Raw genomic sequence first — 288,358 nt, 5'->3', positions numbered from 1 at the left:
TTTTCTCTTTTCTGTCAGCTGGTGGAAATCTTCGCATATATTTTCAGCCTGTCATGTCCTGCTCCCGGTATAGAAGCTGTAATCAGTATTATATAACGTCAGTAACATCTGCTGTGCGATAGAAGATCAGGATATTTGACAGCTCAGCAAAAAAAAGAGAAAAAACCTTCCACGTAGTCTTGGTCATGTCAATGATTAGGAAATGGGGAACGTAGTGTCATCGTTAAGTAGGTAAAAGGGTTGTCTGGTTTAGAAAACTCGTTTTTAAACATTCTACCAGGAATTTCTATTTTAACCTTTTCGGGAGAGAACGTTTGTTCCTTTTTGCACTTTCATTATGTTCTGACATTCTTCTAAGAGCCATACCATTTTTTATAACACGACTCTTCATGTCGTGATGATTACGATTATACCATACCTGTATGGGCTTTTTTATATATTTTAGCAAAAAAAAATTAAAACATTTGTAAAATTCTGTGTGGCTTGTTGTTATCTTTTTAATGTGCCGCGCTTATGTTTTTTTCGTTAATATTTTAAGGTTCATGCAACATATTAATCCGTTTTTATTGCATTTTTTTGTGGGAACTGAAGTGACCAAAAAACCCACAAATATGACATTTTTACTTTTTTCCCTGTTTTTGGCATTTAACGTATCTTGTAAATAGTTTTGTAGGCCCCTTTCCCTGCCTCAGTGAATGAGGAAACCTTCAAGAATAGCTGGATTTGGGAGCTTTTAGGCAGCTTCAACAGGGCCTCTGAGATTTGCTGATTTTTTTCAGGAGTCCGGAAGATCTCCCACTTTTCTAAAGCCCCTCGGATGTTCCTGGAGAGTTGACAAGTATATGGAATCTCTTAAGTTGTTCCAACCTATACAACATACGCAACCGGCAAGATTCAGCCTTAGCACCTATTCTGAAGCCACTGCATCTCCATATCTCGTTTGATAAACCTGCATTCCCTGCCTCCCGGAATGAGGAGATCTTCAAGAATACTTGGTTTTGTGAGCTTTTAGGCAGGTTCAACAGGGCCTGGGAGACTTTCTGACTTTTTTAGGAGTCCAGGAGATCTCCCACTCTTCTGGAATCCCTCAGACAGTAGGCAAGTATGTGGAATCTCCTACATTTCTATAACCCCCTACAACGTACGCAACCGGCAAGTATCAACTGTAACACCTATTCTGAAGCTACTCCATCTCCATTTCCAATTTTATAAAGTCACATTCACTGCTTCCCGGAATGAGGAGAACTTCAAGAATACTTGGTTTTGGGAGCTTTTAGGCAGGTTCAACAGGGCCTGTGAGACTTTCTGACTTTTTTAGGAGTCCAGGAGATGTCCCACTTTTCCGAAATCCCTCAGATGTTCCTGTAGAGTTGGCAAGTATGTGGAATCTCCTACATTTCTATAACCCCTACAACATACGCAACCGGCAGGTATCAACCATAACACCTATTCTGAAGCTACTCCAACTCCATTTCCTGTTTTAAAAAGTCGCATTCACTGCTTCCTGGAATTAGGAGAACTTCAAGAATACTTGGTTTTGTGAGCTATTAGTCAGGTTCAACAGGGTCTGGGAGATTTGCTGATTTTTTCAGGAGTTTCAAGATCTCCCACTTTTCTAGAATCCCTTGGATGTTCCTGGAGAGCTGGCAAATATGTGAAATTTCCTAAATTTCTACAGCCCATATGCAGCGCCCCAGAGTCCTGTTCGTTGCAGTACTGTCGCTCTTCCACCAGGGGGAGTGATGGTATGTCTGATGGTACTAAAGGAGTTCACCTGACCAGGTATCACAGTCACACATTACACTTCACACTCCGGCCACCAGGGGGAGCAAAAGGTTCTATCTATTAGGCCACTCCTCACACTCGGGTAAAACTGGGGGTTGGATAGGAAGTTAGTCAGAAGCTGCCTGGGTTCAACCCAGAGAAGACCTGTCAGGCAGACAGGTGGAGAAGGAGGAACATCTGAGCTGCAGACAGAGGTCCCTGTCAGGGGTGGGATCCTGACAGAGACATAGCACGAGATAGAACGTTACGGAGCTGCGCCTGCACCTCATTGCGGCAGCATCTTAAGAAAGGACAAGAAGCGGAGTATATTGTGGAGAAGTGAGAAACGAGATCACAGCACAAGGAGATAATACCAGGAGGAGTCCTGCCTTAAGATCGGCAACATCCTTCTGAGGCGCGTAGCCGGTGGCCGGAACACCGAGGGAGTAATAGGCTCTACGCGTTACTTCAAACTACGGCAGGACAGTTAATTCCAAGTTGGCTGCCCAACCTTTAACCTAATGAAGACAACGGAGGCAAATTGTGGGAGAGGGGCGTCTCTAGGGTCCCTATAAAATAGCTCCAGGCCTACCCCGTCATATGGGTCGTCCTATCCATACCATCTGGGGGACGGAGAGACAGAAATAGAAAACATACACAACAGTTGAGGACTATCCCGTGGTGCTCAGCAGGGAGGTACTTCAACACACAGGCGCTAGTAGGAAGGCTACTGATTTCCACCTGCAAAGGGAACTCTGGATGTGCCTTCGGACCGGCCGGATTCAGCCAGCCCTGTGAACAGTGCTCTGGACTGTGGACGTTGAAGTCTTCAGTAAAAGGTAAAGAGACTGCAACCTTTGTGTCCTCGTTATTCATCGCGCCTTACAACATCCACCATCACTACCTACATATCTGGGAAGCCCTGGGGACATTCTTCACCTGTGGGAAGGTATACCATCTAGCTGCCATTCCATCACCCCAGCAGACCCTAGCAGCGTCGGTCATCGTGACCGAACACCACAGGTGGCGTCACGAACACTTGACAAACTATCACCTTTAATTGGGCGCCCCTTAGCAGGGCCACGGACCGGGTCGGGCCACCGTGACATCCCCAGAACCGAGACAGAGGGACCCGGTACCGAGTACCCCACTGCCCTGCGCCTGGGGGCGATCCAACTTTGGCGTCACGAACAGGATCTACTTGAGCCTGAAAATCAGGTCATGTGTGCCTAAGAACTGTGTTGGAACTGTGATTTGCTCAAAGACTGTGTATTGCTATTTGCCGCCAAAAAATTCCCGCCAAAACCACCGCCATTACAGTGCCACGAGGAGCGCAGGAGAAGGGCGTGGAGTTGTGGGCGTGAACAAACTGAGAAGCGCGAAGAACAATGGCCGCCCAGTCTAAATATTTCTGTATCCTGAGGACGTGTCCGTCAGCAGCCGAGGTCCGCCTCCTAATTCTCTATGGCGGGCGGAGACCGAAAAAAACGAAACTATGACTCAGAAGAACCGGAGCCGACAACCAGTGGGGACCTTCGGAAAAGGATGGCCCCGCACAGACCCCCGTCACCGGCGGACTACTCCAGCATGCCACCGTTGGAGAGCCTGGACCCCCTGGAGTTGCCTATGGGAAATCCGCTGCCTGCACCTGGAGCGCCCCCACACCGCCGCTGGGCCGAGGGGTACCCGGCACCGGGCCTCTGAGTCTCTGTTCTGGGGTTGTCACGGTGGCTAGACCCGGTCCGTGGCCCTGCCAGTCAGTGGGGGACGTCCGGTGAAAATGAGTGGTGATAATGGTGCGGTTGTGGGGTGCAGGTCGCGGTAAATAACGAGGACACCAGGTTGCAGTCTCTTTACCTCTTTACTGAAGATCTCTGGGTCCTCAGTCCGGAATACAGATCACCAGGCTGCGCAAGTCCGGCCGGTCCAATGGCACTTCTAGAGTTCACTTTGCAGGTGGAAATCAGTGCCTTCCTTCTTAGCGCTATGTGTTGTAGTCCTTCCCTGCTGTGCTTACGGAAAGTACCCCACAACTGTTGTGTCTGTTTCTTAAGTTCCCTCACAACTCGATTAGATGATGTTCTGCTAATCCTCCGTCCCTCCCTGTTCTGGTTGGAACGGCACCCGTTTGACGGGTAGGCTCGGAGCTCTTCCGGGACCCTAGAGTCGCCCCTCTCCACAAGTTGCCCCCCAAGACTGCATAGGTGATTTGAGTGAGACAGCCCGCCTTAGACTGACTGTCCTGCCGCTGTTTAGAGTATTGCTTGAAGCTCAACGTTATAATACTCTCTCGGCGTTCCGGCCACCGGTTGTGCGCCTCAGTAGGATGTTGCCTTGATCTTACAGCACGACTCCTACTGGTATTCTCCTATTGCTTCGATCTCGTTTCTCACTCAGCACAATATATCTCGCTTCTAGTCCTTCCTTAGGGCACCGCCGCTTCTCGGTGCAGGCACGGTCCCGTTACTTTCTTTCCTGTTGCCAAGCCTCTGTCAGGATCCCACCCCTGACAGAGACCCTACTGTCTCTTCCCCTACAACACCCTCTGCCACAAGGTGTTGTCTGGTCTAATCCAGTCAGCTTTCTCTTCTAACTTCCTGCCTGACCCCCAGTTTTACCCACAATGGTGGGGAGTGGCCTAGTGAATAGCACCCTTAGCTCCCCCTGGTGGCCCGGCTGTGAAATGTATTGGTGTCTGTGATACCTGGTCAGATGAACTCCTTCAGTGCCATCAGACGTACCATGGCTCCCCATAGTGGCGGGGCCACAGTACTGCAACGACCAGGGCTCTGGGGCGCTGCACTCCCCCCCGGTTAAATCCAGTACTCCGGGACTGGGAAGAAAACAACAATACAGTTAGCAAAAAGACATACAATTTTTGTGAGTGCAAATAACAATAAGTATACTTGAACAGGCTTCCCTTTATGGGAGGTGAGGACACTTGAACGTTACAAACATGGTTAAACATTATAAATTACAGGCTATAAATAACTTCTATTACCCAACCGGGTATTCTACTTAGTGCAATTCTTTGAACAATAATTTAACATTGCCCTTAAGGACGTACACTCAGCATCCATTAAAGACCCTCTTATAATCACATTATAAGGCAAGTTTTAACTTCGCATTCTCCTTCTTTAATCTGCAGGACCGCCTGTCCTAACGGCGCCAGACCTACTGCCTCTCCTTTCTTACAGGACCGCTCCTTTCAGCCCGAGCCTTCTGTCTTTTCAACTACTATACACAGTATAGAACATAACACTCTTTCAGTTTTGGAACACTGAGCCATCTTCATATGGCTCCTAGGAGGACTCACTGACTAACCCCTACGGGTTCACTTTCTGTCCTTCTGCAACACATTATTAACTCTTTCCTTTACAATAAACTAGCTTTCTGCGGAGGACTCAGGATTTACCTTCTATCCCCATTATCTATCAACATTATCAAACATTTTCTTGGGGCATGAACTTCTATCTGTACTTTCTTGCTTGCAACTATGTGAGACACTATGTCTACCCCCTACGGGCCTACGGCACCTTTCTTCTAGCTCTCACACTTTCTTCTACGGAACATTATCAGCATTTCTGTTACAATTAACTTAGTCAAATACATATAACTTTACATGTAAACACCATCATCATCAGTACTTTCTTATGACATTATTGCTTTCTGCCAGTCTTAAAGCAATATAATCCTCTCGAGTGTAACAAATGAACATCCCCTTTAAGAGGGGATCAAGTTTTTATGAGGTAGCATATCCTCTCAGGCTACCAGTCCTTACTCAGCAAAGGCTCCGGTACGGTATCTTCACAAAGAGTCTCTTTTTAAGTAAAACCAGTAGGGAGCGCCTTTAAGAAGGTGCAAGCTATATACAAGAAGTTTGTATCATGCACTGTTCATGATTACGGCAGTTCTGTAAACTTTGTGCAAAACTTTAGAAAAATTAACAAAACAATAGGGATCCCAGGTCAGCAAAGAGATCCATGAAGAATTAACCCTGGACGGGTTTAGCAGCAAACAGTAAACAAACAGTTAAAGAGAGAACTATTTACATTTTTGCAGTATTCTTCCTTAAGGCCCCGTCTCACATAGCGAGATCGCTAGCGAGATCGCTGCTGAGTCACAAGTTTTGTGACGCAACAGCGACCTCCATAGCGATCTCGCTATGTGTGACACGTACCAGCGATCAGGCCCCTGCTGCGAGATCGCTGGTCGTGTCGGAATGGCCTGGACCTTTTTTTGGTCGTTGAGGCCCCGCTGACATCGCTGAATCGGTGTGTGTGACACCGATCCAGCGATGTCTTCACTGGTAACCAGGGTAAACATCGGGTTACTAAGCGCAGGGCCGCGCTTAGTAACCCGATGTTTACCCTGGTTACCAGCGTGTTATGGTTCTCAATGGCAAGAGAACATAGCCCAGCAAACATACGAACTAGCTCTTGGAAGGATGGAAACTAAACTGACCATGAACTAAACCTGCCGCACAACTAACAGTAGCCGGGTAGCGTAGCCTGCGTTTTATCCCTAGACGCCCAGCGCCGGCCGGAGGACTAACTAATCCTGGCAGAGGAAAATATAGTCCTGGCTCACCTCTAGAGAAATTTCCCCGAAAGGCAGACAGAGGCCCCCACAAATATTGGCGGTGATTTTAGATGAAATGACAAACGTAGTATGAAAATAGGTTTAGCAAAATTGAGGTCCGCTTACTAGATAGCAGGAAGACAGAAAGGGCACTTTCATGGTCAGCTGAAAACCCTATCAAAATACCATCCTGAAATTACTTTAAGACTCTAGTATTAACTCATAACATCAGAGTGGCAATTTCAGATCACAAGAGCTTTCCAGACACAGAAACGAAACTACAGCTGTGAACTGGAACAAAATGCAAAAACAAACAAGGACTAAGTCCAACTTAGCTGGGAGTTGTCTAGCAGCAGGAACATGCACAGAAAGGCTTCTGATTACAATGTTGACCGGCATGGAAGTGACAGAGGAGCAAGGCTAAATAGCGACTCCCACATCCTGATGGAAACAGGTGAACAGAGAGGATGATGCACACCAGTTCAATTCCACCAGTGGCCACCGGGGGAGCCCAAAATCCAATTTCACAACAGTACCCCCCCCTCAAGGAGGGGGCACCGAACCCTCACCAGAACTACCAGGGCGATCAGGATGAGCCCTATGAAAGGCACGGACCAAATCGGAGGCATGAACATCAGAGGCAGTCACCCAAGAATTATCCTCCTGACCGTATCCCTTCCATTTGACCAGATACTGGAGTTTCCGTCTGGAAACACGGGAGTCCAAGATTTTTTCCACAACGTACTCCAACTCGCCCTCAACCAACACCGGAGCAGGAGGCTCAACGGAAGGCACAACCGGTACCTCATACCTGCGCAATAATGACCGATGAAAAACATTATGAATAGAAAAAGATGCAGGGAGGTCCAAACGGAAGGACACAGGGTTAAGAATCTCCAATATCTTGTACGGGCCGATGAACCGAGGCTTAAACTTGGGAGAAGAAACCCTCATAGGGACAAAACGAGAAGACAACCACACCAAGTCCCCAACACAAAGCCGAGGACCAACCCGACGCCGGCGGTTGGCAAAAAGCTGAGTCTTCCCCTGGGACAACTTCAAATTGTCCACTACCTGCCCCCAAATCTGATGCAACCTCTCCACCACAGCATCCACTCCAGGACAATCCGAAGATTCCACCTGACCAGAAGAAAATCGAGGATGAAACCCCGAATTACAGAAAAAGGGAGACACCAAGGTGGCAGAACTGGCCCGATTATTGAGGGCAAACTCCGCTAAAGGCAAAAAAGCAACCCAATCATCCTGATCTGCAGACACAAAACACCTCAAATATGTCTCCAAGGTCTGATTCGTCCGCTCGGTCTGGCCATTAGTCTGAGGATGGAAAGCAGACGAGAAAGACAAATCTATGCCCATCCTAGCACAGAATGCTCGCCAAAATCTAGACACGAATTGGGTACCTCTGTCAGAAACGATATTCTCCGGAATACCATGCAAACGGACCACATTTTGAAAAAACAGAGGAACCAACTCGGAAGAAGAAGGCAACTTAGGCAGGGGAACCAAATGGACCATCTTAGAGAAACGATCACACACCACCCAGATGACAGACATCTTCTGAGAAACAGGAAGATCCGAAATAAAATCCATCGAGATGTGCGTCCAGGGCCTCTTCGGGATAGGCAAGGGAAACAACAATCCACTAGCCCGAGAACAACAAGGCTTGGCCCGAGCACAAACGTCACAAGACTGCACAAAGCCTCGCACATCTCGTGACAGGGAAGGCCACCAGAAGGACCTTGCCACCAAATCCCTGGTACCAAAGATTCCAGGATGACCTGCCAACGCAGAAGAATGAACCTCAGAAATGACTTTACTGGTCCAATCATCAGGAACAAACAGTCTACCAGGTGGGCAACGAGCAGGTCTATCCGCCTGAAACTCCTGCAAGGCCCGCCGCAGGTCTGGAGAAACGGCAGACAATATCACTCCATCCTTAAGGATACCTGTAGGTTCAGAATTACCAGGGGAGTCAGGCTCAAAACTCCTAGAAAGGGCATCCGCCTTAACATTCTTAGAACCCGGCAGGTAGGACACCACAAAATTAAACCGAGAGAAAAACAACGACCAGCGCGCCTGTCTAGGATTCAGGCGTCTGGCGGACTCAAGATAAATTAGATTTTTGTGGTCAGTCAATACCACCACCTGATGTCTAGCCCCCTCAAGCCAATGACGCCACTCCTCAAAAGCCCACTTCATGGCCAAAAGCTCCCGATTCCCAACATCATAATTCCGCTCGGCGGGCGAAAATTTACGCGAGAAAAAAGCACAAGGTCTCATCACGGAGCAATCGGAACTTCTCTGCGACAAAACCGCCCCAGCTCCGATTTCAGAAGCGTTGACCTCAACCTGAAAAGGAAGAGCAACATCAGGCTGACGCAACACAGGGGCGGAAGAAAAGCGGCGCTTAAGCTCCCGAAAGGCCTCCACAGCAGCAGGGGACCAATCAGCAACATCAGCACCCTTCTTAGTCAAATCAGTCAATGGTTTAACAACATCAGAAAAACCAGCAATAAATCGACGATAAAAGTTAGCAAAGCCCAAAAATTTCTGAAGACTCTTAAGAGAAGAGGGTTGCGTCCAATCACAAATAGCCTGAACCTTGACAGGATCCATCTCGATGGAAGAGGGGGAAAAAATATATCCCAAAAAGGAAATCTTTTGAACCCCAAAAACGCACTTAGAACCCTTCACACACAAGGAATTAGACCGCAAAACCTGAAAAACCCTCCTGACCTGCTGGACATGAGAGTCCCAGTCATCCGAAAAAATCAAAATATCATCCAGATACACAATCATAAATTTATCCAAATAATCACGGAAAATGTCATGCATAAAGGACTGAAAGACTGAAGGGGCATTTGAAAGACCAAAAGGCATCACCAAATACTCAAAGTGGCCCTCGGGCGTATTAAATGCGGTTTTCCACTCATCCCCCTGCTTAATTCGCACCAAATTATACGCCCCACGAAGATCTATCTTAGAGAACCACTTGGCCCCCTTTATGCGAGCAAACAAATCAGTCAGCAGTGGCAACGGATATTGATATTTAACCGTGATTCTATTCAAAAGCCGATAATCAATGCACGGCCTCAAAGAGCCATCTTTCTTAGCCACAAAGAAAAAACCGGCTCCTAAGGGAGATGACGAAGGACGAATATGTCCCTTTTCCAAGGACTCTTTTATATATTCTCGCATAGCAGCATGTTCAGGCACAGACAGATTAAATAAACGACCCTTAGGGTATTTACTACCCGGAATCAGATCTATGGCACAATCGCACTCCCGGTGCGGAGGTAATGAACCAAGCTTAGGTTCTTCAAAAACGTCACGATATTCAGTCAAGAATTCAGGAATCTCAGAGGGAATAGATGATGAAATGGAAACCACAGGTACGTCCCCATGCGTCCCCTTACATCCCCAGCTTAACACAGACATAGCTTTCCAGTCAAGGACTGGGTTATGAGATTGCAGCCATGGCAATCCAAGCACCAACACATCATGTAGGTTATACAGCACAAGAAAGTGAATAATCTCCTGGTGATCCGGATTAATCCGCATAGTTACTTGTGTCCAGTATTGTGGTTTATTGCTAGCCAATGGGGTGGAGTCAATCCCCTTCAGGGGTATAGGAGTTTCAAGAGGCTCCAAATCATACCCACAGCGTTTGGCAAAGGACCAATCCATAAGACTCAATGCGGCGCCAGAGTCGACATAGGCATCCGCGGTAATAGATGATAAAGAACAAATCAGGGTCACAGATAGAATAAACTTAGACTGTAAAGTGCCAATTGAAACAGACTTATCAAGCTTCTTAGTACGCTTAGAGCATGCTGATATAACATGAGTTGAATCACCGCAATAGAAGCACAACCCATTTTTTCGTCTAAAATTCTGCCGTTCACTTCTGGACAGAATTCTATCACATTGCATATTCTCTGGCGTCTTCTCAGTAGACACCGCCAAATGGTGCACAGGTTTGCGCTCCCGCAGACGCCTATCGATCTGGATAGCCATTGTCATGGACTCATTCAGACCCGCAGGCACAGGGAACCCCACCATAACATCCTTAATGGCATCAGAGAGACCCTCTCTGAAATTCGCCGCCAGGGCGCACTCATTCCACTGAGTAAGCACAGCCCATTTACGGAATTTCTGGCAGTATATTTCAGCTTCGTCTTGCCCCTGAGATAGGGACATCAAGGCCTTTTCCGCCTGAAGTTCTAACTGAGGTTCCTCATAAAGCAACCCCAAGGCCAGAAAAAACGCATCCACATTGAGCAACGCAGGATCCCCTGGAGCCAATGCAAAAGCCCAATCCTGAGGGTCGCCCCGGAGCAAAGAAATCACAATCCTGACCTGCTGAGCAGGATCTCCAGCAGAGCGAGATTTCAGGGACAAAAACAACTTGCAATTATTTTTGAAATTTTGAAAGCAAGATCTATTCCCCGAGAAAAATTCAGGCAAAGGAATTCTAGGTTCAGATATAGGAACATGAACAACAAAATCTTGTAAGTTTTGAACTTTCGTGGTGAGATTATTCAAACCTGCAGCTAAACTCTGAATATCCATTTTAAACAGGTGAACACAGAGCCATTCCAGGATTAGAAGGAGAGAGAGAGAGAAAGGCTGCAATATAGGCAGACTTGCAAGAGATTCAATTACAAGCACACTCAGAAGTGAGAAAAAAAAAAAAAAAATCTTCAGCAGACTTCTCTTTTCTCTCCTTTCTCTGTCAATTAATTTAACCCTTTTAGGCCGGTCAAACTGTTATGGTTCTCAATGGCAAGAGAACATAGCCCAGCAAACATACGAACTAGCTCTTGGAAGGATGGAAACTAAACTGACCATGAACTAAACCTGCCGCACAACTAACAGTAGCCGGGTAGCGTAGCCTGCGTTTTATCCCTAGACGCCCAGCGCCGGCCGGAGGACTAACTAATCCTGGCAGAGGAAAATATAGTCCTGGCTCACCTCTAGAGAAATTTCCCCGAAAGGGAGACAGAGGCCCCCACAAATATTGGCGGTGATTTTAGATGAAATGACAAACGTAGTATGAAAATAGGTTTAGCAAAATTGAGGTCCGCTTACTAGATAGCAGGAAGACAGAAAGGGCACTTTCATGGTCAGCTGAAAACCCTATCAAAATACCATCCTGAAATTACTTTAAGACTCTAGTATTAACTCATAACATCAGAGTGGCAATTTCAGATCACAAGAGCTTTCCAGACACAGAAACGAAACTACAGCTGTGAACTGGAACAAAATGCAAAAACAAACAAGGACTAAGTCCAACTTAGCTGGGAGTTGTCTAGCAGCAGGAACATGCACAGAAAGGCTTCTGATTACAATGTTGACCGGCATGGAAGTGACAGAGGAGCAAGGCTAAATAGCGACTCCCACATCCTGATGGAAACAGGTGAACAGAGAGGATGATGCACACCAGTTCAATTCCACCAGTGGCCACCGGGGGAGCCCAAAATCCAATTTCACAACACCAGCGTAAATGTAAAAAAAAACAAACAGTACATACTCACCATCTGATGTTCGTCAGGTCCCTTGCCGTCCGCTTCCTGCTCTGAGTGCCGCCGTACAGTGAGAAGTGAGAGCACAGCAGTGACGTCACCGCTGCGCTCTGCTCTCACTGTACGGCGGCTCAGTCAGAGCAGGAAGCAGACGGCAAGGGACCTGGACACCGAAAGGCGAGTATGTACTGTTTGTTTTTTTTGGTAACCAGGGTAAACATCGGGTTACTAAGCGCGGCCCTGCGCTTAGTAACCCGATGTTTACCCTGGTTACCCGGGTGCTGCAGGGGGACTTCGGCATCGTTGAAGACAGTTTCAACGATGCCGAAGTCGTTCCCCTGATCGTTGGTCGCTGGAGAGAGCTGTCTGTGTGACAGCTCCCCAGCGACCACACAGCGACTTACCAACGATCACAGCCAGGTCGTATCGCTGGTCGTGATCGTTGGTAAATCGCTTAGTGAGACGGGGCCTTTACTGTTGTGGTGCGGCAGGTGGTTTCCTCCCGGGCCTCACCAGGCCAACGGGCCGCGCTGCCGATCCAGGAAGTGGCTCTGGTCCCAGCAACGACAGGATCCCTCGCCGTGATGCTCTTCTCACCGAGGATCCTGCACGCCCCCAAGGCACGTGGTGGGTCCGGGTTCTCTGTTGTTCTGCCGGGTCAGGTTCTTTTGCCTTTTCGGCGGGAGGCTCATCTTCGGCTGTTTCAGCGGCGGCCTGGAGCGCAACGCATCGCTGGACGCCCCGCGCCATCCAGCCAGCTTTGCCTGTTGCTCTCCTCCACCTGGTGTAAGTTACGGCATCACCGGGCTCCAGGTCGCGAGCAAACCTTCCTCCGCAGTGCTCGACCTCCTTCCGGTCCACGTGGACTTGTAGCGGCTCCCCGATCTCCTGTATAACCCCTCTTCCATATCGGGGGTTGAAGGAGACCACTACTCCCCAGTGGGACGATGGGACCTCCGCGACGGTGGTCAAATCAACCTGGGCTGCCGGTTGTGGTCGGTTTCGCCATGCAGTTATCAAGCGCCGCAGGTGCTCGGCCTCTGGCACAATCTTCAGGCCTGGTGTCTGCAGTGCACCTTCAGCCGCGGCCGGGTCGGGAGGAGCAGGGGACACCGGAGTCAATCGGACCTCCGTGGGTTGGCCCAGTCGAGCGAGCACGCGGGCCTCGGCCTCCACGCGGCGCGCTATCTGGCGGGCCTCGGCTGCAGCTACACACTCCTCTGACGGTGGCAAGGGGGGTCGGCCCATCGGTAGCTCCGTGAGGGTCAGTCCCCGCAACGCTGGCGCATCTGGGGCTGTGTCGGGCGGTGCAGCCTCAGGCTGGATCGGGTCAGTCCCACGCGGTGTTCTCGGTGTCGCCATCTTTTCTCCTTCTTCAGTGTCCTCTTCCCGCGGTCTCTTTCGTGGGCGGCCCCGTCTCCATGGTCTCCACCCTCCAAACAGGATCAGGAGGCGGACCTCGGCTGTTGACGGACACGTCCTCAGGATACAGAAATATTTAGACTGGGCGGCCATTGTCCTTCGCGCTCCTCAGCTTGTCTACGCCTACTCCACGCCCCTCTTCTTCTCCCACGCCTCTCCTCAGCGCTGCAATGGCGGCGGTTTTGGCGGTTAACAGCACAGCACAGTCCTTTCAATAAAGTACAGTCCAAGCACAATAAGTCACAGTTCCAAGGCACACATGACCTGATTCTTCAGGCTTAAGTAGATCCTGTTCGTGACGCCAAGTTGGAGCGCCCCCACACCGCCGCTGGGCCGAGGGGTACCCGGCACCGGGCCTCTGAGTCTCTGTTCTGGGGTTGTCACGGTGGCTAGACCCGGTCCGTGGCCCTGCCAGTCAGTGGGGGACGTCCGGTGAAAATGAGTGGTGATAATGGTGCGGTTGTGGGGTGCAGGTCGCGGTAAATAACGAGGACACCAGGTTGCAGTCTCTTTACCTCTTTACTGAAGATCTCTGGGTCCTCAGTCCGGAATACAGATCACCAGGCTGCGCAAGTCCGGCCGGTCCAATGGCACTTCCAGAGTTCACTTTGCAGGTGGAAATCAGTGCCTTCCTTCTTAGCGCTATGTGTTGTAGTCCTTCCCTGCTGTGCTTACGGAAAGTACCTCACAACTGTTGTGTCTGTTTCTTAAGTTCCCTCACAACTCGATTAGATGATGTTCTGCTAATCCTCCGTCCCTCCCTGTTGTTCTGGTTGGAACGGCACCCGTTTGACGGGTAGGCTCGGAGCTCTTCCGGGACCCTAGAGTCGCCCATCTCCACAAGTTGCCCCCCAAGACTGCATAGGTGATTTGAGTGAGACAGCCCGCCTTAGACTGACTGTCCTGCCGCTGTTTAGAGTATTGCTTGAAGCTCAACGTTATAATACTCTCTCGGCGTTCCGGCCACCGGTTGTGCGCCTCAGTAGGATGTTGCCTTGATCTTACAGCACGACTCCTACTGGTATTCTCCTATTGCTTCGATCTCGTTTCTCACTCAGCACAATATATCTCGTTTCTAGTCCTTCCTTAGGGCACCTCCGCTTCTCGGTGCAGGCACTGTCCCGTTACTTTCTTTCCTGTTGCCAAGCCTCTGTCAGGATCCCACCCCTGACAGAGACCCTACTGTCTCTTCCCCTACAACACCCTCTGCCACAAGGTGTTGTCTGGTCTAATCCAGTCAGCTTTCTCTTCTAACTTCCTGCCTGACCCCCAGTTTTACCCACAATGGTGGGGAATGGCCTAGTGAATAGCACCCTTAGCTCCCCCTGGTGGCCCGGCTGTGAAATGTATTGGTGTCTGTGATACCTGGTCAGATGAACTCCTTCAGTGCCATCAGACGTACCATGGCTCCCCATAGTGGCGGGGCCACAGTACTGCAACGACCAGGGCTCTGGGGCGCTGCACACCGCCGTCAGCCCTGGCGCCTTCCTCGGAGGAGTGGAGTGGCGCCGAAAGGGTCGCCACAAGCACAAGTACCCGGTGCTGTGGCGCCTCGGGAGTCCGTTTCCCTTCCTCACCTGCCTCGTTCACCGCTGAGACCGCTGGAGCCCCAGCATCTTCACCGCCCGACCCCAGACCACCGGGGGGACCTGACCTTGGACCCTTCCCCTGGGGAGAGTACCGGAACCACCTGGTCGAGGAGTATCAGCGGGAAGTGGAGCGGGAGGCTCGAGGCGAGTTGCTGGATGGCTCCTTGCCGAAGTGGGGTGTCGTGATTGTGTACCAACCCCAGAGAGGAAAAGGCTTTGTACAGGAGATTGGGTCGTCGGTGAGAGTCCACATCACCCGGGAGGAGGTGGAATCCTGCCTGTGCGGAGATGGTGCAGACCCCGTCCTGAAACCTGGAGGCTGTAACCTACCGCCGATACCAGAGAGGGAACGGCTGGTGGGCCAGGGATATACAGCGATGCACAACTCTCCTGGCAGTATCCAGAACCATCGGGGAAGAGCTTGCCGCTGACGTGGCTGCAGCAGCCTCTGCCACCGCTGGCATCATCCATCTGACCACCCAGACCTTTATTGCCGCGCACGACCTGGTCGTGCAGAAAGAACAGACTCACGGAGTGCACCAGGCGCCGGGAGTGGACTTGGAATCAAGTCTTCCCAAGCCACAGAGGGCTACCTGTCAGGTGAAGCCCTGGTGGAGGCATCCGGATTTATGAGGATGAACCTCAGAAACCTGAGTATGTATATAGTTAATTTAAAAAGTTTCCTGTTGTTTTGCTGCTACACCCGTTAAGGGTTAATTCTTAAAGGGATCCCTTTGTTGACCCGGGATCCCTATTGTTTTATGTTTTTGCACCAGTTTTCTACGTTTATCAAAGACTGCCGAATCATGGATGGTGAATGATTCACAAACTGTTGCTGTACATAGTTTGCACCTTCTTAAAGGTGCTCCCTACTGGTTTTACAAAAAGAAGAGCTTTTTGAAGAGACTGTTCCTGATTACAGCGCGGAAGTTCTTGCTTTAAACAGACTTGCAAATTGATAGTTTGCACTACCTCAGAAGAGACTTGGTTCCCCCTTAAAGGAATGTTCATTTGTTGCACTTAGCCTAAAATATGATAATGTTGCCTTAAGAAAGTTGAATAGTGATAATGTTTTACATAGTAGTATGTAGTTGGCCAGATAGTAATAAGAAATCCTGACCGAACATGACAGGTGGCGTCACAAACACTTGACAAACTTATCACCTTTAATTGGGCGCCCCTTAGCAGGGCCACGGACCGGGTCTGGCCACTGTGACATCCCCAGAACCGAGACAGAGAGACCTGGTACCGAGTACCCCACTGCCCTGCGCCTGGGGGCGATCCACATACAAGGTATGCCAGAGGCAAGTATCTGCTGTAACACCTATTCTGAATCCACTCCATCTCCATTTCTCGTTTCATAAAGCCACATTCCCTGCTTTCCGGAATAAGTAAACCTTCAATAATAAGTTTTAAAAGGTTTCAAGCAAGTTTGATAGGGCCCAAGAGATTTGTTGACTCTTCTAGGAGTCCGGGAGATCTTCCCTTTTTCCGGAATATCTCAGACCTTTGCAGAAAGTTGGTTTAGCATGAGGTACTGTATCTCAATTGCTACAATCCATATAATGTGTGCCAAATTTTGGAAGTAACCCCTTCTGAAGCCACTTCCTATCCATGCTTGTTTTTTGCTTCTACAAGCCCTGTTCCACGTCACCTGAATGAGGAAACTTTCATGAATAATTGATATTTGGGCTTTTTCTGGCCGTTTCACCAGGGCCTGCAAGATTTGCTAGCTCTTTCAGGAAGATTCCTGTTGTGGATTCTGTTTGTGGGCTCCCTCTGGTGGTTACTGCTGGTACTGGGTGACTTTGGTGGGTTGCGGCCTTTGGTTTCCACCTGTCCATCAGAGGCTGGGTGTTTCCTATTTTACCTGGCCTTTCTGTCATTCCCTTGCCGGCTATCAATGTATTCAGATGTGCTCTGTTTGGTTCCTGCCTACCTGCTCCCAGATCTTTCAGGATAAGCTAAGTGCTGATTTTTCAGTTGTTTGGTTTTTTGTCCAGCTTGCTTTATATGTCTCTATGCTAGCTGGTAGCTCTAGTGGACTGAGGTTCTCCCCATGTGCCATGAGTTGGCACATGGGTTCTTGTAACCTCAGGATGGTTTTTTTGATTAGGGTTTTTTGCTGACCGCTCAGTCCCCTTTTGTATCGTTCTGCTTTCTAGTTTACAGCGGGCCTCAATTTGCTAAATCTATATATATCATCTCTATGTGTGTGCCTTCCTCTCATTTCACCGTCTATACATGTGAGGGGGCAACTATATCTTTTGGGGTTCATTCCTCTGGAGGCAAGTGAGGTCTTTGTTTTCTCTGCAGAACTAGTTAGCTCTTAGGCTGGTGCGTGGCGTCTAGAACCAACGTAGGCACGCTCCCTGGCTATCTCTAGTTGCGTTTGTCAGGCGTAGGGCAGCGGTCAGCCCAGGTTCCATCACCCTAGAGCTCGTCCGTTATTTATTTGTACTTTGCTTGTCCTGTGCTATCCCTAGCCATTGGGGATTCATGACAGTATAGCCGGCCCACAAAGTGTTAATTGTTTGGGCTGAAGCAGGAGAAAAAGAAGTGTTTAAGGGAAAATTATTTTTTTTTTTTTCCCTTCAGAGTTTTGCTGCCTAGCCCTTAATTGGTGTCTAGCTGCTTCTTACCTCCTCTTAACCCTTGAATGGCTCTGATCTTAGCTGTTTAACATGGATGTCCAGAGTTTGGCTTCCAGCCTGAGTAATCTCGCGGCAAAAGTTCAAAACATACAGGATTTTGTTGTTCACACTCCCATGTCTGAACCTAGAATTCCTATTCCAGAGTTCTTCTCTGGAGATGGATCTACCTTCCTGAATTTCAGGAACAATTGTAAATTGTTTCTTTCTTTGAAATCTCGCTCCTCTGGAGACCCTGCTCAACAGGTCAGGATTGTAATATCTTTCCTGCGGGGCGACCCTCAGAGTTGGGCATTTGCATTGGCACCAGGGGATCCTGCATTGCTCAGTGTGGATGCGTTTTTTCTGGCATTGGGATTGCTCTATGAGGAACCCAACCTGGAGATTGAGGCTGAAAAGGCTTTATTAGCCCTCTCTCAGGGGCATGATGAAGCGGAAATATATTGTCAAAAATTTCGGAAATGGTCGGTGCTTACTCAGTGGAATGAGTGCGCCCTGGCTGCAAACTTCAGAAATGGTCTTTCTGAGGCCATTAAGGATATTATGGTGGGGTTCCCTACGCCTACAGGTCTGAATGAGTCTATGGCTATGGCCATTCAGATTGATCGGCGTTTACGGGAGCGCAAACCCGTGCACCAGTTGGCGGTGTCTTCTGAACAGGCACCTGAGACTATGCAATGTGATAGAATTCAGTCCAGAAGTGAACGGCAAAATTATAGGCGGAAAAATGGATTGTGTTTTTATTGTGGTGATTCAGCTCATGTTATATCAGCATGCTCTAAACGCACAAAAAAGCTTGATAAATCTTTTGCCATTGGTACTCTGCAGCCTAAGTTCATTTTGTCTGTGACTCTGATTTTTTAACTGTCTTCCATTTCCGTTGATGCCTATGTGGATTCGGGCGCTGCCCTGAGTCTTATGGATTGGTCATTTGCTAAACGCTGCGGTTTTAGTCTGGAGCCTCTGGAAGTCCCTATTCCTCTGAAGGGAATTGACTCTACACCATTGGCTATGAATAAACCGCAGTATTGGACACAAGTGACCATGCGCATGACTCCCGTTCATCAGGAGGTGATTCGCTTCCTTGTACTGTATAATTTACATGATGTACTAGTGCTGGGTCTGCCATGGTTACAAACTCATAATCCTGTCCTGGACTGGAAAACAATGTCTGTGTTAAGCTGGGGATGTCAGGGGGTTCATGATGATGCACCTCCGATTTCTATCGCTTCATCTACTCCTTCTGAGATCCCTGAGTTTTTGTCTGACTATAGGGATGTTTTTGAGGAGCCTAAGCTCAATTCGCTCCCTCCTCATAGAGATTGTGACTGTGCTATAGAATTGATTCCTGGCAGTAAGTTCCCTAAGGGTCGTTTATTTAATCTGTCACTGCCAGAGCATACTGCTATGCGGAATTATATTAAGGAGTCCTTGGAAAAGGGACATATTCGTCCATCTTCGTCCCCTCTGGGAGCAGGTTTTTTTTTCGTGGCAAAAAAAGATGGTTCCCTGAGGCCTTGTATAGATTATCGCCTTCTGAATAAGATTACAGTCAAATATCAGTATCCATTGCCATTATTGACTGACTTGTTTGCTCGCATTAAGGGGGCTAGGTGGTTCACTAAGATAGATCTTCGCGGTGCGTATAATCTGGTGCGGATAAAACAAGGTGATGAGTGGAAAACCGCATTTAATACGCCTGAGGGCCATTTTGAGTATTTGGTAATGCCTTTTGGACTCTCCAATGCTCCGTCAGTCTTTCAGTCCTTTATGCACAATATTTTCCGTGAATATCTGGATAAGTTTATGATTGTGTATTTGGATGATATTTTGGTGTTTTCTGATGACTGGGAGTCTCATGTTCTACAGGTCAGGAAGGTGTTTCAGGTTCTGCGGGCCAATTCTCTGTTTGTGAAGGGCTCAAAGTGTCTCTTCGGAGTCCAGAAGATTTCTTTTTTGGGGTACATTTTTTCTCCTTCTACTATTGAGATGGATCCCGTTAAGGTTCAGGCAATTTGTGACTGGACACAACCTACATCTGTTAAGAGCCTACAGAAGTTCTTGGGGTTTGCTAATTTTTATCGTCGGTTCATTGCAAATTTTTCCAGTATTGTTAAACCTTTGACTGATTTAACTAAAAAGGGTGCTGATGTTGCTAATTGGTCTCCTGCGGCTGTGGGGGCCTTTCAGGAACTTAAGCGCCGGTTTTCTTCTGCTCCTGTGTTGTGTCAACCAGATGTTTCACTTCCTTTTCAGGTTGAGGTTGATGCTTCCGAGATTGGAGCGGGGGCGGTTTTGTCACAGAGAAGTTCTGATGGCTCGGTGATGAAGCCATGTGCATTCTTCTCTAGAAAATTCTCGCCCGCCGAGCGCAATTATGATGTGGGTAATCGGGAGCTTTTGGCCATGAAGTGGGCATTTGAGGAGTGGCGTCATTGGCTTGAGGGTGCTAAACATCGTGTGGTGGTCTTGACTGATCACAAGAATCTCATTTACCTTGAGTCTGCCAGGCGTTTGAATCCTAGACAGGCTCGTTGGTCATTGTTTTTTTCTCGTTTCAATTTTGTGGTTTCATACCTGCCAGGTTCAAAGAATGTGAAGGCAGATGCTCTTTCCAGGAGTTTTGTGCCTGACTCTCCTGGAGACTCTGGGCCTACTGGTATCCTTAGGGATGGGGTAATATTGTCCGCCGTATCCCCAGACTTGCGACGTGCATTGCAGGAGTTTCAGGTGGATAAACCGGATCGTTGTCCACCAGAAAGACTGTTTGTTCCGGATGATTGGACCAGTAGAGTCATCTCCGAGGTCCATTCTTCTGTGTTGGCTGGTCATCCTGGAATATTTGGTACTAGAGACTTGGTGGCCAGGTCTTTTTGGTGGCCTTCCTTGTCTAGGGATGTGCGTACCTTTGTGCAGTCTTGTGAAGTGTGTGCTCGAGCTAAGCCTTGCTGTTCTCGGGCCAGTGGGTTGTTGTTATCCTTGCCCATCCCGAAGAGGCCTTGGACGCACATTTCCATGGATTTTATTTCTGATCTCCCGGTTTCACAGAAAATGTCCGTTATCTGGGTTGTGTGTGACCGCTTTTCTAAGATGGTTCATTTGGTGCCCTTGCCTAAGTTGCCTTCCTCCTCTGAGTTGGTCCCTTTATTTTTTCAGAACGTGGTTCGTTTGCATGGGATTCCGGAGAATATCGTTTCTGACAGGGGATCCCAGTTTGTGTCTAGATTTTGGCGGACGTTTTGTGCCAAGATGGGCATTGATTTGTCTTTCTCGTCTGCATTCCATCCTCAGACGAATGGCCAGACGGAGCGAACTAATCAGACCTTGGAAACTTATTTGAGGTGTTTTGCTTCTGCTGACCAAGATGACTGGGTTGCTTTTTTGCCACTGGCCGAATTTGCTCTTAATAATCGGGCTAGTTCTGCCACGTTGGTCTCTCCTTTTTTTTGTAATTCGGGGTTTCATCCTCGTTTTTCCTCTGGTCAGGTGGAGTCTTCAGATTGTCCTGGAGTGGACATGGTGGTGGACAGGCTACATCAGATTTGGAATCAGGTGGTGGACAATTTAAAGTTATCTCAGGAGAAGACTCAGCAGTTTGCTAATCGCCGTCGCCGCGTGGGTCCCCGACTTCTTGTTGGGGATTTGGTGTGGTTGTCTTCTCGTTTTGTCCCTATGAAGGTCTCTTCTCCTAAGTTCAAGCCTCGGTTCATCGGTCCTTATAGGATCTCGGAGATTCTTAACCCTGTATCTTTTCGTTTGGATCTCCCAGCATCGTTTGCTATTCATAATGTGTTCCATCGGTCGTTGTTGCGGAGGTATGAGGTGCCCGTTGTTCCTTCGGTTGAGCCTCCTGCTCCGGTGCTGGTGGAGGGAGAATTGGAGTATGTTGTTGAGAAGATCTTGGATTCTCGTGTTTCCAGACGCAAACTCCAGTATTTGGTTAAGTGGAAGGGTTATGGTCAGGAGGATAATTCCTGGGTGGTCGCCTCCGATGTTCATGCGACTGATTTGGTCCGCGCCTTCCATAGAGCTCACCCTGATCGCCCTGGGGGTTCTCGTGAGGGTTCGGTGACCCCTCCTCAAGGGGGGGGTACTGTTGTGGATTCTGTTGGTGGGCTCCCTCTGGTGGTTACTGCTGGTACTGGGTGACTTTGGTGGGTTGCGGCCTTTGGTTTCCACCTGTCCATCAGAGGCTGGGTGTTTCCTATTTTACCTGGCCTTTCTGTCATTCCCTTGCCGGCTATCAATGTATTCAGATGTGCTCTGTTTGGTTCCTGCCTACCTGCTCCCAGATCTTTCAGGATAAGCTAAGTGCTGATTTTTCAGTTGTTTGTTTTTTTGTCCAGCTTGCTTATTATGTCTCTATGCTAGCTGGTAGCTCTAGTGGACTGAGGTTCTCCCCATGTGCCATGAGTTGGCACATGGGTTCTTGTAATCTCAGGATGGTTTTTTTGATTAGGGTTTTTTGCTGACCGCTCAGTCCCCTTTTGTATCGTTCTGCTTTCTAGTTTACAGCGGGCCTCAATTTGCTAAATCTATATATATCATCTCTATGTGTGTGCCTTCCTCTCATTTCACCGTCTATACATGTGAGGGGGCAACTATATCTTTTGGGGTTCATTCCTCTGGAGGCAAGTGAGGTCTTTATTTTCTCTGCAGTACTAGTTAGCTCTTAGGCTGGTGCGTGGCGTCTAGAACCAACGTAGGCACGCTCCCTGGCTATCTCTAGTTGCGTTTGTCAGGCGTAGGGCAGCGGTCAGCCCAGGTTCCATCACCCTAGAGCTCGTCCGTTATTTATTTGTACTTTGCTTGTCCTGTGCTATCCCTAGCCATTGGGGATTCATGACAGATTCCCCTTTTTCCAGATGTTTGGGGAGATTTGGCAAGCATGATGTATCTTGTAGCCTCTTTTCTGAAGGCACTCCGCCTTAATTCTTGTTTCTTGCCTCTTCAAGCACTGATATTTGCCTCCTGAATGAGGAAAACCTTAAAAAAAAATTAGAAGGTTCAATAGGGCGAAGATTTGTTGACTCTTCCAGGTGTCTGGGAGGTATCCCCTTTTCCAAGACTTTACCGGACGTTTGGAGAGAGCCTGCAGGTATGAAGTATCTTATTAACTGCTACAGTCCATGCAAAATGTTCCACCGGTAAATTTCAGCTGTAGCTCCTTTTTCTGAAGCCACTCCACCTCCATGCCATTTTCTTGCTTTCCCAAATCCTATTCTTTACCTCCTAAATGATCAAAGCTTCAAGGATAGCTGGTTTTGGGAAACTTCAGGCAGATTTTACTGGGCCCAAGAGATTTGCTGACTCTACGAGAAATTCTGGAGGTCTCCTCTTTTTCCAGTCTTAGGCTACTTTCACACTAGCGTTAAGTGCAATACGTCGCAAATGCATCGTTTTGCTGAAAAAACGCATCCTGCAAAAGTGCTTGCAGGATGCGTTTTTTCTGCATTGACTAACATTAGTGACGCATTTGCGACGCATTGCCACACGTCGCAACCGTCGTGCGACGGTTGCGCCGTGCTGTGGCGGACCGTCGGGAGCAAAAAACGTTACATGTAACGTTTTTTGCTCCCGACGGTCCGCTTTTTCCGACCGCGCATGCGCGGCCGGAACTCCGCCCCCACCTCCCCGCACTTACCCGCACCTCAGAATGGGGCAGCGGATGCGCTGGAAAAATGCATCCGCTGCCCCCGTTGTGCGGCGAGGACAACGCTAGCATCGGGGACCTCGGCCCAACGCACCACGACGGGCCGAGCCCGACGCTAGTGTGAAAGTAGCTTTACAGGCATTCCCGGGAGAATCAGCAAGTATCTGGTATTTCCTCAATTTCTACAACCCGTACAATAAACAAAATAAATATATTTTGAATTAAAAATATGTATATATAACTGAACTTTTTATGCATTTCTTTAAAAATTCTAATTTTAATTTACCAAAATTAGGCAGAAATTTCAAAATAATGAGACTTCAAGCAACGTTAGCAAAAAAATACATAAAATAAACTGCGTCCTTTAGGGTTAATCATACGTCATCACTGTTACTTTTTTTCTAGTCAACTGAGAATGAGAATCCTTCTTGACTGCACGCAAACCCTAGGACATTGTTCCCAAAATCTTTTCTAATTTCTATAATAACCTTCTATTCTAGAAATATCTCTGGCACACTGCATCCATTGTGAAGTCCCTTTCCCATTTCTTATATGATGCGTGTGGAATTTTGGGGGGTTATTAAGAGGACATTCTGAGATAGAATTCCTATGAAAGGAAAACTAACAATGCGACCATCATTTAAAGGGTCAGATTATTTTTTGTATTTATATTTACCCTGAAATTCTGTTCTATTATATTCCCGAAATGTGATCCCATTTATTAGACACCATCTGTTAATAGCTGACATATTTTTTAGAGTCATTTTTCGGTTTTGACCGGATTTTCTTGGCACGCTTCCGGGGTTAAATTAGATTGTCTGCTACAAATGGGAACGAACTGTGAACAAAGATCTATTATTTCCAATAATTTTTTTTTTTAATGTTCTTTGTATTTTCTTAATTCTTGGTATTTGATAAGAGGTCTAAATTTAGAGCTGGTGTATGCATCTGTCAGTGATGTAAAACCGCCATCCCATGAGCTTTACCAGTTCATAGACAGTTAAAGAGAACTTTTTTTTTGGGGGGGGGAATTCCACAGTCGGGTGTATCATCCACCCTACAATGTTGCATTAGATCCAATTTGTGTAAATCGGCATGGGAAAAAAAAAAGGAAAACACCATTTTGTGTGCATTATGCAATATTCATTGTGAATTTAGCCAGGATTTCTAACAAAAATGAGGCGTGTAGCTGTGGAAGATTGCATCAGCCACAAAAGGCTCACATCACCAAGACATCCCTATAATGCCTTGCAGTCATCCCATCACATGGTATAGCATAACCAATCAGAAGAGACTATCATAGACTGTATAAAAGCCAAAGGCAGGGAATTCAGCAGCCATTTTATGGTGAATCTGGATACCGAGATGACGTCACAGCTCACAGCTTAATTATAGAAATAATAGAGAAAGTCATAATACACTGAATAAACATTACAGATAGTGTTTGACAGCACAACAGTGAAGAACGATTACCATCCCCTTACCCATAGCCATATATGTTAAAGTCACTTTGACATTAATAAGGCTGTCTTTGCATTAAAAAGCTGGATACAATCCTAATAGAACTCACAGTGTTATAGGGCAATTGGACCAAGCAGCCAACCCAAAAGGGCCAAGCCAGTTCTATGATTTGCCCTCATAATTGGCCAGCCAAGGGGACCATCACTATCTGCACCACAATTCTCATTCCAGCTCTCTAGGTGGTGTCCACACTTTCCAACGTCAAACGATATGTAGTCATCACAGCTGGAAGTGTCGTCTGAAAGAGTAGACCTATGATGGCTGATTTAGGAGTGAGAACAGGTAAGGGCCTGTTCACATCACATATGGCCCATATATTCGAACGTGCCCCCGATGGAGCCATTCACCATAGTGAGGCAAATGGAGTCACTTTGCTCTGTCTTGTCTCTGTTGCACCGTTTTTAACGGATGGCTAGATCGGAGGAACGTCCAAATCCCGGTTTTTTTTGGAGGACTTCAAACAGAACCGTATAAGGAGTCACAAAGCCGTAGCTCAAACGTGACATGAAAACATTTCTAGTCCTGATACTTTTTTCATAACTAGACAGAACTGTCCAGAATAACTGAGCGGCCTGCCCTTTGTAGGGTTTTAATGGCCGCCATATTGGTTGTCATCCAGTTTTTCCAAAATGTTCAAAACTTTACAGAAGAGATACCCTCACAGACTTGTTTTGTTTTTCATTATTATTATCATAGTGGTACATATTCTTTAAATTAATAAGAAAAAAAAAATACATATATGCACATCATGTTTTAATATCCCTTAAAGAACACATCCAGGAATATCGCTATGCCATGCGTTGCATGTTATTGCTTTCTTTTGGCATTAAAGCACCAAGGATTGTGCCAAGGTTTTCTTTATATTGATTTTTTTTCTACATGTTTTTCATAAAGGAAATGTACAGACATATGGGAAATATTTTCGGGGTCCAGAGGCATAAATCGAATCTTATGGGTCCAATTGCAAAGTCTATGACTGGCCCGTCGCTTAGCATGTGGTAGATGCAGAATATTTTTGTGTAGTAGAGGGGCATTTGACCCTTCTCAAGGCTTGGGACTATCGCAATAACCAGAGGCGTAACTAAAAGCTTCTAAGCCCCAATGAAAAATCCCTTACCTACGTTGTATAGGGTCTTCTTATGTAGTAGAGATAAATTTGTCTCTCCTCGGGACCATTGTAAAACTAGGGGTGCAATTAAAAGCTTCTTGGCCCCCAAATTTTTTCACCTATGACAGATGGGTTCGGGACCACCATAACACCATAATTAGAAACTTCTTGGTTCCAATGCAAAATTTGTAAAAGGGCCAGAGCCTTATGTGGCAGATGGGCATTTGGCCTTCCTCAGGACTCGGGATCACCATAAACATCAGGGGCAAAACTAGAAACTTTGGGGCCAAATGTGAACTCTGTAAAAGGGTCACATGTAAAAGTGTCTTCTTCTGTGTCAGAGTGGCATTTGGTCTTTTTCAGGGCTTGGGACCAACATAAACACCAGGGGCATAACTGGAAGCTTCGGGGTCCTAATGTCAAATCTGTAAAGGTGCCACCACCTTCCACGTAGTAGATACAGAGAGTTTTTGTGCACTAGAAGAGCATTCGACCTTTCTCAAGGCTTGGGACCATCATAAGAACCAGAGACCTACGACGTATAGTGTCTTCTTATGTAGCAGAGATGCATTTGGCCCTCCTCAGGGCTTGGGATCATTGTAAGAACTAGAATTAAGTACCTAAAAGTTTCTTGGCCCCAAAGAAAAATCCTTCCCCCACGACGTATAGCATCTTCTTCTGCAGCAGAGGGGCATTTTGCCCTAATCAGGGCTCAGGACCACAATATACACCAGGTCTATAACTAGAAGCTTCTGGGTCAAATGTGAAATTTGTAAAAGGGCCACATGCAAAAGTGTCTTCTTCTGTGTCAAAGAGTCATTTTGACTTCCTCGGGGCTCGGGACAACCATAAACATCAGGTTCGTAACTAAAGCTTCTGGGTTCCAGTGCAAAGTTTGTAAAAAGGGCCACACATAAAAGTGTCTTCTCATGTGGCAAAGAGTCATTTTGACTTCCTTGGGGCTCGGGACAACCATAAACATCAGGTGCGTAGCTAAAAGCTTCTGGGTTCCAGTGCAAAGTTTGTAAAAAGGGCCACACACTAAAGTGTCCTCTTATGTGGCAGAGGGGTATTTGACCTTCCAAGGGTCTCAGGACCACCATAAAGTCATAACTAACTGCTTCTAGGCCAAATGTGAAATCTGTAAAAGGGTCACCTGCAAAAGTGTCTTCTTATGTGGCTGAGGGACATTTTGCCCTCCTCATGATTTGAAACCATTATAAGAACCATGGTCGTAACTAAAAGCTTCCATGACCCTATACAAAATCTGTAAAAAGGCCTAAACTTCAGCGTATTGTGTCTTCTGACGTAACAGAGGACATTTGTCCCCCTCAAGGCTTGGTCGCAACTGCAAAATACGGTATGTCCCTGGACTTTAAGTACAACAGTCTAAATTGAATTTAGATTAATAAGCAGCGGGTTTTCTTTTTGTTGGGTTTTTATATAGTAGTTCATTTTCTGCCGCCTCGCAGATGTGGCCAGTAACCATACGTGCTGTACAGATGCTGCCGTGAAGGGGACGAGATGCTGGAATAGCATATGCTTTTGTCCATCACCTCCTGAAACTCAGCTTTTTGGAAGAACAAAAAAGTACAGTAGAGCGTAAGCATAAAAAGTTACAGTTAAATCTACGAGGCACTCTGAGTGCGGTTGACATTGCCGAGCTAGCAGACCCGGGAGTGATGAGACCCAGTAAGGTTAAAAACAGCTGTTTGTGGGATGTTTGCAGGATAAGCATTTTCAGCCTGTGCTGAGAATTAAAGAGACGCTAAACTTGGAATAAGAGTAAATCCAATATACGGTATTGTATCATAACAGATCTGTGAGCACATCTGCTGCTCCTGCTAAAGGAGGCACCTCGGATGACCCAGGATCTCAGGCATGCTGCCACCATAGTAATTATAGAGACATTGTACATCTTTGTCTCTGTCACAGTATATGATTTGAGATCTACACGGTGGTATTATTTGGTCACTGCATTTTTGTTTTGCATATACGTATATTGGTGTTATTTGGGGCACTATATGTTGGTATTATTTCAAGATTGGATTTTGGTAATATTTGAGCACTTTAGGTTGATGTTATTTTAACACTGTATGTTGGTATCATGTAACACTACACGTCGGTATTATTTGATCACTGTATGTTAGTTTATATGAGCTCTATATGTTACTGTATGTTTGTAATATATGAGCACGATACGTTGGTATTATTTGGTCACTGTATTTTGTATTATGTGATCAGTGTGTGGTGATGTTATCTGAGCACTAAGTTTGTGTTATGTGAGCACTACATGTAGGTATATTTTGGTCAATGTATGGTTTTATTATATGACCAGTGTGTAGTAGTATCATATGAACACTATATGTTTGCATTATTTGTGCGTTGTATGTTAGTATTTGATTTTAGCACTATATGTTGGTATTAGTTGATCCATTTTATATTCTTATGTATATATTGGTATTATTTGAGCACTATATGGTGGCATTATTTTATTATTGTATTTTGGTAATATTTGAGAATTATATGTTGGTATTTTTCAACACTGTATATTGGTATTATGTAAGCACTGTACGTTGGTATTTTGTAAAGACTGTATGTTTGTATTTTATGAACTCTATATGCTGGTATTATTTGGTCACTGTATTTTTGTCTTATATGATCACTGTGTGGTAGTATTATATGAGAACTAAATGTTAGTATTTCATTTGAGCACTGTATGTCAGTTGTATTTGTTAATTTCTTTTTGTATTATTTGAACACTATATTTAGATATTATTTTATTAGGTCACTGTATGTCTCAATTTTCTGAACAGTTTATAGATGTATTATTATATGAGCAATGAATGTTAGTATTTGATTTGAGCATCATATGGTGGTATTCTTTGGTCACAGCATTTCTGCATGATGATGTATACGGTGGTATTATTTGAGCATTATATTGTGGTATTTACGTTGACAGTTTATAATTTTCACAGTTTATGGTGGTGGCTGCACAGTATATTATTTTTTTAAAGCATTTGGGATTCAAATAAATCTGAAAACTAACTCAAAAGCAAAATTCAGATTTTTTAAGAAGGCGACTGAAAGTAGTTGATGCCTTGAGTTGGGATGACAAACACGGTAACAAGCTATTGACAAATTTAAGACAGTTCGCCTTGTAATATTGAGTCCATATAATACTGCCATATAGTGGTAATAAAATATAGCACACGTGGTACCACCATATTGTACAAAAATAAGGCATAGCATTTAAATAACACTCCCTTAAAGATTCTGTATAGCAGTGCTACATAGTGACAAGATAATATTGTCACAGACAGTCCAAAAATTATCCGCCATATACTGCACAAATAGTATGCAGTATCCAAATAATAATTCTTAAAGAGCCAGCATAATATTGTCACATAATGACTGCTAGATACGGCTTCCTTAAACACATCATAAAGTGTACAAACAATACTCCCATCATTCTGTTATGTAAATCCTCCAAAATACCACCATATACTGCTAATTAATACTTACCTAGTAAATAGTGATGAGCATACGTGCTGGGATAAGGCATTATCCGAGCATGCTCGGGTGCTAACCAAGTGAAACATTCAGCCACGGGGACTCGAACATATTTGTTAAGTACGCCGAAGACATTTGGTTAGCACCTGAGCATGCTCAGATAACACCTTATCCCAGCACGTATGCTCATCACTACCAATAAACCCTAATTGCCACCCCCTATATGTGCACATTTAGAAAAGAAATGCAATAAGAGTAAATTACTTTATACAGAAACAGTGAAAACAAACCTAAGAAACTGGGAACATTTCTCCTTTAAGCAGCAACACATGGAGGAAAAATGTGCGTGTGTGAGCTGCCACGAAAGGGTCGCCAGAACGAATGTATTTAACATTATATGAAGCGGTGGCTGTGTATGTCCCGGGGCCAAATGGAAAAAAAGCATTTGAGGTTGAAATGAATCTTCATGTTACAGTCAGCTAAACAAGTGCTCGGCCGCTTTTCTCTGCAGTCATGTCATAATAAACAGACTTTTCAGGAACAATGAGTCACGTTCACCTAATTTCATACTTCTTAACTCTTCTAACTCTCCAAGAACAGATCTACGGGGTATGTTGATTGTTAAAAAATGCTCCAAAATTAAAAAAAAAAAAATAGTGACAAGCAACAAAAATTCTAAGCCAAAAATTGCATATAAACAGTTGTCAAATCCCTTCCCCCACACTGTAATGAATCGTTTATAGAAATCCGAGCAAAGGCCCAAATTGTTGCCCCCACTCCCAGCTACTGCTAAACATAAACAACCCTTTGGGTTTCCGAAATCACGTCGCAGTGGCCCAGAGGAGTAATTGAGAATTTCCGTCCATCTAACCCCTTAGATGCAATGATCTCTGTTCAGCACAGCATTTAAGGGGGTTAAACTGCTGAAATCAGAGCAAAATCCGCTCCCAGCTGTTATCGAAAAGTGTGTGCTTTGTAAAACGAAAGAGAAGAAGTCAGAACTGCTGGTGCTCTCCGACTTCCTCCACTCGAGAGACCCGGGAGACCCGGTGCAGGAACAGGAAATAAGTACAGGCTGCTTTTATTTTACATGGGGTTGTCCGAGCAGTGGACAACTCTTTTAAATCAGGACCAGTAATGATCCAACCCTCCAGGTAATACCCCAAACACCCCCTTTTGGGTGGGGTTTACGTAAATCCTTTTGGATGCCCATGATTTTTTGGAATTTCGAGACATTTTTGGCAAAGCTGGGACAATTGACAGGTATAAAAAAGGGCTTATCATAAACTTTTTAAGAAGATTATCATATACTGGTAACCTCATTTGATTCTTGATCTTCACCGAGAAGTGAATGAGTCTCCGACCGTCCATTTTTTAGGGTTATGGTTCATTTGTTTCATTCCCGTTCACGTTTGTCTGTAAACTTTTAAATAATAAAGGAATTTTGTACTTTTTGATTAAATTAGGACTTCAGTATCATCTTTTTTATGGTGGTGTTCCGACCGTCCATTTGTAGCCTCCAGCCCTGTTACAGTCGATTTGAGAAGCTATTCTTTCCCGTCATAATCCATTTACATTTTGCCAGTCCCTGTCCCTGTATGTTATATAGGGGCAGTAACTGTAGATGGAACGGCCATTACTCATGGCGTTATAGCAGATTATACTCACATGAATAACTTAAAAATTAAATATAAAATTACTTTTTTTTTTTCCTGTGTGACGGGGCAGGAGATGACAAGAGACCGAGTTGTCCGTTCACAGATCCCCACACATCTAGTTGTCTTCCAAGCATCTGTACTGGGAACATATGGTTTTCGTTAACTTATCTTTTGCGAATTTTACCAATGAAAAAAATGGGTCTTAAATGACGGGCGTCGATAAGCGTTCATATGGACACTGTTAAAATTATAATTCTGCTGTGCTAACAAGTCAATGACCTGAAGGATATGTGGTCAGAGAGCCAAGATGAACATTTTTAACATTTTTTTTTCATGGTTGTATTTTTGTCCACTTGAAGGATTTCATAAATAGATGTAGAATTTTTTTTATTATATTTTGTTGAGTCAACAGAATGTCATTTTCTTTTCCTTTTTTTTAACATCCTCCTTAAACAGGACCTATCACCAAAGTACAAATTGCTTTGGCTCATATTTAATTCCTTTTGCCCTCTTGAGTATTCTGTTTTTTTTATTATTTAAAATTGGCCGAGTCCCGAGATAGAAGCCTTTTTTTTGTGTGTGCAAATTTTTATGGTGTTTACAAGGGGATGTTCCACACAGGATCCTCTGGGGCGTGTCTTTGTGCTAATTACCCTGTGAGCCACACCCCATAGGTAAAGACCGTAAAAAAATAAGAGCAAAAATTGGACACTTGATCTAGTGTCAAGTCCTCTTTAAAGGGGTTGTTCGGTGAGTACATTTCTTTATATAAAAGGCTCAGCATGGGTTAAAAATGAAGAGAAGCAAGGCTCACTTCACAGAACCCCTGCTGTTCTAGTTTTGACAACATCTGGTCCAATGATGAACAATCATTGGCTGCAGTGGTCACATCCCCTATATCACAACGGAAGCGGAAAGTAAAGACAAGGCGGGGACAGAAAAGCATAAGTACATGTGGGGGTTGCCTGGTTGCTAGGGAATCCCCACATGTACTTAAGCTGGCTAACAGATGTAAATCATTCAGCTGCGGCAAGAAAAACTAAAACTCCGAGCACTAAAAAATATTCGGAGGACCCCCGAGCGTGCTCGAGAAATCTCGAGTAACGAGTATATTCGCTCATCACTAATTACAGTACAATTATTGACAGTGACTTACAGCTGACATTATTTCTGTTGGAATAATTCACTTTTCCTTTCTTTTCCATCTGTCGCAGACCAACATGACAACTTCTCCAGGCAGGACTCGGCTGCAGATATTACAACAAAGACACATCTGACGTCTCACATTTTCAGCACCAGCACCATCCCCATCTATCCCCAACCTGCGCAAACTTCTCATCCTACTGATATCCCAATACTGAGCTGCTGATGCCATATGTGTCCCTATTACTGAACCTACTGTGTGCTGCTGTGTGCCTCTAGATGGTAAAACAAACCTCTAGATAGTATATAGTAATGCCGTGTGAAAGTGCCCTAGAAAACAGTGCCTACATTTTACCCCTAGTAAGTAATAATGCCCTGTGTACCCCTTTGACAGTCACAATAACCAGAGTGCCCCTATAACAATAAGTGCCCACTTAACATTTAATAATGTTCTGAGTCCCCCCAGTACAGCTCCCCTATACACAGTATGATGCTCTCTTACACACAGTATAATGCCACCACAGAGTAACAGAGTATACTGACTCCTTAGTAGCCCCAATCTGACTGATTGCTCCAATACTGTATGATGGCCCCCACACCCCATAGGTCTCTATACAGTATAATACACTCCCCATAGGCCTCCATATAGTGTAATGCACTTCCATATACCTCCATACGGTATAATGCACTCCCCATAGCCCTCCATACAGTATAATGCACTCCCCATAGGCCTACATATATTATAATGCATTCCGCATAGCCCTCTATATAGTATAATGCACTCCCCATAGGCCTCTATACAGTATAATGCACTCCTCATAGGCATACATATAGTATAATGCACTCCCCATAGGCCTCCATGTAGTATAATGCACACCTCAAATGCCTCTATATAGTATAATGCATTCTCCATAACCGTCCATACAGTACAATACACTCCCCATAGGCCTCCATATAGTGTTAATGCACTCCCCATAGGGCTTCATACAGTATAATGCACTCCCCATAAGCCTCCATATAGTATAATGCATTCCACATAGCCCTCTATACAGTATAATGCACTCCCCATAAGCCTTCATATAGTATAATGCATTCCGCATAGCCCTCTATATAGTATAATGTACTCCCCATAGGCCTCTATATAGTATAATGCACTCCTCATAGGCCTCTTTATAGTATAATGCACTCCCCATAGACATACATATAGTATAATGCACTCCCCATAGGCCTCCATATAGTATAATGCATACCTCAAAGTCCTCTATATAGTATAATGCACTCTCCATAAGGCTCCATACAGTATAATGCACTCCCCATAAAAAAATACAATATTCACCAGACATCTCTCCTTCTTGATTCCTCTACACCATGCTACTGAGAACAAGCTAAACAGATGCGCTTGTAACTCATGCCTGAACATTTTTGCACGGAAATGTTAAAATCCCCCAAAATAATCATAAACGGGCAAAGTTGTAAAAAATCATCAGCAGTTGGATTGGACAATGCAAGATTATAGACAAAGGTAATGTTAAATCTCACTTGTTAATTTACTCATATGATTCCAGGAAACAAAATCCTGTCTCAGTCTTAGATTTTACCCTTAGACTCGATATTTCTTAGAATTTTGTATTACTAAATTATATTAATGCTGAACTCTGCAACATTTTCTAAATTCCAGATGTCTGTGAATAATGCAGAAATGCTTGTTCTGGGTGCTTTACCTACAAGCAGCCATGACTCAGGCTTTCTATATCCACAGATGGAGTGCGTAGATAGCTACGACAGTGAAAGATTCTGCAAAAAGGCTGTGATAGGAATGGTCTGGAATCTATTTTTAAGAATAGCCAATGAAGTTATGCTTTTTACTTAGAAAAAAAACCTTTTTACAAAGCTCTACGTATTTTTTTCATGGGGTAAGAGGAAACTGTATGTTTACGTATGTTGTTGGTTGCATCTCAATTTATTTTAAAGGTTATTTGTCCTTAGCTTTAAATATGTACTTTTTCTACATGGTGTGAGTGCCGCTGTTCTCCTGAATCCGGCATTGTTTTTCTTTTGTTCCTGCGCCTCCTTATTCCTAAGTTACGGCCCTCTAATCCCTGCATATAAAAATCTAGTCTTGTTAGCCAACTGGGCATGGTTGATGGCCACGCCCATTTTATTAAAAACTACATTTGCATACAGGAAAGAATAGGCCATATCTGAGGAATGGTGAAGCACAGGAAGAAAAGAAAAACATCGCCGGATTCAGAAGAACAGCGGCATTTGCACCAGATGAAAACAATTACATTTTTTTGGCAAATGACAGATGCCCTTTAAATGTGTTATAAATAATATCAACTACTTTTTGGGTTGTTGTTGTGTTTTTTCAAGCACAGCACTACTTTTGTACATGGGCTTTGTCTGGTATTTGACCTTTGGAAAAAGATACCATAACATGAATAGCAAGTCAAGGACATTTAATTTAGTGGGTTGGATAGACGGAAGACGACTAACTGAATCAGACATCTCGGACATGGTTGGACTTATCACAGAGGCACACCATGAAGCTACACTTGTACAGTATATCACAAAAGTTAATACACCCCTCATATTTTTGTAAATATTTTATTATATCTTTTCCTGGGACAACTGAGGACATGACATTATGATTATGATACAATGTAAAGTAGTCAGTATACAGCTTGTATAATAGTGTAAATTTGATGCCTTCTAAATAACTTAACACAAGCCATTAATGTCTAAACCGCTTACAAAAAAAGTGAGTACACCCCTAAGTGAAAACAGCCAAATTGTGCCTAAAGTGTCAATATTTTGTGTGGCCACCATTATTTTCAAACACTGTCTCAATTTTTCTGGGGCATGGAGGTCACTGGAGCTTCACAGGTTGCCATTGGAATCCTCTTCCTCTCCTCCACGACCAGATCATGGAGCTGGTGGATGTTAGAGACCTTGCGCTCCTCCACCTTCCGTTTGAGGAGGCCCCACAGATGCTCAATAAGGTTTAGATTTGGAGACATGCTTGGCCAGTCCAGCACCTTTACCCTCAATTTCTTTAACACAGGAGTGGTCATCTTGGAGGTGTGTTTGGGGTCATAATCAAGTTGAAATACTGCCCTGCGGGCCGGTTTCTGAATGGAGGGGATCATGCTCTGCTTCATGATGTCACAGAACATGTTGGTATTCATGGTTTCCTCAATGAACTGTAGCTCCTCACAGCCAGCAGCACTCATGCAACCCCAAACCATGACACTCCCACCATCATGCTTGACTGTAGGCAGGACACACTTGTCTTTGAACTCCTCACCTGGTTGCTACCAAACATGCTTGACACGATCTGAAGCAAATAAGTTTATCTTGGTTTCATCAGACCACAAGACATGGTTCCAGTATGTCATGTCCTCAGTCTGCTTGTCTTCAGCACAGTGTTTGGGGGCTGTCTTGTGCATCATCTTTAGAAAAGACTTCCTTGTGGGATGACAGCCATGCAGACCCATTTGATGAAGTGTCTGCCGTATGGTCTGAACACTGACAGGCCGATCCACTACCCCCTGGGACTGTGCGGCATTGCTGGCCGCACTCATACATCTATTTTGCAATCCATGGATATGACGCTGAGCACGGGCACTCAACTTTTTTGGTCTTCCATGACGAGGCCTGTTCCGAGTGGAACCTGTCTTGTTAAACCGCTGCCTGGTCTCGGCCACCATGCTGCAGCTCAATGTCAGGGTACTGGCAATCTTCTTATAGCCTCAGCCATCTTTGTGTAGAGCAACAATTCTTTTTTCCAGATCCTTTGCCATGAGGAGCCATTTTGAACTTCCAGTGACCAGTGTGAGAGCGATAACATCAAATTTACCACACCTGAGACCTTATATCACTAATGAGTCACAATACCACAAGGGAGGGATAATGGCTAATTTGGCCATTTTCACTTATGGGGTGTACTCACTTTTGTTGCCAACAGTTTAGACATGAATGGCTGTGTGTTGAGTTATTTAGAGGGCACACCAAATTTACACTATACAAGCTGTACACTGACTACTATACCTCATATCAAAGTGTCAGATCTTCAGTGTTGTCCCATGAAAAGATATAATAAAATATTTACAAAAATGTCAGGGGTGTAACTCACTTTTGGGCTATACTGTACCCTTAAGAGAACGGTGCCAGCTCTAAATTAAATTAAAAACAAAAAAATGCTCAAGTTTTCATAACATATATGAAAATCAGTTCATACATAAGATACATCTTAGAATGATTGCAAACTGAATCCCACTGACAGGGACTGATGGATGTTATGGGATAGTTGCCAAACCCTAACAATATGCTCTAACAATTGACTTAAAAAAAATTGAATCAGCACCTCCGTGACTCAACAACTGAACGCCATTAGCTACACAAAACTGGAATTTATAGCAGGGCTGCTGTTCGGAAGCCACATGTTTCCAGGCCCATTGCCTGGAGAAAGGATGCATAACCTGTTGCATGACCACAAGGTCTTGACCCTTGACTAATCGACAAATCTAATATGATGAGTTGTCTTTTACACTTTTTTTCCTACAGTATATCCAGATGTTTGGAGGAAGTAAAGAATGCCTTCAGCCCACAAAGTCTAATCCTTTTGAGGCAGTCAAATTGGTCCTCTAACTAATAATGGAAAGGCGTTAGGATAAATTGGCCAAGTAGAGCACCTAGTGCTCCTCCATTGGGACCAGAGACCTAAAGTTCAAGATGAAGGATTCAGTGGAGGATAGGCCCTAGGAATTGTCTTCTCTGGTGACCCAAAAGATCCACGTGTGCCATTGAAATCTCTATAGTGAGATCTCTTTGTTTTGACTAACTTACAGGAGAAGGGTGCTACAAAAATGTAAGAGTAGTCACGTAAACATAAAAATGTAAAAAAATAATTGAACAACTAAATCCTACACATCCAAGAATTATTACGGGATAACTAAAAAATTAATCATAGGGTTTCACCCAAGTGATCTTGTGTGGTTGGATGACCCTTTCTGGAGGACCCTTTTGTTCTCTTTGTGGGAGTTGTTGGCTGCATAGTCATCTTTTGGATCAATGTTCGTAAGATAATATCTACCATTGCATCATGCGTCAAAAAGTGTGATTATGCATAACATTGGCGGTATAACCCTTTTACTCCTTTCTTTTTAATTGTTTTTTTGCCCAATTTTGACTTTATTCGCCTAGCTCTTTCTTTGAGATTTTTTTAGTCCTGAATTCCGCAGGCTGTGCATTCGACTTTCTCTTAGTATTTTCATTTTATGATTGCTTTTAAGTTCTGTCCGAGTTTCAAGTAAGTTCTTAGATTTAGGTTTCGGAACGGAGCCAAGTGTATGCCTGAGCTTGGCACCACGTAGCTCGAGATTATTCCTCTCGCCTAATCTCAGACCTCTGTGTTGTAGAACACTTTGGTGTGACGTTCGGGACCGGGAGTGACGTCACGACCCGATTTTTCAAGCTTAGGAGCAGGTTAATGACTTGGCTGGAGACGTTATTAGCTGCGCAAGCGTCTGCCAAATGTAAGCAGCTGGAGTTGATTTATTAGATGACGGAGAATAAAATGAAACGTGGGAAGGATAACAACCTCTAGAAGAGCCCAAGTGTAATAGTCCAGGGGTCCTCAAAAGTCTTCAGGTTGTGGAACATATTGTACTTCATAAAAAATTTTCTTGAAGAACACACGGGGAGAAAAAAAAATAATGTTCCATAATATCTTGCAAAATTTAAGAGCAATGTGTGATTCGATGTACAAATTGGGTCTCTGCCCTTCGGCAGAAACCTAGAAACTTCTTGAGCAACCAAAGAGAATAGACAATGGGTGACGATAGTTGTCGTGTTGTGAGGTCCTATCCAAATTTTTGTGGAATGTTTAGCACAACACACCCTTAAGAGTAGGTTGCATCTCTTAAGGAGCCTATACATATTAGAGCAAAATTGACTTGACCCATCAGATGGCTTATTGACACATCAAGACGAGGTCGTGCATGTTGAATTTCTCTGTCCGATCCTTCTGTTCACAGTGAAGATAAGCTGCTGCCAGAGCTGTCAGGCAGTGACTTACTCTTCTATTTCAATTGAATACTCATGGATCGATAATGCTCGTATGCAAGGGGATAGGAAGAGTAGCTGTTGGCCAAAAGTGGGGTCAATAGCTATCATAGCTGTATGGACACCTCTAGGGCCCTGTATACGTATATATTTCTTCAACCTAATAATCTAGAAACTTCTAGAACCTATTAATATCCATATGAAATGGAGCCAAAGGCTATTTGCTCTTGAAAAAAACATTGTCGCCCTTGTTGGATTTTTTTTTTGACCGATCATGTCTTCAGGTTAAGAGCCGAACCGGAAATGTTACACATTTCTCCACTCTCTTCCTTCTCTCTTACCATGATCCTTATATCTAGGACAGACACAATCATCTTCTGGTATTAATCTTGAGAGGCAGTATATGATTTATATCTAGAAGTTTTAGAAATTTCCATTACTATCGTCTATATTTTCTCATACCAACAGTGACCATGACCACTGTTACATGCCAGAAAACTGGAACAAAAATATTTTTCTTTTTGTTTTCCTCCACCAATTGGAGCTGAATCAGTTAATTTATTACATCCCCTTTATACTAAAATTGTCCCTGATTTTTGCCCACTGAGCCAGTGGGTTGGAGGGATGAAATTCAGAGATTTAAATGACATCACAAGAACATTTTTCCAAGGTCCGTGGGAATTGTTGAGTTTTTTGCAGATTATGAAGCATCTGGCGGAAAGGAAAGCCTAAAATAGTCAAAGATAAGTTGTCACTGTCGGGACAAAAGCCGTCGAAGCTCCTCTCAAATGTGTCTGTTCTACGATAGCGGGGTGGCCACCATCACCGCATAATTTTCTGAATTTTTTTTTTACTACATGTTTAATAAGTCACAAACAATGTTGTAATAACCTCTCAAACGCAATAAAAACTATAAAATATGTAAATTATTACATAATTATGAATATTTGTTGTAACCATATGCATTTAAAGAGGACTTGTAAATATGCAATTGCTTTTTACCTGGTGTAAGTACCGCTGTTCTCCTGAACTCGGTGATGTTTTTCTTTTGCTTCTGAGCCTTTCCATTCCTGAGAAATGACCCCTTCTTCCCTGAATATGAATCTAGTCTTGTTAGCCAAGTGGGAGTGGCCCCCACAAAGAATTGTTTAAAAGACTAGATTTATGTGGTGAAGAGGTTGCCATATCTCAACAATGGCAAGGACCAAAAAAAAACACTGCCGGATTCAAGAGAACAGCGGCATTTACACCAAGTAACAAAAAAAAGCATATTCACCGCTAGGTCATCATTAAGGAAGTTCTCCACTTTGGGCAATCCATACTTGTTAGAAAAGTTCTATGACAATGGGCAGATCACAAAGTGATCCCTGGTGAAAAACTGTGTTCTGTGGGGATCACTTAGCATCACGTGTCTATTTTCCGTTCAGCGCCGCCGCAGGGGAAATTAAGTATTACACCATGACCTTTCTGTGGAATACAAGACAGGATGGGTCCTCCAAACCGCCGCCACTGGACTGTGTAGTGACGGATCAAACTTCTCTATCTAATGTCTGATGGAGGAGTCTGGATTTGGTAAATGCCAGGAGAACGTTACCCGACTGACTGCATTGTGCCCGCTGTACAGTTTGGTGGAGGAGGATAATGCTATGGGTTTGTTATCAGGGGTCGGCATTGGGCCCTTAGTTCCAGTGAACATAAATCTTAATACATCAGCACAAGACATTGTGGACAATTGTAGCCTCCAGCTTTGTGGGAACAGTTTGGGGAAGAACCTTTCCTGTTCCTCATGACTGTACCCAGTGCACGAGGTCCATAAAAACATGGTTGCGGGATTTTGGTGGAAGAACATGACAGAGTCACCAACACCTATAGCGGAGATTGTGAGCCCGGCCTCTCAGGGTCTGACCTCACAAATGCTCTTCTGGATGAAAGGGCAAAAATTCCCTACAGACGCCTCCAAAATCTTGTAGAAACCCTTCCCAGAAGAGCGGGAGCTGTTATATCTGCAGAGGATCCAACTCCATATTAATATCTATGGATGTAGCCTGGTAGGTCAGAAAAGCTCCTGAATATAATATACATACTTTTATCCCTATATTGTAGGTATTAACCCTTGTTTTTCACAGTCGCAATTACCATTTTTTGGGTCGGAAGGGATGAACTCAGTCAATGCCAGAAAATATTAGGCTGTTCCAAGAGGGTAATTGGGGTTAAATTATATTACTCAAGGAGCATAAACAGATTTATCCTAGGTGTTTCTGTGATTAATGTTTACCTTATCTAGGAAATTCTCCCTCTTACATTTCCTAGTAGAGCAATTACGAAGATAGATGCTCTAGTAATCTATGGGGTGGGGGGGAAAGGAGAGCAAACTGTCCATAACGCTAAAAATTCCCATCTTGCTGGGTCCTCATAAAAATTTATAGTTGTGGTCACAACTTTGTAAATGTGTAACTTATCTGTAACTGTAGTGTGTGCAGAGCCTGTGGTCACACCTAGTCCTATGATCCTTAGGAGTCAGTAGTGTAGCTACCAGGGGGCGAGAGTGCAATCGCCCTGGGCTAAGAGGGGCACACCAGGAGCTACGGTCACTACAAACTATATTGGCGTGCTTTGAGGTAGAGCAGGGGAGACATGATCTCCCTGCAATACCACTTTGTTCTGTAGACCGCAGGTCGCTTTAAGGCTGCAGTCTACAGAACAGCAGCCAAAGCACCGGCGTAAGCACAGGACTTCAGAGTCCCGGCGCGGTGAAGTTATCACGCCATGACTCTGATGTCCTGTGCGTATGTGCCCGTTATTTGCTGTATGGACTCATCAGGATTGTGGATTAGGTGAGTATAGGATGTTTTTTTATTTTATTTAAAATGTGGTGGGACTTTGTGGGGCATCATAAAGTATTGTGGTCCCTCATACAATGTGGAGGCTGCTGTGGGGGGCCATTATACAGTGTGGAAACTAATGTGGGGGCCATTATACAGCATGGAAACTAATGTGGGGCCATTATACAGCATGGGAGCTAATGCAGGGGACAATATACGGCGTAAGAGCTAATGCGGCGGCCATTATACAGCATGGGAGCTAATGCAGGGGCCATTATACAGTGTGGGAGCTAATGTGGGGGCCATTATACAGCGCGGCAGCTAATGTAGGGACCATTTTACAGCATGAGAGCTAATGCAGGGGACATTATACAGCGAGGGAGCAAATATGGGGCCATTTTAAAGCATGGAAGCTAATATGGGGCCATTATACAGTTTGAAGGCTACTGTAGTAGCCATCATACACTGTGGGGCCTTTATACAGTGTGGGAGCCACTGTGGGGGCTTTCATAAACTGTGTGTGCCAGTATACAGTGTGCAGACTACTGTGGGGCCTTTATTCATTGTCGGGGCTACTGTGGGGACCATTAAAGAGTGTGGAGGCTACCGTGAGGGTACAAAGAAGCCATTTTACTATGTAGGGGGCACACTGGTGGCATTACTATGTGGGGCGGTAAGAAGAGGCGTTATTGTACCACACAGTGAGTGCAGTAAACGGCAGCAGCGGCTCAGTATTGGGGTATCCGCAGGATGAGGGGTTTGTGCAGGTTGGGGAAAGATGAGGACAGGGCTGGAAATGTGAGAAGTCAGATGTGTCCCCCTCATCCCATTACTAGGCCCCTGAGCAGGTATCTTCTATAGACATTGACCGATTGCTACAAGAAAGCTGCATGATTTGGGACGAGAGAAGGATGTTGGAATGAAGGCAAAGTTCCTACAAATCTGGCACTGGAATTATCATTGTTCCATGCAGGATAAGCCGACCTTCCGGACCAACTCGGCCCAAAAAGAAAAAAACATTAGGGGAGGTGACAAAAGGCCGCTCGTCATATTTTAAACCACTTTTTTTAAATAGAAGTTTCAGGAGCACCCCGGTAACATTTTATTTTTTTATTTACAAATTTGTACATTTTCCTAAAATTCTGCAGACGCCCCTCTCATTATCTCCAGGACTACATTTATTCTTTTTCTTGCTCAGTTTTCCCAAGGATTTTTTAAAAAAAAGAGATTAACATCATTAAATGAGCCATTAAAATCACTGTTGTGACGTTGTTGTACCACTGTCTCTTATTTCCCCCCTTTGTGCTCTCGGAGAATAAATAGCGCGGGCTTTTCTTCTATTGCATAATACACCTCCGCTGCTGCAGAACTTCATAATACACCTCAGCTGCTGCAGAACAGCACAATATACCTCAGCTGCTGCAGAACATCACAATACACCTCAGCTGCTGCAGAACATCACAATACACCACAGCTGCTGCAGAACATCATAATACACCTCAGCTGCTGCAGAACTTCATAATACACCTCAGCTGCTGCAGAACATCGCAATACACCTCAGCTGCTACAGAACATCATAATACACCTCAGCTTCTGCAGAACATCGTAATACAACTCAGCTGCTGCAGAACTTCGTAATACACCTCAGCTGCTGCAGAACACATTTTTCATTAAATTGGTGCGGGAGGGAACCACAACTAAAATATTACTTATGTCTGACATTCCTTACACTGAGCCTATAGGCTAGAAATGAGGGAGAAGCGCTCCCTCTAGTGGCAGAAGCTGTAAATTTCTCCAGCACAGCAGCTCTGGCAGCAAGAACTGCAGGAAAGAGCTTTCTTTCAATCCATAGAAATGTCTAGTAATAAATATATATACGGTACATGAAAAAAAAAATCATAGGAGAGGAGGAATAACATAACAATCACAAATTTGATTCTTCTTCGTCAGAGGGGAAAATAGGCACGTGGCCCTTTAATGGCCCTATGACAGACATGAAGGGCTTGTGACCTTCCTCGGTGGCCACATTCTATAACATTAGATGTAATCCCCGCAGCCCGCACTGCACGCTCTATAAAGCCTCTTTTATGACTCTGGTTACATAAACACGAAGAATTCACTTTAATGTTCTCAGTTTATCGCTGAAATATTTCACAGTCATAAAAAAAAAAGACTTGTACGAATGGAAAGTAACGCAGTAGCCAGCAGGATAGATGGATAAAAATAATAGGAAATGGGGTGGAAAAAAAAAATGGAGGCAGCACTCCAAAAAAAGTGCAAATTATAGGACTTTATTGTCCCAGGTGCAAACGTTTCGGGTTCATAGTGTTAACCTTTAAAAAAAAAAATGTCGGTGTTCTCATTCTAAAAGGTGAAAAATGAGCCATCAATCTCATGCACACACATTGTTTTTTTTATCTGACTGATTTTAAAAATTGCTGAGTTTTTGCAAACTGCAGCATGTCCCTTCTTTCAGCGTTTTTGCAGCGCTTTTTCAACCGTAGGAAGCAATGAGTAAGTGCAAAAACGCAGCAAAAAAACGCAGGTATCAGGTATCGCTGCGTTTTTGGAAACAGATAATTCTGGAACGACGGGCTCTAAACTGCATCAGCATGAGAAAAGAAGCAATAACGAAGCAAAAAAAGCAGCAAAAACGAAGCAAAAAAGCAGCAAAACCTGCTTTTCTAAGGCAACTTCTTTTCTACCAAGAGTGCAGAAAAAAAACGCAGGTTGTGTTCCTACAGTTTTTGATGCTGTAAAGATACGCAGCGTCGAAAACTGACCAAAGACTCATTGTGGGCACAAAGACTGACTTCCCAAATGGGCTTTGAATCCATTTGCGAGAGAAGAGAAATATACAAATGTTTGTTCCTGGTGCTGCTGCTTCATTTTCCCTGGACCTTATACATTTCCATATATCTATATCTATATATATATATATATATATATATATATATATATAAATACATATATGTTTGACATATAGAGAAAAGGCACATGTCATATGCATACATTATAATAAATATATATACACACATACACACAAATATTATATATATGTTTGTATTCTGCAGACAGGAAAAAATATACTTTTATAGGAATTATAAACTCAGAAAAACTGCGCACAATGTTCTAATTATCTATAATATATAGATAATAGATAGATAAGAGATAGATAGATAATAGATAGATGATAGATAGATAGATAGATAGATAGATAGATAGATAGATAATAGATGATAGATAGATAGATAATAGATAATAGATATATAGATAGATAATAGATAGATAGATAATAGATAGATAGATAATAGATAGATAATAGATAGATAATAGATAGATAAGAGATAGATAGATAATAGATAGATAATAAATAGATGATAGATAGATAGATAATAGATATATAGATAGATAATAGATAGATAGATAATAGATAGATAGATAGATAGATAATAGATAGATAGATAGATAGATAGATACTAAGACAGATAATAGATATATCATATAAATGTATCAGAGAACAATATACACACGTATATACAGACGACAATAAATTCATGTGAGATACACACACGTAGCATAGTACAATATCAGGCACACAGGGCATATGTGGACTTTGTGCAGAAATAAATCTAAACATTGTACAAATTGGTATCAGTAAATGTATGAAATATTTATTAGACACAAGAAGGGCTGCCATGAAGTCACCTTCATTTGTAAGACACAGAGATGTGATGAAATTGGTACTGGGGGGAGAGAATCTAACTTTCTACAAGAATTTTCTTTCTTCTTTCTCATCAGAGGACAATTCCATAGCAAACAATCTTATTTACTAATATTATAAGTTAGTTACAGTGTACAAAAAGGGGGCAGCAGATTTTCAATATATATTAGAAAATATCTAATTTGTTTTTTTTTCTGAATAATAACGAATTCTGATTATATCTATAATCTATCTCATATACATCCATAAATGTAATATTTACCTATCTAGCCACCCATTGCATCTCTATATTATCAATATATACGTAATATATATAAGTAATATATACCTATATAGCTAGAAATCTCTTATCTACAGTATCTATCTATATCTGTTTGGCTACCTACTATATTTCCCATCTAATGTAAAAAAAAGTATATATATTTATATATATTATAGAAGTAATGATAATATATCACTATGTAAATTAATTAAATACATGTTGAAAGAACATTTTTAGGGAGCAAGCCAGATAGATACAAAATCGATAGATAATAGATAGATCGATAGATAATAGATAGATAATAGATAGATAAATATATATATAGACAATAGATAGATAATAGATCAATAATAGATAGATAGATAGATAGATAGATAGATAGATAGATAGATAGATAATAGATATAGATAGATAATAGATAGATAGACAATAGATAGATAGATAGACAGATAATAGATAGATAGATAATAGAGAGATAGATAATAGATAGATAGATATATAATAGATAGATAGATAGATAGTAGATAGGTAGATAATAGATAGATAGATAGATAGATAGATAGATAGATAATAGATAGATAGATAATAGATATATAATAGATAGATAGATAATAGATAGATAGATAGATAATAGATAGATAATAGATAGATAGATAATGGATATTATTGTAGATTGTAAGCTCTCACGAGCAGGGTCGTCTTGTGTTGCTTTAATTATTGTATTGTTAACATTGTTACTTATGACTGTTGTGTTTGAAGCTGTTAAACTGCAAAGCGCTGCGAAATATGTTGGCGCTGTATAAATAAAGATTATTATTATTATTTATTAGATAGATAATAGATAGATAATAGATGATAGACAGATAGATAGATAGATAGATAGATAGATAATAGATAGATGATAGATAGATAGATAGATAGATAGATAGATAGATAGATAGATAGATAGATAGATAGATAGATAATAGATAGATAATAGATAGATAGATACATAGATAGATAATAGATGATAGATAGATAGATAGATAGATAGATAGATGATAGATGATAGATAGATAATAGATAGATAATAGATAGATGATAGATAGATAGATAGATAGCTAGATAGATAGATAATAGATAGATAGATACATAGATAGATAATAGATGATAGATAGATAGATAGATGATAGATAGATAGATAGATAGATAGATAGATAGATAGATAGATAATAGATAGATAGATACATAGATAGATAATAGATAGATAGGCAGTATGAGTATTCAGGAGACCTTGGGTTACTAATTAGCAGAAGTACTTTTATAAACTGCACTTTCTCTTCTTTCTGCTCCTCATTAACGAGCCTGTAATGTATAGGAATTAGTTCATGAGGCCACAATATATCATTGTCACTGCATTATGATCAAAGGGACCTGAACTTTGGCAACAACTAATTAGTGCTATAATATAAAGAGGCCTCATGTAAATAGACTCATTAATTACAGCTAAACCCTAGGACAATGAAGATTGTGTGCAGCCCCGGCGTCCTCCCCATACACTGCGGCTGTACATTATACACATGGGGAGCACCAGAAATACAGAGATTACATGAGCTGTGATCACTGCGGACCTGTGCGACTCCGATCAAGTGACAGGCAGTGACTGAGAGCAGAACAAGTGACCTTATATATGAGGAATATTACATATAATAATACATAGCACACACTGAATGATAGCTGTGATATCTATATACTGTTATCTATCCTTCTATTATCTATCTATCTATTATCTATTATCTATCTATTATTTATGCACTATCTATTATCTATCTATCATCTATCTTCTACCTATCTATTATCTATCATCTATCTTCTACCTATCTATTATCTATTTACTATCTATTATCTATCTATCATCTATATTCTACCTATCTATCTTTCTATTATCTATTATCTATCATCTATCTTTCTATTATCTATCTACTATTATCTATTTAATATCTATTATCTGTTTATTCTTCTATGTATATCTATCAACTTAATATTGATCCACATATCTATCTCCACAAATGTATCCATCTGTACATAACATACAAGTATTTGTCCATTTATCTCATATCTGTATGTAAATAGTATCAGTCAATTAGATCTGACAAAGAATTTAAGATTTCAGGGCTCTTCCATCCATAACATTAAACATAGCTTCTTTCTATCTGTGATATCTTCCCATAATTCCAGACATGTACGGTACATACAATGCTGGCCGCTCAGCCTGGTTTGTGGCTCCTTGCTCTGGACTTGGGGGCAGCAGAGTCTTTATGACTTTTCTTGTCGCAGACTCACAAGTTTCCAAACTGCTGCAAGTTCAGTTCACTTCTACTTCCACAAAGGGGAGAGAAACATATTATACATGTGGATCTACAAGAGCTGAGGAGACACCAAGCACCGAAACACTGAGCAAGGTAAGGCCAGATGGCGTATACAGTATATACAGTGCAGGCTGGGAGGTGACTGACCCTGTATCCAGTAACCAGAGCTCTGCAGGCAGGAGAAGCCACAGATACAGACAGTAGCTGGGCACTGGGTGACATAGAAAAATGTGTACAGTGCACTGTATGGTGATGTCATGAATGAATAGCCTGCAGTGCCTGCCACTCTCAGTATATACCATGGTGCACTGCATTTACAATCCCAGTATATACCATGGTGCACTGCATGTACAATCCCAGTATATACCATGGTGCACTGCATATACAATACCAGTATATACCATGGTGCACTGCATATACAATACCAGTATATACCATGGTGCACTGCATGTACAATACCAGTATATACCATGGTGCACTGCATATACAATACCAGTATATACCATGGTGCACTGCATGTACAATCCCAGTATATACCATGGTGCACTGCATGTACAATCCCAGTATATACCATAGTGCACTGCATGTACAATCCCAGTATATACCATAGTGCACTGCATGTACAATCCTAGTATATACCATGGTGCACTGCATGTACAATCCCAGTATATACCATGGTGCACTGCATATACAATACCAGTATATACCATGGTGCACTGCATGTACAATCCTAGTATATACCATGGTGCACTGCATGTACAATCCTAGTATATACCATGGTGCACTGCATGTGCAATTCCAGTATATATCATAGTGAACAGCATGCACAATCTCAGTATATACCATGGTGCACTGCATGTACAATCCAGTATACACCATGGTGCACTGCATGTACAATTCCAGTATATACCATAGTGCACTGCATGTGCAATTCCAGTATATATCATAGTGAACAGCATGCACAATCCCAGTATATACCATGGTACACTGCATGTACAATCCCAATATATACCATGGTGCACTGCATGTACAATCCCAAAATATACCATAGTGCACTGCATGTACAATACCAGTATATACCATAGAGCACTGCATGTACAATGCCAGTATATACCATAGTGCACTGCATGTACAATCCCAGTATATACCATAGTGCACTGCATGTACAATCCCAGTATATGCCATAGTGCACTGCATGTACAATCCCAGTATCTACCATAGTGCACTGCATGTACAATCCCAGTATATGCCATAGTGCACTGCATGTACAATACCAGTATATGCCATAGTGCACTGCATGTACAATCCCAGTATATGCCATAGTGCACTGCATGTACAATCCCAGTATCTACCATAGTGCACTGCATGTACAATCCCAGTATATGCCATAGTGCACTGCATGTACAATCCCAGTATATACCATAGTGCACTACACCTACAGTCCCAGTATATACCATACTGCACATGTACAATCCCAGTATATACCATGGTGCACTGCATGTACAATCCCAGAATATACCATGGTGCACTGCATGGACAGTTCAAGTATATTCCATGGTGCACTACATGTACAATCCCAGTTTATCACTGCATGTACAATCCCAATATATACCATAGAGCACTGCATGTACAATCCCAATATGTACCATAGTGCACTGCATGTACAATCCCAGTATACACCATACTTCACAGCTTATACAATCCCACCCTGTATTACATGATGATTCCCGGTAGATACCACCCAGTATTGCATCTTATGTTGTTTTTCTGCTCCCTGTTTGCATACACATGGAATTTTAAATTGTTTCCAATAAATCTTGATTATATTTTTATAACAAACAAAGCTGGATTTTTTCTTTTTTTTTTTTTTTTTTTTTTGCACTTCATGGCCATTCCCAGCATACAGTATATAAACTTACACTGCAGGCTCAATATACAGGGTTAGTTATTCCTAAGGCTATGTTCACATTGCGTTAATGGCAACGTGCTGACGACATCCGTTACACAGCGGCACTAGCGCTATGTGACAGATGCGATAGCGCACCCATTGACTGCCATTATGTAGCGCATCGCTAACCCATGTCATAATCGGCATGCGTTAGCGATGTGCCGTCATTCTGTGACTGACCCTCAGCCACGGACTGCAGCGTACGGGGAACCGTCACCGCTAGCGCAGATGCATAATGCGATCTTTAAAAGGCACTTGCGTTGCGCAGTCTGTTTAACGCATGCGTTGAACGGACTGCACTAACACAATGTGAACCTAGCTTATACACACAATCCTACAGGTCAATCCAAGTATATACAGTGCTGCACTGCATGACCATTCCTAGTATATGCTGTGCTGCACTGCAGTCATTCCTAGGATATACATGCTGCACTGCATGGTCATTCCTAGTATATATACGGCTGCACTGCATGGTCATTCTTAGTATATGCAGTGCTGCATTGCAAGGTCATTCCTAGTATATGTGTCTACCTTGTGAAGCAGCTAAGTGTGTCAACCCCTTACACGTGGTGTTTCGGATGGGTGAAATCCGCCATTCAACAAGAGGTGTCCGGCAGCATGGAGGAGCTTGTGAAGCATCTCGTCCAGGTACAGCAGCAGCATCAGCTCGCCAATCAACAGCAAGTGGCGCAGCAGGAGATTAATAAGCTGTTAGCACAGCAGCTTCAACACCAGCTGCAGCAACAGCAGCAGCAGCAGGCGCTAAAATGGCAAATGGAGCTCCTCACAGAAGCGATTCGTGTAAGGCCAGCGGCCTCCTCTCCATTTCCAGGTGATGGTACGCACGTCCGGAAAACGTTAAGACTGGCCATACAGAAAATGACCCCGGGGGATGATGTTGAAGCCTTTTTGACTGTGTTCGAGCAGGTAGCGGAGCGTGAGAGGCTACCACCAGAGCAGTGGGCAGAGGTGCTGGGCCCTCTATTTGGCGAACCCCAAAAGGCATATTACCACCTAGCCCTCCAGGATGCTAAAGTGTATGGCAAATTAAAAAATGATCTTCTGGCACGCCTAGGAGTGACAATGTCTGTAAGGGCTCAGCGAGTGCACCGCTGGGCGTATGCTGGCGACAAACTCCCACGCTCCCAGATGTTTGATTTGTTGCATTTGGTCCAAAAGTGGTTGCATCCAGAGAATTCCACTCTGGCCCAGATAGTCAAGCGTGTGGTGATGGACAGGTTCATCCACTCTCTACCCAGGCCAATACAGACCTGAGTTGCCCAGGGCATACGATTTGGTCAACCTGGTTGAGAGATACTAGGTTGTGGAGAAGTCCCTCGGGAAACTAGAGATCACTACTTCCCCGTACTGGGATACCCAAAGGGGGTGGGCTCACCACGAAGGGTGGCTAGACCCACAACTGTGGGGTGTCCCAACCCTGCTGAGGGGTCATCTAACGTGCTTATTAAAGGGAATCTGTCACCCCCAAAATCAAGGGAGAGGTAAGCCCACCGGCATCAGGGGCTTATCTACAGCATTCTGTAATGCTGTAGATAAGCCCCCGATGTATCCTAAAAGATGAGAAAAAGAGGTTATATAACGCCGGAGCCGCAGCCTGAAGACAAGAAGAGGACGTCATCTGATGAAGATAGGAGCGGACCAGCAACGGGAACACCCCTGGGTGAGTATAATATAACCTCTTTTTCTCATCTTTTAGGACACATCGGGGGCTTATCTACAGCATTACAGAATGCTGTAGATAAGCCCCTGATGCCGGTGGGCTTACCTCACCCTCGATTTTGGGGGTGACAGATTCCCTTTAAGGATGTGGTCTGTTGGCGGTGTCACAATCCAGGAAACGTAGCCGCCTAATGTCATATGTCTCTTGAACCCATGGACTGTAGCCTGGGCAGACGCTGCTCCTATTATGCCTACCCGGTCTGCAGCGTGGACTGCCAACCTGGCGAGGGGCCCCAGTCGTGTGCCGTATCTGTCAATGGGGTTATGGTTCTGGGGCTGTTGAATCTGGAAGTCTGGTGACGCTGATCAGTGCTGCACTACCCCACCAGTTAATCCCTAACAGGTTTGTGGGCATCCGCTGCACAGATGGAGATGCCAAGGACTACCCTGTAGCCCGAGTAACCATGGGAACAGACTGTGGTGATAAGTCCCACGACATTGGCGTGGTAAAAGACTTGATCAATCCTGTCATACTGGGGCGGGATTTCCTCTGTTTTGGAACTTGTGGCAAAAGGGGGCTGTAGAGTGTCCCGGTAAAAAGCCAGGCCCCTCCGAAGACGTCTCCATCAAAATTAAAGATGGAGGAGTTCACCTATGTTTCCTCACTGGATTGGAGGACGAGACGGTAACAGAGGAGCCCAGCTTCCCTGATGTAGAGGTGCCTGAAGAGAACTTTGGGACTGAACAACTTTGGGACCTCACATTAAAGGGGGCATTTGAGAATGTGACTGTATGTTATGGGGTTGCTCAAGATCCGGGGGCTGACACCAGGTTTTCTCATTTTGCAGTACATGGCGAGTTATTATATCGGGTGACTAAACTGAGGGGAGGTGAGATAGAGGAGCAGCTGTTAGGTCCAGGACCCTACCGGTGGAGGGTTTTAGACATGGCCCATTCACATGTTTTGGGTGGACATCTGGGGATGGAGAAAACTCAGGAGAGAATCTTACAGAGGTTTTATTAACCAGGGAGTTACCAAGAGATCCTGAATTATTGTAGGTTAGGTCCTGCCCCACCTGTCAGATAACTGCTCCTACCTCTCACTTCTGAAGCCCTCTAGCGCCCTTACCTGTGATAATGCCTATCATAAGGGAACATCTTCTCTAGGCACAGGAGGCCCAAGTGAGGGTATACAACAGATCAGCGAGGATAAGGCAAGTGCAGCCCGGGGACCACGTGCTAGTACTTATCCCTACAGTGGAGAGCAAACTCTTGGCAAAGTGGCAAGGCCCGTATGAAATAGTGGAAAAACTTGGGGACGTGAATTACAAGGTACACCAACCCGGTCGCAGGAAGCCGCACCAGGTATACCATGTGAACCTACTCAAACCTTGGCAGGACCGTGAACCGCTGGAGGATCCTTGCCTGGACGCCCATCCCAAAGCCAAGATCAAGGAGGTCATGATTGCTGAGATGCTAACGCCAGCCCAGAAGCAAAAATGTAGAGAACTGCTGCAGCGGAACCATGACCTGTTCTCGGAGTTGCTTGGGCACATACAGGTCGTGGAAAATGATGTGTTAATGGAACTTCATGTAACGGTAAACCTCAAACCCTACAGAATCCAAGGAGGTGAAGAGAATGATGGACCTCGGGGTAATAGAGGAATCAAAAAGTGGCTGGTCAAGTCCCATCATCCTCATACCGAAGCCCAATGGCGAATGGCAGTTTTGTAATGACTACCGCAAGCTCAATGAGGTGTCCCGTTTTGATGCATACCCGATGCCCCACGTGGATGAACTCATTGAGCGATTGGGACACGCAAGGTACATCACAACCCTCAACCTGATGAAGGGGTACTGACAGATTCCCATGTCCAAGAGCACCAAGGAGAAGACGACCTTCTTGACGCCAGATGGGTGTTTTTAGAACACCATGATGCCCTTCGGACTACAGGGGCCCCAGCTACCTTCCAGAGGGTGATGGATCGAATCTTGGCTCCACATGAGAAATATGCCGCAGCCTACTTGGATGACATTGTCATCTTTAGCCCTGACTGGAGTTCGCACCTGCCCAAAGTACAGGCGATCCTCGATGCATTGAGGAAAGCGGGATTCAGATGCCAGGTGCTTAGGCTACATCGTCAGGAGAGACCAAATCAAGCCCCAGTTGAATAAAATGGAGGCAATTCAGGAGTGGCAGCAACCACTCTACAAGAAGCAAGTGGACTCCTGACATAGAGATGGCGTTTCAAGTGCTGAAGCAGGCTCTGTGCAAGCATCCAGTTCTGGTCACACCAGACTTTACCAAGGAATTTGTGGTCCAGACTGATGTTTCAGAGGTTCGGATGAGAGCCGTGCTGTCATAGGAAATCAATGGAAAAGAGCATCCCATCCTATACCTGAGCCGGAAACTCTCATCTTGCGAAAAGAACTATGCGATAGTGGAGAAACAGTGCTTAGCCATAAAGTGGGCGGTAGACACACTGCAGTACTACCTGCTTGGTCGTAGGTTTAAGTTAGTGTCAGACCATGCCCCTCTGAGATGGTTGAGAGAGAAGAAGGGTAAGAATGCCAGAGTGACTAGGTGGTTCTTAGCCCTTCAAGACTTCTTGTTCCAAGTAGAGCATAGGCCAGGGAAGTTACATGGCAATGCGGATGCACTCTCCCGAATTCCCTATTTAGTATCTGAAGGTGCCAAAACCCCTGGCTTTGGGCAGAGGGGAAAATATGTGACAGAGTCACTGGCATAGTATGTGAAGGGAGATATGTGTCACTGCACATACTGCGGTCGGTGATGTAAAATTTTTTGCCTCCAGCACACTAAGTGCTGAGAGGGTTAATAAGAACTTATGTAATAGGCTGGTCTTAGTGGACCTTCATACAGCGGCTGGGCAGAGGTCCACCATATCTCCACATGCAGAGTCCTGACAGGACCTGTTTGAGGTCATGGTCATGTGACCATCACATGGATGTTATATACCTGGTCATGAAAGTCAGTGTATGGCTGTATTGGGGAGAAGTGGAACTCCCACGTGGCTCCCATAGGAGCTAAGGATACTGTGTGTGTGTTACCTGCAGTGATGCCTGCAGGGCAAGGAGTCTGATAGACTTTATCATTGTTTTACATTTATGCCAGAAAGGCTCTGTGTATTTTGCTGAACCCTGCTAATGTTTATGCTGTCTATAATAAACCAGCGAGTTAACTACAACGAGAACTAGTCCTGTGTCAACCCCTTACAATATATACCTCATACAGTGCTGCACTGTATGGTCATTACTAGTATATACAGTGCTGCACTGCATGGGCATTCCCAATATACAGGTCCTTCTCAAAAAATTAGCATATAGTGTTAAATTTCATTATTTACCATAATGTAATGATTACAATTAAACTTTCATATATTATAGATTCATTATCCACCAACTGAAATTTGTCAGGTCTTTTATTGTTTTAATACTGATGATTTTGGCCTACAACTCCTGATAACCCAAAAAAGCTGTCTCAATAAATTAGCATATTTCACCCGTCCAATCAAATAAAAGTGTTTTTTAATAACAAACAAAAAAAACATCAAATAATAATGTTCAGTTATGCACTCAATACTTGGTCGGGAATCCTTTGGCAGAAATGACTGCTTCAATGCGGCGTGGCATGGAGGCAATCAGCCTGTGACACTGCTGAGATGTTATGGAGGCCCAGGATGCTTCAATAGCGGCCTTAAGCTCATCCAGAGTGTTGGGTCTTGCGTCTCTCAACTTTCTCTTCCCAATATCCCACAGATTCTCTATGGGGTTCAGGTCAGGAGAGTTGGCAGGCCAATTGAGCACAGTAATACCATGGTCAGTAAACCATTTACCAGTGGTTTTGGCACTGTGAGCAGGTGCCAGGTCGTGCTGAAAAATGAAATCTTCATCTCCATAAAGCATTTCAGCCGATGGAAGCATGAAGTGCTCCAAAATCTCCTGATAGCTAGCTGCATTGACCCTGCCCTTGATGAAACACAGTGGACCAACACCAGCAGCTGACATGGCACCCCACACCATCACTGACTGTGGGTACTTGACACTGGACTTCAGGCATTTTGGCATTTCCTTCTCCCCAGTCTTCCTCCAGACTCTGGCACCTTGATTTCCGAATGACATGCAAAATTTGCTTTCATCAGAAAAAAGTACTTGGGACCACTTAGCAACAGTCCAGTGCTGCTTCTCTGTAGCCCAGGTCAGGCGCTTCTGCCGCTGTTTATGGTTCAAAAGTGGCTTTACCTGGGGAATGCGGCACCTGTAGCCCATTTCCTGCACACGCCTGTGCACGGTGGCTCTGGATGTTTCCACACCAGACTCAGTCCACTGCTTCCTCAGGTTCCCCAAGGTCTGGAATCGGTCCTTCTCCACAATCTTCCTCAGGGTCCGGTCACCTCTTCTCGTTGTACAGCGTTTTCTGCCACATTGTTTCCTTTTGCAGCATTGCATATACTTGGAATGGCCATGCAGTGCTGCATATACAGGTCCTTCTCAAAAAATTAGCATATAGTGTTAAATTTCATTATTTACCATAATGTAATGATTACAATTAAACTTTCATATATTATAGATTCATTATCCACCAACTGAAATTTGTCAGGTCTTTTATTGTTTTAATACTGATGATTTTGGCCTACAACTCCTGATAACCCAAAAAACCTGTCTCAATAAATTAGCATATCAAGAAAAGGTTCTCTAAACGACCTATTACCCTAATCTTCTGAATCAACTAATTAACTCTAAACACATGCAAAAGATACCTGAGGCTTTTAAAAACTCCCTGCCTGGTTCATTACTCAAAACCCCCATCATGGGTAAGACTAGCGACCTGACAGATGTCAAGAAGGCCATCATTGACACCCTCAAGCAAGAGGGTAAGACCCAGAAATAAATTTCTCAACAAATAGGCTGTTCCCAGAGTGCTGTATCAAGGCACCTCAATGTTAAGTCTGTTGGAAGGAAACAATGTGGCAGAAAACGCTGTACAACGAGAAGAGGTGACCGGACCCTGAGGAAGATTGTGGAGAAGGACCGATTCCAGACCTTGGGGAACCTGAGGAAGCAGTGGACTGAGTCTGGTGTGGAAACATCCAGAGCCACCATGCACAGGCGTGTGCAGGAAATGGGCTACAGGTGCCGCATTCCCCAGGTAAAGCCACTTTTGAACCATAAAGAGCGGCAGAAGCGCCTGACCTGGGCTACAGAGAAGCAGCACTGGACTGTTGCTAAGTGGTCCCAAGTACTTTTTTCTGATGAAAGCAAATTTTGCATGTCATTCGGAAATCAAGGTGCCAGAGTCTGGAGGAAGACTGGGGAGAAGGAAATGCCAAAATGCCTGAAGTCCAGTGTCAAGTACCCAGTCAGTGATGGTGTGGGGTGCCATGTCAGCTGCTGGTGTTGGTCCACTGTGTTTCATCAAGGGCAGGGTCAATGCAGCTAGCTATCAGGAGATTTTGGAGCACTTCATGCTTCCTGGCATCTGCTCACAGTGCCAAAACCACTGGTAAATGGTTTACTGACCATGGTATTACTGTGCTCAATTGGCCTGCCAACTCTCCTGACCTGAACCCCATAGAGAATCTGTGGGATATTGTGAAGAGAAAGTTGAGAGACGCAAGACCCAACACTCTGGATGAGCTTAAGGCCGCTATTGAAGCATCCTGGGCCTCCATAACATCTCAGCAGTGTCACAGGCTGATTGCCTCCATGCCACGCCGCATTGAAGCAGTCATTTCTGCCAAAGGATTCCCGACCAAGTATTGAGTGCATAACTGAACATTATTATTTGATGGGTTTTTTGTTTGTTATTAAAAAACACTTTTATTTGATTGGACGGGTGAAATATGCTAATTTATTGAGACAGGTTTTTTGGGTTTTCAGGAGTTGTAGGCCAAAATCATCAGTATTAAAACAATAAAAGACCTGACAAATTTCAGTTGGTGGATAATGAATCTATAATATATGAAAGTTTAATTGTAATCATTACATTATGGTAAATAATGAAATTTAACACTATATGCTAATTTTTTGAGAAGGACCTGTATATGCAGTGCTGCACTGCATTGGCATTATATAATTCCATCCATCCCTAGAATACATACTATAATGCATAATCACTAATCAGCACTTTCAGTATGAGGACACTGTATAAGAAGCTCAGTACAATATACAGTAGGTCGGCCCCTATGTATATAAAATACATACTGGAGCAATGTTAGGTTATGTTACGAAGAATACATGTTCACACGTCGCATGCTCGCAGTGCTTTTTAGCTGCATCATTTATGGAAATAAGAAGCTGAGTTTTACAGTACCAGAAAAAGCTTAGGGTCTTATATTCTGACTGAAGTTTATAACTGCATCGTTTTTTTATTAAACCTGCAGCATGTCAATTCTTTCACCCATAGGAAGCAATGAGAAAGAGAAAAAACTGCAAAAAAACGCATCCGTTTTTGCTGCGTTTTTGGTGAGTCCAATTAACTCAACAAGTCCCACATGTAATCTGCACCCACAAAAAAAGCAGCAAAAATCTGCGCTTTTTTACATTGTGTTTTTACTGCCAAGAAAGCAGGTTTTGGCTGCAGAAAAAAAAAAACCACTGCATGTGAACATGGCCTGATAGATGTTTTTACCACTTGCAAGCCTATAACCACGAGTCACCAGCTTATTGCCTGGCGCAGAGAATCTATTCACTTGCTGCTGCATGGATTACTAAAAATTATGTGTACAGTAGGGAGGCTTGAGGCCAGACTGGGGGGCAGGGGATACAGGTGTTCAAGAACTGGTTTATTCGAATTACAGTGTGCATTAAATCGCACATTAAGCATAAATTATTATAGGTGTCATCAATTTACAGCATGGGGCAGAATATCACACGTGTGATGTACAGCATGTCGGCGAGTATACAGCGTACAGCTTGTGCTATCGTGAAGCTTTCATGCAATTATGACTACGGTATTTATTAACATGTTATTATTACACATCATTTTGTGCATTAATATAACATTTGATATATTTTTCTCTTCAGGTTATATTTTATAGTGTATATGTTATTATCATGTTGTTATTATTATACAGGATTTCAAGCACTAATCTGACATTTTATATATTATATACAGTGTTATTATTATTACTCATGATTTTGTGCAATAATCTGACATTTTATGTATTTTTCTCTTCGTGTTATATATATTATTTATTATTATTATTTGTTATAGCGCCATTTATTCCATGGCGCTTTACATGTGAGATATTGTTGTTTATTGATATAGTTATACATGATTTTGTGCAATAATCTGACATTTTATGTATTTTTCTCTTCATGTTATATTATATAGTGTATATATTACTATTACACATGATTTTGTGCAATAATCTGACATTTTATGTATTTTTCTCTTCAGGTTATATTATATAGTGTATATATTACTATTACACATGATTTTGTGCAATAATCTGACATTTTATGTATTTTTCTCTTCAGGTTATATTATATAGTGTATATATTACTATTACACATGATTTTGTGCAATAATCTGACATTTTATGTATTTTTCTCTTCAGGTTATATTATATAGTGTATATATTACTATTACACATGATTTTGTGCAATAATCCTACATTTTGTGTATTTTTTTCTTCATGATATATTATATAGTGTACGTTATTATTACACATGATTTTGTGCATTAATCTAATATTTTATATATATATTTTTTTCTTTTCAGGTTATATTTTATAGTGTATATGTTGTTGTTATTATTATGCTATTATTATACAGGATTTTGTGCACTAATCTGACATTTTATATATATTATATACAGTATGTTATTATTACAGGATTTTGTTTTTTCTCTTCATGTTATATAGTTGTTTATTGATATATTTACACATGATTTTGTGCACTAATCTGACATTTTGTGTATTTTTCTCTTCAGGTTATATTATATAGTGTATATATTACTATTACACATGATTTTGTGCACTAATCTGACATTTTGTGTATTTTTCTCTTCAGGTTATATTATATAGTGTATATATTACTATTACACATGATTTTGTGCACTAATCTGACATTTTATGTATTTTTCTCTTCAGGTTATATTATATAGTGTATATATTACTATTACACACGATTTTGTGCAATAATCTGACATTTTATCTCTTTATTTCTCTCTTGGTGCGATCCTGGTTCTTCTTCATGGCTTATTTCCTGTATTTTGAGGTAATGTAATGGCGGACAGCCCCTCATACAGAGAAGCTGAGGTATTTTGTGGTCCCCTCTCTCCCCCCAGCCGTGGGAACATGTTCCTCCTCTCCACAGTTATTGGGCAGGCTAACGCTATGTAGTTGAACTTGAACTTTTGTCTTTCCTCCGTTCCCCTCTGTCTGCCGCCATCTTTCCCGCCTTTTCTCCTCCTCCTCCTCCCCTCCCCACACCCTCAGTGCCGGCAGTGAGCTCCGCGCCGTCATTATTAACCCTCTGCGCGGCATTTGCATCGGTTTTGTTGTTAGGGGACACGTGTGAAGTGCCTGTGTAATGGAGGAGGTGAAATGCTGGGATATCGAGGGGATGCATGTGATAAGTGAAGGGAAAGTCTCTGTAGCGAGGATGGGCGGGAAAATGGCGGCATATCAAGCTAGTGATTTTCTTTTCTGCTCTAGAGCATAGCAACCAATCAGAATGCATTTTCCAACGTGTCAAGATGAAACTTGTGATCTGATTGGTCAGAGCTGCCAACTGTTCAACCCAGCACTACAATAAGAAACTATGCAAGGTGTTGCCCATAGCAACCTATCAGTCTGCTGCTTTCATTTTTAGGCAAAATCTGATTGGTTGCATTCCACTTATAAATAGCTTCGAGCAATAACCCTTGTATTTCATCAACTGCGCTTCGGGCTGATGTGTCCTTAAAGGGATGCTCCTAAATCTTTTCGGAGATAAAAGGTTTATCTGACAAGGAGCACCGAAGTTGAGATATATATATATATATATACATACATACATACATACATATATACATATATATATATCTATCTGACAGAAAGCGTGTAGCAACGATAGGTATTCTACGCATTTCTCATTTCAATGAATGGGACCGGTGCACAATACCTGCCGACCCAGTACACATGGTCATCAGTGCTGCTTGCTTTCTGATGCGGAAGTGAGAAACGGCATGCATGTGGGAGCTTTTTTTTGTGTGTAGCTTTTTTTTTTTTTGACAAAAAAAATTCCACCGTTGTTTTTTTGGGTGTGACTTTTTTTTTTTTTAAATGTTGGTTTAAATAAAAAAAATTACTTTTGCAGAGAGGTACGATTACCCCAATACCAAATTATTTATTTTTATATTTTACTATTTTTATTTTTTTTAGTCGTTTGTTTTTGTGTTCCAAACTTTTAGTTTTTTGTCGACCGCACTGCATGAGAGCTTATTTTTGTGGGAAAACTTGTAATTTTTAATGATACCGTTTTGGAGTACATATAACTAATTAGTATTATTATAAACTAGATGGTGGCCCGATTCTAACGCATCGGGTATTCAAGAATATGTATGTCCACGTAGTATATTGCCCAGCCACGTAGTATATTGCCCAGCCACGTAGTATATTGGCCAGCCATGTAGTATATTGCCCAGCCACGTAGTATATTGCCCAGCCACTTAGTATATTGCCCAGTCACGTAGTATATTGCCCAGTCACGTAGTATATTGCCCAGCCACGTAGTATATTGCCCAGCCACGTAGTATATTGCCCAGCCACGTAGTATATTGCCCAGCCACGTAGTATATTGCCCAGTTACGTAGTATATTGCCCAGTTACATTGTATATTGCCCAGTGACGTAGTATATTGCCCAGTTACATTGTATATTGCCCAGTGACGTAGTATACAGCACAGAGCCACATAGTATATTGCCCAGCCACGTAGTATATTGCCCAGCCACGTAGTATATTGCCCAGTCACGTAGTATATTGCCCAGTCATGTAGTATATTGCCCAGCCTCGTAGTATATTGCCCAGTCATGTAGTATATTGCCCAGCCACGTAGTATATTGCCCAGTGACGTAGTATATTGCCCAGCCACGTAGTATATTGCCCAGTTACGTAGTATATTGCCCAGTGACGTAGTATATTGCCCAGTCATGTATATTGCCCAGCCACGTAGTATATTGCCCAGCCACGTAGTATATTGCCCAGCCACGTAGTATATTGCCCAGTCACGTAGTATATTGCCCAGTCATGTAGTATATTGCCCAGCCATGTAGTATATTGCCCAGTCATGTAGTATATTGCCCAGCCACGTAGTATATTGCCCAGTGACGTAGTATATTGCCCAGCCACGTAGTATATTGCCCAGTTACGTAGTATATTGCCCAGTTACATTGTATATTGCAGTGACGTAGTATATTGCCCAGTTACATTGTAAATTGCCCAGTGACGTAGTATACAGCACAGAGCCACATAGTATATTGCCCAGTGACGTAGTATATTGCCCAGTGACGTAGTATATTGCCCAGTGACGTAGTATATTGCCCAGTGACGTAGTATATTGCCCAGTGACGTAGTATATTGCCCAGCCATGTAGTATATTGCCCAGTCATGTAGTATATTGCCCAGCCACGTAGTATATTGCCCAGTGACGTAGTATATTGCCCAGCCACGTAGTATATTGCCCAGTTACGTAGTATATTGCCCAGTTACATTATATATTGCAGTGACGTAGTATATTGCCCAGTTACATTGTAAATTGCCCAGTGACGTAGTATACAGCACAGAGCCACATAGTATATTGCCCAGTGACGTAGTATATTGCCCAGTGACGTAGTATATTGCCCAGTGACGTAGTATATTGCCCAGTGACGTAGTATATTGCCCAGTGACGTAGTATATTGCACAGCCCATGTAGTATATTGCCCAGCTATGTAGTATATTGCCCAGCCACGTATGACACAGGTAGTATATTGCCCAGCTATGTAGCATATTGCCCAGCCACGTATGACACAGGTTAAAAAAATAAAAAATAGACATATACTCACCTTCCGCAGGCGCGTTGTAGCTCTGTCACCTGCAGGCGGCAGCTTCCGGTCCCAGGGTGTGATGACGTTGCGGTCACGTGACCGTGTTGCGGTCACGTGACCGTGTTGCGGTCACATGACCGTGACGTCACGGCAGGTCATTGTCGTGCAGGACCTGTGATGACATCGCGGTCACATGACCGTGACGTCATGGCAGGTCCTTTCCGCGCAGGCGCGCAGGACTTGTGATGACGTCGCGGTCACATGACCGTGACGTCATGGCAGGTCCTTCTGCCAGACCATCCTTGCCACCGGAACGTGCCGCTTGCATCGTGAGGAACGGGAAAGGCGGCGTAGGTGAGTATATAATCTTTTTTTTTAAATTATTATTATTTTTAACATTAGATGTTATTGCTATTGACACTGCATAGGCTGCGTCAATAGTAAAAAACTTGGTCACACAGGGTTAGTAGCAGCGGTAACGGAGTGCGTTACCCGCGGCATAACGTGGTCCGTTACCGCCGTCATTAACCCTGTGTGAGCAGTGACCGGAGGGGTGTATGCGGGCGCCGGGCATTGAGTGCGGGGAGTAAGGAGCGGCCATTTTCTTCCGTACTGTGTGCGTCGCTGATTGGTCGTGGCAATGGTCGTGGGCGTTTTGCCACGACCAATCAGAGACTTGGATTCCATGACAGACAGAGGCCGCGACCAATGAATATCCGTGACAGACAGACAGACGGAAGTGACCCTTAGACAATTCTATAGTAGAAAAGAGCAATTGTAGTGTGTTGTTTTGTTTTTTTTAATGAAAAGCTTTTATCACACAGTGTGAATAGCGTATAAGGCCCGAGTCATGATAAACGTATGAAAAATCTATCCGAGTCTCCCTGCCGAGAGTTGCACGAGTGTAATGCGAGTACAATCCGATTTTTCACACCTAGCATCCGATTTACATCCGGATGCAGTGTGATTGCTATCAGGCTGCAATGCGATTTTAACATGAGCTTTTACATACAGCAATTCTCTATGTAATTTACACATAACGTTTTCGTAATTACATTACGTTTTCAAAGGAAATATTCGTCAACACACACACATGTGCAAGACAAGCGGCGCTCGTAGCTCACGGAGAGTCGGCCAAGTCGGGACGCGACCACCGGCGTGCAGGACCTGCGGCACATGACCGCAGAGGGAAGGACCGGGGCGGAGCCAGCTAATGCACTCCCGAAGGAGGTAGCGGAGAGCGGCTGGGACCGGCAGGACAGAAAGGAGGTCGGGAGAGCCGAGGTCAATACCGGGAGGACAGCGAGATACAGAACAGATGTCAAATACAAGCCAAGTGTCAGAAACCGTGGAGGGCAACAGAGGTACCAGGGGAACAGGCAAAACAGGTAGTCAAGGTGGAGCAGAAGTCAGATACCAAGCAAACAAACAGGCAGTACCGAATCAACAGACAAAAGCCAAACGGGGAGACAGACCGGGTCAGAAACAGGAGATCATACCAAAAGCATGCACAAGGCACAAGTACACAGGGGTCAACTAACTCAGCCGAGGGCAGAAGTATAACTGAGAAGGAATGAAGCCCAATAGAGGCTATTTAAAGCCCTCCCATAGCCAGAAAGAGGCCAACAGAATGAACCCCTGACACACAACCCAACAACTTTCACACAAACCATGACAGTCAGCTCACAGCTGTCTGTAGATCCTTTGCTGGTTAATGGGACCCTATGTCATTTTTTTAATAGCCAGTAAAGGCTAAGTATACTCAAAAATATTTCACGGATCCGTACATTCCTAAACCAAGAATCTGCAAAAACCCTAGTCCATGCCCTCATCATCTCCCGCCTCAACTACTGTAACCTCCTGCTCTGTGGCCTTCCCTCTCGCACCCATCCAATCTATTTTAAACTCAGCTGCTCGGCAGCTCCCCTCTGTCAATCCTTTCACTGGCTCCCCATTACCCAGAGACTCCAGTACAAAAGCCTAACCATGACATACAAGGCCATCCACAACCTGTCTCCTCCATACATCTGTGACCTCGTCTCCCGGTACTTTCCTGCACGCAACCTCCGATCCTCACAAGATCTCCTTCTCTACTCCCCTCTTATCTCCTCTTCCCACAATCGCATACAAGATTTCTCTCGCGCATCACCCCTACTCTGGAACTCTCTACCACAACATATCAGACTTTCACCTACCATCGAAACCTTCAAAAAGAACCTGAAGACCCATCTCTTCCGACAAGCCTACAACCTGCAGTAACCACCGATCGACCAAACGGCTGCACGACCAGCTCTATCCTCACCTACTGTATCCTCACCCATCCCTTGTAGATTGTGAGCCCTCGCGGGCAGGGTCCTCTCTCCTCCTGTACCTGCTGTGACTTGTATTGTTCAAGATTATTGTACTTGTTTTTATTATGTATACCCCTCCTCACAAGTAAAGCGCCATGGAATAAATAGCGCTATAATAATAAATAATAATAATAAAGTATACAATTGTGAGCTAATATTAATAGCCTGGGAAGCGCCAAAGGTATTACCCCCTTCCCAGGCTGTAAACATCGGCCCCCAGCCATCGGCTTTCCCTCTGCTGGTTATGAAAATTGTGCAGGTGCCCGCGCCATTTTTTTCAGAAAAATTATCTTTTATTAATTAAATACATGTACAGTAAGCTCCACACACTGTATTAATTGTATTTGTCATAGACATCTGTATATCTATCTATTCTATGTGTATTTACTGTATGTAATCCATTTCTTCTATCCTGTCGGCTCCTGCAGTGATTTTACAGTACACGGCAGATGATTTTGCGGCTTTTCTTCTATCTATGTAATATATATACATACACTGCTCAAAAAAATAAAGGGAACACTAAAATCCCACATCCTAGATATCACTGAATGAAATATTTCAGTTGTAAATCTTTATTCATTACATAGTGGAATGTGTTGAGAACAATAAAACCTAAAAATGATCAACGGAAATCACAACTAATATCTCACGGAGGTCTGGAGTTGGAATGCTGCTCAAAATCAAAGTGGAAAATGAAGATACAGGCTGATCCAACTTCAGTGGAAATGCCTCAAGACAAGGAAATGATGCTCAGTAGTGTGTGTGGCCTCCACGATCCTGTATGATCTTCCCACAACGCCTTGGCATGCTCCTGATGAGGCGGCAGATGGTCTCCTGAGGGATCTCCTCCCAGACCTGGACTAAAGCATCCGCCAACTCCTGGACAGTCTGTGGTGCATTTTTGATGTTGGTGGATGGTGCGAGACATGATGTCCCAGATGTGTTCAATCGGATTCAGGTCTGGGGAACGGGCAGGCCAGTCCATAGCTTCAATGCCTTCATCTTGCATGAACTGCTGACACACTCCAGCCATATGAGGTCTGGCATTGTCCTGCATTAGGAGGAACCCAGGCCAACTGCACCAGCATATGGTCTCACAAGGGATCTGAGGATCTCATCTCGGTACCTAATGGCAGTCAGGCTACCTCTGGCGAGCACATGGAGGGCTGAGCGGCCCTCCAAAGAAATGCCACCCCACACCATTACTGACCCACTGCCAAGCCGGTCATGCTGAAGGATGTTGCAGGCAGGAGATCGCTCTCCACGGCATCTCCAGACTCTGTCACGTCTGTCACATGTGCTCAGTGTGAACCTGCTTTCATATGTGAAGAGCACAGGGCGCCAGTGACGAATTTGCCAATCCTGGTGTTCTGTGGCAAATGCCAAGCGTCCTGCACGGTGTTGGGCTGTGAGCACAACCCCCATCTGTGAACGTCAGGCCCTCAGACCATCCTCATGGAGTCGGTTTCTAACCGTTTGTGCAGGCACATGCACATTTGTGGCCTGCTGGAGGTCATTTTGCACGGCTCTGACAGTGCTCCTCCTGTTGCTCCTTGCACAAAGGCTGAGGTAGCGGTCCTGCTGCTGGGTTGTTGCCCTCCTACGGCCCCCTCCACGTCTCCTGGTGTACTGGCCTGTCTCCTGGTAGCGCCTCCAGCCACTGGACACTACACTGACAGACACAGCAAACCTTCTTGCCACAGCTCGCATTGATGTACCATCCTGGATGAGCTGCCCTACCTGAGCCACTTGTGTGGGTTGTAGAGTCTATCTCATGCTACCACGAGCGTGAAAGCACAACCAACATTCAAAAGTGACTAAAACATCTGCCAGAAAGCATTGGTACTGAGATGTGGTCTGTGGTCCCCACCTGCAGAACCTCTCCTTTATTGAGTGTGTCTTGATAATTGCCAATAATTTCCATCTGTTTTCTATTCCATTTGCACAAAAGCATGTGAAACTGATTGTCAATCAGTGTTGCTTCCTAAATGGACAGTTTGATTTCACAGTTGATTTACTTGGAGTTATATTCTGTTGTTTAAGTGTTCCCTTTATTTTTTTGAGCAGTGTATATATGTAATATAGATGATGGGGTGCGCACTGTTTACAGTCGGTGCTCTGGAGTAAAAAATAGCTAATCAAAAAAATTGCAGAAAACTCCGGGAATTAAAATTCAAGTCTTTATTGATGAAAGAATCCTCAGTTCCAGGTGATAGACACAAATCAATACAAGGATTCACAGTTCATCAGACCCAAGTGAATGCAGGTAATTTGTTGACGTTTTGGCAAAATCGCTTTTTTTTAAGATATATCTGTTAGGTGAGGGGTCCCTGGGTATCCGGATTTAGGGTCCACTTGTGTCCCGATGCATTCTGATGTGAGCCCCCTCACAGGGCTACTCAGGACAGGTACATTAAGTTTACTCCATCTATCTAAATTATGCTATACAATTATTGTATGAAGACTACAACTACCACTGTTACACCTTACCCTGAGGAGTGGACACCTTCACCCTGGTGCAACCCTGGTTAAAGACCTCCTGTGTGTAGTTCAAAATCCAACTCTGACGATTGATCTGACATCAAACCGCACCTATCTTTATTATTATTATACATTTTTATAGCGCCATTTATTCCGTGGCGCTTTACATGTGAAAAGGGGGCAAATATAGACAAATACAATAAATATGAGCAAAAAACAAGGCGCTAACAGGTACAGAAGGAGGGAGGTCCCTGCCCGCGAGGGCTCACAGTCTCCAGGGGATGGGTGAGGATAGACTAGGAGAGGGTAGAGCTGGTAGGTTGAGGATCACTGCAGGCTGTAGGCTTAGCTTTACAGTTAACGTTGCCGAAGAAAACTGCACAGTTTCCCGAAACCAGAAATAAACTGTATTTTTTTCCCGATTGCAGCAGTGTTGCCCTCAGAGTCAAAGAAGCCAATGTCTCCCGTACACTCAAAAGCCAATATCGACCATCTTCTCTGGTTTGAATTGGCCACAATCTTATGTGTCAACATTCAATCCACATTGCGAAGTGCGATGTTCTCGATACCTAAATCTCGACAAAGTGCTGGCCTGACTGAAGATGTGTATCTGACCTTAATTTTTTTTAAAAAAACCACATTGAACTGATGCATGTAAGTGAGTGATAGATGAAGATTCATATCAAATGCGAACACATGGAAAAAACATGGCCTGGTGAGTAATAAACTAAAGGAGACCACTTTGTGGTTTACACATTCAACCATTGCTAACTGGTATTACACTATGGTAATTTCTTAGAATCCTACTGTGACCAGTGACAAATTATTGTTGTTGTGGTTGAAAATGTATTGGTTAATTCAGGGTATCTGTTGACTGAAACAAATAATTACCTTCCTAGTTTTGCCAACATTTTGCCAGCTATAAAAGCAATTAATTTAGGAAAAAAAAGAAGAGATCCAGCTGTATTGATCAGGAGCATTTTTGTATTGTTGGTTAGTTTACAAGGGAAGGTGAACTGTTATGGGTCAGGTTGAGCAGCCCTGACCGGAGGCGTCGATGCGGCAGGTGGCACGTGAAACAGCAAGGATCAGTAGAGCTCGATGTTCAGAATGGCTTGTGGATCAACAGAGCTGGTAGTGCAAGATGCAGCAGAATTGAGTATGTGGACAGCACTTGGAAATAGCTATAGCATACAGAAGAGTTGCATGAACTACTACCTGAATACTCAGGTAGCACGCAGTCATCTGTACTCTCCATAAAATTCTGTGTATGATGACATCAAAGATGCTTGCAAAGTTACTATTGAAACCCAATGCACACTATTACAGAGGAAGCTGACCATAGTGGAAGCAAAGCCCGGCACCGGAGCCAGGACAGGTGAACAACATAAGTGATATGTAATTTTTTATATTCACTTCTACAGTACATTTGCAATTGTACAAATCTGATGGAGAGGTCTGGTTACATGCTCCACCCTGTACCTGCCATTTGAGAACAGAAAATGCTGTTGATCATCAGTGTTTTTTCACATATAAAAAAAACCTGCAAAGGTTCTCCTACCCATTACAATGTTAACAATGGCCATCACATGATCATTTGTGCTGTCGGTGATTTCCACGGATCCATAGACTTGTGTGCTTAATTTTTTGATAAAAATCGGATGTGTCTCTGATTTTCTGTGGTCACTCTAAGGCTAAGTGCATACGTCGCAGAATTCTGCAACTCCTGCCGCGGGTATATCGCATACGGAATTGGCATGCATATTCCTGCTAAAAACTAGCGTTTTGCAAGCGTAATTAGCTTACAGAATGCTAGCATTTTCCAAGCGATCTGTAGCATCGCTTGGAAAACTGATTGACAGGTTGGTCACACTTGTCAAACATAGTGTTTGACAAGTGTGACCAACTTTTTACTATAGATGCAGCCTATGCAGCATCAATAGTAAAAGATAGAATGTTAAAAATAATTAAAAAAAATGGTTATTCTCACCTTCCGAAGGCAGCCGATTTCCTCAGTGGCTTCCGTTCCTATAGATACTTTGTGTGCAGGACCTGCGATGACGTCACGGTCACGTGACCGCGACGTCATCGCGGTCACGTGACCGCGACGTCATCGCAGGTCCTTCACATACAGCATCCCTGGGAACGGAAGCGGCCTCGTGCACCGCTGAGAGGCGGGAAGACTCCGGGGCCATCAGAAGGTGAGTATATCACTATTTTTTTATTTTAATTCTTTTTTTTTACCAGTAATATGGTGCCCATTCCGTGGAGAAAAGTCTCCTCTCCTCCACCCTGGGTACCAACCGCACATGATCTGCTTACTTCCCGTATGGTGGGCATAGCCCCATGCAGGAAGTAGGCAGATCAATGCATTCCTAGGTGTGCGGAATCCCCGCGATTCCGCAAATTTAATGAACATGCTGCGTTTTTTTCTGGAATGCGATTCCGCTCAGGAAAACAACGCAGCATGTGCACAAAAAATGCGGATTGCATTCTATTAAATAGGATGCTTAATGTGAGCGTTTTTTTTCGCGGTTTTATAGCGAAAAATCTGCTACGTGTGCACACAGCCTAATTGGTAAAAAAAAAGAATTAAAATAAAAAAATAGTGATATACTCACCTTCTGATGGCCCCGGAGTCTTCCCGCCTCTCAGCAGTGCACGCTACCGCTTCTGTTCCCAGGGATGCTGTGTGTGAAGGACCTGCGATGACGTCGCGGTCACGTGACCACGATGACGTCGCGGTCACGTGACCGTGACGTCATCGCAGGTCCTGCACACAAAGCATCTATAGGAACGGAAGCCGCTGAGATCGGCTGCCTTCGGAAGGTGAGAATAACCATTTTTTTTATTATTTTTTATTATTTTTAACATTCTATCTTTTACTATTGATGCTGCATAGGCAGCAGCAATAGTAAAAAGTTGGTCACACTTGTCACGCACTATGTTTGACAAGTGTGACCAACCTGTCAATCAATTTTCCAAGCGATGCTACAGATCGCTTGGAAAACGCTAGCATTCTGCAGGCTAATTATGCTTGCAAAACGCCAGTTTTTAGCAGGAATATGCATGCCAATTCCGCATGCGATATACCCGCGGCAGGAGTTGCAGAATTGCCGCTGAAATTTCCGCGGCAATTCTACCACGTGTGCACTTAGCCTTATATGGTGCCCAGTCCGTGGAGGAAAGTCTCCTCTCCTCCACCCTGGGTACCAACCGCACATGATCTGCTTACTTCCCGCATGGTGGGCATAGCCCCATGCGGGAAGTAAGCAGATCAATGCATTCCTAGGTGTGCGGAATCCCCGCGATTCCGCAAATTTAATGAACATGCTGCATTTTTTTCTGGAATGCGATTCCGCTCAGGAAAACAACTCAGCATGTGCACAAAAAATGCTAATTGCATTCTATTAAATAGGATGCTTAATGTGAGCGTTTTTTTCGCGGTTTTATAGCGTTTTTATAGCGAAAAACTGCAAAATAAACGCGACAAATCTGCTACGTGTGCACACAGCCTAAAGGTTCAACAGCGTGTGGCATCAGTGCAGAGGTTCAACAGTGTGTGGCATCAGTGCAGAGGTTCAACAGTGTGTGGCATCAGTGCAGAGATTCAACAGTGTGTGGCATCAGTGCAGAGGTTCAACAGTGTGTGGCATCAGTGCAGAGGTTCAACAGTGTGTGGCATCAGTGCAGAGGTTCAACAGTGTGTGGCATCAATGCAGAGGTTCAACAGCGTGTGGCATCAGTGCAGAGGTTCAACAGCGTGTGGCATCAGTGCAGAGATTCAACAGTGTGTGGCATCAGTGCAGAGGTTCAACAGTGTGTGGCATCAGTGCAGAGGTTCAACAGCGTGTGGCATCAGTGCAGAGATTCAACAGTGTGTGGCATCAGTGCAGAGGTTCAACAGTGTGCGGCATCAGTGCAGAGGTTCAACAGCATGTGGCATCAGTGCAGAGGTTCAACAGTGTGTGGCATCAGTGCAGAGGTTCAACAGTGTGTGGCTTCAGTGCAGAGGTTCAACAGTGGGTGGCATAAATGCAGAGGTTCAACAGTGTGTGGCATCAGTGCAGAGGTTCAACAGCGTGTGGCATCAGTGCAGAGATTCAACAGTGGGTGGCATAAATGCAGAGGTTCAACAGTGTGTGGCATCAGTGCAGAGGTTCAACAGCATGTGGCATCAGTGCAGAGGTTCAACAGCGTGTGGCATCAGTGCAGATGTTCAACAGTGTGTGGCATCAGTGCAGATGTTCAACAGTGTGTGGCATCAGTGCAGAGGTTCAACAGTGTGGTATCAATGCTGAGGTTCAACAGTGTGTGGCAACAGTGCAGAGGTTCAACAGCGTGTGGCATCAGTGCAGAGGTTCAGCAGTGTGTGGCATCAATGCAGAGGTTCAACAGAGTGTGGCATCAGTGCAGAAGTTCAACAGTGTGTGGCATCAGTGCAGAGGTTCAACAGTGTGTGGCATCAGTGCAGAGGTTCAACAGAGTGTGTCATCAGTGCAGAGGTTCAACAGTGTGTGGCATCAGTGCAAGGGTTCAACAGTGTGTGGCATCAGTGCAGAGGTTCAACAGTGTGTGGCAAATTCATAGATACTTTACATCGAAGGTTACCTGGTCTCATTGCACCTAATAAAGTACATTACTATAGTCACGTGAAAAAGTAAGAACACCCTATGTAATTTTTTTTAAATGGATATATCAACATTTGATCTTTACTCAAAAGGATTATAAAACGGCTCAATTTTATTATAGTATTTTATATTTGTTTTGTTTTCTTGTATTTGTGTATTTTTGTTTTTTTTGTTTTTCTTCTTCTTTTTATTATTATTATTATTATTACTTCTAGATCTATAAGTTTTTATTTTCCATCATTTTAGCTATATGAGAGCTTTTTTTAGGTATATTTTTAATGCACCACTTTTAAAGGAGCATACTATATAACTTATTGATTTATTTGAATCTTCTGTTGGAAAAAAAGACATTAATTTCATCATTGTGTTTTTGTGAATCCTTCTCCTTTAGCTGTTTACTTGCGATTAAATAAGAGTTACCGTAATTGCATTTTACGGATTGGTAAGAATATAGCAATAGCAAATAAGTCTATTTTTTATGTTTTAGTACTTTTGTGTTGTAAAATAATTTTATGGAAAAAAACAACAACAATATTAGGTAGTTGCAACAACCGTAGAATCACAACCTTATTAGGTGCTGTTTCTTACAGGACAGGTTTGAAGATTTTATTGATATTATTTTAGAATTTGTGTATATTTTATTGCTTTTTTATTTTTCCATTTAGTGCATTTTTTATAATTGTTTTTATGGCAACGCAACATTTTATTTTATTTTCACTGTTTAGTAGGTCACTATTACTGTGGTGTTATGGAACTGAACATATTTTTTTCTTCTTTCTAATAGTGAACTTTGGTGCATTTTTGCGACATTTTAAGAAACTTTTACTGCAATAATAATAATAATAATAAAGGACAATTTTGGGGGCTTTGAACAATTTTGAAGTATTTGATGCTATAATATTCAGAAAGCCACAAATCAAAAAAGAAAAAAAACGACTAAGAATAACGAAAATTATAAATTAGGCCCTATTTTTTTTTACCATGTGTGTCTTTTTTTTAGCATTCTTTCTTAAATGTATATGCCCCAAAATCCATGTAACAAAAAAAAAAACTCTCATGTCAACATACCCTTACACTGTCAGTCCAGGATCACAGCAACCCAGACACCAGGATTGTGCAGCCACTGAAGTACCCCTGTAATAAGACGAGGGGCATCAGAACGATTCCTGTATAGACCATATGATGGTCGTTAAGGGGTTAAACTAAAAAAAAACCTCAGATATTAAAAAAATGGAATTACACTAATTTCTATAAAACATAGACATTACGATTTTTTTTTTTACCTCCACCATGGAGAATTTTTATTAGCTGCGATGTCATATGACCGTATCAGATTACATAATAATATCCTATAAAATTCATATTTTTTTTCACTTTTGACTATTTTAATTAGCTCAATTTATTTTAACCTTTAAGAAGGTTGGAAGAAAAAAAAAAAAAATGTGTAAGTGGCCCGAGAGGTTCATGTGATATTCTGCATATAATGCATAATTTATATCACTCTGCTTATGGAGAACTTGATGGCGTCTTGTAATTGAACAATTTTAGATTTCATTCCGATGTCCCGACTTGCATTTAGAACCCGCAAATAAGCACTTATCTGTTTTTAGAGAAAATTACTATTTATCTTGCCAAGGCTGCATTTTTTTTTCCTTCGCAAAACCGTAAAAACACTTCCCCCCAGTACACGGTGCACTCACAGGAAAATCTGTAAGAATAATAGGAATGCTCTGGAAATTACAAATAATAGAACGTATGTCAGGTATCAAGGTGTTATATACAGTAAATCTGGAGAAATATTGAAGAGGGTGTATCATAAAAGGAGCCATCAAAGAGGACCTGTTACTAGGTGAAAAGTGGCCAGTTTGTGCTCTTATTTTATTCCCAGAGTATTCTGTTTTTTATTTTCCTAAGTCCGCCATATGGTTTCAGAGAGAGTGATATTTTTATGGTCTTTTCCAAGGAAGACTTGGCTTACAGGATCCTCAGGGGCGTGTCCTTATGCTGATCTGTATCATTACCATGGGATCCACGCCTTCTTTATAAAGACCATAAAAATTGGCACTAAATAAAAAGACCCATCTCTCTGGAACCATATGGCAATTTTTTTAAAAAATAAATAAATAAATACTGGGGAGCATCAGGAATAAAATAAGAGCAAAATTGTTTCGCTTTTGACCAGGTCCACCCTAAAGGACCCTTGTACACATTAGATGAAAGAAGGTCAATTTTGGCAGCACTGGACACATATTTGAAGGTGTCCTGAGTCCTGACTTTCTACATTTAAATTCAGCAGAAAAGGATTGAACATATTGAATTAAACTGCCCGATCCTGTTTGTAGGGTTCCCGGACCTTTATTAAAGGGGTTGTCCAGGACATTAACATTGATGTAAATCAAATTTCTGAAACAGGAGTTGTCTAGGACTTTAGGAAGGGCCATCAATATGTAATCGGTGGGGATGCCAGCTGTCCGCAGTGTCGGTGGTGGCCAGAACTGCTCAGCTACGGAGCTGCACAGCTCAGTCGACTGTATAGTGGCCGCGGCCGGCCGGGTACTACACATTTGCACCCTATTCAAATCAATAGGGGGTGGATATGCAGTACCTGACCGCGGCCATTTTTCCTTCAATGGAGCTGGGCTGTGTTGATACGTAACTGAGCAGCTCCGGCCGCCACCGATTCCGGGAACATCCAGGTGTCACTCCCCACTGATTAGACATTGATGACCTATCCTAAGTCTAGGCCATCAATGTAAAAGTCCCGACCACCTCCTTTAAGAGCAGCAATACCAGTTTGAGAGTTTGATTTACAGCTCGACTTAGACATGATATAATGATGCAGTGGTTTCTACAGGAGATAACATGAAGAACATGCTGTGCTGAGAGAGGGAGGTGGGAGGAGAAGCCGAGTTGATTTATTGCCTATTGCCAATGGGGAGTCTCGTGTTTTCTGCCTTCGGCTTTTTGATTGTGTTGCCTTTTATTATGACCCCACCTGTGATGATGATGATGATGGTTTACGGCCTCCATACACAGATGATGTCGGGGCAGAGAAGGATCTGGCATGTCACATTTCCACTGGATGACTCTCTTGTTCTCCAGAAGATAAGCCATTGGTCTTTTTGGGGGAGTCGGAGGAGATGACTGTCATTCGTTCAGTCGACAGATAATTTGGGGCCTTTAGAGTGTGTAGGGACATGGGGATCAGTAACACCTGTTGTCTATGTGCAATATTTTTTCCTTGATACATGAGGAATGCATAAAAAATATATATACAGTGAAGGAAATAAGTATTTGATCCCTTGCTGATTTTGAAAGTTTGCCCACTGACAAAGACATGAACAGTCTCAAATCACAAGTAATACAAAAGACGGCAAGGTGAGTATATTATCGTACAGTGGTAGCAAACTTTCTCAAAATATTGCCAAGATGTGATGCAGAAATTCTTAGTCCTTCCATTATTCTTCTGATAACACCTTCAGTCCAACGAAAATCAGGAATGTTGATTACTTGAATTACAAAAGTTATTGAACAGTAGAAAGTACATTCGGTGAGATTTTATGGCAACACTTAGGGAACAGTCGCAGGTCTAACTGGTCAATCATAGTCCAAGTCCAATACCTTGAGAATCATCTTTTGACAGCTTTTGGAACATTAAACCATTTGCACTTCATTATGTTCAGGTTTAGTGTTTTAAACATCTCTATGACACTACCCAAGATTAGAGATGAGCAAAAAGATTCTCCCTACCCTGGTTCGGTGTCCTCTTCAGCACTCCATGGACTAAAGAAGGGAAAACTTACTCGACTGGGATTCGAATACTGGCATCATGAAATTTTTAGGCCCACCATTGCATGAGTTCTAGTCACTATGTCTTATGTCATGACACTGTATGGGTAAGTAATTTCAAAAGATGGCAAGGATGTCAAGATTTGCATGTCAGATGAGGATGTTTCCAACGCTCTGGTATTGAAGTGAACTTTGGAACGGCATAGTGCAAATGTTGCTCGTTTCTATCCAAAATGAGATTGAGAATCTTCAACTGATAAAGCGAAGGACTGTACATCTCAGAGTGCATATGCGAAGTGCCGCCTTTTCCAATCTCCTCTGACGTCTAGCTAAGGGTGTAGTAGCAGTGCAGTCATTACGCTTTTACAATGAAAGTACAGATCTTACTATTGCTTGGTAACGTGTGGTTCCTCATATGTTCCTTCACCGTTTTAGATGAGGTGTTTGTAAAGATTCTCTTTCTTAATACTGAGCCTTGGTTTGCTTACATTCCTTTTTTTCATGTGTTAATCCTATTATAAAGCTAATAAAATTTCTGTAAAATCAGACGAGAATGTTTTTGGGCTCAGAAACATTTTTGGAGTTCCACATATATCCCGTATGTGTAACTTTCCACTTGGAACCAATTTCCTTCCTTCCTAAACCCACACAGTTCGAGACTGGTGAAAAGTGAGGATAAGAGTGAAAGATGTTCTTTCATCAACTCCATACAAAAAAACAAGACAATGACAAAATATCTGTACTTTTATTATGTGTTTTTGGTTGGATCAAATTATTCACTATTAAACTCTTTAGAAGTCGAAGGTTTCAGGGAGTTATGAACAGTTTTTTAAAAGTTTATCAAATCAGACTGTTTCTCTAGAATCCTTTGGAATCTGATAAGATGTCTAAAGGCCTTCATACATGTTTGAAGACATGATCCCATTGATCGCCCGTGCTCCTTCCCTGTTGGTAGAATACTACCCAGACAACACTGGGTGAGGGTAACACACTGCGGTAATTCTTTATTGGATCACCAACAGTCAACAACATACAGTATAGTCCCAGCAAATACACAAGATGGTGCAAATGACAGTCTCACCCTTCCACTGGCTTGATGTGGTTAAGAACATCTGCAACTTCGGGGCATCCAGGGCTAACTACATTAACCAGTAATACCCTGCTTTTAGCAGGCACCCACAGAGAGGAGGTAGCAGCAAGGGAGCTGACTGAGTATAGTGAGGTATGTAGCCAGGTGACCTGATTGTCCCAATCTGGGTTCTCCAAACATCTTCAAGGGTTCAGTGTAGCAGATCTGTATTCCACCAGTTGGTGTCATAGTTCCTTGTCTGCTGCCCTGTAGAGTTTCTGGAAACAAGGCAGACCCCTTTTATATTGCACAGCTCTTATTCAGGGAATTCGTCCACAAGATTGGAGGTAGGTCGGGAAGGTATTTCCTCATTGTTCTATTGTTCAGTTAACCTGCATATTTGTCCTCTAGTAAACTGCAGGGGCTGATACAATATGTAATCAGCAGGCATTCAACAAATTAACAAACATCAATTGTTCAATTAACCTGCATATTTGTCCTCCAAGGTCTATAGACTAGTAAACCACAGGGGCTGGTACAATACATAATAAGCAGGCATTCCACAGATTAACATACAACATGAGTCAACATCTGACAGCGGCATTTAACTCGTGCTTCCGGCAAGCGCATGGGAAATCCTGCCCATCTGTGACAACGTCACGTATGTGATCGTGGGTCATCGATGGGTTGGCATAACAACCAGAGGTCTCCAGCAGACCCCTATGGTTGTCATAGCCAGATGGCTATAAGTACTGCCTGGTGGTCGGCGCTCATAACAAGTGAGAATTTCTGCTACATATAGGCGATCTGATCATCGCCTGTATGAAACAGAGCCAATCGGACAACTGCAGCTTCTAGTCTCCCATGGACACTGTTGAAGCATGCAAAAAGTTTTAAAAAATATGTTTTTTAAAATATAATAAAATAAAAAAATATATGAAAGTTCAAATCACCCCCCATTCGCCCCATTCAAAATAAAACAATAAAAAAAAAATCAAACATATACATATTTGGTATCACCGCGTTCAGAATCGCCCAATCTATCAATAAAAAAAGGATTAACCTGATTAACCTTTTTTTGCAATTTCACTGCACTTGGAATTTTTTTTCCCGTTTTCCAGTATGCGATATATTAAAACCAATGGTGTCGTTCAAAAGTACAACTCGTCCCACATATAAAAAACAAGCCTTCAGATGGCCATTTTGACCGAAAAATAAAAAAGTTATGGCTCTGGGAAGAAGAGGAGCCAAAAACGCAAACGCAAAAATGAAAAATGGCCCAGGGGTTAAGGGGCACCAATACTTTAATAGTAAAGCAGGTCATTCTGAACTATTGTGGCGCCCACCAATGTACGTGATTCTGATGGGTTTGCCGTCAACGATAAATCAGAAATGAACAATGATAAATCCCACACTACTGAGGAGTCACGTTCTAATTTCGGACTTAGTTCCACCGGTTAGCCACTGTGACCTCGGACTACCCCGAAAAAGTTAAAATATCAAAGTGAAACATTCTCCATTAACAACAAATGAAACCAACAGACCTTTAAGGGTTACAGAACTTTTTGACTTTAGTTTCTGTGTCTTTCCCGGGAGCCTTTTGTAAACATTTTTTTTCATACATCAGAGCTCCTTGTTCAGGTGTGAAAATAAAGAGGTAACGTGTCACAGTTGTACAGATGAACATTTGTTCCGCCAAAGATGGGACTTTCTAATAATGGTTTTGCCTTTTTATGTGAGGTCTGGACTCAGTTTCGCCAAGGGGCCGAAATGCAAACTAGATTGAGGTGTTACAAAAGAGATTTTTTAGAAGCTAGTGCAGCAACACGATCACCAAAGACACAGACTGTGCTGGGAATGTGTCCAGGGCCAAGAGCGAAACGGAGGGAAAAAAAAGGCCAGCTGCAGCCAGAATATCTGATGTATCACAGGACCCGGAGGTGTTGGCTCTGCTACGTGACATGAGGAACGCATGAAAAGAACGACTTAGCAGGGACTAAAACAGAAACTACAATGTACAAAGCATCATATTTATAGTGTTTAAAATACACATTACCGTATGTATGCTCTTAGTATTGGTGTAACTATAGTCCTATGGGCCCTCACCGGCATGTTGACCAGATCTATGGGCCCATGTAATAATGTCCCCCATCCTGTAATAACATTCTTCATCCTGTAATAATATCCCCTATTTTTTAATAATATCACCCATGCTATAAAAATACCCCCCACATCCTTTAATAGTATTCCCCATCCTGTAAAAACATCCCCCGTCACGTAATATTGTCTTTCATCCTCTAATAATGCTTCCCATCCTGGTCCTATCCTTTAATTATGGCCCACATCCTGTAATAATGCCCCCATCCTTGTCCCATTCTTAAATAATGGACCCCCATCCTGTAATATTATCCCCGTCCTGGGCTCCTTCCAGTAATAACATTCCCCATCCTAGGCCTTTCCTGTAATAATGTTCCCCGTCCTGTAATATTGTTACCCATGCTGTAATAATGCCCCCTTTCTTGCCCCATACTGTAATAATAGCCCCCATTCTGTAATAATGCCCCCATCCTGGCCCAATTTTTTAATAATGGACCCCAACTTGTAATAATGGACCCCCGTCCTGTAATATCCCCATCCTGGGCCCCTTCCAGTAATAATGTTCCCCATCCTAGGCTCTTTCCTGTAATAATGTTCCCCGTCCAGTAATATTGTTACCCATCCTGTAATAATGTCCCCATCATTGCCCCTATACTGTAATAATGGCCCACATCCTGTACTAATGCCCCCATCCTGGCCTAGTTTTTTAATAATGGACCCCAACTTGTAATAATGGACCCCTGTCCTGTAATATTATACCCATCCTGGGCCCCTTCCAGTAATAATATTCCCCATCCTAGAATCCTTCCTGTAGTAATGTTCCCCACCCTTTATTATTGTCATCCATCCTGTAATAATGCCCCCATCCTTGCCCCCATACTGTAATAATGGCCCCTGTGACTGTGATCGGTACTTCTCTGATTCTTAGACTCTATTCACATGTCCGATTGGATCAGATCCAGTTTAAAAAAAAAACAGCCAACATTTTAGAGAGAATACACTTTAAAGATCTGGCCGGAGGCCATAGCCAGAGACCAGACTAGTCTGAGCCACTCGTGGCTGGCTCTTCCCAGTGCTGCTAGTGATGATTGAGACATTTCTTGCAATGGGAGATACTCTGCTTCCAGGACCTCGCTACCTGTCCACCCTCGGCTTCCAGGACGTCTCCTGTCCGCTTGCGGCTTCCAGGACCTCTGCTTTCTGTTTGCGGTTTTCAGTACCTGTCTCCCGTATGCATCACCTGCCTGCTGCACTGTGACCGCTGTGCCCACCTGGACCTTGGGCTTTAAAGATCCACTTCACCCAATGAGTCTAACAGTTTGGGCCTCATGAACCAGGAGACAGGTATCCTTTACAGTGACCCTCTACCCTGGGAATGAAAAACGACTACACATTTCTCATGAATATGCCTGGTGCCCTCCATTTGCCTCCTGCTTCCTTCTCTGCTTAGATCAATGTTCTGCTCCTTCTGATTTTAAGATGGCCACCATAGTGTATAGGGAATTAATCTAATTTTCCAGGGTAGCGCATTCCAGTGAACTTATGCAGCATGAGAAAAATCTTAAAGATGGAATCCGATGGCTCAGATTATAGAGTAAATGAACCATAGACCGTTGTCAGAATGTAGAACAGAGACAGAGATGAGGGAAGCGATGTATGGAGGACTATGCTAAAGTAAGTGGCCAAAGTGGGTGGAAGGACTCGGAGAGGCTACGTTCACATTTGCGGTGTGCGCCGCAGCGTCGGGCGCCGCAGCGTCGCCGCATGCATCATGCGCCCCTATATTTAACATGGGGGCGCATGGACATGCGTCGCACTTGCGTTTTGCGCCGCATGCGTCGCTGCGGCGCCCGCGTCCGGGCGCAGAGGACGCAGCAAGTTGCATTTTTGCTGCGTCCAAAATCAATGAAAAAAAGGACGCATGCGGCGCAAAACGCAGCGTTGTGCATGCGTTTTGCTGCATTTTTGTTTGCGTTGTGCGTTGCGGCGCCGACGCTGCGGCGCACAACGCAAATGTGAACGTAGCCAGATGGTCAGTCGAATCTTCTGTTAGCTTCATAAGCTATAGATAAAGCTGGAGTGTGCATGTCTTGTTGAGGTTCCCAATCAACTGGCACATCAAAAATGCTCTGCTCCCAAATCTTTTAGGTAGCAGGTAGAAGGTATGTGTACTTAGCATCACACTTGACTCCTTAGTTGACATCTGCTTTTACATCTGAGCCTCGGAATTTCTTTAAAGTTCAAAGAACCATTACATTTTTAGGACTGTGAAAAATACATTTTTGGGTGATGTTTTTAATATTTTAGTTTATAGTTTTACACAATTTTTATTGGAATGATTATGTTATTGTTGATCCAGTCAAAAGATTCTAACATGAAAATCAACATTTTTATCTTCAGACCCAATAAAGACCGCTTCGCCTTTTGGTGACTTTACGAGTAATGCGGAGTCAACGAGTGTTCTAATAGAGCAGCCTGAGAGGATTTGACTCCAGGAGATGGAGAGGGTGCCCCACTTGACGATGCCGGATTCCTGTCACATCTGTGGCTTTTCTGCCTTTTATGTTCTTTTTTTTTTCACGTATTTCAAGACGGTTAGTGACTTGGGTATCAATTATGCCAGACAATTAGACTAATTACTACCAGACGCCTCGTCTAGAGTCTGAAGCAAGTTTTCACCAGCAAAGGAAGGGAAAGTCATATATTTAAGGGGCACTAAAGTGCTGTAAAGAGACCTGAGTCCTTCTGAAGCTATTTAAAGGAACCATACACCTATCTGAAATAACCCTTATGCCGGGGTTAACTTCTCATAGATACATTGGTTAAAACAATATTGGTTCAGCTTTTCTCCACCAATTATACAGCCCGATTTTATGGAACAATCGGTCTCATAGACTCATATAGGCTATGTACTTTTGAGGGTTATATACCAAGGATATGTACTCCAGACCACGGAGTAACCTATGGGTGAGCAATATAATACCGATAAGGGTATGTGCATACATGGAGTAAAATTTCTGTACTATTTCTGCATCTCTTGGCAGGAGAAACACAGCTGCAAATAAGGCTACGTTCACATTTGCGTTGTTGTGTGTTGCGTCGGCGACGCATCGGCGATGCAACGCACAACGCATGCACAACGCATGCAAAACGCATTGTTTTTCTGACGCATGCGTCCTTTTTTGCATGATTTTTGGGCGCACAAAACATGCAACTTGCCCTGACGCGTGCGCCCAAAAAGACACATGTGTCAAAAAACGCATCACAACGCATGTCCATGCGCCCCCATGTTAAATATAGGGGTGCATGACGCATGCGGCGACGCTGCGGCGCCCGACGCTGCGGCGCCGAACGCAAATGTGAACGTAGCCTAAGCGTGTTTTTGCTGCATTTTTGGTGCTTTTTTGCCCTGTGTTTTCGGTTGATTTGAGTGAAGTCAGTGGTGAAAAATGCAGGGCAAAAACGCACAGAGAACTGGCACCCTTAAGATTATTTTTTTCACCAAATCTGAAAGTCAAAAATACTCAACATGTACATGACACTTCAGGCTTTTCATACACTTTGCTGGCATCAGATTTTGTCACAAAAGCGTGGAGAAGAAAAGCAATAAAAACACATCAAATCTGCAATGCGTGCACACAGCCTACATTTTTGAACAAGTTTTTTGAGGGTTATATACCTAAAATGTACCCAAGAAGATGTAATATCCTAAGGGTGAGCTTTATAATACCGATAAATTTTGAACAAGTTTTGTAGGGTTATTTATCAAGGAAATGAACCCAAGAACACGTAATACTCTATGGGTAATCAATATAATAATAACATTTTGAACAAGTTTTTTGAAGGTTATATACCATAATTCTATATGGCTGAGAACAGAACACGGAATAGTGAATCGGTAAGAAATGTGAACAAACAAGCAACATTTTCAAAAGCTTTTTTCTACTGTTATGTAGCACCAAACTGTGATAGCACATAATATTGTATGGATGAGTAATCTAATCCCAAAATATTTTTCTATGCTTTTTGTAAGTTTTACATACCGCCATAATGCAACGATAACCGTGTCAAATGGAATGGATGAGTCATTGAATCCATTAAAAAATTTTAAACAAAAATATTTTGAAAGTGTAGTTGATGTACTTATACTGTCGTAAAGGTTTTGCAAAAAGTGCAGTCAGACAAAAATTATGAGGAGGATCATCCATAGACCCATGAAAAGCAACTACCAGGCTTCTAAAACATTGAATATTACAAACAGTTTATGTGCTGCTGTCTTCTGGTGGTGTGAAAAAGTTTGGGCTAATCCAGGCTTTTTTCATTTTTATGAGAGTGAGCCTATCTGCATTCTCTGTTGACAGGCGAAAGTGCCTGTCTGATATGATCCCCTGCTGCGGCACTAAAAGCCCGCTTAGACAAGATGCTAGCTGCAGGGCAGCACAATACTTCCAAGGCATAAAGGAACAGCTCATGCCAGGTGTCCAGCTTTGAGACCCAATAGTTGAAAGTTGCAGAGGACTTAGGGAGTGCACTGGTTTGGCCGGCCAGGAATTGGTTGACCATCTTGAAAAACGTTTCCCACCTTGTCAAAAATACCTGGTCATGAGGGCCTGGGCACTGGGCTGGTGTCATAAAATTGGCCCACGCCTTTGGCAGTGTACCCCTGCCTCTGCTGTGTGTCTCCTCCTTGGTTGGGCAAGGAAGGTTGCCTCCTGCCCCTAGCGTTGTCTGATGGGAATTTCTTCAACATATTTTCCACAATGGCCTTCTGGTATAGTACCATTTCAGAAGACCTCTTCACCTCAGGAAGAAGAGATGCAAAGTTCTCCATGTAGTGTTGGCCTAGCAAAGTAAGCAACCAGTACTCTTTTTTAGCCAAGATGAATGTAACGTGAAGGTCACGGGAAAGGCAGCAGTATGTAAAGTCGGCCATATGTGCCAAGCCCTATACAGCCAACACTTCCCTGTCTCCACCATGATCACGACTTTCCATCTCCTCCCTCTCTTCCTCCTCATTCCGATCCTATGCCCATCCTTGTAGGAGAAATGGGACACAAGTGTACACAGACCATGTAATACATGACTGAGAAATGGAAGCCTACAAAAATTTTAAAAGCTTTTTTTAAGTTGTTGAGCTCTCAGAAATGATCACAGACCAAGTAACACTCTATGGCTGAAAAATGGAAGCCTACATATTTTTGAAAGCTTTTTTTCAGTTTTAGAGATCACAAAAATGTTCACAGATCACGTAACACTGTATGGCTGAGAAATGGAAGCCTACAACATTTTAAAAGTTTTTTCTCAGTTTTAGAGATCACACAAATGTACTCCACACAACGAAATAGTGTATGGCTGAGAAATGTAGCCCAGGAAAATGTTTCAACCTTTTTTTAATGATTTGATTGCACAAAAGTGGTTAAAAAACTGTATAAATTTGGTATTGCCATATTATTACCAAGTTGTAAATTAGGTAAATATGTCATTCATACTAAAAAGTAAAATCTGTAAAAAAATATAAATAACAGTGCCAGATTTTTTTTTTAATTTTCTCCATCTCTCCTCCCCCCCCAAAAAATGGATTAAACAATTGATCAAAACGCCATAATTTTTTTACTGTGCAAACTTATAATATATTATACTACATACATCAGGTGAAATAAGTATTAAATATGTCACCAGTTTTCTAAGTAAATATATTTCTAAAGGTTCTGTTGACACGAAATTCTCACCTGATGTCTGTAACAACCCATCCAATCCACACAGGCAAATAAATAAACCCATAAATGTCCATAAATTATGTGTAATAACAAGAAATGACACAGGGAAAAAGTATTAGACACCTGAAGAAAGAGAGGTGCAAAAAGCCATGGAAAGTCATGACAACTGCTGAAATCTAACAGTAATTAGAAAGCAATCATGACTAGTGTTGAGCATTCCGATACCGCAAGTATCGGGTATCGGCCGATATTTGCGGTATCGGAATTCCGATACCGAGTTCCGATATTTTTGCGATATTGGGAATCGGTATCGGGATGCATATTCATGTGTAAAATAAAGAATAAAAATAAAAAATAGGGATATACTCACCCTCTGACGCGCCCTGGTTGTAACCGCTGCAACCGGCAGCCTCCGTTCCTAAGAATGAGCGCGTGAAGGACCTTTGATGACGTCGCGGCTTGTGATCGGTCGCGTGAGCGGTCACATGAGCGCTCACACGACCAATCTCAAGCCGCGACGTCATTGAAGGGCCTTCACGCGCTCATTCTTAGGAATGTAGAGGCTGCCGGGTGCAGCAGTTACAACCAGGGCGCGTCAGAGGGTGAGTATATCCCTATTTTTTATTTTTATTCTTTATTTTACACATGAATATGGATCCCAGGGCCTGAAGGAGAGTTTCCTCTCCTTCAGACCCTGGGAACCATCCAGGATCACTTCCGATATTTGTGTCCCATTGACTTGTATTGGTATCGGGTATCGGTGATATCCGATATTTTTCGGATATCGGCCGATACTATCCGATACCGATACTTTCAAATATCGGAAGGTATCGCTCAACACTAATCATGACACTTAGTGACAATATCAGCTGGTCCAACTGATGGCCTATAAAAAGACGTCTCATTACCAAGGTGCCGCACAAGAAACCTCTCATGATGGGTAAAAACAGTGAGCTGTCTCAAGACCTTCACCACCTTATTGTTGTAAAACATACTGATGGCATTGGTTACAAAATAATTTCTAAACTACTAAAGGTTCCAGTGAGCACTGTTGGAGCTATAATTCAGAAAGTTAAAAGAACATAATTTCATCATAAACTAACACGGCCAGGTGCTCCCCCAAGATTTCAGACAGCATAGTGAAAAAAATTATCAGAAGAGTTGTACAAGAGCCAAGGACCACCTGTGGAGAGCTACAGAAAAAATTGGAATGAGCAGGTATAATTATTTCAAAGAAAACTATAAGTGATACACACAACCTCTATGGCATGCTCACCATGAAAGACTGCCGAACAAAAAGCATGTTCAAGCACGTTCAAAGTTTGCTTAACAACATTTAGACAAGCCTGTGAAATACTGGGAGAATATAATCTGGTCAGATGAGATCAAAATTAAACTCTTTGGAGGCCATAATACACACCACGTTTAGAGGCCAAAAGGCACTGCATATCACCCCAAAAATACCATAAAAACAATGACGTTTGGAGGTGGAAACATTATGGTGTGGTGCTATTTTTCGCCATTTGTCACTGGCAAATTTCATGTGCTTGAAGGAAGTATGAATAGATAAATGTTCCAAGAGATTCTTGATAAAAATCTGCTGCCATCTACCAGGATTATGAAAATGAAACGAGGGTGGACCTTTCAGCAAGACAATGATCCCAAACACACAGACAAGGAAACTCTTAATTGGTTTCAGAGAAAAAAAAATAAAGCTGCTAGAATGGCCGAGCCAATCTCCGGACATGAATTCGACAGAAAATGTATGGAAGGAACTAAAGCTCAGAGTTCATAGAAGGAGCCACAGAAGCATCAGGATGTGAAGAGTGTTTGTGTGGAAGAAAGGGCCAAAATCACACCTGAGCAATGCCTGCAACTAGTTTCTCCATGCAAGAGAAAATTTCCTGGTAGACGGCTGTTCTGACTTTGGTTTTGATACAACACAGTGGGCCTACGCCATCAGGTGACATGGCTCCCCAAACTATGATTGTGGAAACTTCACACTAGACCTCAAGCAGCTTGGTTTGTGCCTTTCCACTCTTCCTCCAGACTACGGGACCTTGGTTTCCAATGTCTAGTGTGAATTAATATCTCACAGTAAACTATATATATATATATATATATATATATATACAGTATATATATACACTCACTGGCCACTTTATTAGGTACACCTGTCCAACTTCTTGTTAACACTTAATTTCTAATCAGCCAATCACATGGCGGCAACTCAGTGCATTTAGGCATGTAGACATGGTCAAGACAATCTCCTGCAGTTCAAACCGAGCATCAGTATGGGGAAGAAAGGTGATTTGAGTGCCTTTGAACGTGGCATGGTTGTTGGTGCCAGAAGGGCTGGTCTGAGTATTTCAGAAACTGCTGATCTACTGGGATTTTCACGCACAACCATCTCTAGGGTTTACAGAGAATGGTCCGAAAAAGAAAAAAAATCCAGTGAGCGGCAGTTCTGTGGGCGGAAATGCCTTGTTGATGCCAGAGGTCAGAGGAGAATGGGCAGACTGGTTCGAGCTGATAGAAAGGCAACAGTGACTCAAATCGCCACCCGTTACAACCAAGGTAGGCCTAAGAGCATCTCTGAACGCACAGTGCGTCGAACTTTGAGGCAGATGGGCTACAGCAGCAGAAGACCACACCGGGTACCACTCCTTTCAGCTAAGAACAGGAAACTGAGGCTACAATTTGTACAAGCTCATCGAAATTGGACAGTAGAAGATTGGAAAAACGTTGCTTGGTCTGATGAGTCTCGATTTCTGCTGCGACATTCGGATGGTAGGGTCAGAATTTGGCGTAAACAACATGAAAGCATGGATCCATCCTGCCTTGTATGGAGCATCTTTGGGATGTGCAGCCGACAAATCTGCGGCAACTGTGTGATGCCATCATGTCAATATGGACCAAAATCTCTGAGGAATGCTTCCAGCACCTTGTTGAATCTATGCCACGAAGAATTGAGGCAGTTCTGAAGGCAAAAGGGGGTCCAACCCGTTACTAGCATGGTGTACCTAATAAAGTGGCCGGTGAGTGTATATATATATATATATTTTACAAAAAAATAAATTACAGAATTTCTTTTTACAAATAAAATATTTAAAATGTTATATTCGCTCCAAAATGTTGGAGTACAAAAAAAATACATATGGATGAGCCTCACAGATGCCTACATCCACGGAAATGTAAAAAACATTTTGCCTCTCCAAAGTTAAGAAAAAATAAAAAAAAATAATGCCACATAACGTCAAAAACTGGTTGTGTCGGTAAGGGGTTAACTTAATTTAGTCCATATTTATACTAATCTGTTGAAAGTCTGAAATATTGTCCAAGTGGACCCAATTGTGACCCTGTCGCCCTGTGTACGATACATAGGAGATATTTGCCATACGAGACATTCTTTATCTATGCTCTCAGGTATGATGGAGAAAGTTGCAGTCTGTCATTTTTTTTCAACTTTAGAAAAAAAAAAAACTTGGCCAAAGGGATAAGGGTGTGTAAGAATGTAGAACTGTAGTGCCGTAGTGCCTCCTGCTGGAAAAAATGTTTGACATCCTGGTAAAACTGCAGCGGCCCATGAACAGAAAGGAAAGCAGTAGAGGTCGATTCATTGTTGCATTTATGCCTTTTTTTTGTTTAGTGTTTTTATGTTTTTTTGGCTTGTTTTTCATTTGTGCCCTTTTTTGTAGTCTAGGTTTTGGTGTTTTTTTTCTCTCTGGTTTTTCAATTATGCTTTTTTTTTTTAATATCTATTTTATATACCGGTATGTCCGTCTGTTATTTTTCTTTTTTTCTGTTAGAGTTCTTGGAAGTTGTTCAGGTTTCCAAATATTTTCATCACATTCCTCAATTACGACTTTTTAAAAAGTCGCAGAATTAGGGGCTCAAATTTACTCCAGCCTCACTCCAAAGTGATTTTATATAAAAAAAACAAAATGTTGCACAAATTAGGTGTAATTTTTTACGGAACATGATAGTTTTTGTGCTAGAAAGATGCAAAAAGGGTTAACGACAAACATAAAGAAAACTTTCTTTTTTAGCAAAATTCATGAACAGCACATGCCATTTTGAAAACTGGTGCAAAAATTACAAGAATAAAAAGTAAAAGTGACATGAAAAAAAACAAAGTTTAAATGAGGAATCTCGCCGTATGTAACATAAAAAAATTAATAGAAGAAACAAAAAAAAAAATATATATATATATATACATACATGCACACAAAAATTTGTATTTTGGTGCATCTGGATACGAGCCCTCCGAACCACCTCCTACCTGCTGCCTCTTCTGATTAATAGGCCTAGCACAAAGTCATCTCTGTGGCGTGATGTTCACATAATCAGTAAGTAATCAGATGAGGGGTTCCTGGGGTTCCAGCAGATGGGAAGCGGTTTGCATGACTCCTGTTCGGCGGGCACAGACTACTGACCAGGGTCCTGCGGATCATTTCGCTCATCTCCATCGCTACCATATTCCCTTCTGTTGGCTGAACCGTGTGTTTTCCTGTCAAAAAGCTGTAAATGAAAAATTCTGTCAGTAAACGTTCACTTTCCCTGCAGCGACAATCCCATACCCATACTATCTCAGGGAATTACTGCCATTACTGGTGTATGGGGCCCGGTGAGCAGAAGCAAAAAGGGGGGGGCCCGGACTGGGTGAGACACACTGCGCGGCCTGCGCTGAGGCAGTACAGCTGAGGCAATGTATAAATGGCTTGGCAGAGGGGGCCATCAGCATATGACATCAGGGACATCAGACGCTGCTGGCCCACCCTCTATTTCTAAGCTGCCGGCGCACCCTCTGTTCCTAAGCTGCCAGCACACCCTCTGTTCCTAAACTGCTGGCGCACCCTCTGTTCCTAAGCTGCCGGCATATCCTCTGTTCCTAAGATGCCTGCGAACCCTCTGCTTCTAATCTCCCGGCACATCCTCTGTTCCTAAGCTGCCAGCCCACTTTCTGTTCCTAAGCTGCCGGCCTGCCTCCTGTTCCTAAGCTGCCGGCGCACCCTCTGTTCCTAAACTACTGGCGCACCCTCTGTTCCTAAGCTGCCGGCATATCCTCTGTTCCTAAGCTGCCTGCGAACCCTCTGCTTCTAAGCTCCCTGCACATCCTCTGTTCCTAAGCTGCCAGCCCGCCTTCTGTTCCTAAGCTGTCGGCCTGCCTCCTGTTCCTAAGCTTCCGGCGCATCCTCTGTTCCTAAGCTGCCGCCGCACCCTCTGCTCCTAAGCTCCTAGCACATCCTCTGTTTCTAAGCTGCTGGCCCGTCCTCTGTTCCTAAGCTGTCGGTGCACCCTCTGTTCCTAAGCTGCCGGTGTGCCCCGGGCCCTTGTGGCATATTATATGCAGGAGATGAGGGACCAAAAGTAATGAAGTGCACGCGTCCGTCTGTCCACTCACCCATCCTTCCTCCCATTCCCCATATGATCTCCCCTTCGCCCAATCGCTGGCTCAGCAATCCGCTTCTCTTCTTTTGGCCAAAACAAAAGCTGATGGCTATGTATGTGATATGGTGTTCGATGGGAACTGGTATTGTGTGATTGGTGAGGACGTGGTGCTGAGTGGAGTTTTTCCAAGAGTGCATGGTGGGACTGTGAAAGTTCAACACGTGGAGGTGTAGCCTGTGTGGAGTCTCAATAAGGCCTGAAAATGTTGCCAGTATGGGCCCCTGAAACTCCTGGTGGCAGCCTTGCTACCTCCTCGTCCTCTCCGTTGGTGACTCTCAAGGCTCTGTCCTGGGACCCTTACTCTTCTCCATCTATACTTTTGGCCTTGGACAACTCAAAAAGTCTCATCTACCAGTATCACCTATACGCTGATGATGATCAGATCTACTGCTCTGGCTCAGACATCCAGAATCCAAGAGTGTCAACCATACCCTCCTTCTTCTCATCACGCTTCCTAGAGCTCAAGGTGGACAAAACCAAACTCATCATCTTTCCTCCATCTCACATAACTCCCCTACCTGGTCTATCTATAACAATAAATATAATGTTTTTCCTTGTACCAGAAGTCTGCTTCCTCGGAGTAACCCACGACTATGCTTTGTCCGTCAAACCCATCCAATTATCCTTCATATTCGGAACGTTCAGACCAGTAGCGTAGCTATCGGGGGTGCAGAAGGTGTAGCCTCCCCAGGCCCCCGCGCTTTGAGGGGCCCACCCGGAGGTACGCTACTTTTAACTGTATCAGCGTGCGCAGCATGCCGATTCAGTTAAACTTTGCGGCTGAGCAGGTAGACATGATCTCCCGGCACTGCTGCGCGGCCACTGTGGACACAGATGAAAGCAATGATGGAAGTGGGGTCATCCTCTACACTGAGATGTGCGACACTTATGTGCTATGGAATGCATTATACTTTATGGACCATAGGGTGCATTATAGGGTATGGACTATGGGGTGCATTATACTGTATGGACTATGAGTTGCATTATACTGTATGGCCCGTGGGGTGCATTATACTGTATGGGGTGAATTATACTGTATGGACTATATGGTGCATTATACTGTATGGGCTATGGGTTGCATTATGCTGTATGGACTGTGGGTGCATTATACTGTATGGGCTATGAGTTGAATTATACTGTATAGGGTGTATTATACTGTGTGGACTATGAGGTGCATTATTCTGTATAGACTATGGGATGCATTATACTGTATGGACTATGGGGTGCATTATACTGTATGGATAACTATGGGGTGCATCATACTCTATGGACTATGGGTTGCATTATACTCTATGGGGTGAATTATGCTGTATGGGCTATGGGGTGCATTATATAGTAAGGGCTATGGGCTGCTTTATACTGTATAGGCTATGGGGTGCATTATACTGTATGAATAACTATGAGGTGCATTATACTGTATGGGCTATGGGGTACATTATACTATATGGATAACTATGGGGTGCATTATACTGTTTGGGCTATGGGGTTAATTATACTGTATGGATAACTATGGGGTACACTATATTGTGTGGACTATGGGTTGCATTATACTGTATAGACCATGGGGTGCATTATGCTGTACGGGCTATGGGGTGCAATATACTGTATAGGCTATGGGGTGCATTATACTGTATGGATAACTATGGGGTGCATTATACTGCATGGGCTATGGGGTGCATTATACTGTATAGGCTATGGGGTGCATTATACTGTATGGATAACTATGGGGTGCATTATACTGCATGAACTATGGGGTGCATTATGCTGTATGGATAACTATGGAGTGCATTATACTGTATAGACTATGGTGTGCATTATACTCTATGGATAACTATGGGGTGCATCATACTGTATGAGCTATGTGGTTCATTATACTGTATAGACTATTGGATGCTTTATGTTGTATAGATAACTATGGGGTGCACTATACTGTATGGACTATGGGGTGCATTATGGTGTACGGGCTATGGGGTGCATTATACTGTATAGGGCATGGAGTGCATTACACTGTTAAGACTATGAGGTGCATTATACTCTATGGACTAAGGGGTGCATTATACTGTATAGTAGGGCTGTGGAGTGGGAGTAATGGAGACGGAGTCCATGTCCATTTTGATTGATTTGGAGTCAGAGTCAGTATAAATTATACCGACACCAACTCCTAAAATATATAGCAAATTGGGTATAGTAGTACAATGCAGGATGCTCTGTACAATTTTTCATAAGAATTTGGGAAAGTTATGAAATGTCCTATACATGTCTGTTCTGTCCCCTGATATAGAGATGAATCTGTGCTGCTCTTATTGTACATGCTTAGTAGTGAGACAGTGCTGTTGAGTCAGAGATGGTGTCGTGGAGTAGGAGGTTTGGCTTACTGACTCCCCAGCCCTGCTTGTATAGACTCTGGGATGTATTATACTGTATAGACTATGGGATACATTATACTGTATGGGCAATGTAATGCATTATACTATATAGACTAGGGGTCATACAACCAAACGCCCGCTCTCCTTTTAACGTGGATGTAATACTACTCAGACAACACAGGGTGAGGGTAAGACAGTGTGGCAATATTTTATTGAACCACAAACAGGCAAATAACACATAGTACATTCCTACAAAATACCCAAGATGGTGCAAAATTACAGTCTCACCCTTCCGCTGACTTGCCGGGATAAGAGCAGCTGTGACTTCAGCTTCAGAGCTTCCAGGGTCAGCTACCCCCAGCTGTGGCAGGCACAGAGAGGAGGTAGCGAAAATCTTTGGAGGCTGACAGTCCATTGAAGTACAAGGCCAGGTGACCGGAGGGTCACAACCTGGCTTCTTTGAACATCTCCATTGAGCCAGGTGACCGGTGGGTCCCTTTCCTGGTTTTCCTAAATGTATCCATGAAGCTCAGATGACTGGTGAGTCCAAATCCTGACATCCCCAATCGTATCCATGGTTCAGTGATGGTAAATGGAGGAGATCTGTATTCTTTCAGCCTGGGTTGTGGTCCCCTAAGCTGGCATCCTGTAGAATGTCAAATCTGTGTCCCTCGCGATGGAGCCATGATCTGGCAGCTACCCTATAGAGTGTTTCAGTATGTGGTTTTGTCAAGAGTCTCTGGATGTCTTGGATGACTCAGATATTTGGATGTATATCATTACAGAGGCATATATCCTCTCTTTATAGTTCACAACTGTTGTCCTTCAAGCCAGCATCCAGAGGTCAAGAGGAAGATGTGATGAGTTTAACTTGCATTGTTTGACTATTTAATCAATTTGCATACTTTTTTATTTTGTGTGGGGTCCATCATACTGTGTGGAGGGCTGTGTGAGGGCCATTATACAGTGTGGAGAGGTGTGGGGCCATTATATCTCATGGAGGGCTGTTAGTCGGTCACAGTTGAGGGATCATACTGTGTTGGGGTCACCATCCTTTTCTGGGGAAGTTGAAGGGTGGGGTACAGTAGATTCATCATACTGTGCATGTGGAAAGTACTGCGGACAAATTCACTGTAGGGGTATCGCAGTGTTTGTGGCGCACTTTTGTTGGCATCATATTTTACGAATGCAATGAAAGGGGGATCTGGGTCTCCAGTAGGAGGAAAATTAGAGGGCATACAGTACCACACAGTTGGTGTAGTAATATGGTCACATAAGGCAGCATTGGCTCAGTATTGGGGTATTAGCAGGATGAGGAGTTTGTGCAGGTTGGAAATAGATTGAGACTGTGCCTGAAATGTGAGAAGTCAGATGTGTCTTTGTTGTAATCTCAAAACCGGATGTATGTGTCCAAATCTGCGCTGCTGATAAAGATGGATGGCAGGCAATATTCTTCAAAGCTTTATTTCAAAACAGGTTAATTGTCAAGGCGTTTCAAGGTCATGCAGGACCTCTTCCTCAGTACAAAACCATAGGGTACTGTCACACTCTGCAACTTTCCAACGATCACGACCAGCGATACGACCTGGCCGTGATCGTTGGAAAGTCGTTGTGTGGTCGCTGGAGAGCTGTCACACAGACCGCTCTCCAGCGACCAACGATGCCGAAGGCCCCGGGTAACCAGGGTAAACATCGGGTTACTAAGCGCAGGGCCGCGCTTAGTAACCCGATGTTTACCCTGGTTACCATCGTAAAAGTAAAAAAAAACAAACAGTACATACTCACATTCCGGTGTCCGTCAGGTCCCTTGCCGTCTGCATCCCGCTCTGACTGAGTGCCGCCGTAAAGTGAAAGCAGAGCACAGCGGTGACATCACCGCTGTGCTCTGCTCTTACTTTACGGCCGGCAGTCAGTCAGAGCGGGAAGCAGACGGCAAGGGACCTGACGGACACCGGAATGTGAGTATGTACTGTTTTTTTTTTTTTTACTTTTACGATGGTAACCAGGGTAAACATCGGGGTACTAAGCGCGGCCCTGCGCTTAGTAACCCAATGTTTACCCTGGTTACAAGCGAACGCATCGTTGGATCGGTGTCACACACACCGATCCAACGATGACAGCGGGAGATCCAGCGACGAAAGAAAGTTCCAAACGATCTGCTACGACGTACGATTCTCAGCAGGGTCCCTGATCGCTGCTGCGTGTCAGACACAGCGATATCGTATGGATATCGCTGGAACGTCACGGATCGTACCGTCGTAGCGACAAAAGTGCCACTGTGAGACGGTACCCTTAAGTCAGTTGTAATCTCTGCAGATGAGTCCTGGCTGGAGAAGTTGTCATTTCGGTCTGGACCAGATGGAAAAGATGGGAAAAGTGAATGACCCCATGAGAAAGATCGCCATCTGTAAGTCACCATCAATAACTGTACCGAATCACATGTTCTGCAGGACATATGGTCACCATGTGGCAGTAATATCAGTGTTGGTCTTTGTATAGAGATTATTTTTAGTAATAGTCATCTGCTGAGGTTCTCCTACATCCACTATTAGGGTGCGCCACCGTACTTGTAATCAGGGTTACCTGGTTAGGGGCCCACTCAGAAGTTTTGCCCCCACCCTTGCCCCCGAACCAAAACCATTGTTCAAATCCTCTGTTTCAGACGGAACTTGAAAACCCTCCTCTTCAAGAAAGTTTACAACCTGTATCAACCCTGCTGCCAGCTCACCACCACAGGAGCTGTCACCTCACCACTACCAAAGCTGCCACTTCACCACTACCAGAGCTGCCACCTCACTATCACAGGAGCTGCCACCTCATCACCACCGGAGCTGCCACCTCACCACTACCAGAGCTGCCACCTCGCCACAACTGGAGCTGCCACCTCACTACCACAGGAGCTGCCACCTCATCACCACCGGAGCTGCCACCTCACCACTACCAGAGCTGCCACCTCACCACAACCGGAGCTGCCACCTCACTACCACAGGAGCTGCCACCTCACCACTACCAGATCTGCCACCTCGCCACAACCGGAGCTGCCACCTCACCACCACAGGAGTTGCCACCTCACCACTACCGGAGCTGCCACCTCACCACTACCGGAGCTGCCACCTCACCACTACTGGAGCTGCCACCTCACCACTACTGGAGCTACCACCTCACAACTACAGGAGCTGCCACCTCACCACCTTAGGAGCTGCCACCTCACCACTACCAGAGCAGCCACTTCTCCACCATAGGAGCTGCCACCTCACCACTACCAAAGCTGCCACTTCACCACTACCAGAGCTGCCACCTCACTATCACAGGAGCTGCCACCTCATCACCACCGGAGCTGCCACCTCACCACTACCAGAGCTGCCACCTCGCCACAACTGGAGCTGCCACCTCACTACCACAGGAGCTGCCACCTCATCACCACCGGAGCTGCCACCTCACCACTACCAGAGCTGCCACCTCGCCACAACCGGAGCTGCCACCTCACTACCACAGGAGCTGCCACCTCACCACTACCAGAGCTGCCACCTCGCCACAACCGGAGCTGCCACCTCACCACCACAGGAGTTGCCACCTCACCACTACCGGAGCTGCCACCTCACCACTACCGGAGCTGCCACCTCACCACTACTGGAGCTGCCACCTCACCACTACTGGAGCTACCACCTCACAACTACAGGAGCTGCCACCTCACCACCTTAGGAGCTGCCACCTCACCACTACCAGAGCTGCCACCTCACCACTACCAGAGCAGCCACTTCTCCACCATAGGAACTGCCACCTCACCACTACTGGAGCTGCGACTTCACCACTCCTGGAGCTGCCACCTCACCACCACCAGAGATGCCACCTCACCACTACTGGAGCTGCCACCTCACCACCACCAGAGCTGCCACCTCACCACTACCAGAGCTGCCACCTCACCACCACCAGAGCTGCCACCTCACCACTACTGGAGCTGCCACCTCACCACCACCAGAGCTGCCACCTCACCACCACCAGAGCTGCCACCTCACCACTACTGGAGCTACCACCTCACCACCACCAGAGATGCCACCTCACCACCACCGAAGTGCCACAGCCCCCCTCCCCACCCTGAGCTACTGTCTCTCTCCCCATTATCCTGTAGATTGTAATGGACCTGTCTGTCATTGTTAATTTGTCCATTGTCATTTATATCTGTATCTTGTATGCAACCCTTTCTCGTGTACAGAACCATGGAATGGTGCTCTAAAAATAAATAGGTATCCATCATAAGTATCTAAAATAGAGAACCCCCATTTAATAGTTATTCAGAATAGTCTGAGGTACGTTCTACATGGATTTTCTGAACGTCTTTTGTAACATATTCATCGGTTAAGGGACATTTCCATTGATACCACGCGAGTATGTTCTGTCTATTGCCTCTCCCCCAAAGAAACCGCAGTTAGTCTCTGTGAAGTGTCAAGCGCCATTTTGGTGATTATGAATTACTGTCCGACCAATAGTAAAATGATAACATTGCCTCATGATTTGCGGACATAGATTGCGGCCTACTAAACTAGAAATTCTGTTAAAGCCTACACTCGATTAGCAACGCAAGGCATTTCTATTATATGGTTTCCTGCAAGACGCTGCTGCCATCTGGAGGGCATTTTCAATTATTACAAGGAACCGCTAAATCCAGAAACCTCTATTTTCTCCATCCTTAAAGGTTCTCGTTTATAAATGTATTTTCTATCATTAGATTTAAGAAGAGAAATATCAGAACAGATATTTATCAAGCTAAATGCACCAGTATTCCCCAAAAAACTGTGACTTGCACCACAGTTTTCATTTTTAAGTCTTGCCTAATTATGGGCATGGATTAACGGGTGACGCTGTGCACCAAAAACTGCACCCAAATTGCTGCACATATATCTGGCACAAAGTAAGCCGACTAGTAGGTGGTGTAAATTTAAGTGCTGATTCATTATTGCATTTGCGCCTGTTTTTAGGCTACTTTTACCTGTTTTAAGGCAGTTTTTTTTTTAGATGCCCCTATTTTGAAGTCTATTTTCTACTCATTTATCTGTTATTTTTTTTAGTTGTTCATCATTGTGGGTGCAGTTTTTGTAATTCAGATGTTTGCAGCCAAAACCCAATGGAGCATCTCTGGAGAGACCTGAAAATGGCTGTCCACCAACGTTCACCATCCAACCTGACGGAACTGGAGAGGATCTGCAAGGAAGAATGGCCGAGGATCCCCAAATCAAAAACGCTTCAAATATGTGGGAACATGCTTAAAAGAAACAAAGCAAACACCCATAGTCAGAGAAGATTGTTATTGCGTCATGTGGTGAGGACTCCTGCAGAAAAAAAACGCAGTAGAAATAAAAGTAGCATTTACGCTATGTGTGAACATTGCCTAAGTGCTGCATTTTTATTAAAAAATTTTATTGGTTTAATAGAGAAAAAACGTCAATTATGCCATTTTCTATGCCATTTACCCATCACCGTAAATAATCTGATTGCTGTGTTGAACGGGTCGTCACTGTTACAATATGATTAGATTGCCGTGTGCACAACCGAATATGGTGCACGGGTAGGTTCCCAGACCGTGATCAATTAGTAATACAAAACCCGGCACTCAACTTAATGGTGTGAAGAAACAATAGATTTATTGTGTCCCAAATCCAACATAAACGTTTTGGTCTCACAACGGGACCTTCATCAGTAACTGAAACAAGTGTATATACACAATCAAAAAATAGGGAGAATACAAAACATATAAATAACAACAAAACCAAAGTATATACAGCATATGCAATGCACATGATTATGGCAGTTTGTGGTAATGAGTGAGGTCTATTAGTGTGGAAGAGTGACCTATATCGTGGCACAGTGGTGGTACAGTGATGGAGAAATACATACCGTAATTTGGGATGATGTTAAGAGAAGGTGACTATATGACCTGTCTGGGAGTAGATGTAAACCGGGGTGAAAAGATCTAACAGAGGGTATCCCACAGATGGGTAAGAACATGTTTTAGTACCTACCAGTACATTAGGACAATATAGTGCGGAATCCCCAATACAGGGAGAAAGGTTTTGGCCTAAAAGGAAAGGGGAAAAGGGAAATCTATAGTACTGGCCCTGGAAAATAGTTTACAGATGGAGGAAGATAAAAGTAGTATAAAAAGTAATTACCTATATGCAGGCCCTTGTCGCGGCGTCCACCGCTGTATGGTTGGTGTAAAGGGGGGGGCCCGGAGGCTAAATTTATACTGGATGCGCTAGAGGGGCGTGAAAAGTGTGAGCGCTTTGCCGCTCTGTGTGCAGGCAAGGATGGGCGGAAGTGACGTGCCGGAAGTAGCGGGTCACATGGGTGGTGGCCTGAGATCGCCATCTTGGAGGTGGAGGAGTAGTGATAAATGCCGTACTGCGCATGTCAGGGGGCGCAAGTATGTGTACGGCCTTGATATACTAAAAGCGCATGACGATGGGCGGAAGTGACGCGCCGGAAGTAGCGGGTCACATGAGTGGTGGCCTGAGATAGCCATCTTGGAGGTGGAGGAGTAGTAATGAATGCCGTACTGCGCATGTCAGGGGGCGCAAGTATGTGAGCTGCCTTAATATGCTAAAAGCGCATGACGGTTGTCATGGCTCTAATGTACCATAGTGAATAATGAATACCGCCCTGGTGTACATGACTATGATGATGTGAGCGGTTGTAGTGTGTATACCATGAAGGTCCTATATGATATAAAGGATGATATGTGTGCTAACCAGAGGAGAATATCTGGAGGGAAGGTAGTAGGAAAATAGCCCCATTTGAAATGATAAGGTGCGCATAGTAATAAAGGAAGCCCCAGACAGGTCAGTGACAACTGATATGATTGATGTGAATAATTTTATTATCTTATAAGCTGGGTATAACAGATAATATTGTGAGGCAATATACCAGAGTAAAATAGATATAATCAGAAGACAGGGGGACGTGACAATCCTGAGCAAGGTGATCATAAGTGAGTGGAACCGTGCCCGTGATCCATAGTGGTGGCAAATTCAATAGAGGCGACTCTGAAGGGACAAAAGAGAGTAAATTAATAACAATGCATGTTACATAACGGTATTCTTTATACAAAAGCCATAAGCTCATAATCGCGGTTCAGGCCTCTGGGAGACAGGGTTTCCAGAGTATGTATCCAGAAAGCCTCTTTCTTTTTTAGTAGAGTGACTCTGTCACCTCCTCGTCTAGGAGGTGGTACGTGATCTATAATCTGGTATTTTAATTGTGAGACAGTATGTCCCTGTGTGTGGAAATGATACGGGATAGGAAGGAGTAGGTTGCTGCAACGGATAGTGCTCTTATGCTTCGAGATCCTATCCCTCACTGATTGTGTTGTTTCGCCAATGTAAAGTAGTCCGCACGGGCATTTAATGAGATATATGACGTAGGAAGACTCACAGGTGAAAAAATTCCTAATGTGAAACGTTTTACCAGATCTGGGATGTTGAAAAGTGTTCCCCTTTTGAATCTTGTTGCATTGTGCACAATGCATGCACGGATAGGTGCCGGTTTTGGGTCGTGAGAGGAAGGTCTGTCTATGTGGGTGCTTAGATCCAATATCCGCTCTGACTAGACTGTCTCTCAGGTTTGGGGGTCTCCTAAAACATGGTAAGAAAGGCTCTCTGAATTCTGGTATGTCAGGGTGGGCTGTGGACAGAAGATGCCAGTGCCTCCTGATGGTTTTATGGAGAATGAATGAGAAGGGGTGGTATGAGTGGACAAAGGGGATACGTTTCTCAGAGGTCCTCCTAGTTAATCGGGGAGGGGGGTCCCTAGATTCTGTCAAGAGAGTCGGGGGGTAACCCCTCTTCTGAAATTTCATGGTCATGTCTTGGAGGCGTACCTCACAAAGTGTGGCATCCGGAACTATACGCTTGACTCTTTGATACTGTGACAGGGGAATGGAACGTTTGGTGGAAGGTGGGTGAAAACTTTGGTAGTGTAGTAGGCTATTCCGATCAGTTGGCTTTGTGTAGAGATCGGTAGTAAGTAGGCCTGCTGAGTCCTTCAACACCATAGTGTCCAAAAAATTGATGGCATTCTGATCATGACTGATGGTGAACTTTATGCCTGGCCAGGCATCATTAAGGAACAAAAAGAATTCCTGCATGGACTCCAATGAGCCCCCCCACATGCAAAAAATATCATCTATGTAACGTTTCCATAGTGTAACGTTGTTAATAAACAAGGGATGCCTATAGATGATTGATGTTTCAAAAAGTGCCATATATGTATTAGCATAAGGGGGCGCTACATTGGAGCCCATTGCTGTACCCCGTGTCTGTAAGTAGAAGGAGTCCTGGAAAAGAAAATAGTTATTGTACAGTACCGTAGACAGTAAGTCAATGCAAAGATTGATTTGTTCAGTATCAAGTCCTGCGGCAGTGAGAGACTGGTGTACTGCATTAATCCCATTCAGATGTGGGATGGACGTGTAAAGGTCTTTTACATCTAGGGTGACCAATATGGTATTGGGGGATACCCTGTGTAAATTCCTGATGCAGTGTAAAAAGTCCCCCGTGTCCAAAATGAAAGAAGCTGCTTTTTGGGTGATTGGTGTAAGTATTTTCTCAAGGTACCGTGATAGTGGTGAAAGAACAGAGTCAGTGGAAGCTACTATTGGCCTACCAGGGGGATTGGCTAGATCTTTGTGAATTTTTGGTAAGGTATAGAATACCGGTGTTATGGGGTTCTTCTTTCTTAGAAAATCACTCATTTTGGAATCTAGAATGCCCAAATTAGAGTATTTGGCAATGATTTTCTCAATTTTGCCCCTGATTTCTATAGAGGGGTCCCTTGAAAGTGGATCATAAATGGAGGTATTATTCAACTGGCGGTGGATCTCAGCAACATAATGTGCTTTGTCCATTACGACTAAGGCACCCCCCTTGTCAGCCGGCTTAATGACGAGGTTGGGGTCCTTCTGCAATGTCGCAAGTGCCTGGTGTTCTGCCGCTGAGAGATTAGAAGGATAGTACAATCTACCTTTCTCGATGTCGTCTCGGATAGTGTGGAATGAGTCCCGAACGAAGCCAATGAAGGCCTCTACAGCGTGGGAGCCCTGGGGTGGGCGAAAGGTACTTTTCTCGCGGAGGCCCAATGTCTTTATGGACATGGGATTAGTACAGGGGGGTGCGGGGGGGATTGGGGAGGAGGCAAAATGGGTTTTAAGTCTTAATGACCGAAAAAACCGTTGCAAATCCATTTCTAAATCAAAGGTTTTACATTGAGATGACGGACAAAATGACAAACCTTTTTGTAATACCCCAAGTTCTGAAATCCCTAATGATCTGGAAGAAATATTAACCACTAATGATTCAGTACCTTGGATCTCGTGATCCGCATCTGGTCTGGAATGTCCCGCCTTGGAGGAGCTCCGTCTTGTTTTCTTTTTGGAAAACGTCTTCGCTGCCCTTAAAAAGGAACTGAAGTAGAAGGGAGGGAATTCCTCTCTTGATCCGAACCAGAGGTGGAATAGTCTGTAGTGGATCTCTGGTTGCGTGAGGATTGTCGTCTGTATGTCGAGTTGTCGTGCCATCGATATACTTGGTTTGTCTCGTAGTCGATGGTGTCACGGGAAAATTTGCTGCGTTTCCGATTTTCCGTGTCTCTTTTATGTAGGTCCACGCGTTCCTGGATCTGGGTCCTTAAGGTGTTCAATTCCTCTGTGGTACCAGTGGCAGTTAGTTGAGTTTCGATGCTCCTGATGTTTGCCGCGTTCTTTTCAATGGCTTTGTGGAGGTGTTCTAGGGTGAGTGTTATCAAATCAAACGAACACTTATTAAGTATCTGTTCAAACTTTAAACAGTAATCAGAGCAATCACTAAACAGAGTGGGACGTAAAGGGACCCGAAGTCCTCTAGGGATCCTTTTAACACGGAGATATTCGGACAGGGTAGCGCAGTGCAATTCTGTGTTGACCTGATGTCTAAGTGCTCTCTCAAGGTCACGTCCCCGTGTCTCACGTGGGGGGATTTTCAGGAAGTCACTGGAAAAAGTGGACTGTGCCAGTATAGAAGAACTCTCTTCATTATTGTATGAAAAAGTGTTAGAGGTCATAGCCATAAAGGTGTGCCACACGTAAGGGGAGACAATATGATTAGATTGCCGTGTGAACAACCGAATATGGTGCACGGGTAGGTTCCCAGACCGTGATCAATTAGTAATACAAAACCCGGCACTCAACTTAATGGTGTGAAGAAACAATAGATTTATTGTGTCCCAAATCCAACATAAACGTTTCGGTCTCACAACGGGACCTTCATCAGTAACTGAAACAAGTGTATATACACAATATGTGTATTACAGCATATGCAATGCACATGATTATGGCAGTTTGTGGTAATGAGTGAGGTCTATTAGTGTGGAAGAGTGACCTATATCGTAGCACAGTGGTAGTACAGTGATGGAGAAATACATACCGTAATTTGGGATGATGTTAAGACAAGGTGACTATATGACCTGTCTGGGAGTAGATGTAAACCGGGGTGAAAAGATGTAACAGAGGGTATCCCACAGATGGGTAAGAACATGTTTTAGTACCTACCAGTACATTAGGACAATATAGTGCGGAATCCCCAATACAGGGAGAAAGGTTTTGGCCTAAAAGGAAAGGGGAAAAGGGAAATCTATAGTACTGGCCCTGGAAAATAGTTTACAGATGGAGGAAGATAAAAGTAGTATAAAAAGTAATTACCTATATGCAGGCCCTTGTCGCGGCGTCCACCGCTGTATGGTTGGTGTAAAGGGGGGGGGATATACTGGATGCGCTAGAGGGGCGTGAAAAGTGTGAGCGCTTTGCCGCTCTGTGTGCAGGCAAGGATGGGCGGAAGTGACGCGCCGGAAGTAGCGGGTCACATGGGTGGTGGCCTGAGATCGCCATCTTGGAGGTGGAGGAGTAGTGATAAATGCCGTACTGCGCATGTCAGGGGGCGCAAGTATGTGTACGGCCTTGATATACTAAAAGCGCATGACGATGGGCGGAAGTGACGCGCCGGAAGTAGCGGGTCACATGAGTGGTGGCCTGAGATAGCCATCTTGGAGGTGGAGGAGTAGTAATGAATGCCGTACTGCGCATGTCAGGGGGCGCAAGTATGTGAGCTGCCTTAATATGCTAAAAGCGCATGACGGTTGTCATGGTTCTAATGTACCATAGTGAATAATGAATACCGCCCTGGTGTACATGACTATGATGATGTGAGCGGTTGTAGTGTGTATACCATGAAGGTCCTATATGATATAAAGGATGATATGTGTGCTAACCAGAGGAGAATATCTGGAGGGAAGGTAGTAGGAAAATAGCCCCATTTGAAATGATAAGGTGCGCATAGTAATAAAGGAAGCCCCAGACAGGTCAGTGACAACGGTCTGGGAACCTACCCATGCACCATATTCGGTTGTGCACACGGCAATCTAATCATATTGTCTATTGCGCATCCAGTATAAATTTAGCCTCCGGGCCCCCCCCTTTACACCAACCATACAGCGGTGGACGCCGCGACAAGGGCCTGCATATAGGTAATTACTTTTTATACTACTTTTATCTTCCTCCATCTGTAAACTATTTTCCAGGGCCAGTACTATAGATTTCCCTTTTCCCCTTTCCTTTTAGGCCAAAACCTTTCTCCCTGTATTGGGGATTCCGCACTATATTGTCCTAATGTACTGGTAGGTACTAAAACATGTTCTTACCCATCTGTGGGATACCCTCTGTTAGATCTTTTCACCCCGGTTTACATCTACTCCCAGACAGGTCATATAGTCACCTTCTCTTAACATCATCCCAAATTACGGTATGTATTTCTCCATCACTGTACTACCACTGTGCCACGATATAGGTCACTCTTCCACACTAATAGACCTCACTCATTACCACAAACTGCCATAATCATGTGCATTGCATATGCTGTATATACTTTGGTTTTGTTGTTATTTATATGTTTTGTATTCTCCCTATTTTTTGATTGTGTATATACACTTGTTTCAGTTACTGATGAAGGTCCCGTTGTGAGACCAAAACGTTTATGTTGGATTTGGGACACAATAAATCTATTGTTTCTTCACACCATTAAGTTGAGTGCCGGGTTTTGTATTACTAATTGATCACGGTCTGGGAACCTACCCGTGCACCATATTCGGTTGTGCACACGGCAATCTAATCATATTGTCTCCCCTTACGTGTGGCACACCTTTATGGCTATGACCTCTAACACTTTTTCATACAATAATGAAGAGAGTTCTTCTATACTGGCACAGTCCACTTTTTCCAGTGACTTCCTGAAAATCCCCCCACGTGAGACACGGGGACGTAACCTTGAGAGAGCACTTAGACATCAGGTCAACACAGAATTGCACTGCGCTACCCTGTCCGAATATCTCCGTGTTAAAAGGATCCCTAGAGGACTTCGGGTCCCTTTACGTCCCACTCTGTTTAGTGATTGCTCTGATTACTGTTTAAAGTTTGAACAGATACTTAATAAGTGTTCGTTTGATTTGATAACACTCACCCTAGAACACCTCCACAAAGCCATTGAAAAGAACGCGGCAAACATCAGGAGCATCGAAACTCAACTAACTGCCACTGGTACCACAGAGGAATTGAACACCTTAAGGACCCAGATCCAGGAACGCGTGGACCTACATAAAAGAGACACAGAAAATCGGAAACGCAGCAAATTTTCCCGTGACACCATCGACTACGAGACAAACCAAGTATATCGATGGCACGACAACTCGACATACAGACGACAATCCTCAAGCAACCAGAGATCCACTACAGACTATTCCACCTCTGGTTCGGATCAAGAGAGGAATTCCCTCCCTTCTACTTCAGTTCCTTTTTTAGGGCAGCGAAGACGTTTTCCAAAAAGAAAACAAGACGCAGCTCCTCCAAGGCGGGACATTCCAGACCAGATGCGGATCACGAGATCCAAGGTACTGAATCATTAGTGGTTAATATTTCTTCCAGATCATTAGGGATTTCAGAACTTGGGGTATTACAAAAAGGTTTGTCATTTTGTCCGTCATCTCAATGTAAAACCTTTGATTTAGAAATGGATTTGCAACGTTTTTAACGGTCATTAAGACTTAAAACCCATTTTGCCTCCTCCCCAAACCCCCCCGCACCCCCCTGTACTAATCCCATGTCCATAAAGACATTGGGCCTCCGCGAGAAAAGTACCTTTCGCCCACCCCAGGGCTCCCACGCTGTAGAGGCCTTCATTGGCTTCGTTCGGGACTCATTCCACACTATCCGAGACGACATCGAGAAAGGTAGATTGTACTATCCTTCTAATCTCTCAGCGGCAGAACACCAGGCACTTGCGACATTGCAAAAGGACCCCAACCTCGTCATTAAGCCGGCTGACAAGGGGGGTGCCTTAGTCGTAATGGACAAAGCACATTATGTTGCTGAGATCCACCGCCAGTTGAATAATACCTCCATTTATGATCCACTTTCAAGGGACCCCTCTATAGAAATCAGGGGCAAAATTGAGAAAATCATTGCCAAATACTCTAATTTGGGCATTCTAGATTCCAAAACGAGTGATTTTCTAAGAAAGAAGAACCCCATAACACCGGTATTCTATACCTTACCGAAAATTCACAAAGATCTAGCCAATCCCCCTGGTAGGCCAGTAGTAGCTTCCACTGACTCTGTTCTTTCACCACTATCACGGTACCTTGAGAAAATACTTACACCAATCACCCAAAAAGCAGCTTCTTTCATTTTGGACACGGGGGACTTTTTACACTGCATCAGGAATTTACACAGGGTATCCCCCAATACCATATTGGTCACCCTAGATGTAAAAGACCTTTACACGTCCATCCCACATCTGAATGGGATTAATGCAGTACACCAGTCTCTCACTGCCGCAGGACTTGATACTGAACAAATCAATCTTTGCATTGACTTACTGTCTACGGTACTGTACAATAACTATTTTCTTTTCCAGGACTCCTTCTACTTACAGACACGGGGTACAGCAATGGGCTCCAATGTAGCGCCCCCTTATGCTAATACATATATGGCACTTTTTGAAACATCAATCATCTATAGGCATCCCTTGTTTATTAACAACGTTACACTATGGAAACGTTACATAGATGATATTTTTTGAATGTGGGGGGGCTCATTGGAGTCCTTGCAGGAATTCTTTTTGTTCCTTAATGATGCCTGGCCAGGCATAAAGTTCACCATCAGTCATGATCAGAATGCCATCAATTTTTTGGACACTATGGTGTTGAAGGACTCAGCAGGCCTACTTACTACCGATCTCTACACAAAGCCAACTGATCGGAATAGCCTACTACACTACCAAAGTTTTCACCCACCTTCCACCAAACGTTCCATTCCCCTGTCACAGTATCAAAGAGTCAAGCGTATAGTTCCGGATGCCACACTTTGTGAGGTACGCCTCCAAGACATGACCATGAAATTTCAGAAGAGGGGTTACCCCCCGACTCTCTTGACAGAATCTAGGGACCCCCCTCCCCGATTAACTAGGAGGACCTCTGAGAAACGTATCCCCTTTGTCCACTCATACCACCCCTTCTCATTCATTCTCCATAAAACCATCAGGAGGCACTGGCATCTTCTGTCCACAGCCCACCCTGACATACCAGAATTCAGAGAGCCTTTCTTACCATGTTTTAGGAGACCCCCAAACCTGAGAGACAGTCTAGTCAGAGCGGATATTGGATCTAAGCACCCACATAGACAGACCTTCCTCTCACGACCCAAAACCGGCACCTATCCGTGCATGCATTGTGCACAATGCAACAACATTCAAAAGGGGAACACTTTTCAACATCCCAGATCTGGTAAAACGTTTCACATTAGGAATTTTTTCACCTGTGAGTCTTCCTACGTCATATATCTCATTAAATGCCCGTGCGGACTACTTTACATTGGCGAAACAACACAATCAGTGAGGGATAGGATCTCGAAGCATAAGAGCACTATCCGTTGCAGCAACCTACTCCTTCCTATCCCGTATCATTTCCACACACAGGGACATACTGTCTCACAATTAAAATACCAGATTATAGATCACGTACCACCTCCTAGACGAGGAGGTGACAGAGTCACTCTACTAAAAAAGAAAGAGGCTTTCTGGATACATACTCTGGAAACCCTGTCTCCCAGAGGCCTGAACCGCGATTATGAGCTTATGGCTTTTGTATAAAGAATACCGTTATGTAACATGCATTGTTATTAATTTACTCTCTTTTGTCCCTTCAGAGTCGCCTCTATTGAATTTGCCACCACTATGGATCACGGGCACGGTTCCACTCACTTATGATCACCTTGCTCAGGATTGTCACGTCCCCCTGTCTTCTGATTATATCTATTTTACTCTGGTATATTGCCTCACAATATTATCTGTTATACCCAGCTTATAAGATAATAAAATTATTCACATCAATCATATCAGTTGTCACTGACCTGTCTGGGGCTTCCTTTATTACTATGCGCACCTTATCATTTCAAATGGGGCTATTTTCCTACTACCTTCCCTCCAGATATTCTCCTCTGGTTAGCACACATATCATCCTTTATATCATATAGGACCTTCATGGTATACACACTACAACCGCTCACATCATCATAGTCATGTACACCAGGGCGGTATTCATTATTCACTATGGTACATTAGAGCCATGACAACCGTCATGCGCTTTTAGCATATTAAGGCAGCTCACATACTTGCGCCCCCTGACATGCGCAGTACGGCATTCATTACTACTCCTCCACCTCCAAGATGGCTATCTCAGGCCACCACTCATGTGACCCGCTACTTCCGGCGCGTCACTTCCGCCCATCGTCATGCGCTTTTAGTATATCAAGGCCGTACACATACTTGCGCCCCCTGACATGCGCAGTACGGCATTTATCACTACTCCTCCACCTCCAAGATGGCGATCTCAGGCCACCACCCATGTGACCCGCTACTTCCGGCACGTCACTTCCGCCCATCCTTGCCTGCACACAGAGCGGCAAAGCGCTCACACTTTTCACGCCCCTCTAGCGCATCCAGTATAAATTTAGCCTCCGGGCCCCCCCCTTTACACCAACCATACAGCGGTGGACGCCGCGACAAGGGCCTGCATATAGGTAATTACTTTTTATACTACTTTTATCTTCCTCCATCTGTAAACTATTTTCCAGGGCCAGTACTATAGATTTCCCTTTTCCCCTTTCCTTTTAGGCCAAAACCTTTCTCCCTGTATTGGGGATTCCGCACTATATTGTCCTAATGTACTGGTAGGTACTAAAACATGTTCTTACCCATCTGTGGGATACCCTCTGTTAGATCTTTTCACCCCGGTTTACATCTACTCCCAGACAGGTCATATAGTCACCTTCTCTTAACATCATCCCAAATTACGGTATGTATTTCTCCATCACTGTACCACCACTGTGCCACGATATAGGTCACTCTTCCACACTAATAGACCTCACTCATTACCACAAACTGCCATAATCATGTGCATTGCATATGCTGTATATACTTTGGTTTTGTTGTTATTTATATGTTTTGTATTCTCCCTATTTTTTGATTGTGTATATACACTTGTTTCAGTTACTGATGAAGGTCCCGTTGTGAGACCAAAACGTTTATGTTGGATTTGGGACACAATAAATCTATTGTTTCTTCACACCATTAAGTTGAGTGCCGGGTTTTGTGTCACTGTTACAATGACACCAAATATGTCCATGTTATTTGCTTTTTTGTGATGTTTTTTTTTTTTTAATATAGCGCAGTAAAATTCATTTTTGCAGTTGTTTTTCTTTTTTTTAGTAATTATATATCAAGAAAAAAAATCTTTCTTTTACTCTCCTTCTAGAATACAGAGACATAGAAATACAATGTCATATACAATGTACCTCTATGTCTTAGTATAATCTGCCTGTGGAGTTAGTGGCTGCAATGCAGGGCAAGTATGCAAAATTCTCCAAGCACCAGAACCTGTGGCTCACTAGCTTTAGCTCCTGCCTGCAATTATAGAGGTTGTCGAATTGAGTACTGGGGAGATTCACAAAAAAAAAGAGGAAATTAGTAGTGATGAGCGAGTATACTTGTTACTCGGGTTTTCCGAGCATGCTCTGGTGATCTCCGAGTATTTGGATGTGCTCGGAGATTTAGTTTCTGTCTCCGTAGCTGCATGATTTGCACCTGCTAGACAGCTTGAATACATGTGGGGATTTTCTAACAAACAGGCAACCCCCACATGTACTCAGGCTGGTGATCATAGTGCTCCATACAGTATAATGGGCCCCATGTAGTGCAGCATACAGTATAATGGTCTCATCACATAGTGCTCCATACAGTATAATGGCCCCCACATAGTGCTCTATACAGTATAATTGCCACATATAGTGCTTCATATAGTATATTGGACCCCTTGTAGTGCTCTATACAGTATACTGGCCCCACTTAATGCTCCATGCAGTATAATGCGCCCCACATCATACTCCATACAGTATAATAGCCCCCACGTAGTGCACTACACAGTATAATTGCCCCACATAGTGCTTCATATAGTATATTGGGCCCCATGTAGTGCTCTATACAGTATACTGGCCCCACTTAATGCTCCATGCAGTATAATGCGCCCCACATCATACTCCATACAGTATAATAGCCCCCACATAGTGCTCTACACAGTATAATTGCCCCACATAGTGCTTCATATAGTATATTGGGCCCCATGTAGTGCTATCTACAGTATAATAGGCCCCACATTAAAAAAAATACTCATCTCTGCCAATTCCACTGTCTCCGGTCTCTTCATGGTGCCTTCAGATCCTCTGGGCATCTCTGTACAGCTGGTGCGTTGTAATGACGTCATTGCACAGACATCAAATGCAGAGGGGAATACTGACACTCTCTTCTCCATCATTGCTTTCAACTGTGTCAGCATCTAGGATGCCGATATAGTTGAAACTGTGATGCCGAGTGCGCAAATATACTCGGGGGGACCTGCCTAGCGTCGTGGGCCAAATATACTCACCCTGCGGGCCACATTTGGCCCACAGGCAAGAGTTTGACATATGTGGTCTAAGGTATCAGTCATTGATAGCACTAACTTCTGCCATCTTGTTATGAGCAGAGACTTTATGGGAAATGCTGGGGGGTCCGAGCAGGTCCTGGTGACAGATGATGGCACCAGTTGTCAGGTGATGACACTGTAGACATATCGTGGCAGCGGCTGATGCTTCCTACCCAATCAATCCTCTTGTCAGTCCTGTGTGTTACACACCTCATTTACTTTGAAGTCGTCTCTTTGAGTACAGCATATTTTAGAGACCCTAATGGAGGGGCTCAACCAAACCAACATTTTACTACGGCCTCTGAATAAGGTGCCATCGATATATGGAAAGTTTTCTTTCAGCCGAACATACTAATGTGCATCTCTGCTAATAACCCAAAACAGTCAAAAATGGCATAATGTCCTAATAATGATGATTGAAAATATGAATGTGACATAATTCAGAAGTTTTTTTATTACTACTGTCCTGTTCCTTTGTTATTCCTCATGGAAAAATAAACTACACTGTGTGCAGAATTATTAGGCAAGTTGTATTTTAGAGGATTATTTTTATTATTGATCATCAGCTATGTTCTCAATCAACCCAAAAGACTCATAAATATCAAAGCTTAATATTTTTGGAAGTTGGAGTGGGGTTTTTTAGATTTGGCTATTGTGATGCAGTGACCCCTTTTACAACTAGGGGGCGCTGCATAGGCTCCTCAGGATATGTATGGAGGCATATCTGTAGTTGTAATGGTTGAACTAGCCACACACACCTCCCACCTATGGATGTGGCTACAAGTATATAATGTGACCATCTGGGTCACATGGGAAAAGATGGATGGACCTGAGTGGTCTGTGTGCCAGGTCCTGGAGGGCCTCTGTGTTGGGAAGTCCTGGGAGTAGGACTAGATCCCTGAAGAGCACATGGGGGAGGCCTTGGACCTGGGGGCCTGTGTGTTGGACGGTCCCAGGTGGGGATGGACGTCCTGAATAGCGCACAGAGAGGACGCGTGTGCAGAGTCCGTGATGGCACTGCGTTTGGGGAAGCTACAGCCCATCTGAGGATCTGGACTGTCAGGTGGCCTGGTGAGCAAGGCATTGCCCGGGAGGGTGATCCCAGTTCGTCAGCTTCCCTGAGAGAGAGAGTACTGACAGGAGTCAGCGTATGGAGCAGGAGCTCCTAGAAGGTAACCCAGTGTATGAGGTGCTGTGCGGTCACCCACGGCAACTGGTCAGATAAGGATCAGCGTGTTTAGAGACCGTGACCCAATGTCATGTGCGCTATATGACTAGGGACATTGATGAACTGTTTGGCGTACGGACACCCATGGTAACTGGACGAAGCGAGAGGTCCAGCATGTTTAGTGTCCGTGAGATAAAGCCGAATATGAAGTGTCTAAGATAAAGCTGCAACTTAATGTCACCGGTTGGTGCCTATTGTGTTCTATGAAGTGTATATGATGAACTGTGCATGATCAGGTTTATGATGCCATAATAAACCGTGTGGACTGTTTAAGTAGAAAAACCGTGCCTAAGTGCTTGAATCCCGTGCCAAGCGAGTGTCCCCCAATACACTCAGTAAGTGCAATCTTACACTATCTTAGAAGGATATCTGTTTGTGCAGGTAACTATTACTGTGCAGAATTATTAGGCAACTTAATAAAAACCAAATATATTCCCATCTCACTTGTTTATTTTCACCAGGTAAACCAATGTAACTGCACAAAATTTCGAAATAAACATTTCTAACATGCAAAAACAAAACCCCAAAAAATGAGTGACCGATATAGCCACCTTTCTTTATGATGACACTCAGCAGCCTCCATCCATAGATTCTGTCAGTTGCTTGATCTGTTTACGACCAACATTGCGTGCAGCAGCCACCACAGCCTCCCAGACACTGTTCCGAGAGGTGGACTGTTTTCCCTCCCTGTAGATCTCACATTTTATGAAGGACCACAGGTTGTCTATGGGGTTCAGATCAGGTGAACAAGGGGGCCACTGTCATGAATCCCAATGGCTAGGGATAGCACAGGACAAGCAAAGTACAAATATATTACGGACGAGCTCTAGGGTGATGGAACCTGGGCTGACCGCTGCCCTACGCCTGACAAACGCAACTAGAGATAGCCAGGGAGCGTGCCTACGTTGGTTCTAGACGCCACGCACCAGCCTAAGAGCTAACTAGCACTGCAGAGAAAATAAAGACCTCACTTGCCTCCAGCGGAATGAACCCCAAAAGATATAGTTGCCCCCCACATGTATTGATGGTGAAATGAGAGGAAGGTAGAGATGATATATATAGTTTTAGCAAATTGAGGCCCGCTGTAAACTAGAAAGCAGAACGATACAAAAGGGGACTGAGCGGTCAGCAAAAAACCCTAATCAAAAAAACCATCCTGAGATTACAAGAACCCATGTGCCAACTCATGGCACATGGGGAGAACCTCAGTCCACTAGAGCTACCAGCTAGCATAGAGACATAATAAGCAAGCTGGACAAAAAACCAAACAACTGAAAATCAGCACTTAGCTTATCCTGAAAGATCTGGGAGCAGGTAGGCAGGAACCAAACAGAGCACATCTGAATACATTGATAGCCGGTAAGGGAAATGACAGAAAGGCCAGGTAAAATAGGAAACACCCAGCCACTGATGGACAGGTGGAAACCAAAGGCCGCAACCCACCAAAGTCACCCAGTACCAGCAGTAACCACCAGAGGGAGCCCACAAACAGAATCCACAACAGTACCCCCCCCTTGAGGAGGGGTCACCGAACCCTCACGAGAACCCCCAGGGCGATCAGGGTGAGCTCTATGGAAGGCGCGGACCAAATCAGTCGCATAAACATCGGAGGCGACCACCCAGGAATTATCCTCCTGACCATAACCCCTCCACTTAACCAAATACTGGAGTTTGCGTCTGGAAACACGAGAATCCAAGATCTTCTCAACAACATACTCCAATTCTCCCTCCACCAGCACCGGAGCAGGAGGCTCAACCGAAGGAACAACGGGCACCTCATACCTCCGCAACAACGACCGATGGAACACATTATGAATAGCAAACGATGCTGGGAGATCCAAACGAAAAGATACAGGGTTAAGAATCTCCGAGATCCTATAAGGACCGATGAACCGAGGCTTGAACTTAGGAGAAGAGACATTCATAGGGACAAAACGAGAAGACAACCACACCAAATCCCCAACAAGAAGTCGGGGACCCACGCGGCGACGGCGATTAGCAAACTGCTGAGTCTTCTCCTGAGATAACTTCAAATTGTCCACCACCTGATTCCAAATCTGATGTAGCCTGTCCACCACCACGTCCACTCCAGGACAATCCGAAGGCTCCACCTGACCAGAGGAAAAACGAGGATGAAACCCCGAATTACAAAAAAAAGGAGAGACCAACGTGGCCGAACTAGCCCGATTATTAAGAGCAAATTCGGCCAGTGGCAAAAAAGCAACCCAGTCATCTTGATCAGCAGAAACAAAACACCTCAAATAAGTTTCCAAGGTCTGATTAGTTCGCTCCGTCTGGCCATTCGTCTGAGGATGGAATGCAGACGAGAAAGACAAATCAATGCCCATCTTGGCACAAAACGTCCGCCAAAATCTAGACACAAACTGGGATCCCCTGTCAGAAACTATATTCTCCGGAATCCCATGCAAACGAACCACGTTCTGAAAAAATAAAGGGACCAACTCAGAGGAGGAAGGCAACTTAGGCAAGGGCACCAAATGAACCATCTTAGAAAAGCGGTCACACACAACCCAGATAACGGACATTTTCTGTGAAACCGGGAGATCAGAAATAAAATCCATGGAAATGTGCGTCCAAGGCCTCTTCGGGATGGGCAAGGATAACAACAACCCACTGGCCCGAGAACAGCAAGGCTTAGCTCGAGCACACACTTCACAAGACTGCACAAAGGTACGCACATCCCTAGACAAGGAAGGCCACCAAAAAGACCTGGCCACCAAGTCTCTAGTACCAAATATTCCAGGATGACCAGCCAACACAGAAGAATGGACCTCGGAGATGACTCTACTGGTCCAATCATCCGGAACAAACAGTCTTTCTGGTGGACAACGATCCGGTTTATCCACCTGAAACTCCTGCAATGCACGTCGCAAGTCTGGGGATACGGCGGACAATATTACCCCATCCCTAAGGATACCAGTAGGCCCAGAGTCTCCAGGAGAGTCAGGCACAAAACTCCTGGAAAGAGCATCTGCCTTCACATTCTTTGAACCTGGCAGGTATGAAACCACGAAATTGAAACGAGAAAAAAACAACGACCAACGAGCCTGTCTAGGATTCAAACGCCTGGCAGACTCAAGGTAAATGAGATTCTTGTGATCAGTCAAGACCACCACACGATGTTTAGCACCCTCAAGCCAATGACGCCACTCCTCAAATGCCCACTTCATGGCCAAAAGCTCCCGATTACCCACATCATAATTGCGCTCGGCGGGCGAGAATTTTCTAGAGAAGAATGCACATGGCTTCATCACCGAGCCATTAGAACTTCTCTGTGACAAAACCGCCCCCGCTCCAATCTCGGAAGCATCAACCTCAACCTGAAAAGGAAGTGAAACATCTGGTTGACACAACACAGGAGCAGAAGAAAACCGGCGCTTAAGTTCCTGAAAGGCCTCCACGGCCGCAGGAGACCAATCAGCAACATCAGCACCCTTTTTAGTCAAATCAGTCAAAGGTTTAGCAATACTGGAAAAATTAGCAATGAACCGACGATAAAAATTAGCAAACCCCAAGAACTTCTGAAGGCTCTTAACAGATGTAGGTTGTGTCCAGTCACAAATCGCCTGAACCTTGACGGGATCCATCTCAATAGTAGAAGGAGAAAAAATGTACCCCAAAAAAGAAATCTTCTGGACTCCGAAGAGACACTTTGAGCCCTTCACAAACAGAGAATTGGCCCGCAGAACCTGAAACACCTTCCTGACCTGTAGAACATGAGACTCCCAGTCATCAGAAAACACCAAAATATCATCCAAATACACAATCATAAACTTATCCAGATATTCACGGAAAATATTGTGCATAAAGGACTGAAAGACTGACGGAGCATTGGAGAGTCCAAAAGGCATTACCAAATACTCAAAATGGCCCTCAGGCGTATTAAATGCGGTTTTCCACTCATCACCCTGTTTTATCCGCACCAGATTATACGCACCGCGAAGATCTATCTTAGTGAACCACCTAGCCCCCTTAATGCGAGCAAACAAATCAGTCAATAATGGCAATGGATACTGATACTTGACTGTAATCTTATTCAGAAGGCGATAATCTATACAAGGCCTCAGGGAACCATCTTTTTTTGCCACAAAAAAAAAACCTGCTCCCAGAGGGGACGAAGATGGACGAATATGTCCCTTTTCCAAGGACTCCTTAATATAATTCCGCATAGCAGTATGCTCTGGCAGTGACAGATTAAATAAACGACCCTTAGGGAACTTACTGCCAGGAATCAATTCTATAGCACAGTTACAATCTCTATGCGGAGGGAGCGAATTGAGCTTAGGCTCCTCAAAAACATCCCTATAGTCAGACAAAAACGCAGGGATCTCAGAAGGAGTAGATGAAGCGATTGAAATCGGAGGTGCATCATCATGAACCCCCTGACATCCCCAGCTTAACACAGACATTGTTTTCCAGTCCAGGACAGGATTATGAGTTTGTAACCATGGCAGACCAAGCACTAGTACATCATGTAAATTATACAGTACAAGGAAGCGAATCACCTCCTGATGAACGGGAGTCATGCGCATGGTCACTTGTGTCCAATACTGCGGTTTATTCATAGCCAATGGTGTAGAGTCAATTCCCTTCAGAGGAATAGGAACTTCCAGAGGTTCCAGACTAAAACCGCAGCGTTTAGCAAATGACCAATCCATAAGACTCAGGGCAGCGCCCGAATCCACATAGGCATCGACGGAAATGGAAGACAGTGAAAAAATCAGAGTCACAGACAAAATGAACTTAGGCTGCAGAGTACCAATGGCAAAAGATTTATCAACCCTTTTTGTGCGTTTAGAGCATGCTGATATAACATGAGCTGAATCACCACAATAAAAACACAATCCATTTTTCCGCCTATAATTTTGCCGTTCACTTCTGGACTGAATTCTATCACATTGCATAGTCTCAGGTGCCTGTTCAGAAGACACCGCCAACTGGTGCACGGGTTTGCGCTCCCGTAAACGCCGATCAATCTGAATGGCCATAGCCATAGACTCATTCAGACCTGTAGGCGTAGGGAACCCCACCATAATATCCTTAATGGCCTCAGAAAGACCATTTCTGAAGTTTGCAGCCAGGGCGCACTCATTCCACTGAGTAAGCACCAACCATTTCCGAAACTTCTGACAATATATCTCCGCTTCATCATGCCCCTGAGAGAGGGCTAATAAAGCCTTTTCAGCCTGAATCTCCAGGTTAGGTTCCTCATAGAGCAATCCCAATGCCAGAAAAAACGCATCCACACTGAGCAATGCAGGATCCCCTGGTGCCAATGCAAATGCCCAATTCTGAGGGTCGCCCCGCAGGAAAGATATTACAATCTTGACCTGTTGAGCAGGGTCTCCAGAGGAGCGAGATTTTAAAGAACGAAACAATTTACAATTGTTCCTGAAATTCAGGAAGGTAGATCTATCTCCAGAAAAGAACTCTGGAATAGGAATTCTAGGTTCAGACATGGGAGTGTGAACAACAAAATCCTGTATGTTTTGAACTTTTGCCGCGAGATTACTCAGGCTGGAAGCCAAACTCTGGACATCCATGTTAAACAGCTAAGATCAGAGCCATTCAAGGGTTAAGAGGAGGTAAGAAGCAGCTAGACAGCAATTAAGGGCTAGGCAGCAAAACTCTGAAGGGGAAAAAAAAAAAAAAAAAAAATTTCCCTTAAACACTTCTCTTTCTCCTGCTTCAGCCCAAACAATTAACACTTTGTGGGCCGGCTATACTGTCATGAATCCCAATGGCTAGGGATAGCACAGGACAAGCAAAGTACAAATATATTATGGACGAGCTCTAGGGTGATGGAACCTGGGCTGACCGCTGCCCTACGCCTGACAAACGCAACTAGAGATAGCCAGGGAGCGTGCCTACGTTGGTTCTAGACGCCACGCACCAGCCTAAGAGCTAACTAGCACTGCAGAGAAAATAAAGACCTCACTTGCCTCCAGCGGAATGAACCCCAAAAGATATAGTTGCCCCCCACATGTATTGACGGTGAAATGAGAGGAAGGCACACACATAGAGATGATATATATAGTTTTAGCAAATTGAGGCCCGCTGTAAACTAGAAAGCAGAACGATACAAAAGGGGACTGAGCGGTCAGCAAAAAACCCTAATCAAAAAAACCATCCTGAGATTACAATAACCCATGTGCCAACTCATGGCACATGGGGAGAACCTCAGTCCACTAGAGCTACCAGCTAGCATAGAGACATAATAAGCAAGCTGGACAAAAAACCAAACAACTGAAAATCAGCACTTAGCTTATCCTGAAAGATCTGGGAGCAGGTAGGCAGGAACCAAACAGAGCACATCTGAATACATTGATAGCCGGTAAGGGAAATGACAGAAAGGCCAGGTAAAATAGGAAACACCCAGCCACTGATGGACAGGTGGAAACCAAAGGCCGCAACCCACTAAAGTCACCCAGTACCAGCAGTAACCACCAGAGGGAGCCCACAAACAGAATCCACAACAAGCCATGTCATTATTTGTTCTTCTGTGAGACCTTTACTGGCCAGCCACGCTGTGGAGTAGTTGGAGGCATGTGAAGGAGCATTGTCCTGCATGAAAATCATGTTTTTCTTGAACGATACCGACTTCTTCCTGTACCACTGCTTGAAGAAGTTGTCTTCCAGAAACTGGCAGTAGGTCTGGGAGTTGAGCTTCACTCCATCCTCAACCCGAAAAGGTCCCACAAGTTCATCTTTGATGATCCCAGCCCATACCAGTCCCCCACCTCCACCTTGCTGGCGTCTGAGTCGGAGTGGAGCTCTCTGCCCTTTACTGATCCAGCCCCTGGCCCATCCATCTGGCCCATCAAGAGTCACTCTCATTTCATCAGTCCATAAAACCTTTGAAAAGTCAGTCTTAAGATATTTCTTGGCCCAGTCTTGACATTTTATCTTATGTTTCTTGTTCACAGGTGGTCGTTTTTCAGCCTTCCTTACCTTGGCCATGTCCCTGAGTATCGCACACCTTGTGCTTTTTGTTACTCCAGTAACGTTGCAGCTCTGAAATATGGCAAAACTGGTGGCAAATGGCATCTTGGCAGCTTCACGCTTGATTTTCCTCAATTTCTGGGCAGTTATTTTGCGCCTTTTTTGCCCAACACGCTTCTTGCGACCCTGTTGGCTATTTTCCATAAAACACTTGATTGTTCGGTGATCACGTTTCAAAGGTTTGGCAATTTCAAGACTGCTGCATCCCTCTGCAAGACATCTCACAATTTTGGACTCTTCAGAGCCCTTCACATCTCTGTTCTGACCCATTTTGCCAAAGAAAAGGAAGTTGCCTAATAATTAAGCACACCTTATATAGGGTTTTGATGTCATTAGACAACACCCCTCCTCATTACAGAGATGCACATCACCTGATTTACTTAATTGGTAGTTGGCTCTCAAGGCTGAACAGCTTGGAGTAGGACAACATGTATATAAAGTATCATGTGATCAAAATACAGCTTGCCTAATAATACTGCACACAGTGTAATTATAGCTAGGGAGAGAGAAACTAATTAAAACAGAGGAAATAGAGAGAGAGATTACACTTCAAGCCCATTTGAAGCAGAGGCCTTCTGCAGTGACCAGGTCATAAAAGCAGGAAAATGGTTTTGAGAAAAGGACAGCAAGCTTTATTATTATTTATTATTCCTTTATTCCAAGGAAGGAGCTTCCACTCATCAAAGAAAACTGGACAATTGCAGTTAGACACTTTGTCTCCGGGATCCAGATTGGAACATTAGAGTTTTGCATCGATCCAATATTTATGTGAAATATATTTTTGGCATTGTAGCAAATGGATGGACATAATGCATTGACTCACATCATTGTAAGTCTATTCTAACCCATCCAACTTAACAGCTCAATGCATGTGGTTATTCAGGTCATGTTTGATTTCTGTATAAATGTAAAATCGTTATAAGACACGTGACATCAATATCTACCACCTGGGACCTCCAGGGGCTAAGATATCATGTATATTGGGGATCTCATAAAATTCTGAAGGGAAGTATGTGGGCGTAACCTTAAGCTAATAAAAAGCAGAATTTGTGTTTGGGTCTTTTTCATTCTTGAAGTCATAGTTCAGAGTGAGAGTGTTCCATTTTCCAAATTGTAGTGCTTCTCTCTGCTAAGCTCTGAGCTATTTTTGTGACACAGGTTTAGTAGCTTTCGATATTCCTTTTTATCCCATGTAATTGTATATACCGTATTCTTGTGTTCTCATTTTGTATTATCTTTGTATATTTTTTATAAACACAGCCTGCCTTTCTAGATTAAATATACAAAATGTAATAGCTCTATTCCTCTTGTTCTGTAAACCGCACCCTTTAAGCCATACGCTACTTATAACAGATGTCCAATCGGCCTGTATAAACAAACGATTGGTGGTGGTAGCTAGTAGTTTTTTTTATTATTATTATGGAACTGGCAGTGACCATACTGGGGTATATTTATACAGTGGCATATAAAAGTTTGGGCACCCCTGGTCAAAATAACTGTTTTTGTGAACAGTTAAGCATGTTGAAGATGAAATGATCTCTAAAAGGCCTAAAGTTAAAGATGACACATTTTGTTTGTATGTTAGGCAAAATATAGATATATATTTTCATCTTTGACATTTTTAAAAATTACAAAAAGGAAAATGGGCCAATGTAAAAGTTTGGGCACCCTTGGAGATTTGTGTGCTCAGATAACTTTGACCAAGATTTCAGACCTTAATTAGCTTGTTAGGGTTATGGCTTGTTCACTATCATCATTAGCAAAGACCAGGTGATGCATATTACCCAGCTTTATAAAAACCCAGCTTTCCCTAATCTTGCGCCAAAAAACAGCAGCCATGGGTTCTTTTAAGCAGCTGCCTCCCACTCTGAAAATGAAAATGAGGGAGGCCCTCATAGCAGGAGAAAGCTATAAGAAGTTAGTAAAGCGTTTTCAAATTGCCCTTTCTTCAGTTTTGAAATGTAATTAAGAAATGTCAGTTTCCAGGAACAGTGGAGGTCAAGATAAGGTCTGGAAGACCAAGCAAAATTTCAGTGAGAGCTGCTCATAGGATTTCTAGAGAGGCAAATTGGAACCCCCGCATGACTGTAAAAGACCTTCAGAAACATTTAGCAGACTCTGGAGTTGTGGTACATTGTTCTACTGTTCAGAGACACCTGCACAAATATGGCCTTCATGGAAGAGTCATCAGAAGAAAACCTCTCCTGCGTCCTCACCATAAAATTCAGCATCAGAAGTATGCAAAAGAGCATCTAAAAAGCCTGATGCATTTTGGAAACAACTCCTAAGTCCAGTGGGCCAATGAGGTTAAAATAGATCTCTTTGGTCATAGCCTCGTCCATCACTTGTCAGTCAATTGCGTAATCGCCCTGACGATTAAAGGCAGCAGAGTGCATTCCCTTGACAAACTGGTGACTGTGTTTGGAATGTGCGTGATCCCCCCCCCCCCTCCCCGGCTGCGTTTCCTTCACATACACCCTCTACATATTCTATGATTGTACAATTCAGGACATAATAAAAAGATATCTGTTTCTGACGTCTTAAATTTAGGTAAATACAACGTCAGATGAACAACAATAGATGACAAATTAAACTGGTGTCATTATTTATTTACCAAAAACCAGGCCAAAATAAAGAAGAAGTAGGTGAAAAATTAAGCACACCCTTAATGCTTCCGTAAGAATTAGGTAGGTAAGTAGCAGCCAAGTGCTGTTAATCAAATGCCCTTGATTAATTGTTCATTAGGAAATTTGGCCACAACTATAAAAGCAGAAGTTTTGGCATTTTGCTGGTCTGAAGTATTTAGGTGTGTTACCACATTGCCAAAGAGTAAAGGCCTCAGCAATGACCTTGGAGAAGCGATTGTTGCTGCCCATCAATCTGGCAATTGTTCCAAGGCTTTTTTAAAATAACTTGGAGTCTATCGTCCTACATTCACAAGTGGAAAATTCCAGCAAATTCACCTAAAGTCAGACTGTAAAAATGCTGAGAGAAATTGCAAAAAAAAAAAAAACCCAAGAGCTTCCGCTCAGTCTCTAAAGGCCTCAGTCAGCTTGTTAAATATTTAACTTTATGACAATTTGAAAAACACTGGAAAAGTATGATTCGTTAGGATGGGTTGCCAGGAGAAAGCCTTTTATTTCTAAAAAGAACATAGCAGCACTGATGAAGTTTTTAAAGTTGCATTTTAACAAACCACAAGAATTCTGGAACAGTCAAATTGAGATGCTTTGCCATAATGCCATGCACCACGTTAGACGAAAGCCAAACACAGGGTATCTGTACAAACATTTCTTACCACCTGTCAAGCACGGTGATGGAGGGTTGATGATTTGGGACCTCGACACCTTCCTGTCATTAAGTCGAACTCCCTTGTGTACCAAAGTGTCTCAGAATCACATGTGAGGCCATTTATCCAAATCCCCCCAGTCCTTTCCTTGATGCTGCTGTTGCTAATCCTTTGTGGCAGAGTTTAGGCAAAATCAATCTCCTTCCCCCCTGGCAGCTGATAATATAGTCCATTTTTGCATCCTCTAGGAGTCTCCTCCATTAGATTGCCATGAGGCTCTACTCCTTCTCTGACAAGCAGGCAGAAAGTTATTTCTTTTGGCATCTCCAGTAAACAGGATCACTGTGCAGAGACCTGGCCGCGGAAAGAGCGACTGAGCATGTGTGTCCACAAGCACTCATTAGGTGGACATGCACTTTGAACACTAGGTGGCGCAGTACTACATAAATAAATGTCATAACACTTTACAGGATGTTCATGCAAATGATAAATATGATTTATGTTTATTATTTAAACAATAAATATGATAATTAATCATGGGAAGGCCACTTTAAGTTTTTTTTTTTACCTTAATGTTATTGGACTAAGAATTATAATTCCAGAACATTCTAATAGTCACACTGTATCAAAATAAAAGTGGCAAATAACACTAATATTAGATTTCCGAATAAAACTAGTTTATATAATTGTGATATAATAATGATGTCTACCAGTAGCTGGCGCTATTGCTGAACATATAGACATGCTTTAGCGCGCTCTTCCTGCTTATCTTGTTGTTCCCTTTTTTGTCCAGCAGGTGGCGGCAGAACACAGTTTACATTTTCTACGGAATTCCAAGTTGAAATAGTTAGAAAATTAGATTTTTTTCCTAAAACTATCTGCTTTTCCCATCTCTGCTACTGACACAGTCGACTTAGCATCTCAATTACCTCCTTCACTTACCGTCCCTGGAGTGTTAACATTTTCTGTCCGCAAATATCACCTGGCCACCCACATTATAGTTGTAAAGTAGGCTCAGATTCTAGGAAATAGCACATCATCTCAAGAAAAAGAGCTTTCATCTGCCAGGTACAAGTGACAATATTCATCCAGGTTGTTGGAAACACATAGCAGGATGTGATACATTTACACTCACTTAAAGGGCGCCCACCTAATGCTGACGTATGGTGGGTTCTGATATGTTATTTGAACAATCAAATCAGTATAATGCTCTGATATGACTTACATAATACCGCAATACAGTGAACATGTAAATGTGCTGCTATATAGTGTAAAAAATCAGATATATGTAATGCCTTAATAAATGTGTAGGCTGCTTTCTAACAATATAGAATAATAATCAAAATGTAGCTTCCATTAGCCACCACTAGGGGGAGCTAGAGAACAGTCTGCATACTGTCTTATTATAGAGTTCTATGTCTAACCTGTATGCAGTAAGCGCTTTAGCTCCCTCTAGTGGTGACTGCAGTCATCCCGGGATGTAACAGTCAGTTTTATGTCTACTCAGGGAAGTTGGAGCTCTGTATCCAAAAACTGGAGTTGTCACCACTCTAAAAAATATTTTGCATCTAACAATAAAAAAAAACCTGGGGAAAAAGTTAGACATTTCTAAAATTCTATCAAATACATATCGAGATTCCGATTGCAGCCGGCAGGCCTCCTGTTACTTGGCTCTTGGTGCTCCTCTGAGGGTTTTTTAAAATAGTTCAAGTTCCCAAAAGAGGGCTAAAAAAAGTGAATTAAAAAAAGAAAATATATAAAAATTGCTGTTTTTTTTTAATCATTCCCATTTTTCTTCATCTAAAAATAAAGATATATATTTTTAAAAATAAAAATACTTGGTATCGTCACTTCTACGAAAGTTCCATCTGTAAAAACATAAAGTTATTTTTCCCATACAATAAAAACGCCATAAAAAAATGAAAACACCAGAATTGCTGTTTTTTAGTAACCGATCTTAAGCCAAAAATGCAATAAAAAGAGATCAAAACGTTGTACATACACCAAAATGGTATCATTTAGAACTAACACGTGCCACGCAGAAAATAAGCCCAGATTCGGCTCCATCAACGGAAAAATAGAAAAGTTACGGGTCTCAGAAAATAGTGACGCAAACCAATTTTTCTTTTTCACAAATTTTGGAATTTGTTTAAATAATAAAAAAGATGCTATAGAAGTTTGTCATCGCTGTAGTCATACTGCTCTGAAAAATCATGGAGGATATTTTTACCACACATTAAATAAAAACCCCAAAACTAATATTTTTGCTATTTTACCCTACTTAGAATTTTTTTCCCATTTCTTCATTTTTTGGTACATTAGTTTTGGAAAAAATGAAAAATGGGAGGGGGGTAAACTTTTTTCTCATATACTCTATTAGAGAGTTGTTACTAAATTGAGGGGAATCAGTCGTCTACAAAGAGCATCTCTCTGGAGGACTTGTCATGTCCTGAATTACATAGACAACCCATTGATTTAAGAAAGTTCTGTGTAATGCTTAGTTTCTCCTGTGGTGGCGCTGCAGGGAAATTCAACATTTCAACATATTATTATCAAAGGAGCAGTCTAGCAATGGTAGATTGTCTGAGAAGAGAACACTTTTAAGTGTCAACCTATGTTCTGGCGGGTCCCCAGTCAAGGCAAACATGACATATTCTACGTACATAATCCTGTGGTCCTCAAATCGGACCTTTCACTAGGTCAAAAGTGGGAAGTTTTTGCTCTTATTTTATTCCTGTTGGTCCCCTGAGTCTTTTTTTTTAAATCTTTCCAACAGTTCTAGTGATATGGGTCTTTTTATTATATTCTAATTGTTCTAGAGTTTACCAGGATTCTCTGGGGCGTGGCTCACGTGGTTCCTCAGGGGCGTGTCTTTAAGCTATTTTCATAATTACTCATCTAGAACCGTAAATAATTATCTAGAACCGTATGACGAATTTACAAAAAAAAAAAATAGACTACACGGGGGAGCAGAGGGAATAATATAAGAGCAAAAATTGGCCACTTTAGATGTCCTCTTTATATTATGATTCTCTACCTGTAGTAAAACTATAACTCCAAACATGGAATCCTTAAGATGGCAAAGACCTATAAAATGAGATAAGGGGTATGCATAACAAAAATTTTAGAAGCAAAAATTGGCTCTTGGCAAAATTCCATATTTCAGTCGCCTCTGGTTTTCTGTTTACGCCAAGGTTTTATTGACGAGCTGTCGTAGTACGTTCATTGATGGATTGCTCTGCACATTACTCATGGCTTTTCTCTTACACAATGTGTAATTTACCTGGAACCACGGCCAATAAACATAAGTTAGAATTAAATGCCTTCAAAAACTTGCTGTTTCTCCAATTACCATTGTTCCTGCTGGACTTACTTGTGGTCTGTTAATGTTTAACCACCATATCCCAGAAAACTGTGGCTTCACGGAGTATCAATTTTATTTAGTGCCAATATTCCTGCTCACTGGGTCGGACTTGACCACCAAAGGGTCTTCCTGTTTTCCAGTATTTGACAAAATGATGGAACCCCAACGTCGAGCAGAAGACAATGCCATTCGGAGCTGACTTCAGGGGCTTACATGGCATCATTGTCCACTCTCTCGGGAGATCCAGAAAAAGGGGAGACCTTCTAGACTTCCAGAAGAGTCCTGCCAAAAACTCCCAATACCTTCCAATGACCAGCGCCCCTTGAAGGTCTCCTGTGCAAATTATGCTTTGCCAACAGACCTACCCCAGCATCGGTAGTTTGGAAATCGAGCTAAAAATTGGGTTTCACAACCTGAAATTTCCCAACTGACCCCTTCAAAAAGTTATCAAAGTCTATTTTTATAATGGGTTGATTGAGCAATAACAAATTCCATTAGGCTTCATGGTGCACACCTGCGTTGTTGGAACCACCTATTTTTGGTTTACCATGCTCAACAATGTACAAAGAACTGCTGACTTTACACAGGTTGGACACCAAACGTGGGATCAAAGTTCAAGCGCTGAGTGCATATCGGCCATCCAGGCCGACATTGTCTCTTTCTAATGACAATGACAAGTTGCACATTTTTAAGCCAGGATTTGAGGAGGAACCTCAATATAATTTTCTCCGATGGAACCAAGCAACCTAAGTCCAACTTGTGATAGTATAACACAGGTCATTGGCAATGGGTCTGCGTAATGATGACCATGGATAGCAAAAATTTCATGACCAGACCCAACTTTTGGCAGATTATAAGCTCTTCCATTCATCTTGAACCTCATCAGTGCGGAATAAGAAAACCAAGGACTGGCCAAAATGTCTCATTGATTGATGGTGGTGGTTGAACATCAATTACTAGTTGGAACACGCTAATATCCAAAAATTTCAGTCTGTGCATTATAATTGTAGATGATAACCACTGCTAACGACTTCTCCAACTCGTATTTGTCCAGCCATGGCTAAACTATGGCTTCCAGGATCCATCAACAGCTGGCATGCTTGGAGTGGTACGTTCACCAAAAGTGGGACGAGACCTCTACTTCCATTATAGGTTCTGGGCTCTTGATGAATGCATGTTTTACATGTAGTCCATGGAGATAATGAGCTAATGGGCCTGGTGGGCCAAACTGATTGATAAAGTCAAATCTGGCCCATTCTCCTTCCACAGTGACTAGTTTGGACCTGTTCATGGAAACACAGTAGAGGACAACCTGTTCAAGTTTTATGACATCCTTCTCTCCTCTATAGAACGTAAGGGACCAATTAGGTTTCAAGGGGTTCCTTGGAGGTATAAAGAGGTTTTAATTTTTTTGTCATGGTGCCTCTTCTGTATACACTCCTGTACAGTACCTACTGTTAAAAAATAGTGACCTTTTTCTGTGGTAGAGGAGGATAAGGAGGTTCACCAGCTTTCATCAAACTAGGTTCTCCGACATGTCATCCTTGTTTCCTACGGCATGACATTCTGTACCATCTGGAGGGCTGCTGCTTTCCTTCCTGGACATGGATAATAGTGATAGAAACATCCAAATAAGCGGCCCTTTCACACATTTAAGAACTCAGACTTAAATTTCTTTCTTCTGGTAGATATGCCAAAGTGATCAAAGATCTCCCCTGGAACCCTGGTTGTTATCATATTTCTCGCTGGATCGTTCTCATGTAGGCAGGAAGAGATTATGTGAAGACCCCTTTGGCATTTTGTTTGACGTGACCTGGTCCATTCACCTTCCTGTAAGAAGCTATAGAAAATTGTATTTTTCAAAAATAGACCAACAAAAAGTTGTAAAATGTTAATATACGAAACGCGGATCATCGACATTTGAAAATTTGCTAAGAATTTTCAAAATGTTGAGGTTGAATTTTTGAAAAAAAAAACATTAGACATGAATTGCTTCTTCGTCATATATGGTACTAGGAGGACTGACAGAGGACTAAAGGCAACCTGGAGTAGAATCTGGTCCTGTTATTTCAGCCAGGTATGTTTTACTCTGCGGCACTTCATAGAGAACATACCTATAAAGCCATCCAGGGACTTTGTGTCTCGGATGACCAGTCCGAGACAGGTGCCTGGAAGCTTCCCCGCCTCCTGACAAGCTGCTGGGGACCTGTCTTGGACTACTCACCAAAAACACATATATTAGTTTAGGGTCTAGTCTGAGGTCTGTATTTGTTTAAGGTCTGGTCTGAGGTCTGCATTTGTTTAGGGTCTGGTCTGAGATCTGTATTGGTTTAGGGTCTGGCCTGAGGTCTGTATTGGTTTAGGGTCTGGCCTGAGGTCTGTATGTGTTTAGGGCCTGGAGTGGGGTGTGTATTGGTTTAGGGTGTGGTCTGAGGTCTTTATTTGAGTATGTGATTTGCATCAATGTGGTAATGTGCCGACTAGATGTGCATGGCCTCGCTCAATACAAGTGAATGACGTAAGGCCAGATATGTCTAGTTGGAATGAGGCTGAAAGTATGCAAATTCCATACTTGCGATCACATGACTGCCCTGCACTGGAAAATCCTGACAGTGCATACTGTGCTTGCTTTGAGGATTCACAAGTCTGCAGTAACATAGCGTGACTACAGACTTGAGCCCATAACTGCACAACCCCTTTAAGGGGACTAGATCTGTAATAGTTTAATGATCTTGTCTGTATCAGTTTAGGCGGTCTTGTCTGGGGACTTTTAGTTTAAAGGTCTTGCCTTGGGGTCTGCATTAGTTTAGAGGCTGTGGCCTTGAGTCTGAATCTGTTTAGGGGTCTGGTCTTGAGTCTGTATCTGTTTAGGGGGTCTGGTCTTGCGTCTGTATTTGTTTAGGGGGTCTGATCTTGAGTCTGTACCTGTTTATGGGGTCTGGTCTTCAGTCTGTATCTGTTTAGGGGGTCTTGTCTTCAGTCTGTATCTGTTTAGGGGGTCTGGTCTTGAGTCTGTATCTGTTTACAGGGTTTGGTCTTCAGTCTGTATCTGTTTAGGGGGTCTGGTCTTGAGTCTGTATCTGTTTAGGGGGTCTGGTCTTGAGTCTGTATCTGTTTAGGGGGTCTGGTCTTGAGTCTGTATCTGTTTAGAGGGTCTGGTCTTGAGTCTGCATCTGTTTAGGGGGTCTGGTCTTGAGTCTGTATCTGTTTAGGGGGTCTGGTCTTGAGTCTGTATCTGTTTAGGGGGTCTGGTCTTGAGTCTGCATCTGTTTAGAGGGTCTGGTCTTGAGTCTGCATCTGTTTAGGGGGTCTGGTCTTGAGTCTGTATCTGTTTAGAGGGTCTGGTCTTGAGTCTGCATCTGTTTAGGGGGTCTGGTCTTGCGTGTGTATCTGTTTACAGGGTCTGGTCTTGAGTCTGTATCTGTTTACAGGGTTTGGTCTTGAGTCTGTATCTGTTTACAGGGTCTGGTCTTGAGTCTGTATCTGTTTAGGGGGTCTGGTCTTGAGTCTGTATCTGTTTAGGAGGTTTGGTCTTGAGTCTGTATCTGTTTAGTGGGTCTGGCGTTGAGTCTGTATCTGTTTACAGGGTCTGGTCCTGAGTCTTTATCTTTTTACAGCGTCTGGTCTTGAGTCTGTATCTGTTTAGTGGGTCTGGTCTTGAGTCTGTATCTGTTTAGGGGGTCTGGTCTTGAGTCTGTATCTGTTTAGGGGGTCTGGTCTTGAGTCTGTATCTGTTTAGGGGGTCTGGTCTTGAGTCTGTATCTGTTTAGGGGGTCTGGTCTTGAGTCTGTATCTGTTTACAGGGTTTGGTCTTGAGTCTGTATCTGTTTACAGGGTCTGGTCTTGAGTCTACATCTGTTTAGTGGGTCTGGTCTTGAGTCTGCATCTGTTTAGGGGGTCTGTTCTTGCGTGTGTATCTGTTTACAGGGTCTGGTCTTGAGTCTGTATCTGTTTAGGGGGTCTGGTCTTGAGTCTGTATCTGTTTACAGGGTTTGGTCTTGAGTTTGTATCTGTTTAGTGGGTCTGGTCTTGAGTCTGTTTCTGTTTAGAGAGTCTGGTCTTGAGTCTGTATCTGTTTAGGGGGTCTGGTCTTGAGTCTGTATCTGTTTAGGGGGTCTGGTCTTGAGTCTGTATCTGTTTACAGGGTTTGGTCTTGAGTCTGTATCTGTTTAGTGGGTCTGGCCTTGAGTCTGTATCTGTTTAGGGGTCTGGTCTTGAGTCTGTATCTGTTTAGGGGGTCTGGTCTTGAGTCTGTATCTGTTTACAGGGTTTGGTCTTGAGTCTGTATCTGTTTACAGGGTCTGGTCTTGAGTCTGTATCTGTTTACAGGGTCTGGTCTTGAGTCTGTATCTGTTTAGGGGGTCTGGTCTTGCGTGTGTATCTGTTTACAGGGTTTGGTCTTGCGTCTGTTTCTGTTTACAGGGTCTGGTCTTGAGTCTGTATCTGTTTAATGGGTCTGGTCTTGAGTCTGTATCTGTTTACAGGGTCCGGTCTTGAGTCTGTATCTGTTTACAGGGTTTGGTATTGAGTCTGTATCTGTTTAGTGGGTCTGGTCTTGAATCTGTATCTGTTTAGGGGGTCTGGTCTTGAGTCTGTATCTGTTTAGTGGGTCTGGTCTTGAATCTGTATCTGTTTAGGGGGTCTGGTCTTGAGTCTGTATCTGTTTAGTGGGTCTGGTCTTGAGTCTATCTGTTTACATGGTTTGGTCTTGAGTTTGTATCTGTTTACAGGGTCTGGTCTTGAGTCTGTATCTGTTTAGTGGGTCTGGTCTTGAGTCTGTATCTGTTTACAGGGTTTGGTCTTGAGTCTGTATCTGTTTAGGGGGTCTGGTCTTGAGTCTATCTGTTTAGGGAGTCTGGTCTTGAGTCTGTATCTGTTTAGGGGGTCTGGTCTTGAGTCTGTATCTGTTTACAGGGTCTGGTCTTGAGTCTGTATCTGTTTACAGGGTCTGGTCTTGAGTCTGTATCTGTTTAGAGGGTCTGGTCTTGAGTCTGTATCTGTTTACAGGGTTTGGTCTTCAGTCTGTATCTGTTTGCAGGGTTTGGTCTTGAGTCTGTATCTGTTTAGTGGGTCTGGCCTTGACTCTGTATCTGTTTAGGGGGTCTGGTCTTGAGTCTGTATCTGTTTACAGGGTCTGGTCTTGAGTCTGTATCTGTTTACAGGGTCTGGTCTTGAGTCTGTATCTGTTTAGGGGGTCTGGTCTTGCATGTGTATCTGTTTACAGGGTTTGGTCTTGCGTCTGTTTCTGTTTACAGGGTCTGGCCTTGAGTCTGTATCTGTTTAGGGGGTCTGGTCTTGAGTCTGTATCTGTTTACAGGGTCTGGTCTTGAGTCTGTATCTGTTTACAGGGTCTGGTCTTGAGTCTGCATCTGTTTAGGGGGTCTGGTCTTGAGTCTGTATCTGTTTAGGGGGTCTGGTCTTGAGTCTGTATCTGTTTAGAGGGTCTGGTCTTGAATTTGTATCTGTTTAGGGGGTCTGGTCTTGAGCCTGTATCTGTTTAGTGGATCTGTTGTTGGGTCTGTATCTGTTTAATGGGTCTGTATTTGTATTTTGTTTAGATATGTGTTTACTTTGCTCTGTAGCATTTTGAGTTTCATTGCTTTTCAGCATAGCCTTATGATTTCTGAAAGGTTGCTAGTATGCAAAAAGTATCACTGGTGGACAGATAAGTAAAAGGTCAGTAGTATATGGATATAAAGATGACAATAAATTTAAATCATCAAGCGGTTGATAATCCTTTTATTTATAAATTTTTTAATTTAATTCTATTTTATACTTTTTTTTTATTATCTCTCTGTGATTGCTCAGACAGTCAGTGTCATAACACAAGCCGTCCTGCGGGTGGAAACAACACTACACGTTTGGTTATGGGCTGGATGGAAGTGCGCTGTATGGATGCATGGTGTAATGTATTCCTGGAGGACTAGGAAGGTTCCTCTACGTACAGAACAATCTCAACAGATACAGACATTTTGGAGTTTTCTTCTTTTTTTATGGACTCTGGTTAAGCTAGGCAACAACCAATATGACAACCATCACGGGTCTTACTGGGGTTCTCACCCAGCATTTCGAGTGGCAAACCAGCTTAGTAATTCAACAATACCTTGGCAAGAAAACTATCACATTATCAGGCCAGGAATCAGTTGTGTTAATTTCCTTATAGCACCCCCGCAGGGGAATTGAAGCATTACATTATTCCCAGTGAAATCTATAGGCTGACGCAGTAATGGATGGACATCTTAGGTCCTCAAGAGACTCTTTTCATACTCACTAATTGACTAAAATTGGGAACTGATAATCCACACCCACATTCTCAAGTGACTTGTGCCAGCAGGATGTACACAGTTCTACCTGAACAGCAGCTGGTCCAGAAATGGCAGAATTTGCTCTCTGGATTTTATCTCAGCAAATGTGCTGCTAAAATCCGCAGCATATTCAACTCATTATAAGCCCTAAAAGGTGAGATCGAGGGCACACTCCATATCAGTAAATGAAATCCTGAGGATTTTAATATGTGAATTTCCATATTTGCATATTTGTAAAATTTAATCTACTTGCCTGCTACTATAATCTGCTCTGCAATTTACCTCCTCAAATTTGTTGCTAAAATCCGCAGTTTATTAGACCTATTAGAACAATCCCAAAAGTGTGAAATCTACTCAATCCGAAAATAATATATAGAGAATTTTAAAATTGGCTCCGCAAGTCAATTTCCACTCACCTGCTACAAAATTTCTGCTTTGAATTTTACCTCTGCAAATCTGCTGCTAAAATCCTCAACATTTTCGACCTATTAGAATAAGTTCGAATCCATGACTCAATCCAAATCAGAAAATTACATCCTGGGGACTTTAAAATTGGCAACGAATTTCAATTTTACGCTTACCTGTTTCTAAACATCCGCTTTGGATTTTACCTCTGTAAATCTGTTGCTAAAATCCGCAGCATACTCAACCCATTAGAAAAAGCTCTAAGTGAGGAGGTACACAATGCAATCCAGATCAGAAAATGAAATCCTGCGGATTTTAAGATTGGTACCGCATCTCGATTTCTGGTTACCTGCTGCTAATTTTCCGCTTTGGATTTTACCTCTTCAAATCTGTTGCTAAAATCCGCAGCATATTCAACCCATTAGTACAAGCCCAAATGGGTGAAATGCATGGGGAAAATGTCCTCCTTTGTGTTTTTATTATTTTAATTTCCACATGTTTGTAAAGTGTCATCTCTTTGCCGGATACTATAATGCGCTCTGCAAATCTGCAGCTAAAATCCACTGCATGTGTGACCTATTCAATCAAACCCGAATCCAAATCAATTCACATCAGAAAATGTCATCCTGTGGAATTTAAAATATCGGCACACTATGTCAATTTCTGATTACCTTATACTAATTTTCCACTTTGGATTTTACCTCTGCAAATCTGTTGCTAAAATCCACAGCATATTTGACTCATTAGTACAAGCTTAAATGGGTGAAATCTGCTGCGTATATGTTATCCTCCAGATATTAACTATGTAAATTTCTGCAAGTTTGTAAAATCTCACCTGCTTGCTGGCTACTAAAATCCGCTTCGTAAGTCTGCTGCTAAAATCCGCAGCATATTTGAACCATTATTACAAGCCTAAACGGGTGAAATTCACAGCCCAATTGTCATCTTAAGGATTTTAATATATCAATTTCTGCATGTTTGTATAATCTCATCCCCTTGCCAGCTACTATAATCCGCTTTGTAAATCTGCTGCTAAAATCCATGGCATATTCAATTCATTACTACGAGCACGAACGGGTGACACCCACAGTGCCAATGTCATCCTGTGTATATTAATATGTTAATTTCGACAAGTTTGTAAAATCTCATACCTTTTGTGGCTACTACAATCCGCTTTGTAAATCTGCTGCTAAAATCCACAGCATATTAAACACATTAGTACCAGCCTAGACGGGTGAAATTCTCGGCTCAAATGCCATCCTGCAGATTTTAATATGTCAATTTACGCAAGTCTTAAAATCTCATCCGCTTGCCGGCTACTATAATCTGCTTCATAAATCTGCTGCTAAAATCTGTGGCATATTCGATTCATTACCACGAGCGCAAACTGGTGTAATCCACGGTGCTAGTGTCATCCTATGGATTTTAATATGTAAATTTCCGCATGGTTTTTAAAATCTCATCCGCTTGCCAGTTACTATAATCCGCTTCGTAAACTACTGCAGCATATCCGCAGCATATTCGATTCATTACAATGAGCCTGAACGGGTGAAATCCACAGTGCCAGTGTCATCCTGTGGATTTTAATATGTCAATTTCTGCATGTTTGTTAAATTTCATCCGCTTGGTGACTACTATAATCCGCTTCGTAAATCTGCTGCTAAAATCCGCGGCATATTCGATTCATTACAATGAGCCTGAACGGGTGAAATCCACGACGACATTGTCATCCTATAAAATTTTATATGTAAATTTCTACAAGTTTGTAAAATCTCATCCGCTTGCCGGCTACTATAATCCGCTTCGTATATCTGCTGCTAAAATCCGCGGCATATTCGATTCATTACAATGAGCCTGAACGGGTGAAATCCAAGACGACATTGTCATCCTATACAATTTAATATGTCAATTTCTGCAAGTTTGTAAAATCTCATCCGCTTGCGACTACTATAATCCGCTTCGGAAATCTGCTGCTAAAATCCGCGGTATATTTGATTCATTACTACGAGCCTGAACGGGTGAAATCCACAGTGCTGGTGTCATCCTGTGGATTTTAATATGTCAATTTATGCATGTTTGTAAAATCTCATCCACTTGGTGACTACTATAATCCGCTTTGTAAATCTGCTGCTAAAATCCGCGGCATATTCGATTCATTACAATGAGCCTGAACGGGAGAAATCCATGATGACATTGTCATCCTATACAATTTAATACGTAAATTTCTGCAAGTTTGTAAAATCTCATCCGCTTGGCGACTACTATAATCCGTTTTGGAAATCTGCTGCTAAAATCCGCGGCGTATTTGATTCATTACTACGAGCGTGAATGGGTGAAATCCACGATGCCAGTGTCATCCTGTGGATTTTAATATGTAAATTTCCGCATATTTGTAAAATGTAATCCGCTTGGTGACTACTATAATCCGCTTATAATCCACTTTGTAAATCTGCTGCTAAAATCCGCGGCATATTCGACTCATTACAATGAGCCCGAATGGGTGAAATCCACGATGCCAATGCCATCCTGTGGATTTTAATATGTCAATTTGCGCATGTTTGTAAAATCTCATGCGCTTGCCGGCTACTATAATCCGCTTCATAAATCTGCTGCTAAAATATGCGGCATATTCGATTCATTACTACGAGCCTGAACGGGTGAAATCCACAGTGCCGGTGTCATACTGTGGATTTTAATATGTAAATTTCCGCATATTTGTAAAATTTCATCCGCTTGGTGACTACTATAATCCACTTAGTAAATATGCTGCTAAAATCCGCGGCATATTCGATTCATTACAATGAGCCTGAACGGGAGAAATCCATGATGACATTGTCATCCTATACAATTTAATACGTCAATTTCTGCAAGTTTGTAAAATCTCATCCTCTTGGCGACTACTATAATCCGCTTCGGAAATCTGCTGCTAAAATCCGTGGTGTATTTGATTCATTGCTACGAGCGTGAATGGGTGAAATCCACAATGCCAGTGTCATCCTGTGGATTTTAATATGTAAATTTCCGCATACTTGTAAAATTTTATCCGCTTGGTGACTACTATAATCCGCTTATAATCCACTTTGTAAATCTGCTGCTAAAATCCGCGGCATATTCGATTCATTACAATGAGCCCGAATGGGTGAAATCCACGATGCCAATGCCATCCTGTGGATTTTAATATGTCAATTTGTGCATGTTTGTAAAATCTCATCCGCTTGCCGGCTACTATAATCCGCTTCGTAAATCTGCTGCTAAAATCCACGGCATATTCGATTCATTACTACGAGCCTGAACGGGTGAAATCCACAGTGCTGGTGTCATACTGTGGATTTTAATATGTCAATTTCTGCATGTTTGTAAAATTTCAGCTGCTTGGTGACTACTATAATCCGCTTCCTAAAACTGCTGCTAAAATCCGCAGCATTTTCCGCAATGCAAAAAAAAGCGACGGGGAGGTAGGGAGGTGGTGGTGGGGGGGGGGATAAAATGCTTAAAGTGAACACAATGTAAGGTGTGTTTTGTACAGTGTGTACAATGGCGGAGACGACGAGGAGGTGAAAGAGACGAATATAGAAGAGCGAGAGAGAAGGCAAGAGACAGGCAGAGACAGAGGCGAGAGGGAAGAGTGACAGGCGATGTCTCCCCCTGAGATCCTCCCTCCTACCTGCTCTGTACCTGGAGTAGTCAGAACAAGTAGGGACACATTGGCCTCCACACTGGATGGGATGATCGCACAGAGTCTCTGCCTCTCACTCCTTTGGGGTTAAGAGATAATCCCTCTCCATTCCTCTCTCCCTCCATCTCGCCCCTTCTCCTCCATGGATCCGGGCGGCTTCCACCCTGCACTGTTTTTACAAGCGAACCCGCTGCTCTATGGTTAGAGTGAACCATGCAATTGCTGGGATATCATATACTCTGAGCGCGGCGCTCGCTCATTTTTTCAGAACTTTATATGGATCGTGCTCGTGTCTAGACCATGCACAGACACTCCCGGAGGTGGATTTTCTATGTGTTTCTCTGTTTCGGGATCATCTACATGAAACTAGGGTGAGTTACCTGAAAAATCATCGCCGACATATTCCGCAGCGATGTACACGGCGCAGCGATGTAGCAGATCTGAGTGCGGCACCGCACTCATAGGATCGACTCTTTCCTCTGTTCTATCACCCAGTCACACCTGTCCTCGCCGGAGAGAAGCTCGACATCTCATTTCCCAGTATATACCGGGTCACTGACGTATTACACTGGGAAAGTCTCGCACCTACGACAACATTTTATTTCATACATATGACTAACTCAGCTCTGCTACATCTGACGAAAAGAGCAAGTTTCAGGAACTCATCTCTAATATGTGCGGCAAACTCAGCACTGCTATATCTGACACTCATCTGTTATATATGACAAACTCAGCTCTGCTATATCTGATACTCATCTATGTTATATGCGGCAAACTCAGCCCTGCTACATCTGATACTCATTATGTTATATATGACAAACTCAGCTCTGCTACATCCGATACTCATCTATGTAATATATGACAAACTCAGCTCTGCTATATCTGATACTCATCTATGTTATATATGACAAACTCAGCTCTGCTATATCTGACACTCATCTGTTATATATGACAAACTCAGCTCTGCTATATCTGATACTCATCTATGTTATATATGACAAACTCAGCCCTGCTACATCTGACACTCATTATGTTATATATGACAAACTCAGCTCTGCTACATCTGATACACATCTATGTTATATATGACAAACTCAGCCCTGCTACATCTGATACTCATTATGTTATATATGACAAACTCAGCTCTGCTACATCTGATACACATCTATGTTATATGCGGCAAACTCAGCTCTGCTTTATCTGATACTCACCTATGTTATATATGACAAACTCAGCTCTGCTATATCTGATACTCATCTATGTAATATATGACAAACTCAGCTCTGCTATATCTGATATTCATCCCAGTTATATATATTACTAACTCAGCTCTGCTACATCTGATGAAAAGAGCAAGTTTCCGGAACTCATCTCTGTTATATATGATATTCATCCCTGTTATATATATTACAAACTCAACCCTGCTACATTTGACACTCATCTATGTTATATATGACAAACTCAGCTTTGCTACATCCAATATTCATCCCTGCTATATATGTTACAAACTCAGATCTGCTATATCTGAAACTCATCTATGTTATTTGTGACAACTTAGCTCTGCTATATCCGACGCTCATCTCTGTTATATAAGTTACAACCTCAGTTCTGCTATATATGACAATCAACTCTGTCAGCGCTGCTACATCTAAAAAATCCTGTAACATAAGATACTCTTCTCTGCTACATGTGACAAATTCAGCTCTGTTATATTTGACATTCTCACTTCTGCTGCATCTGACAACCTGATATCTATGACATTTCACAAACTCCTCTCTGTTATACAGTGTGTGCAGCTCAGTTCTGTATGTGACAAACTCAGCTCTGCTACATGGGACAAATTCATCCCTACTACATCAGACGCATCTCTATGATATGTGACTAGCAGCTACATCCAGCACACCTAGCCCTGCTACATCTGACATCTATATCCAACAAGCACAACTCTGCTGCATCCAGCACAGTTCTGCTACATCTGACAAATGCAGTTCTGCTACATCTGATAGACACAGATCTGCTACATCTGACCGACACAGATCTGCTACATCTGACCGACACAGATCTGCTACATCTGACCGACACAGATCTGCTACATCTGACCGACACAGATCTGCTACATCAGATAGACATAGATCTGCTACATCTGATAGACACAGATCTGCTACATCAGATAGACACAGATCTGCTACATCTGATAGACCCAGATCTGCTACATCTCATAGACACAGATCTGCTACATCAGATAGACATAGGTCTGCTACATCTGACCGACACAGATCTGCTACATCAGATAGACATAGATCTGCTACATCTGACCGACACAGATCTGCTACATCTGATAGACACAGATCTGCTACATCAGATAGACACAGATCTGCTACATCTGATAGACCCAGATCTGCTACATCAGATAGACATAGGTCTGCTACATCTGACCGACACAGATCTGCTACATCAGATAGACATAGATCTGCTACATCTGACCGACACAGATCTGCTACATCTGATAGACACAGATCTGCTACATCTCATAGACACAGATCTGCTACATCAGATAGACACAGATCTGCTACATCAGATAGACATAGGTCTGCTACATCTGACCGACACAGATCTGCTACATCTGATAGACACAGATCTGCTACATCTCATAGACACAGATCTGCTACATCAGATAGACACAGATCTGCTACATCAGATAGACATAGGTCTGCTACATCTGACCAACATAGATCTGCCAGATCTGCTACATCAGATAGACATAGGTCTGCTACATCTGACCAACATAGATCTGCTACACCTGACCAACATAGATCTGCTACATCTGACCGACACAGATCTGCTACATCTGACCGACACAGATCTGCTACATCTGATAGACATAGATCTGCTACATCTGACCAACACAGATCTGCTACATCTTACCAACACAGATCTGCTACATCTTACCAAATGAGCCCTTTAACCTCAGACAAACTCAGCACTGCTGCATCTAACAAACATTGTTCTGCGACATCTGACAAAATCAGCTCTGCTATATCTGACCAACCTTACCCTTTTACATTTAACAAATTCAGCTCTGCTACATCAGACCTCCTCAGCTCATCACTTTCTTTGCCTACTGACTGATCTGTGAGCTTTTGCATAAGTCTTGACCCCCCAGTGGCTGTCCTTCTGACCTCCATATATGCGACACTCTCGCCTCTGTAGGTGACACTACACATTGCCGGCAGTCGCTTTCATGCTTTCCGCACCGGCCTGACCTGCTGATTGTTCACACCTGACATTCCATCCGTCTGCCTACAATATTAGATGAAAATGCAGGTATAATGATAATGTCAAGCAATCGCATACATAGCAATTCCCTAAATACAGTTATTCCACGTCCTGACATCCTCCAGCAGGGTCTGTGACATCCCACCAGTCTATACTCTCAGGTCAATTACCTGCATTGTGAGATTTAATGTAAAGTTCTTACATTTTGGACAATTGCATAAATAGCAATTCCATAAAATAATGGTGTTCTCAAAAAAGTTGTGTCTTTCCTGACTATTTTGTTCTTGTGCGAGATGATCATTTTTGGAAAATACAAAATATAATTTTGCGATACTCTGCTGGGAGAGGTTGACTCTATATGTGGCCACCCAGTGGTCGTGATGTGGATTGCGGTCATATCGGGCAATTGTTAGTCATGCGATTGACTCCTATGATCCGCTTCTGCATCTTCAACTTAAAAGTGATGCTTAATAGAGCTCCCTTTTTTGTGATACAGAGCTCCACAGCCCTTACATAAGCTTACAGGAAAATAATAATAATTTTTGCTACCTGCAGACACCACTAGGGGGAGCATAAGAGCTCAGCGCATACTTTGTTATCATTGAGCTCTATGTACAACCAGTATGCACTCAGCTCATGAGCTCCATCTAGTGGTGGCTGCAGGAAGAATTTTATTAACTTGTATCTTGTGCAAATTGTCAGTCGTGCATGCGACTACTATGATCTGCTTCTGCAGCTTCAATACCTACCCTTTAAATAGGAACTACAGAGTTTATTTTTGTCCTGAAGCAGAGCTCTAAATCCCCTGCTCAGACATAGAGCCAATAAACAAAACTCTGGCTCACCACTAGAGGGAGCTTACTGTATTCTGTGTTTTCATTGATATCTATGTGTAACCAGTATACGGTCAGCTCATGAGCTCCCTCTAGTGGTGTATGCAGAATTTTATTAACTACCTGTATGTACATAAAATTGAGCTCCCTCTAGTGGTGTATGCAGAATGTTATTTACCTGTATGTAGATAAAAAATGTTAGTCATGTATGGCTAATATGATCAGCTTCTCCATCTTTAATGCTTACCTTTTAATATCTTTAAACTAGGTCCAACGAAGCATATTTTTGATCTGATACAAAGCTCCAAATCTCCTACGCAGATGTAATAGTTAAAAAATTACAATTCTGTCTCACCACTAGAGGGAGCTCATAGACTGACTGCATACTGGTTGTCCATAGAAAGTAAAGATAATATGGTTAGCAGTAAGCTCCCTCTAGTGGTGAGCCAGAATTTGAAAAATAGGTCGAACAGAGCTTATTTTTGTCTAATATATAAGCTGCAAATCTCCTGCACAGTCGTAGAGATGAATAATAAAATTCTGGCTCACCACTAGAGGGAGCTTAGAAAGTGACTGCATAATGTGTTATCATTAGGATCTATGTAAACCCAGTATGCAGTCAGCTCATAGGCTCCCTCTAGTGGTGGCTTCAGGCTGAAATAATGTTATTACCTACCTACATGTAAAAGCGAATTGTTAGTCGTATGATCTGCTAATATGTTCAGCTTTACCTAAAAGCAAATTTCTACCTTTTAAAATAGATCTAACAGGTTTGTTTTTTTAACAGATACAGAATTCCAAATCTCCTGCACAGAGTTGAGTTAAATATTAAAACGCTTTCTCACCACTAGAGGGAGCTCGGGAGCTTACTGCATACTCTATTCCCATTGAGGTCTATGCATAACCAGTATGCAGTCAGCTCATAAGCTCCCTCTAGTGGTGAGCCAGATTTTTTTTTTATTTATCTCTAAGTCTGTGTAGGAGATTGAAAAAAAACAAACCCTGTGGGATATATTATAAGCATGTTAAAAAGTAGAAATTAGTTTTTAGCTGAAGCTGATCATATTAGTCAATTGCACAACTAAGAATTTGCATTTACATACTGGTAATTAATAAAAATCTGTCTGCCTGCAGCCACCACTAGAGGGAGCTGAGGAGCTTACTGCATACTGTATTACCATTGAGCTCATAAGCTCCCTCTAGTGGTGAACCAGAGTTTTACTATTTAGCACTATGTCTACGCAGAAGATTTGGAGCTCTGTTTCAGAAGAAAAAGGTTAAGTATGGAAATTCTCTTAAAGTTTCTTTGGAGATAGCCACCTGGGCTGCAGGTATACTCCATGCTGGGCCACCCTGATACCTGATCACAATGACTGTGCGCTCCACAGTATGTATTTCTTTCTCCCTCTCTTTTTTTTTGCCAAGTTTCCTTCCTTGGTGCCCTTATTAATATGCCGTGTGTAGAAGGCTGAGTTGATTTTCCACATTCCTGAGTTGTAGCTGAGTCTTTACCTGTTTTGTTGCAAACACTACAAGGAAAAAAAAAACCTAAAGAATGAAAGAGATCTGCCTCGTGGCTATTTCTATGATTAAAATTGAGGCTGAGCTGTCGCACTGCATCTGTGTCAGGTGGACTGGAGATATAAGCAGCAGATAATGGCAGAATACAGGGCCTGTCACCTGGATGCTCTCTAGCGCCACCTATTGGAGGACAGGCTCATAGGACTGACGCTTATGCAGCATTCACACGTCCTTCGTTATATCCCTGTAAGGCTAGTTTCACACTAGCGTTAACTGCAATACATCGCAAATGCGTCGTTTTTGCGAAACGCCGCATCCAGCAAAAGTTTTTGCTGGATACGTTGTTTCGTCATAGAGTAACATTAGCGACGCATTTGCGACGCATTTGCGACGCATTTCCAAACGGTGAATGCGTTTGGCGGCGTTTGGGCGTATGGTAGCGGTCCGTCGGGAGAAAAAAACGTTACATGTAACGTTTTTTGCTCCCGACGGTCCGCTTTTTCCGACCGCGCATGCGCAGTCGGAACTCCGCCCCCACCTCCCCGCACTTCCCCGCACATCACAATGGGGCAGCGGATGCGTGGGAAATATGCATCCGCTGCCCCCGTTGTGCGGCGGAGACCACACTAGCGTCGGGAACGTCGGCCCGACGCGCAGCGACGGGTTGTTCCCGACGCTAGTGTGAAAGTAGCCTTAATTAGAATCCGTATATGGTCATGTACAATGGATGTGTGGATGCAACCTTATAGTTGAATCTGTAGGAACATAAAGAGTCATTTTCATTTTTTTTCATAAATCAATAGTACACATAAAAATAAGCAGCTTTGTAGTATATCTAATCAGAGAACTCTGCATCTTTCACCTCCTATACTGATCTTAACCCCTTCACCCCCAAGGGTGGTTTGCACGTTAATGACCGGGCCAATTTTTACAATTCTGACCACTGTCCCTTTATGAGGTTATAACTCTGGAACGCTTCAACGGATCTTGGCGATTCTGACATTGTTTTCTCGTGACATATTGTACTTCATGATAGTGATAAAATTTATTCGATATAATTTGCGTTTATTTGTGAAAAAAAACGAATATTTGGCGAAAATTTTGAAAATTTCGCAATTTTCCAACTTTGAATTTTTATGCCCTTAAATCACAGACATATGTCACGCAAAATACTTAATAAGTAACATTTCCCACATGTCTACTTTACATCAGCACAATTTTGGAACCAAAATTTTTTTTTGTGACGGAGTTATAAGGGTTAAAAGTTGACCAGCAATTTCTCATTTTTACAACACCATTTTTTTTAGGGACCACATCTCATTTGAAGTCATTTTGAGGGGTCTATATGATAGAAAATACCCAAGTGTGACACCATTCTAAAAACTGCACCCCTCAAGGTACTCAAAACCACTTTCAAGAAGTTTATTAACCCTTCAGGTGTTTCACAGAAATTTTTGGAATGTTTAAATAAAAATGAGCATTTAACTTTTTTTCACAAAAAAATTATTTCAGCTCCAATTTGTTTTATTTTACCAATGGTAACAGGAGAAAATAGACCCCAAAATTTGTTGTACAATTTGTCCTGAGTACGCTGATACCCCATATGTGGGGGTAAACCACTGTTTGGGCGCATGGCAGAGCTCGGAAGGAAAGGAGCGCCATTTGACTTTTCAATGCAAAATTGACCGGAATTGAGATGGGACGCCATGTTGCATTTGGAGAGCCCCTGATGTGCCTAAACATTGAAACCCCCCACAAGTGACACCATTTTGGAAAGTAGACCCCCTAAGGATCTTATCTAGATGTGTGGTGAGCACTTTGACCCAACAAGTGCTTCACAGAAGTTTATAATGCAGAGCCGTAAAAATAAAAAATCATATTTTTTCACAAAAATGATCTTTTCGCCCCCAATTTTTTATTTTCCCAAGGGTAAGAGAAGAAATTGGACACCAAAAATTGTTGTGCAATTTGTCCTGAGTACGCTGATACCCCATATGTGGGTGTAAACTATTGTTTGGGCGCAGGGCAGAGCTCGGAAGGGAAGGAGCGCCATTTGACTTTTCAATGCAAAATTGACTGGAATTGAGATGGGACGCCATGTTGCATTTGGAGAGCCCCTGATGTGCCTAAACATTGAAACCCCCCCACAAGTGACACCATTTTGGAAAGTAGACCCCTTAAGGAACTTATCTAGATGTGTGTTGAGCACTTTGACCCAACAAGTGCTTCACAGAAGTTTATAATGCAGAGCCGTAAAAATAAAAAATCATATTTTTTCACAAAAATGATCTTTTCGCCCCCAATTTTTTATTTTCCCAAGGGTAAGAGAAGAAATTGGACACCAAAAATTGTTGTGCAATTTGTCCTGAGTACGCTAATACCCCATATGTGGGTGTAAACCATTGTTTGGGCGCAGGGCAGAGCTCGGAAGGGAAGGAGCGTCATTTGACTTTTCAATGCAAAATTGACTGGAATTGAGATGGGACGCCATGTTGCGTTTGGAGAGCCCCTGATGTGCCTAAACATTGAAACCCCCCACAAGTGACACCATTTTGGAAACTAGACCCCTTAAGGAACTTATCTAGATGTGTGGTGAGCACTTTGACCCAACAAGTGCTTCACAGAAGTTTATAATGCAGAGCCGTAAAAATAAAAAATCATATTTTTTCACAAAAATGATCTTTTCGCCCCCATTTTTTTATTTCCCCAAGGGTAAGAGAAGAAATTAGACCACAAAAGTTGTTGTACAATTTGTCCTGAGTACGACGATACCCCATATGTGGGGATAAACCACTGTTTGGGCGCATAGCAGAGCTCGGAAGGGAAGGAGCGCTATTTTACTTTTCAATGCAAAATTGACTGGAATTAAGATGGGATGCCATGTTGCGTTTGGAGAGCCCCTGATGTGCCTAAACATTAAAAACCCCCACAAATGACACCATTTTGGAAAGTAGACCCCCTAAGGAACTTATCTAGATGTGTTTTGAGAGCTTTGAACCCCCAAGTGTTTCACTACAGTTTATAACGCAGAGCCGTGAAAATAAAAATTCTTTTTTTGTTCACAAAAATGATTTTTTAGCCCCCAGTTTTGTATTTTCACAAGGGTATCAGGATACATTGGACCCCAAACGTTGTTGTCCAATTTGTCCTGAGTACGATGATACCCCATATGTGGGGGGGAACCACTGTTTGGGCGCATGACAGAGCTCGGAAGGGAAGGAGCGCCATTTGGAATGCAGACTTAAATGGATTGGTCTGCAGGCGTCACGTTGCATTTGCAGAGCCCCTGATGTACCCAAACAGTACAAACCCCCAACAAGTGACCCCATATTGGAAACTAGACCCCCCCAAGGAACTTATCTAGATGTGTTGTGAGAACTTTGAACCCCCAAGTGTTTCACTACAGTTTACAACGCAGAGCCGTGAAAATAAAAAATCTTTTTTTTCCCACAAAACTTATTTTTTGGCCCCCAGTTTTGTATTTTCCCAAGGGTAGCAGGAGAAATTGGACCCCAAAAGATGATGTCCAATTTGTCCTGAGTACGCTGATACCCCATATGTTGGGGTAAACCCCTGTTTGGGCACACGGGAGAGCTCTGAAGGGAAGGAGCACTGTTTTCCTTTTTCAACGCAGAATTGGCTGGAATTCAGATCGGATGCCATGTCCCGTTTGGAGAGCCCCTGATGTGCCTAAACAGTGGAAACCCCCCAATTATAACTGAAACCCTAATCCAAACACACCCCTTACCCTAATCCCAACAGTAACCCTAACCACTCCTCTAACCCAGACACACCAACCCTATTCCCAACCATAAATGTAATCCAAACCCTAACCCTATCTTTAGCCCCAACCCTAGCCCCAACCCTAGCCCTAACCCTAGCAATAACCCTAGCCCTATCACTAGCCCTAACACTAGCCATAACACTAGCCCTAACCCTAGCCCTAACCCTAGCCCCAACCCTAGCCCCAACCCTAGCCCCAACCCTAGCCCCAACCCTAACCCTAGCCCTAACCCTAACCCTAGCCCTAACCCTTGCCCTAACCCTTGCCCTAACCCTAACCTGTCATGATTCCCAATGGCAGGGACTTAGGCAAAAAACGGACAAGCTCTAGGAAGGATGGTATCTTAGGTAACCGCGATACTGAACCTAACACGCAACTAAAAATAGCCAGGGGGTGTGCCTACGTTGTCTCTAGACACCTCGCGCCAGCCGGAGAACTAACTACCCCTAATAGAGGAATACACAGACCTGACTTGCCTCCAGGGAAACCCCAAAGGTTATAGTAGCCCCCCACATATAATAACGGTTAGGTAAGAGGAAAACACAAACGCAGTATGAATATAGATTCAGCAAAGCGAGGCCCTCTGACTAGATAGCGGAATATACCAAAGAGAACTTCGCGGTCACCTCAAAACCCTGAACAGCCATCCTGGAATTACCTTAACTCCGTTGTCAACTCATGACACCGGAGTAGCAATTCCAGATCACTAGAGCTTCCAGCCGCACGAGATTTGAAAATGCATGCTGGACAAAACAAACACAAAAGCCAAAAATTCAACTTAGCTGACTTGCAGACTTGGAGCAGGAAGCAAGCAACAAGGTGCTCTGATAACATTGATTGCCGGCACTGCAATGACTGGGAAGCCAGACTAAATAGGAGACTCCCAATTTCCTAATGGAAACAGGTGCACTGGAAAAAACAAGACACCAGTCAACCAGTACCACCAGTAACCACCAGAGGGAGCCCAAAAACAGAATTCACAACACTAACCCTAGCCCTAACTCTAGTCCTAACTCTAGCCCTAACCCTAACCCTAACCCTAATGGGAAAATGGAAATAAATACATTTTTGAATTTTTTTATTTTTCCCTAACTAAGGGGGTGATGAAGGGGGGTTTGATTTACTTTTATAGTGGGTTTTTTAGCGGATTTTTATGATTGGCAGCCATCACACACTGAAAGACGCTTTTCATTGCAAAAAATATTTTTGGCGTTACCACATTTTGAGAGCTGTAATTTTTCCATATTTGAGTCCACAGAGTCATGTGAAATCTTGTTTTTTGCGGGACGAGTTGACGTTTTTATTGGTTACATTTTCAGACACGTGACATTTTTTGATCGCTTTTTATTCCGATTTTTGTGAGGTAGAGTGATCAAAAACCAGCTATTCATGAATTTCTTTTGGGGGAGGCGTTTATACCATTCCGCGTTTGGTAAAATTGATAAAGCAGTTTTATTCGTCGGGTCAGTACGATTACAGCGATACCTCATTTATATCATTTTTTTTATGTTTTGAAAAAATAATTATTTTGGTATCGCTTTATTCTCAGGACTATAACTTTTTTATTTTTTTGCTGATGATGCTGTATGGCGGCTCGTTTTTTGCGGGACAAGATGACGTTTTCAGCGGTACCATGGTTATTTATATCAGTCTTTTTGATCGCGTGTTATTCCACTTTTTGTTCGGCGGTATGATAATAAAGCGTTGTTTTTTGCCTCGTTTTTTTTTTTTTTTTCTTACGGTGTTTACTGAAGGGGTTAACTAGTGGGCCAGTTTTATAGGTTGGGTCGTTACGGACGCGGCGATACTAAATATGTGTACTTTTATTGTTTTTTTTATTTTATTTAGCTAAAGAAATGTATTTATGGGAATAATATATATATTTTTTTTTCTTTATTTAGGATATTTTTTTATTTTTTTTTTACACACATGTGGGGAATTTTTTTTTTACTTTTTTACTTTGTCCCAGGGGGGGACATTACAGATCATTGATCTGACAGTGTGCACAGCACTCTGTCAGATCGACGATCTGCTGTGCAGGGCTGCAGGCTTACCAGCGCCTGCTCTGAGCAGGCACTCGGTAAGCCACCTCCCTCCCTGCAGGACCCAGATGCCGCGGCCATCTTGGATCCGGGACCTGCGGCGAGGAGGGAGGTAGGAGACCCTCGGAGCAACGCGATCACATCGCGTTGCTCTGGGGGTCTCAGGGAAGCCCGCAGGGAGCCCCCTCCCTGCGCGATGCTTCCCTATACTGCCGGTACACCGCGATCATGTTTGATCGTGGTGTGCCGGGGGTTAATGTGCCGGGGGCGGTCCGTGACCGCTCCTGGCACATAGTGCCGGATGTCAGCTGCGATATGCAGCTGACACCCGGCCGCGATCGGCCGCGCTCCCCCCGTGAGCGCGGCCGATCGGCTATGACGTACTATCCCGTCGAGGGTCAGATAGGCCCAGGTCACCTCGACGGGATAGTACGTCTAAGGTCACAGAAGGGTTAAGCTCTCAAAATTCTTATTTCACCGTTAAACGTGTCTACAGTAAAGACAGACTTTCCCATTACTGAGATAGGAGATGACAGTTTGTGCTTATAACGTTTTATGGAGAACTGTAACTATCATTTCAGAAGAGACTGCAGCCCTCTATTTGTGTTTGCCTCTAGCTCCTCCCTAGAATGTCTGTTTCTCCCTTTAGCTCCTCCCTAGAATGTCTGCACCTGCCTGTAGCTCCTGCCTAGAATATCTACCAGCCTCTAGCTCTTCTCTAGAATGCCTATAGCAGCCTGTAGCTCCTCCCTAGGATGTCTGTGTCTGCCTCTAGCTCCTCCCTAGAATGTCCGTGTCTGCCTCTAGCTCCTCCCTAGAATGTCTGTCTCTAGCTCCTCCCTAGAATGTCCATGTCTGCCTCTAGCTCCTCCCTAGAATGTCTGTGTCTGCCCCTAGCTCCTCCCTAGTATGTCTCCCTCTAGCTCCTCCCTAGAATGTCTGTGTCTGCCTCTAACTTTTCCCTAGAATGTCTGTGTCTGCCTCTAACTCCTCCCTAGAATGTCTGTGTCTGCCTCTAGCTCCTCCCTAGAATGTCTGATTGTCCCTCTAGCTCCTCCCTAGAATGTCTGTGTCTGCCTCTAACTTCTCCTTAGAATATCTGTGTCTGCTTCTAACTCCTCCCTAGAATGTCTGTGTCTGTCTCTAGCTCCTCCCTAGAATGTCTGTGTCTGCCTCTAGCTCCTCCCTAGAATGTCTGTGACTGCCTCTAACTCCTCCCTAGAATGTCTGTGTCTGCCTCGAGCTCCTCCCTAGAATGTCTGTCTCTAGCTCCTCCCTAGACTGTCTGTGTCTGCCTGTAGCTCCTCCCTAGAATGTCTGTGTCTGCCTCTAGCTCCTCCCTAGAATGTCTGTGTCTGTCTCTAGCTCCTCCCTAGAATGTCTGTGTCTGCCTCTAACTTATCCCTAGAATGTCTGTGTCTGCCTCTAGTACCTCCCTAGAATGTGTGTCTGCCTCTAGCTCCTCCCTAGAATGTCTGTGTCTGCCTCTAGCTCCTCCCTAGAATATCTGTGTCTGCCTCTAGCTTCTCCCTAGAATGTCTGCGTCTGCCTCTAGCTCCTCCCTAGAATGTCTGTCTGCCTCTAGCTCCTCCCTAGAATGTCTGTGTCTGCCTCTAGCTCCTCCCTAGAATATCTGCGTCTGCCTCTAGCTTCTCCCTAGAATGTCTGCGTCTGCCTCTAGCTCCGCCCTAGAATGTCTGTGTCTGCCTCTAGCTCCTCCCTAGAATGTCTATGTCTGCCTCTAGCTCCTCCCTAGAATGTCTGTGCCTCTAACTCCTCCCTAGAATGTCTGTGTCTGCCTCTAGCTCCTCCCTAAAATGTCTGTGTCTGCCTCTAGCTCCTCCCTAGAATGTCTGCGTCTGCCTCTAGCTCCTCCCTAAAATGTCTGTGTCTGCCTGTAGCTCCTCCCTAGAATGTCTGGGTCTGCCTCTAGCTCCTCCCTAGAATGTCTGTCTGCCTCTAGCTCCTCCCTAGAATGTGTCTGCCTCTAGCTCCTCCCTAGAATGTCTGCGTCTGCCTCTAGCTCCTCCCTAGAATGTCTGTGTCTGCCTGTAGCTCCTCCCTAGAATGTCTGCGTCTGCCTCTAGCTCCTCCCTAGAATGTCTGTGTCTGCCTCTAGCTCCTCCCTAGAATGTCTGTGTCTGCCTCTAGCTCCTCCCTAGAATGTGTCTGCCTCTAGCTCCTCCCTAGAATGTCTGCGTCTGCCTCTAGTTCCTACCTAGAATGTCTGTCTGCCTCTAGCTCCTCCCTAGAATGTCTGTGTCTGCCTCTAGCTCCTCCCTAGAATGTCTGCATCTGCCTGTAGCTCCTCCCTAGAATGTCTGTGTCTGCCTCTAGCTCCTCCCTAGAATGTCTGTCTGCCTCTAGCTCCTCCCTAGAATGTCTGCGTCTGCCTGTAGCTCCTCCCTAGAATGTCTGTGTCTGCCTCTAGCTCCTCCCTAGAATGTCTGTGTCTGCCTCTAGCTCCTCCCTACAATGTGTCTGCCTCTAGCTCCTCCCTAGAATGTCTGCGTCTGCCTCTAGCTCCTCCCTAGAATGTCTGTGTCTGCCTCTAGCTCCTCTCTAGAATGTCTGTGTCTGCCTCTAGCTCCTCCCTAGAATGTCTGTCTGCCTCGAGCTCCTCCCTAGAATGTATGTGTCTGCCTCTAACTCCTCCCTAGAATGTCTGCGTCTGCCTCTAGCTCCTCCCTAGAATGTCTGTCTGCCTCTAGCTCCTCCCTAGAATGTCTGTGTCTGCCTGTAGCTCCTCCCTAGAATGTCTGTGTCTGCCTCTAGCTCCTCCCTAGAATGTCTGTGTCTGCCTGTAGCTCCTCCCTAGAATGTCTGTGTCTGCCTGTAGCTCCTCCCTAGAATGTCTGTGTCTGCCTCTAGCTCCTCCCTAGAATGTCTGTGTCTGCCTCTAGCTCCTCCCTAGAATGTCTGTGTCTGCCTCTAGCTCCTCCCTAGAATGTCTGTGTCTGCCTCTAACTCCTCCCTAGAATGTCTGCGTCTGCGTCTGCCTCTAGCTCCTCCCTAGAATGTGTCTGCCTCTAGCTCCTCCCTAGAATGTCTGTGTCTGCCTGTAGCTCCTCCCTAGAATGTCTGTGTCTGCCTCTAGCTCCTCCCTAGAATGTCTGTGTCTGCCTCTAGCTCCTCCCTAGAATGTATGTGTCTGCCTCTTGCTCCTCCCTAGAATGTCTGTGTCTGCCTGTAGCTCCTCCCTAGAATGTCTGTGTCTGCCTGTAGCTCCTCCCTAGAATGTCTGTGTCTGCCTCTAGCTCCTCCCTAGAATGTCTGTGTCTGCCTCTAGCTCCTCCCTAGAATGTCTGTGTCTGCCTCTAGCTCCTCCCTAGAATGTCTGTGTCTGCCTCTAGCTCCTCCCTAGAATGTATGTGTCTGCCTCTAGCTCCTCCCTAGAATGTCTGTGTCTGCCTGTAGCTCCTCCCTAGAATGTCTGTGTCTGCCTGTAGCTCCTCCCTAGAATGTCTGTGTCTGCCTGTAGCTCCTCCCTAGAATGTCTGTGTCTGCCTGTAGCTCCTCCCTAGAATGTCTGTGTCTGCCTCTAGCTCCTCCCTAGAATGTCTGTGTCTGCCTCTAGCTCCTCCCTAGAATGTCTGATTCTGCCTCTAGCTCCTCCCTAGAATGTCTGATTCTCCCTCTAGCTCCTCCCTAGAATGTCTGTGTCTGCCTCTAGCTCCTCCCTAGAATGTCTGTGTCTGCCTGTAGCTCCTCCCTAGAATGTCTGTGTCTGCCTCTAGCTCCTCCCTAGAATGTCTGTGTCTGCCTCTAGCTTCTCCCTAGAATGTCTGTGTCTGCCTGTAGCTCCTCCCTAGATTGTCTGATTCTGCCTCTAGCTCCTCCCTAGAATGTCTGATTCTGCCTCTAGCTCCTCCCTAGAATGTCTGTGTCTGCCTCTAGCTCCTCCCTAGAATGTCTGTGTCTGCCTCTAGCTCCTCCCTAGAATGTCTGTGTCTGCCTCTAGCTCCTCCCTAGAATATCTGTGTCTGCCTCTAGCTCCTCCCTAGAATGTCTGTGTCGGCCTCTAGCTCCTCCCTAGAATGTCTGTGTCTGCCTCTAGCTCCTCCCTAGAATGTCTGATTCTGCCTCTAGCTCCTCTTCTATTATCTACAGTGCCTACAAGTAGTATTCAACCCCCTGCAGATTTAGCAGGTTTAATAAGATGCAAATAAGTTAGAGCCTTCAAACTTCAAACAAGAGCAGGATTTATTAACAGATGCATAAATCTTACAAACCAAAAAGTTTTGTTGCTCAGTTAAATTTTTATAAATTTTAAACATAAAAGTGTGGGTCAATTATTATTCAACCCCTAGGTTTAATATTTTGTGGAATAACCTTTGTTTGCAATTACAGCTAATAATCATCTTTTATAAGACCTGATCAGGCCGGCACAGGTCTCTGGAGTTATCTTGGCCCACTCCTCCATGCAGATCTTCTCCAAGTTTTCTAGGTTCTTTGGGTGTCTCATGTGGACTTTAATCTTGAGCTCCTTCCACAAGTTTTCAATTGGGTTAAGGTCAGGAGACTGACTAGGCCACTGCAACACCTTGATTTTTTGCCTCTTGAACCAGGCCTTGGTTTTCTTGGCTGTGTGCTTTGGGTCGTTGTCTTGTTGGAAGATGAAATGACGACCCATCTTAAGATCCTTGATGGAGGAGCGGAGGTTCTTGGCCAAAATCTCCAGGTAGGCCGTGCTATCCATCTTCCCATGGATGCGGACCAGATGGCCAGGCCCCTTGGCTGAGAAACAGCCCCACAGCATGATGCTGCCACCACCATGCTTGACTGTAGGCATGGTGTTCTTGGGGTCGTATGCAGTGCCATCCAGTCTCCAAACGTCACGTTTGTGGTTGGCACCAAAGATCTCGATCTTGGTCTCATCAGACCAGAGAACCTTGAACCAGTCAGTCTCAGAGTCCTCCAAGTGATCATGAGCAAACTGTAGACGAGCCTTGACATGACGCTTTGAAAGTAAAGGTACCTTACGGGCTCGTCTGGAACGGAGACCATTGCGGTGGAGTACGTTACTTATGGTATTGACTGAAACCAATGTCCCCACTGCCATGAGATCTTCCCGGAGCTCCTTCCTTGTTGTCCTTGGGTTAGCCTTGACTCTTCGGACAAGCCTGGCCTCGGCACGGGAGGAAACTTTCAAAGGCTGTCCAGGCCGTGGAAGGCTAACAGTAGTTCCATAAGCCTTCCACTTCCGGATGATGCTCCCAACAGTGGAGACAGGTAGGCCCAACTCCTTGGAAAGGGATTTGTACCCCTTGCCAGCCTTGTGACCCTTCACGATCTTGTCTCTGATGGCCTTGGAATGCTCCTTTGTCTTTCCCATGTTGACCATGTATGAGTGCTGTTCAAAAGTTTGGGGAGGGTCTTAAATAGTCAGAAAAGGCTGGAAAAAGAGATAATTAATCCAAACATGTGAAGCTCATTGTTCTTTGTGCCTGAACTACTTCTTAATACTTTAGGGGAACCAAACAGAATTCTGGTGGGTTGAGGGGTTGAATAATAAATGACCCTCTGAAAAGACTTTTCACAATTGTAAAAAAAAATAAACAAAGAAATAACATTCTTTTTTGCTGCAATGCAGTTCACACTTCCAGGCTGATCTATAGTCCAAATGTCACAATGCCAAGTTAATTCCAAATGTGTAAACCTGCTAAATCTGCAGGGGGTTGAATACTACTTGTAGGCACTGTACCTGTAGCCTTGAAAGGATTGTTAAGAAAAGACCATTCAAAATTGTTTTGGGGAGAGTCACAAGGAGTGGACTGCTGCTGGAGTCATTGCTTAAAGAGCCACCACACACAGACGTCTCCAGGACATGGGCTACAAGTGTCGCACTCCTGTGTCAGCTGCTCATGACCAATAGACAACGCCAGAATCGTCTCACCTGGGCCAAGGAGAAGAAGAACTGGACTGTTGTCAGTGGTCCAAGGTGTTTTCAGATGAAAGTAAATTTTGCATTTAATTTGTAAATCAAGGTCCCAGAGTCTGGAGGAAGAGTGGAGAGACCACAATCCAAGCTGCTGGAGGTCTGGTGTGAAGTCTCCATAATCAGTGATGGTTTGGGAAGCCATGTCATCTGCTGGTGTAGGTCCACTGGGTTTTATCAAGACCAAAGTCAGCGCAGCCGTCTACAGGACATTTTAGAGCACTTCATGCTTCCCTCTGCCGACAAGCTTTTTGGAGATGGAAATGTCATTCTCCAGCAGGACTTGGCCCCTGTCCACACTGCCAAAAGTACCAATACCTGGTGTAAAAACAACAGTATCACTGGGCTTGATTGGCCAGAAAACTCGCCTGACCTTAACCCCATAGAGAATCTATGGAGTATTGTTAAGAGGAAGATGAGACACCAGACCCAACAATGCAGATGAGCTGAAGGCTGCTATCAAAGTAACCTGGGCTTCCATAACCCCTCAGCAGTGCCACAGGCTGATCGCCTCCATGCCACGCCGCATTGATGCAGTAATTGATGCACAAGGAGCCCCGACCAAGTATTGAGTGCATTTACTGAACATACATTTCAGTGGGACAACATTTCGGATTTTACAATCATTTTTCAAGCAGTATGATGTCATCTGCCGATGTAGCAGAGCTGAATATGGCATTTATCTCTTGATGTTGTTGTTTTGGACACCATGACTAAGAATGTATCTTAGTCATGATCTGCAGTCCTGTGTAAATACACAGACAAAACCTGCTGGGATATTACAATGGTTATTGCTAATCACTGGACAAACACAGCTCTGCTGCACAGATATAATGATTGATCTTCTGGTAGAGGCTGCGCTGTGTATAACATTTTAGAGCTTTAGAGGTCGCTGTATATAATGTCGTATTGTAGGCTGCTTTATATAGAAATATATTAGAGGGCGACATATATAAAGCACTGTATTATAGGCTGCTGGAAATGATTATATATTAAGAGCTTCTGTGTATAGAATAATATATTACAAGATGAGGTTTATTATAATGTACCAGTTAATATTACTTATTAAATAAGGTATTAGAGGCTATAATAAGGATGCTGTATATAGTCATGTTTTACAGACTATTGTATGTAATAATATAATGGAGGCTGCTGTATATAATATTAGAGGTTGCTGTATATAATAATATATTGGAGGCTGCTGTATGTAATAATATATTGGAGGCTGCTGTATATAATAATATATTAGAGGCTGCTGTATGTAATAATATATTGGAGGCTGCTGTATATAATAATATATTAGAGGCTGATGTATATAATAATATATTAGAGGCTGCTGTATATAATAATATATTGGAGGCTGACGTATATAAAAATATATTAGAGGCTGCTGAATATAATAATATATTGGAGGATGCTGTATATAATAATATATTGGAGGATGCTGTAAATAATAATATATTAGAGGCTGATGTATATAATTATATATTAGAGGCTGCTGTATATAATAATATATTAGAGGCTGCTGTATATAATAATATATTGGAGGCTGCTGTATATAATAATATATTGGAGGCTGACGTATATAAAAATATATTAGAGGCTGCTGTATATAATAATATATTGGAGGCTGCTATATATAATATTGGAGGCTGCTGTATATAAAAATATATTAGAGGCTGCTGAATATAATAATATATTGGAGGCTGCTGTATATAATAATATATTAGAGGCTGCTGTATATAATAATATATGAGAGGCTGCTGTATATAATACTAGAGGCTGCTGTATATAATATTAGAGGCTGCTGTATATAATATATTGGAGGCTGCTTTATATAATACTGGAGGCTGCTGTATATAGTAATATATTAGAGGCTGTTGTATATAATAATAGATTAGAGGCTGCTGTGTATAATAATATATTGGAGGCTGACGTATATAATTATATATTCGAGGCTGCTGTATATAATATTGGAAGCTGATGTATATAATTATATATTAGAGGCTGCTGTATATAATAATATATGAGAGGCTGCTGTATATAATACTAGAGGCTGCTGTATATAATAATATATTAGAGGCTGCTGTATATAATAATATATTAGAGGCTGACGTATATAATTATATATTCGAGGCTGCTGTATATAATATTGGAAGCTGATGTATATAATGATATATTAGAGGCTGCTGTATAGAATAATAAATTAGAGGCTACTGTATATAATAATATATTAGAGGCTGACGTATATAATTATATATTCGAGGCTGCTGTATATAATATATTGGAGGATGCTGTATATAATATATTGGAGGCTGCTTTATATAATACTGGAGGCTGCTGTATATAATAATATATTAGAGGCTGCTGTATATAATATATTAGAGGCTACTGTATATAATATATTAGAGGCTGCTTTATGTGGAGTCTAGAGGCCGTTGTTTTCATCCTTTGCTGCTTTAGTGTCTTTCGATCCTTCAGTCGGATGTTTCTACAGTTACTGGAGTACAATTATTAACTTTTCGTAAGTTTTTCAACTTTATTGACAAATATGTGACGTTCATGGAAAGGCTCAATATTTCCAGTGTTGCTCCTCATTTGTCAAGACAAGGACAAATCCCGAGTGATGGCCGCCCGTTTCTTGTCTCATCAGTGTTTATCACAGTTTCTGGGTTTTTCTTTGTTCCTTTTTCGAGGATTCACCGCAGGTTCTTACTGAGATCTGGGCAGTTTCCTGGACGTGAACCCAAAATGTAAAAGTTTTCACTTAGTTATCACTTTTGCCTTGTGACCTGGTCTCCATCACGCTGGAGACATCATTGTCCATCACCACATTGCTCCTGGAACGCTCCAGGAACGCTGGGAGAAGTTGCTCTTGCCTGCCTTCCTGAGCAAGCTCTGCACTGGTGGTAATCAGATCCCACTGCTGAATCCTCTTTTGGAAGCGATCGTGGACTTTCTTGGGCATCCCAAAGCCTTCTTCATAGTCAACTGATCATGTGCCTTGAAATTCTTAGTGATCGAAGAAAGGGTTGATTCAGGGGCAAGCTTACCAGCAGCAATGTCCTTGCCTGTAAAGCCCTTCTGATATAAAGTATTGATGACTTCACGTGTTTTCTTCGTGGTTGCCACGATTCACACAAAAAGACTCTGAGGCCGATTCATCAAAACTTTCATGTCAGAAAACTTGGAAAAAGTCACAAAAGTCACTTTGAAAAGTCACAACATTTTTGCACTATGAACAGAAAATTGTGTAAAAATGTTGTGACCTTTGACGTTTTCATGACAGTTCGGATAAGCTCCACCAAAATGGGTGGATTTTGGGAGAAGTCAGGTAGGGATTGGGGCATGGCCACGTGAAAAACAAAAATTTGTGTCAGTCTCAAAACTTTTGGCCACAACCTCACATATAATTATGTATTATTAGAGGCTGCTTTATATAATAGCATATTGGAGGCTGCCATATATTATTTTATGTTAGAGGCTGCTGTATATAATAATCTTAGCTACTAGGCAGTATATAATGAGTATATGGGCATTATATGACACCACTATATGTGACTAGTCTACTATTAGCAGTATCTTCTGGCATCTTCCCATGCACCGTGGTCATTGATTGGCCAGCTTGCTAATTGCAGTATCCTCACTATATGGCGGTATGAGCTGTATATCACATAGTCGACCTCCAGGTCATATCTTCCATATCCTGCATCATATAACATTACAGTGGGAATCTGATTGGTTGCCAAGGACAAAACCTCCACTACAAAGTGGTCACTGAAATGTCACATTGCACCTGCAGTAGCCACTGTGGCCTATAGATGGCGCTGATGCTTACACTGTGCTCATGTAATGTATATATATCTGCGGATATATCTGCAGGTATCACAGTGATAGCAGCGCCCAGTGTGCGGGTGACTGGGAGCAGCATGGCGGCTTCTTCCATCAGTGTAGGTGTAGAATCCTCCAGATGTGGAGGGAGCAGAGAGATCGTAGTAAGAAGGATGAGAGTGCGCACTGCCCAATCATCAGCCCCAAATCTCCAACAATGGCCCCGCACCGCTCATATCTATCCATCTATCTATCTATCTATCTATCTATCTATCTATCTATCTATTATCTATCTATTATCTATCTATCTTTTATCTATTATCTATTATCTATCTATCATCTATCTATTATCTATCTATTATCTATCTATCTTTTATCTATTATCTATTATCTATCTATCATCTATCTATTATCTATCTATTATCTATTATCTATCCATTTATCTATCTATCTATCTATCTATCTATCATCTATCTATTATCTATCTATTATCTATCTATCTATCTATCTATCTATCATCTATCTGTTATCTATCTTTTATCTATCTATTATCTATCTATCTTTTATCTATCTATCTATCTATCTATCTATCTATCTATCATCTATCTTTCTGTTATCTATCTATTATCTATCTATCTATCTTCAGTGCCTTGCGAAAGTATTCAGCCCCCTGAAACTTTTCAACCTTTTCCATGCTGCAAACATAAAGATACCAAATGTAAATTTTTGTTGCGCCCCTTTTGCTGCGATTACAAGTCACTTGGGGTATGTCTCTATCAGTTTTGTACATCGAGAGACTGAAATTCTTGCCCATTCCTACTTACTTGGCAAACAGCTCGAGCTCAGTAAGGTTTGATGGAGATCTTTGTGAACAGCAGTTTTCAGCTCTTTCCACAGATTCTCGATTGGATTGAGGTCTGGACTCTGACTTGGCCATTCTAACACCTGGATACGTTTATTTGGAACCATTCCATTGTTGATTTTGCTTTATGTTTGGGATCATTGTCTTGTTGGAAGACAAATCTCCGTCCCAGTCTCAGGTCTTTTGCAGACTCCAACAGGTTTTCTTCAAGAATGGTCCTGTATTGTCCGCTAGATTTCTGAAACTTAACATGGACAAAACAGAATTCATCATCTTTCCCCCATCTCAAAGGGCCCCCCCCCCCAACGAACCTATCCATTACAGTAAACGGCTGCCCACTCTCCCCAGTCCCACAAGCTCGCTGCCTCAGTGTAATCCTTGACGCTGATCTCCCCTTCAAACCACATATCCAAGCCCTTTCCACTTCCTGCCAACTTCAACTCAAAAATATGTCACGAATCCGTACATTCCTCAACCAAGAATCTGCAAGAACCCTAGTCCATGCCCTCATCATCTCTCGCCTTGACTACTGTAACCTCCTGCTCTGTGGCCTCCCCTCTAACACTCCTTCACCCCTCCAATCTATTCTAAACTCAGCTGCCCGACTAATCCACCTGTCCCCCCGCTATTCCCCGGCCTCTCCCCTCTGTCAATCCCTTCACTGGCTCCCCATTGCCCAGAGACTCCAGTACAAAAGCCTAACCATGACATACAAAGCCATCCACAACCTGTCTCCTCCATACATCTGTGACCTCGTCTCCCGGTACTTACCTACACGCAACCTCCGATCCTCACAAGATCTCCTTCTCTACTCCCCTCTTATCTCCTCTTCCCACAATCGTATACAAGATTTCTCTCGCGTATCACCCCTACTCTGGAACCCTCTACCACAACACATCAGACTCTCGCCTACCATCGAAACCTTCAAAAAGAGCCTGAAGACCCACCTCTTCCGACAAGCCTACAACCTGCAGTAACCACCGATCCACCAAACCGCTGCATGACCAGCTCTACCCTCGTCTACTGTATCCTCACCCATCCCTTGTAGATTGTGAGCCCTCGCGGGCAGGGTCCTCTCTCCTCCTGTACCAGTTATGACTTGTATTGTTCAAGATTATTGTACTTGTTTTTATTATGTATACCCCTCCTCACTTGTAAAGCGCCATGGAATAAATGGCGCTATAACAATAAATAATAATAATAATACTATTTGGCTCCATCCATCTTCCCATCAATTTTAACCATCTTCCCTGTCCCTGCTGAAGAAAAGCAGGCCCAAACCATGATGCTGCCACCACCATGTTTGACAGTGGGGATGGTGCGTTCAGGGTGATGAGCTGTGTTGCTTTTATGCCAAACATATAGTTTGGCATTGTTGCCAAAAAGTTCAATTTTGGTTTCATCTGACCAGAGCACCTTCTTCCACATGTTTGGTGTCTCCCAGGTGGCTTATGGCAAACTTTAAACAACACTTTTTATGGATATTTTTGAGAAATGGCTTTATTCTTGCCACTCTTCCATAAAGGCCAGATTTGTGCAGTGTACGACTGATTGTTGTCCTGTGGACAGACTGTCCCACCTCAGCTGTAGATCTCTGCAGTTCATCCAGAGTGATCATGGGCCTCTTGGCTGCATCTCTGATCAGTCTTCTCCTTGTTTGAGATGAAGGTTTAGAGGGACGGCCGGGTCTTGGTAGATTTGCAGTGGTATGATACTCCTTCCATTTCAATATGATCGCTTGCACAGTGCTCCTTGGGATGTTTAACGTTTCAGAAATCATTTTGTATCCAAATCCAGCTTTAAACTTCTCCACAACAGTATCATGGACCTGCCTGTTGTGTTCCCTGGTCTTCATGATGCTCTCTGTGCTTCACACAGAACCCTGAGACTATCACAGAGCAGGTGCATTTATACGGAGACTTGATTACACACAGGTGGATTATATTTATCATCATTAGGTATTTAGGACAACATTGGATCATTCAGAGATCCACAATGAACTTCCGGAGTGAGTTTGCTGCACTGAAAGTAAAGGGGCCGAATAATATTGCACGCCCCACTTTTCAGTTTTTGAATTTCCACAAAAATTAGAAATAACCAATAAATTTAGTTCAACTTCACAATTTTGTTCCACTTGTTGATTCTTGACCAAAAATTTACATTTGGTATCTTTATGTTTGAAGATATGTGGGAAAAGGTTGAAAAGTTCCAGTTCTTTATATAGCACCATTGATTCCATGGTGCTGAACATGAGAAGGGGTTACATACAAATTACAGACATCACTTACAGTAAACAAACTAACAATTACAGACTGATACAGAGGGGCGAGGACCCTGCCCTTGCCAGCTTACATTCTACAGAATGGTGGAGATGGAGACAATAGGTTGAGGGTTGCAGGAGCTCCGGTGTTGGTGAGGCGGTAGCTTCGGTGGTGATGATGAGGAGTCAGCGGGCTCAGTGCAGGCTGTAGGCTTTCCTGAAGAGATGGGTTTTCAGGTTCCGTCTGAAGGATCTGAATGTAGTTGATAGTCGGACGTGTTGGGGCAGAGAATTCCAGAGGATGGGGTTTATTTGGGAGAAGACCTGGGTATATGGGTGGATGACAAACTCATATTCAGTGGCCAGTGTCAGGCAGCTGCTACAAAGGCAAATAAAATAATGGGATGTATTAAAAGAGGCATAGATGCTCATGAGGAGAACATAATTTTACCTCTATACAAGTCACTAGTGCGACCACACTTAGAATACTGTGCACAGTTCTGGTCTCCGGTGTATAAGAAAGACATAGCTGAACTGGAGCGGGTGCAGAGAAGAGCAACCAAGGTTATTAGAGGACTGGGGGGTTTGCAATACCAAGATAGGTTATTACACTTGGGGCTATTTAGTTTGGAAAAACGAAGACTAAGGGGTGATCTTATGTTAATGTATAAATATATGAGGGGACAGTACAAAGACCTTTCTGATCTTTTTAATCATAGACCTGAGACAGGGACAAGGGGGCATCCTCTACGTCTGGAGGAAAGAAGGTTTAAGCATAATAACAGACGCGGATTCTTTACTGTAAGAGCAGTGAGACTATGGAACTCTCTGCCGTATGATGTTGTAATGAGTGAGTCATTACTTAAATGTAAGAGGGGACTGGATACCTTTCTGGAAAAGTATAATGTTACAGGGTATATACACTAGATTCCTTGATAAGGCGTTGATCCAGGGAACTAGTCTGATTGCCGTATGTGGAGTCGGGAAGGAATTTTTTTCCCCATGGTGGAGTTACTCTTTGCCACATGGTTTTTTTTTGCCTTCCTCTGGATCAACATGTTAGGGCATGTTAGGTTAGGCTATGGGTTGAACTAGATGGACTTAAAGTCTTCCTTCAACCTTAATAACTATGTAACTATGTAACTATGTAAGTCTTGGAGGCGATTGGATGAGGAGCGAATAAGTGTGGAGGGGAGGAGCAGGTCTTGGGAGGACCGGAGATTACGTGAGGGAAGATATCGGGAGAATAGTACAGAGATATATGGAGGACACAGGTTATGGATGGCTTTGTAGGTCAGTATTAGTAATTTGAACTGGATACGCTGAGGGAATGGCAGCCAGTGAAGAGATTTGCAGAGGGGGGAAGTAGAGGAGTAGCGAGGAGAGAGATTAATTAGTCGGGCAGCAGAGTTAATGATGGACTGGAGAGGTGCAAGGGTGTTAGCAGGGAGGCCGCAGAGGAGGGTGTTGCAGTAGTCAAGGCGGGAGATGATGAGGGCATGCACAAGCATTTTAGTAGATTGACGGTTGAGGAAAGGACGGATTCTGGAGATATTTTTGAGCTGGAGGCGACAGGAGGTGGAGAGAGCTTGGATGTGCAGTTTGAAGGACCGGGCAGAGTCAAGTGTTACTCCGAGGCAGCGGACTTCCGGTACGGGGGAAAGCGTGATGTCGTTAATTGCGATAGATAGGTCAGCTAAGGAAGATCTATGAGATGGAGGAAAGATGATGAGTTCAGATGTGTCCACATTGAGTTTGAGGAAGCGAGAGGAGGAGGAGGAGGATATGGCTGATAGACTCTCAGAGATTCTGGACAGCAGAGAGGTGACGTCTGGGCCAGAGAGGTAGATCTGAGTGTCGTCCGCATACAGCTGGTACTGGAATCCATGGGACTTTATGAGTTGTCCCAGGCCAAGTGTATAGATTGAGAAGAGTAGGGGTCCTAGAACAGAGCCTTGGGGGACTCCAACAGAGAGAGGGTGGGATGAGGAGGTAGTGTGGGAGTGAAGATGCTGAATGTGCGGTTGGAAAGGTATGAGGAGATCCAGGATAGGGCGAGGTCTTTAATGCCAAATTATCTATCTATCTATCTATCTATCTATCTATCTATCTATCTATCTAATATCTATTTATCTATTTTCTATCTATTATCTTTCTATCTATCTATTATCTACACTCACTGGCCACTTTATTAGGTACACCATGCTAGTAACGGGTTGGACCCCTTTTGCCTTCAGAACTGCCTCAATTCTTCGTGGCATAGATTCAACAAGGTGCTGGAAGCATTCTTCAGAGATTTTGGTCCATATTGACATGATGGCATCACACAGTTGCCGCAGATTTGTCGGCTGCACATCCCTGATGCGAATCTCCCGTTCCACCACATCCCAAAGATTTCATGTTGTTTACGCCAAATTCTGACCCTACCATCCGAATGTCGCAGCAGAAATCGAGACTCATCAGACCAAGCAACGTTTTTCCAATCTTCTACTGTCCAATTTCGATGAGCTTGTGCAAATTGTAGCCTCAGTTTCCTGTTCTTAGCTGAAAGGAGTGGTACCCGGTGTGGTCTTCTGCTGCTGTAGCCCATCTGCCTCAAAGTTCGACGCACTGTGCGTTCAGAGATGCTCTTAGGCCTACCTTGGTTGTAACGGGTGGCGATTTGAGTCACTGTTGCCTTTCTATCAGCTCGAACCAGTCTACCCATTCTCCTCTGACCTCTGGCATCAACAAGGCATTTCCGCCCACAGAACTGCCGCTCACTGGATTTTTTTTCTTTTTCGGACCATTCTTTGTAAACCCTAGAGATGGTTGTGCGTGAAAATCCCAGTAGATCAGCAGTTTCTGAAATACTCAGACCAGCCCTTCTGGCACCAACAACCATGCCACGTTCAAAGGCACTCAAATCACCTTTCTTCCCCATACTGATGCTCGGTTTGAACTGCAGGAGATTGTCTTGACCATGTCTACATGCCTAAATGCACTGAGTTGCCGCCATGTGATTGGCTGATTAGAAATTAAGTGTTAACAAGAAGTTGGACAGGTGTACCTAATAAAGTGGCCGGTGAGTGTATTATCTATCTATCATCTATTATTTATCTATCTATCTATCTATCTATCTATCTATCTATCTATCTATCTATCTATCTGTCTGTCTACAGGTACCTTCACACTAAACAACTTTCCAATGAGAACGACAACGATCCGTGACGTTGCAGCGTCCTGGATAGCGATCTCGTTGTGTTTGACACGCAGCAGCGATCTGGATCCTGCTGTGATATCGCTGGTCGGAGCTAGAAGTCCAGAACTTTATTTGGTCACTAGATCGACGTGTATCGTCGTGTTTGACAGCAAAGGCAACGATGCCAGCAATGTTTTTACATGGAGCGTGAACGATAAGTGAGTCACCGTTACGTCACTGGATCGCTCCCGCATCGTTCAGGAGCTGCTGTGTTTGACGTCTCTACGCTCCAGCGATCTAGTTTAGGTCGGATCGTTGTCTATATCGCTGGAGCGTTGCTTAGTGTAACGGTACCTTACCCTTTCCTCCCCTGACTGTAGAATGTTCCGCTCTCGGTGTCTCATGGGGTTAAATATAACACGTGAAGTGATATTACTTAATGTCAGAAGAGAAGAGATGAAGTCACAGATTCCCCCATCCCACGCGAGGTGTTTCGAGTGCCTTAATATTTGTCATTCCTCGCATTGTTTGTTCTCTTGCACAAGTGGATTAACCTTTCAGATCATTCTTGGCTAATACACATCTGTTTCTGTATACCTGTCCTGTGTGTACAGTGGCAGCCGCCATTCATGTAATGGGGTGATGGCATGTCTCCCCCCATCCTGAGACATCGCTGTAGACCCCCTACTCGCCTCAGTGTATCAGTGCAGTCTTTTCTATTGATGAGAACACTAAAATGCAAGTCTCTCTCTCTCTCTGGAGGACTCAGTGTAATTCTTCACTTCTCCTGTGGGGGCACTGCTGGGAAATTCAACACTTACAGACAGAATTCTAAGTGATCACTGGGAGTCCCAGCATCGGGACAATCTATGATTAGCTTAATACCAAAGGACCCCACTAACACTAAGGAATTGTCCAAAGTGGATAGTCCCTTTTAATTTGGAGCATCCAACCCAGGGCTTTAAATTTTGTTCACACTTAGACTTTATGATTTTAGATTCAGTTTACTTTTGTGTTTAAAATAGGAAAACAACTTCTCAATATACTTGAATGAAAGGTGCCACATCCTCCAAATATTAGCTTGAATAATAATTAATAATTAACCCCTTTCTGACCTCAGACGGGATAGTACATCCGAGGTCAGATCCTCCTCTTTGATGCGGCATCAAAGCCGGGACATGTCAGCTGTTCTGAACAGCTGACATGTGCCCGTAATAGGCGCAGGCAGAATCGCGATCTGCCCGCACCTATTAACTAGTTAAATGCCGCTGTCAAACGCAGACAGCGGCATTTAACCTGCGCTTCCGGCCGGGCGCCCGGAAATGATGGCATTGCCGACCCCCGTCACATGATCAGAGGTCGGCGATGCTTCTCCATTGTAACCATAGAGGTCCTTGAGACCTCTATGGTTACTGATCCCCGGTAGCTGTGAGCGCCACCCTGTGGTCGGCGCTCACAGCACACCTGCATTTCTGCTACATAGCAGCGAACATCAGATCGCTGCTATGTAGCAGTGGTGATCGTGCTGTGCCTGCTTCTAGCCTCCCATGGAGGCTATTGAAGCATGGCAAAAGTAAAAAAAAAAAAGTAAAAAAAAATGTGAAGAAAATAAAAAAAATATAAAAGTTTAAATCACCCCCCTTTCGCCCCAATCAAAATAAATCAATAAAAAAAAAATCAAACCTACACATATTTGGTATTGCCGCGTTCAGAATCGCCCGATCTATCAATAAAAAAAGCATTAACCTGATCGCTAAACGGCGTAGCGAGAAAAAAATTAGAAACGCCAGAATTACGTTTTTTTGGTCACCACGACATTGCATTAAAATGCAATAACGGGCGATCAAAAGAACATATTTGCACCAAAATGGTATCATTAAAAACGCCAGCTCGGCATGCAAAAAATAAGCCCTCAACTGACCCCAGATCATTAAAAATGGAAACGCTACGGGTATCGGAAAATGGCGCAATTTTTTTTTTTTTAGCAACGTTTGGAATTTTTTTTCACCACTTAGATAAAAAATAACCTAGTCATGTTAGGTGTCTATGAACTCGTACTGACCTGGAGAATCATAATGTCAGGTCAGTTTTAGCATTTAGTGAACCTAGCAAAAAGCCAAGCAAAAAACCAGTGTGGGATTGCACTTTTTTTGCAATTTCGCTTCACTTGGAATTTTTTTCCCGTTTTCTATTACATGACATGGTAAAACCAATGATGTCGTTCAAAAGTACAACTCCTCCCTCAAAAAATAAGCCCTCACATGGCCAAATTGACGGAAAAATAAAAAAGTTATGGCTCTGGGAAGGAGGGGAGCGAAAAACGAACACTGAAAAAACGGAAAATCCCAAGGTCATGAAGGGGTTCAAAATTTAAAAATAATAGTATATTATAAAAAAGATTTAAAAAAAATATATTGTAATAAAAATAATATAACAATAGATAAATTGCTTGCTAGCCCAAGAAGGTCAATTTTATCCCTTTTTAAAACAAATTGTGAATCCTCAGCCAGGTGATTTATAGCACCATCTCTATTAAAAAAAAAAAAAATCACTCATTCTAAAATATAATATTAAAAATGAATAATTAAAAAAAAAAAAGTAGCTCAATTGCGCCACCTATGCAAAAAAAATAGAAATTAATTTCCCCGTGTAGCCCATGATATTCAATTTTAACCCTTTGTTTTTTAAACTGTAACTGATACAGCTGCTTGATTCCCAGCCGGCTGGTTTACAGTGTCATCTATAGAAAAAAAAATAATAATAATAATTTATTTTTATTATTATTATATTTTTAATCAATTCACTGCAAAAAACAGGAACAAACGCATTAATTTCACCCTAGGTAACTCCTGATGGGTAATATTTACCCTTTATTTTTTAAATCAAGACTGCCGCTTCTTTCTCGGATTACTGGTTTATAGCGCCATCTATATAAAAAAAAATAATAAAGAAAAAACATAACAATAAATATAATAAAAAAAAAGTAGATCAATGTCCCAACCTATGCAAAAAAAAATCATTAATGTCAGCCTAGTTAGCCCGTAATGGTCAATTCCAACCCTTTATTTCATATGTGATTCCAAGCTAGGTGTTTTAGCGACAGCTATATTAAAAAAAATATATATGAAAAATTCATAATTCAAAAATATAGTAATAAAAATTAGTAGAAAAACAGTAGATTAACTATGCATGATGGGCAATTTTAACCCTTTAAAAAAAATGTGCGACTTATGCTTGTTTCCCAAACAGGTGGTTTATAGCGCCACCTATATAAAAAAAAAAGACAAAACAATAAATATAATATTTAAAATATAATAAATTTAATATGATAAATATTTATAACAAATATAATAATAATAAGTATTATTATTATTACTATATAAATATAATTAAAACATAATAGTGAAAACAGTTGATCAATTTAACATGGGCAAAATTAACTATTTTTTTTTAATGATTTCTGCTTGCTTTCCAGACTGCTGATTTTATGGCGCCATCTATAGAGAAAAAAAATACAAAAAATAATAATAAAAAACAGCTGATCAATCCAATGCAAAAAAAAAAATTAAATTCATTACACCCTAGGCAGCCCATGATGGGCAATTTGTTGGTTTATAGCGCCATCTAGATAAGAAAGATGCGATGAAAAAATACAATAATAAAAATACAAAAAAAAGCAGATCAATTGCTCCACAAATGCAAAAAAAAAAAAAGTTAATTTCAGCCTAGATAAGCAATAATAGACAACTTTAACCCTTTACTTTATAAATTGTAATTCCCAGTTAGCCATTTTATACATTAAAAAATCCCAAAAATTTCTTAACTAAAACATATGGTAATAAAAATGACAACTTTAACTCTTTATTTTATAAATTATGATTCCCAGTCAGGCGTTTTATATGTAAAAAAAATAAATAAAATAAATTAATAACTAAACATATAGTAATCTAATATATAAAGATGAATGTGTGTATGTATGTGTGTGTGTATGTCCGGGATTGGCATCTGAACCGTCGCAGCTACAGCCACAAAATTTTGCACAGTCACACGTCTGGACCCCGAGAGCGTCATAGGCTATGTTGTGAGGTGAAATTTTAACCCCGCGCTTTCCAATTCACCAAACAATTTTGCCCCTATCTACATAATGGGGAAAAAAATGAAAGGAAAAGTGTTGGAGGCAAATTAACAGCTGCCAGATGTGAACAAGGAGGACTTAAAGAATGAGAGCGATGGCGCCAAAGAGTATATACTGTACAGTTGCTAAGGTGGGGCCCCAACATGGAATAATCACCACACCACCACGGGGATATGAACATACACACAAAATGCGCCACACACTACCACGTGCTCGAACACATATACCACCCTCAGCGCACATTTCACCACACATACACCAACCTCGCCACATAAAAGTTGAAACACAAAAGTCGCCGCTCAAAACTCGCCACACGCAAAACTCTCCACATGCAAAACTCGCCACACGTGCAAAACTCTCCACATGCAAAACTCGCCACACGCAAAACTTGCACACGCGGAAAAATTGCCACATGCACAAAAGTTGCAACACATGCAAAAGTTGCCTCACACAAAACTTGCACATACTCAAAAGGCATCACACATAAAACTCGCCACGCGCAAAACTCGCCATGCGCAAAACTTGCTGCACACAACTTGCTACACTAACCTGTCACATGCAACTCGACACACAAAAAGTTGCCACACAAAACTCATCTCACAAAAGTCGCTACACGCATGTCGCCACACGCAACTCAACACACACAACTTGACACATGAAACTCGCCCTAAAACACACACAAGTCTGGTATTATCCTTCAAAAATAAAAATCTGATTAATAAGCTGAAAAACTACAAGAGCAACAAATGTACCATATAGGAATCCGGCAGCTGTCAGTCACATGACCAGTCTATTATGTGTTGTGATCCTAATGGCAGAGGATCTCAGGGTCTTCAGCAAAGTCTGCAAACATAAAAACTAGCTCTTAGGGAGGTGGTAACTGAGCTGACCACATACCTGATCCTAGCCCACAAATAATAGCAGCCGGGGAACGTGCCTACGTTGGTTCTAGACGTCTCGCGCCAGCCGGAGATCTAACTAAACCTTTCAGAGAAAATACAGACCTCACTTGCCTCCAGAGAAAGATACCCCAAAGTAGATACAGGCCCCCAACAAATAATAACGGTGAGGTAAGAGGAAAGGACAAACGTAAGTATGAACTAGATTCAGCAAAGAGAGGCCCACTAAATAATAGCAGAAATATAGAAAGCGGACTTATGTGGTCAGTGAAAAACCCTATTAAAATATCCACGCTGAATATCCAAGAACCCCCGTACCGACTAACGGTATGGGGGGAGAATATCAGCCCCCTAAGAGCTTCCAGCAAAATCAGGAATCACATTATGAACAAGCTGGACAAAAAACAGAATAATACAAATAAACAAAAAACAAGAAAGCAAGACTTAGCTTATGTTGCAAAAATCAGGACCAGTAGACAAGAGCAACCAGACAAGGACTGATTACATGGATGCCAGGCAATGGACTAAGACTCCAGGAAGTTTAAATAGAAACACCCAGAGTCTTAACGAACAGGTGACTACCAACCTGAGGAAAGAGAATCCAAGAGCCATACTGCGAGTGACCACAGGAGGGAGCCCAAAAGTATAGTTCATAACAGTACCCCCCCTTTAAGGAGGGGTCACCGAACCCTCAATACGACCACCAGGGCGATCAGGATGGGCAGCGTGAAAAGCACGAACCAAATCGGCCGCATGAACATCAGAGGCGACCACCCAGGAATTATCCTCCTGACCATAGCCCTTCCATTTGACCAGATACTGAAGCCTCCGTCTAGAGAGACGAGAATCTAAGATCTTCTCCACCACATACTCCAACTCGCCCTCAACCAAGACCGGAGCAGGAGGGTCAACAGCAGGAACCACAGGCACAATGTACCGCCGCAACAAAGACCTATGGAACACATTGTGAATGGCAAAGGACACAGGAAGATCCAAACGAAAAGACACCGGATTAAGGACCTCCAAAATTCTATAAGGACCAATAAAGTGAGGCTTAAACTTAGGAGAGGAAACCTTCAGAGGGACAAACCGAGAAGACAACCAAACCAAATCCCCAACACGAAGTTGGGGACCCACACTGCGGCGGCGGTTGGCAAAACGCTGAGCCTTCTCCTGTGACAACTTCAAGTTGTCCACCACATGATTCCAAGTCCGCTGCAACCTATCAACCACGGAATCTACCCCAGGACAGTCAGAAGGCTCAACATGACCCGAGGAGAAACGAGGATGAAAACCAGAGTTGCAGAAAAATGGCGAAACCAAAGTAGCGGAACTATCCCGATTATTGAGGGCAAACTCAGCCAATGGCAAGAAGGTCACCTAATCATCCTGATCCGCAGAAACAAAACAACTCAAATAAGCCTCCAGCGTCTGATTAGTTCGCTCCGTTTGGCCATTAGTCTGAGGATGAAAGGCAGACGAAAATGACAGATCAATGCCCATCTTAGCACAAAAAGATCGCCAGAATCTGGACACAAACTGGGATCCTCTGTCAGACACGATATTCTCAGGAATGCCGTGCAAACGAACCACATTCTGAAAAAACAAAGGAACCAGATCGGAAGAGGAAGGCAACTTAGGCAAGGGCACCAAATGGACCATCTTGGAAAAACAATCACACACCACCCAGATGACAGACATTCCCTGAGACACCGGAAGATCTGAAATGAAATCCATGGAAATGTGTGTCCAAGGCCTCTTCGGGACGGGCAAGGGCAAAAGCAACCCGCTGGCACGAGAACAGCAAGGCTTAGCCCAAGCACAAGTCCCACAGGACTGCACAAAAGCACGCACATCCCGTGACAAGGAAGGCCACCAAAAGGACCTAGCCACCAAATCTCTGGTACCAAAAATCCCAGGATGCCCTGCCAACACCGAGGAATGAACCTCGGAAATAACTCTGCTGGTCCATTTATCAGGAACAAACAGTCTATCAGGTGGACAAGAGTCAGGTCTACCAGCCTGAAATCTCTGCAACACACGTCGCAAATCAGGAGAAATGGCCGACAAAATCACTCCCTCTTTAAGAATACCAGCCGGCTCTGAGACTCCAGGAGAATCAGGCACAAAGCTCCTAGAGAGAGCATCAGCCTTCACATTTTTCGAACCAGGCAGGTATGAGACCACAAAGTCAAAACGGGAGAAAAACAATGACCAACGAGCATGTCTAGGATTCAGGCGCTTAGCAGACTCGAGATACATCAGGTTCTTGTGATCAGTCAAGACCACCACACGATGCTTAGCTCCCTTGAGCCAATGATGCCACTCCTCAAATGCCCACTTCATGGCCAACAACTCCCGATTACCAACATCATAGTTCCGCTCAGCCGGCGAAAACTTCCTGGAAAAGAAAGCACATGGTTTCATCATAGAGCAACCAGAGCCTCTCTGCGACAAAACAGCTCCTGCACCAATCTCAGAAGCATCCACTTCAACCTGAAAGGGAAGTGAGATGTCAGGCTGGCACAAAACAGGCGCCGAAGTAAACCGGCACTTCAGCTCCCGGAAGGCCTCAATGGCCGCAGGAGCCCAATTAGCGACATCAGAACCTTTCTTGGTCATATCCGTCAGAGGTTTAACAATGCTAGAAAAGTTAGCAATAAAACGACGGTAGAAATTAGCAAAACCCAAAAACTTCTGAAGACTCTTAACAGACGTGGGTTGAGTCCAATCATGAATAGCTCGGACCTTGACTGGGTCCATCTCCACAGCAGAAGGGGAAAAGATAAAACCCCAAAAGGAAACCTTCTGCACTCCAAAGAGACACTTTGAGCCCTTCACAAACAAAGCATTATCACGCAAAACCTGAAACACCATCCTGACCTGCTTTACATGAGAATCCCAATCATCAGAAAAAACTAAAATGTCATCCAGATAAACAATCACAAATTTATCTAGATACTTCCGGAAGATGTCATGCATAAAGGATTGAAACACTGAAGGAGCATTAGAGAGCCCAAAAGGCATCACCAAGTACTCAAAATGACCTTCGGGCGTATTGAATGCAGTTTTCCATTCATCTCCCTGCCTAATGCGCACAAGGTTGTACGCACCACGAAGATCTATCTTGGTGAACCAACAGGCACCCTTAATCCGAGCAAACAAGTCCGACAATAGTGGCAGAGGGTACTGAAATTTAACCGTGATTTTATTCAGAAGCCGATAGTCTATACAAGGTCTCAAAGATCCGTCTTTCTTGGCCACAAAAAAGAATCCCGCACCAAGAGGGGAAGAGGATGGACGAATATGTCCTTTCTCCAAAGACTCCTTTATATAAGAACGCATCGCGGCATGCTCAGGTACTGACAGATTAAATAATCGTCCCTTAGGAAACTTGCTACCAGGAATCAAATCTATGGCGCAGTCACAGTTCCTATGAGGAGGAAGAGCACTGGACCTGGACTCACTGAACACATCCTGATAGTCAAGCAAAAACTCAGGAACTTCTGAAGGAGTGGAGGAAGCAATAGACACCGACGGGGAATCGCAATGAATTCCCTGACACAGACATAGCCCTCCAATCCAGAACAGGATTATGAGCCTGTAACCATGGCAGACCCAAAACGACCAAATCATGCATTTTATGCAGAACAAGAAAACGAATCACCTCCCGATGTTCAGGAGTCATGCACATGGTCACTTGTGTCCAATACTGCGGTTTATTCTCCGCCAATGGCGTAGCATCAATACCTCTAAGAGGAATAGGATTTTCTAAAGGCTCCAGGACAAAACCACAGCGCCTGGCAAACGACAAGTCCATAAGACTCAGGGCAGCGCCTGAATCCACAAACGCCATAACAGGGTAGGAAGACAATGAGCAAATTAAAGTCACAGACAAAATAAATTTAGGCTGCAAGTTACCAACGGTGACAGGACTAACAAACTTTGTTAGGCGTTTAGAGCATGCTGATATAACATGTGTAGAATCACCACAGTAAAAACACAACCCATTCTGACGTCTATGATTTTGCCGTTCAGTTCTAGTCTGAATTCTATCACATTGCATTATATCAGGCGTCTGTTCAGACAACACCGCCAAAGGATTAGCGGATTTGCGCTCCCGCAAACGCCGATCAATCTGAATGGCCAGCGTCATAGAATCATTCAGACTTGTAGGAATGTGAAAGCCCACCAACACATTCTTAATAGTTTCAGAAAGGCCATTTCTGAAATTTGCGGCCAGAGCACACTCATTCCACTGAGTAAGCACGGACCATTTCCGAAATTTTTGGCAATACACTTCGGCTTCATCCTGGCCCTGAGAAATAGCCAGCAAAGCCTTCTCTGCCTGAATTTCAAGATTGGGCTCCTCATAAAGCAATCCGAGCGCCAGAAAAAACGCATCAATATTCGCCAATGCCGGATCTCCTGGCGCCAATGAGAAAGCCCAATCCTGAGGGTCGCCCCGCAAGAAGGAGATAACAATTTTAACTTGCTGAGCTGAGTCTCCAGACGAGCGAGGTCTCAAAGATAGAAACAATTTACAATTATTCCTAAAATTCCTAAATTTAAATCGATCTCCAGAGAACAGCTCAGGAATAGGAATCTTAGGCTCTGACATAGGACTGCCAATAACAAAATCCTGAATGCTCTGCACCCGAGCAGCAAGCTGATCCACACTAGTAATCAGAGTTTGCACATTCATGTCTGCAGCAGAGTTTCAAGTCATTCAGAGTTAAAGGGGAAGAAAAAAAAAAAAAAACTCAGAACTTCTCTTTTCTTTTAATCCCACTTCTGCAATGCATTAACTATTCAGTGGCCTGGCATACTGTTGTGATCCTAATGGCAGAGGATCTCAGGGTCTTCAGCAAAGTCTGCAAACATAAAAACTAGCTCTTAGGGAGGTGGTAACTGAGCTGACCACATACCTGATCCTAGCCCACAACTAATAGCAGCCGGGGAACGTACCTACGTTGGTTCTAGACGTCTCGCGCCAGCCGGAGATCTAACTAACCCTTTCAGAGAAAATACAGACCTCACTTGCCTCCAGAGAAAGATACCCCAAAGTAGATACAGGCCCCCAACAAATAATAACGGTGAGGTAAGAGGAAAGGACAAACGTAAGTATGAACTAGATTCAGCAAAGAGAGGCCCACTAAATAATAGCAGAAATATAGAAAGCGGACTTATGTGGTCAGTGAAAAACCCTACTAAAATATCCACGCTGAATAGCCAAGAACCCCCGTACCGACTAACGGTATGGGGGGAGAATATCAGCCCCCTAAGAGCTTCCAGCAAAATCAGGAATCACATTATGAACAAGCTGGACAAAAAACAGAATAATACAAATAAACAAAAAACAAGAAGGCAAGACTTAGCTTATGTTGCAAAAATCAGGACCAGTAGACAAGAGCAACCAGACAAGGACTGATTACATGGATGCCAGGCAATGGACTAAGACTCCAGGAAGTTTAAATAGAAACACCCAGAGTCTTAACGAACAGGTGACTACCAACCTGAGGAAAGAGAATCCAAGAGCCATACCGCGAGTGACCACAAGAGGGAGCCCAAAAGTATAGTTCATAACAATTATGTGTATGTGTGAGCTAATATATACTGCCAGGGGGTGGGCTTACTGTTGGCTGGAGATTTATCAGGCTGCCAATTTAGCTTACAAATACTGAGGTAAAAATACTGAGCAAATAACGTGTGAACGAGGTCTAATACAGGAGGAGATGACATACAGATATATACTATATACAGGAGGAGATGACACACAGGTATATACTATTTACAGGGGAGATGACACACAGGTATATACTATATGCAGGAGGAGATGACACACAGATATATACTATATACAGGAGAGATGACACAGGTATATACTATATAGAGGAGGAGATGACATACAGGTACATACTACATACAGCAGGAGATGACATACAGGTATATACTATATACAGAAGGAGATGACACACAGGTATATACTATATACAGGAGCAGATTACCTACAGGTATATAGTATATACAGGAGGAGATGACATACAGGTATGTGCTATGTATAGGAGGAGATGACATACAGGTATATACTATATACAGGAGGAGATGACACACACATATATATACTATATATAGGTGAGATGACACACAGGTATATACTATATACAGGAGGAGATTACATACAGGTATATACTATATATAGGAGGAGATGACATACAGGTATATACTATATACAGGGGAGATGACATACAGGTATATACTATATACAGGAGATGACATACAGGTGTATACTATATATAAGGGAGATGACAAACATGTATATACTGAGGTGAAAATGAGAGGTGTGAGGTGAAAATGAAAAGGTGTGAGTGCAAAATGAGAGGAGTGAGGGAAAATAGTGGAGTGATCGGAAAATGACAGATGTGAGGTCGAAATGACAAGTGTTAGGGGGGAATGAGAGGAGTGAGGGGGAAAATAAGAGGAGTGAGGGGGAAAATGAGAGGTGTGAGGGAGAAAATGAGAGATGTGAGGGGGAAAATGAAAGATGTGATGGGGAAAATGAGAGGCGAGATGGGAAAATAAGAGAAGTGAGGTGCTATAACTAACCACAGATATTTACTATGCCCAGGCAACGCCGGGCTCTTCAGCTAGCTTAGATTTACAATCTCCATGCTTTTCTCATGGTCAACTTTATGTGGCCTGTTCAAGAGTTGGAACAGCCAAAAATCTGTTTGTCTTTGCACCTGAAGGAAAAACTAAGAATGTCGTTTATCAAAAGGCTCTCGAATAAGTAGTAGAAGATTACTTCACATTACTTGGCCAATTTAGTTAAATCTGTGTGGAATATCTCTGGTGTTGAAATATATGTTGTAAAATGCTTCTATTAGCTTAGTTTTTGCCTTTTAATAATTACATTTCTATCTATTTGTTTTGTGTTTTTTTGTGCAGAATAAATTTTTGTTAACACATTCTATTTTGCTAACAGCAGTTATTACCCCGGGCGAAGCCGGGTAGTACAGCTAGTACAAAATAATAATAGAAAAATAGATGAATTGCTCCATCTATGCAAAAAAAAATTTTTTTTATTAATTTCAGCCTAGTTAACACATAATTGACAATTTTAACTCTTTATTTTATAAATTATGATTCCCAGTCAAGCGCTTTATATCTTTAAAAAAAAAATAAAATAAAGAAATTAATAACTAAACAAATAGTAATAAAAAAGAATAATAAAAAAAAATATATATATATATAATAGCTCAAAATTGACAATTTTAACCCTTTATTTCATAAATTGTGAGTCCCGTGTGACTCCCAGCTAGCGCCACCTATATAAAAAAAAAATCTCAAAAATGACAAAATTTAACAAAAAAATATATATAATAATGATAATAAAGAAGACTATGAAAAAAATGAAATTTATATCCCAAAAATTGACAGTTTTAACCCTTTATTTAAAAAAAAAATTGTGAGTGCGGACAGCTGGTTGACGTTAATTCGGCAACAGACAGTCCTGGCAAGGTGTCCTGGCATCATTGTGCTCCACTTGTCCACGGTCCAAGAACAGTGTCCAGGACAGCTGGGGTGGGAAAAAAAATGGGAAAGGCGATGGAAGACCCCCGCCGCCTCCTTTCCTCCCGTGGCGGCATCCCAGCCGGTGATTATAGTAGCTGGATCTCTGTCCCCCTATTGTCATTGCCCCTGTACACCTCCTTCCGTCCTTTTTTTTTTTTCTCCCTTTTTTCTAAAAAACAAGTAGGCGGACTGCAGCCCCTCCATGCCCAATGGCAGCGCACAGGCTGATGAAAGCCAGAGGGAGACAAGAGAGGTCCTCGCTCTCTGCCATCCCAACCACCATCACACAGATCCCAGTCTGTAAAACTCTGCAACCACTGAGACATGACAAAGTCCCAAACCCCGCAGGCTGCTGCTAGGACCGGACCTCATTAGTTACACGTCTGGGGAGGGGGCTAGGATTTGGGGGGTCCTTACCAGGAATTATCAAGGATCTTTTTTTTTTTCCCCCCATCCCCTATGAGAGGACAACAGTCATGATTCTGCTCACATCTCGCAGTGTATTACTCTCGCTTCATTACCCCCAGATATTCCTCATCCTTACAAGTGGCAGTTACCTGTAAGTTTTTATTTTATGTGTTTTTTCCTTTTTCTTTTAATTTTTTTTCTTTTATCATTTTATTTTTTATTTCTTAAAGTGACAGGTGCATTCAGAGTATAAAATATAACAGAAGGGGGCGCTGTCCTTCGTGGCAAAAATAACATGGAAAGTTTTAAAAAGTAGGCAAAAAAGTATTTTCTTTTATTCTTGATTATACTTTTGGATTATTTTTTCTTTTTTTTTTGGAGACATGTGATCATGAAATATTTATTTAAATTTTTATGAAAACTGAATTATTTCTCATTATTTATTCAGATTTATTTTAAAAGTTTTAAAAACTAGATAAAAAGTTGCAATATTACCCAATAATGTGCACTTTTTTTTTTTTTAATTATATTTTTGGATTATTTTTTCTTTTTTTTTTTAGATACGTAACCATGAATTATTTATTTTATTTTTTTATTACGAGAATTATTTATCATTATTTACTCAGATTTATGTAATCTATGCTATGTTTGATTTATTAATTACAATGGCTTAACAGTGTTTAATGTGCGACATAGCTTTATTGCAATTATTATGAAATAGATTAGATTAGTTTATTATATTTATTAATATCTTATTTATTACCTATTTTATATAACTATTTACTTTAAGCATTTCTCTTTCTTGTAATTTGTTTTATTAATATAGCCTTTTTTACTTTACTTTACTGCCTTTTTTATTTATGGATTTTTTTTCTGTATTTATTTTTTATTTGTTTTTTTTTATTATTATTTACAATTTATGTATTGATTTTTATTGGATGTATTATTTATTAATTTTGCAATTATTTATTATCTATTTTTAAATTATTTATTGATTTTTTATATATTATTTATTAATTATGTATACATGCATATTTACAATATATTTATTCATTATTTATGGATTTATGGATTTTTTAATTTTAAAGCAGTTAATATTTTGTTTGGGTTTTTTATATATATATTTTTTATTATACTGTATGTGCCTTTATCCCATATATTGCTTTATTTTTTTTTTTACTGCCATTTTTCTTTATTTTTATTTCTTTATGGAATATATTTCTTATTTTATGTATGGTATTTATTTATTATTGAATAAGTGTTTATTTATTAATTATTATTTATTGTTTATTTATTTGTATTATTTTTTTTTATTTAAAACACTTCTTTTTTTTTATGCTTTGCTTAGTTATATGCTTTTTTTGCCATTTACTTAGTTGTGCCATGATCTGCTTGGCATTCTTTGGCATGAAATGGTTGATAACTGGTGTGAATGCAGACATTGCAGGTCACCGGGGTCGGATGCTGCAGACGCCTGTAGTCAGCTCTATGTGCCACAACTTTTCAGACTGTAGTTTCTTCCCACTTGTGCTTATAATTTAAAGCTGTAATGATAATGATTTATTTATTTATTTAATTGCTTTTTATCCAATGTCATTCATTGCATTATGTGACTGCTGCATTTATTCTGGAGTAGAGTTTGTGACGCCTGAGGGCAGAAATGAGATTTATAGGTGAATATTTATTTATTTCCTATATCACTTTTTTCATTTTATTGGCATTTACATATGTGTGTGATGTAACTATGTGCAGGTGTTCTACAAAACGTAAACGTGCAAACATTTTCATCTATCTATTATCTATCTATATATCTATTATTTATATATTATCTATCTATCTATCATCTATCTATCTATTATCTATCTATCATCTATCTATCTATTATCTGTCTATTATCTATAATCTATCTATCTATTATCTATCATCTATCTATTATCTATCTATCTATCTATCATCTATCTATTATCTATCTATTATCTATCTATTATCTATCTATCATCTATTATCTATCTATCTATTATCTATCTATTATCTATCTATTATCTATCTATCTATCTATTATCTATCTATCTATCATCTATCTATTATCTATCTATTATCTATCTATCTATCTATCTATCTATTATCTATCTATCTATCTATTATCTATCTATCTATCTATCATCTATCTATTATCTATCTATTATCTATCTATTATCTATGTATCTATTTATCTATCTATTATCTATATATTATCTATCTATCTATTATCTATCATCTATCTATCTATCTATGATCTATTATCTATCTATCATCTATCTATTATCTATCTATTTATTTTCTATCTATTATCTATCTATTATCTATTATCTATCTATCTATCTATTATCTATCTATTATCTATCTATCATCTATCTATCATCTACTATCTATCTATTATCTGTCTATCTATCTATTATCTATCTATTATCTATCATCTATCTGTATACCTATTATCTATCATCTATCTATTATCTATCTATTATATATGTATCTATTTATCTATCTATTATCTATATATTATCTATCTATCTATCATCTATATATGATCTATTATCTATCTATCATCTATCTATTATCTATCTATTTATTTTCTATCTATTATCTATCTATTATCTATCTATATATCTATCATCTATTATCTATCTATCATCTATCTATTATCTATCTATCATCTATCCATTATCTATGTATTATCTATCTATTATCTATCTATCATCTATAAATTATCTATCTATTTATTTTCTATCTATCTATTATCTATGTATTATCTATCTATTATCGATTATCTATCATCTATCTATTATCTATCATCTATCTATTTTCTATCTATCTATTATCTATTATCTATCTATTATCTATCTATCTATCATCTATCTATTATCTATGTATTATCTATCTATTATCGATTATCTATCTATTTTCTATCTATCTATTATCTATCTATTATCGATTATCTATCTATTATCTATTATCTATCAGGTTCATTAGCCTATACCCCCATTTTGTTTTCTTTTTTGTGGGAAACCTGTTCTCTGTTTTGCCCATCTTTCTGAGCAATGTGTCGTCTTCTTAAGTCTGTATTTCTTCTGCGATATTGTTGGTCGGGATAATTCAGACTTTTCCATCTGATGACTTAAGTTAAAGCAGGAGGAAATGTTTAATCTTATTGAGTTTTGGCTGATGTTTGGCCATTTATTAGACACAAATAATCATCAGATGAACGATTCATTTAATTTATAGAAGTTTGTAGAATTTATGCTTTGGGAGAGGTGAGATTCGGCTGGGCATCCCCCATTTCGTGAGATTTAGAGACCTGAGTTTTAGATATGTACAAGTATAATAATACTGTTATTGAGGGGTAATGTTTGTGGTGCAATCTATCACATTGAGTGATACACATTTTTGGGGATTATGACCTCCTTTGACCCAAATCTTAGGCCCTAGGACTATAAAGGGACACTTGCTTCACTGGTGCAGCCCATATAGCCAGTCATTTATTGGTTAAATTTATTATTTATTATTGATTATTATTATTGGATATTAAATTTTTTTTGTAAATTTGCACAAGAGATTTTTAGGTCACAGTTTGTTCTAAGGATGCCTTGGCTGCGTTCTAGAAGAACAACATGAAATATTTGGAATATTTTTTATTTTTTTTACATAAATGCAGCCATATTTTCATAAAACCGTATAGGAAATTACTATCCTGAAAAAAATTTTGCTCCCTATAAATAGTTCTGATCTTGAAACAAAAGTTTTTGACCACATACCAGATGCTGAGATGCTCGTGGTTACCCGGGCTGTGTGACATAATTATATCTTTTCATTGCTGGAGCTGGAAACACTGCGATACCAGAACACAGTTGCAAAAGGAATTACAAGTGAATGATTGCAGAAACCGATGGATGAATTACAATTTTTTTTTTTTAATTCAAGGACATTCTTTCTTAAAAGTCAAATGGAAAAATTGGCATTACTTAATGCTCCTTCAATGCGAAGGCTTGCTGATTCCTGGACTCTCTGCAACAGGATGGTTTCTATAGTGCAACAACTCTGATCCCTGAAATCACTGTTATAATATGACTCCCAGACTGACTGCAATACAATGGTGTCTATAGTGCATGTACACTGAACCCTGGACTCACTGTAACACAATGGTGTCTATAGTGCATGCACACTGAACCCTGGACTCACTGTAATACAATGGTGTCTATAGTGCATGCACACTGAACCCTGGACTCACTGTAATATAATGGTTTCTATAGTGCATGTACACTGAACCCAGGACTCACTGTAATACAATGGTGTCTATAGTGCATGCACACTGAACCCTGGACTAACTGTAACACAATGGTGTCTATAGTGCATGCACACTGAACTCTGGACTCACTGTAATACAATGGTTTCTATAGTGCATGCACACTGAACCCTGGACTCACTGTAATACAGTGGTTTCTATAGAGCATGTACACTGCACCCTGGACTCACTGTAACACAATGGTTTCTATAGTGCATGTACACTGAACCCTTGACTCACTGTAATACAATGGTGTCTAATACAATGGTGTCTATAGTGCATGTACACTGCACCCTGGACTCACTGTAATACAATGGTTTCTATAGTGCATGTACACTGAACCCTGGACTCACTGTAATACAATGGTGTCTATAGTGCATGTACACTGAACCCTGGACTCACTGTAACACAATTGTGTCTATAGTGCATGTACACTGAACCCTGGACTCACTGTAATACAATGGTCTGTATAGTGCATGCACACTGAACCCTGGACTCACTGTAATACAATGGTGTCTATAGTGCATGTACACTGAACCCTGGACTCACTGTAACACAATGATGTCTATAGTGTATGTACACTGAACCCTGGACTCACTGTAATACAATGGTGTCTATAGTGCATGCACACTGAACCCTGGACTCACTGTAATACAATGGTGTTTATAGTGCATGTACACTAAACCCTGGACTCACTGTAATACAATGGTTTCTATAGAGCATGTACACTGAACCCTGGACTCACTGTAATACAATGGTGTCTATAGTGCATGTACACTGCCCCATGGACTCACTGTAATACAATGGTGTCTATAGTGCATGCACACTGAACCCTGGACTCACTGTGATACAATGGTGTCTACAGTGCATGCACACTGAACCCTGGACTCACTGTAATACAATGGTGTCTATAGTGTATGTACACTGAACCCTGGACTCACTGTAATACAATGGTGTCTATAGTGCATGTTCACTGAACCCTGGACTCACTGTAATACAATGGTTTCTATAGTGCATGCACACTGAACCCTGGACTCACTGTAATACAATGGTGTCTATAGTGCATGCACACTGAACCCTGGACTCACTGTGATACAATGGTTTCTATAGTGCATGTACACTGAACCCTGGACTCACTGTAAGACAATAGTGTCTATAGTGCATGCACACTGAACCCTGGACTCACTGTAACACAATGGTGTCTATAGTGCATGTTCACTGAACCCTGGACTCAATGTAACACAATGGTTTCTATAGTGCATGCACACTGAACCCTGGACTCACTGTAAGACAATAGTGTCTTTAGTGCATGTACACTGAACCCTGGACTCACTGTAATACAATGGTTTCTATAGTGCATGCACACTGAACCCTGGACTCACTGTAAGACAATAGTGTCTATAGTGCATGTACACTGAACCCTGGACTCACTGTAATACAATGGTGTCTATAGTGCATGTTCACTGAACCCTGGACTCACTGTAATACAATGGTGTCTATAGTGCATGTTCACTGAACCCTGGACTCACTGTAATACAATGGTGTCTATAGTGCATGTACACTAAACCCTGGACTCACTGTAATACAATGGTTTCTATAGTGCATGCACACTGAACCCTGGACTCACTGTAATACAATGGTGTCTATAGTGCATGGTCACTGAACCCTGGACTCACTGTAATACAATGGTTTCTGTAGTGCATGCACACTGAACCCTGGACTCACTGTAATACAATGGTGTCTTTAGTGCATGTACACTGAACCCTGGACTCACTGTAATACAATGGTGTCTATAGTGCATGTTCACTGAACCCTGGACTCACTGTAATACAATGGTGTCTATAGTGCATGTACACTGAACCCTGGACTCACTGTAATACAATGGTGTCTATAGTGCATGTACACTGAACCCTGGACTCACTGTAATACAATGGTTTCTATAGTGCATGCACATTCTATAGTGCATGCACACTGAACCCTGGACTCACTGTAATACAATGGTGTCTTTAGTGCATGTACACTGAACCCTGGACTCACTGTAATACAATGGTGTCTATAGTGCATGATCACTGAACCCTGGACTCACTGTAATGCAATGGTGTCTATAGTGCATATACACTGAAACCTGGACTCAATGTAACACAATGGTGTCTATAGTTCATGCACACTGAACCCTGGACTCACTGTAATACAATGGTGTCTATAGTGCATGCACACTGAACCCTGGACTCACTGTAATACAATGGTGTCTTTAGTGCATGCACACTGAACCCTGGACTCACTGTAATACAATGGTGTCTATAGTGCATGTTCACTGAACCCTGGACTCACTGTAATACAATGGTGTCTATAGTGCATGTACACTGAACCCTGGACTCACTGTAATACAATGGTTTCTATAGTGCATGCACACTGAACCCTGGACTCACTGTAATACAATGGTGTCTTTAGTGCATGTACACTGAACTTTGGACTCAATGTAATACAATGGTGTCTATAGTGCATGTTCACTGAACCCTGGACTCACTGTAATACAATGGTGTCTATAGTGCATGTACACTGAACCCTGGACTCACTGTAATACAATGGTGTCTATAGTGCATGTACACTGAACCCTGGACCCACTGTAATACAATGGTGTCTATAGTGTATGTACACTGAACCCTGGATTCACTATAATACAATGGTGTCTATAGTGCATGTTCACTGAACCCTGGACTCACTGTAATACAATGGTTTCTATAGTGCATGTACACTGAACCCTGGACCCACTGTAATACAATGGTGTCTATAGTGTATGTACACTGAACCCTGGATTCACTATAATACAATGGTGTCTATAGTGCATGTTCACTGAACCCTGGACTCACTGTAATACAATGGTGTCTATAGTGCATGTACACTGAACCCTGGACCCACTGTAATACAATGGTGTCTATAGTGTATGTACACTGAACCCTGGATTCACTATAATACAATGGTGTCTATAGTGCATGTTCACTGAACCCTGGACTCACTGTAATACAATGGTGTCTATAGTGCATGTACACTGAACCCTGGACCCACTGTAATACAATGGTGTCTATAGTGTATGTACACTGAACCCTGGATTCACTATAATACAATGGTGTCTATAGTGCATGTTCACTGAACCCTGGACTCACTGTAATACAATGGTGTCTATAGTGCATGTACACTGAACCCTGGACCCACTGTAATACAATGGTGTCTATAGTGCATGTACACTGAACCCTGGACTCACTGTAATACAATGGTGTCTATAGTGCATGTACACTGAACCCTGGACCCACTGTAATACAATGGTGTCTATAGTGTATGTACACTAAACCCTGGATTCACTATAATACAATGGTGTCTATAGTGCATGTTCACTGAACCCTGGACTCACTGTAATACAATGGTTTCTATAGTGCATGTACACTGAACCCTGGACTCACTGTAATACAATGGTGTCTATAGTGCATGCATATTGAACCCTGGACTCACTGTAATACAATGGTGTCTATAGTGCATGCACACTGAACCCTGGACTCACTGTAATACAATGGTGTCTATAGTGCATGCACACTGAAGCCTGGACTCACTGTAATACAATGGTGTCTATAGTGTATGTACACTGAACCCTGGACTCACTGTAATACAATGGTGTCTATAGTGCATGTACACTGAACCCTGGACTCACTGTAATACAATGGGTTCTATAGTGCATGCACACTGAACCCTGGACTCACTGTAAGACAATAGTGTCTATAGTGCATGTTCACTGAACCCTGGACTCACTGTAATACAATGGTGACTATAGTGCATGTTCAATGAACCCTGGACTCACTGTAATACAATGGTTTCTATAGTGCATGCACACTGAACCCTGGACTCACTGTAAGACAATGGTGTCTATAGTGCATCTTCACTGAACCCTGGACTCACTGTAATACAATGGTTTCTATATTGCATGCACACTGAACCCTGGACTCACTGTAATACAATGGTTTCTATAGTGCATGCACACTGAACCCTGGACTCACTGTAATACAATGGTGTCTTTAGTGCATGTACACTGAACCCTGGACTCACTGTAATACAATGGTGTCTATAGTGCATGTTCATTGAACCCTGGACTCACTGTAATACAATGGTGTCTATAGTGCATGTATACTGAACCCTGGACTCACTGTAATACAATGGTTTCTATAGTGCATGCACACTGAACCCTGGACTCACTGTAATACAATGGTGTCTATAGTGCATGTACACTAAACCCTGGACTCACTGTAATACAATGGTTTCTATAGTGCATGTGGAGCGCCCCCACACCGCCGCAGGGCCGAGGGGTACCTGGAGCCGGGCCTCTAGGTCTCAGTCCTGGGGTTGTCACGGTGGCTAGACCCGGTCCGTGGCCCTGTCTGTCAGTGGGGGACGTCCGGTGCAATAAGTGATGTTGTAGCGGTGCAGTTGTGGGGTGCAGGTCGCGGTAAATAACGAGGACACCAGGTTGCAGTCTCTTTACCTCTTTACTGAAGCTCTCTGGGTCCTCAGTCCGGAATACGGCTCACCAGGCTGCGCAAGTCCGGCCGGTCCAATGGCACTTCCAGAGCTCTCCTTGCAGGTGGAAATCGGTGCCTTCCTTCTAGCGCTATGTGTTGCAGTCCTTCCCTGCTGTGCTTACGGAAAGTACCCCACAACTGTTGTGTCTGTTTCTCGTGTTCCCTCACAACAACTTAATTCGCAATGATCTTCCTCGTCCCTCCAGATACTATGGTAGGAACGCACCCGTATGACGGGGAGGCTCGGAGATCTTCCGGGACTCTATCTGCGCCCCTCTCCTGTTGGTACCCCCCTTTGCCTTCCTGGGTGATGCGTGAGACAGTCCGCCTCAAGCTAACTGCCCTGCCGTAGGTCTGAGGTATGGCTTGAAACTCTTTACCTCCTCGGCGTTCCGGCCACCGGTAGTGCGCCTCAGTAAGGTGCTGCCTCTTTCAGCACAACCCTCACTGGTATCTCCTTTCGCTTGATTTCGTTTCTCACTCAGCACAATCTATCTCGCTTCTTAGTCCTTCCTTGGGCACCGCCGCTATGCTGAGCAGGCACGGTCCCTTTACGTTCTTTCCATGCCAAGCCTCTGCCAGGATCCCACCCCTGGCAGAGACCCTACAGTCTCTCCCTTCACAACACCCTCTGCCACCAGGTGTTGCTCCGTTCAATCCCGTCAGCGTTCTCTCTAACTTCCTGCCTGACCCCCAGTTTACCCACTATGGTGGGGAGTGGCCTAATGAATAGCACCCTTAGCTCCCCCCGGAGGCCCAGCTGTGAAATGTATTGGTGACTGTGATACCTGCTCAGAGAACTCCTTCCGTGCCATCGAACGCAGCATGGCCCCCCTTAGTGGCTGAACCATGCTACTGCAACGACCAGGACTCTGGGGCGCTGCACTCCCCCCTGGTTAAACACAGTACTCCGGGACTGGGAAGAAAAACAACAATACAGGTTAGCAAAAAGACATACAATTTTGTTGAGTGCAATAACAATAAGTATACTTAAGTAGGCTTCCCTTTATGGGAGGTGAGGACACTTGTAACGTTACAAACATAATTAACCTTATAATTTACAGAGTATAAATAACTTCTGTTACCCAACCGGGTATTCTATTTAGTGCAATTTTTGAAATAATAACTTAACATTGCCTTTAAGAAACTCACACTCTTAGTCTATCAAAGGCCTTCCTATAATCACATTATAAGGCATTTCAACTTTACATTCTCCTTCTTGTGAACCTGCAGGACCGCCTGTCCCTACGGCACCAGGCCTACTGCCTCTCCTTTCTTCTACAGGACCGCCCTGTTCAGCCAGGGCCTACTGCCTTTCGCTACTATACACAGTATAGACATAACATTCCTTTCGGTTGAAGAACTCTGAGCCAGCTCTACTCGGCCCCTTTAAGGACTCACTCTCTAACCCCTACGGGTTCACTCTCTGTCCTTAGTAACAAAGTAACTTTTCAATGGGGACGCAGGGTTTACCTTCTATCCTCACCCTCATTATTACTTCTCTTACTTTCAACTGTGCAGACCTCTACTTCTACCCCTACGGGCTCTCTGCATCTTTCCTGTCTTCAAAACATTATTCAAATTTCACATTTTAACAAATTCAACACATATAACTTAGCATGTAAAACAGTTACATTTCTTTTCAAGGCATCATTATGGCATTACTGTTCTGCAACAGTATCTCTCTCAAGTTCAGTTTCTCACATCCCCTTTAAGAGGAGACCAAGTCTTTCTAAGGTAGCTCGTCTCCTCAGCCTACCGGCCCATGCAAAGGTTCCGGCATGGTATCTTCGCAAAGTGTCTTTAACTAGAACCGGTAGGAAAGGTATCTTCGCAAAGTGTCCTTGGCTTAAACAAATAGGGCAAATATCTTCGCAAAGTGTCTTTGGCTAAAACCAGTAGGGAGCACCTTTAAGAAGGTGCAAACTATTTACAAGGGAAGTTCGAATCATGCACAGTCCATGATTTCTGCAGTTCTTTAAACTTGTGCAAAAATTTTAGGAAAGAAAAACAACCAAAGAGGATCCCGGGTTAACAGAGGGATCCATTAACCCTGGGCGGGTTTAGCAACAACTTAAAGGAATAAAAGACAAACAGTAACTATTTACATTTTCAGGTTTCCGAGGTTTATTCTTCTTCTGGTGGCTTGGGCTCCTGCCCCCCATCCACCGTGGTGCCAGCGTCCGCGGTTCGAACGTGAAGATGAACTCGACTGGCCAACTCGGTGGCCGCAACCAGGCGCACCGTTGCGATGGTGACAAGATCGGGTGCTCCTGGGACCAGGTCCGAGGCGGTAAGGGTCGCGGCTCCAGACATACACCGCCGAACATTCCGTGCATACCACCCGAGCGGGTTCTGGTGGCGGCTGTAGGTCACCGAATCCCCCTTTTGCAATGGTTCTCCACTTCGGCCACAGCAGGGAGCCCTCACGTTACAATGCGCAACAAAAACGTCAGTATTCAATCCTGGCTCGTGTATGAGGCCCCACCCTCTTCTTGCATGGTAGGCCAACACAGTGCCCCGCCTTGTCACAGCTCTGTCATCCCATGCCGGAGGGGGTTGTTGTACTTTCGATGGGCCCATCGACTCGGCCTCTTTCCGGCCTTTCCACTGTAGAATCAAGCACTGTCTATATTGTTCCCATGTAAGCACCGCAAGAGTGGACCCGTTCTCCCGGGATCCATCTGCTCTAAACCAGGGGGTGTCCCACCGAAGAACTACTCCATCTAAGCTCATATCCACAGGCTCCCCCACTCCAGTCGACAGCGGTGGCACCATCCTTCCCAGGTCATCGGGGGATAGCACCATTAGCCCTGCCGAGATAAGTCGCTCCCTACTGCGATAGAGGTGGGTCATGGAAGCGGGCTCGCGGAGGGGAGCAGGGACGCCGGCCATACCTGCGCCCAATATGGTTCCATCGGTGTCGCTCCGGTCCGTTAACGAGGACGCTAGAGTCTGCTGCAGCCCGGACCGGGGCTCCTCCAATGGGATGCTCGGATTCGGCTCCGCTGGCTGTGGTTCCTCCTCCTCTAACTCCGAGGTCGGGATTGGTGGACGTAACTCCGCTGTCGGATCCGCATGCTTCCGGTCCATCTCCGGTGAAGAAAGGCAGGCCTGAACTGCTTCTTCCTCGCTCAGGCACTCGCCGTTCATCATCGCTGCCTGATAGTCGGTGGCAGTGCATGCACCTAGCTCCGCCATTTCTCTGAGGTCGGGCTTCTCCGTCACCAGCCTCTCGCCGTTGCATATCAAGGGGTGTTTCTCTTCTGCTTTGGGGCAGGTCATTCCTCTGCAGCCAGAAGTGCAGGGGGCGGTAGCCATTTCTCGCGCCACACTGAGAGTCTCCGCCCATAACACACCCTCCTTCTCCTGGGGTGTAGCAATGGCGGCGCCTTTTGGCGGGAACTTCTGGCGGCCAATGGCGCAGCACAATCTTGCAATAAAGTACAGTCCAAGCACAGTAAATCACAGTCTCTAGGCACACATGACCTGATTCTTCAGGCTTAAGTAGATCCTGTTCGTGACGCCAAGTTGGAGCGCCCCCACACCGCCGCAGGGCCGAGGGGTACCTGGAGCCGGGCCTCTAGGTCTCAGTCCTGGGGTTGTCACGGTGGCTAGACCCGGTCCGTGGCCCTGTCTGTCAGTGGGGGACGTCCGGTGCAATAAGTGATGTTGTAGCGGTGCAGTTGTGGGGTGCAGGTCGCGGTAAATAACGAGGACACCAGGTTGCAGTCTCTTTACCTCTTTACTGAAGCTCTCTGGGTCCTCAGTCCGGAATACGGCTCACCAGGCTGCGCAAGTCCGGCCGGTCCAATGGCACTTCCAGAGCTCTCCTTGCAGGTGGAAATCGGTGCCTTCCTTCTAGCGCTATGTGTTGCAGTCCTTCCCTGCTGTGCTTACGGAAAGTACCCCACAACTGTTGTGTCTGTTTCTCGTGTTCCCTCACAACAACTTAATTCGCAATGATCTTCCTCGTCCCTCCAGATACTATGGTAGGAACGCACCCGTATGACGGGGAGGCTCGGAGATCTTCCGGGACTCTATCTGCGCCCCTCTCCTGTTGGTACCCCCCTTTGCCTTCCTGGGTGATGCGTGAGACAGTCCGCCTCAAGCTAACTGCCCTGCCGTAGGTCTGAGGTATGGCTTGAAACTCTTTACCTCCTCGGCGTTCCGGCCACCGGTAGTGCGCCTCAGTAAGGTGCTGCCTCTTTCAGCACAACCCTCACTGGTATCTCCTTTCGCTTGATTTCGTTTCTCACTCAGCACAATCTATCTCGCTTCTTAGTCCTTCCTTGGGCACCGCCGCTATGCTGAGCAGGCACGGTCCCTTTACGTTCTTTCCATGCCAAGCCTCTGCCAGGATCCCACCCCTGGCAGAGACCCTACAGTCTCTCCCTTCACAACACCCTCTGCCACCAGGTGTTGCTCCGTTCAATCCCGTCAGCGTTCTCTCTAACTTCCTGCCTGACCCCCAGTTTACCCACTATGGTGGGGAGTGGCCTAATGAATAGCACCCTTAGCTCCCCCCGGAGGCCCAGCTGTGAAATGTATTGGTGACTGTGATACCTGCTCAGAGAACTCCTTCCGTGCCATCGAACGCAGCATGGCCCCCCTTAGTGGCTGAACCATGCTACTGCAACGACCAGGACTCTGGGGCGCTGCACTTGCACACTGAACCCTGGACTCACTGTAATACAATGGTGTCTTTAGTGCATGTACACTGAACCCTGGACTCACTGTAATACAATGGTGTCTATAGTGCTTGTTCACTGAACCCTGGACTCACTGTAATACAATGGTGTCTGTAGTGCATGTACACTGAACCCTGGACTCACTGTAATACAATGGTGTCTATAGTGCATGTACACTGAACCCTGGACCCACTGTAATACAATGGTGTCTATAGTGCATGTACACTGAACCCAGGACTCACTGTAATACAATGGTGTCTATAGTGCATGCACACTGACCCCTGGACTCACTGTAATACAGTGGTTTCTATAGAGCATGTACACTGCACCCTGGACTCACTGTAATACAATGGTGTCTATAGTGCATGCACACTGAACCCTGGACTCACTGTAATACAATGGTGTCTTTAGTGCATGTACACTGAACCCTGGACTCACTGTAATACAATAGTATCTATAGTGCATGTTCACTGAACCCTGGACTCACTGTAATACAATGGTGTCTATAGTGCATGTACACTAAACCCTGGACTCACTGTAATACAATGGTTTCTATAGTGCATGCACACTGAACCCTGGACTCACTGTAATACAATGGTGTCTTTAGTGCATGTACACTGAACCCTGGACTCACTGTAATACAATGGTGTCTATAGTGCTTGTTCACTGAACCCTGGACTCACTGTAATACAATGGTGTCTGTAGTGCATGTACACTGAACCCTGGACTCACTGTAATACAATGGTGTCTATAGTGCATGTACACTGAACCCTGGACCCACTGTAATACAATGGTGTCTATAGTGCATGTACACTGAACCCAGGACTCACTGTAATACAATGGTGTCTATAGTGCATGCACACTGACGCCTGGACTCACTGTAATACAGTGGTTTCTATAGAGCATGTACACTGCACCCTGGACTCACTGTAATACAATGGTGTCTATAGTGCATGCACACTGAACCCTGGACTCACTGTAATACAGTGGTGTCTATAGTGCATGTACTCTGAACCCTGGACTCACTGTAATACAATGGTGTCTATAGTGCATGTACACTGAACCCTGGACTCACTGTAACACAATGGTGTCTATAGTGCATGCACACTGATCCCTGGACTCACTGTAATACAATGGTGTCTATATTGCATGCACACTGAACCCTGGACTCACTGTAACACAAAGGTGTCTATAGTGTATGTACACTGAACCCTGGATTCACTGTAATACAATGGTGTCTATAGTGCATGTACACTGAACCCTGGACTCACTGTAATACAGTGGTGTCTATAGTGCATGTAATCTGAACCCTGGACTCACTGTAATACAATGGTTTCTATAGTGCATGTACACTGAACCCTGGACTCACTGTAACACAATGGTGTCTATAGTGCATGTACACTGATCCCTGGACTCACTGTAATACAATGGTGTCTATATTGCATGCACACTGAACCCTGGACTCACTGTAATACAATGATGTCTATAGTGCATGTACACTGAACCCTGGACTCACTGTAACACAATGGTGTCTATAGTGCATGTACACTGATCCCTGGACTGACTGTAATACAATGGTGTCTATAGTGCATGCACACTGAACCCTGGACTCACTGTAACACAATGGTGTCTATAGTGCATGTACACTGATCCCTGGACTCACTGTAATACAATGGTGTCTATAGTGCATGTACACTGAACCCTGGACTCACTGTAATACAATGGTGTCTATAGTTCATGCACACTGAACCCTGGACTCACTGTAACACAATGGTGTCTATAGTGCATGTACACTGAACCCTGGACTCACTGTAACACAATGGTGTCTATAGTGCATGTACACTGCACCATGGACTCACTGTAATACAATGGTGTCTATAGTGCATGCACACTGAACCCTGGACTCACTGTAATACAATGGTGTCTATAGTGCATGTACACTGAACCCTGGACTCACTGTAACACAATGGTGTCTATAGTGCATGTACACTAAACCCTGGACTCACTGTAATACAATGGTGTCTATAGTGCATGTACACTGCACCATGGACTCACTGTAATACAATGGTGTCTATAGTGCATGCACACTGAACCCTGGACTCACTGTAATACAATGGTGTCTATAGTGCATGTACAGTGAACCCTGGACTCACTGTAACACAATGGTGTCTATAGTGCATATACACTGAACCCTGGATTCACTGTAATACAATGGTGTCTATAGTGCATGTACACTGAACCCTGGACTCACTGTAATACAATGGTTCCTATAGTGCATGTACACTGCACCATGGACTCACTGTAATACAATGGTGTCTATAGTGCATGCACACTGAACCCTGGACTCACTGTAATACAATGGTGTCTATAGTGCATGTACACTGAACCCTGGACTCACTGTAACACAATGGTGTCTATAGTGCATGTACACTAAACCCTGGACTCACTGTAATACAATGGTGTCTATAGTGCATGTACACTGAACCCTGGACTCACTGTAACACAATGGTGTCTATAGTGCATGTACACTAAACCCTGGACTCACTGTAATACAATGGTGTCTATAGTGCATGTACACTGCACCGTGGACTCACTGTAATACAATGGCGTCTATAGTGCATGTACACTGAACCCTGGACTCACTGTAATACAATGGTGTCTATAGTGCATGTACACTGAACCCTGGACTCACTGTAATATAATGGTGTCTATAGTGCATGCACACTGACCTCTGGACTCACTGTAACACAATGGTGTCTATAGTGCATGTACACTGCACCATGGACTCACTGTAATACAATGGTGTCTATAGTGCATGTACACTGATCCCTGGACTCACTGTAATAACAATGGTGTCTATAGTGCATGCACACTGACCTCTGGACTCACTGTAATACAATGGTGTCTATAGTGCATGTACACTGATCCCTGGACTCACTGTAAAACAGTATCACACTATTATATTTGTGGAAGGTGATATCCAACTGTTGCCAAAGGTTTGGCATTTGTGTCCATTATTCAAAGCCTGGTTATGGGAGAGATAGATATCATTGCCTCCTTTGAGACTTTTGACATCTTCAGCTAAGTTCCTCCATGCGCGCAGTGTACTCATATTATGACTGTTTCATTTTGGATGTTGACCTACGCCTCATTACACCTTCTACTTTACTTTACTGTCTTGTGACTATTTTTTTTTTATCTGTAAGGGTATATTAAATGTTAATTGGTTAAATTTATGCTTGGTTATACACAATGGAGGAAAAAGACTAGTGGGTTTTGTCTTCTATTTGAGTTTTTGGGCTTCTCAGTGCATCTGACTGTTGCCATTCTTCTTGTGGATAGTTTCCTCCTCCTTTTAAAGCTTAATTTCCTGTAATGGAAGCTTATTTGTGATATTTTTCAATGAGGATATGATGCAAGATTGTTGTCAGTGTTAGGCGGGAGTACAATGTGTTCATGAGAAGAGTGATGGCCGCAACTTGAGGTTGTCTTCTGGTGTAACTCATGAGTTCTCCTGTAGTGATGCCTCCTTATAACACTAGAACTTCTGAACTTGAGCTACATCGGCGTTCTAAGGCTCATTTATGACATATATATGCAATCACGAGATGTGGACTTGGACAAAGTGCGTAACTGATCTGCAAGAAGGAGGACACAAGGGATCTTTAACTGATGGTGTGGGGACCTTTTAGTGATGTTCAGTGGTGGCACCAGTCTAGTTTGATGCATCCTTGTGACCGGCCCTGATCTTGTACATCATTTCCTCTCCCACGCTTGGCCAAGTATGTAAATTGCTGGCTGCTCTTTTTTTTGTTGGATGTTTTTTTTTACGGGGGTTATTTTTACAGCATGGGGAATGTGCCTGGCTTCTAGATGAACAGAGGTTAATACTGCATGGCTAAGGAAATAGATGGAGCTGTCAGCCGTACACAGTTCCTGTAAATCACGTAGCGAATGGGTGCTACATCTACGTCTTGAATTATTTGTCTTTGATCTTCATCTTACCTTAAAAATAAAAAGGAGCTCCGTAAGGAAGTCCGGATATCTGTCTTGTAGATATACAGTATGTGTGTGTTCTCCGTAAACATGACCATGTACTGTGAGATAACGATGACACTTTGGCCACTTATCTAGTATATGGCCTCCTCCAGGCAAACTGCACCTATTCCATCAATAGAAAGTTATTAGTGTGGGCAGAAGGTCACCTCATGGCCACAGTCATCTGGTCTCGTAATCCATGAGACAATGATATAGAGGAGAAAGTGAAAGTGTGACCAAGCCTTCAACGTGTGGATATCAGAACCTGCTGGAGATGGCCAAGAACCATCAATTGTTCTGAACGCCAAGGGCATCCACAGGATGGAGATAGACCCGGCTACTAAAATGGGGTCCTTTGGGAGAGAGGTCCTTGCCTTGGTTGTTCTTACCCCTTTTATGTGGTAAACAATTTTAAAGTCCTTTTCCTCTGCATTTAGCCATAGAGATTGAGGAATTGCCTCAAAGTTCTTAACAAGGGTGAAAAAGATTGGGTCCATATGTCCTGGATTGAAAAATTAGGCATCACAGTGGGGACCCAAAGGTGATGGTCTTCTACTACTAAATTTACTCCAAAGAAAATAACCAGATCTTCACACCCATTCGAAGTTCATCTGAAATTTATGCCAGATGAATGGAAAGGGTCCAAAATTGCTAGAATTCCCTCCTGATTTTCTCCATTAACCCAAATTACAAGCTGAAAGTTGACGACCTATTTACTTCCAAGGCTAATTAGTAAGTCTGTATTCAAATTTTTGGGAGGTCGTCACACTTTGAAAGTTTTTTGTATTTTTTCTCTCCAACTAATTCCGTCCCATGACAACTTGAAAATGAAAAAAACAATAACTTTTCCTAACCAGAACTGGAATGCGCGTTCCATAAAAAGCGCTATTGTCCGCCATCACAGCGGTGATCTGTCCTCACTATCATTAATATGCATGTTGAATTCCCACTGTAAAAAAAAATGGTTTCATTTGCGTGCCAATGGCACATTGAGAAGTGACTTGGCCAAAAACAAAAGTTACTGGCAGGGGGTGTTCAGACGTCTTGTAGAGAATTGGAGAAGTACGGATAATAAGAGGCTCCCCTTTTCCGGCTGGGGCTGCCGTCTCTTTCACTGGCCATTCAGAAATTCTCTATTGAAGAGGTTCTGCAGCAGCAAGAAGAAATCAGTACAAATGGACTGTGTATAATTTAATTCAATCTTCATTCAATCTTATTCTTCACAGAGGAGAATCTAGGTTTTGCAGCATCCGGAGGAAAAAACTATCTTGGCACCCCCTCATAGACACAGCTTAAATGGTTTGAGTAGTCGTCGTGTGACCGCTCATATGCATTTTGCACACTAGTTTTCTTCCTGATTCTCTCAATGTTCAGTGAAAAACTACAGCCACCACTTCAATGAGAGAAGCAGGAAGAGAAGCTAGTCAGCATGTGACCATAAGTATGAAAATCGCATGTGAGTAATTATGTGACCACTGGAAATGGGAAACAGAGCCAAATCCTGACAGTGAATATTTTACATGCTGTCAGGATTTGGCATGCTACAATGCTTAATTTTATAATTAATGCTCCTAACATAAATGCAGATGTAGTAATTCTTACCTTGTCAGATAGTACAATACTTTACAATACTTTATTAACATAGCCATGTATCAGGTTACAAGGTGACAAGTTGTGGATTGTTACATGTTTACAGGATCAGAACCAATAACAGTACATGAATACATTAACAGAACCCCCATCAGTACATAATACAGTGCAAGTACCACCATCAGTACATGAATATATCACCAGAACCACCATCAGTACATGAATACAGCACCAGAACCACATTCAATACATGAATACATCACCAGAACCACCATCAGTACATGAATACAGCACCAGAACCACCATCAGTACATGAATACATCACAAGAACCACCATTGCAGAGATACAGCATCGAAACTTCCATCCATACTGAAAAACATTACCAAGCTTAGTAGAGCAATTGATTGTAATGTCAGGTCAGCCCTATACACAGTTGTAGTGCATGAATATACAACTTTCAGGATGTTCTCAACTTCCCCCAATAACAATTCTGTTTCTTCAGCTACTGCCATCCACCTCCTCTGTGGGGTCAGGATTCATGTCAGCAGTGTGATCAGATGACCTGATGATGCTGCTGATGGTCCTGGCCTTGAAGTGCAGGTGGTCAGAGCTTTGTTTGTACTCACGCTTGAAAGATGCAAGTATAATTGAGAACAGGTAGCCAGTGCTTAACTGGTTCTTTGAACCATCTGTCAGCTTGGAGAGCAGGGAGACCTCCTAGGAGACAACTTGGACCGCACCATTAGGAAATGCTATGCCTGTACCCTTAGATACATCCAAGTTTTTCAGCTATGTGCAAATATACTCGAGTCCACAAAACTGTATTTTTTTAGGGATGTGTGAATTTTTGAATAGGGAAAAGGAGGTGATTTAAACTTTTATATATTTTCTTATTTTTTAAAAACATTTCTTTCGCATTGCTACTTTATTTTGTAGTCCCACTAGGAGATTTTAACCTGTAATTGTTTGATCTCTGTAATTGTTGTTATTCTATAAAGGCCAACATCAGGTTGAACTTCACTGGAGGGCTAAGACTGTAGCCACAGGAGCTTTGAGCAAGCCCTTGGCTGCCTCTGTGACTCAATGGCTCCTCTCTATCATGATGCGAGGTGGCCAATGTGAGTTGGTGTGTGCACAGATCAGCAATTTAACTGCTGCCATAAATGATCAACAAGACCATCTAAATGGTTAACAGCAGCAACCGAAGTTTAGTTCCAGCCGCTGCCGTTACAGGCAAATGGCAGCTGTATAACACAAACGCCATCTGCTGCATTTGAATCGGGCTCACCTCCTGTCCCTGCTCCATTCACCCTGCACGTTGCAAGTCCTTAAGGGGTGAAGGATGACCTGTTCATGGCTGTCTCAACCCAATTCAATAATTTCACATTAGATAACCTATTGTCCTCCTGCAATTGTGCATCCATTTACCCTGTAGGGACAGCTGAGAGTTTTTGAAAAATTGGAAGGATTACTAGTTACTTTGTGAAGTATCAGTGAAATATTTTTTTTTTGTTTATTGGTGTATTGTTTTTCTATATTTTAAAGTAATCTTTTCTTATATTTGGTTCTTCAGGCTTTACATTGGTGTGTTCATGGTTTTCGTGATGGTCTCCATCTATCTTGTTGGTGGTTGTCCAAGGGTTTAAAGTGGTTATCCCATCAAAAAATGTATCACTTATCCACAGGATGGGAGATAAGTGTAAGATCGTTGGGGGTTTGACTGCTGGGACCCAAGTCCATCCTGTCTCGTGTCCCCCATGGAAATAGAGGAGTAGTGCACATGGTTGACCACAGCTCCATTAAATGTCTACGGGAGCGGTGGTCATGAGTGATTTTTTGTTTACGTGAATATAGACAAAGCTTTTTTTGTACTCATTGGCTTCAGCCACAAATATCCCACTGCTTGAGACATAATTGTTGTCATAAGTGAACCATGGCTGTGGTGGGTTATACTAACAGGACACGGGACACTTTCAATAGCTGTTGACCAGCGAATATTCCCCCGGACACTTATGTTCGCTCAACTTGGTTATGTGTGCAAACTTACAGTCAATGGGGAGTGCAGAGCAGCCACCGACAGACTCCTGTGGTGGTGATTGACCTCAAATAAACGGTTCAGACGTTGAAGTTGATCATGTTCGAGCCATCACTCCACCATTATCTGTCATTGAGAAGTCGGCAGGCTCCCACCGAAATTGGTCTAATGTGTATTGTCACCTTTAGTCCATCTGATCACTAGGACCTGTCCTCCTTTGGAGCACCATTTACTCTTTGTTCCTAACTCAATCCAACAAAGAAGGCACTTGCTTGACTGACAGTCGATTATGGCCAATATGGAAGATCTGGGCCATATATTAAACCTATAGATGGCACATTTCTGACATCATTAGATAAGGCAAAAGTTTATGATAAGGAATATAAACCAGCTCACCCGTGATGCATAAGCTGAGTTTCGGGAGCACAGACCCTCTGTGTCCAGGCGTGTAGAATCCAATTCTTCTCTTAAAAGTTCATGATACCTCATTCAGGAATACGGGATCTCATTGAGGAGATCTAGCTGGTGCATGTTTGTGTTACAATCAATAGGAAAAGTATGCAAATATATGTAAATTAGCTCTCCTCTAGAAGGAAGAAAACTCTCTGGTGCCACCTAGATTTAAGGGTCCGGGGACAATAGGCAGAGACGAGACAAGTTTGGGGCAGCATTTGGCCGGCTTGTCCCTGCACTGCTCCAGTTGATTGCCGGGTCTCTTCCTTTATACACATGTGGGAGACACCTGTCAATCAGCTGGAGTAGTATGGGGAAAAGGAGGCTTGGGGATGGCGGTAGACTAGTCTGGTCTCCAGTTATGGTCCTCAACTGTGATGTTTCAGAGAAGAACATACTTCTGATTCTTGTTGCCTGTGATTTGGGCAGAATTAATTTGAGGTATCTTCACTGTTGAGTGTTACTATTTGTTACTGAAATGTACTTTTGTACAATTCCTTTTATTCAGATTTTATTACTAAGTACTCCTAAAAGGGGTTGTCTACTTTGTAGAGCTCCTTTTTCTATTAGATTAGCGATTAGGTGTAATCTAATGGGCAACCCAAAAGTACAAATGAAGCATTACACAATTTAAATTAAAACCAATGAGCTATCAATGTAATGTTCGACCAATGGACACTTTGTATACCAGACAACCCCTTTAATATTTTATAGATTTTTTTTTTTTTGCTTCTAAGTTAAAAAGAAACAGAAGTGCCTAAATAACCACAGCTGAAATAGTTAAGCCAGAAATGAAGGAACAAGATACGGTTTGAAGAAAATGTTGGTTATTCTGCTTACTTTGTGTAGGATTCAGAAACCACACCAGTCCTCTTTTCTTTTTGGGCAGCTGAAGAAGAGACTCTTGTGGTTTTGAATCTCATTGATACTTCAAGTGCGGCTCTGCTCATGCAGTGTAATTATAGACATCTCGCCCTAGGATTCCCATGCATTCTTAGGACGGGGATACAATTGTTCTTTGCATTGCTAAAACAAATCTCCTCTCCTTTTGATGATCCACTGAGGTTATTCATCCGAGGCTGACTGATGCAAATTGGTGTAAAAATCCACATTTCAAGCCCGGTTGTTTTTTTCGCTAGCGTCAGTGTTGATTATTTTGCAGTGTTTACTTTTCTAACCAAAGTCTTAAGAGAAGAAGGAGAAGAAGGACTTTTCCTTCAAAATTTCATTGTATTTATCCAAGAACATTTACTAATTTCTTCCTATTTCAAGGTTCCTTCTATACTTTCGAGGTCGTCTGATCAGCCTCCACTAGCCAGATCGGAGAGCAGTTACAAAGAACATCTCTCCATCTGGAGGACTCTTCCTGTCCTCTTTTACAGGACAACTTATGGTTTTTGAATGGGCATTGTGTAATGCCTACTTTCACCTCTGGTGTCGCTGTAGGGAAATTGAACACTTGCTACTAGACTCCTTCACAGATAATGGTCTGATGGGCCCATTTTTGTGGCTCATTGATTTCAATTGCCACTTAGTACTGCACTTCTGCTCTCCAAAACAGCTTATTTCTGGAGGACCACCCTAACCACATTAGGCAAAGTCTGCTACAAGTAGAGTTGGTGCTATTCGATATACAGAAATCAGGTGCCCTGAGAACTGACCGTTGGACGGGAGCCCTGAGAACTGACCCAGATCCTCCTTTGATTAGCCAGTCAGGTTTGATGTCATTGATGCGTTGTGATGCACATGGCACAGGCCAGCAGCTCAAAAGAGGAGCCGAGGATGTCATCAAGTAACAGGTGGTTCACCGGGCTCCCATCCGGCCACTGATTACTGATGGGGCTGCTGGTCGGGGTCCTACTATTTAATTTGCACCAACTCTAGCTACAAGGTTGCCTGTAATGTGGCTACTGGATCACATTACCAAATCTTTATCACAACGGAGTCGGGAAGGAATTTTTTTCCCCAAGTGGAGCTTACTATTTGTCACATGGGTTTTTTTTGCCTTCCTCTGGATCAACATGTTAGGGCATGTTAGGTTAGGCTATGGGTTGAACTAGATGGACTTAAAGTCTTCCTTCAACCTTAATAACTATGTTAACCTACGATATTTATAATACTAGTGTATATCATACATTTGGCAAATTTTTCCTTCAGGGAACGTGTCGCTGAAAATTTTTACCTGAACCACACCCACCGCCTTTTACATGTCAAACTCTTCGACAAAGTCATCATGTTCTCTTATTTACCACCCTTTGCTGTGTATTTATGCCATATGGGCACTGCAGGATGCATAACACAAAAATACCTTTCTAACTTATGTGGAAATGTAGGAGGATTCAGCATGGGGCGTGAAATTTGGCAATTCTTGGAGCTTGGGTGGTCTTCCCTTTTCTGGAACCCTTTGACCCTTTATTGAAATTTGATGCATACGTCAAGTCTAAAAATCCAATTTTTGTGCTATTGATGTCACACAAGATAATATGCCAATGCGATAGAATATTCAAACTATATGATCTTTGGCCCTTCGGCCCTTGGATCCAATACTCAGATCATCGACAGCCTGCTTCTGGAGTAAAATAACCACACAGACAGCTCAATAAGACCCTGTTGGCCATTGTTTATCGTGTCTGATCATGATTGTTACAAAATTGAGGTGATTACTACCAAGGCATAGGCTGAAATGTGAAACCATAAATACTTTGAAAGTCAACAAGTATCCCCGGTATCTCAACAATTTTGGCACAAAAGTTCAGAACCAAGAGTTTTATCCAATGTTGCGCTAGCAAATAGTCAGGGTTGTACCTCCTTACTACTTTTAATGTACAATTAGTGAAGATTGGTGGTGATAGTCCTTCTTTAGGGATCTCCCATGCCTACTGTGGTCTACCCCAAGTCTTTATCCGTGTTTAGGTCATTGTGTAACCTGACACAAAGCCAAGAATGAAGCAACTTTGGGAAACACCTCCTGCAGAGCAACAGCTCCTGTTATAATATTGAGCTGGACAGACCCCTATCAAGAGGATCTTTCAATTAATTATTTTAAGTTAAGCTCAGTATCTATTCTAGTTAGCGCTGTTTCGCTGATCCTGGAACAGTTTTTGTTTTTCTTCTATACCCCAGCATTCCAAAGTGATGCCCTCCCCAGAAACAATGGTAGAAATTTTCCCTTCAACTAAGTGGGTGTGTTCCACAGAACTTCTTTGTGGCCGTGGCCATGTTTTGATTGGCCAGCCTCTCAGGAGAAAAAGGGTAAATGCCCAGAGAGATGTTCTGTGGTACACACCCGTGTGCTTGAAGGGGAAAATTTGCACCAATATAACTTTGGAACAGAGGGATGGAGAAGAAAAAGAAAAACTGTTCCAGAATCAGTGGCACAGTGGCAATTAAGGAAAGTACTCAGCATAATTTTTAAAAATCCTGCAAATGGATCTCTTTAAGAGAGAGGATGTTGTGTGTCCATCTTCTGATGAAGTTGTGTGTGATATATTATTATTATTATTTATTATTATTATAGACTACTACTATTATAGACTACTACTATTATTATAGACTACTATTATTATAAACTACTTGCTTTTGAAAGGCTTTAATGCAAAATCTGTAACAGGATCCTTACCTAGCATGTGGCATTTATAACGCTGGGGTCTTCTTATGTATATAAAATGGGCAAAATTGGTGTAAAAATGCCAAAAGTCCACATTTTTGCATCATTTTGTGACATATTGAACACTCCAACGCCAGAATTCTTGCGAAAAGTGATGAATCGTGGACTACATATTTTAACATATACTTTGGGGGCACAAATAAGAAGGGCCCAAGAGAAGATATAACTAAAAAAAAACACTAGTTTGTGAAAATAAAGGTGAAGTAAAAAAAAAATACTGATGAATAAAGGGATGTGAGCAAAGCCTGGGCTTCTTTAAGTATCTGTTATTGTGTGGTCTAGTTAAAAGCACATATTTTGGTATATTTCTGTATTAAGTTGATACCCCCTTCCCCCCAGTGCCTCCCTCTATATGAGCTGTGGATGTGTCATTACCGCATGTTGTTGTTGCCCGGTAACAGGAAAGCAAAGGAAAGCGTTTAGTGGGGGTCATGGACTCCGAGGCTTAATAACACAAGACATAATGTTGTGCTTCAGCCCCCTGCTAAACAGGAATAAAGTCATAAATCAACTTTAGTTATTGCTGTGTGGTCCTCAAATGAAGGAAGCTTCTGGATGCTCTGGGGGAGTCTGCCATTATCAGCTGAAGAGGCGGCCATTTTGTTTCAGTAGCTTAATCATTCCTAGTAATTTGGAAACATAGGTTTTTTTATATGGTATATATCACAGATCATATAATCCTTCTAGTAAATACCACAATACAAAATCCTATTTGAAATCCTTGTTCTATATACAAAGATATTGACTACTGCCAGATACGATTGGGACACATTTGAGATGGACATAAAAAAACTGGAAGTTGTAAAGGACTTCAACCTACTTGGATCGATGATCACTGACGATGCAGCGACTACACCAGACATCAATAGGAGAAAAGCTATGGGCAAATCAACAATGAAGTCACTGGACAAGGTCTTCAACTCGAGGAACATTTCACTAACAACTAAGACACAGTTCATACATAGTTTGTTTTCTTTCTGTGGTAATATACGGATGCAAAACCTGGACGATAAAGAAACAAGACGGAAGAAGAATCAATGCCTTCAAAATGTGATGGTCGAGAAGGATGTTATCAGTACCATGGATGGCAAGAACAAACAAATCAAGTTTCCAACAAATCAAGCCAGACATGTCACTCGAAGCAAAGGATCACCAAGCTATGACTTGCCTACTGTGGACACATCATACGAAGAGCGCAATCACTGGAGAAGGACATCATGGCAGGAAGAATGGAAGGAACAAGGCAAAGAGGAAGACCAGAAACCCGATGGATTGATACTATCAAGACAACGGTGGAGAAGACCCTGATGGACCTATCTAGGCTTGTACAAAATCAATCTTCCTACAGATCGATCATCCATCAAGTCACCATGGCTCTAGATCGAGAAGAAGGTCATTAAAAAAATATATATATAAATATCTATAGTTGCTTTGACTTAAGTGAATGGATGTTCTATGTTCTATATTATAGTCATCACTGAATAGAATTGAGATCTTTAACCTTTTGCCGGGGTTGTCTCCCAACAACAATCCATGTCCATATGTCCAATAATAGTTGGCTAATCACCCAGGAGCTGCTGAAAACTGGTAGTTCTTGAAGGTTTCTTGTTTGTGACAATGAGATTCTTCATCAGTGGTCAGAAACCCTGTGTCTAAATGTACCTTAAAGGGGTGGAAATGGGATATATAGGGTGTCCCACATGGGATATCTCCCAGATGACTAGTAATGAAGGTTGGCAAGTATACAGTAGGGGTCCCCAACTGGTGGCTCATGAGTTAAGTGATGCTGTTGGGGCACCTGGCATGGAGGACATGGTTGTCTGCTTTGGTAACTGAATGGTGTCTATGGGCAATATTACTTATTGAGTAGGACGTAGGACACCAAGGAGGTATTATTTCTTGTTATCTCAGGTGTATTATTACTAAAGGTTTAAGGCTCACTCAGGACCATACTATTAAATAAAGGGCACTAAGGGCATTATTATTTTTTAAGGGTTGACTGAAAAGGCATTATTATTATTATTATTATTATTAAGTTTTACTACTTTTGTATTCAAAGGTGTGCCTAAGGGATTATTAATTTATAAGGGCAGTATAGCTATTTTAAAGGGGGCACTTGAGGAGTTATTATTGTACAAAGAGACACTTGGGGCATTATTACTTTATAAGGGGGCACTGATACTTTATAGAGGGACATTTAGGGCATAAGTGTAATAAAAAGGCTTGGGCTTGGGCCCTTACTACTTTATAAGGGGACCCTTGGGGTAATTTTATTTATAAGAGGGCATTCTTGGCATTAATGTTGTATAAGGGGCATTATAACTCTCAGACGGGCACACAAGGGGCTTCTACAAAGTCTTTGCATATAATGTGTCTTGTGACCATCTTTCAGAGGTGAGTTTGGCTGTCAAGGTAAGAAAGGTTGTGGATCCCTGTCGTAGAGGGTGGCCTTCTGCTTAGAAGCCTCTTTCATGAACTAGCAGACTGTTGTCCATATGTTTAGTTGTATTTTGAGAAGATTGGATCCACGGAGGTAATTGTGAGACAATCCTTAAAGTGCTATTCCCAGAATCGAAAATTATCTTTTCTCTTACTGATAGGGGATAGCTTACTGATCACTGGTGATCCAACTGTTGGGATCTCTAGCGATCTCAAGAACGAGGCTTTTGATACCAAGAACTTTTTGGAAGTTGGAGAACTTTTGCAGGTCTATGGGTAATAACTTACTGATTATAGGGGGTCCAGGAACTAGGAAATCAAGCAATCATAATATCCTCCACTCTGTTCATTGTCCACTGGACTATGAAAAATGATCGAGCGATGTAGTCGTCATTCTCCGTTCGTCCCATGGACGATGTAAAAAGTGAAGCTTCTCAAGATTGTTGAGGGTGCCAATGGTCAATGATCAGTTGTCGCCTACGGATAATAGCGGATCTGGTTATTATGGGAACAATATTGCCCCCCAACTTCCCAGAATTTTAATCTCAATTTGCAGGACTTTTGAAACCCTGATCGACTCATAAAATCTCCCAGGCACACCATTGGGGCATCTACAGTATCTAATGTACCGTAAATAAGAAAAAAATTGGTAGACCTTTCTCCTGCTTGCCTCCATGAAATGCCAGGTCATGCCTCCTAGAACAAGCAAGACATGTCCGGTGCATCTGTCACTTCAGATAACTGTGGTTGTGATTGTGCTGACATAGTACAGAGGGTGAAAAATGCTTTGAAGCTGCAGTGAATGACAGTAAAAGTATTTGTTGTGCCGAAGTCAGTGACGGCGTATTATTAACCGGGTGATAGGATGCCCTGCTGCACTGGTGGCGTGAAATATGTAAAATGAGCTCTTAAAGAGGACCTGTCACCAGGTCTAAAGTGGCTCTCATTTTATTCCCACTGCTCCTCTTTTTCGCTGTAGGTTTTAGGGTCTTCATCACAAAATGTCACAATATCTAAAAGAATCTGAGTTCTCACGGTGTCCGTCTGGTGTCCAGACTCCTATCTGGGTCATAAATCCCAGTTAGGAGGCCCACAAACATCTCCTCATTCACAGTCTACGATCTGTCAGGACACCACACATCAAGATGTCATCACTAGCTGTTCCTATGTTTTGTGAGTGAGGGACAGGAGGGTTATGGGGATGGGAATTGGGGCAGTTCTTATATATTTGCCTAAAACAAATACGGCTTTTATGTCTGATTTCTTCTATCGTTTTGACCCTTAGTGGACAATGTCACTCCCCGACTGATGCACCTGCTAATAAGAACAAGGGAGGGAGACTGACAACTGCTTTGGGTCTATTTCTGGCTCCGAAAAGTGTTGTCACTTCTCCAAAACCATTCAGGTGTCATCCAGCTAAACTGGTCTTGTATCGTGTATGATCATTCATCTGATCTGTGTCCTACTCAAAGTCTTCATGACTATGGATACAAACGGGGAGTATTCTTAATTCGACTAGACCTTCTATTGGCCAGAACTGCTACCATATTGTACCGACACAACCTTTAGAGGCGACCCAGATAAAAAGTCTCTTTATGTACATATAAGAATGTGAACAACTATTTTCTATGTTGAGATACGAGTACTAGATGTCACAGGACCCCGAAGCCCGAGGCTGCGCTACACGGGAGATCTGTTAGGCTTGGATATTCTTTCTAGCATCAATTTTTGGTAAACTAGAAATGTTTAAAGGGGACCGCTCACTTGATTTTTTAATTTAAATTTAGTACCTCCTCCAATTGCCTCTGCTCCACTGATTCTGGAACAGTTTTCCTTTTTCTTCTGTGACCCTCAATTCCAAAATTATGCCCACCTGAAATAATCGTGCACATTTTCCTTTCAACCTACTGTTTGTATAGCATAGAACTTCTCTGTGGGTGTTGCCTTTACTCCTCTGATGCTGGCCAATCATAACATAGCCACACCCACAGTGTTTTGGTGGTATACGCCCACTTTGTTGAAGGGAAAATTTACACCATTATTTCCGGGCGGGCATAACTTTAGAACGGAGGGGCACAGAAAAAAAAGAAAAACTGTTCTGGAATCAGTGAAACAGCACAAATTGGAAGGGGTTTTCAATTCAAATTAAAAAAAATCATTGAAAAGTCCTCTAAGTCCTGTCTACAAGACAGCCCTTGGAACACTCCAATCCATGCTGGAACATCCAAGTTTTGTTGTAGTTTTTGAACAAGGACAATGCCAAAATTTGCCAGGTTTTTTTTACTAATATTCGGGACACATTGGGCCAATTCGAGACTGTTGATAACTATGCTTGAACAGTATCAATGAGTATGTGTGTATATTTGAGACATTGGTATATGTCATGCTGACAACACACAATCTGATGGGGGGCACTTTGTCACCAGATTCTGGCAGTAGATTTTGAGCCTTCGAACGATTACATATTACAGACCTAGTTCAGTGTGGGCATAAAAAATCACGTTTTTATAGTACACTTTTAGTACTACAGATTTTCCTTATTTGATCTAATTTTAATACAGAACTTGCAAATAAAGCCCCCGTCTCACTAAGCGAGATCGCTAGCGAGATCGCTGCTGAGTCACAAGTTTTGTGACGCAACAGCGACCTCAGTAGCGATCTCGCTATGTGTGACACGTAGCAGCGACCAGGCCCCTGCTGTGAGATCGCTGGTCGTGTCGGAATGGCCTGGACCTTTTTTTGATCGTTGAGGTCCCGCTGGGTAGCACACATCGCTGTGTTTGACACCTTACCAACGACCTCGTTGACGACTCAGACACTGAATCGTCATAATAGCTCCCATGTGACATCGTTGTACAGGTCGCTACAGGTCGCTGGTGAGATGCCAAACAGTGAGATCGCAGCAGCGATCGTTGGGAAGATCTCACTGTTTGACATCTCACCAGCGACCACATAGCGACGCAGCAACGATCCCTGAGGTAGTATTGTTGTCGGGATCGCTTTAGCGTCGCTAAGTGAGACGGGGCCTTAACTTATTTTCTACTAGATTTTTGCTGCCTTTTGGCAGAGACAGACCTGTAAGATGTGCAGGCTCGGAAGTCATTGCACCTTGTGTAGTGGGTATGAAGGTCACATGGGCTCTCTGACAAATACAAATCGATAAGAGTAGCTCAATAAAGCTTTTTTTTTTACAGTCATTAAATACTTCATTTTAACTTCCAAGCTATTCCCTTGCCCACCTGTCACGTCTAAAATGGCTCTCCATGACTTACTGTTGCGTACCAGATTCTGGCCTACTCTCTGGTCCTCTTTTTGAAGCTCAACACCGTCTTTTTTGGCCCTGACTTCAGGCCCCATGCTAAGACTGTAACTGAAACCACTCTTCCCTTGCAGCTGGCTAGCGCTCGCTAGGCTTTGGCTATGGTAGCTACTTTCCAAGCCATAGGTTGGCCTGCTCTGCTTGTCTAGATGTTGGCTTTCTCGGCTACTTCAGGCGGCATGTGTTCACCCTCGAGTCCATATTCACTCTCTTACAATCCCAACGTAAGGGGATAAATGAAAATACATAAAGCTGAACTTTACAAACCTGTTATGGATCCTTCAGAAGGATCTGTCAGTGGAGATCATAATGCCGGTGTGGACCAAACCTAACATGGCACAAATTGCACATTTTTAGTGTAAAAACAAATGCTACAAAAACATAGACCGTTCCACTGTGAAAATGGAAAAAATTGTGCTATGTAAAATTATATTACACAGTTGTTCTCTCTTAAAGGTAGCATTTCCGGAGATGAAGTCAGGTCCATATAGTGGCACACAAATGGACCTAACATATGGATTCTTAGGGTTTCTGTGGGCCACCTCGTTGGGTCCTTGTTGGGTATGGCTTTGCAGTGTCCCTAGACCCTTAGGCTGTGGGGTGTGTTTTCAATTAAAGTTTTGTGCCACCCAACCCTGTAATAATGCCCCCTTAAAACCAATAATGTTCCCTGATTGCCCCTTAAAAAAGTCATGATGTTCCCGAATGCTCAATGCTACAGTAACAATGTTGTGTCACCGCCTACCCTTACATAATTTGAGCAACCAGGTTCTCTTCTCTCCTGGCCAAATGGCACAATGCAGTGATGTCTTCGCCCCGGGATGCAGTTATCTTGTAGGTGCTAGGCCCACAGCAACCTGCAGCTTGTAGGTCGGATGGTGGTGGAGCAGGGAGTTCATGGCTTGATGCTCTACCAACTGTATTGGGCCATGTTGATCAACGTGGCGTTCAACAGGAGATCCGGGGAATATGTGTTGCCCAGATCTTTGCCACTAGGGAAGCATTGCTACTTCTTTTGAAATTTTGTTCCCCTGTGCCTCTCTTCCCCTCTACGTCACTGCACTTAGGTTTAGACTTGTAGCTCAAAGCTCTTGGCACCTATGCAGAATCTGTAGAGGACTGAGCTATCAAGCATGGAAGATGACCCTTTGTGCCAAGTCCAGCACCAAGATCCAGGTGCAATGGCCACCTCTGCTCCCCACCCTCGCTTCTATCTCGTTTGAGGTCCATGGCATGGACCTTTATGTGGGTAACTCCGAGGACCTTCCTTTCCCTGCCCTACGTTACTATTCTGGAATGCAGCACCTTCAAGATGTACATGTCTCCGAGGTAAAATGATGACATAATTGTCGAATGAAAATCATTACGAAAGCTGCCACCTTTCAAAAAAAAAAAGGAAAAATTTATTGCTGTAATTTGTGTGTGTATGTTTTTTCTATGAAAAGCTTGCTTAATCCTTTCTTTGCAAGAGTAATAAGTTAAGTGCCGTTTGCCAGTAATTTGCGCGCGGTGTCTGTGTTTTTTTTACAAGGCCTTTCATGTGGGTAGCTCCATTGTGTTTATTGTGTGTCTAGCATATATGATTTCTACAAAGAGCTTAATAACATCAAAGAGGAAATGGTAGTTACGGGGGATACCATTGAAAATAATTATGTGCTCGTCCCGCCTCGCCAAGCAGGAGGAGAATCAGGGTGGCTGAAACCGTATGGGATGCAGCACAAAGTTCCCCTTGTAATTCCACCCTATCAACTAAGTCAATTCTCCCTATGAGGTCCCCCAAAATTGACTACCACTCCCTAGTAGATGCTGCCACGGTGGCGAAATCTGGCCACCATGTAGTACCACATTTCCACTGCAGAGGTCACTGTAGGGAACATGCCTGGTTAGTCATAGCTGGACCAAGATTGATCAACCGATCGCCACAGTGTCTTGCATTTGAAAGGGATCCTCTATCATAAGACAATCTCTTTGAAGATTTCATCTTATGAAGACAACCCCTTTTAAAGGAAATGTATCATCAGAAAATAATCAGATTTTTGTGTTAAAGTTTTTTATATCCATATCAAAATCTGTATTAACAATAAAAAATAGAAATCGTTCAATTTTTTACACTAACCACTCGGGCTTTATTAGACTCTATATTTCTTTTGGTTCATCAAATAACACATGAACATTAGAAGCAATAAACAGGCTCCTCCCCTTACTTTTATACCGAAGAGTCTAATGAGCGTGTGCAAAGTTCATTGTAAAGGGAGGGGAAGCAGGGGAGCTGTGACATTACCTATTCTGATTGGTGGAGTTTGTGTTATCAGCTGTGTATAGAGGTGTTATCTGTCATTGTAATCGTGTCTCTGATGATAAGGAGACTGCTGAATACTCTTCTTGAAATGAAAGGAAGTCTGAATAAGTCACATTGGCCAGTGTGAAAATTACACGATTAATTATTATTATTATTTTTTTTAATAAAGATCCTGATATTGAAAAAAAATCAATTCAGTTTTTGTCTGATTCATCAATTGCAACTTTTTAAAGTCACAATTTTTTAACGTGCTAACTGCTAACATGTACGCCCCAAATTTTTTGAGCAACAGAACATTTTGCACTAAAAAGGGTTAGAGACTAAAATAAAGAGTATTTTTTTTATTTTGCACCATTTTGTAGAACTTTGGTGCAAAAAATGTAAATGAGAATACAAGAAAAAGGACTTAAAAATAACTGAAAATGATAAATTGGGACCATGAGGTTTTGATATTTTTCACACGTGGAGTACGGGCTGCTATAAAAAGCAGTCTGTACTCTGCTGATGATTGCCCAGCATTGTGACCAGGATCAGTAGTGTACCGCATCATCATCATTTTCCAAAAAGGGAGAATAGAAGTATACAATGGATCTGTATACCAGCCTATGTCCCCTGATATACCGCAGTGATCTGTATTTAACCTTTCCAAATAAGTGATCCCAACCTCCGCAGATTATCCTGCTTTAATATCTCCCTACATCTGTCTTCAAATCTAAATTAAAACTCTTGATCTAGATAGCTGGAGTGCAATTAATATACTATACCTGTCATCAGCACTTTTAAGTAGTCTTTTATAGTATGGGATCACTGGGGCCCGGCCAGGGGGTACGTTGGTTCAGACCAGGGCACCACTTCTCTGAATTTATATGTATGACATATAGGTTCCTGTGGTTTCCTCATTTTCCCACAGTCCAAAAAACAATATACGGCTTCGCCTTGTAAAATATTACATAGCGGATGTTTTTTGGATGTGATATGATTTTTTTTTATATTTGAAACCTTCCGAATAATACAAAATCCTATGGAAGAAGTCAGAAATATGAGTCTAAAAAAAAGGTGCCATATCGTGTTGATAAATAGTGCTTATAAATACCTGCCAACTCAAATTGTGAATTTGTGGTACTGTTTTATAATTTTCAGACACAATCCTATCAAATTTAAAGTACCAAAAAGGGAGAAAGGTATGTGAAAAATCCCGCCCCAGAAGAGCTTTCATAGTTAAGCGGGGGTGTTACCGAGAGGGTCGGGAGCATTTCCAGGCGTGGTTAGTGGGCATAACTTAAACAACCCTACTCTCCCAATAGAAATATTGGTAAGTGTACCCCTATAGTGCCCAGACAGCAGCTAAAGTCCATACAAAGATTACTCAAGTGATAGCTCCATACAGTGGCCAAAAAAACTGCTATATGTTACCGAACTTAGTCTAAGAAGTACCTATCCTGTAATCACAAAATCTTGACGAATGACACACCCAGTAAAAACCTTTAAGTAAGGGAAATCGGTCTGGGAGACTCCCCAAGAATTAAAGATTTCATGGAGGAGTAGGCAAGAATCAGGGATGCAGAGTTTACTTACCTCGCTACGTTTCTACACTCTTCTTTATTTCCTGGCACTGGTGAAAAAGTGTTGTAATCAGAACACATTGTTCAAGGGACAATCAGCAAGGCTGCTACATGTGTTCTGACTGGTGCAAGATCCGTGGGGGTGGAACTTCACACAAGTATTCTCTCATTGGTTTGCTTTTAATCTGTGAGTCATGCCCCGCCTCCTAGGAATCCGTACCAGGCATAAAACAGTGTATTAGGTTAAATTGGACTGTTTATCTGGCTTTATTGCAAATTATTATCATGGTAGACAATCACAAAGTGAAGTTCATTTGACTGAAGAACTATCTTTGTTTGTCCTTTGCCAAATATTGTAACAGAGATGCCAATCTGGTATGGAGTGAATTCAAAGTATTCATCGTGAGGAATTTTACATCTTATCACCTCGATTGGAACAGATGGTCTCTGTGATCTTTCGGAATATGACACACTTTCCCAAATATTTAGAAAGGACTTTGAGTCCTGCTGTGTCAGACATCCGTACGGTGGCACGGGACATGTCATTGTTGAGGTCTATGTTATTATTACAGATTTTAAAAGGCAGTTCCACTTAAAAAAATATAAGACTGAAACTTATTTTACTATTCTCACAATATACTCAAATGCCCAATATTAGAAAAATATATGCCTGCTTTCTTCCAAAAACAGCGCCACTCTTCTCCACAGGTTGTGTGTGGTATTGCAGCTTGGCACCATTAAAAAAAATTGTGTAACGTCGCATCACATGATCTGTGTTCCCCTAGAAGCTTTACCAATAAGGAAAGCTTGTGCTAGGCACCATAGGGTTTTACATGGAGAGCTCTACAAGCCAGTAGCATCTCATGGCGATCACTGGGTTGACCAGAGAAGGATATACTCCTAGTGTTAGGTCAAGTAATGGTAGCCCCAAAAGCCATAGTGCCATGACCAGAACTGTACCAGCTAATTTTTCCACCAGGATATGGAAAGTCCTCTTCAAAATGGCCATCGAAAAAGGAATGTCTGCTCCATTGATTACCCAACAGCTGGATCTCCGCAAGGAGAATTAGGACCTTCCATTACATTGACCACCCAACAGCTGGATCTCCGCAAGAGAATTAGGACCTTCCATTACATTGACTACCCAACAGCTGGATCTCCGCAAGGAGAAGTAGGACTTTCCATTACATTGACTTGACTACCCAACAGCTGGATCTCCGCAAGGAGAAGTAGGACTTTCCATTCCATTGACTACCCAACAGCTGGATCTCCGCAAGGAGAACCTTCCATTCAAAGAACTTTTGCTTAGTCTTGTCTTACGTGCAAGTTTACTTTATTGACAGCTGATAAGGAGCTGCAAGCAGTATCTAACCTTTGGTCCAAACGTTTTTGCCCCAAAAGTTGAAGGTTTCTTTAATTTTTTTTCTGATAGCATGTGTTTACATGACCTTTTTGGATATTTTTAGAGATTTCAGACAGCGTTTTAACCATTATCATGGACAACGATTGCCTATCTGTTAAAACGAGGCTATGTTGGTGCCACCATGTTTGCACTGCGGATATACATCACACCCTGTTTTTTCTTTGGAAGGGTCATAAATATAATGCTCACCCAATGGATGTCTCATTCAGCAGATGCAAATTGCACTAAAAGTTTGGCTTTGAAAAGAAGGCTAATTGCCAGGGGTGGTCAGCAATCAGTCGGACATGGTCTCCCGCTACTCCACAATTTGGGAATTCCCATATTTCTTTAGGGATGCCAAGGGTGGAGGATGGGATAGGTCATTACCCATGGTCTCTTCCGTCTACTACTGAGATTTGTGACTTAGTCCTAACTTGGCCTTTATTTAGGGATGAACCCTTGACCCCATAATCCCATGGCATGTGTAGGGTCTACGTGGTTGTAAAATGTCCATTACAAATGGGTGAACAGATCTGGTGAATGCCTGTGACCTTCCCAGGCAGAGTGGTCCTAGCAACCGTATTACGAGTGGGGTCCTTTATCCTTCTGCTCCTGTAAGTTGACAAGTAGCCGTCATTAGACCCTTGGTTTTTTAACTCATTTCCTGCTCATTCGCATGACATTGCTCCAGATTGTGTGAAAACCTGATAAGTCTGGACAATTGGAGCCATCACATGCTTATCCTATGATGGTAGGTCTAGGCCACCATGACAACAATTCCATAGCTGTTAATGGTGCATGCTCTGTACTCAATAGGTTAATGCCTCTTCAGCAGCTTCTTGGTAACCTTGTAACACTAAAGGCCCCGTCTCACATAGCGAGATCGCTAGCGAGATCGCTGCTGAGTCACTAGTTTTGTGACGCAACAGCGACCTCAGTAGCGATCTCGCTATGTGTGACACGTACCAGCGACCAGGCCCCTGCTGTGAGATCGCTGGTCGTGTCGGAATGGCCTGGACCTTTATTTGGTCGTTGAGGTCCCGCTGACATCGATGAATCGGTGTGTGTGACACCGATCCAGCGATGTCTTCACTGGTAACCAGGGTAAACATCGGGTTACTAAGCGCAGGGCCGCGCTTAGTAACCCGATGTTTACACCCTGGTTACCAGCGTAAATGTAAAAAAACCCAAACCGTACATACTCACCATCTGATGTCCGTCAGGTCCCTTGCCGTCTGCTTCCTGCTCTGAGTGCCGCTGTACAGTGAGAGCACAGCACAGCAGTGACGTCACCGCTGCGCTCTGCTCTCACTGTACGGCGGCACTGTCAGAGCAGGAAGCAGACGGCAAGGGACCTGACGGACATCAGATGGTGAGTATGTACTGTTTGTTTTTTTTGGTAACCAGGGTAAACATCAGGTTACTAAGCGCGGCCCTGCGCTTAGTAACCCGATGTTTACCCTGGTTACCCGGGTGCTGCAGGGGGACTTCGGCATCGTTGAAGACAGTTTCAACGATGCCGAAGTCGTTCCCCTGATCGTTGGTCGCTGGAGAGAGCTGTCTGTGTGACAGCTCCCCAGCGACCACACAACGACTTACCAACGATCACGGCCAGGTCGTATCGCTGGTCGTGATCGTTGGTAAATCGCTATGTGAGACGGGGCCTTAAGGCTAAGTGCATACAAAGTTTTTTTGTGGAGTTTTTGTAGTAGAAACTGAGCAAAAACTCTTCAAATCCTCAACATCTCAAATTTCCTCAAACTTGTAGTCTCTGCTCAGTTTCTACTCCAAAAATTCAACAAAAAGACTGTTTGTACACATAGCCTTAAGGCCCCGTCTCACATAGCGAGATCGCTAGCGAGATCGCTGCTGAGTCACAAGTTTTGTGACGCAACAGCGACCTCCATAGCGATCTCGCTATGTGTGACACGTACCAGCGATCAGGCCCCTGCTGCGAGATCGCTGGTCGTGTCGGAATGGCCTGGACCTTTTTTTGGTCGTTGAGGCCCCGCTGACATCGCTGAATCGGTGTGTGTGACACCGATCCAGCGATGTCTTCACTGGTAACCAGGGTAAACATCGGGTTACTAAGCGCAGGGCCGCGCTTAGTAACCCGATGTTTACCCTGGTTACCAGCGTAAATGTAAAAAAAAACAAACAATACATACTCGCCTTCTGATGTCCGTCAGGTCACTTGCCGTCTGCTTCCTGCTCTCACTGAGTGCCGGCCGTACAGTGAGAAGTGAGAGCACAGCAGTGACGTCACCGCTGCGCTCTGCTCTCACTGTACGGCGGCACTCAGTCAGAGCAGGAAGCAGACGGCAAGGGACCTGGACACCGAAAGGCGAGTATGTAGTGTTTGTTTTTTTTGGTAACCAGGGTAAACATCGGGTTACTAAGCGCGGCCCTGCGCTTAGTAACCCGATGTTTACCCTGGTTACCCGGGTGCTGCAGGGGGACTTCGGCATCGTTGAAGACAGTTTCAACGATGCCGAAGTCGTTCCCCTGATCGTTGGTCGCTGGAGAGAGCGGTCTGTGTGACAGCTCCCCAGCGACCACACAGCGACTTACCAACGATCACGGCCAGGTCGTATCGCTGGTCGTGATCGTTGGTAAATCGCTTAGTGAGACGGGGCCTTTAGACTATGGCTATGTAGTTAGGCCTTAGGCTATGTACACACCACAACGTTTTTTGAGGAGATTTTGGAGCAGAAACTGAGAAAAAACTCTTCAAGGTCTCCTGAAAATCTCAAAATTGATATAAAACTTGGAATCTCTGCTCAGTTTCTACTCTAAAAAATCAGCAAAATGAGCTTTTCGAGGAGTTTTTGGAGCAGAAACTCTTCAAATCCTCCTGAAAATCTCAATTTTTTTTCAAAAAATTGAAGTCTACCCTCAGTTTCTGTTCCAAAAATTCAACAAAAAGGCTCTTAGAGTTTTTCGAGGAGTCTTTTAGAGCAGAAACTGAAAGGAAACTCTCCAAATTTCCAAATTCTCAACATTTCAAATCTCCTCAAAAACTTGGAGCTTCTTTCAGTTGTTTCAAAAACTCAGCAAAAAAGACTCAGTGTGAACACACCCTTTTAGATATGTTCACAATAGGCTTTTTCAGGAGTTTTTGAATTTGAATCTTTCCAAAATCCTCTGCAAAAACTGCTTCAAAAATTCTTGTGAAATTCCTCCAATTCATTTTTTATGGCAAATCTATTTTGCTGTTCACACGAGGAGTTTTTGGAGCTTTTTTTTTTATCTCTTGAAGAGGCTTTGAAAAATTCCTGGAGGACAGGGTGGGGTAGGGGTGAAAGTTTTTGTCACTTCTTTGGAACAGATCCTGAAAGAAACCTCTGATAAACTAGGCACTGTCCACTCAAAAGACTACAAAAAAAAGAACTCTTCGGGAGGGAAAAAAAAAACTTCTTAAGACAGCTACAGGAAATACTCCAGTAAAGAAGTGTCCTTTTCCAATTTTTCTTGTTTGAACCCATTCTAAGGACCAATGTGACATTTTCCTTAAACATAAACCCAAATCCCCTACATAGACATAGCCTTAAAGGGAATCTGTCATATTGAATTTGTAGTCTGATTCATGGGCAGCGGAAAGTAAAGCAGGAGGAGCTTAGCAGACTAAGCCCCACCCACTTGACTCCTAAGCCAAGAATGAGCAGGAATAAAATTAATGAAAAATAAATTATACTGAAGCTGTTATCACAAAACTTTATATTAATCTGCTCAGCTCCTCCTTTCTCTATAGCATGCTTCCTATAGATGAGACGGCATTTTTAATGTGCTGTGAGTGAGTTAACTGAGAATCCATCAGTGAACTCATTCTGTCAATCCAATGGAAGAGTTTCTAAATTTTTTATCTGTCTTTTTTTTACCTCTTCTCATCTGATTTATGACCACAGACCACATCAAAGTTGGGAGTCCCCTATAAATATAAATTAAATTAATGGACTCTGTATTTTGAACATTCATGGTGTTAAAAAGTAGCTTTAAAGTTATTCTTTATGGTGAATTTGGTGTCGGTGTATCTAAAAAAGGACAATGTGTACCACCCCTAAAAAATTATGACTTTTTTTTTCAAGGCATATATCAGTTCACGTTCTCCCCCATTTTTAATCCATGACATAAAAACCTACATAGAAATAAGTGTGCTGCCATACAGTGCTTAATATGGTCATGGGTATGAGCTTTTAGATCTCAATTTTTTGTTAAGAAAATTTTGGAGCAAAATAAAGTTTCTGCTTTTAAATTTTTTTTTATAAAGTTTGGGTGCGGAATAAAAGTTTCCAAAACTTTTTATTTTCATTCTAGTAGGTATCATCATACCCTGCTTTCGAAAAGGCTTTCTCTTGAAAAAGTTATCAAAAGGACACCACCGGTAAAAATTAGCGAACCCAGTCTCGGCCAAAACACCTGTAAATGTTTTAGGAGCTTGGGTGGATGTAGGATACCTAATACGAGGCTTCTATCATGGGGCAGATATTGTATTGCTCGCGCATTAGACATTTTCTCCAGTCAGCCGGTTGAAAGGCTCTGCGCCCGTCTATTGATACAGAAGTGGTGGTGATTAGTCACGGCGAAGGAATGGCCGTCTGGAATTCTCAGTCTGTATTTTTGCATTATTTGCCATGTGTTCAAGCTGAGTAAATATTGCGTAAAAACTACTACACAATCATCTCTCGGGATGAAATGCTGCAATGTTGTTTTGCTTATTACACGGCGAAGGAATGCAGAATCTTGAGACATAACCCTTCTTCCGTAATGGGAATTGTATCAGTCATGCCAGGATTGATCAAGGGGGGGATCTACTGTCCCTGCACACGGGACGCGTTCCTTAAGCGGTATTCCCATCTTTAAGATTTATGGATCATCCAAAGAATACACCGTAAATGTCTGATAGATGCAGGTCCCATCTCTTGGACCCACACCTCGAGACCTGGGGCCAATCTTGTATCACCAGGAATAGAGATTTGCTTGCTCTTTTCCTAAAACTTGTCGAGCAAACTTGCATCTCCAAGGGTGTTTCGAAAATAGCTAATTCTGCAGGCTCTGTTCATTTACGAACTCGTATCAAAGTTCGTGGAAAGCCGAACATGTGCTATCACCTGGTGGCACGAGATGAGATCCTATTCTTCTGGATGGGTCTCATTCAGATGATAGTGCCAATCGGTTCGAGCATGGACTGACCACAGCTCTCTGGACCCAAGCGTGACCGCTTCATATATTTCTATGTCTGAGATCGGACCGAAAACCTCGGACCTCTGAATGAGCCCTTAGTGGTAGGACCCTCTCCTAAATTATGGCATATGCTTTATATGCCTGAGATGGCAACACCTATTTAAAGTAAAGTCTCATAGTTGATCAAGACCCCTGGTGTTGGCACAGAACTTCTGACATGTCGGCAGTTTTGAGAAGAGACCCCCACTAAAACGAAAGGCAGAAATGCTAACCCATGCCACTTAGGTCTTGATTGGTTCTTCTTGAGAGAGTAAAGCGTTTGGTAGAAAGTTCTTGATACTACAACTCAGTTCTTGGAGGAAAGCTTATCAATACCAATGGGGCACAGCACTCAGTCGAACATTTATGCCTTCCATTTTAGTAAACAGTCATATCATCTTGATCCCCACCAATGAAATTTCTGAGACATCATTATGACACTTCCAAAGTTTTATTAAACAATAGCTGTCAGTGTTTTTGGCAGTGAAGGTTGAATGGCACTGAGGATAAATTATGAATTTGGTTTCTTCATTTTGGAGTTTGAGGAAGCCAAAAGAGATAAAGGTGGAGATGGCTGGTAGACACTCTAGAAATATGTTCATACTGAAATAATCAGACCTAATCGAGAATTTATCACTCTCTAACTTCATGATCTAATGATAGATATTCTTGATGTTGATAGTTCTTGTGCTCAAGGTTGAATGGAAAGGGGGGATTATGAATTGGAGAAAAAGAAAATGGAGAAGAGCACTCACCATCCGTAAAACATCCAATCTTTATTGTGACATCAAGTCAACGGGAGGACAAATAGGGAGAACGTGTGGTTCCAACAGACGACGGCCGTTTCGTGCTACCGAGTGGAAGCGTGGTAGCGTGGAAGCGTGGTAGCGCGAAACGGCCGTCGTCTGTTGGAACCACACGTTCTCCCTATATGTCTTGCTGTTGACTTGATGTCACAATAAAGATTGGATGTTTTACGGATGGTGAGTGCTCTTCTCCATTTTCTTTTTCTCATGTGCTTGGACTAAACTTTTTTTCTTGAATGAGCACCTGGATTCCGTTATGGCAATGAACAACAGAACACCAGCTGTGATTTTGTGTGGGCTAGTGGTTTAAGTGAGCAGGTGGTGTGGACTTTTTTCTTTTCTTTCGTTGTTGCTCGGGATTATGAATTGGGTTTGGTCCACATTGAGTTTTAGGAAGTCAGTGAAGAAGAAGGTGGAAACGGCTGATAGAAACCCCAAAAATGTGTGACAGATATTTCTGATGTTGATGGTTCTGGTGCTAGACATTGAATAAGAATTGGGTTTTGTTCATGTTGGGTTTTGTTCATGTTGAGTTTTAGGAAGTCGGTGGAGAAGAAGATGGAGACAACTGATAGACACTTGGGAAATTTGAACATACTAAGATACTAAGACCTTATCTGGAATGAATCACTCTCTCACCATGTGATTCAATGACAAATATTTCTGATGTCAATAGTTCTGGTAGTAAAACTTGAATGGGACTGAGGATAAATGATGAATTGGTTTTTGTCCATGTTGAGTTTTAAGAGGTTAGTGGGTGGAGTAGATAGAGACACTCTGGAAATGTGTTCATACAAAAATATCAAGACCTTATCTGGAATGAATCACTCTCTAACTTCATCATTCACTGATATTTTGATAGTTCTGGTACTAAACATTGAATGGAACTGAACAAAAGGGATAAATTGATTTATGTCCAGCTTGAGTTTTTGGAAGTCAGTGGAGAAGAAAGTCTAGATGGCTGATAGACACTCCGGAAATGTGTTCATACTAAGATACCAAGATTTTATACATAATGAATCATTGTTTTATTCCGTGACTCACTGACATACATTACTGAGGTTACTAGTTCTTGTGCTGGAGGTTGAATAGGAATCTGGAAAAATGGCGAATTTGGTTTTGTCCATGTTGAGTTTTAGGAAGTTGGTGGAGAAGAAGATGGAGATAGCTGATAGACACTCTGGAAATTTGTTCATGCTGAAATATCAAGATTTTATCAGGAAATAATCACTTTCTCCTGCCTTGATTCAATGACAAATAATTCTGATGTGGATAGTTCTGGAATTCGAGCTTGAATGAAACTTCGGAAAACTGGTGAATTGGGTTTTCTCCATATTGAATTTTGGGAAATTGGTGCTTATGGCTTACAGACATAGAATATCAAGATATTATCAGGAATGTATCACTCTCTTACTCCAGGATTCACAAACAGATATTACGAATGTTGATAGTTCTGGTAGTGGAGCTTGAATGGAATTGAAGGAAAATGGCAAAATGGGTTTTCTCCATGTTGAGTTTTGGCAAGTTGGTGGAGAAGAAGATGGAAATGGCTGACAGACACTCTGGAAATGTGTTCGTACTGAGATACCAAATTTATGAATCACTCTCTCATTTGTGACTCACTGACTTATGTTACTGATATGGACTGGAGTTGAATGGGATTCCATAAAAATGGTGAATTGAATTTTGTCCATATTGAGTTTTAGGAAATTGTTGAAGAGGAAGATGGAGATACTGATAGACACTCTGGAAATATGTTGCTGCTGAAATATCAAGACTTTATCTGGAATGAATCACACTTTCACTCATTCCCTAATTCATTAACAAATATCACTGATGTCGATAGTTCTGGTATTGGAAGCTGAATGGGACTCCGGAAAAATTTTCAAATTTTGTTTTTCCATGTTGAGTTTTAGGAAGTCAATGGAGAAGAAGATGAAGGTGTGTTGTGAATTGGATTTTTTGGCTCCCTCTTGTGGTCACTAGCGACATGACACTTTGAGTTTCTTTCCTCAGCTTGGTACCCACCTGGCTCGTTAGTCCAGGGGTGTTGCTATTAACCCCTTCACCCCCGGAGCTTTTTCCGTTTTTCCGTTTTCGTTTTTCGCTCCCCTCCTTCCCAGAGCCATAACTTTTTTATTTTTCTGTCAATTTGGCCATGTGAGGGCTTATTTTTTGCGGGACGAGTTGTACTTTTGAACGACATCATTGGTTTTACCATGTCGTGTACTAGAAAACGGGAAAAAAATTCCAAGTGCAGTGAAATTGCAAAAAAAGTGCAATCCCACACTTGTTTTTTGTTTGGCTTTTTTGCTAGGTTCACTAAATGCTAAAACTGACCTGCCATTATGATTCTCCAGGTCAGTACGAGTTCATAGACACCTAACATGACTAGGTTATTTTTTACCTAAGTGGTGAAAAAAAATTCCAAACTTTGCAAAAAAATAAATAAATAAAATTGCGCCATTTTCCGATACCCGTAGCGTCTCCATTTTTCGTGATCTGGGGTCGGGTGAGGGCTTATTTTTTGCGTGCCGAGCTGGCATTTTTAATGATAGCATTTTGGTGCAGATACGTTCTTTTGATCGCCCGTTATTGCATTTTAATGCAATGTCGTGGCGACCAAAAAAACGTAAATCTGGCGTTTCGATTTTTTTTTTCATTACGCCGTTTAGCGATCAGGTTAATGCTTTTTTTTATTGATAGATCGGGCGATTCTGAACGCGGCGATACCAAATATGTGTAGGTTGGGTTTTTTTTTAATTGATTTATTTTGATTGGGGCGAAAGGGGGGTGATTTAAACTTTTATATTTTTTTTATTTTTTTCACATTTTTTTTTACTTTTTTTTTTAACTTTTACCATGCTTCTATAGCCTCCATGGGAGGCTAGAAGCAGGCACAGCCCGATCGGCTCTGCTACATAACAGCGATCATCAGATCGCTGTTATGTAGCTAAAATGCAGGTGTGCTGTGAGCGCCGACCACAGGGGGGCGCTCACAGCCACCGGCGATCAGTAACCATAGAGGTCTCCAGGACCTCTATGGTTACAATGTACAAGCATCGCCGACCTCCGATCATGTGACGGGGGTCGGCGATGCGCTCATATCCGGCCGCACGGCCGGATGCGGTAGTTAAATGCCGCTGTCTGAGTTTGACAGCGGCATTTAACTAGTTAATAGCGGCGGGTGATCGCGATTTCACCCACCGCTATTGCGCGCACATGTCAGCTGTAAAAAACAGCTGACATGTCGCGACTTTGATGTGCGCTCACCGCCGGAGCGCACATCAAAGCGGGGGTCCCGACATGTGACGTACTATTCCGTCACATGTCGGGAAGGGGTTAAGCTTCCTGGATTTTCAGTCTGGTGCCTGGCATCGTTGTAATCAGTTCCTTTCTGTTTGCTCCTGTCTGCTGGTCCTGGTTCTTGCAAAATAAGCTAAGTCCTGCTTCCTTATTTTTTGGTTATTTGCATTGCTCTTATTTGTGTCCAGCTTGTACTAAATGTGATTCCTGATTTTGCTGGAAGCTCTAGGGGGCTGATATTCTCCCCCCGGGCCGTTAGACGGTTCGGGGGTTCTTGAATATTCAGCGTGGAAATTTTGATAGGGTTTTTGCTGACCGTATAAGTCATCTTCCTATATTCTGCTATTAGTCAGTGGGCCTCTCTTTGCTAAAAACCTAGTTCATTCTTACGTTTGTCTTTTCTTCTTACCTCACCGTTATTATTTGTTGGGGGCTTGTATCCAACTTTTGGGGTCTTTTCTCTGGAGGCAAGAAAGGTCTATCTTTTCCCTTCTAGGGTTAGTTAGTTCTCCAGCTGGCACGAGACGTCTAGAACCAACGTAGGTACGTTCCCCGGCTGCTGCTATTTGTGGTGCTAGGATCAGGTATACGGTCAGCCTAGTTACCACTGCCCTATGAGCTGGTTTTTGTGTTTGCAGACTTGGTAATAGCTTCTGAGACCCTCTGCCATTGGGGTCATAACAGTATGCCAGGCCGAAGGTGAATGTTTAATGCATTGCAGAAGTGGGATAATAAGAAAGGAAATTCTGAGTTTTTTTTTTTTTTTTTTTTCTCTTTCTTCCTCCCCTTTACCTCTGAGTGGCTTGAGCTTGCTGCAGACATGAATGTCCAGACTTTGATTACTAGTGTGGATCAGCTTGCTGCTCGTGTGCAGGGCATTCAAGATTTTGTTACCAGTAGTCCTATGTCTGAACCTAAAATACCTATTCCTGAACTGTTCTCTGGAGACCGATTTAAGTTTAGGAATTTCAGGAATAATTGTAAATTGTTTCTATCTCTGAGACCCCGTTCGTCTGGAGACTCAGCTCAGCAAGTTAAAATTGTTATCTCTTTCTTGCGGGGCGACCCTCAGGATTGGGCCTTCTCGTTAGCGCCAGGAGATCCGGCATTGGCAAATATTGATGCGTTTTTTCTGGCGCTCGGGTTGCTTTACGAGGAACCCAATCTTGAAATTCAGGCAGAAAAAGCCTTGCTGGCTATCTCTCAGGGCCAGGATGAAGCTGAAGTGTATTGCCAAAAATTTCGGAAATGGTCCGTGCTTACTCAGTGGAATGAGTGTGCTCTGGCCGCAAATTTCAGAAATGGCCTTTCTGAAGCCATTAAGAATGTGATGGTGGGTTTCTCCATTCCTACAAGTCTGAATGATTCCATGGCGCTGGCTATTCAAATTGACTGGCGTTTGCGGGAGCGCAAAGCCGCTAATCCTCTGGTGGTGTTGTCTGAACAAACACCTGATTTAATGCAATGTGGTAGAATTCAGACTAGAAATGAACGGAAAAATCATAGACGTCAGAATGGGTTGTGTTTTTACTGTGGTGATTCTACACATGTTATATCAGCATGCTCTAAACGCCTAACAAGGGTTGTTAGTCCTGTCGCCATTGGTAATTTGCAACCTAAATTTATTTTGTCTGTGACTTTAATTTGCTCATTGTCTTCCTACCCTGTTATGGCATTTGTGGATTCAGGTGCTGCCCTGAGTCTTATGGATCTGTCATTTGCCAAGCGCTGTGGTTTTGTTCTTGAGCCGTTGGTAAATCCTATCCCTCTTAGAGGTATTGATGCTACGCCATTGGCGGAAAATAAAACGCAGTTTTGGACGCAGGTAACCATGTGCATGACTCCTGAACATCGGGAGGTGATTCGTTTTCTTGTTCTGCATAAAATGCATGATTTGGTCGTTTTGGGTCTGCCATGGTTACAGACCCATAATCCAGTCTTGGATTGGAAGGCAATGTCTGTGTCAAGTTGGGGCTGTCATGGAATTCATGGTGATTCCCCGCCGGTGTCTATTGCTTCCTCTACTCCTTCGGAAGTTCCTGAGTATTTGTCTGATTATCAGGATGTATTCAGCGAGTCCAGGTCCAGTGCTCTTCCTCCTCATAGGGACTGTGACTGCGCTATAGATTTGATTCCAGGTAGTAAATTTCCTAAGGGAAGATTATTTAATCTGTCTGTACCTGAGCATACCGCAATGCGTTCGTATATCAAGGAGTCTCTGGGGAAGGGGCATATCCGTCCATCCTCTTCCCCTCTTGGTGCGGGATTCTTTTTTGTGGCCAAGAAGGACGGATCTTTGAGACCTTGTATAGACTATCGGCTTCTGAATAAAATCACTGTTAAATTTCAGTATCCTTTGCCTCTGTTGTCGGACTTGTTTGCCCGGATTAAGGGTGCCAAGTGGTTCACCAAGATAGATCTTCGTGGTGCGTACAACCTTGTGCGCATTAAGCAAGGAGATGAATGGAAAACTGCATTTAATACGCCCGAAGGTCATTTTGAGTACTTGGTGATGCCTTTTGGGCTCTCTAATGCTCCTTCAGTGTTTCAGTCCTTTATGCATGATGTCTTCCGGAAGTATCTGGATAAATTTATGATTGTTTATCTGGATGATATTCTGTTTTTTTCTGATGATTGGGACTCCCATGTAAAGCAGGTCAGGATGGTGTTTCAGGTTTTGCGTGAGAATGCTTTGTTTGTTAAGGGCTCAAAGTGTCTCTTTGGAGTACAGAAGGTTCCCTTTTTGGGTTTTATTTTTTCCCCTTCTGCGGTGGAGATGGACCCAGTCAAGGTCCGAGCTATTCATGATTGGACTCAACCCACGTCAGTTAAGAGTCTTCAGAAGTTCTTGGGTTTTGCTAACTTCTACCGTCATTTTATCGCTAACTTTTCTAGCGTTGTTAAACCTTTGACGGATATGACCAAGAAAGGTTCTGATGTTGCTAACTGGGCTCCTGCAGCCGTGGAAGCTTTCCAAGAGCTGAAGCGCCGGTTTACTTCAGCGCCTGTTTTGTGCCAGCCTGATGTCTCACTTCCCTTTCAGGTTGAAGTGGATGCTTCTGAGATCGGGGCAGGGGCCGTTTTGTCGCAGAGAGGCCCTGGTTGCTCTGTAATGAGACCATGTGCTTTTTTTTCTAGGAAGTTTTCGCCTGCTGAGCGGAATTATGATGTTGGCAATCGGGAGTTGTTGGCCATGAAGTGGGCATTTGAGGAGTGGCGTCATTGGCTCGAGGGTGCTAAGCATCGTGTGGTGGTCTTGACTGATCACAAAAATCTGATGTATCTCGAGTCTGCTAAACGCCTGAATCCTAGACAGGCCCGTTGGTCATTGTTTTTCTCCCGTTTTGACTTTGTGGTCTCGTATTTACCAGGTTCAAAGAATGTGAAGGCTGATGCTCTTTCAAGGAGCTTTGTGCCTGACTCTCCTGGAGTCTCAGAGCCAGCTGGTATTCTTAAAGAGGGAGTAATTTTGTCAGCCATTTCTCTGGATTTGCGACGTGTGTTGCAGAGATTTCAGGCTGGTAGACCTGACTCTTGTCCACCTGACAGACTGTTTGTTCCTGATAAATGGACCAGCAGAGTCATTTCCGAGGTTCATTCCTCGGTGTTGGCAGGGCATCCGGGGATTTTTGGCACCAGAGATTTGGTGGCTAGGTCCTTTTGGTGGCCTTCCTTGTCACGGGATGTGCGGTCATTTGTGCAGTCCTGTGGGACTTGTGCTCGAGCTAAGCCTTGCTGTTCTCGTGCCAGCGGGTTGCTCTTGCCCTTGCCTGTCCCGAAGAGGCCTTGGACACACATTTCCATGGATTTCATTTCGGATCTTCCGGTGTCTCAGGGCATGTCTGTCATCTGGGTGGTATGTGATCGCTTTTCCAAGATGGTCCATTTGGTGTCTTTGCCTAAGCTGCCTTCCTCTTCCGATCTGGTTCCTTTATTCTTTCAGAATGTGGTTCGTTTGCACGGCATTCCTGAGAATATCGTGTCTGACAGAGGATCCCAGTTTGTTTCCAGGTTCTGGCGATCCTTTTGTGCTAAGATGGGCATTGATTTGTCGTTTTCGTCTGCCTTTCATCCTCAGACTAATGGCCAAATGGAGCAAACAAATCAGACACTGGAGGCTTATTTGAGGTGTTTTGTTTCTGCAGATCAGGATGTTTGGGTGACCTTCTTGCCATTGGCTGAGTTTGCCCTTAATAATCGGGCTAGTTCCGCTACTTTGGTTTCGCCATTTTTCTGCAATTCTGGTTTTCATCCTCGTTTTTCCTCGGGACATGTTGAGCCCTCTGACTGTCCTGGGGTAGATTCTGTGGTGGATAGGTTGCAGCGGATCTGGAATCATGTGGTGGACAACTTAAAGTTGTCACAGGAGAAGGCTCAGCGTTTTGCCAACCGCCGCCGCGGTGTGGGTCCCCTACTTCATGTTGGGGATTTGGTGTGGCTGTCTTCTCGGTTTGTTCCTATGAAGGTATCCTCTCCTAAATTTAAGCCTTGCTTCATCGGTCCTTATAAGATTTTGGAAATCCTTAATCCAGTGTCCTTTCGCTTGGATCTTCCGGTGTCGTTTGCCATTCACAACGTGTTCCATAGGTCTTTGTTGCGGCGCTACGTTGTGCCTGTGGTTCCTTCTGTTGAGCCTCCTGCTCCGGTGTTGGTTGAGGGCGAGTTGGAGTACGTGGTGGAGAAGATCTTGGATTCTTGTCTTTCCAGACGGAGGCTTCAGTATCTGGTCAAGTGGAAGGGCTATGGTCAGGAGGATAATTCCTGGGTGGTCGCCTCTGATGTTCATGCGGCCGATTTGGTTCGTGCCTTTCACGCTGCTCATCCTGATCGTCCTGGTGGTCTTGGTGAGGGTTCGGTGACCCCTCCTTAAGGGGGGGGTACTGTTGTGAATTGGATTTTTTGGCTCCCTCTTGTGATCACTAGCGACATGACACTTTGAGTTTCTTTCCGCAGCTTGGTACCCACCTGGCTCGTTAGTCCAGGGGTGTTGCTATTTAAGCTTCCTGGATTTTCAGTCTGGTGCCTGGCATCGTTGTAATCAGTTCCTTTCTGTTTGCTCCTGTCTGCTGGTCCTGGTTCTTGCAAAATAAGCTAAGTCCTGCTTCCTTATTTTTTGGTTATTTGCATTGCTCTTATTTGTGTCCAGCTTGTACTAAATGTGATTCCTGATTTTGCTGGAAGCTCTAGGGGGCTGATATTCTCCCCCCGGGCCGTTAGACGGTTCGGGGGTTCTTGAATATTCAGCGTGGAAATTTTGATAGGGTTTTTGCTGACCGTATAAGTCATCTTCCTATATTCTGCTATTAGTCAGTGGGCCTCTCTTTGCTAAAAACCTAGTTCATTCTTACGTTTGTCTTTTCTTCTTACCTCACCGTTATTATTTGTTGGGGGCTTGTATCCAACTTTTGGGGTCTTTTCTCTGGAGGCAAGAAAGGTCTATCTTTTCCCTTCTAGGGTTAGTTAGTTCTCCGGCTGGCGCGAGACGTCTAGAACCAACGTAGGTACGTTCCCCGGCTGCTGCTATTTGTGGTGCTAGGATCAGGTATACGGTCAGCCTAGTTACCACTGCCCTATGAGCTGGTTTTTGTGTTTGCAGACTTGGTAATAGCTTCTGAGACCCTCTGCCATTGGGGTCATAACAGAGGTGGCTCATAGACACTCGGGAAATATGTTCATACTGAAATATCAAGACCTTATCTGGAATGAATCACTCTCTCACTTCACGATTCATAGATATTATTGATGTGGATAGATCTAGTACTGGACGTTGAATGGGATTGAGCAAAAATGATGAATTGTGGTTTGTACATGTTGAGTTTTTGGAAGCTGGTGGAGAGGAAGATGTCAATGGCTGATAGACACTCCAAAAGAAGAGTGGTCCAAAATATCAGTTAAGAGGCTGTAAGAAGCTTGTTGATGGTTATAGGAAGCTATTGATTGCATTTATTTATTCCAGAGGGTGTACAACCAAATATTAAGTTGAGGGTGCCAACAATTTTGTCGGGACCATTTGGGGGGTTTTGTGTGAAATTATGTCCAATTTGCCTTTTTTGTGTTGTTCCAATATACCCAAAAGAAATAAACATGTGCATAACAAAATGTCTAATTGCAATAATTTTTTTGGAATAAATGCTTCATTCTCTGGAACAATGTCAAGGGTACCAACACTTACGGTCATGAATATATATTACTGAGGTTGATAGTTTTGGTACTAAATGTTGATTGGGACTTCAAAAAAATGGAAAAATAGCAAATTGGGCCTTGTCCTTGTTGAGTTTTAGTAAAATCAGTGGAGAGAAAGATGGAGATGGCTGATAGACACTGGGGAAAGATGTTCATACTGAAATATCAAGGCTTTATCTGGAATGAATCACTCTCACTCTGTGATCCAACAACAAATATTACTGGGATTCCAGAAATATTCTGAATTGGGTTTTGCCCATGTTGACTTTTAGGAAATCGGTGGAGAGGGAAATGGAGATGACTACTGAAATACAGTATGTTGATGCTGACATATGAAGACTTTATCTGGAATGAATCACACTTTCGTAATTCAATCCCAAATATTACTGATGTTGATAGTTCTGGAAGTGGAGCTTGAATGGGACTGGAGGAAATCGGTGGAGAAGAAGGTGGAAATGGCTGATAGACACTTCGGAATTTTGTTCATACTGAATTGTCAAGGTTTTATCAGAGGTGAATCATTCTCTCACTTTGTGATTCACCAACAGATGTTCTTGATGTTGATAATTCTGGTAATGAAGATTGAATGGGACTTCGGAAACATGATGGGCTTTGTCCATGATGAGTTTTAGGAAGTCCTTGCGTATGGCTGATAGACACTCCGGAAATGTGTTCGTGCTGAAATACCTAGACTTTATCAGGGATGAATCACTCTATCACTATGTGTTTCACAGATTTATATTACTGATAGGTGCAATAAACTGGCTGTAAGTGATGTCTGGCCTCGATGAGGAGGACATTGATGCGCCGGCCGGGGCACTCTCCTATGTGGTCGGGGTTGTTATGACTATGCCGGGCAGCTTAACTTCAATCAGCTATTAGATTTTATCATGGAATCTCGACCTCGACATTCAGGAGTGGAGAGAAGTGCTCGGCACTAATCTGATGCTACATTGTCTGCGGCCTCATTGTGTATCTTGGTGGTTGAGACGCTAAACTTGGTTGTCATATGGAAGTTATTTCAATGGTATTGTTATTTTTACAGTGTAATTCCTCCAGTCAATCACGAGATCCCCCCTTTAACCTTGTGTTTTTAATGTCTGAACTTTTTTGTTGGTGGAAATTCCCAAGTTCTCAGGTAGACGTGCGATGATTCACTGAATGGCTTTCTATGCTCAGGACTCATTCCTTATTGGTACATGGATTTGCTGACTGTCAGTCATTTTCCTGACAGGCGTTGAAATTTAAGGAAAGGCTCCGCTTCGGAAACACGGTTGGCAACATTACACAGTTTGGGGTCAACCACATGGCCGTATTATGGATTTGTGTTGTGCGGTCTGCCACGTACACGAACGACTGAAATCCCAACTCTCTAATGTCTGTGTATGGTGCCGCTAATTATATGGGCAGTGTATTAAGTGGTTACTGCACAGTACTATACAGGTACTGTATGGCGCTACAGTATGAGCATTGTGCTACTAATTTATACGCTAGGATGTTGTCATTGTGTGACACTAACCATATAAGCACTGAGTGGCACTGTTACATTATTACTGTATAGTAGTTATTATAAAGGCACTATTATGTGGTCACTGTATGGCACTATAATGTGCTGTTATGTGATCACTGTATAGCACTATTATGTGGCCACTGTATGGAACTGTTATGAGGTCACTGTATGGCACTATTATGTGGCCACTGTATGACACTATTATGTGGTCACTGTATGGCACTATTATGTGTACGGCACTATTATGTGGACACTGTATGGAACTACAAAAATTACACACGGCACTCGAGGCTCCTGGGTGGTGCTCAAGTAAGGTTTCCAACCCGTCAATGAATGAATAATAGACTTGGCACTCAAAAAGTTCTTTTTGCAAGATGGCAAAAATATTTTCGTTTATTGGTGCAACCAGTTCAGTAATTGATGATTTTTAAACGTTTTCGGTCACAAGGAAAATGATAGATAGGGCGCACTGGGGAGGCGAGAGTCCCGCTGTCGAGAACTTGCGCTGATATGTCCAGGTCCAGGGAACGCTGTGAGGCCGGTAAGACCGGAAGACCTTCTGGTCTTACCGGCCTCACAGCGTTCCCTGGACCTGGACATATCAGCGCAAGTTCTCGACAGCGGGACTCTCGCCTCCCCAGTGCACCTCCCCAGTGCGCCCTATCTATCATTTTCCCCAGGAGTCTCCAGGTCAAATTGCCCGGTAACACTTGTGCGCAGGCCACTTGGGCCTATACATTGTTGCTGCCTTGCTTCCAGTTTCATATATGATGTTTCTGATGAAGGTCTTGTGACCGAAAACGTTTAAAAATCATCAATTACTGAACTGGTTGCACCAATAAACGAAAATATTTTTGCCATCTTGCAAAAAGAACTTTTTGAGTGCCAAGTCTATTATTCATTCACTGTATGGAACTGTTATGAGGTCACTGTATGACACTATTATGAGGTCACTGTATGACACTATTATGTGGACACTGTATGGAAGTGTTTTGTGGTCACTGAATGGTGCTGTAATGTGGTCACTGTATGAGACTATCCTGTGGTCACTGTATGAAACTCTTATGTAGTCACTGTATGGTGCTGCTATGTGGTTAGTGTATTGTACGATTATGTTAGCACTGTATGGCACTGTTATGTGGGCACTGTATGACACTATTATGTGGGCACTGTATGAGACTATCATCTAGTTACTGTATGACACTATTATATGGTCACTGTATGATACTGTTATGTAATATCTGTGTAGCACTATTATGTAGTCACTCTATGACACTGTTATGTGGTCACTCTATTGCAGTATTATGAGGGCACTGTTATGTGGTCACTGTATGACACTATTATGTAAGCACTGTATAAGACTATCATGTGGTCACTCTATGACACTATTATTTGGGCACTGTATGGTACTGTTATGTGGTCTCTATATAGCATTATTATGTAGTCACTCGATGACAGTGTTATGTGGTCACTGTACGGTACTATTATTTGATCACTGTATGGTGCTATTATGTGGTCACTGTATGGCACCATTATTTGGTCACTTTACCGTATGGCACTGTTGTAGTCACTTGTTTCTACTAATCAAATAAGCAATGTTTTTTGCTCACTGTATAGTTCTAATTTATAGGTATAATATGACATTATTATTTGGTTACTCTATGGTACTTATTATGCAAGCACTGTATGGTTTTGTTATGTGATCATAATATAGTGGTTATTATATATTATCTATTATCTGGTCACTGTATGGTGCTCATTACATTGGCACTGTAGGCACTATTGTTAAGGTGTGGTACTAATTATATATGCACTGGTATGTGGTCACTGTGTGGTATTAACTATGTTAGCACTGTGCGGCAATGTTCTGCCATCATTGTCACTATCATATAGACACTGTATGGCACTGTTATGTGTTCTCTATTTGATACTAATTAATTAGGCACCGGTTATTATTCACTATATGGAGCTAATTACATGGCCACAATATGACACTGTTATGAGGTTACTGTAAGGTATTAATTATGTAAGCACTGTATGGTTGTTTTATGTTATCACTGTATAATACTTATAATATAGGCATTGTTATGTAGTAATTATATAATCACTGTATGGCGCTGTTATATGCTCACTGGAACTAATTCTATAGGCTTTTATGGCATTGTTATATATCAATGTATAGTACTTTTCTGGTTGTGTAAGACACCATGGTGCGGTTACTTTGCTGTACTAATTAAATAGGCGCTGTGATGTGGTTGCTCAGTGGTACTAATTATTATCTCTGTACCGCATTGTCATGTGGTCTCTGTGCGCTACCGGCTATGTCATCACTGTATAGAAATAATTTATAGGCTCTGTTATGTGGTCACTGCATGGTATTACATAAGCATTGTGTGGAATTGTTATGTGGTCACTGCATGGCACTGAGGTGTGTGGTCACTGGATAGCACTAATTATATAAGCACAGTATGGCACTGTTATGTGGACACACTGTATGTTATTAATTATATAATCACTGTATGGCATTCTTATGTGGTCACTGTATGGTGCTAATTATATTGGTGCTATATGGTACTGTTATATGGTCACTATATGCTAAGAATGATATAAGCACTGTATGCCACTGTTATATCGTCACAATACTAACAATTAAATAGGTACTATATGGCATTGTTATGTGGTCACTGTATGTTACTAATTATATACTATTGGCACTGTTATGCAGTCACTGTATAGTACTAATTATATAGGTGCTTTATGGCACTGTTATATGGTCACTATATGCTAATAACTATATAATATATAAGCACTGTATGGCACTGTTATATAGTCACAATGATAATAATTATATAAGCACTGTATGGCATTGTTATGTGATGGTCACTGTATGGTACTAGTGCCTTGCGAAAGTATTCGGCCCCCTGGAACTTTTCTACCTTTTCCCACATATTGTGCTTCAAACATAAAAGATACGAAATGTAAATTTTTGGTGAAGAATCAACAACAAGTGGAACACAATTGTGAAGTTGAACGAAATTTATTGGTTATTTTACATTTTTGTGGAAATTCAAAAACTGAAAAGTGGGGCGTGCAATATTATTCGGCCCCTGTAACTTAATACTTTGTTGCCCCACCTTTTGCTGCGATTACAAGTCTCTTGGTGTTTGTCTCTATCAGTTTTGTACATCGAGAGACTGAAATTCTCGCCCATTCTTCCTTGGCAAACAGCTCGAGCTCAGTGAGGTTTCATGGAGATCATTTGTGAGCAGCAGTTTTCAGCTCTTTCCACAGATTCTCGATTGGATTGAGGTCTGGACTCTGACTTGGCCATTCTAACACCTGGATACGTTTATTTGGAACCATTCCATTGTAGATTTTGCTTTATGTTTGGGATCATTGTCTTGTTGGAAGACAAATCTCCGTCCCAGTCTCAGGTCTTTTGCAGACTCAAACAGGTTTTCTTCAAGAATGGTCCTGTATTTCTTCCCATCAATTTTAACCATCTTCCCTGTCCCTGCTGAAGAAAAGCAGGCCCAAACCATGATGCTGCCACCACCATGTTTGACAGTGGGGATGGTGTGTTCAGGGTGATGAGCTGTGTTGCCTTTACACCAAACATATCATTTGGCATTGCTGCCAAAAAGTTCGATTTTTGTGTCATCTGACCAGAGCACCTTCTTCCACATGTTTGGTGTGTCTCCCAGGTGGCTTCTTGCAAACTTTAAACAACACTTTGTATGGATATCTTTGAGAAATGGCTTTCTTCTTGCCACTCTTCCATAATGTCCAGATTTGTGCAGTGTACGTCTGATTGTTGTCCTATGGACAGACTGTCCCTCCTCAGCTGTAGATCTCTGCTGTTCATCCAGAGTGATCATGGGCCTCTTGGCTGCATCTCTGAACAGTCTTCTCCTGGTTTGAGATGAAAGTTTAGAGGGTCGGCCGGGTCTTGGTAGATTTGCAGTGGTATGATACTCCTTCCATTTCAATATGATCGCTTGCACAGTGCTCCTTGGGATGATTAAAGTTTTGGAAATCATTTTGTATCCAAATCCGGCTTTAAACTTCTCCACAACAGTATCACGGACCTGCCTGTTGTGTTCCTTGGTCTTCATGATGCTCTCTGTGCTCCAAACAGAACCCTGAGACTATCACAGAGCAGGTGCATTTATACGGAGACTTGATTACACACAGGTGGATTATATTTATCATCATTAGGCATTTAGGACAACATTGGATCATTCAGAGATCCACAATGAACTTCTGCACTGAAAGTAAAGGGGCCGAATAATATTGCACGCCCCACTTTTCAGTCTTTGAATTTCCACAAAAATGTAAAATAACCAATAAATTTCGTTCAACTTCACAATTGTGTTCCACTTGTTGTTGATTCTTCACCAAAAATTTACATTTGGTATCTTTATGTTTGAAGCATGATATGTGGGAAAAGATTGAAAAGTTCCAGGGGGGCGAAAAATTTCGCAAGGCACTGTGTATAGGTACTCCATGGCAGTGTTATGTGGTCACTGTATGGTACTAATTATATAGGTACTCCATGGCACTGTTATGTGGTCATTGCATGGTACTAATTATACAAGCCCTCTATGGCACTGTTATATAGTCACAATGATAATTATATAGGTACTGTATGGCATTATTATGCGATGGTCACTGTATGGTACTAATGATATAGGTCCTGTATGACACTATTGTTTGGTTACTGTGTGATACTCAAAAACAATTGCTACGTCTCACTGTGTTGTGTTGTGTGGTCTCTGTGCAGTACTTGGCACTGTTATTTGGATAGTGTGTGATACTAAATATATAGGCACTGTTATTTGGTTGCTATGTGCGAGTAGCTGTATAGGCATTGCATGTTACTGTTATTTATGTATAGTCACTTTAAGGCCACGATGTGTGTGTAGTGTACAGTACTACTTTTGTGACATTGGATGGTGGTATTATTTAGGCACCGTATGTATGATAGTATGGTGTGTAGGTGTTTTTCCAGCAGTGCCCCCATACCACAGATTTTGCACTTTCCCTGATGTTTTGGATACATTGGCGGTCTTAGCTGCCGCATTCCCGTGTTGGTGTCGTCCCCCACCATCTCCACTGTAAGTGGCTTTTAAGGACATGAGGATTAAGCTCCTTCTGAGATTTTGTGTTGTCACAACATGCTCGGCGAGGCCCTTACACTGTAAATATCTCTTGTTTCTTCAACACTAGACAGAGCACTTAATGCAGAGAACAAAATGGCTGCCCCCTCCCCAATCCCTCCTTTTACAAAAATGCCACCAAGACAGGACTGTAATCCTTATCCGCAGAGTAAAGAAACAAAATGCACTAAAAATCGTAAAAATGTCCGATAAAGAAACAGTCGTTTCCCGGTCACAAAAAGATGATGGGTTAGAATGAAAGATACACAGGTAACCGGAATCAGGCCTGCTGAAAAATGGCGGCTACCATTCAAGTGCATTGTGAGGTTGTCTCTGTTATTGCAGCTCAGTTCCATCAGGATAAATGGGGCTGTGTAGCAATACCATACACAACCTGTAAACAGGAGTGGCGCTGTTTATGGAAGAAAGCAGGAATTTTTAAAACATGTTGTGACTTCTGCAAATAGGCTTATATAATCAAAAGTTTTGTTGATTTTTTAGTATATAGAGGTCAGGCCACGGTTCCTATAAGGGCTTGGCTACATTTAGGAAACTTAAAGGGTTTTTCCAAAATTTAGAAGTAAGTATTGTTGGATAGTGTGCGTAAAGACAAGCAATTTTGCAATTTACTGCTTATTAAAATTTTCAGCCGTTCTCGAGTTATTAACACTTTTCTTTTGTTTACATCTTGTTGCCTTGGGGACCGACCACCGCTGCTAGACAACAGACTATGCCCAGTGCTTGCTAAAACTTTTTTTAGGAACTTGGAAATGCTGTTTTGAGACTGGAAAGGATCTCTGGAGAGCGCTATTACTTCTTAAACATGACTAGCTTCAGCATAGATGATTTCCATGTTGGTCGATTTCCTAGGCAACAAACTGTAAGCAAAATAAAAGTAATTAATATTTCAAGAACTACTACAAATTTTAATAAGCAGTAAATTGCAAAAGTGCTTATTTTTACAAGCTCTATCCAAAAATATCCTAATGTAAAGATGGAAAAAAATCCCTTTAAGAATCAATGCAAAGTGTATGGGATGTTTAGGCTTGTGTGCCGCCATATGGTGACACCATCAATGTGTCTAGAGAATACTTTCATTACATGGAATACAATGAGAAAAAAGACATTCAGTATGGGCCCGTATGCATTCATGGCCAAAACTATTGGCACCCTTGAAATTGTTCCAGAACATTAAGTATTTCTCCCAGGAAATTAATGCAATTACACGTTTTGCAATACACATGTTTATTTCCTTTGTGTGCATTGGAACAACACAAAAAGAAAAAGAATAAAAGGCAAATTAGCCATAATTTCACACAAATCTACAAAAACGGGCTGGACAATATTGTTGGCACCTTTCCAAAATTGTTTATTTCAAGCATGTGATGTTCGTTCAAACTCACCTGTGGCGAGTAACAGGTATGGGCAATTTGAAAATCACACCTGAAACCAGATAAAAAAGGGAGAAGTTGACTCAATTTTCGCATTGTGTGTCTGTATGTGCCAAACTAAGCATGGAGAACAGAAAGAGGAGAAGAGAACTGTCTGAGGACTTGAGAACCAAAATTGTTGAGCAATATCAACAATCTCAAGGTTAGAAGTCCATCTCCAGAGATCCAAATGTTCTTTGGTGCCAGATTATAGATCTCCTCGTATACAACCTGGATTTGTTAGAAGTTTGAGTTTAAGGTTTCAATTTGCTATTGTTTATGTTTTTGTGAAAAGTGAATGATGGCCGCCAATACTAGTCCTTTAAGGGTTGTCATAGTCTACACTTCCGTTTCACCTCTGATAGCTCCTTTTATTTCTTTCTAGAGCTTTGTCATCTGTGGTGGCTTTGGGAGCAAATATAATCTGCAACAAGATTCCAGGGTTGGCACCTCGGCAAAGAGCCATCTGTGAGAGCCGCCCGGATGCCATTATAGTTATTGGAGAAGGGGCACAGATGGGGATCAATGAATGTCAGTATCAGTTCCGATTCTCCAGATGGAATTGCTCGGCACTTGGAGAGAGGACGGTCTTCGGACAAGAGCTACGAGTAGGTAAGCAATTTCTATCCCTATGGGTGGGGTGGGGTTTGGTGACCGACATTGATAAGTAATGTATTTTTTAAGATTTGAGAAAATTAATGTGTGGCATATATGTAAAATTATTTTACGACTGGTACAGTAACGTCCACACTTGCCAACTTTTCAAGTTGACCGTGAGAATATTCGAGCTAACCATGAGTCGAAAGTTTCATGGATGACCACTTTCTCTCCTGGGCCCATCATATAGTACTATACTATAGTATCACTCGACTTAGAGCTTTTGTTTTGAGCACCTCTGCTAATTAACAAAGCATTTTATGGATGTCCTTAATGCCTTAATCTATGTATAGTCAAACGGGAGCCAACCTGGTGGCCACCTGGCCAGTTGGTCACCGTGTGAACCTTTAGCAGTGTGCATGTGCAACTTCTTTTTTTTCCCCACGAGCTGTGGTCTAAAATCTGAAGAGGTAAAAGAAAAATGTAAAAAATAATTTCAAAAATTGTAAAAAAGAAAAAATACCCGTATGAGTTTTTGAAGCAGTTTTCGAGTAGGATTTTACAGATGATCTGCTCCAAAAACTCATTAAAAAAAGGTACACCTGAACCTAACCTTGTGCTTAGAAATTGCTTGGAAAACATCTCCTATTTTTTCTATGGGAAATCCAATTTTATTTTCATATAAGGAATTTTGGACAATTGTCTTACGCTCCAGGTTCGGGATGAGTAAACCAGTGGATGTTCGAGCGAACTTTAGTCCAAAGTTCGGTTCAGATACCAGAACTTTACCCAAACTTGAATTTTAACCCTATCAAAGTCAATGGGGACCCAAGCTAGACACTGTCAAATGAAAAGACTGCAAAAAAAAAAGCTTCAGGTGAAAAACACAAAAATCTTCAAAATTTCTCCAGCAAAAAAAGAACTCAAAAATTCCTCCCAGAAAGGGGTTTCTGTTTTAAAAGCTCATTTTTGAACCCCTCAAAAAAAAAACTATATTGAAAATAGCCTTGGGGTATGTGCGCACTAAATTTTTGGAAGATTTTTTTTGGAGCAAAAACTGTCCAAATCCTCCACGAAAACTTGGTGTTTCTACTCTGAAACTGTGCACATAGAGGGTATTTTGAGGAGTTGTTTGAGCGGAAACTCTTCAAAAATACAACAATACTCAAAAACTTGAAAGTTTCGCTCAGTATTCTCTTAGAAAAAAAACTCAGCAAAAGACCCTTAGAAAGTGTGGCGCCAAAAAAGAGTGGTTATTTATATATTCCAATATTAAAAAGTTATTACCTAATGATGGAACCCCTGGCCAGGATTTTGAAATACCCCACTGGTGGCCGCACAAGGTGCTACGACTTTCCTTGCTACGACTATCCTGTTTTTTGGGGGACTGTTGGAGATACACAAGTAAGAGATCAGCTTTTGTTGTCAGTCCTAAACATGATGTATAGATCGGGGGCACCCATGTGCAATCACCGCTTGATTTCGGCAAAGCATGTTCGGGGATGAAGTAGTCAGTTAGACCCCAGCAGACCACAATGTTATCACTTTTCCTTTGGATAACTTTCAATGGTGGGAACAACCCTTTAAGTTTGAAGCAGCACACGAAAAAGTCTGTAAGGACTGATGGAGACAGAGCTGGACAAAAACAGTAGGATAATCGGGCAGGTTTGGGGCAGCCAAAGTGGGGCGGTAGTGATAAACAGAGTTTGGGGCAGGGCAAAAGATGCCGTTACCCGGTCATTGTGACTGCCGAAGAGGTAGAGAGACTGGAACATTTTCGACTGTCTTTAGGGTGAATGAGAGATCCATGGTGCCGCATGCTAAACCTGTAGGATAACCGGGCAGGTTTGGAGCTGCCAAATTGCCGAGTGGGGAAGTAGTGATGAACAGAGAGTTTGGGGCAGGGCAAGAGCTGCCGTTACCCAGTCGTTGTGACTCCAGAAGAGGTAGAGAGACTGGAACATTAGGGAGGATTGGCTGTCCTTGGTGCCACATGGTCGAACTGTTCGGAAACCATCATGGTGCCCCTTCTTGCATGGCTGTGATTCCTCACTACTCCATATCGAGTGGGGTACACTATACGCTCTCCAGGACCTCAAAGCATCATACATTTGTTGACAGGAATGGGTTAAAATACCATATACATCATCGTCACCTGTCCTAGACTGGAGTAGCTTCCTGCCCAGTCCTCCAGTCTTCCGAAAGATCCAAATACCTCAGGCTAGAAGATCCGAAGCTAAGACTGGAGGACCCAGATGGGAAACAGGTGAGCGGCATGCTTAGGTTAAGGAAATATAATTTTGTATTATTTTTAATCCCAACCCTCCCCCAAAAAAAGGCAAAATAGCGGCCTGCCATTGTAAATCGCATCACCAAAACTTAGGATTTTGATGATTCCAAATTCTTCACGAAATTCAATTTATTTCAAGCTGATACGCTCCTATCCCCTTTGCTACTGGGAGTATACCCATGGAACTACTATCTACTGAGAAGCATTGGCCCAAAGATCTTGGAAAGGGGCGAACAAACTCCCACACTCTTCCGGTCAGTGTACCAAGACCCAACACCAAAATGGGAAGCCCAGTAGGATCTTTGGCTTGCACAAATCTGTTGAAAATCACAATTATTCTCTGACAGCTACTACATATATTTCGTTCTACGTACCGAACTCCTGGCAAACGTTCGAATATATAGAACACCTTACCGGGCCAAGCTGCAGTCTAAAGCATGGCAGAGGGACAAAACATTAGTTTAAAACTCTGATGAGGCTATATGTGGATTTTAACTTTTAGTTGATGTTTTAATTAATATGGCTGCACTGCCAGTTGTCATTTTTGCAAAATTGCCGACACCACTGAATGGAAAAATGGGTGAACCTAATTTTTTTTTGTCAAATTTGGATGAAGATTTCATAAGGTGATTTTCTGGTCCTCTATGCCCGGCTTTAAATAAGCTTCAGGAAGAGAAACAGAGTAAACAATGTCAGTGCATATGTATTTAAGGTGAAGCTTAAAAAAAAATAGCCTTTAGACCTCCATTGGGTTCCAAAGCCCATCAAAGGGAAAGAGGGAACGCTCCAGGAAATGTTCTACGTTTATGGTGCCGGGGAATGTGTCCCGCTGACAGTTCAGGCCTTAGGATACAGAAGGAGAGGTTACTTATCCGTACAAGCAGTGATGATGCCTATGGCTAAGGAATGTATCTATTTGGATGTTTACGTAAAGTTTTCCACAGATATGTCAAGTAGGGATGTTGGATTAGGTTCGGTTCATGACCCTTTGGTCAGTCCTAGTCGTCATCTCCTAACTTAAGAAACAACTTCAAAGGCTAAGACTATACCACCATACTTCCTAGTCAGAACAAGAGTGCCCCCATAAAAAAGCTGACGAGCATGACCTCATAATGACGGAGATTGAGATATCTCTATAACACTATCAGCAACAGTGCCCCTATCATGGGGTGATGGCTAAAGTGCCCCCAAAATAATTCCCAATTTTTCACTTTTCACAACAGTCATTCGTACAGAAAAATATTAGTAGCAACCATTACGGTAACCACAGTTCTTCCTCTGTGTGGACCCGAAGTGTAATTTACTTAAAGAGAATCGGTCACTTGCCATAAAGATGTATTTTTTTTATCTGGTGTAAATGCCCCTGTTCTCCTGAATCCGGCGATGTTTTTCTTTTCTTCCTGCGCCTCTCCGTTCCTGAGATATGGCCCCTTCTCCCCAGTATATAAATCTAGTCTTATTAGCCAACTGGGCGCATTCCTCATGAACACGCCCATAGAAGGACGTGAAGGACCACTCCCACTTGGCATAAAAGATTAGATTTATGTACTGAGAATAGAGGGCCATATCTCTGGAATGGAGAGGCGTAGGAACAAAAGAAAAACAACGCCGAATTCAGGAGAACAGCGGCAATTACACCAGGTAAAGAATAATGTATTTATGGCAAGTTACAGGTCCTCTTTAAAGGGGTTTTCCAGGAATGATCAGTCAAAAAAAAAACAATTAGGAACCATGGACTTCAGGAGTCCCTGACAGAGTCACCTCCTCATATCTCATCTTCTCTCCCGTCCATACTTGTACATCATCTTATCCCAGTCTTTGATGTGTTTACCACAATTATCTCACTTTCCCATCAGGTGACATTGCGTCTGTCCCACTCACTCAGCACTTAGCTGGAGAGCGTTTCTGTCCCACTTGCAATCCTGTGACCCAAAGACAAAACTCTTTCATCTTCTATTTAGCCAAGTAATAGCCTTGTTGACAAAGGAAGAACAGAATAACTAGGGCTACACTTGTTGCATCTGGTCTCTTTTTGAGGAGGTTTCTATCTTTTCATACAGATTAATTTAGCATGGTATAATCAGTGTACTCTGCGCTATATGACGGTTACTTTATTCATATAACTGACATTGTAGACCTCAAAGTGTTAAAATGCCTACTCATTAATATTCATTAGATGCCTACTCATTAATATTCATTAGGGGTTCCACCCCCGCTTAACTCTCATCACTCAGAAAGTGAGAGGTGATTGGCCTGCTGTGTGACCTCACAACAACACTTCAAACTTCTAAATAAGGCCTTTTCGGCTCTGTAATATTTTTACTGTATTGGTCAGAGTTAGGAATTATGGGTATAAGATGGACACGAGTAATTCTCCTGAGTACTTTAAGGTCAGACAGGTAAAAAAAATAATAATAGAAGTAATACTGATGGTACCCTCACCGATCTCCCACAGCTCCTAGTTAGGCGCTTAACTTGCCCCTTCTGGTCTCTACTTCCTGGTCCATGCTCAAGACACCAAATATGGGCAGAAATGTTTGCTCAGCCAATCACTGACTAGGGAAGTTCACCGCTGCAGCCAGTGATTGGCTGAGCCATCCCCTCTAGTCATTTTTGGTGTTGAAAGTGGAATAGGAAGTAGAGACCACCAGGAACCAGGTAGGTGTCAGATCGGGAGATGTGGGGGATAATTGAGGGTAAGCATTTATACTTTTTCTTTATTTTTTACCAAACTATTTTTATTTGCCGGACAATCGCTTTAAGGGTTAATGCGGAATTTAATTATGATGGAGAGATGGGTTTAGCGATAGGACGGCACATGACATGTTTTATAGGGGTGTCAAGCAGAAAAGGCTTTAATCTTCTGGGTCTTGAAGCAAATATATGAGTGCTTCCTGGAATAGATGAAGGAATGAAGGGAGGTGAGATGAAGACTATTTGATTTTGCGTTCTTCAGCTCTTGATGAGATTTTACGGTGATGACCACGATGGTATGTTATGGTCATAGTTTCCTTTATGCAATCACCATGAAAGAATTCCTTATTAGCTTATGGCTTTTGAAGGCATGAATGGATATGTCCTCATTCCTCCTGTGTTGTAGACGAGTTTGTAAATGGTGTATGATGTTGTTAGGTGTGTCCAGGTAATAATGCATCAGTTGTGAATGGATGACAGTAAAGCTGGTGGTGATGCTATGGGATCCAGCAATGAAAGGTGGCTTCTTTGATATTTCGAGACACCCCAGATATAGTATAGATTTATAGACGGCACCTTTAGTCATGCAACACAGGCCCCACCTAGAGGTTCTTCAGCTACACTTCAATGTGCTTGACAGGAGAGGAGAGGATGGAAGATGGTCTGTGTTCTATCTAGAAGACCTTAGCAATCCAAAGGTGGCCATACTTTTTAGATAAATGCCAGCAAAACCCTATCAATTTGGTGGGATTAATGAATATCCAGTGTGTATGGAGGTATCCTCTGCCTTACCAAAGGTAGAGCCAAGCCTGCCAGTTTACAGAGGAAATAAATTATTATTTATTATTATTATTATTATTTTTATTATTTATTTATATAGCACCATTGATTCCATGGTGCTGTACATGAGAAGGGGTTACATACAAGTTACAGATATCACTTACAGTAAGCAACTAACAATTACAGACTGACACAGAGGGGCGAGGACCCTGCCCTTGCGGGCTTACATTCTGCAAAATGGTGGGGAAGGAGACAGTAGGTTGGGGGTTGCAGGAGCTCCGGTGTTGGTGAGGCGGTAGCTCCGGTAGTGGTGAGGAGGCAGCAGGGTCAGTGCAGGCTGTAAGCTTTCCTGAAGAGGTGAGTTTTCAGGTTCCGTCTGAAGGATCCGAATGTGGTTGACAGTCGGACGTGTTGGGGCAAAGAATTCCAGAGGATGGGGGATATTCGGGAGAAGTCTTGGAGGCAGTTGGGTGAGGAGCGAATAAGTGTGGAGGAGAGAAGGAGGTCTTGGGAGGACCGGAGATTACGTGAGGGAAGATATGGGGAGATTAGTTCAGGGATATATGGAGGAGACAGGTTATGGATGGCTTTGTAGGTTAGTATTAGTAATTTGAACTGGATACGCTGAGGGAATGTGAGCCAGTGAAGAGATTTGCAGATGGGGGAAGCGGAGGAGTGGCGAGGAGAGAGATGAATTCGTCAGGCAGCAGAGTTAAGGATGGACTGGAGAGGTGCAAGGATGTTAGCAAAGAGGCCACAGAGGAGGATGTTGCAGTAGTCAAGGTGGGAGATGATGAGGGCATGCACACACATTTTAGTTTGACGGTTGAGGAAAGACGGATTCTGGAGATATTTTTGAGCTGGAGGCGACAGGAGGTGGAAAGAACTTGGATGTGCGGTTTAAAGGACAGGGCAGAGTCAAGGGTTACTCCGAGGCAGCGGACTTCCGGTACGGGGGAAAGCGTGATGTCGTTAATTACGATAGATAGGTCAGGTAAGGAAGATCTATGAGATGGAGGAAAGATGATGAGTTCGGATTTGTCCACATTGAGTTTGAGGAAGGGAGAGGAGAAGAAGGAGGATATGGCTGATAGACATTCCGGGATTCTGGACAGCAGAGAGGTGACTAGATGAGTGTGGATCCAATTGATTGGACTCAAACCGAAGACCAGTGGTGGTTACTTATTTCTCTGTCCTACCCTGGATCTTTCATGACCAAAAGACTCCAACAAGGAGGAGGTGAAAGGAGTAATTGGTGGCATATACTGTACATCCTTCCCAGTCAATTCTAAAGGGGCCACTACACAATAGATAGCTGTTGGCCAAACCATCATTTGGCCTTTAGTTATCTCTCCCAACTCCTCCATACACAGCAGCGTTCACTCTACTGAACATTCTTGTGTTCTCTACAAAAGAGTAGCTGCCAGACTTTTCTGGTGGAGAACAAAAGGATCGTGAGTCCAATATCGAACATGTTAGATCCCTATTTCTTCCGACATCAAGAGGAAGAGTCAAGAGGCCCACTAATGTGTGTATGAGGACCTTAAGTCTCTGGCAGCGAAGGAATGAAGATACTTGAGGAGCTCTGAGGTTGGCTACCTTCATGTGCCATAGACGTTGAATGTAGCAAGAAGTTTCATGTACCACCAGTTGCTCCATCCAACTTCTCCTGACCTGCAAACTTTCAACTCGGGGGGAACAAGGGTAAAAAGTGGGATATAAGTCTCCTGTTCTGTGTCAACAGTCAGATTTAAAGGGGTTTATCAGTTTGGTAAAACCCCTGTCCACTAGCTACCATGGTCCAACATTGCTCTTGGTGTCTGTTGATGTCTACAGTGCCGACATCATGTCGGCATCGCTGCAGCCAGTCAGCGGCTCTGCATTGAGCGATAACAAACACCAGGAGTAAAAACGGAAATCCCCTTTAAGCTACATATTTCTATGGTATTATTTTGGCACTATTTGGCAGCATTAAGTCGCCGGTTTATGTCGTATCCGGGTATAAACAGTCGGATACAAGGGACCACTCTCAGCCCATCCTTGCCACAGATGGGAGATGGAAATCTGATAGCCAGGCTGACAATCCTCATAGTTCTATTGCCCTTTATGCTGTATTAATACTGCTACAATACACCAATAAACATATTACTATTTTTCCCATCCTAATGAGGCTATTTTCAAGGCTCCGTAGACATTTACAAGAAAAAAAAAGCTTTAAAAAATCAGTAATAATATGAAGAACGTCAGGTATGCTGGGCTTAGCCAGTCTTCGCATAGTGGCCTCTTTTGTTTTTGGTGCCAAAAATGATAACTTAAGGTCCATTTGCTGGTGCCAGAAATGGGGAGACTCTCAAGGGTCCAGAGTGATAACGGTATCAGGTAACAGATAGAGTTTAACTATTATTTATTTATTGCGCCATTATCTTTTCAATGAAGCATTTATCTTGTAGCGGATTATTCACCGACTGCGGCTGAGAAGGGGAAGAGAATTGAGGTTTGTAGTGGGAAAGAAGAACACATCGATAAGATGGAAATTAGAGAGGATATTTTAGAACAATCATGAGTAGAAAATACAAACTCCATCTATGTGTTGGAACCCAAGACCCCAGCGCTGCAAAAGTACAACCCACTTAGTCACCGTGCTGCCGAGTGCAGGGGAGCAGAGGGCAGAACAGTCACCAACATTCTGTTGACTCCATAACTGCAGAGTCCAGACTTCCTATGGTATTAACATCAGCACAAACACTGCTCCCCCTCCGGGAGCTTCATGGCCGAGCAGCTACATGAAGCCTTACATCACCAAGCACAATGCTGTGTCAGATGGAGTGGTGTAAAGCAGCCACCACTGGACTCTGGAGGAGACGTGTTCTGTGCAGTGACTGATCACACTTCTCTATCTGGTGTCTGATGGATGAGTCTGGGTTTGGTGAATGCCAGGAGAGCGTTATGGAGGATAGTTATGGGTTTGTTATCTGGGGTCGGCATTGGGCCCTTAGCTCCAGTAAAGGAAAATCTTATTACTTCATTGCAAGACATTGTGGACAATTGTAGCGTCCAGTTTTGTGGGAACAGTTTGGAGAAGACTCTTTCCTCTTCCACTTGACTATGCCCAGTGCACAAGGTCCATACAGACATGGTTGGGGGAATATGGAAGAACATGACTGGTGACACGTAACTTAGACCTCAACACCATCCAACAACTAGGCCGGAGACTGTGACCTTGACCTCTCCCCAACATCAGTACCTGACATCACAAATTCCCTTCTTGATGAAGTTGCAAAACTCCCCACAGATGCCTCCAAAATCTTGTATAAATCTTTCCCAGCCCATATGTTTCCCCATCACATATGCCATCACTGGCAGTGCTCTGATATAACGAATGATGGGTGGACATCTACCACAGTGTCCCGGAAAACTCAGGTTGTGGATAACAAGCTGAGGATTTCGATGTAATCCATCCAAATCTGGTCTTTATAGTCTAGAGAAAAAGTGGAGTCTCCACCTCATCCGTCACATTTTTTGGGGGGGTATTTAACCCTTTCACTGATAATGTTATCTGGCACCGTAAGGGTGGATCTGGTTCACCGGAGGGAGACGCTCCATAAAGAAATATGGCAGCGACTTGTACATATAATTACATAATAATCTGGGAATGAAGCCTGCGAGCAGCCGTGAAGACAACCTCATTTTACTTTACAGCCTCCAGTAATTTCTTATTGAGCTGCCCAACGCTATTGTGTGGAGATGATGGGTGTTGTATTCCTGCCAAGACCTATGTAAACAGTGTATTTATACAAGAGTCATTTGTTGGCATGGAGCGGAGATTCCCAAACTAATCCTCAGTGATGGCTGAACAGACCTTATCTATTCGATAATGACCACTAATCATGGGGCCGAAAAGCAAGCACGGGATAGACAATGCCCTCCCTTCGTTTACCGGGGGGTACGGAACATATTCCCAATCATTTGGCCAGCGTTTACTTAGCGTCTCTCGGTCTGAAGGACTCATCGCGTCCCACATGGCACACACAATCTATTGATTTCAGTGGACATTGTGTAATGCTCCATTTCACCCTGTGGTGGCGCTGCAGGGAAAGTGAACACTTACTGCCAGGTTTCCCAACAGCCGATCACTAGAAATCTCAGGAAAGGGATCATTTGTAATCAATTTATTGTCAATGGATCCCTCTAACTAGTATGAATTGTACTACGTAGATTACACTAAACTTAAAAAATGATAATTTTGTTGGAAAGTTATGATTTTTCTTAATATGTAAATGAGCTGTCTCTGGGCAGGACATAGATCTCCATGAGAATCTGCCCCCAGAGCTTATTGTAAATTAAAGAGGGAGTTACCAGTGTGAGACATGTAATGACTGACAGTCTGCTTTCCTGATCTACATGCCTCACACTGGTAACGCCCCCTTTCATTTAAAATATGAATCACTGTGATCGCTGAGGGAAAACTTGACCAAAACTATTCAATTTCCCTGCAGCACCGCCATAGGAGAAATGAGGAATTACAGGTACCCGTTAAAATTAATATTTTGTGGTCACTTCCTAAGGATACTAAACAGGAGGTCCCAATCTGATCGCTCACAATTCTATACTAGGGTGTTTAAAAATGGGTCTCCTACACTAGACAACCTTTTTTAAAAAAAAAAAACTTTTTAAATACACCCCAAAATTTAAAGGGGTTGTCCATAAATAAACACCTTGGCTCCTTTCTTCCAGACAATGCATTACACCTTATTTTTTATTTATTTTTAATTATTTTTGTATTCTTTCTTCTTTGTTTCTTTCTTTCGTTTCTTTTTTTTTTGTTTTGTTTAATTTTTTTCTTGTTTTTCTTTTTTCATTACAACTTATTTTTTATTTTTTTATTATTTTTTTATTTTTTCTATTTTTGCTTTTTTCTTTCTTATTTTTTTACCTTTTTTTTCTTGTTTTTCTTTTTACCTTTCTTTTAGCTACTTTTTTTCTTATTGTTTTTTTCTAAATTTTCTATTTCTTTTTTCTCCTTTTTTCTTGATTCGTTTTTGTAAGGCACTACGCTTGTCTAGTTTGCACCTATGCTGCGTTAAACTGAATAAATAGGGCTTAGCTGCAATACCTCACACAACCCACAGACTGGTGTGGCGCTGTTTTTGTGATAAAGTAGACATGTTTTTTTATCTGAAGAAAATTCTTGTAGGCAAAACAATTAATCAAAATCGTCTTGTAAGCATCTCTAAGGGCAAGAACCCTACTCATCACCTAAAAATGTTGTACTTTCTGCAGAATGAGTTGCCAGTGGGATGTCACACGTATTTTCGACCCATCCCACCTTTGAGTCTTCTAATTTATCTGGTCTCAATGGTTTTGGGAAGTGAAGTCCACGTCTATTACGTTTTTAAGCTCATGGGCAAAATGGAAAGTGCAAGGCAGACAAAAACTAAGCAAGTAAGCGTTGAGTCATTCTTAGCGGAGAACTTTCCAAAAACACCTCAAGCTGCGTTTTGTCTGCTCCCTCCTTCTGCACAATGGCTTTCTCGGAGACCATCGAGCCGTGAACGGCTTGTCTTTCTCTTTCGACTTCAGAAGACCACAAATACTTGAACCGTGTTTGTTCCCTTTTGTTTCTGCCTTCTCGTCTGTTGAACAACATGGTCGTCCTACTAGATCCTTTGACTTTATTTTTCAACAGTGTTTCAAGAACTGGGATTCTGATAGACGGAAAAAGAGTTGTCTGAAGCCGGGCAAAGAAAAAATGTAATGTGGGGATATTTCACTCAATTCATGGCTGACATGGTTATGAGTGGCTAGAAAGGGGCTCCGTGAGATCAGAAAAACATGGCTGATTTTTTCGATCAGTAACAGCACCACTTTTGGCCTTAGACTGTTGGTATTGCAGCTCAACTATACTTAGTTTTTGTTCATGTCTGGGTTCAAATATAATTTATTCCATTCCATCATAAGAGTAGGAGAACAAAATGATGGAAGAAACCTCCCATGAGGAACACCAACGGAGCCAAGCAGACACCATTGACTGAAATGAGGTCCTTAGGATTTCTCCATGCTGTGCTATTCTGCTTGGTATTTTTGGCAAAAATTGCGACAAAGGCTCCAAACGTCCAACGGAGATGTGATCAGAGTCTAACTTGAGTAGGGCTTGGCTACAATATCCCACACAACCAATGGACATGTTGGCACTGCTTATGGAAGACCAAAAATAATACATTATCACCTTTTCTTAGGTCCCTCAATCCATAAGGATGTTAATCAGAATGACTGGCTCTGTTGGTCTTCACCACTAGTCATTGACCCATCCTCTAATACCGACCCAAGCATCAAACCCTAGCTGATAAAGTCATTAGTGCAGGCATCAAAAATAACCAACGAGATGATAAATCCATATTTGCCAACTCTCCTGAAATGTTCTGCAGGCTCCCGATAAAAAGTTGAGAACTCCCAGAAGAGTTTGCAAATTTCTCAAAAACTCTTAAAAGCTCTTTAGGAAGATATTTTTATGTGGTGGGGGCATTGAATCAGCCAGGGCAGGGGCTGGAAGTGCAACAGAAGGGGCATGCCCTTCTAAAGAGGGAGAAGCTATTGGGTTAAAAATTCTGCCATCACGTTTTGCACACTCTACATACTGTCCTCCTGGTGGACCTTCCCAAAAAGTTGGCAAGCATGACTAAAATAGTTGTCCTACATCAGAAAATCTTGGTCCGCGGGTGAAGTATGTTAGAGAAAAATGGCGTTCAGTCTTCACTACTGCTCCTGGTGTCTAGTAGTGGCTTCAGCGCTGACGCCAATCCGTAATCTCAACGGGTATGAGTGGGACGTTCTACATGGGCAGTGCCGCTGAGCTCATGGTTTGTCTGTCGATGTGACGTCAGTGGCGCACCCAATACCGGATACCAGGAATAGCTGAAAAGACTGGTGGACATGAGATCGGTGAATAAAGCTTGGTTTGTTTGTTTTTCTAAAAACAATTGAACATTTTCTAAAAGTGGACAATCCCTCTAACCCTTCAAAAGGATGAAGTTACATGAAAAAATATTGCTTGAAACTCTATCAAGTAAACCTCGATCTTCTCCATCTTTCTTTCCACCTTGATGGATCTTTTGTACAGTTGCTGATTCTTGACAGATCACTAGAAACACAACTAAGATAACTATTAGCCAAAAAAATACAACGACAAAGTTCACTACTCACCCAAACCTCATCATTAACTCATAAAGATGGTATTTTCCACAACTCTATCGTGTCATGTCCACTCTCCAGTGCTGAGAAGACTAGGGGGTGTATAGACATATATAGGGGGTGCAGTGGAAACAGTTAAACCGAGATCCTGAGATGGTTCATAGGTCCTTATCCCATAATATATGGTTCCAGTATTATATATGGCCCTTATTACACTCCCTGATTTTGCTTTCGGATCCAGAACCTTAACTGAAAGCTATACATCAAAAAGTGATCTAAACAGTTTTTTGTGTTAAATGCTATTTTTGATATTTTTGGTCATTTTTTTTCCACATCCCAATCTATGTTAAAAATATAAACATAGAAATCTTAAAATTCTCACACAGGCAACTGGAGCTTTTTAGACTCTTACCTTCCTGCTGTTTCAGGAAACAACACGTGTACATGGCAAAAATGACTCTGAGCCTATATTTTGCATTGAATCATCTAATAAGTGTGTTCAAAGATCACTGTGAAGGGTGATAGATGGATTCTGTGTTATCAGTGGTGTATGGAGGTGTTATCTCTCATTGTAGTCCTGCCTCTGATGATACGAAGCCTGCTGAAAACTCTTCCTTAAAGGACAGGAAGTATAAGTCTAAAAAAGGTCCAGGGGACAATGTGAGAATTGCAAGTGTGCTAGCTTTTTTTTTTAATAAAGATCTCAATGTGATTTTTTTACAAAAATATATATAAAAAATTAATGTAACACAAAAACCCTGTCATTTTCTAAAAGTAGTTCCCCTAAAATGCATACTTGGTTATTTTTGGACTTGCCGTGGAAGTGAGTAAAGAAAAGTGCCCATTCTTGCCTATCTGTCAATTCATAGTCGGGTGAGACAGAGCCACTTGTCAAGGTTGGACCTTCAACTATTAGACCCTCATGCTTCAGACCCTTATTCTATGGAGAGGTCATACATTTCCAACATGAGAATACTCCTTTAAAAAGGTTGCTCTATAATAATAATTTATTGGCTTTCCAAAGGATAGGTAATAAGTTTCTGATTCTGGAGGTCCCCTAATGGGACCCCCACTAATCACAAGAACGGTGGGGTCCTGTGTATAGCATTTGAAATGAACCACTAATTGAGCATGCTCTCTGCCGCTATGTTCAAACACTATGGGACTAAGGCAGGTAGGCGAGTTCAGAACTTGCATATTTTTGTCAGTCCCATACTTTACAACAGTGGAACGGCAGTGCTCATGCTCAATCAAAATATGGAATTTGGGAACCACATTCTTGGGATTGATAGGGGTCATACATGCCAACATGGGAATATCATTTTAAAGGGTTAGAAAAAAATGTTTATGTATTAGCTATAGTGAAGAATGGAGGGTTACAAAAAAATCATCTCTCTTCAGAATCTGTCCTCCATGCAGTGCAATACTTATTTCTTCCTGCGGAGGTGCTGTAGCACAATTGAACATTTCCAGGTTTCCTGACAGATTACAACTGATCTCTGGTAGTGCCAGTACAGAAAACTTGGTCCAGTGATCTCCTACCTGCCGGTAAAGGACCTCCTGCCTGCCAGTTCTTTTTTATTAACCACCCTGGCGAAACATCATAGTTTTGGCGTTACGCACATACAACTTAGCATCAGGATAGCTTATCAAAAGAGGAAACGCAAATGCTGGCAGATGGACGGTGGTTCGTAGGGCTCCAGTCCAATGGCAGAATCGATTCGCTCATGTCTAGCAATCTGGTTTGACCAACTAGATCTGCCGTGATTATTTGATGGCCAGAGTGACCTCCTGTGACTATGCTTGGGCCACTAAAGACAAATGTTAAAACCTCACTGCCCATGAAAGGGGCCCATCCATCTCGGCACTCCCCATTTTACTATATATTATGTTAGGATGGCCAGCACTTAAGTAGTTAAGGGTACCTTTGCGTGAAAATTGCCAAGTGATCACTTTGTATTAAGAAACATATTGAAGACTTTGCTGCTGTTGGCTCAAGAGCTCCTGGTGCCACTTCCTTTCTTAAATATCAGTAATTATGGGAAATCACTGTGTATTTGCTTTGCCACTCCAGCACAGTTCGGTTTCCCGCTGATAACCACAAGTTACATTATCATGTCTGGACGTCTCAGACATTCTTTTTGTTTTTTTTTACTACTGTCAAAAATTGAGGAGCATGTTGGAGGATCATTTTGTAAGTTGTGATTAAAAAAGAATCCCTCTAAAATACAAAAAATTGCCAGTAAATTAAAAAAATGTAAGACTGAGCCATTCTCTTCAGTCAAAATTGAAAAAAAATTGATTTGGTTATTTCTTATTTATATTTCTGACAAATCTTCAATTCCCCTATTGCCAGTGTTTTCTGACCATCTGATTACTGCAACCCAAAAAATGTTCCTGCCCCCACAGATTCATAAACTGTATCACAGCTATGGGCCATTAGCTCCATGGTGAAATCGTAGGAAGAAGTAAACGTGTCTACGGTATTTTGGATCTTATCCTTATAAGTTTGGAAAAAACAGGACTTCTGTTATTTTCTACAAACCAATCAGACATATCCTCAATTTTTCTACTACTCCCATCCAACTCATGCTGTTTCAGAAGGGAGAAACTGCAGCTACACCTCCCTCCTCCCCCTCCTCAAATGTTCTTTTTATAGTTTTAATCTACAGTGGGTACAGAAAGTATTCAGACCCCTTTAAATTTAATTTTTCACTCTTTGTTTCATTGCAGCCATTTGGTAAATTCACAAAAGTTCATTTTTTTCTCATTAATATACACTCTGCACCCCATCTTGACTGAAAAAAACAGAAATGTAGAAATTTTTTCACATTTATTAAAAAAGAAAAACTGAAATATCACATGGTCATAAGTATTCAGACCCTTTGCTCAGTATTAAGTAGAAGCACCTTTTGAGCTAGCAGAGCCATGAGTCTTCTTGGGAATGATGCAACAAGTTTTCCACACCTGGATTTGGGGATCCTCGGCCATTCTTCCTTGCAGATCCTCTCCAGTTCCGTCAGGTTGGTTGGTGAACGTTGGTGGACGCCATTTTCAGGTCTCTCCAGAGATGCTCAGTTGGGTTTAGGTCAGGGCTCTGGCTGGGCCAGTCAAGAATGGTCACAGAGTTGTTCTGAAGCCGCTCCTTTGTTATTGTAGCTGTGTGCTTAGGGTCATTGTCTTGTTGGAAGGTGAACCTTCGGCCAAGTCTGAGGTCCAGAGCACTCTAGAAGAGGTTTTAATCCAGGATATCTTTGTACTTGGCCGCATTCATGTTTCCTTCAATGACAACCAGCTGAAATACACCCCATAGCATGATGCTGCCACCACTATGTTTCACTGTTGTTGGGATTGTATTAGGCATGTAATGAGCAGTGCCTGCTTTTCTCCACACATACCACTTAGAATTATCACCAAAAAGGTCTATCTTCGTCTCATCAGACCAGAGAATCTTATTTCTCATATTCTGGGAGTCCTTCATGTGTTTTTAGCAAACTCTATGCGGGCTTTCATATGTCTTGCACTGAGGAGAGGCTTCCGTCAGGCCACTCTCCCTGATGGAGGGCTGCAGTGATAATTGACTTTTTGTAACTTTCTCCCATCTCCCTGCTGCATCTCTGGAGCTCAGCCACAATGATCTTGGAGTTCTTCTCTACCTCTCTCACCAAGGCTCATCTCCCATGGTTGCTCAGTTTGGCTGGATGGCCAGGTCTAGGAGACTTCTGGTGGTCCCAAACTTCTTCCATTTAAGGATTATGGAGGCCACTGTGCTCTTAGGAACCTTGAGTACTGCAGAAATTCTATTGTAACCTTGGCCAGATCTATGCCTTGCCACAATTCTGTCTCTGAGCTCCTTGGCCAGTTGCTTTGACCTCATGATTCTCATTTGGTCTGACATGCACTGTGAGCTGTGAGGTCTTATATAGACAGGTGTGCGCCTTTACAAATCAAGTCCTATCAGTTTAATTAAACACAGCTGGACTCCAATGAAGGAGTAAAACCATCTCAAGGAGGATCACAAGGAAATGGACAGCATGTGACTTAAATATGAGGGTCTGAATACTTATGACCATGTGATATTTTGTTTTTTTCTTTTTTTAATACATTTGCAAACCTTTCTACATTTCTGTTTTTTTCAGTCAAGATGGGGTGCAGAGAGTACATTAATATGAAAAAAATAAACCTTTTTTTAATTTACCAAATGTCTGTAATGAAACAGAGTGAAAAATCTAAAGGGGTCTGAATACTTTCCGTGCCCACTGTAGATGTATTTTTTTCATAACTGAGGTTGTCCCCATTATTTACACATAAATGGGAATGATAGGCTGCTGGAAAGTGATAAAAATTCCACTTGTCCTTAACATTAAATTACAGAATTTGATTTATTCACATAAACTACTGATTTATTTAAAATAATTATACAGATCAGTACAGTTTCATTTATCATTGTGTATTTTAGATGTAGTGAAATTGGCATATAGGCATTTAGGAGTAAAATTCAAGGGGATGGTAATGGGGTTAAACATCACCCCTTGCAAAAGAGAAGTGTAGGACAATGTCCATTTTTATAACTCAGTTTAATGTGCCAATATTATGCAATCTCTTCAGAGAAGAAAGGTCTTCAAGAGTTAATGGATGTTTCTGCATGACAAAGTTTATGGCACTTGGATAGTTCAGTACTCCAGATTCAATCCTGTGATGGATGTTGTCTCACATCAACACCTCATCTGTGGCTTTCAAAGAAATCTTCTCAGGAGCAGTGGTGCCTGTGATCCTAATTAGCTCCATAGCCTTTTCCAATACATGACATCATAACAGCCAATCCTGGCCTCTACCTTCAAGCTCCTTCCCTCGGATATGCTCTCTAGAGCATGCAAGAAAGGTCTTAGTGGTTGATGGTCCTTAATGTTTTTGAACTATGTGTGCTGCACATGATGTAGTGCTTTGTTTTAGCTTTTACAAGCTGCTGAAATGTCTCATGTGGTTGAAAGGAAGGCCGGTCGACACTCCTAAAATAATGGGAGTCATACCCTTTCTGACATTGTGATACCTTCTTGGGAGATCTTGAGGAATCATAAGTCCACAAAGCCCAAAATCCTTATGCACCAAAAAATTAAAAATTTAGTATTTTATGGCTTTATGGATTTTTTTAGAACGTCATCACTTCCTCCTTTCCATATTTTAAGAAGACAAATTCTGGAAAAAAAATATTCCCTTTTCTAGGAGAAGAAAGTTTGAATTTTGAGTTCACCATTGAGTTTATGTAGATTTTTATGACTTTCGATATGCCATACAAGAGGCTTCCTCTTCCAGTTACCATGACTTGATTTTGATCAGTTTACTCTTTTGCCTACAATACTGTTTTTCCTAGGATTGTTCACAAAGTGGACCAAGGAAGAAATGATGTTTATGTAAATTTGGGGGACATACTGGACAGCTCCGACCATTACATCATTAAAAGAGGGAATAGCTTTCACATGACGAAACACTTTTGGATTGAATAGGTTGAAGAAACATGAAAAACTGTGCCAAGTATGTAAAAATGGCGAACATTTTTGGCATATTAGATATTTTTCTTTCCTTCTTACACCAACACAGGCCTGGTGTACATGTACAATAATATTTTACTCCACAGTTGGTGCACTTTTTTGAAAAATTTACTGTACCAGTTTTTCACATACCCATTCCGAAAGTAATTAGTATCTTTTTGAAACAGTATTGAATACTCCACATTTTTGGTGGCAAAAGTCTTGCACATGGGGGCAAAGCTTTCAATGTATATATATTTTTGGGTTGAATGGAAAATTTATGAAGTCTCCTTGTGAGGGCATATGTGAATGTTTTGGCAAAAAGGGGTTTCGGGGTAATGCCGAGTGTGACTTTTTCCACCACTTTCCATACTGCATAGAACTACGGACACATTTTTTTTTTCGATCTTCCCCCATTTATCTAGTTTGGTTTCCAACTCGTTGGAAAATGTGTTTTTTTTTTTACTATGTGGGCATGCTTGGTAAGTAGAAATTTTTGAGTGTAGTCATGTTGCAAATATGTGTGTGTTTTGGTTGCAGACTTCTCTGAATTTTATTCGTACTCGCTTCTGCAGCCAGGATTTTGCCACTTTTGAATCCTGAATGGGGTTTTCGAGAGAACCTCTGAAGACTGCCAAGGCATGTTTAACATTTCTGTAATACCAAAGTCATCTTTTTATATTTAACATTTGATGAGGAGTGGTGAGGAGGAATCGTGGAAACTAATGTATAATAAGCTATGAAAAAAATGCATGCAGTCAGTCATCGACTTTACCCAGAATTCCTGGCACGAGCATCCGACTGTCAGACCTTGGCACGTACCATCGAATGATTAGAAAACTGAGCCTCTATGTATAAATGTTTTCTTCCACTCCTTGGATTTGACATGGGTAATTCGGTAGGCGCAGAATGGTACTGAAAATTATTACAGATGTAAGGGAATCACTGTATATTTTCAATAGATTTGATATGCTAAAAACAAGAGCAAAAATAATATTTCGATCTAAACTGAAAAGGATTTGTTACATTACTTATGACCAATAGTCGATAAGTTCTCACCATTATAATATGGGCAAATGTACCTTTGTCTTATTTAGGGACATCTGTAGACTCTCTGTTCGGTCAATCTCCTTCGTAGTTTCATAGTGTTGGTTGTGGTATTAATTGGTAAGGTTAACTAGCACTATATGGTACTACTAAATAAACAATATTTTGTGGAAACGGAATGGCATGGTCATTTGGTACTATATGAGGGTATGGCTATGGCATGCTAGGACATGGAGGGACACTATTATGGGCAAGGTCTATTGGCTACTTCCCCAAGTGTACAATATTGTGAATATGTCAAATCAACTGGGCTTTCCAAAATGTCTGATGGATGCTGTTCCCACCTGTTAGACAAGCACCTGTGTTGAGAATGACCCTGTCCTGCCTTGGCCGTTTCTGTATTCCTCAAAGAACAGAATGGATTGGTTTGTTGGAGAGAAGCCACCTCTTTCTAATTGACTGGTTCGGTGAAGAGAAGCCAACTATTGTTTCTTCATTTATGGTTGCCACCTCGTTAGATGGGACAAGGATTGGGAGACTAAAGACTACTCTAGGACCACAGAGTCATACCAACCCAGGGTAGGTGGAGTGAAACCATTAGAGAATTTATATTGGGTCCATGAGCTTTAGATAACTTTTCACATTAGGACCCAAAACCTAAGAAGTAACCTAAAGGGCATTTGCCCAGATGCAAATTCCGTCCCAAACTCGATGTCACGGGAGGTCGAAACTAACTATTTACGTTTACAAAGAAGTCAATGCTAGTCCATGTTTGCTTCATTTTTTAAGACTTCTCTTAAATTTCTTGAATATTTTCAGTATGCACTCATGACAGATGCCCTTTAATCCGCCGTGCATTCTACAACAATGTATTAGTGGCCCCGTATGACACATTACATATAGCACTGTTTATGTTGGTCTGAGTAGACGAAGAATGTGCACAAAATGACAGTGACAGATTCTTCTCTTTCAGATGTTCTTGCATGACAGCAACATTACGTACCTTTCAAGTCATAGAGGAATGAGAAAGATTTCAGATATTCATTGTGCGTAAATACTCTCGCTCAGGAATCTGAACCTAGATGTTTTGCTGCTCATCCTGTCAGATTGTAAAAGTTGGTCCCAGCAAAGTGGGACTTGAACCCATAACATATCGTGGAAATACACCTTTTTGTTGCTATAGTTTAGGTTGAGATTGAACCTCGTATTGCTCTTGATTCTCTTCAATCACTACCATGAAAATGGATTGTTTGGATGGAGTTGTTATAACGTGAGTGTCTTCTGAACATGGTAACCAGTAACTCCAGGAATGGTCATCCTAGGTGCTGTGCACTTGTAGATGATGCTAACTTGGGGGCCCCGACAAGAACAAAGATGGTGGGGTGGTGTCTACCAGCTCTAGGAATTGCCACCCTATATGCACACTTCTAGCCGATAAGGTGATTGCCCTAGCAAATGCCAGGATGGTGGAGTGGTGTCTACCAACTACAGGAATGGACACCCTACATGTACACTTATAAAACATGATTATGCAAGGGCCCTAGTAAGTACCAAGATGGTGGAGTGATTTCTATCAGCTCCAAGAATTGACAAGATAAGACGATGGAGGTGGTAGCCTCAACAATTGCAAAGATGGTGAGGTGGTGTCTACCAGCTCTAAGAATAGCCACCCTATACGAACATTTGCAGCCAATAATGTGGTGGGCCTGGCAAATGCCAGGATGGTGGAGTGGTGTCTACCAACTACAGGAATGGACACCCTATATGTACACTTCTAAAAGATAATTATGCGGTGGCCCTAATAAGTGCAAAGATGGCAGAGTGATGCCTATCAGCTCCAAGAATGGACACAATAAGACGAGAAGGTGATGGCCTCAACAATTGAAAAGATGGTGGGGTGGCTTCTAACAGCTTTTACATTCATAACTAAATTTGTTCCTTCTACCTCTACATCTATTGCTAGGCGGTGTCGCACCTTTATAGTGGATAATGCGGGGTAACACTGGAGCAGTTATGGAATTGTAGTGCCATTCAGGCATGGAGCGTATAGGTTAATATTTGAGTATTGTCATTTTATTAGCTCCATGCTCTGAGTCTTGGGCAAGGCTATTAAAACTTCCTGCAGTCTATTTATCATTGCCAGTTATAGGTTTAACCTACACTGGTTTATTCCCAGCTTCCAAGCTCTAAATTGCTCAGCTTTTTTATTCCTGTCCTTGAACACAGCTTGTGTTTTAACCACCTGGCTGCCTCTCAGTTTTGTTCCTGACCTTGACCTCCCAACTTTATGATTATTTTCTGCCAGCCAGGTCCACTGGTCAGCAGCCACTCCATTGACTCAACTCAGGGGCCCCTGTGCAAGTCCAGAACCCTGTACTGGGATTGAAAGATGAAGGTCACCGTTCCCCTGTGACCTATTAGACAGAGTGGTTGCACAAAGCCTGTCCGTGAAAGCACTGTGAAGAGTTGTCAGCCTTTTACTGACAGTGCTTTGTTAAGAATACCATTTGTGTACACTCCTAAACAATAAGGTGGCAGCCCCAACAAGTGAAATTGTAAAGCTGGGCTGGTGTTCAAAAGCTCCGGGAATCAACATCAACTACTAGATAATGATAAGGTGGTGGTCCCAGCAATTACGACAATGGTGAGATGGTGTCTACACCCTATATGTAAGTTCCTAGGCAGTTTATAAAACGTTGGCTGCAGCAAGTGCAAAGACGGTGGGGTGGTGTCTTCTAGCTCCCGAAATGGACAGCCTATTTGTACACTTCTAAACGATAATAACGTGATGGCCCAATCAAGTGTAAATATGGTGGGGTGATATCTACTAGCTACAGGAATAGACATTGTATGTGTACACACCTAGCCGATGCTAAGGTGGTGGCACCAGCAAGCGCAAAGATGGTGAGATGGTATCTATCAGATTCAGGATGGACATACTATGCATGGTGTACAGTCCTAGGTAATGACACCTGAATTTGACTTACCTGAATTTGAGAAGAATAATTGACAGTACTTATCTTGCATTATTTTGTATAGTTATTAATTCCCATGTTTATGAAGCTTTTGTGTTTTGTCACTGTAGGTAGCAGGGAGGCCGCCTTCACCTATGCCATCACTGCCGCTGGTGTAGCACATGCTGTGACCTCCGCCTGCAGCCAAGGAAATTTCAGTAACTGTGGCTGTGACCGAGAGAAGCAAGGCTTCTACAATCAGGAAGAAGGCTGGAAATGGGGAGGATGTTCTGCCGACATCAAATATGGCATTGAATTCTCCAGGAAGTTTGTGGATGCCAGAGAAATAAGAAAGAGTGCCCGGCGGCTCATGAACCTTCACAATAACGAGGCTGGAAGAAAGGTATTCTAGATCAGGATAAACAAGTCACATTTATTGGTCGATATTACGGGGGAACTTTTTTGCCATCTACTCAGATACAGTGCCTTAAAAACATTATACCTTACATACCTCTCCTTTGACTTATGCTTTGGTGCACCTCTTGAGTAACCTGTAAGACCTCCTTCTCACGTAGGAGGAATTCCTCTTTGTACCTTATGTTGTAGAAGAACATGCAAGAGTTGTCCCACAGCGTGCCACAGGGATTGGGTACAGACAAATTTTCCAAACATCCTGGAACAATTAGTGGAAAAAGGGAAGACCTCTCAAACTTTAGTCAAGTTCATTAACCAAGTAGAAAGTAGGTTTCTGAAGCTTCGGTGGGCCCCAATGCATGTTCAGGGGGTGTGATTGGCTGTCTGAAAAAAGGGAGTGACTATATTGACAAATTTTGGCAGCTCGCAAAGTTGTACAATCACTTGTCTCCTGGATGGCCATGCTAAACAGTTGGCAAGTAATGGATACATATTACTAAGTTGCCCAATGCCCCTTCCATTCTGCCTACAGCCTCTTTAAATAGTGGACTCTCCCATATAATAGTTAGCAACATGCGTACAGTTACTGGAAAAGTAATATAATTTAATATTTATAAAAATTGGAGGTGTTATGGCCCAGAATTTACTTATTTAGTTTAAATGGTTTGTTTCCTGGTTAATATTTGTGGTATTATTAAAATTAAACTATGGGGCCCTTACATTGCGGTCTGATAGAAGTTAGCCCTCGCTGATTCCGCTTGGCTTAGACAATCACAGATTTCGACTGAAAAAAGGCACAAGTCCATCAAGTTCAACCTGAACCGTAACTTGACACTTCTAGGCCCCAATGTAAAAATCTGTAACGGGTCCCGATTCAAACATTCTCAGGAGGTAAAAATCTTATTCTTTCATGTTGTAAACAATTCCATTCTGAGTTTGTTTAGTTGTATCTCAAACACGTCTCATGGGAACCCACCACCAGGGTTGGACTGGCACCCCGGTGTGTTGGACAATCTTCCGGTGGACCCAAAAATAATAATATGATCCTAATAAAACAACATCCCAAAGGTCCACTAAAAGTCAACCTCATTAGAAGAAGACTTTTGTGCCAATTACTTGCCGCTACCATCAGGGCCGGCTCCAAGTTTTTGAGGACCCCGGGCGAAAGAGTCTCAGTGGGCCCTCCCCCTTTAACACATACCACGATTCATGATGCACAGATACAGCAGAGAAATATAGTCATAGTACAATGCCAGATTTCACTTCTTACATGAGTGATAGCTATTGTAAATTCTACAATACCATACAGCAGAGGGGCTTTATATAAGTCAACCCCTTATACGCCAATTTTTGTGGCTTACTCACTCTTCCTCAGTTACCAGTAGGCATTTTATTGTTAGCTGAACTTGCTGTGAAGAAAAAACTGCATACATTGAATATGACAATTTTTTAATGGAAAACTTTTTAAAGTAAACATTAGAAAGTATTAACGTAGAACATTTGTAAAAGTGCAAAATGGGTAGCATATAGCACAGCCATGTAGTATATAGCACAGCCACATAGTATATAACACAGCCCACATAGTATATAGCACAGCCACGTAGTATATAACACAGCCCACGTAGTATATAGCACAGCCATGTAGTATATAGCACAGCCACGTAGTATATAACACAGCCCACGTAGTATATAGCATAGCCACATAGTATATAACACAGCCCACGTAGTATATAGCACAGCCATGTAGTATATAGCACAGCCACGTAGTATATAACACAGCCACGTAGTATATAACACAGCCACATAGTATATAGCACGGCCCATGTAGTATATAGCACGGCCCACATAGTATATAGCACAGCCACGTAGCATATAACACAGCCCACACAGCATATAACACAGCCCACTTAGTATATAACACAGCCACGTAGTATATAACATAGTTCACGTAGTATATAGCACAGCCACGTAGTATATAACACAGCCACGTAGTATATATCACAGCCCACATAGCATATAACACAGCCCACATAGTATGTAGCACAGCCATGTAGCATATAACACAGCCACATAGCATATAACACAGCCCACATAGTATATAGCACAACCCATGTAGTATATAGCACAGCCATGCAGCATATAACACAGCCCTCGTAGTATATAGCACAGCCACGTAGCATATAACACAGCCCACATAGTATATAGCACAGCCCACATAGTATATAGCACAGCCGAGCAGCATATAACACAGCCCATGTAGTATATAACACAGCCATGTAGTATATAGCACAGCCACGTAGTATATAGCACAGCCCACGTAGTATATAACACAGCCCACGTAGCATATAGCACAGCCATGTAGTATATAGCACAGCCACATAGTATATAACACAGCCCACATAGTATATAGCACAGCCACGTAGTATATAGCACAGCCCACGTAGTATATAACACAGCCCACATAGCATTTAGCACAGCCATGTAGTATATAGCACAGCCACGTAGTATATAACAGCCCACATAGTATATAGCACAGCCATGTAGTATATAGCACAGCCCGCATCTTCCCCCTCCTCCGAGAATGGCCCCACAGTTCAGTACTCACTGTTATAGTAAAAAAAAAAAAACCACACTCCTCACCTGTCCTCGTGCCCGTGTTGCTCCCTGCTCCTGTCTCAGCAGCTGCACTGCCTGGCACACAGTGAGTGCGCGATGATGTCATCGCGCACCCACAGTGTCAGAGGCAGAACAGGGAATGATGAGTGAGGGAGCGTCAGCTGACATTCTCTCCTCCATCATTGCTTTGAACTGTACCAGCAGATGCCGGTATAGTTCAATGCGGTGGTGGGGGAGTCGGCCTCTGCCTCACAGGGGCCCCATAGTGGCTGCGTGATGTGCTGCTAGCTGAGGGCCCCTGGGGGAGCGGGGGCCCTAGGCAGCTGCCTGCCCCTAATGCCGGTCCTGCCTGCAGGGGCCATCCAGAGCCTCAGTGTACCGTACCATGAATGGGTTCCCCCGTCTCGCCAGGGCCCCGGCACTTGCCCAGGTGCGCCGACTGCTAATACCGGCCCTGGCTACCATTTATGTATTTCTTTTGAGATGATTCACAAATAACCTATTAGATCTTATTAGAACCATGCATATAGATGAACGGTGACCTCTCAATATCCTTTCTCACAGAACTCAAGTCCAACCATTTACCTTCTCCACTTGGTGCAAATATTTTTGATGCTTCTTAATATGAAGACAAACATCCCTGGCTTCATATTGGCAGATTTTAAGTACCAGACCATGGCAGCCATATTGATTGCCATTCTAATATCTATAAGTAAAGATAACTTAAAAACAAAAAGCTAAAGAAATGTGAAATAATGATGACGTAAAGAGGTTCTCCACTTTTTGCCAATCCCTACTCACTTGTGAGAATGACCTTTTGATAATGACCTGATCACAAGAACGTGAGTAATCATCTGAAATCAGTGAGGAAACCAGACAATAAGTGTTTAATTTCCCTGCAGTGCCTCCACAGGGAAAGTTAGGTATTACACCATGCCCATGCAAATCAATAGGAGTTTAACCCTCCAAATTAAGAGATGCCTTTCGGATCTTCTCTCCAATCTTGTCAAGAGATTAGGAACCTGAACAGGGAACCTCATTTTTTTATAACAAAATATTGGGAATATGAATATGGGGGTTCTGTATTGGACAACACCTTTATGAACCCAGCTGATCTGTGCACATCAAACGATTTAGTCTGAAACCAAAAGGACCACACAGATCTGACCCTTTCGACCTTCAACCTCCGACTACAAGACCTAACTACATGGTCAGGAAAGGGGTTAATGACTTAAGTATCCCTCTAAAAATGTCTTACAGGGCTCTGAGGGTGTGAAAGGTGAAGTAGAGCGGTAAATAGTGAACGGCAGAATGCCAATCATTTGCCTAGAGCGAGTAGCCTCATCTTCTGGAAGAGTTGCAAAATGACTGTTGTGATGGTGTAGACCTGTCACCTAAACAATGGCTCTCGTTACATAGCTAGGCAGCAGAGATGTAGTGTGATGGGTTTGGACAGGGGAATTTACACCTTGGCCTATTTTTGCTCCCGCGTGCAGAATGTGCCTGCTCTGACCCCATAGCTTAGTGAAATGGAGTAGATGAACTTGTGACAGTCATGATGGTGGAAACGTCAAGACATAGGTACTCACTATCCTGGTGGAGATCTAGTCGGAAGAGCAATGACTTCTGGGAAAAATTATGTAAATTAAAATCTGTCAATACCCTGTAAGTTAATATCTGACCCTTTTATCCCCTAACGAGCGGAGTGTTTTCTTCCTAAATAACCTGCCAATTTTTAAAGCGGTGATACAACAGCCACATTTTTCAATTTTTTGTTCTTTTTGTGACACATGGAACTGTTTTTATTTTTTAAACGTATTAATTTTTTTTATTTAGAAAATCCATTTAAATTTTTTTTTAATTTAAGGAGCCGTCGTGACAAGTGATGATCACGTGAAATTTTGTGGCACCTGGAGTTTTTGGATTCAATTTTTATATTGAATTCTTGTTTTATTAGGGATGGAATGTACAATTTTTTTTGCTGTTGAGTAGATGGTGTTTTTGGGGATTTGTATTTTATATATTTTTTTTCCTTTTTTATGTATATGGCCTCGCTCCCACCCAAGTACTATACATGACACATGGTAGGTGTGACGGCCCCATTACAGATTGAGTCCCAAGTTCTTTGAGTTACGCCTTTGGAGAACTCTTTGGTGCGCCCCGTTGGACTAGTCCGACCCTGTCTACTTGCCGTCTTTCTGCCATAAATCAGCCTAGCTATAATTCAGAAGGTGGAATCTGTAAACTGTGATCCTATAAAACGTCTCATGAAAATTTTTATTGCTTATATTTCTTAGGTGGCATTTCTCTCAACATAGGCCTAAGGCGTTTCCACCTGCCCTGGCGCTACCTGCCGTCATCCAAATTTATAGAACCCTTGACAAGTCCTTACCCAAAACTGCAGCCCCTGCTGACAAGTACCTGCCTGAATAGACCGCAGGCCGTTAATAATGCCTCTATGATTACAATAGAAGGTGTCTGGATATTTGTAAAATGTATAATTATCCGCAGCAGCTCACCCGGCTGAATTCTGCCTAGAATTCCTCGCATACATGTCATTTTTTATTAGTCGAGGGCTGAGCTCATAATAATGGTGATTGACATGTAGCAGAAGGCTGTTATTTTATGTCTGCTAGGCACATACAAAAGGCCGTGTAAATTCTGCTGCAGTCAACATCTGTTACAGGAATGTGCTCCCTCCCTCCTCCCCAAATGATCAGGGCGGCCAAAAAAACAAATAAGCAGGTACAGTAAGATGTTGCCAGGCAAACCCGGGAGACAGGTATAAAATCTCAGCTTTGCTTTTGGAAATGTAAAAAAAAAAAAAAAAACAGTAAAAAAAAAGCTATCAGCAGGTGTTTGACTTTCCTGCAGCACCTCCGCAGGGGAAATTAAGTATTACATGGAAATACAGGAAAGATTTATATCTTGGTACTGTGTTAGCCAGTAGATAGAAAAATGTTTAGAATTGAGAGTCCTCAGTGGTTGATACCTTTTAATGGCTAACTGAAAAGATGGTAACAAATTGCAAGCTTTCGAGACAACTCAGGCCTCTTCATCAGGCATAGACTAAAAGAAATTCTAGAGAATCACATATTTATGCACAAAACATCACAGAAAAAAACAAAACATGGATAAGACAGGTGACATGAAGCAGAATTACCATGGGTGATAAACAGTTATGTCCATAAATATTGGACCAGTTCTTAGATAAGGAATGTTTTATTGTCCTCTGATTGGGGTCTGGTTCTGTTGTGATGACCCCACATGGTCTGAAGGACAAATTCCTTAGTTGATGTAGAAAGACAAATCCATGCAACACATTCATTCCTGCACTAAGACTGTCAAAGGTCATCATCAGTTTATATTCCCATATTCTTCTGTCTCTTTGAGATTTGAAGTTACCTTTTAAAACAAGTAATTTCATGTCCATAATGTTATGATCCGGGAGTGTACCTAATTATTTGTACTAAATGTCCAACTGGGGGTCTGTATGTGGGGGAGACAGGGCAAAAACTGAGGACAAGGATGAATTCTCACCGCCATACAATAAGAGAAAAAGGAATGGATCTACCTGTGGCAATACATTTTTGTTTCCCGGATCATAACATTATGGACATGTAATTACTTGTTTTAAAAGGTAACTTCAAATCTCAAAGAGACAGAAGAATATGGGAATATAAACTGATGACGACCTTTGACTGTCTTAGTGGTGGAATGAATGTGTCGCATGGATTTATGTCTTTTTACATCAACTAAGGAATTTGCACTTCAGACCATGTGGGGTCATCACAACAGAACCAGACCCCAATCAGAGGACAATAAAACATTCCCTATCTAAGAACTGGTCCAATATTTATGGACATAACTGTTTATCACCCATGGTAATTCTGCTTCATGTCACCTGTCTTATCCATGTTTTTTTTTTTCTGTGATGTTTTGTGCATAAATATGTGATTCTCCAAAATTTCTTTTAGTCTATGCCGGATGAAGAGGCCTGAGTAGTCTCGAAAGCTTGCAATTTGTTACCATCTTTTCAGTTAGCCATTAAAAGGTATCAACCACTGAGGACTCTCAATTCTAAATATTTTTCTACATGGAAATAATGATTCTTCTGGAGAAAGACATGAACTTTGTAGCTGATCCCCACTCTTGTTATTTGATTGAGGTGCTTATGAGGGACCCCTTTAAATTCAATTAGTTCTTATTTCATAATATATTTAGCTTATGGTCTTATAGCTTCTATAATACTCCCTCTATGTACAAGAATGCAATTCTGGGCAAGTAGAAAGCTGAAGATTTGGACAGTCTTAAAGAATGTAAAATATTTGAAAAAGGTTCAATATCTCTGCTTGTCGCCAGTGAACTGAGACATCAACTCTTGCATTTGAAGGCAGAAGATCTGTCCTAACCTAGCTTCTCTACGAACAGTAGGTTTAAGTGCAGATAAGTGGCACAACTCAAAACTCTAATATTCCAGAAGAAGGCCACCCCCTCCTTGTGTGTTGCTCACGTCTAGGTCTTTACACCTGCTTTGTGTTTCAGTGCTGTATTTGGGCACCCGGAATGCAGTACATTAGCCTTCGGCAGGGCGGTTGGAGTGGAAATGTGCCTTGTGCATTGGAGCATCGTATGTATTTCTGCATGTGAGGGCTTGATACGTGATTAATACATTTGTGGTATAAAAGAGGTCACCATAGCTAATGGGTTTTTCATCTGTATTCAGGAGCCCCCTGGCAGTCACCACTGAACCTGGTGTGCTATATAGACCTTGGCTTTAGGCCAGAGGTGGGAATTCTGCCTCCTGAGCCAAACATGGTATTGATATTCCTCACCCGACATCATTTTCTGTGGAATCCAAATTATGAGGCTGCCAAACCCTTGGAAGTATTAGATTACAGCTTAGAAAAATCATTCTCTACCAGCTTTGTGGTTCCATCTGGGACGAAGGTGCAAGTATATGATGTTGAGCAGAAGAATTAGGGCATACACAACATAGAGGAACAGGGGTATGCTAGGATTAGACTCCTCACTTATTAGAGGGGTCATCTAGTTATGTTCATTGCTGGACGTCAGCCACCGATTCTGTCCACATCTTCCAGTGGTCTTCTCTTTCCACGTAGAGAAGACCATACAATCATGTGATGGCCAAATGCCACCTTCGCTAGAGATATGACAAATGACTACCCTGCATCAATATTTCCAGGTGGATCCAACTTTTATTAATTCTGACAACAGTGTATAATGTAATATGTAGGGGCCAGAGCATCTGTGCATGGTTCATGTATGGTGCAGCAGCTCTTCCACATTCATTTTTCTAATTTGTGTTGCCACATTTTGAGCCCACAAAGTTGGGCCTTAAGGTTGGGTGACTGGACCCGATGACCTGGAAACCTAGGCCCTACAACAGGCTCTGTATAATTGTATTAATTTGGCACTACATATCTGTTTTAACACATTAGTGGGCCCAGTTAAAAAATATCTTAAGTGGACCCCCTCCTAACTCTTACCTAAAAAAAAGATTCAGACTCCCCACCTAGAGTTGTAGATAAGTTATCCTTCACCCAAGAGAGTAAATTGCTTTACGGGTGCCCCCTAGAGCCCTAAAGTTACAGCAACAGATTCCCACCATACTTCCTCGAATGCATACTTGCCTACTTCTGAAGATTTTAGCCGTTCCATTTTTATGAAGCCACTTCCTCTACACATATTAACTTAATCTTCACATCCAGTTTCATGCGTCCCCAAATAAAGAGATGCCAGTGATCCTAGGGAATTTTTCAGGCAGGTTTGCTGTTTTGGGAGTCACTCCTTATTCTGCGAGCCATTCAGGAGTGTTCAAAACTATGCTCAAATATCCTACGTATTACTTGTCGTAAATGCTCCAATCTCAGGTTAAGGACAAAGGGAGTGGTCTAAACAAGCTGTCACTTATTTATAGGATTGGTGGTAACTTATTGATCAGAGGGCTCTGACATCTGGTTCCTGCACCGATGGGCAGAGTGGGGCACTTTTATGTTCATTAAAATGGAGTGGCAGTGTGCGTGCTTGACCACCACTCCATCCATCCATTGTGGGGCTTTTCCGAGCAAAATCATTGGAAATGAATGGAGTAGAATCCGGGTGTCTGACCTGCTGTCATTTTGGAACAGGGCTAAAAATTCCCTGTCGAGGTTATAAGTTCCCTAATCTGCAGATTGGTGGGGGTCCCAACTAGATGATCCAACCAATCAATAAATTATCACCTATTAGTATTTATTATTTAACGACCTCGAACTCGAGCTATGACAACTTGATGGATTAACACTCTGTAGGAAGATCAATCTTGTACAAGCTTAGATAGGTCCAAGAGGGTCTTCTCCCTCGTTATCTTGATAGTATCAAGCTATCGGGTTTCTGGTTTTCCTCTTTGCCTTCTTCCTTCTATTCTTCTGACCATGATGTCCTTCTCCAGTGATTGCTAACTTTGTATTATGTGTCCAAAGTAGGCAAGTCGTAGCTTGGTGATCTTTGCTTCGAGTGACGTCTTGCTTGATTTGTACAAAAATTGATTTGTTTGAATCATAGAATGGTAGAGTTGGAATGGACCTCCTGGGTCATCTGGCCAACCCCCTGCTCAAAGCGGGGTTTGGGGAGGTTTGCTCTTCTTGCCATCCATAATATTGATAATATTCTTCTCTAGGACCACATATTGAAGGCGTCGATTCTTCTTTTTTTCTTGTTTCTTTATTGTCCAAGTTTTACATCCATAAAGTTATCACCTACCCAATGGATAAGTGATAGTTTGATTTAACCAGACAACCCCTTTCGCCACGACCACATGAGCGCCCACCATAGATGCACATACATGTCCATTCATACTATGGTCAAAACACAAGTTGTAAAACTGTGTGGTGCACCTTGAGCAGGGTTGGGGGCGTTAAGATAATGAACAGGGTCACCACTGAGCGTGGACTCAATCAGCACTATATGGTTATGATCTATAATATATGTTTTTTTTTCACCAAACAGGTTTTAGAAGAACAGATGAAGCTAGAATGTAAATGTCACGGGGTCTCGGGGTCCTGCACCACCAAAACCTGTTGGAATACTTTACCAAAATTTCGGGATATTGGATTTTTTTTAAAAGAGAAGTACAACGATGCCGTACATGTGGAAGTGGTGAGGGCCCACCGGCTACGACAACCCACTTTCCTCACCGTAAAAAAAGTCAAAAATTACCAGAAGCCCATGGAAACGGATCTGGTGTTCATTGACCGTTCTCCAAACTACTGCGAGGAAGACAGCAAAACGGGGAGCGTGGGGACTCAGGGCCGGCTCTGCAATCGTACCTCCCCCCACGTAGACGGTTGCGACCTCATGTGTTGCGGTCGTGGATACAACACCCACCAGTACACCAAAGTATGGCAGTGCAACTGTAAATTTCACTGGTGCTGTTTCGTCAAATGCAACACATGCAGCGAAAGGACAGAAGTGTTTACCTGCAAGTAGAGCACGAAGGTGCCCACCAACCCTTACGTTACAGGACCACTACGGCGCCATTTTGCACACTTAATTTTCTTTTTTGAGGAAAATTAGACCCTTTTGATACAGGCAGGGAAAGAATGCTTCGTTCATTGCCGATTTCCTAGTCTACCGGGAGCATTGCACCTTTTCAAGCTGGAGGGGGTGGTTGTTGTAGATATTTTTTTTTTTAAATTATACATTTTACAAGAAAAAAAGTCTAAAGGAAAAATGAGTAAGAGAGGTCACGACGTTATATTACGGGACTGTAGGACTGCGGAGAAGGGACCAAACGGAATAAACTATAATACAAATCTCAACTATTAGCTAAACACGTTCAATGTGTATCATCTGCCAGTCACACTGGAATTATTCTAATGAACATACAAATTTTATAATTATTAATTTATGTTTTTAATAGTATGAACAAATTCTGAGCACTAACGGGTAGCTTGTGTCTTAATTCCCTACTAAATGTTAAACTTATAGTTGTCTGACTTACAATGAATCTTGTATATGTTATTTTTTTTTCTAATATGTGCTACTGAGGGGTCCTAAATTTATTATTTTTCAATTTTTTTATTTTTTTAAAGTTTTTTTTATTATTATTATTTTTATTTTTAATAATTGTGTTACAGAACAAAATAGAGTACTGCATTGTACAAGCGCAAGTATCGATCGATACGCAGGAGCTACAAACGATGCGGCAAATTGGTAGATTGATCGTCGTAGATTAATGACGACGTCCTTGTCCCTCGCCATTACTCATTCGTCTGTCCGCATGAGACCTCAGCTGTTGCAGAACTTTAAGCACACCATGAATGGTATATTAAACCAACTACCTACGTACTGTACGATGTTCGGTATTTGTTCAATAAATGTTTATTTTCTAGATGTTTGGATTTAAAGGGTGAATCTTGACATTTTTGTTTTTGTTTTTTGGCATAAAAAAGTTTTTGTGGGAACAAAAAAAATAAAATTAGTCAAAGTATTTTTTTGGTTGCAAATTTAAAAAACAAGCAAACTATAGTCTATTAAAACAACCTTCATGCTAAAAACCTAGTGGATATTAGGAAAATAAATCCTCTCTCTGTCTCAGTTTTATCTAAAAAGTCTTTAAAGAAGTTAATCAAACCCTCTTCATGTTATTACCATTATATACTTATGCCAGTACTGTTTTTATGCTCTTTTGGGACATCTTTTCCCATAGTTTTGGTTGATCTTGGTTCCTCATGGGTGTGGCTTCCAATGTTATAGTGTTGTCTACGTAGGCCTTTTTACAAATTAAACTATTTAAATCTGGGCCTAGAGAGAATCTAGAGAAGTAAAATATTGAAATGGCATTCAAAAAAATAAAGGACGGGAATATGCTAGACAAAACGGAGTCAAATTTTGGTTGTTTGAATTCCTGTACCATGCCCCGCCCATGAGGAGCTGCATTAGGTCAATTTTACATGGAAATTTCCTTTATTTGAGACCTTATAATAAGGTGCACTCTTTTTCATATGAGACCATTGTGCAGTGTCTGACTACACTAAATTTTATATATATATATATATATATATATATATATATATATATTATATAAAGCTGAATGTGTGTGTGTGTATGTGTGTATGTCCGGGATTGGCATCTGCACCGTCGCAGCTACAGCCACAAAATTTTGTACAGTCACACGTCTGGACCCCGAGAGCATCATAGGCTATGTTGTGAGGCGAAATTTTAACCCCGCGCATTCCAATTCACCAAACAATTTTGCCCTATCTACATAATGGGGAAAAAGTGAAAGGAAAAGTGTTGGAGGCAAATTGACAGCTGCCAGATGTGAACAAGGGGGACTTAAAGAATGAGAGCGATGGCGCCAAAGAGTATATACCGTACAGTTGCTAAGGTGGGGCCCCAACATGGGATACTCACCACACACGGGGATATGAACCCACACACAAAATGCACCACACACTACCACGTGCTTGAACACATATACCACCCTCAGCACACATTTCACCACACATACACCAACCTCACCACATAAAAGTCGAAACACAAAAGTCACCGCTCAAAACTCACCACGCGCAAAATTCGCCACATGCAAAACTCGCCACATGCAAAACTAGGCTCACGTGCAAAACTCATCTCATGGAAAACTCGCCACACGCAAAACTTGCACACGTGGAAATATTGCTACATGCACAAAAGTTGCAACACATGCAAAAGTTGCCTCACACAAAACTTGCACCTACTCAAAACGCACCACACATAAAACTCGCCACGAGCAAAACTCGCCATGCGCAAAACTTGCTGCACAAAACTTGCTACACTAACCTGTCACATGCAACTCGACACACAAAAAGTTGCTACATGCATGTTGCCACACAAAACTCATCTCACAAAAGTCGCTACATGCATGTCGCCACACGCAACTCAACACACAAAACGTGACACATGAAACTCGCCCTAAAACACACACAAGTCTGGTATTATCCTTCAAAAATAAAAATCTGATTAATAAGCAGACAAACTACAAGAGCAACCAATGTACCATATAGGAAATCCGGCAGCTGTCAGTCACATGACCAGTCTATTATGTGTATGTGTGAGCTAATATATACTGCCAGGGGGTGGGCTTACTGTTGGCTGGGGATTTATCAGGCTGCCAATTTAGCTTACAAATACTGAGGTAAAAATACTGACCAAATAACGTGTGAACGAGGTCTAATACAGGAGGAGATGACACACAGATATACTATATACAGGAGGAGACGACACACAGGTATATACTATTTACAGGGGAGATGACACACAGGTATATACTATATGCAGGAGGAGATCACACACAGATATATACTATATACAGGAGAGATGACACACAGGTATATACTATATACAGGGGGAGATGACATACAGGTATATACTATATACAGGAGGAGATCACACACAGATATATACTGTAAACAGGGGAGATGACACACAGGTATATACTATATACAGGAGGAGATGAAACACAGGTATATACTATATACAGGAGGAGATGACACACAAATATATACTATATACAGGGGAGATGACACACAGGTATATACTATATACAGGAGGAGATGACACACAGGTATATACTATATACAGGAGGAGATGACACACAGGTATATACTATATACAGGGGGAGATGAAATACAGGTATATACTATATACAGGGGAGATGACACACAGGTATATACTATATACAGGAGGAGATGACATACAGGTACATACTATATACAGGGGGAGATGACATACAGCTACATACTATATACAGGGGAGATGACACACAGGTATATACTATATACAGGAGGAGATGACACACAGGTTTATACTATATACAGGGGGAGATGACATACAGGTATATACTATATACAGGAGGAGATGACACACAGGTATATACTATATACAGGGGGAGATGACATACAGGTATATACTATATACAGGAGATGACACACAGGTATATACTATATACAGGGGGAGATGACACACAGGTACATACTATATACAGGGGGAGATGACATACAGGTACATACTATATACAGGGGAGATGACATACAGGTATATACTATATACAGGGGGAGATGACATACAGGTATATACTATATACAGGGGAGATGACACACAGGTACATACTATATACAGGGGGAGATGACATACAGGTACATACTATATACAGGGGAGATGACATACAGGTATATACTATATACAGGAGGAGATGACACAGGTATATACTATATACAGGGGGAGATGACATACAGGTATATACTATATACAGGAGGAGATGACACACAGGTATATACTATATACAGGGGAGATGACATACAGCTTAATACTATATACAGGGGGAGATGTCATACAGGTATATACTGTATACAGGGGGAGATGACATACAGGTATATACTATATACAGGAGGAGATGACACACAGGTATATACTATATACAGAGGGAGATGACATACAGGTATATACTATATACAGGGGGATGACACACAGATATATACAGAAGGAGATGACATACAGGTACATACTATATACAGGAGGAGATGACTTACAGGTATATACTATATACAGGAGGAGATGACACACAGGTATATACTATATACAGGAGGAGATGACATACAGCAGGCATATACTATATACAGGAGGAGATGACATACAGGTACATACTATATACAGGAGGAGATGACATACAGCAGGCATATACTATATACAGGGGAGATGACACACAGGTATATACTATATGCAGGAGGAGATGACATACAGGTACATACTATATACAGGAGGAGATGACATACAGGTATATACTATATACAGGGGGATGACACACAGATATATGCAGGAGGAGATGACATACAGGTACATACTATATACAGGGGAGATGACACACAGGTATATACTATATGCAAGAGCAGATGACACACAGCAATATACTATATACAGGAGATGACTTACAGGTATATACTATATACAGGAGGAGATGACACACAGGTATATACTATATACAGGGGGAGATGACATACAGGTATATACTATATACAGGGGGAGATGACATACAAGTATATACTATATACAGGAGGAGATGACACACAGGTATATACTATATACAGAGGGAGATGACATACAGGTATATACTATATACAGGGGGATGACACACAGATATATGCAGGAGGAGATGACATACAGGTACATACTATATACAGGGGAGATGACACACAGGTATATACTATATGCAAGAGCAGATGACACACAGCAATATACTATATACAGGAGATGACTTACAGGTATATACTATATACAGGAGGAGATGACACACAGGTATATACTATATATAGGAGGATATGACATACAGCAGGCATATACTATATACAGGAGGAGATGACATACAGGTACATACTATATACAGGGGAGATGACACACAGGTATATACTATATTCAGGAGCAGTTGACACACAGGAATATACTACAGTATATACAGGAGGAGATGACACACAGGTATATACTATATACAGGAGGAGATGACTTACAGGTATATACTAAATACAGAAGGAGATGACATACAGGTATATACTATATATAAGAGGAGATGACACACAGGTGTATACTATATACAGGAGGAGATGACATACAGCAGGTATATACTATATACAGGAGGAGTTGACACACAGGTATATACTATATACAGAAGGAGATGACATACAGGTATATACTATATATAAGAGGAGATGACATACAGGTATATACTATATACAGGAGGAGATGACATACAGCAGGTATATACTATATACAGGAGGAGATGACATACAGGTATATACTATATACAGGAGGAGATGACATACAGGTATATACTATATAAAAGAGGAGATGACACACAGGTATATACAGGAGAAGATGACATACAGCAGGTACATACTATATACAGAGGAGATGACATAGGTATATACTATATACAGAAGATGACATACAGGTTTATACTATATATAGGAGATGACATACAGGTATATACTATATACAGGGGAGATGACATACAGGTATATATTATATACAGGAGGAGTTGACACATAGGTATATACAATATACAGGAGATGACACACAGGTATATACTATATACAGGAGGAGGTAACACACAGGTATATACTATATACAGAAGGAAATGACATAAATGTATATTCTATATATAAGAGGAGATGACACACAGGTATATACTATATACAGGAGGAGATGACATACAGCAGGTATATACTATATACAGAAGGAGATGACATACTGTTATATACTATATAAAAGAGGAGATGACACACAGGTATATACAGGAGAAGATGACATACAGCAGGTACATACTATATACAGGGGAGATGACATACAGGTATATACTATATACAGGAGATGACATTCAGGTATATACTATATATAGGAGGAGATGACATACAGGTATATACTATATACAGAAGAGATGACATACAGGTATATACCATATACAGGAGGAGTTGACACATAGGTATATACAATATACAGGAGATGACATACAGCAGGTATATACTATTTACAGGGGAGATGACATACAGGTATATACTATATATAGGGGAGATGATATACAGGTATATACTATATACAGGAGATGACATACAGGTGTATACTATATATGGGGAGATGACAAACATGTATATACCGAGGGGAAAATGAGAGGTGTGAGGTGAAAATGACAGGTGTGAGTGCAAAATGAGAGGAATGAGGGAAAATAGTGGAGGTATCGGAAAATGACAGATTTGAGGTCGAAATGACAAGTGTTAGGGGGGAATGAGAGGAGGGAGAAAATAAGAGATGTGAGGGGGAAAATGAGAGGCGTGATGGGAAAATAAGAGAAGTGAGGTGCTATAACTAACCACAGATATTTACTATGCTCAGGCAACGCCGGGCTCTTCAGCTAGTATATATATATATGTTTTCACATGGCCTAGATTCATGCACATGTGCTGCTGTGTTCTTTTTTGTCTATATTATGCAGTTTTCGCAGCTTGCACATGTTCACATTAGCAGGTGGTGATCGTTTTTTTGCTTATTTAATTACTGGATGCTGGCTGCCTTCAGTCTGATCTTGCACTCCTCCCAATGGCCTTGCAGGTGCCGTTACCAGCTCAATCTGCCCATAAATTGTAGGCTTAGCCCGGTAGTGACATGTTTGCCAAAATGGAAGGCTGGTGGCCCAGAAGTGGCTTATACTGTAGAGCAGGGACCCATCAGAGGGAGGAGGGAAGTCACCTTGTCGTAGTTGATGGGCCAATTTGTGCACTAAGAACCTTCATTTTTCATCTATTACTGTAAGTAAAAAAAAAAAAAATTTTTTTTGAGAAATGTAATCTAAATTGAATGTTTTCAATGTTTTTCTGTGTTTTCACATGGCCTAGATTCATGCACATGTGCTGCTGTGTTCTTTTTTGTCTATATTATGCAGTTTTCGCAGCTTGCACGTGTTCACATTAGGAGGTGCTGATCGTTTTTTTTTGTATATATATATATATATATATATATATATATATATATATATATATATATATATTAGATAGTTACCCTCTATCAGCCCATATTTTTGTATCATTTCAAGGCCTGATATTTGGAATCATTAATCAGAAGACAATGGACTTAGGTTTTAAGTGTTTTACAGAAGGCTAAGGTTAGGTCCATACTTGCTAACATATGCAAATGCTAAATCTAAATCTATGAAATACATGTTAGGAAAAATTAGGGGACCACATGACTTAATGTATAGATCTGCACAGGATGTGTAGACTCATAACGGGAAAATTTTAATGACTTTTTTGCAGTTACTTAATTTTTTCATTTTAGAAGCTTAAAAATGTCAGAGATGAAAATAGCCTTCAAGATTTTGATAGAACGTTCCTTCTTCCTATCCAGTCCTCAGATTGATGCCACTGATGTTAGGAGAGAAGCAGACAGATTGGCTTGGAGAATAATGCTGTAGTTGATTCTCGCTCAGGGGGCAGGGTCAGAGATTTCACAGCAGCTCAGATATCTGCATTCTCAACTTTTTGACCATTATCTTCTCCTGTTATGATAGCGCTCTAGGAATGTGGAGGAACTTTGGCCGCCTGTAATGGAGGAATGAAATAATAGCTTGCATCGGTTGCATTGGTATAAAGGAATCTCCCGAAAAGGTTTGACCTCCTTTTCAAGGTCCATATCTAAACTTGTCAATGTCAGGATAGAGTTGTCCTCTGAAGGCACAAACAGAGCTCTGTATTTTACTGTTTCAGTAGAGGGGCCAAAGTGGGTCTACACCTTGTTGAGGGAAGCCATTCTTAAAGAGGTTGTAGAAGACAGCCTCAAGCTGGTGATTGGCCAAAGACCACTGGACCAGCTTCAAAACCTCCAAAAATTGCAGCTTTCCATACAGTAAAACCACTGACTGATCATCCATCAGACTGGGAACCTTTATACTAGTTTATATAGTTTATACTACACTCTCTCTGGATACTACTTGTAGTTCTAAAGGTTATTTTTCCAGTGGTGGCTCCAACCATGGCTTACCTGCCAACCTCTTTCGAGACGTAGCCTCTCTACATCTTGTCCACTCCCCATCAATGATCTTGGTTCCTCATGGACAAGGTCTTTTGGGACTTCTTTAGCCATAGTTTGGTTGATCTTGGTTCCTCACGGGTGTGGCTTCCAATGTTATAGTGTTGACTAAGTAGGTCTTTTACAAATTTAATTCTGGGACTAGAGAGCATCTAAAGAGGTGAAATATTGAAATGCCACTCAAGAAAATGTAGAGGGATAAAGCATACAGCATGATGGCCAACTTACTAGCCACTTTGCCAGTCTGAGAAATCACGTCTTATTTTAGGATATTTATATACAATGTGGAAATTAAGCTCGGGCATAAAGAGGTTGTCTGAGCTTACAAAAAAATGCGTTGTATTTTTTATTCTAAAAACTGCGAAAAAGTGTGAAATTGCAGAACCAGACACAAACCATGGGCTTAATTGGCAATTTTTGTTCTTTATCGACTCAGGGGCTAGCAGAGGAGTGAGTGGAGAAATAACATAACAGAACCCTAAAAAATATTTAGTAGTTTTTGGAACTTTTTAGATACGACGAAAAGTCCAGGATACACAAAAACACCAAAAATACCAAGCTGGCAGGTCATAGAATCATAGAATTTTAGAGTTGGAGGAGACCTCCAAGGAAGTTAAAAATAAAGCAGCCAAAAAAACAATAAAGCAACGGAGTTCAAAAAAACAGCTTTGGGGCCAAAGTTCATATCAGACAATAGATATTTTAGATAAAAATCATTAAGAGAAAATTTCCCAGAAATATTGACATTTTTTTGCAGACCGAGTTATTTGAGCAGACACGGATTCAGCACTGAGGTATTTGTGTACGGTGGGGGAGGGGGATCACATATTTCATATTCTCTGTGTAAGTTGACTGATGACAATTGACATCTTTAGTGAAAGGTGCTGAGAGCTGATAGCCTTTACCTTCTAATGCTACGTGCTCGGGACTGTGACAACTCACTTAGGATGCGGAAGGAGCAATGGAATTTTCAACCTTCAAATATTGCAACCTTTTTTGGGGGGCAGTCGCTCTATAAATTGGGGGTCTTTTTATGCCTGTTGGGTACTGTGTAAGATAAAAATCCAACAAATTTCCAAAAAGTCAACCAATTTTTGTCTTAAGGGATCACCCTATTAGCTTTTAACTAGAGCAGGGAGCCACCAGTAACCTCTAGCTGAGGTGGTCAGAAGCATAAGTGATCCCTATCGAGGGCTCATCAGTCTTGTAGCTCCATCTTCTCTGGAACACAGACTGTTCAAAAAATAAGTGTCAAACTTGCCCTGCTTATTATTTTTACTGTTAACCGTTTTAGAGATTGACAGGTTTTTTTTTTTGTGAAGAGCCTCAAAAGACTTCTACCGAGTTATTTCAGGTGGCCAAGAGGTCCCTGCCCCATAGTTCTAATGTAGCCCAGAAATCAGTTCACGCAGACGGAAGCCACATACCATTCTCCATTCATGCTAAAGATATTTGAAAAGGTATTTGCCCCCCCATTTTTAAATGTTGGCGGAATGACAACATTTTGGTGCTTGACTGCAGCTAGGTGGTACTGCAAGAGAAGAAACCTCTGTCAAGGGATTGTACCTCCTATGCTCCACTGGTTAGAGGTCAAGCTGGAAACCATTCTGTGGCCAACCTTTGCCACTCAGAATATTAAGGGTCAATTGTAAGGATGAGTCAATCTGACAAAATTTGACTTGCAAAATTGGCTGAATTTTGTCCAGTTTATGATCCTTTGGATTTTTAATGACCTAAAGAAGACTCCAGGGTGTAGGAGTCGAAACGTGTTGTCCTGTAATTTTTTATTACCTCAATAAAACAGATATTTATATATAACATCTATGAGAATCTCCATACGGGAGCGCCGGCTACATACTGGGATTTTCCTTGCTATCGATTGAATTTTGTCCAGGAAATTTGATTTGTGTCTACGTTATTTGAGGCAAATTGGTAGTAGCCGTTTATTAAGCTCAGAGGTCTCTCCATTCCCCCAGATCATAATTAATCTTCCTGCTCAGGTCCTCTGCTGGTTCACTTTCTCCCACCAGCTCCAGTCTTCCCTCCCATCTTCAGTTTTTGGTGTCACTAGCGTTCACAAGGCCTCACGTGACGTCATAATGAGTAGTAACCTGAAGTCTTTTTTTTTTTATATTTGAACCCCCTTTCCGGTTGTAAGAAAGAAAAATGCAAAATGCTAGCCTGTGAACTTTGAAGCCCATTCGATTTGCCTTAAATTGATTTGTTCATCTCTAGTCATATTTATTATTTAACGGCCTTTGGCTCGATCTCGAGCCATGACAACTTGATGGATGAATGCTCTGTAGGAAGATTGATCTTGTGCAAGCCTAGATACGTCCACCAAGGTCTTCTCCACAGTTATTTTGATAGTCTCAAGCCATCGGGTTGCTGATCATCCTCTCCATCTTGTTCCTTCTAATAATGTCCTTCTCAGGTGATTGCTCTCTTCGAATGATGTGTCCAAAGTCAAGTCATTTTTAGTCATGTATTTGGGGTGTGTTTTTTTATCCGTATTCCGCTTGCCATGAACCTTGGGCCAATTACCTTTCCTCTTGTGTGCAAAGGCCCTGTGCACCTGTCCATTTTAGGAACAGATGTACGGAAGAATCAATCATGCTTATGGAAGAAGATGGGCTCCATAATAGGGGTCCATATGGGTTTTATTTTTTAGACTTTTTTTAGGTTTTTTATCTCTTCTAAAAATCAGACCCCAATTTGACCCCCTAACAAACCCCTCTGCTTCCGTCTCCACAACTGATGCAATGGAATGTTCAAAAGGACAAGTTCCAACAATGGAACAGAACCTAACCGTTCCTCCAGGAAGGGGAGTCCTGCACACTTTTGTGTCACCTAACGGCAAGGAGGAACTGAACCAATGATGATTGGGCCCAATATCAACTCCATAGTTTGTCACATACTGCATGTGCTTGGCATGGCGCTTTACTAACGTCATTTCATCTATAGGGTCACAGCAGCCAGACCCCATATTCTTGATCTACCCATGTGATCTGCCATCACTCTCAACCTTTTGACACTCTTGGGGCATAATACGTTTATGGCAGCAATTTTTTGAATTAGTCATGTAAAGGAAACCACGAGTGACCAGTGTGAAGGTCGGGACAAACAGCTCATCATATCTCAGTTTCCTAGAACTTCGGAATGTTCTTGTCATGTGCTGGAAAATTACACTTTTAGAAAAAAAAGCTTAAAAATAAACCCCGTAAAACTGTAACCTACAAAGACCAGTAGGATGTGACCTGACATTAATGTCCCTTTAAAAACTGGCTGATTAAAAAAATCTAAAATTTCTGTCATCTAATGGTAGATCTCAATACTTTGCATAGATAATTAGCCTGTGTAAGATACAAGCCCCCCATGATGGAGAATGTCACATTTCAGACATTAAGGCGGCGTATAACCAATGATGGACAGGAGGGAGATATCGGCCATGTGCGTTCCTAGCAGCGCAGTCCCATAGATCTTTCCGCCATCTCCAGTCTGGTTCCTATTTGTAATGCAGACAGGCTGTCCCGGAAGGAATTAGACAGGAGCATGAGCTTGCAGAATATTTGCCACTGAGCTAATGATTTTGACACTTCCACAATACCAGCTTTGTACACGGCCAACTCTGTTTTTTCTATCTCTTACATTCTACTAGACGAAACAAAATGGACTTATTCTAGTCAATCCAGAGGATAATATGGCAGCTTATGAAGTTCCGGGACCCAGGACCTCAGACAGATGACAAAACCCATCTTACTTATGCTTCACTAATTACCTGATATCCTGCACATTGATACAGAAAGTAAGGGGCACATATAGAAATAAGGCCTGCCAGTAGAGGGCGGTATTGCAGATATATTCTTGTACATAGGGGCAGTATTATAGTAGTTATATTCCTGTACATAGGAGCAGTATTATAGTAGTTATATTCTTGTACATAGGAGCAGTATTATAGTAGTTATATTCTTGTACATAGGAGCAGTATTATAGTAGTTATATTCTTGTACATAGGAGCAGTATTATAGTAGTTATATTCTTGTACATAGGAGCAGTATTATAGTAGTTATATTCTTGTACATAGGGGCAGTATTATAGTAGTTATATTCTTGTACATAGGGGCAGTATTATAGTAGTTATATTCTTGTACATAGGGAGCAGTATTATAGTAGTTATATTCTTGTACATAGGGGCATTATTATAGTAGTTATATTCTTGTACATAGGAGCAGTATTATAGTGGTTATATTCTTGTACATAGGAGCAGTATTATAGTAGTTATATTCTTGTACATAGGGGGCAGTATTATAGTAGTTATATTCTTGTACATAGGGGCATTATTATAGTAGTTATATTCTTGTACATAGGGGGCAGTATTATAGTAGTTATATTCTTGTACATACGGGCAGTATTATAGTAGTTATATTCTTGTACATAGGAGCAGTATTATAGTAGTTATATTCTTGTACATAGGGGGCAGTATATAGTAGTTATATTCTTGTACATAGGGAGCAGTATTATAGTAGTTATATTCTTGTACATAGGAGCAGTATTATAGTAGTTATATTCTTGTACACAGGAGTATTATAGTAGTTATATTATTGTACATAGGAGCAGTATTATAGTAGTTATATTCTTGTACATGGGGGTAGTATTATAGTAGATATATTCTTGTACATAGGGGCAGTATTATAGTAGTTATATTCTTGTACATAGAGGCAGTATTATAGCAGTTATATTCTTGTACATAGGGGGCAGTACTATAGTAGTTATATTCTTGTACATCGTGGCAGTATAGTAGTAGTTATATTATTGTACATAGGAGCAGTATTATAGTAGTTATATTCTTGTACATAGGAGCCGTATTATAGTAGTTATATTCTTGTACATAGGAGCAGTATTATAGTAGTTATATTCTTGTACATAGGGGAAGTATTATAGTAGTTATATTCTTGTACATAGGGGCAGTATTATAGTAGATATATTCTTGTACATAGGGGCAGTATTATAGTAGTTATATTCTTGTACATGGGGGCAGTATTATAGTAGATATATTCTTGTACATAGGGGCAGTATTATAGTAGTTATATTCTTGTACATAGAGGCAGTATTATAGCAGTTATATTCTTGTACATAGGGGGCAGTACTATAGTAGTTATATTCTTGTACATCGTGGCAGTATAGTAGTAGTTATATTATTGTACATAGGAGCAGTATTATAGTAGTTATATTCTTGTACATAGGAGCAGTATTATAGTAGTTATATTCTTGTACATAGGAGCAGTATTATAGTAGTTATATTCTTGTACATAGGAGCAGTATTATAGTAGTTATATTCTTGTACATAGGGGAAGTATTATAGTAGTTATATTCTTGTACATAGGGGCAGTATTATAGTAGTTATATTCTTGTACATAGAGGCAGTATTATAGCAGTTATATTCTTGTACATAGGGGGCAGTACTATAGTAGTTATATTCTTGTACATAGGGGGCAGTATTATAGTAGTTATATTCCTGTACATAGGAGCAGTATTATAGTAGTTATATTCTTGTACATAGGGGCAGTATTATAGTAGTTATATTCTTGTACATAGGGGCAGTATTATAGTAGTTATATTCTTGTACATGGGGGCAGTATTATAGTAGATATATTCTTGTACATAGGGGCAGTATTATAGTAGTTATATTCTTGTACATAGAGGCAGTATTATAGCAGTTATATTCTTGTACATAGGGGGCAGTACTATAGTAGTTATATTCTTGTACATCGTGGCAGTATAGTAGTAGTTATATTATTGTACATAGGAGCAGTATTATAGTAGTTATATTCTTGTACATAGGAGCAGTATTATAGTAGTTATATTCTTGTACATAGGAGTAGTATTATAGTAGTTATATTCTTGTACATAGGAGCAGTATTATAGTAGTTATATTCTTGTACATAGGGGAAGTATTATAGTAGTTATATTCTTGTACATAGGGGCAGTATTATAGTAGTTATATTCTTGTACATAGAGGCAGTATTATAGCAGTTATATTCTTGTACATAGGGGGCAGTACTATAGTAGTTATATTCTTGTACATCGTGGCAGTATAGTAGTAGTTATATTATTGTACATAGGAGCAGTATTATAGTAGTTATATTCTTGTACATAGGAGCAGTATTATAGTAGTTATATTCTTGTACATAGGAGCAGTATTATAGTAGTTATATTCTTGTACATAGGGGCAGTATTATAGTAGTTATATTCTTGTACATAGAGGCAGTATTATAGCAGTTATATTCTTGTACATAGGGGGCAGTACTATAGTAGTTATATTCTTGTACATCGTGGCAGTATAGTAGTAGTTATATTATTGTACATAGGAGCAGTATTATAGTAGTTATATTCTTGTACATAGGAGCAGTATTATAGTAGTTATATTCTTGTACATAGGAGCAGTATTATAGTAGTTATATTCTTGTACATAGGGGAAGTATTATAGTAGTTATATTCTTGTACATAGGGGCAGTATTATAGTAGTTATATTCTTGTACGTAGGGGCAGTATTATAGTAGTTATATTCTTGTACATAGGGAGCAGTATTATAGTAGTTATATTCTTGTACATAGGGGCAGTATTATAGTAGTTATATTCTTGTACATAGGGGCAGTATTATAGTAGTTATATTCTTGTACATAGGAGCAGTATTATAGTAGTTATATTCTTGTACATGGGGCAGTATTATAGTAGTTATATTCTTGTACATAGGAGCAGTATTATAGTAGTTATATTCTTGTACATAGGGGCAGTATTATAGTAGTTATATTCTTGTACATAGGAGCAGTATTATAGTAGCTATATTCTTGTACATAGGGGCAGTATTATAGTAGTCATATTCTTGTACATAGGAGCAGTATTATAGTAGTTACTGTATATTACTGTACATAGGAGCAGTATTATAGTAGTTATTTTCTTGCACCCAGAGGCAGTATTATAGTAGTTATATTCTTGTACACAGGAGTATTATAGAAGTTATACTTGAGTTATATTCAAAGCTGGATTTCATGAAGGTTACTACCTATTGTAGGAAACTAAAGGAAGTCTAGGGATGTGATAACCCTTTAATCTGGAGGACATTAATCATTTCGGGCGATAGTTATTGATGTCCATACTTGGTGTCTGTCATATTTCCAACCCCACCTGTCTGCGCTCTTGTGACCTTACCTTGCTGTATTTTGCCATCACATCTAGTTTCCAGGGAGATCATTTTGATGTCATGAATAAAACTCTTTGTGTGATTCACACTTCCTGGGTCATCAGAGGAATGAGAAAAAAAATCACCTGTTAAACATTATTGAATAATAAACTTCTCAAGAACACTCGATGTAAAGTTTTCCTGTGTACATAGAGGTTAGGGCCCTATAGGAAAGATTAGATCGGGGCCCTTTTCTATGGCTAGTAAACATTTTCACATGTGGGCCAGGAGAATTTGATGCTACTTTGTCCCCCATTTCTTCTCCATGAACCTTGGAATAATCCCTAAAACCTGATGAATTTGAAATAAAAAAATATTAACAATGTGAGGGCAAAGAACTATCAAATGTGTCTAAATAACAATACCATACAGTCTCCCAAAAAGCGTGATACACAACTCTAATAATACCACCATACGGTCCCCAAATAATACTGTCAAGCACAACTCGAATACTACTGCTATAGAGTATCTAGATAATATCATACAAAACTGTAATAATACGGCCATATAGTCCCCAACTAATAGTTCCATACACAGCTCTAATAATAATTCCATAGAGTTCCCAAATTACAGTGTCGTACATACCTCTAATAATACTGCCATGGAATCCCTAAATAATATTGTCTTACACAGCTCTAATTATACTGCAATAGAATATCCAGAAAATAATATCTTTCAAATCTCTAATAATACTGCCACAGAGTCCCCAAGTAATAGTATCATAAACAGTTCTGATTATACTGCTGTAGAGTTCCCAGAGTATACTGTAGTGTCAAACACAACTCTAGTAATACTGCCATAGAGCCCCCAAATAATAGTGTCATACACATCTCTGATAATACTGCCATAGGGATCCTAAATCATGGTGTGGTTCAAATATTATTTGAATACAGTACCAAAATAATGGTGTCATACACAAATCTAATAATAGTGCTAAAGAGCTCCCTAATAATGGTGCTATATACAAACCCCCTAATAATACCATACACAAATATAATAACACTGCCATAGAGTCCCCAGATAATATTGTCATACACAACTATAATAATACTGCCATAGAGTCCCAAGATAATATTGTCATATATAGCTATTATTATTATTATTATTATTTATTGTTATAGCGCCAATTATTCCATGGCGCTTTACATGTAAGGAGGGGTATTCATAATAAAAACAAGTACAATAATCTTAAACAATACAAGTCATAACTGGTACAGGAGGAGAGAGGACCCTGCCCGCGAAGGCTCACAATCTACAAGGGATGGGTGAGAATACAGTAGGCGAGGAATAGCTATAATAATACTGCCATAGAGTATCCAGATAATAATATCTTAGAAATCTTTAATAATACTGCCACAGAGTCCCCACAATAGTGTCATACAAAGTTCTATTAATACTGCTGTAGAGTTCCAAAATTATACTGTATTGTCAAACACAATTCTAGTAATACTGCCATGGAGTCCCCAGGTAATATTGTCATACACACCTCTAATAAAACTGCCATATCGTTCCCAAATAATAGTATCATACACAACTCTAATAATAATAATAATAATAATAATACTATAGAGCCCTCAAATAAAAGTGTCATACTCATCTCTAATGATACTACTAGAGTCTCCAAACAATAGTGTTATAAACAGATCTAACACTACTGCCATAGAGTCCCCAGATAATAGTGTCATACAAAACTCTAATAATACTGCCATAGAATCACCAAATAATAATGTCATACATTCCTCAAATACAGTTGTGCTCAAAAGTTTACATACCCTTTCTTGGCCTTTTTTCAGAGAATATGAATGATAACACCAAAACTTTTTCTCCAATCATGGTTAGCGGTTGGGTGAAGCCATTTATTGTCAATGACAGCTTAAAGTCTTTTGTGGTAGTTGTGGATGAGGTTCTTTATTTTCTCTGATGGTAAAGCTGCCCACTCTTCTTGGCAAAAGGTCTCTAGTTCCTGTAAATTCCTGGGCTGTCTAGCATGAACTGTGCGCTTGGGATCTCCCCAGAGGGGCTCAATGATATTGAGGTCAGTAGACTGAGATGGCTATTCCAGAACCTTCACTTTGTTTGCTGTATCCAATGACAGGTCGACCTGTCCTTGTGTTTTGGATCATTGTTATGCTGGAACGTCCAGGTACATCCCATGTGCAGCTTGCGGGCTGATGAGTGCAAATTTGCCTCCAGTATTTGCTGATAACGTGCTGCATTCATCTTTACTTCAACTTTGACCAAGTTTTCTGTGCCTTTGTAGCTCACACATCCCCAAAACATCAGCGATCCACCTCCGTGCTTTACAGTAGGAATGGTGTTCCTTTCATCATAGGTCTTGTTGACCTCTCTCCAAATGTAACATTTATAGTTGTGGCCAAAAAGTTAAATTTTGGTCTCATCACTCCAAATTACATTGTTCCAGAAGATTTGAGGCTTGTCTCTGTGCTGTTTTGCATATTGTAGACGAGATACTTTGTGGCATTTGCCCAGTAATGGCTTTCTTCTGGCGACTCTACCATGCAGCCCATTTTCCTTCAAGTGCCTCATTATTGTGCATCTTGAAACAGCCACACTGCTAGTTTTCAGAGAGTCCTATATTTCAGTTGATGTTATTTGTGGGTTTTTCTTTGCATCCCGAACAATATTCCTGGCAGTTGTGGATGACATTTTTGTTGGTCTACCTGACTGTGGTTTTGTTTTTACAGAGCCCCTGATTTTCTATTTGTTACTCACAGTTTGAATGCTGCTGACTGGCATTATCAATTCCTTGGTATCTTTTTGTATCCCTTTCCTGTTTTATACAGTTCAACTACCTTTTCCCGTAATCCATTGACAATTCTTTTGCTTTCCCCATGACTCACAATCCAGAAACATCAGTGGCTGGATGAACGATGCAAGAGTCTGTCTGGATCCCAGAAACTCCCTCAGCTTTTATGCACACACTGATTACAAGCAAACAGGCCACAGGTGAGGATGTTACCTTTAGTAGCCATTCAAACCCATTTGTGTCAACTTCTGTGCATGTTATCAGGCCAAAATCACCAGGGTATGTGAAGTTTTGATCAGGGTCATTTGGATGTCTTTGATTGTGATTATGATTTCAGAGAAATTAAGAGAAAACACAGTAGTTTGACAATAAATGGCTTCACCCAACCACTATCCATGAGTGGAGAAAAAGTTTGGTGTTATCATTCATATTCTCTGAAGAAGGCCAAGAAAGCAAAAATTTTGCCGGGGTATGTAAACTTTTGAGCACAACTGTAATTCTGTTGGAAAGTTCCCATATAATATTATAATAAGACACAGTTCTAATATACTGCCATAGAGTCCCCAGATAATGGTGTCATACACAGCGCTAATAATACTGCCATATAGTCCATATATAACTGTGTCATACACTGCTCTAATAATACTGTCACACACCATGCAGTAATACATATGCTAGTACCGATACAACATGGTACTGTGCACTATGCCACCTGTGACACGTGCTCA

The 288,358-nt window shown here is 42.4% G+C and overlaps 1 protein-coding gene across 2 annotated transcripts; it reads left to right on the top strand.

The window, feature by feature from the left end:
* The first annotated feature begins 135,269 nt into the window (after positions 1-135,269).
* Positions 135,270-270,409, top strand: WNT7B (Wnt family member 7B). 2 transcript variants are annotated; one of them, XM_077266639.1, is made up of 4 exons: positions 135,270-135,737; positions 236,290-236,516; positions 259,114-259,385; positions 269,024-270,409. In XM_077266639.1, the coding sequence occupies exons 1-4, from the start codon at positions 135,667-135,669 to the stop codon at positions 269,501-269,503; spliced, it is 1,050 nt and encodes a 349-aa protein (XP_077122754.1). In that variant the 5' UTR covers positions 135,270-135,666; the 3' UTR covers positions 269,504-270,409. The 2 variants fall into 2 exon arrangements, with proteins under 2 accessions (XP_077122754.1, XP_077122753.1); XM_077266638.1 differs by lacking the exon at positions 135,270-135,737 and adding an exon at positions 175,298-176,062.
* The last annotated feature ends 17,949 nt before the right edge of the window (positions 270,410-288,358 follow it).

This window comes from Ranitomeya variabilis, chromosome 5 (assembly GCF_051348905.1).
Source record: "Ranitomeya variabilis isolate aRanVar5 chromosome 5, aRanVar5.hap1, whole genome shotgun sequence".
Classification (NCBI taxonomy): Eukaryota; Metazoa; Chordata; class Amphibia; order Anura; family Dendrobatidae; genus Ranitomeya; species Ranitomeya variabilis.
This window is presented reverse-complemented; position numbering and strand designations above follow the sequence as displayed.

Bases quoted from the DNA above. Each gene is read 5' to 3' on its own strand.
- WNT7B (XM_077266638.1), top strand. From the start codon at position 175,980: ATGATTCTGCTCACATCTCGCAGTGTATTACTCTCGCTTCATTACCCC. The intron at 176,063-236,289 runs GTAAGTTTTTAT...ATTTCTTTCTAG, and splicing joins CTTACAAGTGGCAGTTACCT to AGCTTTGTCATCTGTGGTGG. The intron at 236,517-259,113 runs GTAAGCAATTTC...TTGTCACTGTAG, and splicing joins CGGACAAGAGCTACGAGTAG to GTAGCAGGGAGGCCGCCTTC.